General features: G+C 58.1%; 19 protein-coding genes and 1 pseudogene across 34 annotated transcripts; 9 read left to right on the top strand and 11 right to left on the bottom strand.

The window, feature by feature from the left end:
• Positions 1-596: 596 nt before the first annotated feature.
• On the bottom strand, positions 597-8,123 carry ZNF346 (zinc finger protein 346). The gene is made up of 7 exons (XM_086470971.1): positions 8,063-8,123; positions 7,817-7,920; positions 7,623-7,718; positions 6,443-6,596; positions 4,653-4,892; positions 2,044-2,137; positions 597-736 (listed from the first exon to the last, which is right to left on the bottom strand). Exons 1-7 carry the CDS (start codon positions 8,121-8,123, stop codon positions 631-633), a joined length of 855 nt encoding a protein of 284 aa, XP_086327097.1. The 3' UTR covers positions 597-630.
• Positions 8,124-10,940: 2,817 nt separating this feature from the next.
• UIMC1 (ubiquitin interaction motif containing 1) lies at positions 10,941-47,582 on the top strand. 8 transcript variants are annotated; one of them, XM_086470867.1, is made up of 15 exons: positions 10,941-11,022; positions 11,330-11,450; positions 11,772-11,892; positions 13,031-13,188; positions 20,176-20,266; positions 25,429-25,553; positions 25,897-27,054; positions 30,557-30,621; positions 33,134-33,222; positions 34,153-34,232; positions 37,518-37,686; positions 43,168-43,246; positions 44,750-44,870; positions 46,686-46,749; positions 47,111-47,582. In XM_086470867.1, the coding sequence occupies exons 4-15, from the start codon at positions 13,039-13,041 to the stop codon at positions 47,362-47,364; spliced, it is 2,445 nt and encodes an 814-aa protein (XP_086326993.1). In that variant the 5' UTR covers positions 10,941-11,022; positions 11,330-11,450; positions 11,772-11,892; positions 13,031-13,038; the 3' UTR covers positions 47,365-47,582. The 8 variants fall into 8 exon arrangements, with proteins under 8 accessions (XP_086326993.1, XP_086326996.1, XP_086326995.1 ...); XM_086470868.1 differs by lacking the exon at positions 10,941-11,022 and adding an exon at positions 11,189-11,207; XM_086470870.1 differs by having other exon boundaries at positions 10,941-11,450; positions 37,518-37,671.
• An 802-nt stretch (positions 47,583-48,384) lies between these two features.
• On the top strand, positions 48,385-53,853 carry HK3 (hexokinase 3). Its single transcript, XM_086470835.1, is given in 22 exon segments — positions 48,385-48,533; positions 48,666-48,736; positions 48,985-49,040; positions 49,118-49,280; positions 49,603-49,751; positions 49,912-50,031; positions 50,155-50,252; positions 50,306-50,439; positions 50,524-50,698; positions 50,853-51,014; positions 51,129-51,362; positions 51,442-51,746; positions 51,824-51,963; positions 52,097-52,216; positions 52,303-52,398; positions 52,500-52,605; positions 52,735-52,797; positions 52,800-52,914; positions 52,990-53,145; positions 53,328-53,343; positions 53,345-53,562; positions 53,682-53,853. Coding segments are annotated over 22 exon segments (3,018 nt in total).
• A 505-nt stretch (positions 53,854-54,358) lies between these two features.
• On the bottom strand, positions 54,359-66,632 carry UNC5A (unc-5 netrin receptor A). Its single transcript, XM_086470836.1, has 26 exons — positions 66,542-66,632; positions 66,133-66,413; positions 65,511-65,616; positions 64,525-64,625; positions 63,601-63,723; positions 63,054-63,149; positions 62,655-62,725; positions 62,209-62,275; positions 61,361-61,606; positions 60,912-61,031; positions 59,356-59,425; positions 58,855-59,076; positions 58,573-58,716; positions 58,391-58,494; positions 58,085-58,265; positions 57,801-57,968; positions 57,444-57,608; positions 57,168-57,356; positions 56,290-56,589; positions 56,104-56,191; positions 55,851-56,019; positions 55,527-55,760; positions 55,254-55,403; positions 55,011-55,175; positions 54,748-54,926; positions 54,359-54,524 (listed from the first exon to the last, which is right to left on the bottom strand). Exons 1-26 carry the CDS (start codon positions 66,630-66,632, stop codon positions 54,359-54,361), a joined length of 3,996 nt encoding a protein of 1,331 aa, XP_086326962.1.
• Positions 66,633-77,314: 10,682 nt separating this feature from the next.
• Positions 77,315-78,817, bottom strand: EIF4E1B (eukaryotic translation initiation factor 4E family member 1B). The gene is made up of 7 exons (XM_009960064.2): positions 78,800-78,817; positions 78,537-78,628; positions 78,327-78,422; positions 78,141-78,204; positions 77,825-77,938; positions 77,570-77,709; positions 77,315-77,429 (listed from the first exon to the last, which is right to left on the bottom strand). The coding sequence occupies exons 1-7, from the start codon at positions 78,815-78,817 to the stop codon at positions 77,315-77,317; spliced, it is 639 nt and encodes a 212-aa protein (XP_009958366.2).
• A 1,202-nt stretch (positions 78,818-80,019) lies between these two features.
• On the top strand, positions 80,020-83,309 carry SNCB (synuclein beta). Of its 3 annotated transcripts, XM_086471005.1 has the most exons (5): positions 80,020-80,140; positions 81,612-81,650; positions 82,003-82,121; positions 82,951-83,040; positions 83,277-83,309. In XM_086471005.1, exons 1-5 carry the CDS (start codon positions 80,020-80,022, stop codon positions 83,307-83,309), a joined length of 402 nt encoding a protein of 133 aa, XP_086327131.1. The 3 variants fall into 3 exon arrangements, with proteins under 3 accessions (XP_086327131.1, XP_086327133.1, XP_086327132.1); XM_086471007.1 differs by lacking the exon at positions 82,951-83,040; XM_086471006.1 differs by lacking the exon at positions 81,612-81,650.
• Positions 83,310-85,072: 1,763 nt separating this feature from the next.
• Positions 85,073-93,501, bottom strand: LOC104343464 (glutamate dehydrogenase 1, mitochondrial-like; annotated as a pseudogene).
• Positions 93,502-96,295: 2,794 nt separating this feature from the next.
• Positions 96,296-99,091, top strand: GPRIN1 (G protein regulated inducer of neurite outgrowth 1). The gene is made up of 3 exons (XM_086471267.1): positions 96,296-96,442; positions 97,380-97,474; positions 97,678-99,091. Exon 3 carries the CDS (start codon positions 97,718-97,720, stop codon positions 99,089-99,091), a length of 1,374 nt encoding a protein of 457 aa, XP_086327393.1. The 5' UTR covers positions 96,296-96,442; positions 97,380-97,474; positions 97,678-97,717.
• Positions 99,092-101,278: 2,187 nt separating this feature from the next.
• RNF44 (ring finger protein 44) lies at positions 101,279-128,709 on the top strand. Of its 2 annotated transcripts, XM_086470970.1 has the most exons (11): positions 101,279-101,288; positions 125,428-125,539; positions 125,944-126,160; positions 126,665-126,832; positions 126,954-127,130; positions 127,335-127,496; positions 127,575-127,699; positions 127,867-127,954; positions 128,101-128,222; positions 128,320-128,419; positions 128,647-128,709. In XM_086470970.1, exons 2-11 carry the CDS (start codon positions 125,433-125,435, stop codon positions 128,707-128,709), a joined length of 1,329 nt encoding a protein of 442 aa, XP_086327096.1. In that variant the 5' UTR covers positions 101,279-101,288; positions 125,428-125,432. The 2 variants fall into 2 exon arrangements, with proteins under 2 accessions (XP_086327096.1, XP_086327095.1); XM_086470969.1 differs by lacking the exon at positions 101,279-101,288 and having other exon boundaries at positions 125,364-125,539.
• On the bottom strand, positions 101,310-111,352 carry CDHR2 (cadherin related family member 2). Of its 2 annotated transcripts, XM_086471032.1 has the most exons (32): positions 111,330-111,352; positions 110,794-110,852; positions 110,310-110,375; positions 110,079-110,218; positions 109,756-109,809; positions 109,425-109,514; positions 108,790-108,879; positions 108,345-108,467; positions 108,124-108,267; positions 107,908-107,983; positions 107,626-107,732; positions 107,316-107,546; positions 107,069-107,224; positions 106,675-106,842; positions 106,342-106,403; positions 106,008-106,248; positions 105,671-105,907; positions 105,323-105,392; positions 104,621-105,235; positions 104,284-104,355; positions 103,932-103,981; positions 103,672-103,823; positions 103,357-103,459; positions 103,186-103,274; positions 102,889-102,963; positions 102,693-102,770; positions 102,554-102,614; positions 102,310-102,434; positions 102,035-102,148; positions 101,791-101,868; positions 101,624-101,684; positions 101,310-101,426 (listed from the first exon to the last, which is right to left on the bottom strand). In XM_086471032.1, the coding sequence occupies exons 2-32, from the start codon at positions 110,837-110,839 to the stop codon at positions 101,310-101,312; spliced, it is 3,891 nt and encodes a 1,296-aa protein (XP_086327158.1). In that variant the 5' UTR covers positions 110,840-110,852; positions 111,330-111,352. The 2 variants fall into 2 exon arrangements, with proteins under 2 accessions (XP_086327158.1, XP_086327159.1); XM_086471033.1 differs by lacking the exon at positions 111,330-111,352 and having other exon boundaries at positions 101,310-101,423; positions 110,794-110,839.
• Positions 128,710-132,967: 4,258 nt separating the features above from the next.
• Positions 132,968-150,148, bottom strand: FAF2 (Fas associated factor family member 2). The gene is made up of 11 exons (XM_086470941.1): positions 150,071-150,148; positions 142,929-142,997; positions 141,477-141,611; positions 140,694-140,770; positions 139,399-139,537; positions 137,984-138,069; positions 137,812-137,903; positions 135,662-135,839; positions 134,585-134,756; positions 134,248-134,391; positions 132,968-133,759 (listed from the first exon to the last, which is right to left on the bottom strand). Exons 1-11 carry the CDS (start codon positions 150,131-150,133, stop codon positions 133,577-133,579), a joined length of 1,338 nt encoding a protein of 445 aa, XP_086327067.1. The 5' UTR covers positions 150,134-150,148; the 3' UTR covers positions 132,968-133,576.
• Positions 150,149-151,007: 859 nt separating this feature from the next.
• On the top strand, positions 151,008-156,123 carry CLTB (clathrin light chain B). 4 transcript variants are annotated; one of them, XM_086470813.1, is made up of 6 exons: positions 151,008-151,199; positions 152,916-152,962; positions 154,259-154,376; positions 154,670-154,781; positions 155,203-155,256; positions 155,748-156,123. In XM_086470813.1, exons 1-6 carry the CDS (start codon positions 151,016-151,018, stop codon positions 155,917-155,919), a joined length of 687 nt encoding a protein of 228 aa, XP_086326939.1. In that variant the 5' UTR covers positions 151,008-151,015; the 3' UTR covers positions 155,920-156,123. The 4 variants fall into 4 exon arrangements, with proteins under 4 accessions (XP_086326939.1, XP_086326941.1, XP_086326940.1 ...); XM_086470815.1 differs by having other exon boundaries at positions 152,937-152,962; positions 155,724-156,123; XM_086470814.1 differs by lacking the exon at positions 155,203-155,256.
• Positions 156,124-159,135: 3,012 nt separating this feature from the next.
• On the bottom strand, positions 159,136-160,163 carry HIGD2A (HIG1 hypoxia inducible domain family member 2A). The gene is made up of 2 exons (XM_086471058.1): positions 160,049-160,163; positions 159,136-159,816 (listed from the first exon to the last, which is right to left on the bottom strand). Exons 1-2 carry the CDS (start codon positions 160,161-160,163, stop codon positions 159,650-159,652), a joined length of 282 nt encoding a protein of 93 aa, XP_086327184.1. The 3' UTR covers positions 159,136-159,649.
• A 290-nt stretch (positions 160,164-160,453) lies between these two features.
• On the top strand, positions 160,454-163,171 carry NOP16 (NOP16 nucleolar protein). Of its 2 annotated transcripts, none has more exons than XM_086471002.1 (5): positions 160,454-160,560; positions 160,744-160,862; positions 161,569-161,628; positions 162,359-162,465; positions 162,728-163,171. In XM_086471002.1, exons 1-5 carry the CDS (start codon positions 160,454-160,456, stop codon positions 162,869-162,871), a joined length of 537 nt encoding a protein of 178 aa, XP_086327128.1. In that variant the 3' UTR covers positions 162,872-163,171. The 2 variants fall into 2 exon arrangements, with proteins under 2 accessions (XP_086327128.1, XP_086327127.1); XM_086471001.1 differs by having other exon boundaries at positions 160,744-160,858; positions 161,559-161,628.
• A 1,212-nt stretch (positions 163,172-164,383) lies between these two features.
• Positions 164,384-166,299, bottom strand: ARL10 (ARF like GTPase 10). The gene is made up of 4 exons (XM_086471172.1): positions 166,114-166,299; positions 165,364-165,526; positions 164,995-165,170; positions 164,384-164,560 (listed from the first exon to the last, which is right to left on the bottom strand). The coding sequence occupies exons 1-4, from the start codon at positions 166,297-166,299 to the stop codon at positions 164,384-164,386; spliced, it is 702 nt and encodes a 233-aa protein (XP_086327298.1).
• Positions 166,300-168,567: 2,268 nt separating this feature from the next.
• Positions 168,568-176,256, top strand: KIAA1191 (KIAA1191 ortholog). The gene is made up of 7 exons (XM_086470902.1): positions 168,568-168,595; positions 168,680-168,870; positions 170,186-170,312; positions 171,983-172,107; positions 173,393-173,499; positions 173,809-173,945; positions 174,417-176,256. The coding sequence occupies exons 1-7, from the start codon at positions 168,568-168,570 to the stop codon at positions 174,623-174,625; spliced, it is 924 nt and encodes a 307-aa protein (XP_086327028.1). The 3' UTR covers positions 174,626-176,256.
• Positions 176,257-177,715: 1,459 nt separating this feature from the next.
• SIMC1 (SUMO interacting motifs containing 1) lies at positions 177,716-185,878 on the bottom strand. Its single transcript, XM_086470957.1, has 10 exons — positions 185,747-185,878; positions 183,273-184,013; positions 182,798-183,018; positions 182,109-182,178; positions 181,566-181,711; positions 180,961-181,140; positions 180,343-180,471; positions 179,204-179,360; positions 179,038-179,122; positions 177,716-178,074 (listed from the first exon to the last, which is right to left on the bottom strand). The coding sequence occupies exons 1-10, from the start codon at positions 185,876-185,878 to the stop codon at positions 177,854-177,856; spliced, it is 2,082 nt and encodes a 693-aa protein (XP_086327083.1). The 3' UTR covers positions 177,716-177,853.
• A 170-nt stretch (positions 185,879-186,048) lies between these two features.
• THOC3 (THO complex subunit 3) lies at positions 186,049-189,195 on the top strand. The gene is made up of 6 exons (XM_086470955.1): positions 186,049-186,231; positions 186,741-186,897; positions 187,761-187,965; positions 188,299-188,460; positions 188,551-188,651; positions 188,997-189,195. The coding sequence occupies exons 1-6, from the start codon at positions 186,049-186,051 to the stop codon at positions 189,158-189,160; spliced, it is 972 nt and encodes a 323-aa protein (XP_086327081.1). The 3' UTR covers positions 189,161-189,195.
• A 3,043-nt stretch (positions 189,196-192,238) lies between these two features.
• CPLX2 (complexin 2) lies at positions 192,239-193,311 on the bottom strand. Its single transcript, XM_086471075.1, has 3 exons — positions 193,281-193,311; positions 192,610-192,785; positions 192,239-192,436 (listed from the first exon to the last, which is right to left on the bottom strand). The coding sequence occupies exons 1-3, from the start codon at positions 193,309-193,311 to the stop codon at positions 192,239-192,241; spliced, it is 405 nt and encodes a 134-aa protein (XP_086327201.1).
• Positions 193,312-227,907: 34,596 nt separating this feature from the next.
• On the bottom strand, positions 227,908-232,548 carry HRH2 (histamine receptor H2). Its single transcript, XM_009949098.2, has 2 exons — positions 231,416-232,548; positions 227,908-227,940 (listed from the first exon to the last, which is right to left on the bottom strand). The coding sequence occupies exons 1-2, from the start codon at positions 232,516-232,518 to the stop codon at positions 227,922-227,924; spliced, it is 1,122 nt and encodes a 373-aa protein (XP_009947400.2). The 5' UTR covers positions 232,519-232,548; the 3' UTR covers positions 227,908-227,921.
• Between the last annotated feature and the right edge of the window lie 30,419 nt (positions 232,549-262,967).

Raw genomic sequence — 262,967 nt, forward strand, 5'->3', positions numbered from 1 at the left:
ACTTTGCACACCACAAGTTGTAACGACTTGTTAAGACAGACCCAAACAACCCAGCTGCAGAGCCAACGGCTGCGGGACTGCGATGGCAATCAGCTGCTCATGAAATTCCGCACACAAACCCGACCGGAGGAGGCATGGAAAGAGATGCCACGCTGGTTATTTCCTATTTTGGGCCCACACAAAGCTAGGCCACCTCCACCGTGTCCCACAGGCACTGCTCGCTACAGTCTAGGAGCTCTCCTCCAGCAGAAGCCACCTCCGAGCGTGGGATGCTGGCTCTCCAGGTGTGGGAATCCATCATCTGCTCTGGTGAGGGAGGAGGTGGCCACTACCAGCCTGTTGCCAAACCCTCCTTATACCAGATACACACTTCCTCTCACACCGCACCCACCTTCACAGGAAGCAATTACACAATGAAAACTACTCTAAGGGAGTGAAGTATTTGCTGTCTAGCAAGTCTCTTCCAGCTGGATCCTTTTTCTGACAGATTCAGTCCCCGTTCCGCTCAACGGGTGCATACAGGAGGGTAGGGCTTTGCTTATCCAGAGGGATAATGAAACCATTGTGGGCTGGCAAAGGATGTGCGTTCTTGGGCCACCAACAACTCCAAGAACAGTGCTGCAACTTGCTCTAGAAGTCTTGGCTGAAATAACTGTAGCCTCCTGGGGCAGTTGACTCTTCCCGGACATACTGCTGTGGTGGGAACGGTCCGACAACCGGCACTGCTCCTGGCATCCTGGACATCGAAGGGAGCAAGAGGAAGAGAAGGAATAAAAGGAGACAATGTCAGAAGCACTCTGAAATCTGCCAGCTGCAATCGCTGCTCAGCAGGCATGGCTGTCAGCGGAGCAACAGCCTACTGTAGCCAAGTCAACAACTTGCCAGAAAAGCTTCCAAGTGCATCCTTGCCCTCCGAGCCTGTGTGTAAACAGACACCTTATGCATGGCAGAATTATCTATAGCACAGCTCAAGGGCTGTTAAAGAGCTTCCATTACAAAGCAAGTATCCTGGCTCTCCTCAGACTGCAGAAGCTGGCCTGGAACAGGACGGCATGGCTGAATCCAGACGCAGCTTTCCGAAAGGGAGTTGTGTGGCTGCGAAAACTCGGACCACATCCACGTCCTTAAAGGGACCGTTTATGAGTGTGTGTTGGGAACATCCTCAACATTATCTGTCTGGAATGGGATACTGGCTATTCACTGAGCTGGCTGTGCCATTCAAGAGCTGAAACTTTCCTGGGATGATGGATAGAGCACCTGTCTTCCAACTGAGTAGTCCAGAGAACCGAGGGACCATAGGGCTGTTATTCCACAGACGGGGAACAGGAGATCCCAGTTTTCCTCCTGTCCTCTCTGGAAAATTTGGCTAGGAGTCTGTCCTCACTTCAGGGAGGGTTTCCTAATACCTCTCGTTTCTAAGACGCTCTCTAAGCAAGCCAGGCTCATTACTGAGCCTCTTTTAGCAAAGGCTTTGAAATTAGAGATCTGAACTTTGACAGTGTCCAGGACAAGTATTTTTGGTATTAATCATCTGGCAGCCTAATTTTTTCAGACTAATAATATATGCAGGGGATGCCATTATTTAACCCACCAGCTGAGAGGTGAGTTCAGGAATATAGTCTAGGTTTCTGGAGCATGCTGACTACATGCTGAATTTTAAGACAAGTAACCCCAAGAGAGATTAGAATGATGAGCAGATCTCCACTGAGCCAGTCTTTAATTAAATTAAAATCTTAGTTGTTAGAGAAACGGTGTTTAATGGGCGTCAGGCTGGACGTGCTCACTGCAAAGGTCCACACTGAGCCGAACTATCAAGAACCAAAAGCAACCGCAGGGCACTTCTACTTCAGCAGCATCCCAGTGCTGTCTGCAGAGGGAGCCGCTGAAGCGAAATCAGCTTCAGGACAGAGCAAGCTTGCACAAACCCTGTTCTGCTCTAGAGTCAGCTGAAAAGACTCGTTCAAAATAACATTTTAAGTTATATTTAAGCCGTCCATTTGAACAGCGAGGCTGGAAACACACTTAGACAAGAACGTTACTTACTGATTCTTGTGTTTGAAGCCGCTGATGTGAGCTTGGTACTGCTCTATGGAGTTCAGTACTATGTTACATGTGCTGCAGGGGTACCCCTTCCCAGCTGAAACAGACATCAATGTTAGCACACACAGCTAGCCAACAACTTGGTGCCTGAGGTAGAAACAAGTGAGATAATCAATCGTTTGATGTGTTAAACAACCGCTAAACAAAGACAAATAGCAAGTCCATAGCCTGACCAGGCAGGGAGGTTGCAGAGTCCCACTGCCCCACCATGTATCAGCCAGTCACTGAGCGGGAATCACTAAGCCAGAAACGCTTTCCTGGTCAGAACATGGGTTTGTTTATCTATAAAAACAAAGACACGTTTCCCATAAACAGTTCACAGTATCAGACATAGTAAAAATCTCAGCATTAGGACATCAAACCTGATGATATACTGCCTTTGCAATTCCATCTCTCTCCCAGATTCCCACTTCTCCTGGATCTGTACATCTCATAACAGAAAACGAGGGAGATACTTAATTTGTAAGCTCGTAGTGTTTCAATAAAAAAAGCAGCCAGAGGAGATCACACACAATGTCCAGTTCCACAATGCAGCATTCTGCTAAGCCTTGCTGAGGTGCCAACTGAGAATATTAAGCTCTATCCTGAAGCAGTTTGGTTACAGTCAGTGGATCAGTTAACTGCCAAAAAAAAAGTTACCAACAATAGTTGTACTAGACAGATCAATGGGTTTGTGTAACATGACAACTCCAGCTGGAATGGAAGTTCAGGAGGTCACAGATACCAAACAGGCAAGCACGGCAGCACAGCTCAGCACAGGAGTCTCTAACTGGGCAAAATCCTGGCAGTTGTCCTCAAGACATTAAACGCTCCTGAATTTTGGCTCGCTGGGGAAGGGCTCTGCCTGGGAGTTTCACAAAGAAAACATCTCCTTAAGGTGAAAGAGGAAACTCACCCCAGGGGTGCAGAGCAGCAGAATCACCGAGTGAGAAGCACAACACGCGATGTAGCAGATACTTCCCCACCCGGCTGCTGCACTGCAGAGAGGTTTCAGACTCCAGTGGGACATTTGACTCCCAAAACAGAGCTGGACCTGGGCGGGAAAGGCCAGAGGAGCCCTTAGAGCCCTCAGCTCTGCCTCCCTGCACGACACAGGTCAAGATCTCTCTGTTGCAAACCTGGCAGACAGGTGTGTGCACAAAGCCGTCTACACTGCACTCCTGCACCCCACACCAGAGGTTCCTAGAGGAATTAAGCAGACAAACACCTGGGTGTCACACTGCAAAGAACACATCTTTACCTGCCGCCAGCCAGATCCCAGCAGAGAGACGTTTAGGGACAGGCATGGCTGTTAGCACACAGGGACGGGCAAAGAGAGCAGGAGGAAACATCCCTGAGTGCAGCCCATCACACCCCAGCCAGTCCAGGCTCTGAAACCTTGCCTGAACAGCTCCAGTGCCATGGAGACGTGTCCGTCCGCACTCCGGTGCTGCCAGCACTTCACGGGAGACATCACTCACACAGGCAAGGGCACTGCCCACCTACCCAGCCTGCCTGGGCTGGGGCTCCTGCCACTGTCAGCGTCTGAGTCACACTGAAGTCGAACCATTCATCAGACCCCACTAATTAGGTAAGGAGCAGATGGGTAATGCTGGATATCAAGCACCTTTTCCATCTCCCACACGACTACGCAATGTGGGAGAGAATATTACTTGGATAATTGAGCCTCATTTCTCCTAAGTGCTACCGGTATCTAAAGGTGGCCTGCAAAGAATTAGAATAATTAATCTGCTGCTTGCGTGGGTTCTTATGACAGAGAAAGAAGCCCTTGAAGAAGATTTTACGATGATTTGGCTGCTTATTATTTACCTCACCCAGCAAGTACTAGACTTCCTGGTCCAACAGAAGGCTGCTGGGAGGAACAAAGGAGGCTACCGTGAGCTCCTAATGCTTTCACTGGACTCCAAGGGCTTTCATCACGTAGAAGTGCTCATAAGCAGCAGATCATAAACCAAATGAGTTCCAACCGTCTGCCTAAAGTTCCTCCTTAATAGCTCTTCCCCCCCACACCCCATATTCCTGCTTGCTCCAGAGAGAGTTTCATTAGTTCACTGGATGGAAGTGCCCACACAGAGCCAGAGAGGCATTCAGGGAGGAATCTCTCTGGCTTTCATGTGCTTTGAAGCAGCAGGTGCAGTTAAACCTATTTCTTCCATCTTTGGCTAGTGCCCTCCAAAGACGTTTTTTAAGCATCAAATGCCACTTTTATCTTCCTATTTTGGATGCAATCACCTAGCGAGAAACAGTACTGGCCAAAACCCCTGGATTATCTGCACGGAGAAAAAAAAAGGACACATCCCCGATTAGATAACATTGCAAAACACAACCCAAAGCTTCTCACGAGTAGCTACAGTCTAAAACCTCCCTTGCTGCCAGGGGGCTACAATGTCAACCAAATCAGTCCTACGGTGTACAATCAAGATCCTCATCACAAGCAATTCTCCCCTGCTCCCTCCACACGGACTCATCCGCCCAAAGACCTGTCAGACACCTACTGTCGCTCTCCCACCCTACTCTTCAGCTCTTTATTAGCCTGCCTGCCGAGAACTCACCCATGAAGGACGATGCCGGGGCATCAGGGGTTCGGCCATAGTGTGCCATCAGCTTGTGTTTGGTTTCTTGCTTTCTGTGCTTCTTGCCTACATAATGCTGTTTTGCCATAAGGGGGTTGTTGAAAGTGGCATGGCAGAGGCTACAGAACTTGTCTGGGTCGGTAATGTCCTTGTTCTCTTCGTTCGAAGACACAGTAGAGGTGGGGAGGGCAGCAGGAGGTTTCTGGGGGGGCACTGCTTCTGTAGGGTGAATCCAAACTCTGGGTCAGTCACAAAATTCGGAGGTAATAAACAGCCCCTTTATTTCCCCCAAACCCGCATTAAAAAAAATAACGCACTTCACCTAAACCTCAAACCTAGACAGAGAATAAAGACATCTAGATAAACTCTTGTTGCTCCTACCTCTTCCCTTAACACTGCAGAATTGAAAGGCAGGTAAGACAAGTCAGAGTAGGCCAGAAAAACTTTCAGACTTAAAAAACCTCCAACAGATTTGCACATTTCTCCTTAACATAAGCATGGCTGTACTCAAGAAATGCTGGACATGAATGAGCTTCCACCTACTATTATCATCACCAGCTAGAACACGGGTACAAGCCCCTGTGCAGCAAAGGCAAGTGGGTTTCTGGAAAGGCTGTGCGGCTGCAGGACTTGATCCTGAACCAAAGTCAGGAGGAGCCTTGCCTAAGAAATAGCATGAACGGGACTAGGCCTGACACAGTGCACCCAGAGAAGCGTCTCTCCTGTCTGATGGAGAAGCCTCCAGCCTCTCATTACGGGGTACCAAAGCCCAGAGCAAGGAACCTTCTAAGGACCGGAGAGCTCCTCTCATGCCAAACCAGAAGGTAAGCACCAGACCGCCCGTGCGTACATCACCTCTTCCTGAAGGTGCCTCTCGTACCCAAAAGCAAGGGTTTCAAATCATAAAATCATCCCACGGACCACCCTGACCCCACGGTGCACACACAACCCAGCCAAGCCATGCAGACGCCCCGGGATGAGCAGTTCCTGCCTGGAAGATCCCAGCTCGGAGGCAGCACCAGCTGCTATCTTCAGGTGTGCTCAAAGCCTGCGTTCTCCCTCCCTCCCAACCAGCTACAGCACCCCAGACTCTCGGCTGCCCCTACCCGTGCTGGGCAGAGGGTCTCCCTCCCCACCCACTGGGCCTAGCAGAGGGATTGGACACAGGCAGCTGCACCGGGTCAGACCCGAGGCCTGCCCGGACCAGATCCCACCATGAGCAGTCGCAGCAGGTGCCATCGAAAAGCGCAAGGTTGGGACAAGCCCATACTGATGTTTCCCAGCTATACCCTCCCAGTCCCCAGCTATCTGCAGCTCACAAGTCCCTGAACCTCAGAGGCTCCATCTTTGGAGTCGAGCTGTCCTGACGAATTTGCCGTATCGGAGTTCCACCAGTCTCTTCAGCCCCTGTAAGCTTTCAGCAAGCATCATGTCCTGCGACAGGCATTTCTACAGCTCAACATCACGGTCCCTGAAGAGCAGCTCTCTCCCGGTCCCTGCACGCAGGGACGGGCACAACGCTGCTGCAAGCTGTTCTTCTCCCGAGCAAAGCGAAACAAAAACCCACGCAACTTTTAGCCGACCCCAGCCCACCAAACAGGCTGCTGAGGGACGCCACATCTCCAGAGGTGCACTGCGGGCTCACTGTTTCACAGTGAAGAGCACGCACATCCTCACCCCCTCACACTTGGGGTCCAACGTACCTCTCAGCCTTTTTATTGCTTGAACAGCCCCTCGGTACAACGCGAAGGCGCTGCAGACAGTCATACCTTCCACCTTGGGGGACTGCTGCTGCTTCATGTTCTTAGCATGAGTCTTGCCCAGGTAGTGAGATGTTGCCACAGCCGGAGAGGAAAAGGTCATGTTGCAGATGGGACAACACTTGTTCCTGTCTTCCCCATTGCTGCCTTCCTGCTTGCTGTCCTGTGCACACAGAAGTGCAGAGTGGCTGAGGCTGGGAGGGACCTCTGTGGGTCACCTCTTCCAACCTTCTTGTTACGAGAAGAAACACTACGGTTTGGGGGTCTAAGAAGACAAGATAATCAGAGACATTTGGCTGTCAAGTTGAATAAGTATGACTTGAGCAGGACTTTCATGACGCAGCAGCATCCTCTCCCTCACCAGAGAGCGTTCTTGCACCAGATTACCTTTTCTAACCAGATAGTGAACCACTCCGGGCACAGGGGCAGCCCTGCCCTGTACGGGTTAAGGACAAGGTTAAGCGTGTGGCTGCCAGAACTGGAACAGGCAGCCCTTTACTCTGCAAGGTGTGAACTGAGCAACACAAACATCGCTATCAGCTGGGCCATCTGCAACGTGATGCCAGCGGAGCAGGCAGCAGCAGTCGTTAGGCAGCCTAGCACTATGTGCAGAGGCATCTGCCTTCATCCCCCCCAACCCCCCCGCTGCAAATGTTGGAGAGTGAGGGATTAAGGCTGAAGCAATCATAAAAGTAGAATCTGTTTCCCAAATGAGTCATGGGGCAGACAGATGGCCGAAAGGAATGTGGTGCCTTTACTGACCAACAGGCTCCAGCTACTGGCCACAGAAACCTAAGTAAGTGAAAAAAAAAAGGATCACTCTGGAAAGAGAATTCCAGCAGCCGGTCACCTGGTGACAGCAAAGGTTACGCAATGACACTCCTGACAAGTTGTCACTCCTATTCACTTTCCCCTGTCCTTTCAAGTACGGCTATCAATAAAAGGCAACGTGTGTTTGTTTACACGGAGGAGACAGACTCACGGAGGCTGTTTGAATGGGAAGGGCAGCAGGAACTGTCCTCGCTGAGACAAGGCCTGGCGACACACCTGCCACCAACCTCCTCAGCTCCCACAACGCCCTTTCCGAGAGCGGTTCCTTCGTTCACTCACAAAGGCGCCCAGGCCACACAAGAGCCTTTAGCCCAGCGGGTCCTGGGCCCAAAGGGGGGGCCTTACGCTCTCCGCTCACCTGCTTCGCCTCCAGCCTCATCTTCTTCCCGTGGGCGAGCTCCTCTCCGCCGTGGATGGACAGGTACCGCCTCACCTTGTTGGCGTGCTTCTTGCTCTGGACAAAGCACAGAGAAACCGGCCCGGGGGCCCCGCCGCTCAGCGCCCCGCCGCTCAGCGCCCCGCGCTGCCCGGCGGCGGCTCCCCGTGCCCTACCTGGTAGTGGGCCAGCCTCTGGGACTCGGAGATGAGCAGGGCGCTGCACACCTTGCACTGGGCCTCCGTGAAGATGTGCCCGTTCTCCCGGATCAGGCGGTCCACTGCGGGAAGACGGGGCGGGGAGGGGGGGGCGGCACAACCGGCGGCGTCAGCGGCCCGACCAGGCCGCGCTACATCTCGCGGGGCCCGGCCAGCTTCCCCCCCCTCCCCGCCGCCCCAGCCCGCCGCCCCCCGGCTCCTCACCTGCCTCCTTGCCCACCGGCAGCCCCGCGGCGTCCCCGTTGCTACCCGCCCCGTCCGCCATCGCCGCCGGCCCCGCCCCGCCTCCCCCCTCCCTCCCTCCCTCCCGCCGCTCTCGCGAGAGCCGCCCGCGCGCCCGCCCCTGCGCCTAGCAACGGCGGGGCGGCCTCCCGCGAGAGCGCCGCGATCCCGCGAAGGGAGGAGGCGGCGGCGGCCATGTCGGTTGTGGGCAGGGCGGCGGAGGCCGCCGGTTACCCCGGGCGTCGCCGCCAGCCCCGAGAGACCTGGTCTTTGTGGGCGTTTAAACGACACAGCGGTTGCTGCGGTGACAGCGTTAAGCGTAGGGGTAACTTTTGAGTCACCGAGGCTTCGCAGGCAGCAGGTTAAAGGCACTGCCCTTACCGCGCTCACCTCCTCCCAGGAAACAGGCGCCCGCTGCACTGCCCCGGGCTCAAAAAGCGGCGACAGCGCCGGCCCCTCCCGCCGCCCCACAAGATAAGGCGTCGGGGCCCGCAGCCCCCTCAGCGCCGAGCCCGCCCGCGACATGGCGCCGCCCGCTTCAGCGCCCCGAAGGTCACGTGACGCTCCGTGAAGTCGCTGCCACCATCTTGGGTGAGGGCAATGAGGCCTCCGCCGCCAACTTGAGCGCGGGTGAGAGACCTGCCGACCGGGGCCGGCGCGGCGGGGTGGCCCGGCGGGGAGGCAGCGGCGCCGCCGCCTGTGGCCGCGCAACGGGGCGGCCCGGCGGGGGCGGGGTGCCGGCCCGCGAGAGGCCCGGGCCCGGTGAGTACCTGTGCCCTGCGGGGCCTTCCGCACCGCTCCGCGCCGGGCCCGCTGCCCCGGGGCTCGCCCGGGGCCCATCCGCCGCGGGGGCTCCCGGGGCCGGGCGCTGACTTCCCCCCGACAGGGGCCGTCTGTTCCCCCAGGGGGATCCCGGGACTGGCCTTCGGGGCCGTTCCCCGGCCCTTTCCGCCGGGGCAGCTCCAGGGCTGACCCTCCAGGCATGCCCACCGGTCCCCCGTCCCGGGTGACCCAGGGACCGATCCCTCAGCGCCAGCCCAGTCCCCCGGGGGCGGGGGGACACCCCAGTATCACTCCCCTCAAGGGCTGTACCCCAGCCCCTTGCCCCGGAGGGGACCCTGGTACGGTGCCTCTTCCCCAGGTGCTTCTCTCCCGGGGCCCTCCCCTGAGGAGGGCACCCCAAAACCGCCCCCCCGAGCTCTGCCCTGGCCCCGTCCCCTGAGGCATCCCCTCAGGCTAGGCCCTGGGGCCCGCTCTTGCCCCTTCTGGATTCCCCTGCCAGGGCTGGCCCCCTCCCCTTCTCCTGGGGCAGCCCCAGCACGCTCCCCTCCCTTTGGTTTACCCCAGCTATGGCTGATCCCCTTCCTCCCGAGCTCAGCCCCCGCCCCATGCTTCTTCCCCAGGTTGACCCCGTCCTTGTCAGCCTCGTCTGCCTGCAGAGCCCTCCGTGCCCGAAGGCAGCGGGTTGGGAAGGGGACGGGAAGACCTCGGGTGGGTGCTGGGGAGGGGGTTGCTCTCCCCTCACGCAGGGCCTGTCCTTGGAGGAGGGAGAGGCGCTGCATGCGGGACTTGGGCTGGGGAGCAGCTGAGCAGTTAGCATCTCCCCAAGAGCTCAGTGGCATTTGCAGATGCACGGCGCTTGGGTGTGTGTGGCCTCTGCGGTCCCTGTGTCCCTTCTCGTGAAAAGCCAGCTCTATAAATGCATAAATCCTGTAAACAATTCCTCTCCCCCCTGGGATGCTCTGAGCCCTCGTGTCCTGCTGGTCACAGAGCATCAGCTGGGCCCTGCATGCGGGGTCGAGCTGAGGGTCCGGGGATGATATTTCCAGAGAGGCGTGTGGTGTGACCTGCCTGAACGTGGAGCTGCTTCGTGGTGCTGCCGGGAGCGTCGTGCCTCTTCTTCCTGAGGTGGGGGGAGTTGTTTACAACGCGACAGCCTGTGTCTCAAACGGCTCAGAAACTCATCCGGGGATGAGAGTCATTCATTTTTGGCTTCATTTTCAAGCATTTTTCAAGCTGTCACAGCTTGGCAGGTCTGTAGCTGCAGTGTCAAGATTTAGAATTATTCTGTCGGTAATTGCTTTCTGATTCATCAAAATGATAGATGAGAGGGAAAATGACAAATAATCACAAGTTGGGGATCTTCAAGGATATCCCTAAAAATGTGACTGGAGAAGCGTGGCATGTGCAAGTCCCTTGTCAGGAGGTCACCTTTGCTGTAACAGCATTTACAAAGAAATTATTTTAAATTCAGAGTTGGAAAAAAAAACTGGATAATGGGAAACCAGTCCATGGGCCAAACTGCATAGGTAGTTTTAGATAATTCAGTCTTTGGCCTCTTTTGCTGAGCCTGAAAGCAGGTATCCTCACCTCAGGTACTAGCAGCTGTCCTGTCCAAAAGTGCTAAAAGCAAAATACAGCTTCTGCGCTTAACTGCCCTACCTGACGAGGGGCGGGGGTGTGCACTCTGATGTGTGTTTTCTTCCCTCAGCTATACCAGCTTGTCTAATAAAAAGTATTACTGCTCTCCTACTCATAGCTTCAGACTAGCACAGTTACGAGTGATCTCTTACTTGTCTTGTTCCCTTAGTTACATTTACAGAGACTCTCTTTGCCACAAGTCCCTTCATTTTCAGAAGCGTTGTGGGAGTTGTGTGGTTACATCTCTTACATCTTTTTTTTTCCCCCTTAAATGTTGAAGGTAGGTGACTCATCATAACTCCAGCTGATATTTCTCAGTGATCTCTTATTTAGCACAGGGCATCAAGCAGAAGATGTATCGCAGAGTCAGAGGAGAGCTGGTGATATCAGCGTGGATTTAAAAAAAAAAAAAAAAAAAAAAGACCATGTGGCAGTTGCTTGCTGCTGTTTGCTTTTGTTTCAGCGGTGAAAAGGTTTATGGGCTGCCCCTCCAGAACCAGAGGGACCCTCTGTAGGCTCAGGTACGCTCCTCCCCATTGCTGTGCCAAAACTCCTGTGTAAGCGTTTTTCTTCTGATAAGGGAGTGTTCCCCACCACGGACACCCTTTGTGGGGGCAGTTCTCAGCAGCTGGGTGCGAGGCTTGGCTCAGCTCTCTGGGCAGAGGGCAAGGAGACCATTTGGAGCAAAAGATAAAAAATGGAGCAGGTATAATGAGGATATTCCAGCAAGACCTGAGCTCGGCTCAGCTGGAGCAGAACAGCTTTGTTTTGCAAGAGCCAGTGCTTTTCCAAAAGCAGTGCTTGTTTTTGTTTCCCCTTCCTCAACAGACGAACATTTGTGGACTGCAGTGGTCATTGCAGTCGCTTCTGGAGCCGTGCATGCCATTTGTACGATACTCTCTCTTCAGAGGGCTCAGCAAACCTTCAGTGCAAATCATGACTCACCAGGGTAATCGTCTTTTGTCTCTAGGCATGTGTGTGCATGTATTTGCAGAGGAGGGCAGGCAGAGAGGCTAAGGGAGCTTTTGAAGGCTGCAGGCAGCAGGGCGGGAATGCATGTATTCCTCTCCCAGCCTCACCTTGCTGCCTCGGACTGTAGATGGAGCAGTGCACTGCTGTTCTTAGCGCTGATGGGGATTTTGAACTTCTCGCTCATTAGTATTTCTACACGCAGCAGCTCTTTGCGATTTTGTGGTGTTACAGACAAGGGCTTGGCTCTATATTGGGTAACGTAGGGTCTTTGTTGCATCTTCTCTTACTCTTATTTTAGATCTAAGCAGAACATTTGAGCTATTTCAGTGATCTTGAAGGAAGGCAGTATGATCCCGTGGAAGGACACTGGTCTGGGAACCGGCCAACTTGACTTGCATTTCCAGCTCTGCCGTTCTCTGGTGTGTAATGAGAGGCTTGTTGCTAACTGCTCTGCACATGTTTAATTCTCACTTAAACAGAGCTGATCGTGCTCAGCCTGCTTCCTAAGGCTCCTTTAGATCCCAGTTCAGGGAGCGTCGACTGTTGTTGGTGAGTTATTTGCCAACCAGCAAACACAGGCAGGAAGGGGTGGTTTACCTCTGTGTGCCATCCCGCTGCTCTCGTTCACCGAGGTCTCCTCCTCATCCTCTCCTCCGAGTCCTTTTTGATCAAAGCAGCTAACGCTTGCGGCACATCTCTCTCCAGCAGTCTACGGGCTGGCAAGGAACGGAGATGCTGAAGTACTAGCTCGCATTGTGTGGGCACCTGCCCTCCATTGTGCTGTTCATAGAGCACTCGGGTCTGCACTAATAACGCTCAGCAGGTTCCTCCCTGCTCGTCGAGTGCCTTCTTTAACACGAACGGTTCGGGCATGGCTGTGCAGAGGACTTCCGGAGGCTGGTGCTCATTGAGAAATCCAGGCTGTGAGAGAAACCTGTTGTCTTGTTTCCAGCCTGCCTACTGCCATTGCCTGCGATTTCCCGTGCTGGGGCAGCCTTCCGCCGAGCTGCTCTGCTGAGAGCAAAACAGCATCCTCCGAGGAACACGCCTTTCCCCCTTGCTTTGTGGCACATACAAGTTGACAAATGGCTGTGCTGTTGCGGCTGCTTGTTCTGGCGTGCGAGTTTCGGCTTGATCTGCTGCCACAGCCTGGTTGGTTCTGCACCAGGACGGTGAAGGTGTGGGGCTGAGGAAGGGAAGTTCAGGGCTGTGTGGAGGGTGGGAGACCTGCTGTGAAGTGATGCTTTGGAGAAGTTTGCTGATGAGCTTTAAGAGGAAAGCCTCATTGCTTTGGAGTAAGGGCATTCAGAGTGGCTTTGGTCTGTGTCGCTGTTCCCTGAAACCCCTTTGTAGCATTCAGCTGTAATAAAGTGTTCTTAACCAGATGGGTGGTGACTGGCACACGTGGCTCCCGGTAACGCTAAATCCACCATGCTTTGTAATAAGGTTCTAATGCCTGGGGTATTTTGCCTAAAAATAGCAAAAAAAAGGATGACTGTTAGGGGAAATCTAAATCGGAAGGAAACAAATGGCTTTTAATCTTTCCCTCTGTTTCAGAGTGAAGGATGCCAAGGAGGAAGAAGCCCACAGAGGGCCTGGACTCTCGAGGTCAGGATGGGGAGGAGGAGGAGGAGGAAGAGAAGAGGAGCCCGGCCAATGCCAAGAAGCGCAGTTTTGTGGATGCATTTATCGTTATATCTGACAGCGATGGAGAGGTCAGTGATGGGCTGGTGGTGTCCAGGCCCTGCTGTTGCAGGGAAGTGCCCGAGCATCCCACGCTGTGTGCCAGGGTCAGGCTTTGCGCAGAGGGTACTGTGCCGTTCCTTTTCTTACATGTGAGATGAATCAAATCCTATTTGACTGGGAAATGAATGGTGTGCTTCATGAGGGTGAGTTATGAGTCTGGGATTTGATAACCAAATCCTCTCAGAACTGAATTTGAAACGTAATTTAAAAGTAACCTTTCCTCAATCCCTTTACAAATCTTTTTTTCATAATTTTTATTTGATTGATTTCCAGCTAAACCATAGAAACATGATTCGGTATTATGTGCAAACAGATAGGAAAATGATTCAGAACACAGGCTTGCAAGTAGCTCAGATGCAGCTGGTGTCTGGTAAACTGATCCTGAATTGCAGAAGCCTGAGTTTTTAACCCGCTTCCACAGGGTGTAAAGGTGAACTGTGCTGTGGGTGTGCCTGGCTAAGACATAGAGGCTTTGTCTTACATTGTCTTACAAACATCAGCCTTACCCTAAAAGATGGAAATGTTGCGTCTGTTACACTGGCATTGAGATGAGTGCAGGAAGTCCTGCCTGGGGGAAACCCAGAGCCCTGAGAATCTGTCCTCAACTGAGTGAGGTATATGAGAGGAAATTATTGGAATCAATTTTTTATGTGTGACTGTTAAGGCTTTGCTCTGTCTTGCCGGTGATTGGGGACCCTAAGCTGCTTTTTGTAATTCCGCCATTTTCAAAAGCATTTCAGTTCACTCTCAAGCTGTAGATCTTAAATCAAGTCCCTTTCACTCCCACATCTGCAGTTTGCTTCTCTACAATAAGGCGATTATCATGTGAGGAGGGGAAAAGCACTAGAAATAAACAGTAAAAAGCTGTAGGGCAAATGATATTGGATGTTTTTTCTTCACATTGTCTGAGTTCTTTCCCATTGGGAAATTCCCTGAAAGAAATGGAACATATGGCAGTAATAGTTCAGTGGGGTTAAACCCTTAGCTCTGCAATATGCTAAGTTAACTTCAGATGTCTGCTGCATCACTGGCCTTTATTGTGAAACCTATAAGGAAAAAAGAAATCAGCAGCTATAAGAGCTGCTGCAGTACATAAAAGATCAGGACCTGTTATTGTCTGCAATTATTCATCTCAATGTGCATGTATCTGAAAAAGAGGAAACAAACGTCTCTTAAAACACATCTATAAAAAGGTTAGGCTCCCTGACTGTTCTGTAAGTTTGTCTATAAACAATAAATTCTGATGGCATAATCGGTCATATTACAGAAAAGGATATGCTCAGAGAGGCCGTTAAAGAGCCAATTAGGTTCTGTTTAAGTGACAACAGTTCAGTCAGTTGAATGAGTGGATTTATTCAGTTCAGTCTCTTTCTTTCTGTGAGTCATCAGCTTCCAGATCCAGTGCCACAGTCTCTTGTCGTGTTGTTTTCTGCAAAATCAAACCCAAAAATGTGATTTACTTGGGATCTCAAAAAAATAACTGTCTGGCTTCTGTAACTGTCTCAGCTCTTCAGTGTACATCAAGTTGAATTTCAATTTCGAACCTTGTAACTGTTGTTCTTGCTCTAGTAAGACCTTGTTATGTGTTCAAGAAGAGGTGTGGGGAGCTCAGATCAATAGCAATTTTAGAGAACAATACATTCTCAATTAATCTTGCATCTGTTAGGACATGGTTCCTTATGAATCAAAGCTACAAGGACAATTTGGGCATCATTGATTCGATGGCTTTCTTCCTTGGCAGTCTCTTGGCAGGTATCTATAGAACAAGTCCCTAGTTCTGCTTCCAGACCAGCAGATCTTGTAGCAGCTGCACCTGGAAAGCCTCCAGCTTCTCACTTTTGATGATCTTTGGCAGACTGCCTCTCCCAGGAATTTTTCAGTCATGCTGGATTATCAAGCTCATCCATGTTATTTTGCCAAGTTTTCTTTCTTTGCTCATGTCTATGCTGTGGCATCTGCAGAGCTGCATCAGAAGGAAGTTTTCTGGACGTGGGGCTTTCTGATCTTTGCTATATATAATCCTGGATTCGGGGAATGCTTCTCTTTTTTTGGAAAGGTTCAGACAAAAGATGAACAGTCTCTGGCTTTGTGGAAAGAAGAGGAGATGACCTTCTTTGTGCAGACTGTGTCTCTGAAAATGCAGACACGACAAACAAGCAAAGTGGTTCCTGTCTCCCCTGACAGCTTAAATCCTGTGGGGAATTGGTTGCCCATGCCAGAAGATGGGTGGTCATTCACAAATACACAGTATTGCAAACAGCGGCCAACAATGCGCTCTCCAAGCACAGCAGTTCCTGCTCTGTCTCATGAACCTCCTGCGTGAACTGCGGTGTTGATAAGGACTCTTTGACACCCACGATTTTCTGAAGCCACGTCTGAAAGATGATTGTCACCCAGCAGGAGGCCTGGCCAAGCGTGAGCACTGAGCACAGCCAGAGGCCCGGTAGTTGTGCTAACGTATTTGATCAGCAGCCCTCAGTGCAGTCGATCCCAAAATGCTGCTGACCTACTGTGGGACCTTTTGGAAAGGTCCATTTTTCCTGGGTCGATCCTTTGAGAGTTCATGCAGCCTCTACGAGTAGAAGCAGGTAGTCTCACAGGCTCTTTCTGCCAGATTCATCAGCTCTGCCAGCCCTTGGGGAGCATATGACAAGACTCCAGGGTGATGGTCCCATCTATTTCTGCATGGCGTCCACAGCCTGTCTTCCCTTTGGTGTGGAACATCCCTTTGCCTAAGTATTCCTGTGCTTGGTGATACTTGTGGTCTGGGTAAATAGCAGCATGTGGTGATGTTCCAGATCAGATGTTGGTTTTGGTAGAAAGAAGGATGTGTTTGGGCATCAGCTGGAGTACCTGGCCACCGCCCTGTCCTGTTCTCCGTCAGCTGTGGCAGTGGGCGCTCGTTTTGGGACCAGGCATGGCTTGAGGGACATCTTGCTGTGGAGGTGGCACTGGAAGTGTCACAGCCAGGATGGCAGTGCCTGCCTCACACCACTGACCATCCGAGCGAAGCGGAGCCACATGGGAGTATCACTGCAGCACCCTACTGTCCCCACGGGCTCTGCTGTGGTACCGAGGGACCCAGTGCCTCCAGCTCCCAGAGGAGAACGCATGTGAGTGTGCTCTCGAGGAGGCTCTGCTGTGCTCTCTCCTGGGAAATCAGATTGGTCCGAATCCAGGCTCCTCATAGCCTGGTAAAAGCCCTTTTTTGTGCAGAGGCCTCCCGCCTGAGTGGCAGGAACTACACGTCTGGCACGAGCCCCGTTGCGTCTTGTCGTTCAAGTCTCCACTTCCAGCAGCTTTGTTCTAATGAGCTGAAAGACAGAGCAGAGCTGAAACGGATTCTGAACTGAAGTCAGAGACTAATAAAGTAGGGTGTGATATTAATTTCAGTAGCAGCCTTGGCTAGAGACAAACGTGGCACTTCCAACATCTAATTGACTTTTTAAAAGAAATTAGTCTGGTTTTCATCTGCGTATTTCCCATGCAGGACGTGTGGTGTTTGGCTGTGCCCTATTGTTAGATGGTCCCAATGGCCATTGAGCAGTAAAATTACACAGACCTTTTGACTTTACAGTCTGCACTGTTAGCTATGGAGACATTCTTCTGTAGCCTTTCCTTCCCTGAGTCAGTAGAAGCTGATTTCTGTGGTTTATGATGTGGATTTGAGGGAGCAGGATGTGGGAGGCTGGCTACTGGCTTCCATTTACGGGCTTTTAGAAGCGAGTGGAGCTGTATCTGTTTCTGCTGGCAGAGCCAGGTTCTCTTAAGTATGTGCAAAAGCATTTTTAAAATGGGAATTTGATTTCCTGCTGTCTGGTAAAACCAAGCAGGTTAAAAAAACAAGGAAGAAGAATAGTGGCTGCCTTCCACGAAATGTGTAGGGAACTTTGAAACCCGTCTTTTTCTTGATCTGTGTACAATGCTGACAGTGAAATTGCTCATAAGAGAGCATCATAAATTAAACTGCAGAGCCTGACACACGGGAAGAGAATTTGGGTTCCTTCTGGCCATTATGCTTTAAATTGATGGCGAAGGAGAGACGCTATCCAGGCTGGCACTGAGCAGAGGTGCGCAGTTCCCACCTTGCCTCCGCTAGAGTAATTGGTTTCCCCTGGAAGTTGTGTGTTGGAGATGACCTTGTAACTAAGAGTATTGGCTGCAGTTTGGGAATATTTTAATTGATTAAGATTATTTTTGGACTAGTGATCTTATTAGAAAGGCAGTTGGTTGAGTGGCCCCCTGAGTTCCTATTATCCTTGTAGACAGATGAGCATTAAAAGGTTGGGTCAGAAAGAGCAAGCCCTGTTGTCTTCTCTGAATTTTCTTGGCCCCTTCTGTTTCTACCATCCATGTCTGCATTTATGCAGAGCACTTGGGGGCCTGCGGGGCGCTCTCCCAGCAGAGGTACAAACAGCCATAAATCCTAATTAAAAGGTATGTTTTATTTTCTGGTTTTAAAAATAAAGAAGATTTAAGAATTCTTGGAATTGAGATGTGTATGTATATTTTGGCCCATCAGGATTAATTGGATTTGCTTCAGCGGTTCGCTGTACTGTGGCTGTTCAGTAGAACGCTGCTAAGCAATTTAAACATCTTTCTCAAATGTATGAGGTTCGTACAACACGTGTCCTGCAATAATTTTGCTCCTGCCGCTGTTGTAAATGTCGAGATTCTTCAGGACCCAGCACGGGGAACCGAGGCACGTACTCCGCTGTGCGGTGAAACTGGGCAGCCCGCCCGGCACCGGGCATGCCGTTCCCCTCCAAAGCCCTGGAGGTGTGTGAGCCCTGCCTTGTCCTGTGGTGCGCATTGTAAACGTGTGTCTCTGTGCACGGAGCGGACCCTGGCAGCTGTGGAAATTTTGGTGTGCTCATAAATCACCTCTGTGCCCTGGAAGAGAGCTGCAGATGAGAGTGTCAGGGTTGACCTTCCGGCAAGTGCAGGAGTGATGAGGGGAAGATTGATGCCTAGAGAGGAGAGCTGGGGATTTACAGAGCCTGCTAGGATTAAACCACCCCTGTCTTAAGCTGGAGTAGGTTTAAGCACTGTTAGACAGGGTTTGGGGGGAGAGTGGGAGAGCTGTTGCTTAACCTCCTCCAGCATATAATCCTAGCATGGTCCTGGTGTGATCCCAGAGACCGTTCCCCACTCTCAGGTGTGAGCTGCCTGCAAGGTCAGCATGGGGATGCTGCTGCAGACCCAGGCAGGGCAATTCAGAGTAGGAGAACCAGTGGTTTATGGAAAACCACAGAGAAGAGCGACATGGTAGGGCCCTGGAAGAGAGAGGGTTTCACCTGCTGAGCATGAGCTAGGCAGGCTCAGTAGAGGAGAGCAGCCATCTTCTAGCAAGAGAGAATCTGGCTGTGAAGCAGCCTTTTGGAGACACAGCAGCAGATCCTAGAAACAGGGTACCAAACCAGGCTGGGTGGGGAAGAGAAGGAATTGGTCAAAGGAAAAAACTCTTAGGTGCGAGCATGAGTGTGTGGACTTGCTGAGCATGATTGCTGCCTTGTTGTGAGCTGATTCTTAACTCGGTGTAAGAGAGGAATGGCATAGGTATTAGGGCATGTAAAAGCTGTAATGTATTAGGGTTTCAGGAAACCACTTAATAGTACGTCTTGCAAAATCTTAGTTGGATAAATAATTCAATTTGGTCTAGATAGTAACATTCCTGGATTGAAATCCTGCTAAAAGACTGTCAGCAAAAGCTGGTGATGAACAGGAGAGAGGCTCATTTGGGGGAGATGTAAACCTGAGGCCAAGAGGATCGATATTAGGTCTGTGTGTGTTTTAACATCCTCATTAATGATCTGTAAGAGGGAGCAAGTGGTGTATATACATTAATAAAATCTACAGATAACACTAAAGCTGGAGAGGTCTTGAACAAAACTCAGCATAGAGGTGCAGTCCAAAGGACTTCACAGGTTCAAAAACATGGGCAACGGACAGCAGAAATTGATGACACTTGAAAATGGGCAGCATATCCATTTGCATTAAAGTAGCCCAAGCCGTGTGCCCCACGAGGCCCCCCTCCTGGCCCAGGAGGTGGTATGAGGCACAAGCGTGTGGCCAGTTTGCTGTGAGTCTCATGGGCAGTAAAACCAACTGCAGCTGCAGACCCAGGCGTGGGTCTCTGCCTGAAACACTGGGTTTGATTCTAATCCTACCTGATTTAGAGAGACAAATTGGACGGGGTCCAGTGCCAGCCTTCGGTAATGTGTACGCCCTCGCTTAAGCCGTTAGGACAGCAACTTGCATAAATGTGTGCCAATTAAGCCTGTGAACCATTCTTGTTGCAGTCCATGTGCTTAAAGCAGCAAGCACTTAGGTTATTCGTGTGGGTATTATTCCAGGAGGCCTCAAGACGACAAATTTCTGAAGTATTCAAGCTTCAAAAATGAAACACTTGTGGCAATACAATGAGAGAACAGCACCAGGAGTAAATACAGCTCTCTCTCCTGCCCTCAGGGTGCATTAATGTGGGTCCCCCAAAATGGTTAGGACTCTGGTTTGGGTCACCTAAAACTGCCTGGGCAGAGTACTAGAAGCTGCGTGGCAGGAAACGGTTCTGGCTTACAGATGTGTGGTGTTCAGTTATTAAAAGGTTTGCGTTTTCTGTTTTGAGCACTTACAAATACCGATGTTTTAGCAAGGCCAAACAAATTCTCTGTAAAATCATGGGCCGCAGGTGCAGTGCATGGTGGTTACTGGCATGAAGTCTATTGTCTCTCCTACTCCTCTGTTTATGTCAGTCTGTAACTCTTTTTGCTCCTTATGCTTATCACACAGCTTTTAATAGTTACAGAATGTGCTTGAATTATGTTTGAAATTAAAATTTCACACAAATAGAGGCTTGTTCTTGAACCAGTGTTTGTGTCTGAGTAGTGGTGGGGAGAGAGCTGGTATTATTTCTTACATACTGTATGCACTCACCATATTTTTTTCCATTACAGCAGGAGTCAAAGGAAGAGAGTGGATTGCAAAAGAAGAGAACAAAACAACAGCTGGATAGAACAAAGTTTGCTGCTAAAAGAAAAATTGCACGTAGGTCTTGAGTGTGGGGCTGGGGAAGGAGACTGGGGCTGAGCAGCTTCTGCTGTTTGTGTTAGAGATTATTTTCCTTCTAGAAAGGCTGTGATGTGGCTGGGGAGGCACAGCTCTGGGAGAAGACCCTTCTCAGGGGTAAAATCTGCCTTTCTGAATAGGCACGCTTGTCACTTGTTTTCTCCCTAGGTGGTGTGTGTGCAGTCTGGTGCACTTCCAAAACAAGGTGTGCGTGAGGGTGTTGGTACCTCACCGAGTTTCAAAATCGGTTGAAGCTGATGTGAAAGCACAGTCAGTCACAAACTGCTTTCCTGTCAGGCCCCTCTGCTGCTGTCTTTCCCTGAAACGTCATGATGCTCTGACCCGGCAGTCGCAGCTCAGGAAAGATCCGAGTCGCAGCTGACAGTTCTCTGAAATCATCGGCTCATAGTGCGGGGGCAGCTGGAGAAGCCAGCGACGTTGGGCATCATAAGGAAGGGTGTTAAGAACAAGAGATTTGCTTTACGTCATTTTGCTGTTATATAAAGCGTTGGTGCACCCACATCGACAGCGCTGTGTGCAGTTCTGGTCTCTGCATCTCAAGGACACGGTGGAGTTAGGGGACATCCTCAGAAGGGCGACCCAAGCCATGAAGGGGAGGGAGCAGCTGCCTTGTGAGGAGCGACTGGGAAGCCTGGGGCTGCTCTGTTAGGGAGAGGAAGGTGGGATCAGAGTTCACATCAGGAAGGCAGGGCCTCAGCTGAACGCAGAGCTGTTGTTTACCAGCTCCTACAGCCAGGGCGCAGTCAGTGGAAATAGCAGGAGATGGATAGGTTTAAAACGGGTGAAGGAAAGTTAATGCTTCTACAGCGTGTAGTGAACTCCTGGAAGTTTGTCGCAGGAGGTTGTGGAGGGGTCAGTACCAGCAGCTTCAATAAGGGATTAAACGCATTCATGGACAATAGGTCTATAAACAGATGCCTAGGGGAACAGGCTGGGATGTTCCCACTTCCATTCTGCAAACAGCATTTCTGGATGCTGGGGATGTACAAGCAGAAGGGACCACTGAGCGTGGCCAGGCTTGCCCGTGCAGCACCACGTGTTGGATGGCCAGGCAGGTGGAGCATGGCTCTGCCCCCGCGGGTCTGGGCTCACGTTCCTCGCTCCACAAGGCGGCGACCCATCTAGGATGTGAAATTCAGAACGTTTTGAAATGGGAGTGATGCTGTCTCCTGCAAAACCCACAGCAACCACTGAACAAAATGGAGCACGCCAGTGCTCCACAAGCAGCAGCAGTTGGGCTTGTCAGTCCTCAGAGGGCTTGTGTGAATTAAATTGTTTTTAATAGAGGCCTAAGGCCATAGCATGAAACAGCCTGGCTCTTTGTGGGAGTTGAAACCCACTGTGTGTGTCCTGTGTCGAACAAGTAAGATAGCAAAGTCAGAGATGGGGGAAGAGTTCTTCTTTTTTTTTTTCTTTCTGTCCCAAAAGAAACAGAACACCAAATAAAAGCTGAACCCCCCCCTTGGAGATGCTGTTAAAATGTGACCAAACATATGGTGTTGCTGAAGTTGGATGTCCTCGTTGCATTGTTGAGTGTGCCGAGTTTTGGGAGCTGGTGCTATGTGAAAGGTGTTCAGTGTGCTCCAGAAAATCCATGGGACACAGGGACGGCTCTCTCGTCTCTCAGTATAATGGAGGAGTTTTGCTGCGTTTCTAGACATTGAAATTCTTGATAATAGTTTTTCTCTTCCTGGGGCAAAAGCTGCCTTTTTTTTTTTATAGTGTGCACGTCTGCCTCCTTGAAGCGCAGGAGGTTGAGAGTGCTGGCGCTGCTCGGTTGGAGAGCGGTCGCTTGTTTAAGCACGTGTGGTGTGGGTCTGTTCTCTCATGGGAAGCTGTAATTGGACTTTTGGTGTTTGCTTTTAGGCAAATTAAGATTTGAAGTAGTAATTATTTTTCTCAGTGTCTTTAAATAAATTCTTTGAATTGCGAAGCAAATTGGTCTTTTGTAAAGATTCGGTGCTTCTGGGTAGAGCAAGTTCTTTCTCCTCAAAACTGGAAAATTTCAGATATTTGCAGGCTCTGGTTATAAAGCGTCTCCTCCCATTTTTGCTTTGTTGTGGTTTTATTCATTTTAACCTAAAGCCATAACTAAAATATATCTGTGACGTTTCGTCCTGACAGGATAAATGGAAATACAAAACCTAAAGAAGTCTCTCTCTCTTTTTCCGGAGGAAGTCGGTGCTTTAAAGCACATTTGAATGTTTTTACTGTAATTGCACTTTGGATATGTGGAAATACAGAGATCCCGCATTTCCATTATTTTTGAGTAAATCTCTTATTAGTAAGTGTTAGAACTACAACTAGTGGGGTTTTGCATCTAATTCACTTTGCAAATGTCAAAATGGAACATAAATCGCTTAGCAAATTGCCGTATTAGCATTTAAAAAGGCTCTGAAATGGTTTAATTTGTTTAGGGCTGCAGTGTCTTAAAAACAGTTTCTCCCTGACCCCTCCTTCCCATCTGTGGGTTTCTTGGATGCCCTGGTCCCCGGAGAGGCCCTGGGACTTCACGCTGCGTTGGGATGGATGTGTGGCGAGTGCATTTTGGAGTGTCAGACACAGAATTCCCAGCTGGAGGTGCCGGCGCTTCCCCACCCGGCAGTGGGAACGGGCTTGTGCGAGGTGTGTGAGCTGAGTGTGACGGAGTGGAGCGTGTCGGTCCAGAGGGAGAGGGGTCATCCCTCCCCGGGGCTGCGGGAGCTCCGGGAGCACGGCTCGCCGCTGCCGCACGCTCGAGTGCTCCGGAGGTCTGTTTGCACACCCCGGTCAGGGGCTAGTGCAACACTCTCAGTTGCTAATCATCCTAAATTATAACCGGTGCAATCAACATCATGTTTAATAAAATGCACAGTGCTGAGAAATGATCAGAAGTGGAGCACGAAATGCTGTCAGCCCTGGACTGCTCAGCTTAAAGCAGGTCAGGTCTCCTGGAAGGCATGAGCAGCGCTGCTCTTTGCTCTCCCCACTACAATGCCAGGTGGATTTAAACTCGAGATTTCCCTGTCTCAGTTGAGCACCTACTCAACTGGAACGTGCACTAAGTGCATCTTGTTTGTCACTGGTTTCTTTGCCAGAGGCAGCATTTGTCTGGCACATTCCCCGTCCCCAGAGGGGAAATTGCTGTGCCAGGGAGGGAGAAGAAAACAAAATGTACGGTAGTAACTCGCCAAAGAATGTTTCTTTTTATTAAGCTTCATGGATGTTGATAGCCCGAACTGGTGCCCATCAGGCCCCCGTTTTAATTTAAGCACGTGGGAAGTCTTGTGTTGTGGGGCACTGATTGTGTGCACCGGGTTTCTGGCACATGTCAGAGTTTGCAGGATCTGGCCTGATTGCTGGGATGGTTTGGGCAGGGAAACAAATTGGCTTACTGAATGCTTGGGAGGTGTTTGGTGTTGTGGAAATGCTGCGTGTTACTGTTGTTCTTGGGGACAGGAGCCTTCTTCATACACCAGACTGTTGTGTGCTTTCTGTTAAGCGATGCGTTTATTTTTTTTCCCCTGGTCCCTCCTGGTTGTAACATCATAAAGTGACTTTGTCCAAGGACAAAGGATCCCCACGAGCCCTGAATGCACTGCAATCTGCCTTCGCTTCAACCTCTTAATTTTTAAAGAAATCAAAAGAAAAAAAAAAAACACAACCAGAAACGCACAAGACCAACCTAAAGCTAAGTGCTGATTTAGTAGGACACATAAAGGAATCTATGGCTGGTAATCAGAACAGTCCAAAAATGCTTCAAATCCTGCTTGGGTGGGGGAGAACCAGCCTGCCATTAGCAACGAGCTGGGGGAAGGGCAAAGCAAAGCCAAGCCTGCTGCTGTGTGGATGCACCTCAATGCAGCAGTGCCGTGATGCACAGGCTGTGCTACGACCAGTGCAGTCCCAGGCTGCTTCAAGGAAGGCTGCGCTGCTCTGTTCTGGTGGCAGCTGGTAGGAAGAGGATGGGTTAGAAAATGGGAGCCTGCAACTTCTAAATGCATCTTTACCCAGGGAAACGTCTGTCTCCGAAACTGGCTGCAGTGAAGGCATGTTTTGTGCTCGGGCGGCCTTCCTGTTCAGATCGTGTCTCTTAAAGCTCTTCTAGCCCAGCGGAGAGCAAGCCTTTTGGTTCATGCATGAGATGGCACGTGCAGGAGTCTGCCTGGGGGAGAGAGCGGGTTTTGAAGGAAATCTGTCAATTTGTTTCAAGTGAGAAGAGGTATTTTTCAGCTCCTGAGAGTGCTGTTGAGTTGTTTTCCAAGCTGTGCTCTGTTCTGCAGGCTTTGTATATTTTAAGCATAGTAAAAGTGTTGGACTGAATCTAAGTAAATCTAAGTGTTTTCCAAAGTAACTAACTCCTTTGTTTCTAAATAGCCAGTCTCGCTTTCTGGTTTGCTCTGAGTGAGGAATATTTCAAGAAGAGATTTTCTGCTGAAATAGCAGTTACAACTGTAGGAAACCTGTTTCCCATGCATGACTGACTTAGTGATGCAGTGGAGTGGTGATGTGAGCAGAAGGGGGATGTATGCATGTGAAAGATCCTCCATAATACCACCGAGCAAGTAACATTATCCTCCACAGAGCTTTCCACCTGCGGCTCAGGGTGAACAACGTGTAGCTCTTTTTCTCTCGGGTAGGTCTCCTGTGGTATTGCAGGTATCTGTGTGGCAGAAGGCAGCGAGGTGTGCTATTTGGCTTGTAAAAAAAGTGTATTAAAGAAGATGTGTTCTTTATCCTGCCTTGCTGCTGAGCCTATCTGGTATAAAAATGAGCGTAGTTCAGAAATCTGTCCTTTCCCCCTCTCCGTAAATATGGTGTGTTCTGGAGCTGTAGAGTGTGATGTTTGATGAAGGCAAATACAATGTCCCGTTGCAGTTAATATACCCAGGGAGTTGTAGTTTGGGCTGCTGTAGAAACCCTAACTGAAGTTCCTGACTTGGGTTACCTTTTTCGTTTAGTGTTGCCTGCTCTGGTTTTGGTGACACCTTTTCAGGAAAGCTGAAGTTTAGATGTTTTGCTCGGCGTTCCTCTTGGGGAGGTAGGACCCTTGGATGTTTCTCCCAACATGCTGGATATATGTTGGGTGTTGCATACACCTGCAGCTGTGACTTGACGTGATCCTTTTTCTTCTGCTGTAGAGATGACTGAAGAGGAACAGTTTGCACTGGCTCTGAAAATGAGTGAGCAAGAAGCCAGACAAGTGAACTGTCAGGAAGAGGAAGAGGAGGAGCTCTTGAGGAAGGCCATTGCTGAGAGCCTTAATGTAAGTGCGCTTCTCTGAAGAGGCTTACTAGGGTTCTTCAGCAACGTTGCTTTCTGTGCTTGTTTGCCACACTGCACAAAAGAAGGTTTTGCTGGGAGCCTAGCAATTTCCAGCATGAGCTGGAACTACAGCAAACACAGAGCAGTTGTTTTGTACTGTTCCTAGTGGGAGGGGTGTATGAAGCCTGACCTCAGCTGTCCCCTATTTTGGGGTACACGGTTCTGATGGGGGCGTAGGTGGTGTCTGCAGTCCAGGTGATGGCTGCCAGTGTGCTGGGGGAGCCCTTGGTATGCTCTGCTGATTGAGAACGCGCCTGTCGGAGAATCAACCTTTTGTTTTTCAGAGCTGTCAGCCCTCAGACTCCTCTGATGCCACCCCTCAGTTGTCTGCAGAAGCGCTGAGCGCGCGAGGCCAAAGCCAGCCCGCTGAGAAAGAAGGCTCTGAGATCCTGGGAGGTCTGGCGCTTTGCCCTGACACCCCTTGCTCCGAGTGCAGCTCCCACTCACAGAGTGCCAGAGCTGATGGGAACAGACAGATGGATGTCGCCCGGAGCCCCCTGGTAGTGTTGAGGAGGTTAAGCCAGGAAATCGTTGAAAGCTCACTAGTATCCAGCATAATCGTGTCTCCGGGGAAGGGCCAGCCTGTGACAAGGTCAAGTGAAAAGCCTTCCTCACCAGCAAAAAGTGATTCTAGTAACATGTTACCCAGCCCTCTCAGAGAGGACCTTATCTCTTTGAGTCCCACCTTCGGCAGGGTGACTTCAGGCTCCTGGCAACTGACACCTCGGAGACTGTTCACAGGCCCCTCCAGCTCTTCTGAAGCAACAGGCCACAAGCCAAAAGAGCAGCCCCTGCCCTGCACTGGCCGTTCTGCAGGAGAAGCCAGTGCTGGGAGTTCAACCACGCTCTGGAAGAGCTGGACCGCGGAGCAGTGTGGCAGCCCCAGGAGGAGTGGTGGAGGAGCAGGTACCAAACACACCTCGCAGCCCGGGCACGCTGCCAAAGTCTGTGTTTCCACAGAGCAAGCAGAGCAGAACGAGGTGCCCGACAGCGCCCCTGAGCTTTGCTTACTGAATGCGGTGGAGGAGAAGCACAAGCAGGAGGAGGCAAGAGACACAGTGCACTATTACTGGGGCATCCCTTTCTGCCCCAAAGGGGTGGACCCCAACCAGTACACCAAAGTCATCTTGTGTCAGCTGGAGGTTTACCAGAAGAGCCTGAAGCAGGCTCAGAGGCAGCTATTGCATAAGAAGGAGTTTGGTAACCCAGTTGTGCCCAGTTCTTCCTTGAGCCAAAACGAGCTTGGGAAGGGGGAACAGATAAGCAGGGAGAACGGTGTTGCTGATGATACAGAAGATGGAGACCCAGATGGGCAGAAGGAGTCTGAGAGCATCACCTGGCTCCTCCCTTCAAAGAGGAGGGAGGCAGAGAGTCCAGGGCACAGCATGGAAGAAGAGAAGAACTCTACTTCGGATGATGAACCGACCACCAGCTACTGCCAGGTAAGATCTTTGCCGCTGAGCAGACGTTGAGCAGTCCTGCTCTTCTGTCCATTTTAGGGCTCAGTCCCTTGTGCAAAACGGGCATTGTTGTTTGATGCTCCTCTTAAATTTAGGGACTTCCTCCCCTAGCCGTGCACAGCTTACTGTGGATAGGAAAAGCGTGCAGGCTGGTACACAGCTCTCAGATGGTAGGGGCCATCATGCAGCCTGGCAGTCGTCCATTAATGCACCACTGAGACAAAGACTTCCAGCTGACTTGTCCATCTCAGAAGGGTGTAGGCCGGCAGGGTGCTGAGCCCGGAGATGATGCTGACCACCGCCAGCTCTGGCAAACCAGCTTATAAACCCACGGCCGTGTGGGGAGCGCTGCGTTTCCCTTCGCAGGCAGGAACGTGGCTTTTGTCCTTGCAGCGCAGCCCTGCCTTTTTGCACCCGCAGGCTCGTCCGCGTCCGTCCGTGCGTCACCCTCGCAAGAGCTCTTTTCCCTCCTGGGCCCGTGGTGGTGGCCGGGAGAGGCTCTGCGTGCTCGCAGGCGTCTTCTGCCTGCCCAGGGTGATCTGTCAGCGCGGCGGTGCTCATCGTCCTTGTTCTGGTGGTTGGACATCTTCTCTCTGACTTGCGTGTTGGGTCTGCTAGTCGCTAGGTGTCAGCCTCTGTCTCCGTCAGGGCTCTCTCGTTGGAGCGGAAGGCAGCTTTCTGTCACTGCTAAGTTTAAACAGATTGCTAGTCAGATGAAGTATTTATTACTGCTGTATTTTAGGTTTGTGTCAGCCTTTTCCAACCCTCATTTTTCATAATGACTTCACTCCCGGATCATTGTATAACTTTATCTTCTCTATGACTGAAGCCTCGGCTCTGTTGTTCCTGTTTTCAAGTGTATTTGATCATTTACCCTGGTGTTAGAAAGATACTTAACTTGTTTTGTGATATTTATATTCTGTCTTGTAATATTGAACACTTAGGAAAAACGTCATGTCTGCATTTTCTGGTTGCAGAAAAAGAGCAGAGCAGTCTGTGCTGAAATGTGACTTTTTGTGACAGTGCTCTGGCTTGGGTTTAGCAGATATAAACAAGCCTTAGAGGTGACCTGCAGAGGAAAGAAACAGACTTGTGCCCTTTTTCATTTCTGTAGGATAGATGCAAAAAGGTTCTTAAGGCAAACTGCTTTTTTTTCTTCTGTGTCTTTTCCTTTGGAAATGGAGGTGTGATTAATCTGAAAGATTGGGGTGACTGCAGGTCTGTGGAGGTGTACACTAAAGCCCTTGGAAAGCTAAAGCAGCTGGGAAGGGCATGAACTTCTAATTAGTATTGAAAATTGTGTGGGGTTTTTTTTTTTTTTATATTATCCGTTTAATGCTAATACCTAATTAATTCTTGGGGAGAAAAAGAGGTTTTAATGGTGCTGAGGGGGAACTTGTAATGTACTCATCCTGACCACAAGAGCTCTCTGAGCCGTAACACATACGTAGATGTAGTCTTTCTGATATTTTTAAGGTGAAAAGATAAGGAAGGGGGAGGGAGAGCACACTTGAAAATTTTTACCCTAGCCCCAAATTTGCCAGTCTTTCATTTACTTCAGAGAAAATAATTTCTAAATGCCCTTTCATCTGCCTTATCACACCCAGCTTGAGAGGCTGCTCCCTTCTCTCGCCTCTCTGTGCAGTCGCACACTGAGGCCAGCACGGGTGATTTACTTGCAAAATCGATATGTTTGATGTTTGCTTGTGCCTTGTCTCCATTTTTTTTCCTGCTATCAAATACAATTCCACCGGCAGTGACAAAGCAGGGGCCCAGAGCAGCCGTGTCCCCAGTGTGGTCCATCACATGGAGGCCCTGCTGCCTGTACTGCCCTGGGGCTCCCCCAGTGCCACCAGGGCTGCTTTGCTGGTGGGAGGTTTTAGGCTGTGCCGAGGCCAGAAGCTATCCGCAGGGACTCAAAGCTATCCTTGAAAAAGCCTCGTGCCGTGTGTTGTGCCAGTGAAACGAAGGTGCAGATGATGTGCTTGAGGGAGCCTGCCTGTACCTCTGCTTTGAAACCCTCACCTGGAGCGGGCAGAGACCTTCCACCCTGGCAGTAGCCAACTGCTGCGACTGCCACCCACAGCCGAGGGATGTTTGCACAGAGCAAATCCTGGTTGTCAGGAGATCTCGTGGCCTGTGAACCTGCACTAACGAACTTCAGTGCTAATAGAATCAATTCCTTCATAGCCTTTCAAATAAGGTTAGGGGACTCTTGATCTTTAAAAGATGCAGAGGGAAAAGACCCGATTCTGGAGAGTTAAGAGTCTAGTGACCGGAATTAGTGCCATACCTTATAACATATACATTAGGAAAAACAGAAATGTGGCCCAGTGTTCATGACCAGGGCAGAGGCATTGTTAAGGTATGCACAGTTCAGGAAAAGGAGAAATAGAAATAAAGGAGGAGGTGGGGTATTTTATGTTAATGATGAGTTAGGCTGTGAAGAAATAACAGCATAGATAAAACAGAATATTTGGGGAATCTGACAGGAGCCTTTCTTTTGGGGCTTGCTGGGGAAGTGCATCCAGGAGTGGAGCTGATCGAAGTTGAAACCTGTGGTGGAAGTCAAACTCCAAGAGTTTAATAGACTCAAGGAAGGGGGAGGAAAACCCCTTGGATTTCTTTGAGGACTAGCATGAGAAATCGTGGTCCTGACAGCAAGGACTGCTAATAAACCGTTGTAATTCCACCTGATTAGAGAATGGCAAGTGTAACATGTACACTGAAGAAGAAGAAAGAGATCTGGGTAATGACTGGCATGTTAGCCTGACCTTGGCAGTGCATAAGGCTTTTGAACAAATTTTAAAGGAAATAATAAGTGGAGTCGTAGAGCTAAATGAAAAATGGGATAAAATGCACACGGATTTACCAGCTGTAGATTGTGCAGGTTAATCTGTTCCCTCTCTTTGATGGGACGGCTGATTTTCCAGTCAAGAAAAATGCAACAGATCTTATCTGTACGAAATTTCAGAAAAGTACTTCTCATGGCCAAACATCAGCCGTAACAGTTGATCAGGTCATCCTGGCTCAGGCAAATAGATTTTTAACTGGGGTAGGTGAGGGCTGCTGGGGCTGCAAGGGGACACTAAAATACTTGGGTTGTTTAGCTCAGCACAAAAGGAGATGGAGAAGAGCTGTTGCTGCCTCCAAGTACATCAGGGTAGGTGCTAGGAACAGAAGGAAGGTGATGGACAGGACTGGCATGAATGGATGGGCACAGACTGTCCAAGAACACGTCTAGGCAGCAAGGTAACAAAAAGTACTGCCAGGCATTATTGCAGGGAGCTGTTGAAACATCTTACCAAAAGGAGTGATAGAGGCAAAAAGCTGACTAGTTCAGAATGGATACTTAGCCATTTCCAGAAAAACATACATAACAGATTGGATGCAATGTCATGGACAGAATCTGATGACCCAGCAGATCCTGTCTGGCCTGGTTAGCTGCGTACGTTGTTTTATATATCAGAATTTTCCTTTCCAGACCTCCCAGGTGCTGCCTGCAGGGGACGTGCATGAAGACAGGGAACCCATGCAAATTGCACAGAGGTGAGTAAGGTGATTTCAGAGCGTGGGGCTCACGGGCTCGCTCTGGTGACCTGGCCTCTTCCACTCTCCCTGGAGCATTTTGGGGTGCAGTCTCACCGGGGCTCGCTGCAGGGCCTGGCAGCAGGGCTCGCCAGAAAGGCTGTCTGCAGTTGGGTATCCCTGGAAATACGTGGCTTTGGAGCAGCGTGGGAGAGAGGTAGGACACAACAGGGGAGAAGAGATCAGTTACCCTTGTTACTTTATAAAACGTGCAAGGTGCATCATAGTACAAGTACAAGGACTTGATCCTTGCCCTCTGAAGCTAATGTGACATGGTGTGGTAACACTGTGGAGATGGGTAGGTGAGCTGAAGGTGAGTTATAGCGATGCCATCACGTGGTCTGTCTGGGAAGGCGCATAGGCAGCATGGTGGAGGGTTTACTGGATTTCTCTGTATATTTTTATGTTCTTGCTTTACTGCTGAAGAGGAAAGAAGGGAGGAGGAAGCCAGACGGCACTGCCTATCAGCCAAAGATAGAGTGCAGTGCTCCAGAAAAGCCACTTCAGCAGATGACAGGTGTGGGACAAGTCAACATGGTTTTCTTCAGATTTAAGCCTATTCCTCTTTTCCTTTTTTTTTTTTTTTTTTTTCCTTCCTGTGGGATGCAATTCTACAGCAAAGGCTGTGGGAGAAGAAGGGCAGATGGGAGAGGATTCAAGGAGCAAGTTACAAGAGAGGGCAGATAATGTCATGTTTTTAATTTGCTGGGTTTTATAATTTAAACCTGCTTTGGAACAAACCTGCCAATTTTCCTCTGATCTAACAGCATTTGGCCTGAGCAGTTAATATCAATATGCAGAGTATGAAAATCCCTCTTGCTTGCACCTTTCTAACAAGCTTAAAACTCGCCTTGGGGAGCAGGAGGAACCTGCAGCTGCCGTGGCTGCCGAGGCTGATGAGTCCGTGACAGCTGAGGTCTGAGCTTGTGCTTGCGTAGAAGGCACCAAGGTGTGCGCTCTGCAGCGCCGGCCTCCCGCCTGCCAAAGGCAGAAGAGGCCAGGGCTGAATATGAAAAGAGAGTGACCTCTTTCCTTTGCTGGGGCTGGTGGGGTTAGCTAGGGACATTCCTTGAGCCGCCCAGGAGCTCCCGGCTGCCTGCCTTGGGGCCGGGACGCAGCTGGGTGCTGCGGCCCCTCCTCGAGCAGCTGGCACATCTGCAGCAAGGCAAGAAATGGCTGCGGCCTTCGCAGTTTTGTGCGCATTAAGTGTTGCCATCTGGCTCCTGGTAACTTGCCAAGCGCCGTCCTCTCTGGGGTAGGGCTCGGGCACCCCGGCCGGCTGGCCTCAGCAGTGCTTCGGAGGAAAACACGGCTCGGAGCTGTCTGGGGCTAGTGAAGCAGTTGAGGAAGCGGCAGCAGTGAGACAAGGCTGCTTTGCTTTCTGCAGGCCGCTCTGCCTGATTGTTTTACGCTTTGTGCGGAGCGTGGTAGATTGGGGTTTTAATAAATGATTATAGGCTTTGTTACCAGGAGATAGTTGGTGTAGCAAGAAATGTGGTTTGACTTCAAATTGATTAGCCCATTTTATAAATGTCATAGCAGGTTGTTTTCTGTGAGCTCTTTTGAAGTGAGCCCTGATGTTAGACACAGAGTAAAACACACTCAGCCTGGATTCATAACAAATGCTTTGAGATGCTTTATTTAGAGAGAAAAGCCACTTGTGATTTCCTATCAGAATTTTGTTATTTATCATAAATCAGCAGTGGCTGTTCTCTCCTCTCTAAGGCCTGTGGTTGAGCTTAATAAATCTTCTATTTGTCAGTATGGGGATTCGTGTTTTTAAAGTGTGTTCTTGCATACTTGATCAGACTAATCGGAAAGCCGTGTAAAGCACAGAGCGTGTCAGCATGGGTGCCAGACTTACTCAGCAGTGCCTGCCTGTTTCGGAAAGACACTGTGCAGTGGGGGGGGGGGGGAAAGGAGGAGTCCGAAGGTCAAAACGAGTGGAGTGGTACCCGGTGCTGCTCGGGGGAGCCGCCGCGCTAATGCTGTTAGGACTTTGCTGCAGGGAAGCCTTGCCTTGTGTCTCGTCCGTGCTGCTTCTGGCTGCCGTGCACAGCAATAAGGAATAAAATCAGCGGTGTGAGGAGGGAGAGGGTAATGCGGGATAAAGCAAGTCTGTGTCTTTCCTCTCTGAGGATTTCCTTCCCCAGACAGAAGGAAGCACTAAGAGTAGAAAGAATCAAGAGTGTCCTACAGTTGTGGTATTTTTGCTCCCCTGACATGAGACAGCGATGCTTGGTGCCTTTTTGTCAAGGGCTTCTAGAAGAAAAAAACATTCCCTTTGGGGTTTTTGCTTAGGACAGCTTTTTATACCCATATTTCACTGTTATCCAGGTCATTTTTGGCTATCAGATACTGACCACTGGGAAATTATGGCATCATCTGCTGTTCTGAACTGCATGAGACAGGCGGGTGTGTGCTGTCACACCTACTGGATTGGAGATTTATATTATATTTATATTTTGAACAGCATCTCTGTGTTGACCCCACTTGGCAGTAAAAGGAGCCCAGATACTGCCACAGAAAACTCTGCTGAAGAAGAGATCTCTATTTGCCCAGGTAAGAGGCACTTGAGAATGTTCTGAATTTTGAACCGAAAGTTACGCACTTAGAAAATTCAGATAAAAGAAGAGAAATTTCAAGTTATTTGAACAAAATGAGATTTCTTTCCCAGCTGTGTTTGTCAGAGCTGAAGTTATCCAGATAATTTAGTTTGATTCCCTGGTTTTGGACCTGTTTCCTCGTAAGACAGTTCTGTGACCAGAGATTGCTGGGAATTTGCTGCTGAGGAGACACCAGGATGTACATTGGTATGGAGGGATCACTCTAAACAAGGTGTCAGGCGTGGTCTCTTCAATGCAATCAAGAAATTCTCAGATTTTGCAGTGTCAGGATATGTGTAAAGCGTGAGAGCTGAAATAAATTTTGACTTACATTAATTAAACATCTGGGGGGCACGGAGTTTTTCTTCCTTTGTCTCTCCTACCGTGTTTGAGATTTTCCAGTCCGGGGTTTTAAGTGAGAAAATTAATAAAGAGACCACTCCTGTTCACAAGCAGCTGTAGAGAGAGAGGTCGTGGTGGTGCTTGGAGGCATGTTTTGTTGCTAAGGAAGACGTGGAGGTCTGAAGAAGGTGCAACTGTGAGGCAGGCAGCAGAATGGGAGCTCTGTTTGTCTCGATGCGAGGGAGAGCTCTATTCTTGTTTTGTCTCCATCCCAGCAAGTGTCCCACGCACTTCCCCTGTGTCTAGTCTCACTCCCCATGAAGCTGCAAAGCTGCGGTGGCTTTGTCCTCACACCACCGTGCTGTGACTTTTAACCCCTCATCCGGCTGTGTTGTTCCACATTGTCTGATAACATTTGTGGCAAGTCTAAAAAATGTTTTGAAGCTGTGAAAATGCTGTTAAGAAATGGGCTAAGTGACACCAACAAGTGAGGACATAGTTCGGGGGCTGCAAACCTGCGCTGACATAGAGATGTTTTTTGCAGAGACCCAGCTGAGTCCACCCGAAGCTATTGAGGCAGAGAGAGAAGAGCTCTGCTTGGGCAGCAGAGATGCACCTATGCAGGTAAAAGAGCCTGAAGCTGGGGAAGGGTCCTGTTTCTAGTCCTGCCCTCTAGACCTTGGTTCAGCTGGGCTGTGCTAGCATTTCCCTTGGGTAGCTGGGAGCTTGGGCTTCTGCTGTTGGGATCTCACAAACACTTCCCTCTTCACTTTCCTCCGCTGCTTTGTAACTCCAGTCCCTTTTGGCTAGGGGCTGCGTGCAGCTGCTTCTGGAGCCTTTCAGTAGCTGAAGAGTTGTTATCAGTTCCAGCTTGTTCTTTTATACCGTGCATGCTGCTGTGCTGGTGGGTGCCATCAGTGTGGACAGCAGTGCTGTTGCTTGCCCATGCTCGGAGGTTTCATGCTGGGGTGGTCAGCAGTGCAGAGGGACCCCAGGAGCTGGGATGGGAGTCCTAGTAAACCTTAGTCAGTCATGTGACACGTTTTTCCCTATTACAGTCCTGTGAACTTCGGTGTTTGTTCTCCACAGACCATTCCCAAGAGGCTAAGAGGAGAGATTCACCCAGAGACTGGGCTGGGATAAATATCACGTTGGACTGTTGAGGGCTGGGGGTGGTTTGTGGAGTGTCCTGAGCCTGGGAATCTTGCTTTCTGTGCAGTAATAGTTAATAGCAGTAGTAAGTCAGTAGCAGGGCCGTCCTCTTACTTCCCGATGCAGATGTGCGCTGTTGTGCGGCTCCTTTCCCCATGTTGTCACACCTGTGCAGCAATTGCTTTGCAGCTGTCGCTGTACCGACATCTGACTTCAGTTCCTGCTTCTGATAAAACTCCCTTTGTCTATTAATTTAGAGAGCGATATCAAAGGGGTTGCCAAGTACTCCTCTGGCAGGGTACATGAATACAGAATCGTACAGCTCTTGACAAGAGGATTCATTTGTGGAAAGCCCATTCTGGGAGTCTGCAGCTTGTACAGCGCGTCTGCAGCTCCGATGTCTCATTGTCACAGGCCTCTTAATAAAGCAGCTTCTGCTCTGTGTGCCTTTCATTCTGCAGGTATCTCAAAGCGCTGCTCAGTCAATTAGAGACTGCAGCAGGGAGAGGCAGCAGTCCTGTGCTGAGCCGGGTAGCCGCAGCCACCAAAGCACGTTCGTGACCCGTTTGGCTGTGGCCAGGACGCTGCCCTGTCCCTTGTGCTTTGCAGAGGGTTCCCTGTGTCTCCCACCTCCACCTAGATGGCACAAGGTGATCAGCACAGCGTTCAGGAGCAGTGCGGTGGGGCTTCCTACGGTTTGTTTGACAACATTATCTTTGGCAGCAGGTACTAGTCCAGAGCCTGATGCCCTCCAGGAAGAAAGCAAAAACAGCTACCACGTGCATCAGTGGTTAGTGTGAAGCGAGCGTAGACCGCTGGGACTGACTTCTTCCTAGCAGATGCTGAGCCAGGATGCGGGAGTCCTGTTGAGCTCAGCCTCTAGCATTGCTCTTGGCTGGCTGTGGGCTGCAAGTAGTATGTCTTGTAGGCGATTTACCCTGCTAAAGAGGAGAGGCCACAGTCTCTGCCTCTGACAGGGGTCATTGGTTCTGCAGTTGAGGTTTTCCAGACTGTTACAGCAAGGTTTTGTACAAGCAGTTTTGGGACTGTGGTGTCTTTTGTTACAGAATGTTGCATTTCCATTTAAAACTAGTAACTTATTACCAAATGTAGGCGGGCAGGGTGTGCAGAATTGGTGATCTCCTAAGGTTGCTTTAAAAATGGCAGCTAGAAAGAGCAGTGCCTGCTGCTTTTCCCATCTTATTTTTTATGAGTGTTGTCTGACTAGGATAATGCAGGTTTGATCTGATCATTCATATTTGACACATCTTGGTTTTTTACGGCTCCTCTGTGAGACGCCCCATGGTGAGGACTTAGCAAGATGTAGTGTCACTGAGATGTGAAAGCAGGGTACGAGTGCTGCTAATGCTGCAAGTGATGTACCTCAACAGCCTGTGCTTGGCTGGAGGAACTCTTGCGGCAACTCCTCTACAGAAAGACGGGGCAGAGAGCCTCCCTGGAAATGAGAGAGGTGTTCCTGGGGCTCAGTGCCGTAGCCTTTCAGCCGGTGTCTGTGAGAAATGCGTCCTGTGAGTCGAATTCTCATGTTAAGGCCCAGTCCTGCAATGTTTTGCATAGCTCTTCTGAGTCAACAAAGCACCCTCCTTCCCTTTAGGACATAAAATCAGGATCAGACCCTCATTTGGAAAAGCAAGTAATAAACTGAGTAATATGACAAAGTGCTCCAGTGGCACTGAGCATCTTGGCTGACCCCAATTACTGCTTCCCTGAAATTATACCGTTGGAGGGAAGCAGAGGACAGGTTTGCTGCATACTGTCTAATGTCACTGCTTAGCCCTAAGAACAGAAAACTCTCCTATATTATTTTCCTATAGGTTTCTTCTACATGGTTAATATTTAAATAACTTTTTTTAATCATTGCAAGAAGGGAAAGATTCTTTCTTAAATGTGGAGAAATCTTGTAGCAAGCCTGACTAGGCAGAGATCTCGTTATGACTGAGATGGCAGCAGTCTGCTGCATCCTGGGAACATCAGTGGCGTCGGGAGCAGGCTCTGTCTCCACGGGTGGGTAGTGGAGCACTTTTGCAGCTGTGTAACCGATGCAAAAAGAGGGTATCGATGAGTGGTAATGGCACCCGGAGAACAAACATGGGCTGTGACATTTTGACACGGTGAAAGGCCACAGCTAGTAATTTTGTGTGACATATTTTAGTGGTGTTGCCTCTCTCCTTGATCTGTGTCTCCTCTGATGACTGCTCCAGCCACCTCCTCTAGAGAGGAGGAGCTTCCCAGTGATCTCTTCAGACTTCCTAAGAGCACAGCAGTCTCCTTTTATCCTGGGGGAAGCTGTGTTCCCAGACAGTGCTGCCTGTGTAGCGTGGATCATGTCCAGAAACTGATGAGTACAAGTTAGGTGGTGAACTCCTGCTTTGCCCCGTGCATTTTCCATCAGTTTCGCTTCTGAGCTTTCCTGATTAATGGAAGCTTTGCCATTTTTCCGTGGTAGTACAGGTGATGTTTGCCTTAAATGGTGTGCATGGCTGTGCAGGGAGGTTTCACCATGATTCAGAAGGACATGTTGCCTTTGGAAGAAGAATTAGTTATTGGTGCTGCACAGTTTACTCAGCCAGTGGTGTTATTTCTGACCAGTATGTGATGAAGGGAAAATAAAACTTTCCAAGAAAAACTGAGTCCGTGGGAGGGTGAGTAGCTACCAGACAGCACGGAACTCTGCACCTAGCATAAAAAGAGGAACGACACAATTAACTGTCTGGCTAATTTTTTCTTCTTCCTTAGGCTGGTGGAGATGAAGATGCTGGCAGGACTGTGTCTGAGCACAGTCCTACAGCTGTTGACCGTGTGTCATGCCCGCTGTGTGACCAAGGCTTCCCAGCTACGGAGATCGAGCTGCACGCCATGTACTGCAATGGCATCGTGGGAGAGGAGGCTGGTGAGGACAGTCCAGGTCTGCCAAGCACTGCTTCTGTGTGTTTGTTCTTTGTGCTCGTCCCCCTTTCGTATTACTTGTGCCCAGGTGCTACAGTCTTGTCCCCCTCAAGGTATTTGGTGCGTGGTGTGGCATGTAGGGAGGTTTGTTCACTCTGCCTTGTTCCATCTCCAAGCTGGCCAGGAGGGTGTTATTGGAGGCTCCTGTGTTTCCAGCACCTCCTGCCCAGAGACATCTCTCTGATTGACTTCGTAATTCATCACATTGTTAGTCCCTTAGAAAGTGTATAAGCCAGATATTACCCCAGTATCTAGCCCTGGATGCTTCAAGCAGTACTCATAAGACACGTCTATTGTGTGTTTTGTTGAGGACCTGCAGAGAATCTGCCAGTGGTAGAAAATGGCAGGCCCCCGAGCCAGGCGGGTGAGCTCTCAAGAAGGGAGAATGTTCTGTACCACTCCAAGCACGGTCTGTGCTCTGCAAGGAGTCTGACATATCTGTATGTGCAAAAGTGGCTTGTTCAGCTGCAAGAGATTGCAGAAAAGTTTCCCTCTTGTTCCTCTAAAATTGCAAAATGATAGCTATCGATCTGGGAGCTTGGATTTTTCTCCTTCATGTGAAGAGTGAGGCATAGAAGCACGGTCAGAGTGCCTGTATTAATCCTCTTTGCAGTCTTCTCTGTATCAGTTTTCCATAGTCAACCTTTGTAGAGCTTAAGTGAACAAATACACTGGTTGGTTATCAACATATTCAATAAGTTATGTTTTAGCTGCTGCTTGAAATGTAAAGTCTGTGTTAGCACAATGTCAGGTAATATCAAAGTAGTAGCTTGTAATAAGATTAACTTTTCAGGTTGTGAATATATAATTTTCAGTTACATACTGGGTTATTAAATGCAACCTAAATCTATGATGTTTGAGCAAATAGGAGCTAGTACAGGAACTGTAACTTCTGTGTTCCTCTAGCAGGAGGAAGTTTCACCGTGTAATCTTAATGCAGAGTTGATGCAGTTTTAAAATACAAGGTCCCTGTTATACTAAATCTTTGGGGATATGACATGGGTCCTGTCAAGATAACAGGAGCCAGAGTAGCGGCTGATACTGCTTGGTGCTTAATTTTGGTGGGGAGTTCTCTCTGCAGGCGCAAACCAGCTACTGATGCAAAGCGTTCAGCTCAGGCAAATCACAAATTATCACAGTTCCTCTCCCATCCTTAACACCGATAAAGGTCTTATCCACGCTACAAAATGGAGCAGAATTTTTTGTGTGCCTTTTAGCAGGAATGTCTCTGGCCCTGGGGTAATCAGGTCCCTGGTGTGGCTGGACTGTGAGTGTGTCCATTGATCCTGGGGAATCCTGACTGTGATCAGGAAAAGGTTTTGAATTCTTTGGCAGTGAGAGGGAATTTGTTCTTTCCTTTGGTGTTGGCTTTCAGCAGGACAGAGTTCAAGGCTGGCCTCTCCATGCTGCTTCCAGACTGGTCTCCTTGGGGATGTTTGTAAGGGTAGTTATTTTAGAATTGCTACTCTGCTGTTCTGGCTTGTTTGGAACAATCCCCCCCGTAAGAAAACTAGCCTGGAATAAAAGGGATTTTGGCCTACAATGATGGCTCTAAGCAGAGCAATGTTTTGGGACAAAATCACAGTAATTTGGGTTTTCTATTGCCAGTTATTCTAGTATTTTCCCTGTAGAGACCAGGCTTTATGAGCCATAACCATCTGTGGTGCCGTGTTGTTTGCACCACGACTCTGCAGGACTGTGGGCTTCCTGAACTCGGAGGAGCACGTAATGCGGGGCAGGGTCCTGCCTGCTTGCCAGGGCGCTGGTCCGGTTCCCAGCGGCTGGGCGAAGGCAGCAGTCACCCGGAGAGGTCCCAGCTGATGGACTGGTCAGGTGGTTTGGGTTGAGTAGGCAGGGATGAGGTTTAGCTCTGAGCAGAGGCCAGACAGCAGTCTGGCGCAGCTGTGCAGGTACAAAAGGACTCTGTTTCCAGGGCTGTTACCTTGGCATCCATCGCTAGCACAGAATCATAGGTAAAGCTAATGCATGGGGAGAAAAAAAGAGGTTGGAGAATTGTCTTCTGAAGCAAATGCCAGCTTCTGTGTGGGTCCAGAAGCTGTTCTCTGCTGCTGCAGCACTGTGTGCTCTTGGCTGGCTGCTGGCTTCCTCGAGAGCAGAGCAACAGCCTTGTGTGAGAGAAAATCAAAGTTCTACCCTCTAAGCCATGTCCTGATCTGTTAAGAAAGCTTCAGTTTTCCTTTGGTGCGCTGGGTCAGAGGTTTCTGGTCTGTCTTCGGATTTATTAATTGGATTTACTCCTGATGTCTCTAGAATTGCAGATTATGAAGTCCTGCAGACTATAGCTGTCAGTGGTTTTCATTTTAGAATTACAAAAGGATGGGTTCCTGCTGATTTTACTTCTCTTCTTCCCTCTTCTAATCATGCTCCAAAGTCTTTCAGTGTCCTGTGTCAGGAGGCCAGCTCGGTCTGGTTGATATTTAAGGAGAGGTTTTCAAGTGAATTAGCTGGGTAAGATGAGTTACAGTTGCTTCCCCTACATACAAACATGGTTGCCCTGGCTGGATGCCCAGACCACCACATACCTGGGCAGTATGCAAATCTGATTATGAATTTCCATTTTCCTGTGGTCTGAGTAAATAAAAAAGAGCCTGCTGTTGTGTTAGCTACTGTACCAGGCTGGGGAAGGTTCAGGTCCCAGGTTTCCAGCTCAGTGACTGATGTTAATTCCAAGTGAATGAGTGGAGCTGTGGAAGTGCTGTGCCGGCCCTTTTCCTTCGTGCACTCAGCTGAAGGACTCACTTGTGTGAGAGGGGCTGTCTGCTGGAGTCACTGCATCCATTGCCCGCTGCCGCTGCCAATGCAGGAATCCGCTGGTCTCGGTCTGTAAGCAAGTCTTGGCCACTACAGAGTACAGCAATTAGTCTCAAGCCTTGTGACATGCTCTGTTCCTCTTGCCCTCCATCTACATGCTGCAAACCTTTCAGTTACCAAGTGAGCCCAGGAAAATGAGGATTTGGTATAATCCTTCCTCCTGGAGCCTCAAATGCAACCTGATGCAGCTGTCCGTGTTCAGCAGCAGCACTGGTGCTGTTAAAAAGCTCCTGACATCAATAGAAGTGGCACTGATACAGCAGAAAGAGCAACGGAACGGGTGCAGAGGAAAGCTTCTGAGGAAGGACAAGGTGCTGGCCAGCCTGCCACTGGTAGGGTCCTGCACAAAAAGCGATACGGCTGGTGGTGAGAACGGGGAGGAAGCTGGTGAGGCGTGCAGCAAGGCAAGGAGCTTGGTGGCTGTGGCCTCGCAGCTCTGTGTGCCAGCCTGACCCGGCAGCCCCAGGAGGTGCCTGGGGTGGGCGTGCTGATAGCAGGGCCGTGCTGGGGAGGGTTTGCTCCTCTTCCCCAGAGTGCGAGCTGCAGCCAGGCAGGCCAAGGGTGACATGTCAACCAGAAGAAATGCCGAGCCAGGGAAAAGGTTGTTCTCTGTCTGCAGAGCGTGTCTGAGCCAGCGAAGAGCATCGCATCTGGGAGAGTTACAAGGCTCCTGTCACACAGCAGGTCAGCACTGCTCTGTGGTGAGGGTTTTCCCCACGGCAAGTGTTTTCCGACGTTCTGAACCCCCTTCCTGCAGGTGGCCGGTGTGTTTTGGCAGGGGTCTGCCTTGCCAGCTGGCCCTCCTCTCTCTCCTGTGCCTCTGCTTCCAGCAGCACAGCTGGGGGTCTTCCCCTGGGCAGCTGCAGAGCTGGTCCCAGACATCTCTAATGGGCCCATTATGCCAGATGTGTTCACTGCTTTTGGAAGAAAATAGAACTGATTAACACCTGAGCTGGTGCACAAGCTCCCAGACAGTGTTAAAGGAATATTAACGAGCGCTCGCTGATTTGGAGAGCAGCTTTCACCACGCTGTCAATCGCACGTGTTAGTTGGGTCGTTGGGAGGCTGGACGGCCTGGGGGCTGGCCGTGGTTATCAGACCTCCTAGTCAGGCTGCCACTTCGAATCTGGGCCAGGCGAAGTTAAAGAGAGACGTCCGCTTGGGTGCCTGTGAGAAATGAGCTGTTGGTATCAGTCACTGCCTGCAGTACCCACCTCCCAGGAAACGCTCGAGCTTGTTTCTTCAGCATGGATGTCTCCCGTCAGCCCCAACAGCTCCTGAGCATCTTGCAGTGCATTTGCTGGTTGTGGCTGCGGATCAGTGGTTGCTACTGAGGGAAAGGCCATGTTGTAGCAGCATTGTGGATAGATACTGGGTTGGCTAACACTCTGGAAATGGAGTTTTGCTAAAACTCTGAAGGATTCCCTTTGTTCTGCACAGAATTTTCTGTGTCCCCTTCCGTATCATAGATGATGTGGCAACAGTAACAGGTTTGTCGTGCCTACGCTTTGGATTCAGACCTTTCTCCTAATGAGAGTACGAGAAGCAATATTACTGGGCTGTAAAATGGCTCCCTGCATTGTCCCCTTCGCCAGCTTGCCCAAGAGTGCTTACTGTGACATCTGTTTTGGAGCTGGAGTCTTGAATGTCCCTGGTGAAGCAAGCTAAGCTATCTCATATGTTCCCTGAGGATCTTTGCTGGTGGCATGTCAGCAGGAATACGCTGAGAGGAATTCAGCTGAAAGAGACAACGCTCTGACGTGCTCCCTGCAGATGCCTGGAGAGCAGGTTTGGAGAGGCTGCTTGGGCTTGCTGAAGGAACAGAAATTGTTGGACCTGTCATCAGCATGCTGCTCAGCTGGGATCTTGCTAGCTACCTACGTGTGGTGGAGCTGGCCCTTCCCTGCTGCTGCTGGAGAGCAGCACCACTGACGCTGAGCCCTCGTAGATATCTTCACCCAGAGGCCCCACAGAGCTGTATGCGCACCATAGCCCAGATCACCCCCGGTTCACAAGGGCAGTGGAACAAGCAGCCAGTCTAGCCTAATTGTTGTCACTTTCCCTTTCCAGCCGAGCTGTGTCCCTCCCCAGCAAGGCTCGCTCTTCTGCCGCATCCGCGGAAGGGCTGGTACCCCCGCACCGCGCCCGCCTCAGCCATCCTTCCTCCCGAGCTCCCCGTTACCGTGCTCCCTCCCCTGCAGGAGGCACGGGCGCTTGGTTTGGCAGGGAGCAGTGCTGTGCTGCTGGAGCAGCTGTGTAGCTCTTCTCCCAGGCTGTTGCGCTGCTGCGCGTGAGCTTTAAAATTTCTGTCAGCTCCATACTGCTGATCCAGCTGTTTCTGGCAGGAGACAAGTGTGAAATGGCTAGCTGGCTTCTGAGTCCGGGGGAGGTAACTTCTTCAATATTCCCCCAGAAAAAAAGGAGAATTGGCCAGCTACTTCTTCTGAAGGAAAGAAGACCCTGTCTGTCCCAGTCTAGTATTTCTTTGCCTCTACCATCACTTCTGCTGCAGCCTTGAGTGGAAGCGATTGAGACTTGTTGCATTCAGACATGGTGTAGGGATGCTTTGGGGGTGGATGGCAGGTAACCCTTTCTGTTTTTCCCCCAGTGCTCACCCGGAGTCAGAGAGAGGCAAGAAGTAAAGCTGCCAGTGGTGGAAGCAGCCCGACATCCTTAGACATTGACAAGTAAGTAGGTATGCTTGCTTCTCCAAGATTGTTTCTGTGCTTCCGTTCTAGCTGGCTTGTGGATATCTTTATTCCTGTATTAAATGCTGGCTGTTGGCCTTAGAGTTTCACTAAAAAATTGCCTTCCCTCAGTGCCTCTTGTTGCAGTGCTGGCTATATTTAAACCAAAGCAGGAGGAATTTGCTGTTCTCAGATTGTTTATTTTTGCACTAATTTCCTTTCAGCCCGATCCATGGTGGGTCAGGGATGCATGGTCTCTGGCCGCTGTAGCTAAAATAGTGCTAACTCAGCCAGTTTCTGATGGGAGATTTGAGCTTGGTAACCCCAGGAAAAGAAGAGGCTAGGACGGGGAGGCTGTCAACATGGCACCTGTAGTGATATTCTTAATTAAATTAGACTTTCAGAATAGCAGTGGCTTTGTTTAATCTCTTCCCATGCAGCCCCTCCTCCTGCCACCCACACAAAGCATCGTAAGAGAGGATCTGACAGTAAAATCCCTGCTATGGAAGCAATTTTGCTGTTACAAACAGTGGATGGCAACATCACTAATGGAATTAGGCTAATTATAGAGAGGACAGCTTCTGTTTAGACACATTATCTGGGTAATCAGCACTGACTGGAAAGAAAATACGGGAAAAGTGCTGCAGAGTTTTGCTCGATGGGGGCTCTCCATACGCCTTTGAGAGCCTGGGGTGAGTTTGACTGGGAGAGTACTCCTTGTCAAACTGAACGCACTGCTGCTGGGGCTGGTCCCTGAGGGCTTGTCTCGTTCTTGGAGATGGTCCATTCCTGAATAGCTCCCTGGGAGGCCGCTCCCCTCCCGAAGAACCACTGCCCCCTTCTGCATGGTTTGGTCCCCGCAGAGAGCTGGTGTGGAAGCGGGTGTAGTTGTGTAAATCCACACCTGCTCTTCATCTCCATTCACCCAGGATAATTTTCTTCCCAAGCACACACACTCAGTCGTCCTGCGTGAGCCTGGGCATCTTCTGCCCAAATAAGGGGGTTTGAGGAATGCGCTGTGCCACCCCCCAGCAGGAGCACGTGCTCTGCATTCCTCTCCCAACGTGGCACGATGTAAAATGGAGACAGTGCAGAGAAAGACTTGATTTACTAGTCAGACAAGTTCATCCAGCCCTGGTAAAATGTCTCTCTGATTTAACACACTTGGTTTGCTTTTCAGGCAGATTTCAACTCCCCTTTGCAAAGCTCTCACACTTCATTTCTGTGGATTTTGACAGGGTGCTTTATGTCTGGGGAGAAATCAGCAGTGTTTGAGATAGTTAGATGAGCAGATTTGATTACCGTCCCACTGCTGCAGCAGCAGGATCCAGAGGAACAGACAGGGAAAGCTGATAATCACTCAGCCCTTGCGGTCGGGGCCGACCTGATCCCGCTGAGCAAGACCCGACCTGGTGTCATGTCTTCTCCGTGGCGAGGCTGGTGGCTGGGAGCCCGGTGCAGGGCCGATCCTAATGCAGTGCTCTGTCCTTTGCTGCCTGGCAGGTGTGAGAAGTGCTACCTCTGTAAGTCACTGGTGCCACTGCTGCAGTATCAGAGGCATGTGGACAGCTGCCTTCAGGCTGCTAGGCAAGCTCAGGGAACCAGGAGGCTGCGGAGTGCCAAGGTGAGGGGCGACCCTGCAGACCATCTTCTTTGCTTTGCGCTGGGCTTGGGGCTGGGTTGGCAGCAGGAGCTGCTGCCCTGGTTGACGGGGTGATCTGACCTGGTGTAGGATTGCCTGTCCCCGTGGGCCACTGTGGCCAGAGAACTCATTGCCCTCCTTCCCACGACACTCTGCGAGAGCATGGACTGGTCCCAGGGGTGAGCTAATCCAGCAGAGCTGCCAGTAACCTCTCCAGCAGGCAGGCAGCCAGGGCTGTCCTGCTGCCAGACAGCGTGCCTCAGTCCTGCAGGCTTCCTCGGCTGAATGTAGATGGAGTGGAGGGCAGCGTCGGGGTGACAAGTGTATCTGACTCTGTCCACAGGCCCTTTCCCATGGGGAAGGCTTCAGAGCTGGAGCAGGGGGAACTGCTCGGTGCTGGGAGCAAACCGCAGCATCCCGGGAGAAATGGGGCGGGTGGGGCAGTGGGTGCGGTGGAGGTGTACCAGTGTGGGGGACGTGCCTTGCTAGAGGAGGTGGGAGGCAGGAGCGTGGGTAGCGGCTGGCTCACAGTCACTCACCAGGTGTTGGCCCCCCGCCGTGCTTTTTCCTGCTCGTGGTGTGGCGGTCCTGGGGGAGAGCAGAGAGGGTCCTTCCAGGCCTTCCCGCTGGTTCCTGTGGGCAAAGCCCTAGTGCTGCAGCTTTGTCTGTGCTCAGAAATGTGATTCTCAGCATGAAGATGCAACATGATGTCTTAGTTTGCTATAATCCCTTAAATCCATCACAGGCCTCAGCCCTTTGGGGATTCAGATGCAAATGATGAGATTTCTGGTTGATGATTTTGGCTGGGATACAGCCAAGTGCTGTGTGGTTCAGAATACTGCAGGGCACGGCTGCTCCTGCATGTGACCGGCTCCGTGAGGGCCGTTTGACTCTGTCCTGGTGCCCCACAGCCGGCTGGCATGCGGGATCCTGCACACAGGCACAGGGCGTGCGGGAAAGGTGCTGGAGCCGGGCGGCTCTTTGGGGCGGCTCGGCAAGGCTCTGTGTTTCCTCTGGCCCTGCCTTGTGCTGAGGTGGCGGCTTGCTGGGGGAGCGGGTTGTGGCTGGGCATGGGCTGGGCTGTTGGAAAGCTTCCTACTGGCACTGTTGGGCTTGCAGGTTCCTGCCACAGCCCGTTTTGGGGTGCTTTGCAGCTCCAGCCCCGCAGCTGGGATGCCAGTGCCTTCTAGATCAGTTCTGGGGGCAGGGAGCAGCCAGGAGAGGGGACTTTGCTGGGCCAGCAAGGCTCAAAGCAGCCAGGCCAAGTGGGCTTCCCTTAGCCTATGTGACCAGTGCGGCTGCATCTTCCCAGGGGCTGAGAGAGGGCACAAGATGCGTGTTCCTCATCTGTCTGTGCCCTGGAGGAAGGCCCTTCCTTCCAGCACCAAGCCCCCGTGCCCTCGGACAGAGCGGGACAGAGCCTGCCCTCGGAGGCACAGTGCCTGGGGGATGTGCCCGAGCTGTGCCTGAGCCCCTGGTGCCCACCTTTCTCTGTAACAGCCCCGTGCTGCTGGCTGGGCAAGGGGGTGGCTTCCTGCACCCTGGCCTCCCTCCTTACCGGGCTCTGCTTTAACTGATCTTGGCTGCCTCTGCTCAGGCGCTGGTCAGGCTGGGCACGGGGCAGTGCTCTTCCCAGTGGTGGCTGGCCATGTTCAGCTGGAGGCCCTGGAAATGCAGCATTCCCTCTTGTGCCCAGCCTGAGTCCGTGGGCTGGGGGAATGTGTGGCCACGGGGCCACCCTGGCTCTGGGGTTCCCTGGCGGCAGTGCTGTAACGGTGGTTCTCCTCTCCTTGGCAGGACATTGGAAGGCGGGAGAGGGGACTCCTCAGGATGCTGGAGCTCTCGGAGAACAAGTCTGCAGGTGGGAAACTGCTTTCTGGGGCTGCCTGGCTGGGTCAGGGCTGCCCTTTCCTAGCTCTCCCCTTTCGGTCCCAGCTCGGCGTGGGCTGTGCTGGGACAGCAGATTCCCGTTGAAGGGCTCTGTTCTTCCAGAGCCTTCGCAGGGGCAGGGGTGTTCTCTGAGCCGTCCAAGAGACGTCAGCTTCCTGGCAGGGTGGCAGGGTGCTGCTATCCCTGCCTGCACACCGGTGCTTCCCTCCACCGATCCAAGGACAGGAGGAGACCCAAGTGGGGAGAAATGCTCGCGGCAGCCCCCTCCTCCCCTTGCTCATGGCTCACACCGCAGGGCAGCCACGCAGGGCTGATGTGCGCTCTCGTTGCAGGTGCTGATGCGGGGACCCCCCTCCCTGGACTAGGAGACCAACAGTCCCCTCCTGCACTCTCAGCCAGAGCTGGGGGGCAAGCAGGAGACGGCCCCAGCTCCCTTCCGCACCTTCCTTTCGACGTCTCCCCTGCGAAACCCAGTGTCTCCTCGGAAGCCGGGGACAATGCGGAGGACTTGGAGCCGCGTGTGGCTCTTGGCTCGGGCAGGCAGCAGCAGACCAGAGGCGGCCGCCGGAGGAAACGCAAGGCCTGAGGCCAGCGGTGCAGCTGGCCCCCCTGGCAAGGGTCTGCGTGGCACCCTACCCCTGCTTCACCCACAGCCTTGTTCTCCCACCCCCCTTTTATATGTTTTATACGACCTGTGCAGGGAGGGCCGGGTGGAGAAGTGACTGTGTTTTATAGGTGCCTGTGCAGCTTTGCTCTCTGTTAAAGAAATGGAAATATATTTATGTATGTTTTTATGAAACTGCAGCAAGGCGGAGGAGCTGCGCTGTCTTTCTCTGGGGAATGGGAGGCGCTGGAGGGAGGAGAGGAGGAACAGCAGACGCTTCGTCCAAAATCACACAGCCTGTCTTTGGGCCCTGGTGGGTAGTGGGAGCTCAGGGAACCCCCGGGCAGGGGGCTGATGTGCCCGGTGCCACGTGGAGCACTGCACCCATGACTTTCCCAGCTGGGAGCGACGGAGGGCACCTTGGTGGCAGCCACAGCCAGTGGGTGTGTGACCGGTGGAGCCACCGCTGCGGTGTCCCCATGTCCTTGGTGTCTGCCCTGCTCAGCGGGGCTGTGCTGCCGTGGGCCCGGTCCCCGTGAGAGGGAGGTCGGGGTCTGCCCCAGCCGCTAGCGGCTTCGAGGGCAGGACGGAGCCCCGGGCCTGGGCCGTGGGGTCCCCCGCTCCCCGGGAGCACCGGCGCCCCGCCGGGGAGCCCCTCACCGGGAAACGGGGCGGGAAGGGGGGGGGCGCTCATCACTGTGTTGCTTCATTAATGGGACGAGCTGAGGCACAGCTAATTAAAATTCGGGCTCAAGTTTCGGGGCGCTGGGGGGGCGCAGCGGGGGCGCTGCCGCGGGGGGCGCGGGGCGGGGACCGGCCCCCTCCCGCGGGGGCGCCCATTGGCCGCGGCGGGGCCAGCGGCGGGGAGGGCCGGCCAATGGCGTGGCGGGGCGCCCGCGGGCGCTGCTTGTGTTGCCGGGGCAACGGCAGCGCCGCCACCGGCCGCCCCCCGCCCCCCCCCCCCCCCCCCCCCCCATCCCAGTCGCCACCGGCGCCGCGGCCATGGCCAGCCCCGGGCGCCGCCGTGTCCCGCCCCGGCCCGCCAGGGCGGCCAACGCCTCCTGGCAGCGGGGCTCCACCGCCCCCAGCTCGGACGGCCTCTCCCGGAGGGGTCTGGGCCCGGAGGAACGGGATCGCCCGACCCTCGACCGGTGAGGGGGTCTGGCCCGGCGGCTGCCGAGCGAGGCCGGGTGTGGGGAGGCCGCGGGTAAGCGGGGTCCCTCTGCCCGCCGGGGGCTGCACCTCTCCGGACAGTGGAGAGACCAGCCTCCGGCCTCTTGCAGGTGGAGGGGACAGGCGGACAGGGCGACGCAGGGGCGACCCCCTTCTGCCGAAGCACCTGAGGACGACCCCGGTACCGTCGCTGTCGTGGGGCATAGGTGCCCCCTCCATCCCCGGCCGCTGGGTCGCGATTGCAGTGCAAGGACACTGCAAAGTGGTGATGTTCTTGAGACGGTGGCCCCGCGGAGCAGGGACACAGAGGGGAGATGGGAGGCAGCGCCGGGGACGGCTCCCACCCAGCCCCACTCATACCGGGCAAGCCAGTATCCTGTCCTGCGGGCCAGGGCTCAGCAGGTGACACGCCACTTCCCTCTACACAAGTCCCCCCCGTGAGCCACCAGCTGGGCCACCGGACTGATGGTCCCTCCTGCACACGGGTGAGGCTCACCCCTGCCCCGTGCCCAGCGAGAGGCATCCCCTGCCCTTGAGACCTGCCCTAATGAGCTGTCCCCAGGTACAACGAGCCCTGCTGGCGCTCACTGTCCCGCTGGAGAAGCTGCAGGCAGTGAAGCGCCGCATGGTGCTGGCCATGCGCAAGGGGCTGAGCCACCAGATGCAGGCACAGGCCAACGTGCGGATGCTGCCCATGTACATCTGCTCCACACCCGATGGCACCGGTAAGGCAGCCTGACTTGGGGATGTCCTGCTGCCTGCAGCCCCACTTGCCTCGCTGTACGTGGCCCTTGGGGTGCTGGGGAAGGGTGCACCCGTCGCTGGCCAGTCACGGGGTCTGCAAGTTGCCTTTGCGCTGCCTCTGCCAGCCCCCAGTGCAGGGGCAGGGGCCAGGAGCTGATTCCCTTGGCCCCTGCGGTGGTCTCAGGTTCTCCAGGGCCTCCTCCAGGGGTGAGCAACTGTCCCTGGGACACAGTAAGAAGCAGATTTTAGGGGAATCTGCCACAGGGAAGGTCTCTGCCTGACACTGCCTCCACTCCCCCATAGAGAAGGGCGACTTCCTGGTGGTGGAGCTCTGCCAGAGCCACGTCCAGACCCTGTGGATGACCCTCTCAGGCGATGGGAACCAGAGCCCCCAAGTCACGTACAAGATCTTCAACATGCCAGGAGACATCACGCAGGGCAAGGGAGAGGCGGTATGAGGAGGTTATGGCAGAGGGTGGCTGGAGCTGGACTGCCCAGCACCATGGAGGCTCAGCAGGGCTCCAGACTGGTGCTGGGGCTCTGGGCTGCCCCCCTCAGCCTGAGTACCGGGTAAGGGGGAGCACCTGGTCACCCCCAGCCTTGCCTTTGCAGCTCTTTGACTTCATTGCTCAATGCTTGCGCCACATCCTGGCTGGCATCGGCAGCCCCCAGCACCGCCTCCCCTTGGGCTTTGTCTTCCCCTTCAGCTGCAGGCAGACGCGGCTGCACAAGGTGAGTGGGACAGCCCTGTCCCTGTCCCGGGGCTGCGGCTGCCTCCTCCCCAGTACATCAGGGGTGGGGAGAGGAGCTGGCACGGTGATGGAGGCCAACGGCTCAGCCACATGCTCTCTGCAGGCCGAACTCATCTCCTGGTCCAAGGGCTTCAGCTGCAGTGATGTGGAGGGGAAGGACGTTGTGCAGTTGCTGCAGTCGGCCATCAACGCATGTTGGAGGTGGGGGGGGGCTGCGGGGTGGGGGAGCCTGGCTGGGTCCTGCCCCCGCGGAGCAGCTGACAATGCTCCTGCTTTGCCCCCGGCCAGCTCTACTACGTGGACGTCGTTGCCCTGATGAATGACACTGTGGGCACCATGATGAGCTGCAGCATGGGGGGGAAACCCTGTGAGGTTGCCTTGGTCGTGGGTGAGCAGCGGGCACCCCGTGTGCCAGGGTGGGGGGTGCTGGGGGGGCTGCTGTGCTGGTGCTCACTCCCATCACTCCCTGGAGGCACGGGCACCAACAGCTGCTTCATGGCTGAGGCACAGTGGGTGGAGATGGCAGAGACCAGTGGGCAGATGTGTGTCAACACCGAGTGGGGCTGCTTCGGGGACGACGGCACCCTGAGTGACATCCTGACCCCCTACGACCAGTGCGTGGACCAGGAATCCTCTAACCCTGGGGAGGTGTACCCACGTCCCTGGGCCTCCCTGTCCATCCCTGAGCATGTCAGGCCCCACCAACAGGAGCACATGGCCCCCCGCAATGCTCCTGGGTGCTCTCAAAGGGATGAGGGGTGCTGGGGGGAGGAGGGGATGACTGACTGTGGCTTGGGCTGCACGCAGGTTTGAGAAGCTGGTGGGCAGCCTGTACCTGGGGGAGATTTTCCGGCACGTGCTGACTGCCCTGGCTGCTGAGAAAGCGCTCTTCATTGGGAGCAGCGTTGCCATCCTGAGGACCAAGGATGTGCTCAAGACCCAGCAGGTCCTGGAGATCATTGAGTGAGTGTCTGGGGACTGGGAACGGTCACGGGTGGGAGGATGAGGGGTGATGGGCAGGTGCCCCTGGCCGTGAGGTGCTGTCCCTGTAAGCTGGCACTGGGCTCTCCCTTGTAGCAACAAGGAAGGCATGGCCAAGGTGAAGAGTGCTCTGGAGGCTCTGGGGCTGCGGCCGAGCGAGCGGGACTGCTGCCAGGTGCAGCAGGTCTGCCGGGTGGTGGTGAGCCGTGCTGCCACGCTCTGTGCCGCCAGGCTGGCTGCCATCCTCAGCCCCATGTGCCAGAGCCGGGACCTGGGGCGGCTCGTGGTCAACGTGGGGGTGGACAGTGAATTGTACCGGGGCCACACCAGGTGAGGAGAGACACTAGGCTCCCGGTGGGGTTGCATCTTCTCCCACCCGGCCCTTGCCATCTTCTTCTTCCTCCAGTAGGTTTGGGGAGATCCTGCAGAGCGTGACAGGGCTGCTGGCCCCCGAGTGCATGGTCACCCTCCTGCCCTCAGTGGATGGGACCAGGCGGGGGGCGGCCATGGTGACAGCGGTGGCTTTGCGCCTGGCGGCCCAGCGCTGCAAGGTGGACCAGCTGCTGGCCCCGCTGCGGCTCAGCCGTGCCGACCTGGAGCGTGTCCAGGCGCTGATGAGGCGGGAGATGAAGCTGGGGCTGAGCCGCAAGAGCAATGCCAGCGCCTCCGTCCACATGCTGCCCACCTATGTCTGCGGCACGCCCGATGGCACTGGTGAGGGCTGGGGGCCTGGGGAAGGGGTTGCTGAGGGGGCCGTGGCCCTGCTGATGCCCCGTGCTGGCTCCCTGCAGAGCGAGGTGAATTCCTGGTGCTGGACCTGGGGGGGACCAATTTCCGGGTGCTGGTGGTGCGTGCGGAGCAGGACGGCATCCGTACGGCCAGCGAGAGCTACGTCATCCCAACCACCATCATGCAGGGCACCGGCGAGGCGGTGAGGTCAAGGGACAGGGTGAGGGGTGGGAATTGCCTCCCCTCTTGCTGCCCATGGGCCTGGGATGGGGCTGGGAGAGCCCCCGCGGCATTGCCCCAGCCTGAGCCCTGCTGACCGTGGCTGCTCTCCGCAGCTCTTTGACCACATCATCGAATACATCATGGACTTCCAGCTGAAGCAGGACCTGATGGAGCAGGTCCTGCCACTCGGCTTCACCTTCTCCTTGCTCTGCCAGCAGCTGGGCCTGGATAAGGTGAGAGGGTGTCTCTGGTCCCAGGGGGATGGAGAGGGCCCTGGGGTGCGAGGCAGCTGCCCGACCCCTGCTCCTACCTCTTGCAGGCAGTGCTGCTGAGCTGGACCAAAGGCTTCAGCGCCTCGGGCTGCGTGGGGCAGGACGTGGTCCAGCTGCTGCGGGAGGCAGCCCAGCGCAAACAGGTAGGGAAGGGCTGGGGGCCCATCCCCTGTCCTCAGGGTGTGACCTTGCACCCAGGCTGGGTGCCACTATGCCACATGTGTCCCTGTCTCTGGCCTGGCAGCACTTAGGGCTCAAGGTGGTGGTGGTGGCTGTGGTCAATGACATGGTGGGAACCATGATGTCCTGTGGCTATGACAACCCCAAGTGTGAAATCGGCCTCATTGTGGGTGAGAAGCAGCTCTGCACCCAGGGGGGTCTCCCATCCCCTCACCACCACCCCCATGTGACATGGCCACGGGCTGCCAGGCAGCACTGCTAGGGCTGTGGTGGGGGTGACACCAGCACGGGTCCCACAGGGACAGGGACCAACGCCTGCTACATGGAGGAGATGCAGAACGTGGGCACCGTGGAGGGGAAGCAGCACCGTGCATCAACATGGAGTGGGGGGCTTTTGGGGACAAAGGCTGCCTGGACAAAATCTTCACTGACTTCGACCGGCTGGTGGATGAGAAAACCATCAATACGGGCAAGCAGAGGTGGGTGAGGGCCCTGGGGTGGGGAGAGGGCTGGGTGGGGGTGGCTGTGCCCAGCTTAGGCTGTGCCTGGAGTAGGTTTGAGAAGCTCATCAGTGGCATGTACCTGGGCAAGATCGTGCGCCACATCCTGCTGGCACTGGTGGAGAAACAGCTCCTGTTCCGCGGCAAGCCCTGCCCCAAGCTCCAGACCAGGGACATCTTCCAGACCAAGTTCCTCTCCACCATCGAGACGTGAGTGCTGGGCTTCAGTGGGTTCTCTTAGCCCAGGGTGGGGGGTGTGAAGCCCCAGAGCCCCAGGAGGGGTGGGCCGTGCCATATCGATGGGGCACATGCAGGGTGATGCCACCTCCAGCCCATGGGATGGGGATGGTGATGGGGACCGTGGTGCTAATGGTGCCACTGGTCCCGGGCAGCAACGGGCTGGCCCTGTGGCGGGTACAACGCCATCCTGCAGGACCTGGAACTCCTGGCCAGCTTTGAGGACAGCGTGCTGGTGCGGGAGGTGTGCCAGACTGTGTCCCGCCGGGCGGCCCAGCTCTGTGCCGCTGGCATGGCTCCCGTGGTGGAGAAGATGCAGGAGAACCGGCGCCTGGCCCGGCGGGCTGTCACTGTGGGGGTGGATGGCACTTTGTACAAGATGCACCCGTGGTGAGTGGGGATGGGGGTGGCAGGCACCCACCGGGGACCCTGGCCCTATGGCAGGGGTCTGGGAGGGGTGCATGGAGGTGGGGTACCAGCTCTCACCCTCCCCTCCTGCCCCCTCCCAGCTTCTCCCAGCACCTCCAGAAGATGCTGCGGCACCTGGCACCCAAATGCACCGTCACCTTCCTGCGGTCAGAGGATGGCTTGGGGAAAGGGGCCGCGCTCGTGGCGGCCGTGGCCTGCCGCGGGGCTGAGCCGTGGGGACAGCCACCGCTGCCACCGCCATCACCTCAATAAAGCGCTTTGCTCTGCACCTCCGACTCCTGGGGGGGGCTCGGGGGGTGGGGGGGGGGCAGCGCACGGCTGGGCACAGCCCCACGTAGCAATATATATCGAATTTATTTACATTCACGTCCGGCAGACCCCCCGCCCGCGGCACCGCTATGTACATAAGGCCAAGTGTAAATACTTGAATGCACTTAATACAGAATTAAAAAAACGGTCTTTACACAACACGGCACGGGGCCTGGGGCCGCCCGGCCCCACACGCAGACAGCACGATGGCACCGCACGCACGACGCACACCCAGCGCCCCCCCGGCCCCCCCACCACGGGGCTGTGGGACCCCCGTAGCTGGGCTGAGCCTGGGGGGGTGGGGGGCAGCTGCCGTGGGGCACGGGCATCCCTCTCTCCCCATGGGTTGTGGGGCAGTGGGGGCCCAGGGGCCGGCCAGGGCCCCCCCCCATGCCCCATGGTGGCAGCCCTCCCATGCGCGGGGTTGGGCCACCCCTCCGCACCGCACTCAGCACTCGGCCTCGGAGACGGCGAAGAGGGCACCGTCCTGCTTGCCCACCTCGGCCACGGCGGCGGCCAGCTGCGAGAGGTTGCCGTTGGGGAAGTGCCGCGCTTCCCACAAGTTCAGGATCATGGCCGTGGGGCTGGGCTTCGAGGCGAAGAAGCTGAGATGGCTGGGGGAGGACAGAAGGACCACGTCAAGGCACAGGGATGGCTCCGCGCCCTGGGACCAGCTCTGTGCTGGCCTCACCTTGGGCACCTCACCTTGGGCACCACCCCACTCCCAGCATCCCACAGCATCCATCCATAGGTGCAGAATGAGGCCAGAAGCCCCTCCGACCCCATCCACTGTGCCAACCCATCCCCATCCCCAGCGCTGTCCCCATCCTGGGCTACCTGTCGAGGTTGAGCTTCTGGGCCAGCGTCCTCCAGTCGGCTCCCCGGGTGCCTGGCGGGTCCAGGCTGCTGATGATCTTCTGGCGGATGAGGAAGGGGATCTTGAAGGCACTGGGGCCCACCAGGGCTGGGGCGCCCACCTCGCTGTCAGGGACCAGCCAGTCCGAAAACCTCGTGTCCTAAGGGAGAGCAGCGAGGAGTGGGGGAAAGATGCGAACCCATCCCGGGGTCACCCCCAGGAGCACCCCCTGCCCTGGCCTCACCTTGGCGATGTTGAAGTTGACGGTGAAGCTCTGCCCGTCACCCTCCACCTGCCAGACCCAGATCTTGCAGGCCAACTCGCAGGTGCTGGGGCTCAGGCGCTCCAGGGTGAAGGTGCAGTGCAGGAAGGGCTGCAGCCCGCTCCAGATGTGGTAGAAGGGGATCTCCTGCGGCGGGGTGACAGGGGGGTTAGAGTGGCATGGACATCCCCTGCCCCGTCCCCACCCACCAGCTGGGCTTCTCACCTGGTAGCTGGCGAGGAGCTTGCTCTTCCAGAGGGAGCTGGGCATGTCGTGGATGGAGAGGCGCAGGTTGTGGTAGCTGTCCTTGAAGTGCAGCACCCGGGGGGCTCCGATCAGCTGCCCCCCCAGCTGCTTCTCCAGCTGGATCACCTCCTGCCGGCACAGGCAGCGGTTGGGCAGGAGATGTTGCCCCCCAGGAGCCCAGCCCTGCCTGCACAGCCCTCACCCCAAGCTGGGATGGCGGGGAGGGCGAATTTGCAGGGGGACCCTCCATACCTTGAGGACATCCTGGGTGTCGCTGAGGCAGTAGACGCGGATGTTGTACTCCAGCGAGGGGCAGGCGGCCGGCGCGAACAGGACCAGCTTGAGGCGCTTGGAGGCCGCCATGCTGAGGGACTCCCCGACCAGGGCGAAACGCCCCAGCTGCTCCGTGAAGACGTAGCAAGCCTGTGCCTCCAGCTGGCAGTAGTACAGCTCCGTGCACGGCTCAGCGCCCAGCTGCAGCACGTCCTGCGGCACCCAGGCAGAGATGCACCCCGGGCACAGGCAGCCCCCCCCCGCCTCCAACCCCGACCCCCCTCACCCCCGGCGGACGCTCACCTCCCACGTGCCCTCGCACGACTGCTTCTTCAGCCGGATGCTCCAGTTCTCGGCACTGGCCTCCACACAGTGACCCATGGCCAGGATGGCAGGGCGGGTGAGGAGGACCCCAGGGGGGCCGCAGCTGACGATGGGGCTCAGTAGTGTCTGGCAACCGGCCAGGGGCAGCCTGGGGCAGCGACAGGGGCAGTTGAGCAGGGATGCTCCCCCTCCAGCAGCCCCACGCTCCAACAGATCCGGCCACAGCACCTACCTCACCTCCTCCTGCTTGTGCAGGGTCAGGTAGACCTCGTAGATCTTTCCCCGTGGGATGGCATCGGGTGGGATGAGCAGGCTGATCCCTGGGTGAAGGGGGGTGCAGGTGCGGAGAGGTTTGAGCCCCATGGGGACTTGCACACACTGGGCGATGCTCCGGCACCCTGCGCCCGCCCCGCTGTACCTGTGTTGGGGATCATGAGCCGCCCTCCCAAGAAGTTGAAGGTGCCATAGGCCATGTTGGTGTTGCCGCGGGGCAGGGAGCGAAAGTAGCTCTGGGTGGAGAGCCGGGCCACGAAGTCGGCGCCCTCGGCGGCGGGCGAGCTGTGGTGCAGCGTGTGCCGCCCAGCGCCCAGCGGGCTCAGCAGGTGCCCGTTGGGCAGCTGGAGCTTGGCGGGGCCGTCCTGGCGCGGGCAGAGCGAGCCCTGGTAGGTCATGGTGGCGGTGCTGAGGTCGGGCTGGATGGTGAGCAGGCTGGGGTTGTCTGTGGCACAGAGCAGAGGACCGTGGTGCTGGGGCACGGTGGGAAGTCCCCACCGGCAACACAGTGGCACAGCTGGCCCCAGGGGAGCATGGGGCACACAGTCTCTGCCCCATGGTAAGGACTCTACAGGGCACAGCCACCCGTGGGAGTTGAAAGGGATCGAGCCCCTGCCCCATGGCACAGACCCTTGGGGCACTGTCACCCCTGGGGTCCCTGGAGCGCACAGGACCAACCCAGGGCACAGGCCCTATAAGGGCCAGGGACCCTATAGGACACAGAGCCCCTACCCACAGCCAGGGACCCTACGTGGCACAAAGCACTGACCCCACAGTCAGGGTCCCTGTCCCTAAGTCCCATAAGCCACAGAGCCCCCACTCAAGACCAGCGACCTCATAGGGCACACAGCCACTGCCCGGGGACCCCATGGGGCACAGAGCTCCCTCCACACGGCCAGGGATGCCCTGGGGCAGACAGACCTTGCCTAGAGCCCCCCCTTGGGGTCATGGCCACCCCTAGGTCCCGAGGGACAATGTGTCCCAGCATGGGTGCACGACCCTGTCCCCGCAGCCCTTGCTCACCGGCCTTGCTGGGCTTGATGCTGACGGGCTGGAAGCCGGCGGTGAGGATGGAGGAGTCAGCCACATCAGCGTCCAGGCCCCCCTTCTTGCGGCAGTACACCAGCACCCCCACCAGCAGCAGCAGCACCAGGCACACGGCCACGGCCACCAGCCCCACGTACAGTGCCACGTCCTCCACGACGGGGGCGGCTGCGTGGGGCAGGGTGTCAGCACCCACGGGCACCCCCGGTCCCCTATCATCCCAGGGGACAACCCCGCGGTCCCCGCGGCGCTCACCGTGGCTGCAGAGCTCGGAGGTGCAGTTGCGGGTGTCCAGCTCAGGGCCGTGGCAATCCCGGCCCCCGTTGCGTGGCGCTGGCTCCGAGCACTCCCGGCTCCGCCAGTGCGTGCACTCGGCCCCGCACACCGACCACTTGCTCCACTCCGACCAGGCGCCATCCACTGCGGGCACAGCCGGGGGGTCAACACCCTGCTGCCATCCCCCTCCCCTGCCCCGGGGCCGGCAGAGACGGACACATGGGGGGTGGGAGGACAAGACACCCGGGGGTGGGATCGGGACTGCGATGGGTGCAGCGGGGAGTGCAGCATTGGCACGGTGGGGGGTGGCAGTGGTGCCCCGGGCCAGGCGGGTACCTGGGCAGAGGGTGGTGCAGGCGGTTTTCTGCACATTTTGGCCCTCACAGAAAGCCCCCCCGTTGAGGGGCGTGGGGTTGGTGCACGTCCGGCTCCGCTTCTGCCAGCCCCGTCCACAGCTGGTGCTGCAGCCTGACCACTGCGTCCACGTCGACCAGCCGCCGTTCACTGGTGGTGGAGAGGGACCCATCAACGCCCTGCCGGGATGGGGGACGCGGGGAGGGACAGGACGGGGAGGGTGACACCGGGGCAGCATGGCGGGGACAGGCGCAGCGGGGCAGTACCGTAAACAGTGATGGCGGCGGAGGCGCTGCGGCGACGGGCCACGATGTTTTTGGCCACGCAGGTGTAGTTGGCGGTGTCGGCCAGGCGGGCCTGCCGCAGGACCAGGCTGTGCTCCGGCGTCACGTAGACGTTGGCGTCCAGCGCCGGGTCCACCAGCTCCTCGTTGCGCAGCCACTCCACCTGCGGGGCACGGGGACGTCACCGGGTGCCTGGCCAGGCCATCCCCTCGGGGAGCACGCGTGGTGTCCCTGTGGGCAAGGGGCACCCTCAGCCACATCCTGCCCTGCCAGACCACAGGGGCTCACCTCGGCGGGGGGGATGCCCTCGGGAGGGCGGCATGGCAGCACGATGCCCTGCTCGATGGAGACCTCCCTGGCCGTCGGCTCCTGCTCAAAGTTCTTGCGCAGATCTGGGGAGGTGCAGGGGTGAGTGGGGGGGGTCTGGTGTGAGCACCCTGCACCCCATACAGGCACCCACAGACACTCACAGGCAATGCGTACAAAGGCTTTCTGGCTCTTGGTGGTGCCAGAGGAGCTCCAGGCCACACACTGGCACCAGTATTCCTCCAGCCCAAAGATCTTCTCCACTTGCTGGCGGGTGACCTCGATGCGCACCTCCATCACCGGCAGCCCTGCACCAGCAGGCAGCACGTCAGCACCGGCACGCCAGGAACGGTCCCCACGGCCCCAGCCCCGTGCAACACCCCTCAGAGCAGCGCACGTGGCTCCCCATCACCGTGGCTGGCACCGTCCCTTCCACCGGTGCTCACCGGTGCCATGATCAGTGCTGTGCTGTGTGATGTGGTCGCCCTGGTGGACCCACTCGCCGTTGCACTTGAAGTAGATCTGGGTGGCGGGGGTGGCGCGGCAGGCCAGGCTCACCGCCTTGTTCTTCACAATGTAGACGTCCTCCGGCTCCAGCTGGAAGTGCGGCAGCAGGTCCGGGGACGCGCCGGACACTGGGTTGGCCACGGTCGCGCTTTGCTGAGCACCTGCAGGGAGACGGGGGTTCGGCCACCTCCAGCGTGCCCGGGCTGGGCAATCACCCGTCCCAGCATGGCCCTGTGCCAGCAGCCCCGTGCCCCACCACTGTCCCCCCACCGCCGGCGATATAGCAGCCCCCTCCCGGCCCCGTCATCCATCAGGGAGAGCAGCCGCACGGTGGCTGCGCCTGCTGAACCCGCGCCGATCCCTCATGTCCACACTTAGTGCTAATGAAAAGGAAATGTAGTGTGACCAACAAGGGCCATCGCTCACGCCTCCCGGGGCACCTGCCGCCACCACCTCTCCCCAGCACGCTGCGAAGCGCCGGCCGGGGGCCGCATCCTGCCCCACCGCACCCTGGCATGGCACAGGGAGGCAGGGCAAGTGGTGGGGTGTGTGGCCCATGCTCTGTGGGACATGGCAGGGTGGCATAGTAGTGTGCCCCATCCTGTGCCGTTGGTGCCCACCTAGGAGCAGGCACAGGCATGGCACAGGGGGGCTGGCTGTCCCCAGGGTGGCAAGGGTGGCTCAGGGCTGCACACACGTCCCCCAGGGGGTTGGGCATCCCCCAGCTTTGCTTGGGGGCCGTGGGTGCCACACACCAGGGCAGGGTCTCTGTGGGATCAGCAGCGCTGGGGACATGGCACAGTCACACAGTGCCCTAACATGGGCAGGTGCCCCTGCCCCCCCCACCCCACCAGGGCCTGCTGCAGAAAGAGTTAATAAACCAGGGCCCTAAATAAGCATTTGATTAACAAACGATAAAATACCGATTGTGTCACTGAATGAAGCTGTAATTGCTGCTGCTAATTGGCTGGTTAGGATTTAATAAGCAATTAAATGGGATGGAATGCGCAGTAATTAAGTGCCTTCGTTTGGCAACTCCCGCCCGCTCCCCACACGCCCGCGGGACCCCCATTGCCTGTGCCCACCCCGGCTGGCTCCTGCCTGGCACAGCCGCCCGCGCGATGGGAACGGGGACACAGGTGACATGGGGGTCCCTCAGGCCCTGGCTGAGTCCCCCGGGGGTCTCCGGGCCCCGCTGCTCCCCTCAGCTAGAGCAGGTCCCTGGGAGCCGGGGAGCGGATGCCGAGCGAGCCGCCACGATGCCCGCCGGGATGGGCAAGGTGCGGCAGCTAATTTACGCTGGGAAGATAAACGGCCACCATAACGCATCGGTTATTACCCCATCAGCACTTTTACAATGTCGCTGGCAATTAATTTAATTAAAACCCCTGTCGGGGATATACAGGCATTTCATATTTCACTGGTTTAACGACCCCCCCAGCCGCAGCCCAGGACTGACCCGGGGGGTCACGGCGCGGACAGGCGCTGCGGTCCCCGGCATGGTGCCGGTGTTGGCTGCAGCACAGCTCGCTGCAGCACCCACAGCTCGCACCTCCCACCCGGGCACCCCTGGGTGCCCACCCCAGCACTTGGGGCTCCACGCTGCACTGGCTGGTGGGCTGGGCTGGGCAGAAAGGCAACCCAGTGTAGTTATTAAATACCAGGTTTGCCGCTGCATGGCACCCCCGCTGCCTCCTGCCCAGGTGGCTGTGGCGGGCACTGGGTGAACCAGGGAGTGGTGCTGCGGAGACCGGTCTTTTAATCACACGTGAAATGAGTACAGCGGTCGCCGAGCTGTGTGTCTATCCATCATGGCCGGGCAGAGGGGTGCGGGAAGCCCGGGGCCAGCAGCGATGGGTGGGGGAGGCAGGATGGGCACAGAGCCCCCCTAGCTGCCCACCCAACAGGGGTGCCGGGTGCCTTGTGGGTTGGGACCACGGGCAGCAAACGAAGATGGGGACAGAAGCAGAGCTGGGGGGGCTGCCAAGCACCCCACAGAGCCGCCGGGTAGGATGTTGTCCTGCTGCTGGGCACCGCGCTGGGCACTGGTGGGGCTCTGCGCTGTAGTGCGGTCATGGACGGAGCCATGCGGCACGGCCGGGAGGCTGGAGCTGGCCTGGAACCCCGGCGAGGGAGTGGAAACGCTGTGGTCTGGGTGCCCCATGCACCCCACCCCTGACAGGTACCCCACTCACTGTGGGCGCTGCACGCACAATGGGCACCCCATGCACCCTGCGGCCACCCAGTGCACCGCTGCCCCCCCGCGCAGTGCGGCTACGCCAACCACCACCACTGCCCCACACCCCACGGGCGCCCCATGCTCTGCAGGTACCCCCATCCACCATGCCCCCCCCGACACCCTGCCCAGCGTGGGCCCCCCAGCCCGGGGGGGGGGGGGGGGGGCGCGGGCGCGGCGTGGGCGCCCCGTGGGCAGCAGCCCCCCACGCGATGCCGCGCCGGCTCCCGCACCGCGCCGGCCTCGCCGCTCACCTGCCGCTGCGTTGCCATGGAAACAGGCGAGATGCTTATGTCACCTTGGCAAAGGGAACCGGGGAACTTCGGCGGGGATGCGGGACGGGGACCCCGGAGGAAGGGGGGTGTGGGAATGGCGGGGCGCTGGGGTCCCACTCGGACGCAGCCCCGGGTGGCCGCGCTCTCCGCGGCCGAAGGGGTAACAGGGAGCGCGGTTTGCTGATAAATCACGGCCGGCAAAGCCAGCGCATTAAGCAGGGCTTTATGATCAATTATCCCCCGCCCCCGTGGGCTAAGGAGCGCGCCGGCAGGCCTGGCGAAGGGGCAGGGTGCTGGGCTGGGGCGCAGGGCTGCGGCACCCACCTCGGGGTGCAGAGGGGATGGGGACGCCCCGCTACGGGCTCTGAGCACTCGCCTTCACCCCAGCACCGCGGGACTCCCCAGCTGCTCCCGGCCCCCTCTTCATGCACAGAGCTGCCCTGCGCCCCCGCAGCTGCTGCCACCCTGGGTGGCCACACAGCCCCCCACTGTAGCGCCTGCCCCCCCCCCCAGCATCAGAAACACCAGGTGTACTGGTATTACTGGGCAGGGAGAGACTGCAGGACACTGCATTGCCCAGTGTGGTGGTGGGGGCACTGCCAAGACCCAGCGGGTGCCCCCCCCGCAGCCTGGCTCCCCTGGTCCTCAAGGGGCTGATCCTGCCCTGGCACCGGTGCCATGCTCCCGGGCAGCGCTGAGAGCAGCACACGGAGTGCCTCGGTGCCTGCCACGGTGAGATGCCGGGAAGGTCAGTGTGTTCTTGGTGAGGAGAGGCTGCCCACCGGGGGCTGTAGCAGTGCCAGCCCCAGCACCGGCACGCCAGTGCGCGCCCACTCGGCACAGCTGCCCCTGGGAAGGAGAAGGCAGCTGCCCGCAGCGGGAGAACGCTTCAATGGCACAGGTCTGCCCCAAACGCTGCTGCCCAGCCTGGACCCCATGCATCAGTCGTCCCCAGCAGGGCACCAAGCTGTCCCTGGCAACCCTACCCCATCCTCCCTCTGCCCCCATCCCCTGCCTGCACCCCTGCCAGATGCCTGTCACCCTGGGGGGTCCCTGTGGCAGGGTGGGGACCTTGACACCAGCACCTGCCTCTGCCTCTGTGTCCCCCTCCAGGGACCTCCCCAAATCCCCGCAGGCTTTGCAGCCGGCAGATTCAATCCCAGCTGGCGCCCCATCCATCGTGCCCGCGCCAGGCCTGGCACGCCATTAACATGAAAGATTTCCTCGCACTTCGCCGGCGCCCGGCCTGCGCCCCGGCAGCAGGTAATTAAAGCAATAATTGCTGCTGATTGCGTCGGCCTAAATGAGAGAAGGGTGGGCGTCAGGGGGAGGGCAGAGAATGCCCAGCTGCGCCCAGGGGAGCCTAGGGGTGCCAGCCCTGCCAGCCGCTCTGCACACAGGGGTCCCTGCTGCCAGCACTTCGCTCTCTGCAGGGCACAGAGGAGGGCAGCTGGCACGACTTGCCATCATCAAAAAGCTTGTCTGAGGCTTTGAGCCGGGCACCATCCTGCTGGGAGAGGCTGGCTCTGAGCCGTGATGAGCCGGTGCTGCCCCCAGGAGACCCCCAGCCAGGAGCCGCAGCATTGCCCGGCACTGCCCAGCTGCCCGCAGCTGCTCCAGTGCTCACCTGCAGCATCTGGGCATTGGCAAACACTCCCCCTGCACCCACCTTCCCACCCCGCACAGCCCCCACGGTGACGTCAGGCGGGTGCCGGTGCCAGCCCTGGCCGGGCAGGGAGCCAGCGGGGTCGGATGCCAACGCTGGGCAGGACAGCCCGGCTCCCGGCCAGTCTGGCACGTGGTGAGCACCGGGGACGATGCAATGATGGGCACAGAGTGCCAACAGGGCCCCCATGCTCCAATGGGCACAGGGGTGCCTCCACCTGCCCCAGGACCACATCCCCAATTTTCCAGCGCGTCCCCATGAGCTGGCCACTGTCCTGGCACCCCAGGCGTGTGCCCCACGTGTGCCAGCCCCACGGCCACGGGAGAGGTTGGGTGGGGGCGGCGGGGGACGGAGAGTGCCCGTCTCCCAGCAAGTGTGTGGCAGCGTCTGGGCGCTGATTAAGCCGAGCGCTCGTTATGAATGAATTAGTCAGGCGGGTTTGCATGACAATGGAGCTGCCTAATTACAGATTTGAGCTGATAACGCTCTCCCCATTACATGCAATTACCATGTGCCAGGGCACGCAGGGCTCCCGGTGGGCTGCGCCCTTGCCACACCCCAGCGCCCACCAAGGGGGCTGCACGGTCCCAGCCATGCCCAAACCTGGCCCATGATGCCCCGTGCCCAGGGTCTGGGGACAACAGTGCCGGCAAAGGCAGCCCTGGGGTGGCAGCCCCTCCCCAGGGACCACCTCTGCCTGCCTCGGGGCTACCAGCCCTGGCACGCAGTGCTGGGCACCCTTCCCCGGGCACCCAACAGAGCTGGTCCCCTGTTGGCCCCATGGAACACACAGAGTCTTGTTCTCCGCCAGCCCTGGGTTCCCGCTGAGCCCCACAGCCACCCCCAGACCCAACGTGCCAGTGGGACCCATGCCAAGCCATGCCAGCCCCGTCAGCAGCACTGCATGGGGAGAGGGTCCCATCCTGGCCCCTGCTCGGTGGGGAATGGCGGGGGGGCAGGCGTCCCCCGGTGCAGTCTGGCACTGGGATGGTGTTGGGGGAACAGGACTGGCCCAGCCACACATGCTGGGGCTATCTCTGGGGTCCTGAGCCCGGGGATCTGAGCAGCTTTCCTGGTTCTCCTTTAACTGACAGTGAAGAGCAAATGCTCCCGCCGAGCCCTGGCCCCGCCGGGAGGAGTGTCAAGGTCACCCTCAGCCCTGCGTCCCCGCCAGAGCGGGGAGGGGAGATGAGTAGGGTCCGTGGAGGCCCTTCCAGCCACGCAATGGCCTTGGGTGCCAGGGTCCAGCCCCGTGGCCTCTCCCCCTCCCAACCATGGGTAGCATGTGCTGGTGACGGCAGCCCTGGCACCCCACAACCCTGCAGCAGCAAGGGCTGGCTGGAGGGGGCTGGGAGACGAGACCCCCTGCAGGCAGGGGCCCCGGGCAGGGCAGGGTCTGGGGGTGACCAGCGTGAGCTGTGAGCTGCCTGACATCCACCCGGGAGCAGCACCCAAAGAGCAGGCAGGCAGCTAGGCCTGACTGGATGAGGATGGGGTCCCGGGGTGCCCAGTCTGGAGCCAGCCCATCCCAGCCTGCCCACAGGCAGACACACAACACATAGAGCAGCAATGGTGCCGACAGCCGGCGCAGTGCTGGCACCGAGAGTGAACCCCCGGGTGTAGGGCAGGGAACGGCAGGACACGCATGGCACATGGTCCCCATGCCATCATCCCTTGGGCACCCACGCCATCACCCCTTGGGCACCGACACCAGTCCCGGGGTGGTCCCGGGTGCTGCCGGCCACCCAGGTGGGACAAGCACTCAGCCACACACATGGCCGTGACGTGCTGGCGGTGGCTCTGGGGGTGCCCAGCCTGTGGTGGCACCGCCAGCACCCCAGTCCCCTCCTGCAAGCACCTGCCAGGCTCTGCGCGGTTTGATGTAGTGCCAGCCCCGCGTGGCACCCAGCCAGAACAAACAGCCCTGGGCGGGCTGCGTCTGCCGCGCGCTCGTGCTGACAGCCGGCACGGCAGCTTCCCGGGCGCACGGCGCGCGCCAGCCCTGCCCGCCGCCCTGCCCTCCTGCCCGTCCCGCTCAGGCACCGGTGCCAGGCCAGGCGCGGGTCGTGGGGTGCTGACGGGATGCAGTGACCTGGGGTGCCAGGCTGCGGGGCGCCAGGTTGCGGGGCACAGTGGTCCGGGGCTGCCTGCTGGAGCCCAAGGGTCCTCAGCAGCCTGGTGAAGCCAGCGGCACCATATGGCTCATGCGCGGTGAGAGCAGAGCCTGTGGCATCGGTCAGAGGAGCCGGGGCAGAAGCTGCTGTGGATCACTCGGTGGGGTAAGGGCCAGCCTGGTGGGGAGCAGGAGATGCACTAGGGCCTGGCACTGGCTGCCCCAGGTGCCAAGAGGAAGGGCCCACGGCAGCCTTGTGCCAGGGCAGCTCTGGGGAAGGACCCTGGCCCTGTGCCCTTGCCCACCCGCCAGCGCAGCAGCTGAGCTGGGCAGCCCCCGTGCCTCGGGCGCTCGCCCCGCGCCGCTGCCCGTGGGTGAGCCCCAGCCCTCGCTGCCGCTCCTGCCCTTCCCCTGCGGGCACCAGCGGCGGAGCGGAGCAGGCAGCCCACACCAGGGATGCCACTCCACGGCTGCGGGCAGGGGCCCTCTGCCTGGACAGCTGGGTTCCCCCGCCACCAACCAGTGCCCCCGGTGAAGGGGTGCCCTGCCATGCCGTGCCGTGCCATGCCGTGCCGTGCCAGGCTGGTGCAGAGGCCCAGCCCTGCCACCCCTGTGCCGAGCGGCGGCCGCGCAGGTGGCGGGGCTCAGTCGCGCCGCGGCCGGCTGTGAGCTGCCTGCCAAGCGAGCGGCGGGGACGAGCTCCCGCACCGCGCTGCCCCGAGCTGGCGCTGGCATCGCCGGGCCCCCCCCTCCTCCCGCTGCAGAGCCGGTGTGGGGTGGCCTGGTGCACCCCCTGTCCCGCTGCCACCCCCCCCCTCCATCCATCACCACAGCCCCACGGGTGCCATGGGGACAGCAGTGCTCCATGCCCAGCTGGGGGTCGGTACACACAGCACCCTCCGTCCCCTGCACCCAAGGGGTGCCCACCCACCGCGCCGGCTCTGCAGTGTCCCCCTGCAGACGGGAGCGCTGGGTGCGGGGTCCCCGGGGGTGCCCGGCCGGGAAGGACGGGTGCAGGGAGCACGGGGGCTGCAACGAGGCCAGGCTAGAGGACGTCTCCCGTGGCAGCAGGAGGGTCGGTGAGCCGGGACCCCCAGGCACAGAGGAGGTCGTCGTCGTCCCCCCAGACCCCCCGCAGAGCGCACGTCCAGCCCCGCGCAGCTCCCCGCCCCCAGCCCGGTCCTTTGTCTGCAGCCGCCACTTCCAGGCTGCCGTGACACCTGCCAGCAGCCACCAGCCTCGGGCACCCGACGCACCCCCCCCCGGCCCCCCGACCCCCGGCCCGGCAGCCGGTGCCCCTCAGCCCCGGGGGTCCGGCCCAGCCCTCTCCTCCCACCCGCCGGGTCGTGCCCGGGGGGGGGGTAGAGCCGGGGGCAGCCAGGCTCCGGACCGTCCGCGTCTGCAGCAGCACCGATGCAGTCTCGCATACCCCCCCCCCCACGCCACGGCCACCCCCGCGGCGTGACAGCACCCCTGCACGTTATCCCGTCACCACGGTCTCCCGTGTCCCGGCCAGGTGATGGGGACGGCAGGGAACCCCCCGCAAGGCGGCAGGAACCCCGTGCCGGGGGCGGGCATGCTGTACGTGGGGTAGAGACCCCGTGCGTGGGGCAGGTTCGCTGTGGACACCCTGCGCCCGGGGCTGGCAGGGCCCCGGGGGAGCGGAGCCGTGCCGGCGAGCGCCAGACCCCGCCAGTGCGGGCAGCGTCCGGGGGAGCGCCGGCTGGGCACGCGTGTGCGGCCACGCGTGGGCATGGGGCGGGGAGGGGGGGGGCAGCACTGTTTGTTGTGGGGCAGGGGGCACGTCCCCCGCCCGGGAGAGAACCCCGCGGAACCCCCGGTACCCCACAGCCGGCCGGGCACCCCGCACAGGGAATGGCCCCCGGTCCCCGGTCTGGTACCCGGCTCCCCGCAGGACGCCCGCCCGCCGCCGCTCCCCGGGTGACCTTGCCCAGCGCCCTGTGCTGGGTCCCCGCCGCGCCACACGCCCCCCCTCACACCCCCACACACCCCCCGCCCCGAGCCCGGTGCCCACGGCGTGTGGGGGGGGGGGGGGGTCGCGGTGACTCACCGGCGGCGGCGAGGAGGGCAGCGGCGAGCAGGGCACCGAGCGGCCCCGGCGCGGCGGCGGCGGCGGCGGTGGCGGCGGGCGGCGGCGGCGGGGGCCCGGCGGCGGCGCGGCCGCGCACCCATGTCGCGCCCCGCGGAGCGCTGCGCGGCGCGGCGCGGGGCGAGGGAGCAGGGCGGGCCGCGCTCCGCGGCGCCCTCAGCGGGCCATGGCGCCACCGGCCCCGCCACCGCCACCGGCCCGGCCCCGCCGCTGCTGCCGCCCGCCGCCGCGCCGCTCCGCTCCGCCCGGGCGCCGCCAATGCGGGGCGGCGAGCGCGGACCCGCCCGCGGAAGGGACGGCGCAACAGCTGGGCGCGCCCCCGCCGCCACCGCCCCCCCCCCCCCCCCCCCCCCCCGCCCCAGCTCCGCGCCCCGCTCCGCACCACCGGCACCGCACCCCACTGTCTGCATCTCCCCCCGCCCCCCTCACCCCGGGCCGGCGCTGGGGTTCCACACCCTTCCCCAAACGCGGCGCCCCTCGTTTGCACCAACACCCCCCCGCCGGGGCACGGGGCACCCCCAGCACGGCATCCACACGCCCCCCCCCGGGACACCCTCGCTGGCGTGGCACCCACCCCGCACAGCACCCGCCCCGCTCTGCCCCGAGCCCCGGCTGCAGACCTGAGCCAGCTGATGCCCAGGGGTCCCCCAGCCCAGCCTGGCACCCCACAGGTGGGTGGGTGGGCAAACACTCCAGGAGAAGAGGGTCCTGCCGGCACCCTGCCCTGCACCGTCCAGCCACCACCGCTCCGCTGGGTGGGTGCGGGTCTCATGCTGGGAAATGTCATGGAAGCGGGGCCACCATCTCGCCGGGAACGTGTGCGACCCGTGGGGCCCCACCTCAGTGCCATACGTGCGGGTCTGGCCCCGAGGCACCCCACCCTCAGCCAGGCTGGCCTCTCCCAGGGGATTTGGCTCTGCCCTGGATGCAGGATGTGGCCCCTTCCCTCCCCTGCACCCAGCCAAGGTGCCTGGCAGGCAGCGCGGCCATCACCAGTGGGCAGATTGCAGTGTGAGCAGGGGGCGAGGGGCCAAGGGGGGAGTGAAGCTGCATTGGGGTGCCCGAGGTGCTCCCCAAACCTCGCAGGAGTCAGACCCCCTCACCAGCGGTGCCGAGCAGCCCCCTGTCCCCAGAGGCGGGGGCCAGTCAGGGGCAGGGCCAGGCAGTGGCTCGCAGCGCTGCGCAGTGATAATTTCATTAGCGGCTCCAGGAACAATTAACAACTGCTCTGACGCCTTCAAGAGCTGAAACGGGTGTGAAGCCAGCGTGGCTCTCCCGGGTGGCACCGGCTGCGTCTCAGCCTCCTTCCACCCCGGTGCAGCGCTGGCGGTGCCAGGCAGAGCCAAGGCCACCACCAGCGCAGCCCCAGGGCAAGCCCAGAGCCATCTCCCACCATCGCACCCCTTGCCAGGGACCCCCCAGCGCCAGTACGGCTGTGCACCGGCCATGTGCGCAGGCAGGGCAGCACACGTGGGAGTGCACCCATGGGTGCCCGCTCCTGTCCCGCTGTGCTGCCCCAGGCAGTGCCCTGAGCCCTGGTGCATTCCGTACGGGCCCGGGTGGGGGCCAGCCAGCAGAGGAGACCCCCCAGCCCGCCGTGGGCAGAGCCCCGGCGCAGCGATAACCACCCTCCGTCAGGCTGGCTCGTTATTACTGATGGCATTTGCATGGAAACAGGATGTTTTTACTCCTCGCCGCTCCATCTGCTCCTGCTGAAGTCACCGCGCCACACGTGAGCTCCCGGGGGGCTGCCATGGGAACCGGGGTGCACTCCCTCACAGCGCCAGGACCCCCAGCCCAGGCTCCCGCAGCGGCTGGACCCCCCAGCCGGGCAGCAGGCCAGGGTGAGGCGGGGGTACCCGGTGCGGATGGCACCCGCGCAGAGCACCCAGCACGGTGCTGCACCGGGGCAGCGCAGTGGGGAGGGGGCTCAAGGGCCCTTGGTGCGGTGCCAACCCCATCTGCTCCTTGTGCCGCTTTCCCGGGACAGCTTCCAGCTCCTGCTCCTGGTGCTGCGCTGGCGGTGCCAGCAACAACACTCCCACTGCCCAAGCGCCCACCGCACCCCCGCTGCCCCACTGCTGCCTAGGGGTGCCAGTGGTGCCCGATCCTGCCTTGGCTTCACCCATTTCCCTCGCCATGTGCTCGTGCCGTGCGGTGCCATGCAGTTGCTGTGCCAAGGCCGCACAGTGTCACCCTGCATGTCCCTCTTGCACCACGGGCCAGCATGGCCAGGCCGTCAGTGGGGAAGTGGCAGGGCACGCTGACAAATTAATAGACTCTAATTAGTACAGATTGGGGAGATCACTTTCAATTCCACTCGCTCTCCCTCTTGCTCAGGAGGAGCTGAGGGGATGGATAAGCTGGATCCTGCTCCACAGCTGCCGGAGCCGTGAGCCCTGCTGCCAAGGGACCATGCCAGCCTGGTTCGTGCCCATGGGGGGACTCGGGACCCCTGACCACCCGCTGGGGCGGTGTGAGGGGCTGCAGCATGTAGGGAGCTGCAGGACTCGGGGGCTTCGAGGAGGGGAGCATGGCAACCAGCTGGCCCAGTGCCCCCAGCGTGGCATGCTCAGCCCCTGGGTGTCCTGCAACTGCCGCAGCCCCAGGGGGATGCCCAAAGTGCTGGCCCCACCGGGTGCTGTAAATGGATTATTACTCAGAGTAATTAAGATGGAATTAAAAATTAATTTTCTTCTCCAGCGTGCCACGGTCATGGCTCAGCTGTGTGCTACAGCCATTGTGCCAGGGCTTTCTCCTGAAACAAACAGGATTGGGGTGGAGGGCGGGCATCACCTGGCGAGCGGTGGTACCTGGGTTCCGCGGGCTGCGGCTGCCACCTCCCTGGGGACGCCACTGCCCTGGCACCGTTGCCCCCTCACCACGTGTCCTAGGTGCTGTGTCTGGCCGGGCCAGACGAGGCGAGGCAGTGCCCACCCACCGCCGGGCCCGGCAGAGCCCCTGCTCGTGCCGTGCCCGACCTCCTGCCTGGCCCCAGCACCCGTGGGCAAGGCCAGCCCTGAGATTTTCTAAACTCCCATCAAATATTTAAATAGATATTTGAGCTCATGTATAATGGATCGCCCGCGAGCTGCCTCCCCATCCATTTGTGGTATTTAAGGAAGTCGAATATTAAACACCATTGTATTAGCAAAACCACCGTCTGCCTAATTGAGTTACAAACAGGGAAGGTGCTGACAAATAAACAATGCAGAATGCCTGGCCCTGGGAGCGGGATGCGGCCAGGCCCATGGCGCCGGGCACGGCCTGGGCTGCGAGCAGTGCTAGGGCCAGGAGGGTGCCCTGGCAGGGAACGGGCACTGGCGCTGCTGGTGTCGATGGCAGAGCCAGGTACGTGAGGAACACGTGTGCCATGTGAGGGATGTGCCAGAGCATGGCATGGGACGGCATGGCACAGCGTGGGACGTCCCAGGCCTCATGCTGCGCAGGGATGCTCGGAAATGGAGCCAGTGAGAACAACACCATCCGCATGAGGGTTCCGCACGCAGAAAGATTATGAAAATGAAAAGTAAATAAATATGGATGTTGAGGACCTAATTCTGATAAGAGGATTTTCAAAATTAGCCATTTGCAAGAGTAGATTAACGGTGCACGGCGCCGGGGGCGGGAAGGGCTCCATTAAGACGTGCAGCAAAGCCCATCCCAGCACAGCCCACTCCTTGCAGCCCCCAGCACCTGCAGAGACACTCCTCACTTTTTAAGGAGATGGATTTGCTGCTGCTGTGGGGGAAAACGGGGTGAGTGGAGGGGCTGGGGAACAGTGCGGTGCCACCCTGCGGACACAGGTCCTGCGGACATGGTGCCACAGTGCCAGGACCTCACTGGAGAGCGTCTGGGGGCTGGCAGCACTGGGGTGCTGGTGCCTGTGCCTGGGCAGACAGGAGGGTGGGCACAGTGGTAGCACGCAGCCTGGGGTCCTCAGGAGGGTGCCTGGCACCCCCAGCCTGGGCGTGGGGTGGCTGCACCAGTGGCGGCATGGGGCTGGGACAGGGGGCAGTGGGGTGAATAGATCGTGAAGTTGCTGGCCTGCGCATCCCACGGGTGCCCTGTGCCAACCAGTGCAGTGGGTGCTCCTGGCCAGAGCTGGAGCTGATGCCCCCCTGGCAGTGCTGTGGGTGCTGGGGCAGGGGCACCTCTGTACACCCCGGGCTGGGCAGGGGCAGGAGGCTGCAGGGACCGGGAGAAGCTTTTTGCATCCTCTGGCTGGGATTTTCTATCCAGGCAGCCAAGCAGAAATCTCATTACAGCCCAGCACAAAGGCAGCGTCCCTGTCCCTGTCCCTCTCCCCACGCCTGGCTGGGGCTGGCGCAGGCTGGGGCGGACACGGCTGCGAGCAGTAGGAGGGTGTCCTGGGCATGGGCAGCCAGCGGGGCGGAAAGTGGCCATGGGCTGCCCCCCAAGCCCTCCCTCAGCCCCTTGTGCCCCTCACCACTGCCCAGGGCCTGCCAGCCCACCCCCCCAGCCTGACACAGACCCCCCCCACCTATGGCGCAGGTGGGTCAGGTGTGGGTCCAAGGTGGGTACCAGCCCCCATGGGGCCTCCAGGCCATGTGTGGGGCAAGGGCTGTGAGCTCGCAGGCAGGGCAGGGTGCAGGCAGCCCAGATGCCCCGGGTACCTGGTGCTCCCTCAGTAGCAGCAGCAGCAGCCGATTAATTAGCAGGGCGGTGGGAGAGCAGCCGGCTGAGCTGTGCAGGATCGATGGGCGCATCGACCGCCTGGGAAACGCCAGCCCTCCCAGCCAGAGACTGGTGCTGGGGCAGGCAGGCAGGGAGCCTGGCAGGGAGCCTGGCAGCCCCCCGGCTGGGTGCTGGCAGGGCAGTGGCTGTGGGCTGCAGCATCACCAGCCCTTGCAAGAGGACACCAGGGTGCACAGGGCCAGGAGGGAAAGGACGGACACCGGTGGCACTGCCTGCCATGTGCCCTGTGCCACAGCAGCCCCGGCGCTGGCAGCTGCTCCCCCCGGAGCTGGGAGAGTGGCTGGTCCCTGTGCCATGCTGGGAGCATGTGGGGGTGTTAATGGAGCCCCCCCCCCCCCCCCTTTCCCAGCTGTTGGGATGCGTTTGTGTGCAGGGAGGTGCAGGCTGGTCCCTCTGGAGCTGGTGGCATCAGTCGGGGGAGCCGAGGGCCGGGGCTGTGGGCAGGGGCTGTGCTGTGCCCATGCCAGAGGCTTGGGGACAGCATGGGCATGGAGTGTCGGGGGGGACAAGACCCCGTGGGTGCATCCCAGCCAGCCGGGTGGCACGCAGGCCGTGGCATGGGGCCAGCAGAGCAAACCCCAAAGGGGTGGTCGCCGGGGGGGGGGGATGCAGGACAGGGTGGCACGGACAGCTCTGCCTGCGGCGGGGCGCTGCCTGCAGCCTGCCGCAGCACCGTGCTGCAGCCATGCCTGCACGTTTGATGCCTGTCTGTGGCCACACAACTCCTGTTCCCGTCCTCATCCTCATCCCTGTCCCCATCCCACCCGCCCGCTCCCCCCGCCTGCCTCTGCCGAGCGGGAAGTGCCAGCCCGTCCCTGCGGGGAAGGAGAGTGCTCAGCCGTGTTGCAGGAGCCTGGTTGCTACCTAGATGAGAAGTGACAGCAGAGGACCCTTCTCAGGTACAGGCTCCCTGCGGCACAGGGCAGGAGATACTGTCCCCCTCTCCCCCTCCTCTGCTGCTGGCACTGGGGACGGCCCTGCAGGCGCTTAACCCCTTCCCCACCGTGCAAACCCCACCATGCCGGCCCCACCGTGCAAATCCAGCCGTGCTAACCCTGCTCTGCAAACCCCCTCCCCCGTGCAAACCAGCTGTTGGAAGGCAGCAGCCCAGCGCGGGCAGGCAGCACCAGCCCTGCCGTGCCTGCCTGCCCCACGCTGCAGGGACAGCGGGCAGGGGACAGGATGGGGCAGGCAGAGCCCGAGGCCAGGAGCAAGACCCGTGGGTGCAGCCCCTCTGCTGCGCCCTGCTGTGTCCTGCCAGGCACGGGAGCCCAAGCGTGGAAGGGTCCATGGGCCCCTCGCCTCCCACATCTCCCGCACCGGCTGCTGTCTCCGGGGAGGTTGTCATGGGAACGGTGCGCTGTAGGTACCCCTCACCCTGGGTACCCCGCCTCGCATGCCATGGTGATTCTGGATGGAGGGCGAGCTCAGCCTGCGCCCCCGCCAGGGCCCAGCAGAGTGGGCAGGGAGGGCACAGGGCACCTCGCGGGGGCCTGTCCCCCCGGGGATGCTCAGGGGATGCTGGCAGTACCCAGGGATGGAGTCCGCTGCGTGCCCACATCCCCCCTGCCAGGGCCCAGAGCATTCCCGTGGCCCCCAGGTGGGTGATGGGGCAGGGAGGTGGGCGCTGGCACCACGGGAACAGCGTGGCACAGCCCCAGCGCCAGCAGCCGCGCTGCCTGCCCACTCCCACGGTGAGCCAGCGCTGCCTGTTCTTCCCCGGCCCACACGCCCTGCCACGGAGCCAGCAGCTCCACATCCTTCCCCGGTTACTTTAGGGGATTTTAACCCTGCAGCATCCACTGGTTACAACTGGATGGCTGCCTGCACCTACCCTGGCACCAGGTGGGTGCCAGGGGCAGGAGGTAGGATCTGTCCTTGCTGCCAGAGCCGTCAGAGCTGGTGGCGCAGCGAGAGGCCAGGCTGGCAGCCTGCCGAGCCGAGGCGTGGGCCGGCAGTGCCTGGCCCTGGCTGCACGCCAGCCACCGGCAAGGTGACCCTGCACAGGCACCCAACACCACCGACCTGCACCGCCCACCCAGAGAGGGGGACATGTGTCCCCATCCCTGCGTCAGTCTGGTGCCATGCTGCTGTCCCCACCCCTGCTGTGCCCTGCAGCAACCCTGGCCCCACGTCCCCCGTCCCTGCTGTGCCATGTGGGTCCTTTACCATGCACCCACCCCAACCCTGCTGGACCCCACAGCACCCTGACCCATGTCTCCTGTCCCAATGCATCCCTGACCCCCCCACCTCTGTCCTTGCCAGCCCCCAGTGTCCCCCGCCCCCACCTGCAGTCCTGCCGCATGTCTGCTGCCATCTGCCTCTCCCTTTTGATTAGTATTAATTTTTAATTATGATTATTGACAGGGCTGCCAGCTTGGCTGCCAGCTGGGACAGCTGCCCGGCGTGAGACAGGCCGGGGGCAGCCCTGGCATCGCTGTACTTGCTGGGTGGCTCCTGGCAACCACTGTGCCCACCCGGGGGGGGGTCTCTGAGTGCCCCCCACCTCCCAGCACCCTCTGACTCCAGGCAGGGACACTAGGATGCAGGAGCCAAGGATGGAGGCTATTGTATCCCCAAAGGGTGGGCTCCAAGTGGGCACTGCCAGCCCCCCAGCCTAGCTGGGCTGCAAGGAGCCCATAAAGTCATGGAGATAAATGGCCCCTATTACTTTTCCAATCAAATGAAATCCCACCACGGCTGCATGCGAGTGGCGATGAACTGTGGCAGCGCACAGCAGCCTCTGCCACCCCCCGCAGGTAACCTTGGCCTCCCAGCACAGCGGGGTGCAGGGCACCCCACAACCACAGCCCCCTTGCTGTGCGCAGCGTGGGGGTGAGGGGACAGGGACAGCGTACCAGCATGGCCTGGCGGGGCGGGGCTCAGCCCCAGAGCCAGGTGGGGGGCTATAGGGGGCCACGCCAGGCAGAAGAAGGGGTTGACGGGACAGACAGCCCCTGGCCCTCGCCCACTTAATGCTGGCGGGGGGGGGGGGGGGGCACAAACAGGGGCCAAGAACGGTGCATTGGATGGGGGTCCCAGCATCCCATACACCCCTCGTGCCTCCACACCCCCCTCCAGCCCCACAAACCCGTGCCGCACGCATGGCTCCTGCCTGCCTCTCACCCGGGGCGGGGGGGGGGGGGGGTACAGCTCCGCCACCCCGCTGCAGGCAGGGCTGTGCGAGGTACCCCACCGCAGGCAGGGGGTACCCCACCGCAGGCAGGGCGGGCTGCCAGCCCTGCCGTGCCGGCGCTGGCCAAGGCCGGGCGAGCGGCGCCATCGCGTGGCGAGGAGCCGGCAGTGCAGGCAGTGCAGGCAGTGCAGGCAGCGCAGGCAGCACCCGGGCTGCCTGTGCGGGGCGACCCAGTGCGGGGCGACCCCGGGCAGGGCAGGCTGCAGCCACCAGCCCCAGCCGGGGCAGGCAGAGCTGCTGCCCGCGTCCCTTCTTCAGTGGCCTCGGATCCCCCCCTGCAGCACCGCAGGATTTTGGGGGTGCTGGCCACCCCCATTCTGCTGTTCCCCCCCCCCCGCCCCCACTCCCCAGGCCTGCTGCTCGCAGCGGGGCCAGTGCTGCCTGCAGCACCCCTGGACTGGTTGCCCTACAGGGGAGGGCAGCAGGGTCCTGTCCCCCTTGTACCTGCACAGAGAAGCAGCCCAGGGCCAGCACGTGATGCAAGGACAGAGGGACAAGGCCTGGCACGCTGCAGGCCAGGGATGAGCTCCCACCTCCCCTCTCTGGCAGCATCTCTCACCCTCTGTGTGCCTGACCCAGGTGCCAGCACAGGGTGGTGGGGGCAGGCAGGCTGCAGGCAGAGCCCTGGCACAGTGGCCCCAGGGGAGCTGCTGTTCCTGGAGAAGGGCAGCGGAGTCCCAGGGACACAGCTCTGTGCAGACGTGGCAGTGTCCAGAGCAGGGCAGGGCTCAGCCTGCTCCAGCAACCCCCCCAGGGCTGCACCGCAGGCAGCCGAGGGCCCAGGGTGCCACGGCCACACCACTGGCATGCCGAGCTGCAGCCAGCCATGCCTCACCGAGCTGCAACAGCAGAGCTGTAGTCAAGACTGTCTGCAAACCCCAGGCACTGGAGCAGCAGCCTCAGCTGCAGGCAGGGCAGCGCTGAACCAGCACAGGCACCATGCAGCAGTGGGGGACCAGTGGCCCCAGCTCTGGGCCCACAGGGAGGCATGGATGGGCTGGATGTGCTGCCTGGACAGGGTGCAACCCTGGGCTGAGCTGGAGCTGCCTGGGTGCTCCTGAAGGGGATGGATGAGGCTCCTCCTGGAGAAGAGCTGCAGTGAGGCCAGAAGTGCAGGCAGCATTGTCAGGGGGTGAGCAGGTAGCTCTACCTTAAGAACCTGGATAGGCACTGGGAAAGGACAGGCCCAGTCGTTAAGAACACACATAAAGCATTAAAGGACAGAGCGTGGGCTGGGCTGGAGCAGGGGAGGAGGAGTAAGGGGCGTCTCTGCAGCCAGGGCCAGGACAGCCAGGAGGGACAGCAGAGGACATGGGCCGTGGAAAGGAGAAGCCAGCAAACCCCCAGGGCCCAATGAACCGGGGCTGTGAACCTGCAGGTTTGGCACCAATAAATCCTTGGGAAGCAAATAAGCTCCATAGTACCTGTGCTGCGGGTGCCCGTGGGAGGGGATGTGAGCAAACACAGCCCGAGGAGGGCAGCGTGGGGACAATGCTGTGCTGTAGCCCCAGCACCGACCCTGCGGGGGACGCTGCTCAGCCCTCGGCTGGGGAGCTGTTCTTCACGAAACGTCAGACCTGCGTCCTACTGATGTGCCGGGGCTTGGGAGAGATGGGGAGCAGCTCCCCGGGCTGAGCTGACTAAGAGGAGCTGGGCTTTGGTACCCCCTCCCACACCCATGCTCGCAGGGCAGCGAGCTGTGCCCATGCCTTGGCCATGGGAGGACATTGCTCAGCATCCTCCTGGGGGCTATCCAGGGTCCCCCAGAGCAGAGGCATACCCCTGCAGCCCCAGGGAGAGGGACACTGATCCCTGGCACAGGGGGAGGCAGGGGGACACATGCAGTGCCCCAAGGCCACAGTGATGGCCGGGCAATGCCAGCTCTGTGCTCCTGGCCCTGCTCACTCAGCTGGCAGGTATGGCAACGCACCATCCCCCTCCCAGGGGAGCCCCCCAAGCAAGAGCCACTCCAGGGTCTCAGAGCCCTGGCCCAGCCCTGAACACACGGACCATGCTCAGCTGCAGCCATTCATTGTGGGACAAGACAGGAGGACCCCACAGGCAGTGCCCCTCTCCTCCCACAGTCACACCACAAACTTGGTCTTGGTGAGGGAGCCGCTCTTGGTGGCCGTGTCCGCATGGGCCTGGTAGCCAATGGCCACCTTCTGCGACAGGCCCAGGTGCTCCTTGTAGACGCGCCTAGGGGAGGGAAGGGGCTGCGTGAACAGGGCAGCATCACTTCTCCCACTGGCTCCCTGCCCAGGAACCCCATTCCACCCAAACCTGGCCCTGCACAGTCCCCTGCCACACCCCCACACCCCCCCCTCCAGCTGCATTACCCAATGTGGGTGACCCCTTCCCGGTTCTCTGCTTCGCGGGTCCAGATGGCAATCTTGTCCCCCTTGGCGCGGATGTTGATGACGGCCCCACATACCTCATCGCTGTACTCATCAAACATCTCCCCAATGAGGCACAGCAGCTGCCAAGAGAAGAAGGGGAGCCCAGGACAGTCCCCACTGGGGCTTGGTGCTGTGGCAGGGGGTACAGACCACTGCTGGGACCCTGCAGGCCAGCCCCAGTGGGGCCACACTCACCGTCTCCAGCCAGAAACGGTCCAGCTCGGTGTGCCGCTGCTGCTTGGCCAGGGTGATGAGCCAGCGCCCGCCACGCTTGTTCTGGCTGTCCTCCCACATGGGCTCGATGCCGTCCTAGGGACGGGCAAGGGGATGGTCAGGGGCACCAAGCACCCAGCCAGAGCCAGACTGGGGAGCCGTGAGCAGCCAGCCGGGCTTCCCCTCCAGCCCTATGGCCAGGGCACCGTGCCAGCCCCACCAGCCCCCAGTATGCCCCCATAATGCTGGGTGCTGCAGGGGGCTCTGAGGAGAAACTGTGGTAGAGGGAGTGTCACACCTTGAAGAGGGAGTAGTCGCAGCCAGATGTGAGCTTGCTGGCGAGCTGGATGTGGCTGTACAGCCTGTGCCGGATGGAGAAAAGACACAGAAACAGGTGAGAAGAAGTGCCTTAGGGACACCCAACACCCTCCTCTGGCCCAGACCCCTCCACAGGGGGCACGTTGCCCACCCATGGGACACTTACGCCCAGAAGTCCTCCACAGTGCTGAACTTGGTGACGAGGCGCAGGTTTGCCTGCCACATCTTGCTCTTATCATTCTTGAAGAACCACAGTGCCCACCTGGGGAGGGAGGGAGGGGAGATAGGGGGTGTTAGCCTTGCTGGAGCCCCCTCCAGCCCCAGCATCCCCCTCCCAGCACTGGGAGAGGCCGCCCATGGCCAGGCCCCCCCATACCTGTTCTGCAGGGGGTGCTTGCCCAGACTCTCAGCCAGGAGCATCTCTTGCTGCTGAGTCCTCCTCCGCCGCCGCTGCTCCTCTTGCCTCCTCTGGGGAAGGAGGAACAGTCCCAAGTAGCCCTCTGACCACCCCAGCAGGGAGCCTGTGGTCACCCAGCCACCCCCACACCATGCCATGGATCCCACAGCCAGGAGCCCCAAGAGGATGGCAGAGCTGCCCAGGCTCTGCTACCGGGCCCAGCCTACAGAGAGAGCACTCACCTGCTCCCCCGTAGCCATCCCACCCAGCACAGGCTCACCCCCCCGGCTGCCCCTGGCTCTTAAGTGCCCACAGGCGGGTGGGATGAGGCAGCCAACTCAGCTGCAGCTGGTGGGGTGGGAGGGCGGTGTGCTGGGGAGGGGCTGTGAGACCAGCCCCTCCTGGGGAGCAGGGAGATGAGAGGATCCCACCCTACAGTAGGGAGCTGGGGGATGAGGGCAGGGGTTCAGGGTGAGATGGGATCGGGATGGGGGGTAGGATGAGGTAAGGTGGAGATGGTGTGGGGTGGGATCAAGATGGTGTGGTATGGGGCAGGATGGTACACGGATAGGGCAGGATAGCATCAGGATGAGGGGTGGGCATGGGATGTGATGGGGAGGATGGGATTAGGGGAGGATGGGATGGGAACAACAGGGGATAGGAATGGAACGTGATGGGGAGAGTGTGGGATGGGATGGGGACGGGATCAGAATGGGATGGGGTGGGGACAGGATGGGATGGGAATGGGTTGGGATGAAGTGGGAAGAGGACGTGATGAGGAGGGGATGGGATGGGATCAGGATGGGATGGGGGACAGGAAAGGCGTAGGGGCAGGGTAGAATGTGGAAGGGGTGGGAAAGGGACAGGATGGGATGGGGACAGCCTGCAGAGGGGAGAGAATGGGATCGGGATGAGAAGGGATCAGTTTCAGGAGGAGATGGGACAGGGAGAGGGTGGGATGGGGGTCGGATGTGATAGGCACCAGGATAGCGTGGGGACAGCGTGGGATGGGATCAGGACGGGAGAAGGTGCGACGTGATGGGATCGTCCCGGGGGTGCCGAGCCGTGCGGGGAAGGACCCCGCGGGCTGGGGCGGCAAAGGGCCGGGGGGTGCCGCTCCCATGCGGGGCGGTGCGGGGCGGGGGCGGCCGGGCACGGCTCCGCACGGCCGGGCACGGCTCAGCCCGGCTCAGCCCGGCGCGGCGCGGTCCCCCCCGCGCACCACGGCGCATCGCGGCGCAGCGCATCGCGGCGCGGCCCCGGCACAGCCGCACTGAGCCCGCCCCGCCGCAGCCCGGCCCGGCCCGGCCCGGCCCGCCCGTCCCCGCCGCCAGCGAGCCAGGTCGGGCGGGCGAAGGGGCCGGGGGCGGGCGGCGGGGCCGGGGGCGCGGGGCTGCGCGGGGCGGGCGGGAGCGGGGCCGGGGCGGGGTGAAGCCGTGCGGCCTCTCCCCGCAGAGCCGCCATGGAGGTGTTCATGAAGGGCTTGTCCAAGGCCAAGGAGGGGGTGGTCGCCGCCGCCGAGAAGACCAAGCAGGGGGTGGCCGAGGCCGCCGAGAAGACCAAGGAGGGGGTCCTCTATGTCGGTAAGGGCCGGCTCGGCCTGCCTGCCCCCTGCCAGCCCCACGGCTAATCCCTGCCCGCCCCCTGCATGCCCCCTCTGCCTGCCCTTGTCTGCTCCTGCCTTTGCCCTTGCGTCCTCCTGCCCATCCCCCTGCCGTCCCCACCTGTCCCCGGCCGCCCCCCCGCCCCCCGCCTGCTCCTGCCCCTTCCCCGCCACGACCACCCTGCCGGCAGGGTGCCCCGGGGCAGGGGGCCGGTGCCCGCAGTGCCCTGCCCACCCGCTGTCCGCAGGGCATGTGCAGGCAGGAGGATGGGGCCCCGCGGGCAAGGACAGGGTCGGGGCTGGTCCCCAGGCTGAGGGGATGGGACCCCCGGGGACCGGACCCCCTGCGGCTCCCGGTGCTCTGGGGCCGGAGCGGCTCTGGGGCCCCGCGGCTCCTCGCCGGGGATGCTCTGGGGCAGGAGCGCAGAGGGACCATGATGGACGTGGTGACCCCCATGCTGGGCTGTGCCTGGCTCGGAGCAGGGGGGCTGGGGACACGTTTGTGCCCCCTCGGAGAGGCCGTGCCCTGGAGCGTATCCCACCCCCCGGCTCTGCCGGCATCTCCCCTGCACCCAGCCGGCGTTCGGGGGGTTCCCTCCGCCCTGCCCCTCGGGGCCGGCGTCCATTCGGGGCCAAGTCCTAGAAGACATCGCTGGCAGGGAGGAGGCAGCTCCCGGGCAGGCTGCGTGTGCCCGGCTGGGGTGCTGGGCTGCTCGGGGAGGGAGCTGAGGCCGCCCCTGGCTGCAGCGGAGGGAGGGCGCAGGGCCGGGGCTCCGTCCCGCTCCGGAGGGCACCAGCTCTGCAGGAGGGCTGAGGCCCCGGAGCTGTTTCTTCGCGTGGCGGTGGGTGGCTGGCCCGGACCCCCACCCTGCCCAGGGGTGCATGCCCTGGATGGGGGTCCAGCAGCCCAAGGAGCACCCCGAGGCCCCATCCTGCAGGAGCTGCCCGGCCCCTACCTTTCCCTCCGGTCGCAGACACCCCGCTCCCGTCCCCAGGGGTGTCCTGGCACCTGCGGGCAGTGTCGCCCTGCCTGAAGGGAGCCTGGCAGGGTCAGCGTGGCCAGTGGCAGCCCCCGGCCCCAGGCCGCTCTGGCTGTGGGGCTTCCCGCGCCGTGTTGGCACCAGCTCTGGGCACGGATCCCGGCTCCCGCAGGAGGCTTTGCTCCGCGGCACGGCCGGCGTTCACCCTGCCTGGCTGCGCCCCGGGGTCTCTGCCTGGCACGCAGCCTTGGCCCGGTGCTGCCCCAGCCCAGGCTCCTGCAGGGACCGGAGGAGCCTTGCGGGGAGCCAGGCGGGTGCTCAGCCCCCTCGGCTGCTCCGGCGTGGCCGGGCTGGGATGTGGGCAGGATGCTGCCCCGGCTCGCAGAGCCCTGCCAGGGTCCCAGGCACGGCCCATGGCAGAACCTGGCTGCCGGCCCCTCTAACCCCGTCTCTGTCTTTTTCTACCCCCAGGGAGTAAAACCCAAGGCGTGGTGCAAGGCGTCACCTCAGGTATGGTCCCCTCCGGCTCCCCGCCGCAGTACCCCTCTGGCCCGGAAAGCGCGGCCGTGCTAACGAGATCAGAGGCTAATTGAGGGGCTGATGTCACCCGGCTAAAGCCTCTTATATAACAGGACCCGCAACCAAGGATTTGCGGCGGCTGCTCACACTCCCTGCCCAGCTGCAGAGCAGCGTCCCGGCCCCCTCCCCTCCCCAGCACCCGGGCAGGGAGGGCCTGATCCTGCCCAGTGACTCCCCACCAGCCCCCCCCACCCCCGCCCGGGGCGGTGCGGGGCATGGAGCCACGGCTGGGCACCCCTTCCTGGCCCGGGGGGGCACTGATGGGGACCGCCGGCTCTTGCAGTGGCTGAGAAAGCAAAGGAGCAGGCGTCCCAGCTGGGCGAAGCAGCGTTCTCGGGCGCTGGCAACATCGCAGCGGCCACCGGGCTGGTGAAGAAGGAGGAGTTCCCAGCGGACCTGAAGGTGAGACCCCCATCCTGGCCGCTACCATGCCCGTGGGGAGGCTGGCACCTCCCCAGGCTTGGCAGGGAGCCCCTTGGCTGCTCCCCAGCCGCACAGGAGGGACCCAGAGGGTCCCCAACTGCTCTGCCTGTGCCCGGGGCAGGCAGGCATCGCTGCCCCAAGCGTGCCCGGCTGCATGTGTGGCCGCTGCGGACGTGTGCGTGTGCCGGCTGCTCCATGGCGGCGCGGGGCCCATGGCACATCGTTCCAGCGGCTGCGAGGTGACCTGACAGCTGCGGGAGCGGAGGGACGGGGAGGGGCGGCGGGTTCGCATCTTGCCGCTCCCATGAGCCGTTGGCTTCCAGCTTAGCCCAAAATAGCATCAGCTGAAGAAATGAGGCCACGCCGCCGCCGCCGCTGCATGGGGGGATCGGCTGCCCCCCTTTCCCTCCCTCTAGCTGCTCCGCCAGCCCCGGGGAGGGGTTACTCAGCACCATCCTCCCCTGCCAGGGATGCAGGATGCTCCCGAGGCCCTGCCAGTGCCTGGAGCCCTCCAGGGCCCCTGTGGTGCCAGCACCTATCACCTGCCTGGGGCTGGGAGCGGTGCAGGGATGCGCACAGCCGGGCCCTGCTCCCACGGACCCCTGCCTGTCACCTCTCAGCTAGGCGAACTGGTGTGTGCCCAGGGTGCACACTGGGCCCTACTGGTGCCCCCCCATGTGGAGTCCCCAGTATCCCGGGTGCATTGCTGGCCTCTGCCAGGTCCCCCGGTCTGGCAGGGGCAGGGAGGGTGGGTGCCATGGGAGGGGGGGGCTGTGTGCATGGGACTGACCCCCTGGTTCACCCCCAGCCGGAGGAGGTGGCCCAGGAGGCTGTTGAGGAGCCGCTGGTCGAGCCGCTGCTGGAGCCAGAGGGGGAGAACTACGAGGAGCCCCCACAGGTGAGGGGACATGGTGGCAGGGGGGCGCAGGGCACTGCAGAGGGCACAGGCTGCCAGCGCTCAGCACACCAGTGGCCATCGCTGTCCGAAGCAAAGCCCGGGGCCTGCCTGCTCCCAAGTGCTCCGTGCACGCAGCCCTGCAGCCTTGCGGGCAGGCTGATGCGGGCTGGGGAAGAGATGGGCTTCGTGCCCCACCTGAGCTCTCTCACCAGCTCTTTTGTTTCCCCACCCCACAGGAGGAATACCAGGAATACGAGCCAGAGGCATAATGGACCCCCATCCTTGCCTCTTCCACCAGCAGCACAACGAACCGCCGGTAGCCCCCTGCTCCTCCCCGGCCGGCCCTGGCCCGTGCCCTCATGCCGGGGAGGAGCAGGGGTGCCTCTGCCCCGTTCGCTCACGAGTTCTTCCTCCAGTTCCGTTCCAAGGGACCGTGTCTGTGTCTCCGTACCGTGTCTAGCCGTGAGAAAAACCCGCCGTGTCCAAGCCCCCAAGCCCCGGTGCGTGCCCAAGCCGTGGGCGCTGCCCGCAGGGGCTGGCGTGCGTGTGTGTGTGCGTGTGTCCGTGAAGCCCGGGTTTATCGCTCTGTATCCCTCCCAGCGCCATAAACCCCGGCTGCGTCCCGGTGTGTCTGTCTGTACAAAGCATGTTTACCTGCTCGCGGGCTGCTGTACATTTTGCTTGCACGCGTGTCCCTGTGGTTCTGCTCTGGTCATCATGGAAGTATTTTTTTTTATATCTCTATCTATGGGTGGACGGGTCTTTTGCCTTTGTGAACCCTTGGCGCCCAAGCCCGCTCCCCAGCCTGCTGGGTGGTGATGGTGCCCGCACCCCCCCCCTCGAGGTCCCGTAGTGCCGACGCTGTGTTGTGACGTGGCATGGATATCCCCCCGCCCCCGTCGCTGGATGTGCAATACGAGGGCAGCTGCCAGTGACACAGCTGCCCCCGTGACCGTGAATAAAGCCAACTCTTGTCTGTAGCCCCCTGGTCCTGGTTGTGGGTTCCCTGGGGAGAGGGATGGCCCTGCGCTATGGCAGCAGGGGTCGTTTTGGGACGAGGAATGAGGGGCAGGGGCAGACTAGCTCTACCGCTTCTGGCTGGAGGAGTGGGCAGGACTGGGTCCTCTTGAGGGCAAGATGCCTTCCTGTCTGCTCACTGCTGTGTCAGCAGGAGGTCACCGTGCCCTGGGCCTCCAGGTGACCGTACCCTGGGCCTCCAGCCATGCTATGGCTGAGGTCTGGGGCGCAGGCAGTGTCCCCATGCCACCTGCCTGTGTGCTGGCTGCAGTGCTTTGCATCTGCAGCTGAACGCAGGGGGCCCTTTGGGACTGAGGACCTGGAGCCAGGATGAGGCTAGATGCAGTCCTGGGCTCCAGCACTGGTTCCCTCCCAGGAGACACTGGCCATGCTAACAGAGGGGGAGTCAGGTGGTGGGTGCAGGCTTCCCTCACTCCTCCCTGCAGTGGGATGTGCTGCTGTTTGTAAGGTACCTCCTAGAGAGGCACCCTGACCTTGTGCTAGAAGCATAGAGCGAAGGGGAGCCTCTCCTCTCGTGTCCCCCCTCAGGGGGCTGGGAACATGGCTGGCACCCATGGCTCTGCAGTGTGACCACCTCAAAGGCACGTGAGTGCCACATACCACTGAGTGATGTCTACCACAGCAGGAGGTCCTGTGCCCACCCCAGAAGAGTCCTTGGGCCTTCAGCTCCCCCAGGGCAAGATCACCAACGCAGCCAGGGTCCCCAGCCAGCCTCCAGCCCCTTGGCTGCAGCACAGGCTGGGGTGAGAGGCTGGGAAGAGTCTCCCTGCCATGAATGTCAGATTAGATCCCCCACCCGTGCTGGCTCACCAGCTTTGCCGGCAAAGAGTGAAGCTGCAGCAGTCAGCATGGACACACAACAGGTTTGCTGATGCCTGCAAATCCCTGCCCTGGCTCTGCTCCCTGTGTCTGCACCAGTTGCAGCAGTGCTTGCAGCGCCCACTGTGCATTACTAAATGGACTGAGAAGGCTGTTCCTGGGGCTGTACCCTCCCCTAAAAGTTTGCAGTTTTTCCTTCCCGTGTCCTGTTCTGCCAACCATTAGGCAGGAAGACCCAAACCAGCATCAGCACGGCTTCCTCCAGTGCCCAGGAGGCTGTAAAGGGGCTGGGGCAGAGGGGGTGTGGGGAAAGACAGTGCCCTGCCCAGGAGAGCTGAGAGCCGGGCAGCAGGGAGAGAACATGCTCAAACCAATCATTTATAGAGACCAGGGTGTCCCCTCTGCAGCACACGGTGTCCTGGGCACCCCCTGCGCAGCAGGACTGTGACCCTCGTCGTGAGGCTGGCAGCGATGCCCGGGGCAGCCCTGCTGGGTGCTGCGTCAGGAGGTGAAGCCTCGTACACAGCGAGCACCTTCGGCAGAGCACGCGGGTGGGCAGCGCTTCTCTGGTCCAGGCCCAGGTTGTACCTTGCAGCCATGGTCATAACTTGCTAGAGAGAGAGGAGAGCTGTGATGCCAGTGTGTGCTGGGAGGGTCTGGGGGCAGGGAGGTGGCAGAGGACCCAGTGAGGAGGGTGCAGGCAGCGCCACACATGTGAGCATCAGGCCAGGCGCCCAAGGGGAAGAGGTCATCCCAGCACCAAACAACCAAGTGGGCTGTTCTGTAAGACCTGGAGCCACCTAGGAGTGGGTCTGGAGAAGGTCGCCCACTGCTGCCCCACAGCACTCCCCTGGGGACAGACCCTGCGCCCACAGATGGGCTCCACGCACACTGCTCACACTGCTGAGCACGGCACGGAGCCACCTCCCCGAGGGGTGGCATGAGACCCCCCACCCAGCAGTACTGGCACCAAGTGGCTCCTCTAAGCAACCCTGGCAATGGGGAACACAGGTTCAGGGAGACGGAGAGGGGGACAGGGACCCAACAGCAACAAGGGACATCTCTGAGCATGGGGCTTTACCCAAAGTGTGGACACAGCCATAAAGTCATGCAAGGATGGACTCTGCCTACCAACCAATCTGGTTTCAAGCACAAGCCATTTATTGAACGTGCGGCTGCGCCTTATATTCTGTTTTATTTCCATACACGTGACCACACATTCTGCCAAAAGGACATGTACGCCTTGTCTTGTAGTCAACACTTTCTCAGGACTTGCTTATCTTGCAGCTGCAGCTCTTCTTGCTCCTGTCTGTTTTCTCATGGGTAGACTGGAATCCTCTCAAGGTCAAAGTTGTCCTGTCCAGGTGCCTCAGTCCAGCTGAGATCCCCCACACAGCCACCACTGGGAAGATGAACCTAGGCCTTGTGCTGACCCACCAGGAGTGGTGACGGGGTGCTGTGAGTGGGCACCCCTCAAATACAGCCCAGAGCCTCTGCAGCAAGGCAAGGGGGCTGACAGCAGGGATGGGCAAGGCCAGGAGCCCGTGGAGGTACCTTGGCTGACTGCTCCATGGTGTAGATCAGTCCCGGATACATGATGTCCTTCTCTGAGGCACCCTGAGGGGTAGAACAAGTGAATCCTTTGTGGAAGAGGCTAGAGGTTCCCCCCCCCCCCCCCATTTATCAAACACAGCTCCTCTGCTTGGTACAAGACCGCCACAGGTGGTCTAAGCTTGGCTTGCCACCTCTGCAGCTGGCTCCAGCACAGGGCTTGGCTCCCAAGGGACTCCCTGCAGCACCCAGCAGCTCCCTCGGATGGTAGGGCTGAACCGCCACACATGGCAGCCCCACTCCAACCCCTCCACTAGTGGAATGATAGCATGCGGGGGCTCTGTGTGCGCCACAAGCTTGGCTTTCAGCACTGAGACAGCAGCCAGGACTGTCTGGGAATGTGAAACAAGTGAGCCAGGACAACCCTCCATGGTTGTAGGCACTTACAGTCACGCGCACCTGGAGCTCTGGGGATGGGACGATGGGAATCTCCCCTCCAGCCTTGCCAAACCACTGCTCCAGGCTGTGCTGCACTGACGGCAGGAGGCAGTAGCTGGATTCCTGCTCGTGCTTGAAGCTAAGGTAGCCGTAGCTAACACGGTTCAGGTTCTCCAGCCACCTGAAGAAGGGTACAGTCACACCACCTGCATTCACATATATGTTCTGCCAAGGGCAGTACATGCTTCAGATTTGCTGCTTAGGGTGACCCCAAGACCCATGACCCATCTGGGGATCTCTCATCCTCTGTCTTGAGTCCTTCCCTTGGTCTCTGTCCTCAGAGACAGTCCTGAGGTTACAGGGATGGCCAAATCCTAGAGCCACGGTGGCTCTGCACTGCCTCTGAGCAGAGACACCAGCTGCTCTGACACCCCGTGTGATGTGGCACTGTTTGCTCTTGGCCCACCAGCGGCTGCAAGACATCCCAGTGCTGGCCCAGGAGCCCTGTGGTCTATCGCTCCTGCAGCCAAGAACCAGGAGGGTTCAGAAAGGAAACCAGAATCTGAGATGTGCTTAGGAGCTGGGGCAAGGCAGGAAATGGGCTGACTGAGACAGCACCATCGATGCTGCCTGATCCCAGAGCCTGGCAGAGCCTAGCTGGATCCACACTGGTGCAGCTGACGACACTGTGTGGCACTAGTAGCCATGAGCCCACCATTCTCCTGGGTGCATGGGGACGGACATAGCAGGGTGACCAGGATGTTTCTTTGCAGGAATATTTTATGTGCTGCTGGTGTAGTGGGGCCATTGGCAGCTTCTGTGATGATGAGCACCAGCACAAGAGCAGAGGTGAGACAGGTGGAAGAAATGAAAGAAGAAAAGAAGAAACCAGTGACAGGCTGTTTTCCCTGCTGCTGGGTTCCCTCACACAAGGCCACTTTTGGCAGCAGGTGTCTGGGCGCTCGTCTCCTCACTGGAGCTGTTCAGGATGAGCAAAAGCTCGGAGTTGATGTTTCACGCAGAATGATTAAAGGCTCAGGCTGCAACAGACCTTGGCTGTGACAGAGTCACAGCATGCCCTGTGCCTTTGGTCCCTAGAGCTCACAGAAGGGAGGAAGCTGTTATTCGTGGCAGTCCCCTGCTTTGCTCACTCTCATCTGCTGCCTATGACTTTCAGTGTCAACACTACAACATCCATACCTTCAAGAGTATCATCTCTTCTGTCCTGCAGGGAGGATCTGGTACAGCACTGAAGACTGAGGGTGCCAGAAGAGCCAGCCAAAGTCACTCCAATGATCCTTGCTCCCTGACAGCAAAGGGAAAGGCTTGGACTTTCCTCCTCCCCTAAATTATGTGACCTGAAACCTCTGCCTCGTGCTCTGTCCTTCTGGCATAGCGGGCGAGTTGTCAGTGCAGTGATGTGACACCTCCCTGGGGTACTGAGTGCCAAAAGCGAAGGTTCAGCTGGGCTGCTGTCACTCGCACACCGCTGCAGGGCCTGTTGGGAGCGTGTGGCACGAGTAGGTCTGTACCTCTGCCTGCACCTGGGGTGCATTCTCCCTCGTGAGCTGCTTCTCAATAGCGTCAGGGATGAGGATGTCGCAGGGCAGCTCCAGGATGCCGCCATCAAAGGGCTCTGCTTTTGGGAAGCCAGCTATGGTGCCACGGCCCTGGAATGAGCGGGAGAGTCCTGCTGGGCCCAGCCTGGCAGTGTTGAGCACTGCCCTCAGAGGGGGGGCTCTGCAGGAGGTGAGGGCCAGCCCCCTTCTCCGTGAGCATTTCAGAGACAGACACTGACCACCAGCCCCTAAGAACAGGCGCTGGGTTGACTGGGCTCAACTTACCTGCTCACAGTCTTCTAGCTCCTTGGGGTCAGTCCCTCTGGGATTGTAAATGGCTCTGTCTGTCTCCCCAACACAGATGCAGCAGGATCCGCACTCATGCAGGTTCTTCATGGTGTGCAGCCCCACTTTGCCAAAGCCCTACAGGAACACAGCAGAGATGGTCTGGGGAGGGGGAAGTTGTGGGGACAAACACTGAAAACTGATCCACTCAGGAGCTTGAGCTGAGAAGCACGAATAGGAACCCCTGATCTAGCAGTTCTTGGTGAATATTTTGGCTGGATGGAAACTAGGGCCTGGTAGGACTGAGATCTCCTTGGCTAGTTATGAAGGGGTGTTATGAAAAGCAGAGCCTGTGGGATAAGGGCTTCCAGCTCAGCCTGTCTTTGTCACCTCCAGAGCTCCTGGACGTGATGTTCCAAGCACAGCATGCCGTTCAGCTTCTAAGAGCCGATCTCAGTAGAAAACAGATCCAGAGAGAAATACAGTCCCTTGGTGGGCACCACGCAGCATCTAGGCACAAACTGAGCAATCCTCCTGCACCTCACACTGAGGGGGTGCGATCGGCTGCCACAGCACTGGCACAGGGCAGGGCCGTGGGGGTAGCTCGCCTCTTCTTACAGGAACAGATGATTTTGCAAGTGGTTGCCAGCTTGGTACAGCTCCTAAAAGCAGCACTAGCTCCTGAGACTGCAAGAACGGCCCCCAAACACAGCAAAATTATACACAGCCAAGGACTTCAGCCTTCTCTTTCCCTGCCACATCAGCGAAGCAGAAGGATGTGCGGAAAGGAGAAGGATGAGCAAAGGCTGGGCCGTTCCCGAGGGCACTGCGGGCAGCAGCTCCGGGTGCAGCCTGGCTTCAAAGCCTCTTCCAGGGAGCTGCGTCGGGGAGCGAGCGAGCGGCTGGAGGAGAGCACGGAGCGCCGGCCACAGGCAAGGCTTCAGCTGGGTGGCTTCCAGTTCAGTTCTCCTTTGCAGAGAGCAGCGGAATGGGCAGGGAATGGGCAGCTGCGGGCAGAGCGGGCAGCAGGTCCGGGCAGCAGCGCCTGGCGGAGAGCAGGAGCTGCTGGAGCTACAGCAGGGGGAAGCACCTCACCGCAGTTGAGGGAAGACGAAGGTCCTTCCTGGGAGGAGAGGGGAAAAGGCAAGGCTGGCACCCTCAGGGTCCCACCGAACTCATGGGCGGCTGGGCAAGGCAAGGTCAGCGAGGGCCAGACCCACAGAAGGGTTGTGGGCTGCACCCACAAGCAGGACCTTCACCGTAGGTAACATCACAGCTCGCTGCAGGAGGTTTGGAGTGACAGAAGTGTGATGTTGTCACTGGGGTCGGCTCTTTCCACCCAGTCTGGCAGAGCCCCCTGTGTCCTGCCGCCTCTCCGCTTTGCCTGCTGCACAGGTGAGGGTCAGTCGCAGCTTCCATTTTATGAGTGTTTTCAGGTGGGATGGCTACAGAGGAACCTTGGGAATCCCTCTGCGGTGTGAACAGTGCAGCACCCGTGGACTGCTGGTTCGAGTTTCTAAGATATTAGCTCTTAGAAACAGACCCGCACACAGCAGGTCTGAAGCACTGCTCAAACGAGCACCAGCTGCCACAGGGTGAGGAGAGATTTGGGAAACCATGTCCAGGCAGCATTGCAGGAGCTGAGACTGAAAGCTCTCCTGCAAAGGAGGGGCAGAAAGGTCCTGAGGAAGTGTCCTCTTCAAAGCTCTACCGGGGCTGAGTGCTCACCTGCAGCACAAAGGTCTTGCCCGGGAAGCCGGGGCTCAGGCCGATGCAGTCCATGTAGTCGGTGTTGGTGATGTAGTTCCCAACGCCACGCAGGACCCCCCACCCGGTGGCGGAGTGTCACCCGTGGATGCCTCCCAGGCTGATGGGCTTTCCTGTCAGACACACCTGGGCATTGACGTCCTGTGAGGCTGGGATGGGGAGAGCAAAGGTTACGGCCTCACCTGGTGCAGGTCCTCTAGAGAAGAATTTCCCCAAGCCTCAGCTTCCCTCACCCTCCCCTAAGCCTCAGCTAAACCTAAAGCAACTCACTGGCACAGGCCTCTCGGCACAAACCCTTGCAGTGCCCACGGCACCCTGGGCTCCAAACCAGCACTGGTGGAGCTTACCCGGTACCCCAGCGTGTGGGTGTAGGTGTCAGCTATCCAGGACATCTCCAGCTCCCTGGTGCTGACATCAGGGGCCAGCGTGTCAATCCCAGGCCCTGTGGAGGTAGAAAAATCTGTCAAATCATGTCTTTGCAATTCAATTGCTTTGCTCCAACCAAGGGCATGTGCACAGCCAGGGGATTTTCGCAGGTGGGTCATGTCTTTGGGCACACCAAGCAGTCCCCTGACCAAAGCGTGGCGCTGCCCATGCCCCAGGGTCTCCCCAGCTTCCCTCAGGCATGAACGTCTTCGATTTTCACAGGGTCTTTGCCGTGTCCCCTCCCAATACTTTCAAGTAAAGAGGAAATTTAAAGGTTTTGTCACAGCCTTGTGACCAGCACCCATTGAGCTCTCTATCACATGCTGTGGCGGGAGAAACCTTCACTCCTCCCTGTGACTGCGCAGGCCAGCGGGATGGAAGGTAACGCCCAGGTGAGACCCCTGCCCAGCAGTAGCTGGGAGGCAGCCTGGGACAGCCCCACCGTGCTGGGCACTGCACGAGGCTCCTCCTGCTCCAAATCCACAGCGGAGGCAGAGCAAAGCGGTGAACAGACAGCAGAGCACCAGGGCAGTGAGCGCTGCCGAAAGGCAGTGAGTGAGTGGCAGCCTCTCTGCCTGCCCAGACAGGCAGCTGCTGCCCGCTCCCCTGCCTGCGAGCCACACGCTGCTTACAGGACTGGGACAAACCACTCTCACCTATAAATCCCTTCTTGGCCATTTCTACAGTAGACTGCCTCGTTATTTTCTCCAGCTCATGTTCCTGTGCAAGAACAACAACACAGTTGTTACTACAGGCCCCAAGAAAAATTGCAGAGCTGCGGTACACACCCTGCCCTGCCCGTACAGGGCACACCCTGATGGCTCCGGGGAGTTAATTCACAGTAGCTGTGGACCCCAGGTGGAAAGAAAGAAACCTGTGAACTCCTCGTCCCTTTGCTCGCTGCCCTTCCAACCCCTCACTGATTCACACCTTCCCCCAGCACAGCAGGCAGTGGCAGGAGCATCCCTACTCCAGACTCCTTCAGCATCTCTCTGGCCAGATGCACTGACCCATAAACCAGAGTTCACCGCCCCTCTCCCCACCACAAGCTGCTTTTCACAGTTACTGGGTGAGCGCTAAACACATCCCCCCTTGTCAGAGTGCATCGCTGTGATACACAGGGAGAGGAAGGGCTGTGCAAATGGAGCGTGAGTTATGGGCTGTCGGCAGGGGAAGGAGAGGAGTGAACTCGCCGAGTATTTCCTCAGATAGATCCTCACACCAGCCATGGCACCACCAAAAGGAACATCTGGAAAAGACTGGGTAAGGCAGACAAATGTTCTCTTCCAGCGCACCTGCTCCCCGGGGGCAGGAGGTGACCATGGCAGTCATGAACTTGTTGGTGAATCCAGGCAAGGGGCCAGCACTTCCCCACACCACACATGGCTAATGCCACATGGCCTCTGCTGAGCAGAGCTGAAGGCAGGACAGGATACGGCCCCTGAGCCTGCCACAAACGCCACCAGCCAGAGCTGAATCCATGACAACCCAGGCACAGAGACTGCATCTGAGAAGCACAATGCTTGATGCTCCCTGATTAACGTGAACATCCCGGACCGCCGGTGGCGTATTCTGCAGCCGCAGCAAGCCTTGCCCTCACACATCCGTGCCCAGAGGAACATCCTGCACTTCTGGAGCACTACTGATTTTCCAAGCACCTAACGAGCTTTTCTGACTCGGTGTATCATGGCCCCATCCCATGCCCAAGTCACCACACGCTTTACATTCCCCTTGTACTTACCCACTACGGTGCATTTGTATGTCATTAATGCAGCCAGGGCTTTTACTTCATTGACACCGATTGAGCTGCTGAAATGAACCCCTGGGAAAGGAGAGAGAAGAAATGAAGAGCCTCTGCCTTTTTACCACAAATGGCACAGAGGCATTGTAGGAAAGGCTTTGACTCTTCTGAAACAGCAGCACCTAGTCGCAATAGGTGATCAGCAATCATTCAGCTAGACCTGTTCTTCCAGATCACCACCAAATGGAAAGCAGTTTCCTACCAGCTGGCCATCCCACAGATGCAGGCCTTTGCTGTGGCGAGCCCCTCAAACAAGGCAGGGGAAGCACGGCAAAAGCCTCAGGCTAAGGGTGAGGAGACAGGAGGCTGCGACCCCCACTGCTCAGGCTCACAACAACCGCGGCTGCTTTGAGGTTTAGGATGAGGAGACAAACACAGGCAGGAGTGGCCACCGGCCACACTGCTCTTGTGCTCCGGCGTGAGCTGGAGCAGCTGGGCTGCAGCTGAGGTGGTCAAAGCTGCCTCCCCCAGGTGCCTCCTGCCCTTCTGTGGGATGTGTCCAAAGAAAGCGTCCTCCTGGGCTCCCCTGTACACATCCTGACCACCCTTGTGCTAACGCAGATGTCCCCACCTCAGGCTCCCTGCTCCCCAAGCCAGGCTGGGGTAATCCCAGCACAGCCCCACGCGTGGGGCGGGGTAGTGGGTGAAGAAGCATGTAACGGGGCCGCGGCTCCCCGCCTCGCCCCCTCTGCAGGGCAGGAGGAGCTGGCCGGGCCAGCCCCTCACCACCTTCCAGGCGCTGCTGTCCCTGCGCAGGAGAAAGGCCACCTCCAGGACATAGCTGCCACCATGGATGGTCTCCAGGAGCCTGCACCCCCAGGGCAGCCCCCACCTCCACCACGGAGGCCACCGGCCTGTAGAAGTCCTCCACCACGGCTAGCAGCCCCGGGGACATTGGGGGAGGAGGTGTCCCCCCCCTGGCTTGCACAGCCCCACGCCGCCAACCCAGCAGCATGGGCTGTACCTCCCCTGTCCCCCATTGCCCCGTCCCTGCCTGTGCCCCCCCAGCTGGCCCTGGGGCCATGTCCCTACCTGCATCCGTGTCCCTGTCTGCACCCAGGAGCGTCCAGGGCCATGTGCTCAGCTACTGGGCTGCAGTGTCCCTGCTACGGTGCCCTCCCATCCCACAGGGCTGGGACAGGTCAACCCAGGCACGGGCTGTGTGTTGGGGCACGCAGGGCAGAGGGTGCCGGCAGGGATCAGGTACCTCCCAGCACCTCCACACTGAGGCGGCTGGGAAGGCAGTGCTATTTTTAGGGTGCTTGGTGCTTTTGGATCTCCTGGTAATGTCCTTGTCATCCCAAGGCACTCGCAGCTCTGGGCACTCTGTGGGTCCTCCCATGGGCAGCATAGGCCAGCCTGGGGAGGGGAGCCCGGGGGGCAGCGTTGGACGCACGGCTGTGGTTGGCGATGGGAGCCCGATGCCCCCGGGCATCTGCTGCCGCTCCCATTTGCCAGCACCCCATCAGCTCCGGAGCTTGGCCTCCCTGCCCGCAGATAACGTGGGCAGCCGCGTGTGAAGGCAGCATGGCCGCGAGCAACTGTGGGAAACCCACCGCCTTCCCGCCGGGCAGCCGAGGAGGGGACGCGTTCTCCAGCCAAACCCTTTCGGCAGCTTCCCACGGCCCCTCGGCACAACTGGGCACCGGTGAGCCGGACGGCACGGAGCCAAGCCTGGGCCGAGCCGTGTGCCGGGTGCATGTGCCTGCCTGCACCGGCGTGTGCGGGTGCCGGCGGCGTGCTGGCGGCTGTGGGGGAGCCCGGTGCGTTCACGTGGCGCTGCCCGTGCGGGCGTGGGAGGTGGGCCGCGTCGCCGAGGGAGGGGGCTGCCATGCTACCTGCGCCGGCAGCCCCCTCCGCCGAGGGAGAATGAGTTTTTCAGGCAGCTGCCTGACTCCTCGAGCGCGCCGGCAGCGCGGGAGTGCGTTGCCAAGGCGATGGGGACCATCTTACTCATCCTCCTCGCTATTGTTCTCCTGCCAGCCCCGAAGTGACCGGGTGGGGAGAGGAGGAGGAGGAGGCAGCCGGCCTGGGATGAAGGCTGCCTATGGGGAGGGGAGGATGCTCCCCCCAACCCCCCTGGCCGGCCCTGGCTGGGATGGGGACACGCTGGGTGACAAGATGCCGATGGGGATGGGGAGAGCGGCTACTGGCAGAGCTGAGAGCAGCGGGTGGAAGCAAATGCCAGCAGGATGCGGCCCCACAGCCCCCCGCCCTGTAGCAGAGTCCCAGCCAGGGGATGGGGGACATTTCTGTCCTCTCTTTTGCCAGGACTTGATCCTGCCTGCAGTGTCCCTTGTCCCCCACGGGGTCTGTGCCCAGGTTTGGGGCTGATTCCACAGAGGGCAGCATGGGATGTAAACCCATACCTATGCCCCGTACTGTGCCCCCCCCACTGAAAGCAGGTGAGTGGGCCCAGTCAGTGCTGTAGGACCAGGACCAGCACACAGGACCACGGGTGGGGACAAGCACCCTGAAGAAGGGACACATTGATGGGTGCAGAGATGCGCCCCCACCCCATCCACCGATTGGGGTGCCCAGCAGTGACATGGGGGTGCCCTGCTCTGCCCCAGGGTGGGTAAAGCAATGCTTTTTTTGTTTTATTTCCATACCCTGCCTCCCTATTTTTAGCCTTCGGGGTTTTGTTCCAGCCTGGCTGTTTACTGGAAGGAGCGTTTCCAACCTCCCTTGTCTCCAAGCAACCAGGTGTGCCAGCTCCCATCCTGCCTGCCTCACCCTATAGATCTATAGGGTGGGGAGGGGGGTGCTAACGTTAACCCCAAGATGGGGCACCACCTTGGGGTTAATGTTAGCACCCCCCTCCCTGACCCTATAGCTCCTGCCTCAGTGCTGACTTTCCCGGGGCAGGGATGGGATCCTGACCCTATAGGGTGATGGGGGGCAGCTGGAGGTTTTTTGGGGAGATGCTGGAGGGTTTGGGGGGGGGTGTGCAGGCGAGGCACGCAGGCCGCCTTCCCCCCCCCCCCCCCCCCCCCCCGAGCGAGCGGGAGTGCGTGGGAAGGAGTTAGACAAAGCCTGAGCCCGGGAGCAGAGGCAAGCGCTGCCGGGAGGGAGACGGGGACGTTCTCCCCTCCCCGTCCTCCCCCACCCTTGGGCGAGGGGTACGCGGGAACCCATCTCCATCCCCGCCGCGGTGGCACGTTGTCCCCGTCCCTCGGGCTGGTTGGGGTGCAGCACCCCCGGCCCCCCCCGGTGATGCCCGGGAGGGAAGCGGCCGTCTCCATCACCAGGTAGGAGGGGGACCGGGCTCTGTGTCGCTGGGACCCACGCTAAGGGTTGGGGACCCCCTGACCAGGCCGGTGCCGGCCGTGTGCCCTGCTGCTCCCGGGTGCACCGAGGGGTGCCGAGGCGACCGTCCCTGGGGTACACGGGCTGGTGATACTGGGGGGTGCCGGGGGGTGCTGGGTGGGCTCCCAGGGCGGGCGGGTGGGGTGACAGCGCTGACACCGGGGGGGGGGGGGTGGTGTTTGTGTGTGTACCGGGACCCCCACGCTCCCCGCGGCAGCCGGCCCTCCCTCGCCTCCCCCCCGTTGCCCGGGGGCGCCGGGGCGGGCGGCAGCCGGGGGGAGCGGCCCGGGGCGCGGTACCGCCCCCGCCGCCACCGCCCCACGCATGCTCGCCGCCGCGATCGCCGCCGCGCCGGAGCCGAGCGGAGCGGGACGGGACGGGAGCGGACGGGGAGGATCCGCCGCCGCAGGTAACGGCGGCCCCGAGGCGCACGTGGCGGGGCCGGGACGGGCGCTGCGGCCGTCGCCAGCCCCGTACCGGCACCCCCAGGGCGGCGGCGCGGGCCCGGGGACGGGCGGCGGGGGCGGGGTCGGGGTCGGCCTCCTCCGCTCCCCCACCCCCCTCGCCCCGGCGGGGGCTGCCGCGGGGGGCGGCTTTGTCCGCGGCTCGGCCGGGGAACCGGGGCCGGGGCGTGCACACGCGTGTCCGTGCGTGCGGGTGTGCCCGTAGCCATGTGCTGGCGTGTGCGTGTGCACACGCGTGTCTGTGCGTGTGCACACGCGTGTGCCGGGCTCGCAGCTCCTCCGTGGAGCAGCAGTACCGGGGCAGCACATCCAGCCCCGGGCCGGGCAGGGCGCCCACAGCCCCCCGGGACGCCGGGTGCTGCCAGGGCAGGTCGGGGTGCGCGGCGGCACGCCCCCCCCCCCCCCCCCCCCCCGCCTCCTCCGGGAACGGGGTGCTGTGGGGAGTGACAAGGACGGGGCAGGGAGGGCACTGGTAGAGCTGGGGGGCTCCCGGAGAGCTCGGGGCTTCCCGCCGTGCTCGGGCTACCGGGCTGGGGAGGGTGTGGGGCCGGTTGGGTGACCCCAGCCTGTGTCCCCCCCCGCCGTGCCGGGTGCCTGCCTGCGGCCAGCTCGGCGAGGCACGGCCGGGAACTCGGCGCACCCTCGACGTGGGGTGTCGGTGCTGAGCTGGGGGTTCCCGTGGCCGGGGGACATGCGTCACTCCCAGTTCAGGGGACGCCGGTCCCAGTGAGCAGAGGGAAGAGCTCGGGCTGCCCCACATCCCTGCCGTGCCCTGCAGCCCCCCTCGGCCCCCGGCTCTCTGCTGGCAAGCGGGGGGTGCTGAGCCCCCCCAGACTCAGCCTGGTGCCCGGGGCCACGCTCCAGCTGCGGCTCTCTCTGCAGGGGTGCCTGTGCCACGTCCCCCCGATCCGGCAGCCACAGCAGCACCTGGATCCCGCTCCCCGTCTGGCCGTGCCGGGGGAAGGCTGGCTTTTACGGTAGGTGGCTGACACTGTTCCCCCCTTCCCGTGGGACTGGGCGCTGGGTGTCACCATGCAGGCTGTGCCGGGGCTGGTGGGTGCTCCGGGTAGCCAGCCAACCTGTTGTCACAGGTGGCATGGAGAAAAATGGTTGGCAGCCGAGGAGGGCTGGGGGTCTGTGCACTGCTCCCCCCCTCACTGCCCCATCCTCTCTCTTGCAGACCCACGGCAGGACTAGCATGGGAGAAGCCTTCCCCCAGCATGGGCAGTGCTAAGGATCCTGAGGGGCTGCAGCTGCTGAGCTGCCAGGCCGGGGCTGAGGACGCCTGTGAGCCCGGTGCCAGCTCCCCCGGCTGCCCGCCGGCGGGTGAGTGCCTGCCCGGCTCCGGCTGCACTGTCGGGGGCCGTGCCATGAGGACCTGCTGCGTGGCTGAGCCGGAGGCCCAAGACACCACAGCTGGCCCAGTGGTCGAGAAAAAGGTGCCATTGCCAGTGGGACCGGCTCCAGGCACACTTCTCCCAGGTGCCAGCGTGGAGCCAAGCGTGGCAGTAGCAACCGGGAGCTGTGGGGGACCGAGTGGCGCTGCCCCTGCCTGTAGTGCCACAGGGATGGGGGTCCCCAGCACCCGGAAAGAGAACGCGGTCCCCATGCCCGAGACCTGCCTCAAGGCACCCAGCAAGGACGTGGGGAGTGTGCCAGCTCCTGCCAAACATGTGGCATTCGTGGAGCCTGGTGCGGGTGCCGGAGCAGCTGAGCTTCCAAGCCAGGAGCAGCCCCAGGGTGGCACAGGGATGTCCCTGGGTGCTGCGCCCCAGCTGAGGGGCAATGAGGATCCCAAGCACACCCAGGGGGGCACGTCAGGCCCCCCCAGCACCGGTACTGCAGGGAGCGGAGGCCAAAGTGAGGCAGGGCTGAGCCCCGCTGCCCTGGGCCATGGCAGAGCCGAGGGGGGCCCAGCCCAGGGCGTGGATGCTGGGAGCAACCAGCAGCCCCGGACAGCCAAGCTGCTCTGCGAATCCTACTCCTTCGAGGTGACCCCACCGCAGGATGCCGGGACGCAGGACACAGGGACACAAGTGGACAGCCGAGCATCCCTGGTGTCTGTGGCCTTGAGCCCCATGAGCCCCCCGGGTGGGGCTGCTGCCTTCACCTTCCCCAAGAGAGAGATGGGATCCACTGCCCCACAGCGCCCAGAGCCCTCCAAGAAGGATGCGGAGATGCAGGTGTCCATGCCTGTGGAGACCCGCTCAGTGGCCACCGGGCCCATGACGCCAGTGGCCAAGTCCCCACAGGCCTCATACCCTGAGGTGCATGTGAAGGGGACAGTGGCAGAGGAGACTCCGGAGCCCATCCGGGAGGTGAGCTGGGACGAGAAGGGGATGACGTGGGAGGTGTATGGGGCCTCCATGGAGGTGGAGGTGCTGGGCATGGCCATCCAGAAGCACCTGGAGAAGCAGATTGAGGAGCATGGGCGGCAGGTGGTGGTGACCCCCCAGACCGCCACCCGCACCGGTTCCATCAAGGGAGCCCCCCCCAAAGGCGAGGCCAAGAGGCAGCCCAGCGTCTTTCGGGCTCTGCTGCAAAACGTCCGGCGGCCCCGGTGCTGCTCCCGCGCTGGCCCCGCCATGGAGTGAGCTGCTGCCTGTGCCAGTGGGGCGGGGGTGCCATGGGGCTTCTTAGGGGAAGTGGGGAGGGGTCCCTGCCCTGGCGTCCCGAGACGCCTGCTGCCAGTGTGTGGGGCTCCTGGGTCCGGAGCAGGTGGTGATGGAGCACTGCACACTGGGGCAAGGCATCTCCTTTGCCAGGGGTTCCCCCACCAGCCTAACCCCATGGAGGTGCCCCGGGACACGAGGCTGGTGCCCTGTCTCTGTGCTTGGTGGCTTTTTTCAGCATGAGGAAGCACGTGGCTCCTTCCAGCCGGAGGTGGCTACTCCCAAGTCATCTCCTGCCCATGGCACAGGTCTGGAGATGGCTCAGGGTGGGCACGGGCAGGTCACTGCTGGCTCCCCCGAGGTCCGGCCTTGCTCGCACCCCAGGCAGCAGCATTGCTCCTCGTGATGGAGAGACACTGGTTCATCACCATGCCACCACTTTGCCTGCCCAGGGCTCAGCCGTGCTCTGAGCAGCCCACGGCCACGCACGCGTGGGTCCCCGTGGCTGCCCGGGACAGGCGCGTTCAGCCCAGCTCGCCACAGCCCTGTCCTCTCTGCCCCACTGCTGTGCCACGGGCGCCCCGGAGCTGGGAGGATATGGCTACACGGGGCACCGGGACAGATCTCAAATGGGTGGCTGGGGCCAGCTACACCCGTGGTGGAGATCTGCTCGTCCCCATCACTGTGGCTGGAGGCACTTGGGGAGTCTGTCCCCATCGTCCCCAGCTGCCCCCTGCCTGGGGACATGCCTGGGAGCAGCCGTCAAAGCCCAGGGCATGTCCTTGCCACAGCTGGCGCTGGGGGTGAAGCCTGCCCTGGTGCAGGGCCCATCGAGCCGCCCTGGTGCTGGAGAGGCCCCACGTGCTGGGGACATGGGCCCATGTCCCTCTGTGGGTCCCTCCGGCCTCGCTGGCTGATGGCAGCTGGGGATGTGAGGGCTGCAAATCGCTGCCACTTTTTACAGCTGGGGTTTTACAGGGGAGGGGGGAGGGGGGCTTTTATTGAGCCGTGTTTGCATTTTTTTGAGCTTTTTAAGAGACACTTTCGGCTGTGCACATCCTGCCTGGAGCCACCTCCTTCCCGGTGGCCTGCGGGGCCATGACCCTCTTTTCAAACACTTTTCCTACATTGCCTGTGCCCCGCCGGGCTGGAGAGCGTTGGGAGCGAAGGGTCGGTGCGCAGGGGGATGAGCATCCCCGTGGCTGGCAGCACCGCAGCATCCCGCTGAGACGTGAGTCCTGGCCCCTCCAGCCTGGCCCCGTGCAGAGGACCAGCCTTGCAGTGCCGCAGCGAGAGGGAACCCAGGCCAGGGCCCAGCACCTGATGGGCAGGAGGCTGCAAACAGGGGTGCCTGGGGTGCTGCATCATCCCTTTTGGAGGTGCAGGAGGGCTCGAGGTGCTGGGGGCACCAGTGCAGCCTCTTCACTCTTTGAGGGGCAAGTCTTGCCCCCCGCAAGCCCCCATTGTACATCCTGGGCTTGTTTTGGCCCTGTGGGACTGTCTCTTGCCCCGGGTGGGTGGGGGCGCTGCAAAGGGCTCACTGAAGCGCCAGCTGGCAGCCAGGGCTGCGGCCAGTGCCTGCTCTGTGCCACGGCACTCACCGGGAGCCAGCTCTGCTCAGTGCCTTGGGCTGCGGGAGCAGAGCCACGGCCACTCGGGGAAGACTGGGAGCCCTTTGGCATTCCCCCCCTACCCCCCCCCTGGGCTGTTCCACACCTCCAGCCCCGCGCTGCCGAGCTGCAGCACACCGGCGCTGTGGCTTCATCACCTACTTTCTTCTTTTTTTCCTCTTTGTTTCTTTTTTTGGGGGTGGGAGGGAGGAAGGGGGCGGGAGGACCAACCTGTCAACGTGGATGTTGGGTAATAAAACCTTGCACAAACCTTTGCACGGGGCTGCCTGCACCTCCCTCCTGTGGGGCTGAGCGGGGACAGTGGGGCAGCCCAGGGTCCTGGGGATGAGAAGCCAGGCTGAGCCCCACAGTGGCACTCACCTCCCCTGTGGCACCAGTCTGGCCCGAAACCAGTGCCTCATGCTGGGAGAGAGGACCCCAAGCTGGCTGAGCCCCCCTAGGCAGACGGACTGATGGCCACAGGACACCGTAACCCCTGTGGGAGAGGTTTATTGCCAGCCTCTGAACACAACATCACCAAAGCAGCTGCCCGAGTCCCGCTCCGGCCCTGCTGCACCCTGCGCGCCCACTCACAAGTCCGTGGTGGTGAAGGTGGTGTTGATGTACGCTACTTTGGTGGGCTTCAGGTTTAGGGCAGCCACCAGCGCCTCCTTGTCAGTGGGGTCTGTCTGCTGCATTTTGCCCTGCTGCAGGAGAGCATGGTCAAAGAGGATGGGGGCAGACATGGGGGACAGGGACACCCCAGGGGCTGGGGGCTGTCAAGGGGATGGAGAGGGAGAGACATGTGGGGTCCAGGAGCCTGGGGACCACAGCAGAGAGGAGGGGACATGGAGTGCAGTGGCAGGACTCCCTGCTGGGCACGAGCAGCTCTTTCCACACTCACCTCAGCCTCGACATTGTTGTCCCCGGGTGCATTTACAGTGTTTTCATCCAGGGAATTCATGCTGTGGAGAGTGGAGGGTGGGAGGGTAGAAGAGGGCCCGGGCACTGGTGAAGTGGGGATGAAGGGTGATGGCCCTGTGGCCTTTGGGACCTGCCTGCAGATCTCACCTGGCCACAGAGTTGGAGTCCTCGTGGAAGCCCAGGTCGTGCGAGGGATCGAGCGAGAGGTTCAGCATGGGGTTGGCCCTGGCCAGGGATGGGTGGCAGGTGAGTGACTGTCCCACGGGGCTGGTGGGTCGGCCCGGGGCAGCCGTGTGCCCCAGGCAGGAGGGGTGCGACAGCAAGCCCTGCAGCCCCTGGGTGCGGGGACATGCCTGGGCTCTTCCCTCCTGCTGTGGGGACCCCCACTCACCCCTCTGCATTGTACTGGTTGGTTCCAGGGATGCCGGCTCCCTGCTGTGCTATGGCAGGGCCGAACGTTGTGGCCACCTTCAGTGCCTTCATCGCACTCAGCTTCCTCTTGTAGCTGCAAAGCCCAGGGACGGGGTGGGTGAGAGGGCCAGGGGGAGAGCCCGGCTGTGGGATGGCAGGGGCAGGAGTGGGATGGAGGGTAGGGATGGGTCTGGGGGTACTGGTGAGGATGGCGGCAGTGGGGGGAGGCAGGAGGGGGCGCGGGCAGTGTGGTACCTCTTGGTGGTGAGAACTAAGACCAGGGTCATGATGAGGATGAAGATGAGCAGGAAGGCCGCCAGCCCTGCGATGATGCCGATCAGCTCTGTCTCCCTGGTGGGCTTCACCACCTCCCCGGGGCCCTGGCGCAGAGCAAGGGTGAGGGCACAGCCCCGGCCAGCGGACCACCCCCCCCCCCCGCCCAGCAGCCACACGTGGGGCTGATGGCCTCTCGCTGTGCCCCTTGCCCGGCCCCACTCACGATGACGGCCAGGCCCAGGTTCACCAGCTCAGCCAGGACCAGCGGGTCGGACTGTATGAGCCTGCCGAGGAAAGCGGAGGTGTGAGCGGGTGGGCCGGGCGCACGGCAGTGCCTGTGCAGCCCCCGCCCCGGCACGCACACGCTCAGCTGGTTGACGTCCAGGGCGGTGCCATTGCTGTACACGAAGTACACCTCCATCGCCGACTTGGCTTCCACCCTGTGGGGTCAAAGAGATGGGGTAAGCGGGGTGCAGGGCACAGTGCCCTGCCCCAGGATGACCCCCTCTGATGCCACCGCCATGTCCCCTTCCCCACCACCTGCATGGCCCCACTCACTGGGAGGCACGGGTTTCCTCCACTCTTCGGATGGCCGCTACGTAGACCCCTGCCTTGGTGGCGGTGGTCAGGGCCCTAGGAACAGGAGGGGTGGAGAGAGGCTGGGCCGGGGGTCCTGCCACTCCCCTCATGGGCAGGGGAAGCCGCAGGACCCGCTGCAGTCTCCAGCTCTGGTGAGGACCTGCCTGCCTTGGTCCCCTTCACAGTCTGGGAGACACGGTCAGCGGGTCCTGGCCTGCATGCTTGTGTTCCCCGCTGCACAGCCATGCACCACTCCCCCAGCCTGGCACCCCTTACAATTTGATTTTTTCGGAGTTACTTTGGACTTCATCCACCGTTGCCACGAACAGGAGGCGAACACGGTAGCTCTGATCTACTGCGAAGATCTGCACAGGGAGAGCAGGGGTGAGCAGGGCTGGGCAGGACACGGGGTGTCCCCAGACGGAGGGGGATGGGGGTGACTCTCACATTCAGCACAGTCTGTGCTGTGTGCACCGGTGCCTCGCCATCCCGAGCCTCCACTGTCAGCTGGTACTGCCCCTTCAGCGAGACATCAAGGTTGCTGTCCACCCTGCAAGGATGGGGGCATCGGTGATCCCATGGGCCATCCTTGGGAGGGCACTTCCATCCCCCAAATTCCGCCCTGCCACCAAGCCCAGGGCAGGACCCCAGGATGGCTTTGTACCCTTGCCATCCTGTGCTGGCCCTGGCTGCACGTCTGCCTTGCAGCAGGCAGGAGCTGAGCCATGTTCCCCCCACCCGGGCGCAGACCCATGGCCTCACAGGATGCTCCCGACGTAGCTGTCCTGCTCGGGCGTTGTCACCACCTTGAAAAGCTTCTCGAAGGGCTGGCTGACCCCGTTGTCCTGCACGAGCACCACACTGACAATGGAGAAGGTGATGGTTCCCCTCAGCCCCGAGTCAGCATCTGTGGCCTGCAGGGACAAAGCATGACAGGAGCATGGACGGGAACGGCCACCGCCTGCCTACGATGGGGACAGGCGAGCTTGGCTCCACAGACTGACAGACACACAGCTCCTCACCTTCACGGTAGCCACTTGCAGGTTCTCAGAAGAGATTTCAGGGACAACCACTGCCAGGGACAGAGAGCGCGCGGTGATGCTCAGCCTGCACAGCCCCGGGGCTCAGCAGAGCTCCGAGCATCCCCCTGCTGCCCTCAGCCTCACAGCCTTCATGGAAAGCCTCGAGAAACCCCAGCCTGGCCCCTGCACCTCTCACAGCCTTCATGGAAAGCCTCGAGAAACCCCAGCCTGGCCCCTGCACCTCTCACAGCCCTGCTCTGGCTGTCAGAAGGTCCCCGCTGCCGGGGAGCAGGGCAGAGCATGGGTGGGTGCAGAGAGGAGCCCGCCGGACGCACTAGCCTCAGCTGCTCACCAAAGGTTTCCAAGATGGGCAGGAAGAGCGGTGTGTTGTCATTCACATCGATGATGAGGATCCTCAGGGTTTCTGCAAATGCCCCAAAAGCAGAGCTCTGGTCACCAACAGAGTGGCCCTGCAGCACCCTCCTCTGCTTCCCCTGGGAGTCCCATCCTCCCAGCAGGCTCAGGTCCCTGTGGCAGGGACCAAGAGAGCTGCGGACACCCACCCTCCATCACCAAGCCACCCGGCTCCTGCCCTGCTCCCCACAGCTCCTCCTGAGAGGTGGGAGAGGCAGGTCCCACCTCCCCCCATGCCTGGTGGCAGTGGAAGGAGCGGGCAGTGGGTGCCATACCGTTCTGGCTGTAGCGGTTGCCCCTCTCAGTGTACAGGTCTTCAGCCCGCAGCGTGAGCACCACCGTGTCGCACAGCTCATAGTCGATGTCCAAGCTGTTCACCAGCACTGAGCCGTTGGGTGCCAGTATGAACCAGTCCCAGCACACCTCCCCGGCGCTGCGAGCCCCCTTGAAGCAGGCAACTGCCAGCTCCCAGAAGACCAGCGAGTGGTTGGTGTCTGGATCAGAGGCGACCAGCGTGTGGACCAGACCCTGCTGTGTGCCATTCTCGCTCACGTTCACGTCCCGTAGCGAGTTAGGCAGGAAGGTGGGGGGCTCGTCATTGATGTCTAGGATGTGGACCACCACTGAGGCATTGGCAGTGTCCCCCACATTGTCTGCAGCTGTGTTCTCTGCCAGCACCACCAAAGAGAAGAACTTCTGCTGCAGGGTGTCATAGTCCAGGGATGTGTCGGGGTCCACAGACAGCTGCCCACTGTAGTGCCCTGGCCCCAGGTGGGACGAGCGGATCAAGAAGTTGCTGGAACCACCACCCCTCTGAAGTAGGAAGGAAATGCGGGAATTGATCTCTGTCCGGTCGGCATCTGTGGCCTCCACCTCACCCACGAGGGACCCTGCAGGTGGAGACAGACACTCAGTGGCCAGCGGGCACTGACGCCGGGACACAGCTGGTCCCACACGCCTGGCCACGCAACTTCTACCTGGAGAGTCTTCAAAGACTGAGAACTTATAGGACTGGTTGAGGAACATGGGTGCATTGTCGTTCATGTCCTGCAGGAGACAAAGCCCATGGCTGTAGCAGCTCCAGGAATCAGGGTCCCCCACAACAGGCTGGGGACAGGAGTGTGGACACCTGCCTGCCCGCAGGCAGGAGGCACACAAGCCCTCTCCTGCCTCCCTCCATCAACTATTCCCTCTGCCCTCACAGAGAGTCTGGGCACACGGTGCCCCTGCCACAGCCAGGGATCCCACATCCCCTCCCTGCCCATCCATCCCAGCTCCAAGTCCTGGCCTGCCCCAGCGTGTCCCCACTTGCGCACAGGGCTCACCCCCACAGTGATGGTGACGTTCACCGAGGTGCTGAGCTGTGGCACGCCGTGGTCGTACACCTCCACTCCCACCACCATCTGCCCCCGCTCATCTTCCAAGGCCTCGCGGTCCAGTGGCTCCTTGCTGTGCATCTCGCCTGTGGTCACGTCGATGGTGAAGCTGTTGCTGAACGGTCCCGGCAAGATCTTGAAGCCCAGTTTGCTGTTGGGGTTGCCAGGCTCGTCGTTGTCAATGGCCTGAAAAGGTCAGAGGTTGAAAGGTCAGGGTGGCGACACCTCGGAGACAGTCCCTGCTCCCCTCTCACAGCCCCCTGTCATCCCCTCCGTTCGGGCATACCTGGATCTGCGTGCTGACATTTTGCCCCTCTTCCACAGAGATGAAGTAAGAGCCAGTGATGATGGGTGCCATGTCATTGTCATCCAGCACGGTGATCTCCAGCACCGTGGTGCCCACCAGGTTGTCCCCATCCTTGGCCTGGAGGTTGGCATAGTAGATAGAGCGAGTCTCCCGGTCCAGCAAGCTCCCGTTCTGAACGAGCACTGCTCCAGTCGTGGCGTTGACCATGAAGATATTACGGCTATGGCACATATGGAACTGTCACTGGGGTTCGGGACTGGAGCCCCCTTCCCAGGACGATGCCCTGGTTGTGGCTGGCCATGCCCCTACGTACATGCTCTCTGGGAGCAGCTGGTAGGTGATCTGGCCCAGGATGCCACTGTCCCGGTCGTAGGCCTAAAAGAGAGAAGGAGGCATCTGGTCAATGTGCCTCAGCCCCTAGAGCAGTGATGAGCCTGGGGCACTGGCTGCTGGCAGTGAGCACCCCAAAAACATGGCCCTGTTGGGCACAGGGTCCCATACCCTGTGTGCCCACTGGCACTGTCTCCTTTCTGAATGCATGGAGAGACCAATGACCTCAACACAAGCTGCACTAGCAGTGCCAGATGTGCCCAGTGCCCTGCTTTGGGGGACATAAGGGGTGCCCACTCCATGCTGAGCGCCTGACCGTGATGTTTGGGGAGACGATGGTGCCAGCAGGGCTGTTCTCCATCACGCTCAGGTTGTAGGTGCTCTGGGGGAACTCAGGGATGTGGTCGTTGCTGTCAATGAGGCTGATGGTCACAGTGGCTGTGGAGCAGCAGTCTGTGGGGTTCCCTGTGTCATTGGCAACAATCTGCAGGACAGAGAAAGGGAAGGTGTCTTACATGGGTCCCCAAACATGAGGAAGAGACCTGTCGTGCTCCAGCCCAGCATCCCTGCACCAAACAAGCTGGCAGGGCACAGCCATGTTCTGCTTTGGCTTTTGAACACTGCAGGAGAAGGGCTGTGTCCCCGCTGTGCCCTGGCATATGCAGGGAGCAGGGACTGTCCCCACAGCGAGCCAGCCCCATGGGTCCCACCTGCACCACCATGACATGGCTTATCTCGTAGTCCACAGAGGACGGGTCTTTCACCAGGAGCTGGACCTCCCCTGTGCCAATGATCTTTGTGGGGGAGACAGTGAAGGCGTTGGAATTTGGACCCTGCAGGTACAGCTCAAAACTGCTGTTGATGCTCTGCCAGGGAGAGACACAGAGGAGTGAGGGTGGGTGGTGCAGCAAGGACAGGCACCTGCACCCCGGCCCAGCCCCTTGGACAGGCGCCCACCTTGTCTGGGTCGTGGGCAGTGATGCTGAGGTTGGACACAGGCAGTCTGGAGGAGGAGTGCTCTATGATTTCGCCCCAGAAGTTGTTCTGGGCACTGGTGGAGAAGTTGCAGGTGGAGAGGGAGCAGTGGTAGAACTGGGGCTTGTTGTCATTGACATCTGTCACCATGACTGTCACCAGGGTGCTGGCCTGGGCCACCTCGCCATGAATGTCCAGGTTCACCTCAGATGCCTGGGCAAGAGGAGACAGCAGGTCAGAGGGGCCTGGGGAGAGGAAAAGGATGGGGTTCCCCTTGCTGCCTCCTACTCACCGTGACTTCCAGCAGCACCTCCTCGCTTGGCAGCTGCTCACGGTCCAGGAGCCCACTCACAGTGATGGTGCCCGTCGTGGCATTGATAGCAAAGGGGGAGCTGGCAACTAGGGCAACGAGACAGCAGGAATCAGCTACAGCCACTGGGAAACACAGGAGGCCTGGCCCTCTCTCTGCCAGCAGGGCAGGCTGGCAGTGCCCAGGAGCCCAGAAACAGTCCCCGTGGTGCCCCTTGCTGTCTGATCACCCCCCCTGCCCATCCCACCCTGCCCCATCACTCACTGGTGATGTTGTAGGAGATTTCATCATTCACCCCCGTGTCTCTGTCCATGGCGGTGACAGTCAGCACAGCAGTGCCCTGCAGGGACATGGCCATCAGGGCAGGACCTGACATCTGCAGCTGCCCTAATGCCTGGTGGCCCAGACACCGTGGGGCGTCAGAGCCCCCAGGGAGGGCCAGGGGTAGGGACGTGCTGCTGAGGCAGGTGGGCTCCTTACCGGGGCGCAGTTCTCAGGCACAGAGCCGGAATAGGGCTCGTTGAGGAACCGTGGGCCCAGGTTGGGCAGGTCGCGGATCGTCAGGGACAGGTAGGTGGAGCTCTGCTGGAAGGTCAACACGTTGTGCAGCAACCCCCCACCGTCCTAGGGAGCAGAGCACCCATTAGTCCCTCAGCCCCCTTACCTGGCAGCCCAGCACCCCCGGCCCAGCTGGCCCCCACCTCCGCAAGGATCTTGAGCTGGTAGAAGGTGTTCTTGGCATAGTCCAGCGAGCCATTGAGCACCACGCTCCCGTTGGACAGGATGTAGAAGAGCCAGTGATTCTTTGTGCTGTCTGGGATCACCTGAGCAAGGGACATCACCCTGTGTCACCAAGGCAGGCAGCAGAGGTGCCCCAGCAGAGATTGGGGCTCAACCCTTCTTCCAGACTTGGCTACAGGCTGTGGGGATCCTCTAGCTGCTGGCTTGTCCCCAGCTTGCAACTGTTGAGCACCTTGCTGCACAGTGGGTGCAGAGCCAGCCCTCCTGACCCAACACGTACCCCTGCTCCGTCAGAGCCACGGGGCTGCCCCTGGCTGGATCCCCCAGCACCCCTGCCCCACAGGGGGTGGCTCAGGGGTGGGTTTGGGGTATGGCATGCCCCGCTCTGCAGCGCTCTCTGCTCACCTCCTCGATGCGGTAGCTGACTTTGGAGGCATTCCCAGTGTCGCTGTCGTAGGCAAACACGGTGTAGATGATGCTGCCGAGTTCCATGTTCTGGGCACACAGAGGGATGGTGGTGGCATCACCCAGGAGAGCAGTGGGGGTGATGCTGGGCCCAGCCCCTGCCAGCCCTCCTCTGACCCTGCAGGGCTCCAGAGGATGCCCAGTGCCGTGGGCCACGCGGGGATGAGCTGCTGCCTTTGCTCACACCGAGCAGAGGCCAGAACCCCCCCTGTCACCTTCCCTGGGAGCAAGGGCTGCACCCCAGCCCAGGGACTGCCGGAGGGGCATCAGGGTCAGCCCCACACCCTGTCTGCACCCTGATCTGGCCTCACCCTGTTGTGGGCTGAGTGACAGCTTGGACACTCCCTGACTGGAAACTCATCACAAGGGCAGAGTCCCAGCCGCATGCCAGCGCCTCAGACTGGCACAGAGGCACCCGTCAGGAGCTGCCTGACACGGAGCACTCCCAGGTCAGCCGTGCCGGCTGCACCATCACCCCACGCCCAGGCACACTGTCACCGCACACCCATGCCACAGGAGCCACCCAGCACCCCTGCCCTGCTGCCCACGAGGGCCAGGAGGTCCTGGGGAAGTACCTCAGGGATGGAGGTTTCGTACGGCAGGTGCTGGAAGACCGGGGCATTGTCGTTACGGTCCTCCACGATGATCGGCAGTTTTCTGGAGACCTACCGGGTGTCAGGGAGGGCACAGGATGAGTGTGGGAGATGGTGCCCGGCAGAGCTGGGTGCAGTTCTGGCACTCTGTGCCCACCCCTCCTCGGAGCCAGCTAGCATTGTCAGCCCCTGGGCAAAGACTACCTCCAGCACCCTTCCCCACTGAGCCTCGTCCACAGCCATGCTGAGGCCCTGCTCCCCTCCCCATCCCCATTCCCCTCTGCAGCCATCCAGCCCATGTCCTGGCACTCACCGCATCATTCACCCCATCAGACACCTCGACGGTGATGGTGAGCTTGGGCTGGAGCTGAGGGGACACAAAGCAGGACTTGGTCAGGGCCAGGTGGAGCTCAGCCCTCGGATGGCTGAGCCCCAACGCCCTCCCACCCACCACCTCCGGGTGGGATGCTCCTCTTAGATGGCTCTGTCCCCTGGAGTCAGGCTTTGGGGCCAGAGAATGACCCACAGTACTGCCATGATCAGCTCTCCCACGGGAATCATGGCTCTGCCCTCTGTCCCTGTCACCCCAGACCCATCAGCTCAGGCAGGGACATCTGCCCTGGTCTCTGCCATCACCTCGCGGTCCAAGGAGTTCCTCAGCATCACATTGCCTGTCTGGGCATCAACAGAGAAGTAGAAGGCCTCTGGCCCACTGATGCTGTAGGTGAGTGGGTCCCCGTCTATGTCAATAGCCGTCAGCTGGAAAGCTTGCTGGCCTGCGGACATGGACAGCATCAGCCCCTGCCTGGGGCACCCCCCAGCTGCTCCTCCTGTACGCCGGGGACTCCCCAAGTCTGCCCCACTCACCCAACTCCAGGTCCTCAGGCACGTAGACAAAGGTCATGTTGAAGAAGGGGGCTGTGTTGCCTGAAACTACAAGGAGGAGGCGTGCTGAGCACCACCATCGCACAGGGCTCTGCGTGCACCCTGCACCCCTGTGCCCCACAGCACCTACCCAGCTCCCAGCTGTGGTTTGGATCTCCAGGGGAGGCAGGGGAACCCACCACCCCTCACCTTCCTCGAGCTCATCCCACACCTCCCACATCTGGACCATACTAGTCCTCCAGCTGCAGCACCCATGCTGGATGCTATGCCCACTGCCCAGCCCCCTGCCTGCTCTACCTTGCCCTGGGGCAGCAAGGTTGCTGTTGGATCTCCAAGGTGCCAACAGGATGGACAGCTGGTTTTGGGGTCCCAACTGCCCTCAGGGAATTTGGAACAAGAGTTGGGGGCTGAAAGCACCTCCAACGCCTCCCACCCGCCCGTGCCAGTCGCTGAGCAAAGTCCTTACCTGCCGTCAGGAGGAAGGGGAGCAGCACCAGCAAGTGCCATGCCATCCTTCCAGCGAGCCTGTGGGCACACACCAGAGAACAAGCGCCTGGGGCTGACAGCTGCCTGCTCCCACCAGACACCCCAAATCCTTCCTGGGGAGCAGCTACTGGGGCAGAAGGGGCTCTGGTGGGGACAGTTCCCTCTGCTGAGCTGGGCTGGTGAGCAAGCACCAGACTCCATGCCTCACCGCCGGGCACAGGCTCCTTGGGGACATGGCATGGGGGGACAGAGTTAGCCTCCAGGTGCTGGAGACTGTGGGGATGCTTGGGGACCCCAAGAGCCTCTCCTGGGCACGGCTGGAGGCTCCATCACTCAGGCCCAACAGGGCCACTCTAAGCAGTGCTTGGAGCCCAAGAGCAGTCCGTGACACCGCCGTGGTGCCCCCCTCCTTGTGCCACGGCCTGCGGGCAGCCCCACAGCCTAGAGACACCCCTGCCTCCCCCCGCCATGGACCGCAGTGCCCGTGGGGACCGGAGCGGGGCTGACATCCCTTACCTGCGGCTGTGTCGCTGGGGATGCTGCCGGGCAGGCTGCTCTGTGCTCACACCCTGGCACTGCCAGAGACCTTTGCCTCCTGAAGTAAACAAGTTCATCAATTATTAACTGCAATTAAGGGGTGAGACATCCCTCTCTCATCTTCCTTATTCCTTGTGCTCATCCCCCAGCTCCCACCCAGCCCAGCCCCATGCTCGCTCCCCAACCCCAGCCCCCCAGATCCCCATGCTGGGTGCTGTCCCCCAGGATTCAGCCACGCCAACCTGCACCCATGGGACTCCGGCTCCCAGGAGGGATGCAAAGCCTGTGGGGATGCAGAGGGATCCCAAACCACCCCGGGAGACCAGAGAGGTCCTGGGGAATTGCCTGCATCCCCTGGGCTGGGGACACCGAGGTCCCACCAGGACAGGGGGTGGGCACCAACCCAGTCGTGCGGCTACTGGGGCGGGTGCCTGGGGCCCTCTGCACCCCCCTGCCACCCGCTCCCCTCCCCGAGGGCTCGGCCCAGCCTCCCTGACCTACTTTGGACCCGCTGGGGACAAGGGTGGATTGTGCAGCTCTGCTCAGGCAGAACAGGGCTGGGAGGTGGTGGGGCGGGGAGGGGGGACCACAGTCAGCCCTGGGCCTGTGGGACTGCTGCCTCAATGGCCCTGGACTCCTTCACCCCTATTCCCTGGGAAAAAACCCTGGGGTCTGGATGTCTGAGAAAATCTGGGGTCCCCCAGACACCCAGCTTGCTCCGAAGTCCCCATCTCACCCCACACGAGGGTCAGGGAGCTCCCAGAGAAGAGGCCACAGGGGCCCAGCCTGGGACGACCCTCCAGCAAACCCCTCCAGTGAAGGCTGCCCCAGGACATCCCCACAGAGACACCCCATGGGCTGCCTGCGTGTACCCCTGGAGCCCCCCAGGGCTGGCCCGGGATGAACTCCTTGAGCCCTCCGGGGCTGGTGCTGGACACCCCTCTGCACACTGCCCCGGCTGTCCCAGGACACCCCCACACCTCCTAAGGGGCTGGCCCGGGACATCTTTCCCAGCGCACCCTCGGGCCGGCGTTGGGGTGCGCTGCCACTCGGAGCATTACGGCCGCAGCCGCCCGCCGTGCGGTTTCGGCGGCGCCGCTCTTGGGCGCAGTACGGCGGAAGGGTGGCGGACGCGCCCATCGGCGCGGCGCGGGGGGGCGGCGCGGCCTGTTCCATCGGGGCGGAGGACGCGGGGGCGCCATGAGGCGGGGCTGAGGCCGGGCCGAGGCCGGAGCGAGAGCGGCACCGGGACGGACACCGAGCCCGGCGGGCCCGGCCGCCGCGCCATGCGAGCGGGCTGAGCGGCGGGCAGGGCCGGGACAGGCACCGAGCGGCCCGTGAGCGCCGGGGGCGCGCCTCCGGTAGGTACGGGGCGCGGCGACGGCCGCGGGCCCGGGCTGCGCGGGGCAGGGCCGGTGCACCGGGCCCGGTGCACCGGGAAAAGGCGGCGGGCAGGGCCTGGGGCGTGGGGAAGGAGGTAGGTAGAGCCGGTGCAGGTGGGCGGGGAGGGCGGCCCCGGTGCATCGGGGAGGGCGGCCCCGGTGCATCGGGGAGGGCGGCAGGCAGAGCCTGTGCAGGGCGCAGGCCGGGCCCGGTGCGAGGGGGGCGGATGCACGGGCCGGCGAAGCTCGGTGCGACGGAGCGAGCGGGGCCCGGTGCGCGGCGGGCGGCGGCCGGGCCGGGCCTGGTGCGCGGTGGCTTGGAGGGGGCGGATGGCCGGGGTAGGCGGGGGCCCGACGCAGCGCGGCCGGGGCCGAGCGCAGGGCCTGGTGCAAGGGGCGGGTGACTGCGTGGGGCACCGGGGTTCGGGGGAGGCGGCCGTAAAGGGCAGCAGGGCCCGGGGCACCGGGGCACGCCGGGGGGAGGAGCCCCCGGTTCTTGGGGAGCCCCTCGGGGATAGGGGAGGGCTGCGGCAGGGGCTGCCTGGGGCACCGGGCAGGGCGGCGGGGCCGGAGCCTTGCCGCCCCTCGGAGCCTCGCCGGCAGAGCGGGGGCTGCCCCGACCCTGCCCCGGCCATAAGCCCCTTCTCGGGGGGCTCCCGCGTCCCCGGCCGGGCGTGAGTCGGTGGCTCCTGCCGAGGCTGGTTGTGTCCCCGCTGGAACCACGGGGTGCTCCGTCCGCCGCTGCCGGAGCCCCTGGGCCCCGCTGCCTGACCCGGGCTCGGTGAGCAGGGCCCGACTCGGGGTCAGCCCCCGCCGTGTGAGGGGGGATGGGAGGGGAAGCGGTAAAACTCTTCAGAAAGTTGTAAATGGGGAAGAGGTAGGAAACAAATAAGCCCCAAAGGAGGGGGCGGTGGCACTCGGGGCCGTGGGACAGGCCGAGCCCCTGACCCCGCGGTGTGTGTGCTGGCTGCGTGCGGGGCCTGGGGCAGCCCAGTCCCGCAGAGGACGCGTGGGACCGGGTTGTGGGCAGCTGGGATGTGCTCCAGGACTTTCCTGGGCAGGAGTTGAGCCCCGCGGCCAGCCTGCGGCCAGGCGGGTGCTGTCCCTCCATGTGGGGACAGCCCCTCTTCCCACGAGCGTGGCTCGGTTTTGCATTGGCATCTCGGCCAGAGCTCTGCCCCGGCCCGGTGCCCTGGCACAGCTGGCCACGCGTGTCTGCAGCTCTGCAGCTTGTCTCCATGCTCGCCTCCTCGCCATCCTGTGTCACCACCTCGCTCAGTCCCTCTACCACCTGCACCCCTTTCTGCTCTGCTGCCAGCTCCCACTCCCCAGGACCCCCATGCGCATTGGTGGGGCCATGTCCTGGGGAGATGAGCAGGGCAGAGCCCCGGGCAGGCAGGTCGGTCCCCGAGGCCAGGAGCACCGGGAGGAGGAGCGGGCGCCGGCCTCGCCGGCTGTCGGAGGGGAGCAGGCTGCGTCTGATGTCACTGCGGTGCATGGTGGGTAATTATGCACGTTGCAATGAAAATAATAAGGCCGGCTCCATAGCGGTGTCTAAAAATACTGCTAATGCGGAGTGCCTGCCGGGTGCCTTTGTTTGTCACCTTTGGGTGTTTGCTTTGAGGCTGGCCGGGCGGCGGGGGCCACACTCTGTGGTGTCACGCCCCTCAGGCAGTGGGTTTGGTTTAGCAGGTGAACTGGGGCCCCTCTGCACCCCCTTCATGCCCCTCCGTTCGGGCAGCGGTGCCAGTGGAGCCGGGGCAGGTATCCGCATGGGAGATGTGGTGGGAGCCACCTGAGTGTGTTCGGGAGGCTCTGGTGTCACCCCCCGTGTAGGGAGTTCTGGTGGGGTGGCGGGGCTTTGTGTCCCCCCTCAGCCTTGCTTGGAGCCAGGTACTCTGACATGTGGCTATTCCTGTGTCCCAGCGACCTGCCCTGATGTCACCTGCAGGTACCAGCATGCTGGCCTGCCCGCAGGTGGGTTGCTGGAGATCAGGGTCAGGCCCAGGTGGTGTGGTCCATCTGTTGCCGGCATTGTGTGGCCAGGGCAGAGCTCGCTGGGGCCGGGGTCCCAGCCCTTCCCCTCGGGGCTGCTTCTGTGGCCTGTCCTGCACCAGCAGGACAAGGACTGTGGCATCTTGCTTGCTGCTTTCTGGCTGAGCAAAGGTGAGAGGGAGGGATGCGTGTCTGGAGCAGAGGGAAATGATGTGATGGGTGCTGGGTGGCACCTGGCCGCTGGCCCGGGGCAAGGGCTGCCTGGGGTGCTGATCCCCACTCCATGAGCAGGCAGGCACTCTGCCCCTCCGTCGCCTGTGCAGGTCTTACTGCTGCTGTGGTCCCTCCGTCTGCTGCCAGGAGCCGGTAGCTCCCCACTGCAGTGGAGGGAGAGGCTTGCAGGGGTGGTGAGAGCCATCTGGAGACCCAGCTGCTCCAGCCCCTGGCCTGGCATGCTGGTGGGGGGAAGGCGGCATGTGGCAGGGCAGCAGCGGAGGACCGGGAAGGGCAGGAAACGGTGAGCCTGTGCGCCCGGGGCTCTGCGAGGAGCCTCTTCCGCTTCGTGCGCGGGGAGGTCAGAGCGGCGGCGGCTGCTCTTGGTTCCCAGTTGATGCTTGCGGAGGGCTCTGACGCCACCTGAGCCTTGTCCCTCTTCGCCTTGGAGCGAGCAGAGAGGCGTCTCCCCACCTGCGTGGTGGGCTGACACACCTTCAGGGTCGTGGCTGTGTTTTTGGGACCTTGTGCTGGGCTCTCCCTTCACTGGAGGGGGAGTATCGCTGCTGCCTCCGCTCTTGCCAGGTGCTAGATGTGACCTCTGAAGCCGTGCACGGCAGTGATGTTCCCTTGAGCGGTGAAACGTGCCGTCCCTACCTGCTGTGCTGTGCGGCTCCCCTTTGGTGAGCGAGGAACAGAGAACGGGGAGAGGAGACTTTGCGAATCCCCATTGATTTACACCGTGGAAGCTGCCCGCTGTGTGTTTGCGTCTGCCTGCCTGGGACCGGGGCTCTGTGAGGGGAATTGATCAAGCTGTAAAACCCAGAGCCAGCTAATGAAATGGGGACTATAGATTTTTATTTTAAATGGAAGAGAGTTTAGGGGAGATTTAATTATCCCTGTTTTATGGACCTGTTAGAGGAATGAAATAACAGCCAGCAGGTAAGGCCCAGGGTTCAGCTTGCAGCACTTCTTCCAGGTGTCTGCAGAGCCAGCGAAGTCCTGCCACCCCGGGGCAATGACAGGGAGTGAAGTCACTCAGAGCAGGATGGGCGAAGTTCTGCTTGTCCTGCCAGGTGTCCCTGCTTCCCCGGTGGGAGTATCCGTGTTGAAATAGCAACGGGGCTGGTCCTGGGGGTGTGGGCTCCCAGCCTGAACAGGGGCTGGTGTAAGAGCTGTCCTTGTCGCTGGGGCTTGGTGTGGGCCTGTCCTCGCACTGGTGGATATTGGAGAGTTTGGGAGCCTTGTGCTCGCTGGACTGTCTCCCTCCAGGTGTCTTTTCCCCCGGGGCCGTGGAGCTCTCACTGAAGTCTGTACCTGCACAGAGCGTGTGGGGTTTGTAAATGAGAGCTGCAGAGCACTGGGATTTGCTGGGCTTAGCTGTGTGTCGGACACAAGCTGTAACACTGTCACTACAGCCACTCCTACTGTGTGCATCCACTTCACCATCACGTGAGGCCAGCCGCGGGGCATGGCTGGGGAGGTGGTGGCTGGGCAGCTGGCGGCGGGCAGCGCGGCACTGGTTTTCGGCAGAAAAGCGTGGAGCTCTTGGATGGTTTTTCATCTCTGAATTGAGGAGCTGGTGCATGGCATTTTCCCACCATCCCTTGGCTCCCTGCTCGGGGCGAGCTGGAGAAACATGGTTTGTCACACGCCCTGCGTAGGTGAATGGTTGGCCAAGGGGTTTGCGTACCCACCAGGCAGGCAGAGCCCATAGGGTGCCAGTCTGATGTGTCCAGAGGCTGCTAAAATATCTGAGGAAGCTGCTGGTGCTGGGGAGCCCTCCCAGAGGCCCTCTGATGTTGGTGTAGCCAGGAGAGCCAGGCCCAGGGGCCACGGAGCCACACGAGTATGTCGTGCGGCTCCGTGGGACAGGTCGGTTCTGGAAGGGAGCAGCGTGGATCTGGGCTGTCAGCTCGCAAGGATGCTGGGGGAAGCCAGCCTGCTGACTCTTTGGGCAGCAGAGCCACCCCAGGTTGCTTATCCTTTCCTTCGCCCTTGCACCTGCAAGTCCTCAGCCTTTCAGGGCAGGAGCTGTTTCCTGGAAGGCACGAGCAGCCCATGGGAACCCGTGTCCAACATGGGATGTCTGGGTTTTCTGGAGCGGGGTGGTTTGGGAGGGCTTCCCGCTTTGCTGTGTGCATGGCAGAGGGCGAGGCGAGCAGCGTCCCTGGGAAGCAGCACTTGTGACAGGCCTTGGGAATATTATTTTCCAGCTGCAGCCTGCTCCCTGGAGACCTGGCCTCACTGGCTGTGGAGCTATAGCTGTGGGAGTTCCTTGCTGCCCTGGAAAGCACGATAAGGGATTTCAGCTTGACCACGCAGAGCAGAGGACTGGCCTGCAGTGCTGTGTGTTAGGAGCTGCTTCCTCTTGGGTGAGCCTGTGTCGCGGTGACCCAGGGCTCCAGCATATCTTGCTGTCGCCCCTGGGAAGGGAGGGCCTGTGCTCTGGTCCTTCCTCCCCCCAGCCTGGCAGCACTGAGCTGCGGTCCCCTCCGGGCAGGTTGTCTTTTCCCTGCTGTGCTGGTGGGGCTCCCTGGCTGCGTTTGCATTTTGAGCCGAGTGCCTTCGTTGCTTTTCTCTCCATGCCTGTGCTTTGGGAAAGCGGTGAACAATAAAAATCTGCCGGCGAGAGCTGTAGCAGAGGTCAGCCAGCTCCTGTGCCCCAGGCTGCTCTGTTGTCACCACACGGTCGCGCTTTGTGCACAGGGGCTGTCAGCTTGGAAGTCATGTTTTTGCTCTTAAAACCATCCCCAGGCACTGGTGTGGGGTTCTCTGAGTGATGTACTGGGGAGGTATTGCAGCAAGCCTCCTTCGCACTGAGGGCAGTGGTTACTGCCCGTTTCGGTGCATCTTGTATGCAGCCTCCTGGCAGATTTTAAATGAAGAATAAAAGAGGGTAAATGGTTGCTGAAAATCATGAATTTCTCTGAACTCCTTTCTGAAGATGATCTTTGCAGGTTGTCAGTGTCCCTGCAGGCATCTTAAAATGCAAAACAAAACACCCGACCCAACTCCCTGACTGTCGTTAGCGCTTTCAAGCGACGCTTCATTTTGCTGAGTGTTAACGAAATTGCTCTTTGCTGTCCACCAGCTTCTGGCTCTGCCCGTATCCTTTCGCTGGAGCCGTGACACCAGACGCTGCCCCTCTGCCTGAGCCCAGCCGGCGGAGCAGTGGGGAAGGTGTCTGGAGCCCAGCGCCTTCTGCCCTCGGCTGCTCGCTTGGCAGACGTGATTAACGCCGTCCATAGTGTGTAGAGAGCGGGCTGGACTGGGAGGGACGGTTGTGGAGAGGCGGCAGGTGAGCTGGGGACTCCCAGGGGTGCTGTGTGGGGATGGGGAGGAGGGCTGAATCCCTGCTCCCTGGGATGGCTCTGTGCAAGGAGAGATTGGGTCCGCTTTACGAAAGCGCTGTCTGAAAGGAGAACTAAAACGTGAAGGGCAGAGGAGTGTGGAGTCCCAAACCATGGTGTCTCGTGGTGGGAAGGAAAGGGAAGACCAGGGAGGGTGCCCAGGCAGCAGGTTGGGGATGGACGTGGTGGCATTCGCCCTTCTCCCCCCACCCACGTGCAACTGAGCTGCGGAACCGGCTGCTGCAGGATGCCAGGACAGACAGAGGCGAGCGTGGTTCAACGTGCTTCTGTGCGGGGGAGAAGAGTCCACCCAGGAGAGCGGAGGACACGACCCACCGCTTGATGCCATTGAGCTACAGAGGTACCTGAGCCGGACCTGGCTGCTGCACCAGCAGCCTTCTGGTCATGCTATTCAGGTCGTGCCGGTGTTTCTAGGGCAAACGAAGGAAGGTGGAGATATCTCTGCAGATTATTTACCCTGTCCTGAGGAAATGAAGGCTTGTGCAAGCTTGCTGTTTATTTGTGAGTCTTCTCCCTGCTTTGAACTTGCTGGATGGTGTCAGTTGTGGTAGGTGTCAGGTGTGGTAGCTGTCTCAAAGGTCTTGGCTTGCTACAGGCTCTGGCTCTTGGGGAGGAAGATGCTGCTCGTTCTCCCTCTGCAGTGCAGCTCAGCCTTGCTATTAGACATCAGAGAATCCACGTGGGAGAGATCGACAGGAAACCGGGCGTTATCAGTTCCGCTGCCTGTGCAGCTACTCGCTCCTCATGTCAGCATCCTCCACGTGTGTGTGGCTGGAGGCGTTTGACGGGAGTGCTGTCAGTCCGGGGGTGGGAGTGGGTGGTGTGTGATCGCGGCAGAGGCGTCCTGCCTCCGCTGCCAGCCAACTCGGCTCCACCGGAGTGTGCGGAGCAGGGAGGGAGCTCCTCACCCCCCCGTCTCCCCAGCGGAGGAGCGCTTCATGCTGCGGTAGCTGCTGATGTTGGGGTGTTCCATGTCCCCTGGTGCTTGTGTCAGGCCTTGGGTAGGGTAGGGACACTCCTGCTGCTCGCCCACCCCCCTCCCCGCCAGCCTTGAGAGCTTCTGGGTGTTTGGTGCCGGTTTCTTCCCACTTGTTTTCCAGGCACTGGGGAGGGGAGAGAAGGATCTGGGGCCTCTTCCTCTCCCTCATCTTGGGGGAGAGGCCAGGGAGAGAGTGGAGCTGAGCCGTTGGCATGCTGGATGTTGGAGAGAGGATGGGGCAGAGCGTATTCCCAGTGGGAGACTCACACCATTCGAATCACCCCGGCTAATCCTGTGACAGACCTGACCTATATATGGGGCAAGGGAGGCGGCGCGTCTGCGGCAGCAGATGGTGTCTTAAAGAGCCTGGGCTGGCGGAGGCTTTGGTTCTGCTGGCCCCTGGCTCTTGTGAGGGAGAGGATGGGCTGCCCATTGGCTGCAAAGCAGCCAGGTTCAGCCCGAGCAGCCCCTGCAGGTAGAGAGCTTTCTAAGGCTGCTGCCTGGCACGGGGGGTCCCGCTCACCTGGGGTGCCACAGGTGTCGGTGGCTGGACTGGGGACACCTTGTCCTGCCCCAGAAGCACTGACCAGCCTTGCTTGGGCTCCTCACGTGGCTCTTCCAGGCAGAGCTCCTGGTCCTGGGGCAGTGTGATGTTGGTGGCTGTGCTCCTGAGATGGCGCGGGGCAGGCGCGGGCTGAGCAGCTTCCACGTGCTCCAACCCTGCGGCTGGACGCGCAGTGCCCGGTGCTCGCGGGAGCTGGCTGGGCAGGCTCGGCACGGCTGGCCCTGGGAACTGTCCAGCCTGGCTGGGCAGGGAGCACGAGCAGTGTCTCACCGGCGAGCCGTGCTCTACTGATGGCTTCTCCCAACGCTGTCCTGAGGACATCGACAGCTACTGGTGATGCTGGAGCAGGTCGTGAGGGAGTGTCTGCCCAGATATCCACCATCTGTGGCCTCTGCCTGCTGCCGGTGCTTTGCCCGGGATCAGGCCATGTCCTGGCAGCCTTGTGAAGGTGCAGTGCTGCCTCTGCCTGCAAATAGTGGGAAGGTCAAAGTGCAGAGTGCTGTCTTCCTCCTTTTCCGTCTGCTCCCCAGCTCTTCGAGCAGAGAGGCTGTAGTGGAGCAGACTTTGAGGGTGTCTTTCAGGTCTGCGCTGACAATTCAGTCCCTTGGTTGTTTTCTCCTAGGGTGCTTCTCTGTGCATGTGGGCCTGCCCCGTCATAGGTCTGCCCCATGCCCTGCTCTCCTGCTTTCCTGTCCCGTGTGTCCCCTACCGTGGGGACGGTTGCAGTTGGCTGTAGTGCTGTAGACAGTCGTGGCAGAGGGAGCTTGTCCCAGGATGCTCCATGTCCCAGGGGATCCTGGAGGCTGGTGTGGTTCCTTCTGTGCGAGGTGAGAGCCAACGACCTGGCTTTGAGAGTGGCCTGGAGGACTTGGGCGCAGGGCACAACTGAATCCAAGTGCTCATCGCAACGATGAGCCTACTGAATGGTTAAATCATTGCCACCGATCTGAGGCTTTCTTTAAAAGGGGTGACGTTACAAATTAATTAGCTCCCTTGGTTGTTAGCACTTTAAAGCCCAGCTGTCAGGGGAGGGCTGGTTTATAGGTATTACATCAGGGCTGCCGGCCGGCTCGCTCGCCTACCTGGGCATTTCTAAGCGTGCGTTGTAACCCGGGCAAGTTTGGCTTGGCTGCAGCAGCTGCCCGTCAGCAGAGCCGCTGCGATGCGCTCTCCTGAGCGCAGGGTTGGAGCGGTGCTGCCGGGGGCGTGCGGGGAGCCGGCGGCACGGCCTCTCGGTGTGCGGCTCCCGGTGTTAGCCACCAGCTGGGCGACTTGCTCGGCTGCCCTGCGGGAGATGCTCCGAGGAGTTCCTGCTCCTTGTTTGATCGAGGGGAGAGAGCAGGAGGCTTTTCTGTAGCGAAAAGGGTTTTTATTTTTTCTGGTGCCTGGAAAATTGCCCCGGGCAGAGATGCGCTGGGAGAGCTGCGTGTGCCGGGCAGGCTGTCGGTGCAGGCGGGGGCTCGATGTGCCGAGCGAGAGGGGAGCAGCTTCTCTATCCTCCCGTCCCGGAGCGGGGTGGGGAGCCGAGCTCCTGCCTTCGCCTGTCCCCTCGCCCGGGCTTTTCCGCCCACCGGGCAGCAGGAGCATGGCGGCACGGCGCGGGCTGGCCGGGAACGCCCGGGCATACGGTGCTGCCGTCCGTCACGGAGCTGCCAGCCCGATGGGCTGGGGCCTCGTGGGCCGGGAGCCGCGGTGGTGGGCTGGCAGCGGCGGGCAAAGCCGCAGGTAAGGTGCCACCTCGGACCCGCGGTGCCCGTCCCGGCGGGGTGAGGCGGCGCGGCTGGTACCGGGGCCGGGCCCCCTGAGGACGGCGGGGCGGACGGTGCCGCGGCGGGAGCGGGTCTCGGTCCGGCCGGGCCGCCTCCCCGGACCCGGGCCCCGTTGCTAGGGGCCCCCTCTCCGTGGAGACCGTTGCTAGGACACCGCCCCCCGGGGCGGCGGGGGGGGGGCGGTGCTGCCCCGCGTGGCGGCCCGGCCCCGCGTCTCCAAGATGGCTGCGGAGCGTGACACGCCTGGTCACGTGGGGCGCGCGCGCGCCGCGCCTCCCCCCCCCCTTCCCCCCCACACCCCCCCCGCCGCCGGCCGCGCGCGCCCCCGGGGCCTCCGAGTGTTGTGACTCGGTCCGGTGCGTCCCGCCGCCGCCGGTTCTTAAAGGGGCAGGCACCCTTCACGCCCCCCGGCCCGGCGGTGGCTGTCCCGGCCCGCCGCAGCGGCCCCGCCGCTCCGCGCCGCGGAAAACAAAGAGGCACCGGAAACAGCGGCGGCGGGGAGGGGGCCGGCCCGGCGGGGGGCGGGAGGCGGGAGGGAGGGAGGGCCGGCCGGCGGCGGGCGGGCGGGCGGGGGGGCAGGCCCGGGCCCGGCGTCGGCGAACAAAGAGCGGCGGGAGGGGGCGGGGGCGCCGCAGCAGCACCGGAGCGGCGGCCCAGGCCATCGGTGCAGGTAGGTGCGGGCGGGAGGGAGGGGGCGGGAGCGGGGCGGGGGCCTCCCCCCCGGACCCCCGGCGGCACCTGCCCGGGGCGACGGCGGCGGGGCCCGGCGGCCGCCTTTGTTATTGCTTTTGTTTGGCGCCGAGCACATGGCCCCGGAGCGGCCGCTCTTAAAGCCACAGCTCCGCGCCCGGCCCGGCACCGGCGGGGGCTCCGCTGCTGCGGCGGGGGGGCGCGGGCTGCCGGCGGGGCGGTGCACCCGCGGGGGGGCGGGCTGCAGGCTGGGGTGCCCCACTGGGGTGCTGCAAGGTGGGGGTGTCCCGTCGGGGTGCTGCACCCGTCGGTGTGCTCCGGGATGTGCCGCTCGCCCCTCCGTGTGCCGCCGTCCCGGAGACCCCAGGGGCTGGGCTCGGGGTTGGGGTCGGGGTCGGCGGGTCGGCCCTCCGAAGGGGCTCCCGGTGCGGTGGGGCCAGCGGTGACCCCGCTCCCAGGGGAGTTGACGGCGCTGGCGTGGGAACGGCGGGGCATCCCGGGGTGCCGGGACGGAGGCGGCAACGGGTGGCACCAGGATGGCGGGACCCTCGGGGAGGCGGTGGCGAGGCGGGCGGCTCCCCCGGCAGCCCCGGAGCCCGGCTCTGCCCGAGCAGATGGCACCGGGCGTGAGCGCTGGCGCGCTGCTAACTTTGTTCTCGGCGGGGCCCGGGAGCCGCCTCGCCCCCCGCCCCACCGAGGGGCTGCGGGGCCCAGAGTCCCCTTCGCTCCGGGGCTGCGGTGGCCTCCGCGGGGTCACGGTGACCCTGCCCGAGGCGGTGGCTGCCTCCCAGCCGTGGGTGCGAGGGGGGGCGCCGGGTGTGTCTGCGTGGGACGGGAGGATGGGTGCCTCGGGGGGGTGCTGGTTGTGGCAGGACCGGGGGGAAGCCGTGCCAGCCCCGTGCCCCTCGGCCACCACCGCCCCGGCGAGTCGAGGACGTCCCGCTTACGGGGGACGTGTCCTCGGGGTGCCGTGCTGGGAGACCGGGCAGCCCCCGCTGCTCCGGGGGTCCTACAAACAGGCGAGCCCCTGCACGGCTTTAGCATCCTTCTGTGGAGGGGCTCCCTGTCCCCGAGGCCATCGCTGTGGTGTCTGGTCTGGAAGGTGCCCGCCGGGTCACGCAGAGCCTCTGTGGGGCTGTGGGTGTGGAACTGGAAGCTCTAACACCTCGGGGAGACTCCCGGGGAGGGGGGGGTTAAACCTGGGCCATCGCTGCACCCCAGCCCTGCTGGTGGGACACCCGGGCAGGGGCGTGGGAGCAGAATGGAACACCCATGGGGGCAAACCCACGTCCTTGAGCACTGCCTCTTCCCCGGCGGCAGCCACAGGCAGGCTGCTGGGGGGCTCAGTTTGTGGCTTTTGGGTTTGCTGGGTTTTTTTTTTCTTTTTCCCCTCAAAACAGAGAGAGAAATTTGCTTTCAGCTTCCAAAACGGTATGGTAGATGGGAATGAGGGTTAAGAAGAGACCCGTGTGTGACACAGGGCTCACCCCGGTGACTTCCAGCTATGGTTGGTGATGCCTGTTACCCAGGCGTGACACTGCAGCTTCTCCCGGCTGGTGAGACCCCCCTCATCTTCCTCCTGGGGCCGAGCAGTGCTCTTCAGGCTCGGGGTGCCCTTCCTGGCCCCAGTGTGCCTCTGTCATGGGCGTTGAGGAAGAGGAGGAGGTAGAGCTGAAGAAGGAGCTTCTTTTGGAGGGCACACCACCAGCCTGCAGGAGAGCGGGATTTGGGGACATGTGGGTGCAGTGCCAGGGCCGTGGCTGCTCCCACTTGCTGGCTGTAGCTGTGGAGGCCAAAGGAGGCTGGCAGAGGGGCCTGCTGGGCACCGGGAGGGTGCTCGGGGGGGGGTTGGACGGGGGGTTGGACACACACGGTGCCAGGGTAAAGCCCTTTTGGGGCTGGGGGAACCAGAGCCTCGGGAAGCACAGCCCCGCACGCAGATGTCTCCGCTGTACAGTGCCAAGCTTCACCGGGGCTGGGGGGCCAAACTGTGTGGCAGGAGGGGGGCTCTGGCAGGGGGACACCCAGCCAGGCTGGGTGTGGGAGGGGAGATGGGGCAGAGCACGGGGCTGTATTCCCACTGACCCCCTGCCTGTGGGAGTCGGGAGCAGAGCTGCCTGCCCAGCTTCAGCTGCAGCCTGTGCCTGTCCCCCTCCTCCATGGGGACGTGCAGCTGTGCCCCACGTATGCAGCAGGGAGTTGACGTGCACGGACTGAGCCAGAGCAGGACCATGAGCCCTGCTGTCCCCTGCCAGTCCCCTGCGCCTGTCACTGGGGTGGCAGCGTCAGTCCAGAGTAGGACGTGCAGGAGCCCAGCAAAAGAGAGCAGCCCCTAGAGCAGCACTGGAGCCCGTCTTGGCCACCGACCTGCTGGAAATCCCCCACACCGCAGTTCAGGCTCCCCGTCAGCCGGCGAGCAGCCTGGGATGCTGCTGCAGCCACAGCTTGCTTTTTTCTGTGCCAAAAACAAGTGCTTCTCTCTCATTCTGTGTCTGTGTCTTGCATGGAGGGGGTGGCTCTGGCCATGCAGTGGAGGGATAGTAACTGGGTAACTGGGGGACGATGGCAGGCTCTTCCTAGTTGTCCTGTTCCCCCCACCAGGGACCCATCCAGCCCCGGGAGGTGGGGTGGGCGCAGGTCTAGGTCCCAAGCAGCAAGAGATCCAGTCATCAGCGTTACTGTCCCCATGGCGGGGGAGCAGCAGGCTGAGCTGTGGGGGGACAGTGGTGCTGGGGTGGCTCAGAGTCACTTGTGCAGTGTGGGTGGCAGGGCTGGGCAGGGGAGGGGTGGCCTGGCTCCCAGCCTGGAGGGGCCCTGGGCAGCAGCCAGTCAAGCTGCAGCCCCCCCAGCTTGTCCACGGGCACAGCAGCTGCCCCAGTCTTGCTCCGTGCGCCTCCTCCCTTCCCTCTCCCAAAGCAGGCAGCAGGGGAGCGGGCTGGGGTGATGCTGCCCAGACCTGGGGCGCGGGGATGATTCGGGGCTCTTGCGGCCCCACGCAGTCCCAGGGATTGGTGTGCCGTGACCCGCTGTCCTTCTCGCAGGATCCAAGGTGCTGGTGTCTCACCCTGCCTGGAGCCTGAGGTCTGGTGTGCCCATCCGCCTCCCGACGTCACCAATGCGACCATGGGAACTGGCAGTGAATAGGCGGCCACCCTCTGCCCCTTTTAACCAGCGCCGTTTTTCGGGGGGACCCTGCAGCAGCCCCGACCACCTCCGGCGAAGGTACGGGGCGCAGGGCGGTGCAGAGCCCTGTCACCCACGGTGTGTGGGGACATGGGGCTGGTTCCGCGCTCCTGTTGGGGCAAGCCACCGGCTCCTGGGGGGCTTGGGGGGTAGATTGCGGCAGGGAAGCACATCCGCCTGGCTCGGCTGATGGGTCACCAGGGAGCAGGGGTCCCTTTTGTGCTGAGGACGCAGCAGTGGGGTACACGCAGGGTGAGCAGAGGAGCCGGTTCTGGAGCTCCTCAGCCAGACAAGGAGCCTGGTGGCCTGGCACGATGCCCTGAGCATCTTGCCCTGAGAGCTGGGCTGGCACTGACCCGCTTGCAGCCACCCTGCCCGGGACGGTGATGCCCCTGGCCCGGGGGTCACTCCTGCTCTGTTTCTCTCCTGCGGTGGCCCCGCAGCCCCCCTGCCAGGCGTCAGTGGGGACGACGCGACCGACCTCTGGCAACCCTGCTGGGGCAGGATGAGCCCCAGGTGCACCCTGCCTTCCCCCAGCAGCCGCACGTCCCTGTAGATGAGCCCCGCGCCTACGCTCTCCCCAGCACGCCGCCACGAATGCTTCACCCGGCCGCTCACCCGCCCCACCAGAACCCATTCATGGTGGATCTGCATGACCAGGTAGGTGCTGCAGCCCCAGCCCTAAGGGTGACCTTATGGTGGCCCTGGGCTGGTGTCTGGGGCAGTGGTCCCAAGACGTGTCCCATGGGTCCCCTCTGGCTTGCTGCTGGGACCGCCCAGCCCTGAGGCTGCCAGTGCTCTTGTCCTCCAAGCACTTAAACCCTGGGGTCCCCCTGCCAGTTTGGGTGTGCCCAGGGCAGTCCCTGCTCTCAGGGGCTGGGGACAGTCCCCGCAGAGGGTTGTTCATGTCACAGCTGTCACGTATCGTCCATGGTGGGTTGGAGGCTGGGCGAGTCTGTCCACAGAGAGCAAAGAGGGGTCCAAAACCCCACTCGAACTGCAGCCTGCACTCAGCTCCCCTCCTCTGGTCACACCAGTGGGAGGGAGGTGCCAGGCGGTTGTGTCCCAGCGCCAGGTGCTCAGTGCCCTGCTGCCACCCTGTCAGGATGGGGACAGGTCAGCCAGGGCTGTACCCTGACTGTGCCCTCGGTGCCTCGTCCCCAGGTGCACCAGGGACCCGTCCCTCTCTCCTACACGGTTACCACCGTCACGACGCAAGGCTTCCCCATCCACGCCGGCCAGCACATCCCTGGGTGCAGCACCCAGCAGCTCCCAGCATGCTCAGTGATGTTCAGTGGACAGCACTACCCGCTCTGTTGCCTCCCACCCCCGGTGAGTCATGGTGGGGAACACCCACAGGGGACACCTGGGGACAGCCTGGGCAGGAGGGGCCAGGGGTGCAGCCATGCCCATGGTGGGTGTCTGACCTCTGTTTTTTTTCTTTTCCCCACAGCTGATCCAGGCATGCGCCATGCAACAGCTCCCCGTCTCCTACCAGACATTCCCCCCCATCATCTCCAGCGACCATTACATCCTGCACCCCCCGCCACCGCCAGTGCCCCCTCACCAGCCGCCCCACATGGCCCCCCTGGGGCAGTTTGTACCTCTCCAAGCCCAGCACCCGCGCATGGTGAGTTGGGGTGGGGTACGGGCTGGGGACGTGATGCTCCCTGTGGCCCAACAAAGATCACCTTGGGGCCTTGTCCTTCTGCAGCCAGGCCCCGTGGGTCTGAGGTGGGGGTGATGTGTGGGATGGCCAGGGTGCCTTTGTCCTGCTAATGTCAGGGGCGTGTAATTTGGGATGCCCCTCCCAGCCTAACTGTTTCACCCACAGCCTCTGCAGAGGATAGACAATGACGTGGACCTGCGAGGGGAGCAGCACCCCATCGCGGGCTTCACGTACCCCCCGTCCCACCACACTCCCACGCTGTCCCCCTCCGTGCCGCTGCATTACCTCCCCCACGACCCGCTGCACCAAGAACTGCCATTTGGCGTGGTGAGTCCCCATCTTGGGGAGGGGTGGGGGGATGCCATGGGGCTGGCGCGGCTCTAAGCATCCCATCTCTCCCCACAGCCATACCCCCACATGATGCCCCGGCGGCTCAACACCCAGCGGTACCGGCTGCAGCAGGCGCTGCCCCCACCGCCACCCCCTCCGCCGCCCCCCCCGTACTACCCGAGCTTCCTGCCCTATTTCCTGTGAGTACCGGGGCGGGTACGGCGGGAGGCGTGGGGCAGGGGTGGCACCGTGGGTGGGGGGCACAGTGGCATGGTGTTGGCACAGGTGGCTCTACCCCCCTGGGGGTGCCAGGGTGGAGGGTGGGGTTTATGGCCCCATGCCGACTGCCCCGTCCTTCACCCCCCAGCTCAATGCTTCCCGTGTCGCCGACGGCCGTGGGGCCCACGATCAGCCTGGACCTGGACGTGGATGATGTGGAGATGGAGAATTACGAGGTGCGTCGGCTCTGCTTCCTTGTGGGGTGACGGGATGGGGAAGCTGGGGAGGGTTTGGGGATCGCTGTGCCAGGGTGGAGAGAGCGTGGAGGGGTGCTGTGCCGGGGCACGAGCCAAGCTGAGCCGGACTCTGCGTCTCCCTCCAGGCACTGCTGAACCTGGCCGAGCGGCTGGGGGAGGCCAAGCCGCGAGGACTCACCAAAGCAGACATCGAGCATCTCCCGTCCTACCGCTTCAACCCGGAGAGCCACCAGTCCGAGCAGACCCTGTGAGTGAGCCCGGGGCGCAGACGGGGTGGGCGCAGGGGTGCCTGGTGGGGGGCCGGGGCTGCGCGGCGGGGTTGCACTGACGGTCGCCTCCCCCAGGTGCGTTGTGTGCTTCAGCGACTTTGAGGCCCGGCAGCTTCTCCGCGTCCTGCCCTGCAACCACGAGTTCCACGCCAAGTGTGTCGACAAATGGTTAAAGGTACTGCCCGTGCCCGCTGCGGGGAGCAGAGCCACTTCTTGGGGTGCTGCGGCCTCGGTGCTGTGCAACACAGGATGCGCTGGGAGCGGGGCCGAGCACCGTGCTGGGCTGGATGTGGCACACTGCGTGGTGCTTCCAGCCCTTGGCAGTGGGGTAGGGGGGGGTCCTGGGTGCAGCCGGGGCCATGGGGTGCCCGCTCACTTGCCCCCGTCTCTCCTTGCCCATAGGCAAACCGCACGTGCCCCATCTGCCGGGCGGACGCGTCGGAGGTGCAGCGGGAGGCGGACTGAGGCTGGCGGGCGCTGTGCCGCACAATTCACTAGAGGACGAGGACGCCGGGCCAGGGGCGGGGGCCGCTGCCCGCTGCTAGGGCCTCACCCTGCGCTTACCCCCCCTCCCCAAAGCCTCTCCTTGGATGTGGTGAGCATTGAGCAGTCCGGGCTCCCGGCCAGCCCTCCTCCTCCCCGCCGGGGCACGGACTCGGCCGGACGCCTGCCCGCTGCGCTCCTGGGGCCCCGAATCGTGTTGTGCTGGAGGCGGGAGGCGCGTGGCCATGCCCTCTGCGCTCCAAAGACGCTGTTGTTGCCCCATCACTTTCCAGGTCTTTGTACTCCACTAGGGAATTAGTGATTTTTCCCTTTGTCACTTTTTTTTTTTTTTTTCCCATGGTAGGGTATATTTTTTCCCGTTTCCTTTCCTTTTCCTCATGTTTTTGGTTCCGTGGCCGTTTGACCCGGTGGTGCGCAGGCAGCTCCTCTCCTCGGCGTTGCTCGCAGAGGACGCAGGAAGGAGAGAGGATGGAGTGCCGCGGGTTTGGTGCCGGCGGCACCCCGAGCCGGCGGGCCGGGCCGGCCCTGGGGGCAGCCAAAGGAGGTGGCCGGTAGAGCGCGGCCAAGGTGGGACACCAGCAACCCCATGGCATGGCCAGGGCAGGAATGCCTCCGTCCGGCCCCGCTCCTGCACGCAGACCAGCGCGGCTGCTCTCCCGCCTCGGCTGCCCTGGGGAGGGTTATGGCTGCTTGGGGGTCTTTCCGCAATGGGAGGATGGTGCTGGTGCAGCCCCGGCCCCTCTCCCTGTTCATTCCCCCGTGCCCAGCTGGCGCAGCTCCCGGGGTTGGGCCGTGTGGCGTCTCGCGAGGCAGCCAGACCTGGGAGGGACCCCAGCCCCGTCCCTGCGGCCACGGGCGTGCGGTGTCCCTGGTGTGCCATCCGGCTCCCTCTGTTGTTTCTCTGTCCCGCCGTCATAAATCAAAATAGCCTCGTGCCCCCGTCCTGCTGGCTGGACGGTGGGGCACAGTGCCCCCGGCCGGTGGGCAGCAGGGGGCTGGCCGGGCTGTGGTGGGTGCCCCCCGGCCCCTGGAGCGGGGGGTTTTTATCCATAACCTCGTGGTGTATTTTCAGTGCTACCCCTGGCCCTGCCCCGGCTGGTGCGGGGGGGAGCTGTGAGCATCCCCCTGCTGCTGTATCCCCCCCGTGGCCCACGTGGGGCCAGGCGGGCAGGCACCCCGTCGGCGTAGGGCCGGGAGAGGAGCCATCGCCACGCTGCCGCCCAGCTCCAGCAATCCCGCGTGGCCGTTGTTTTGCATGATTAATTAGCGAGGAGGGTGACGGGAGGCGGTGGCGGCGGGGGACGTGGTGGCGAGGCGACCACCCTCCCCTCGCGGCGCGTGTTGCTGACGCCTGGGAGCCTCCGAGCGGACGCCAGCCCTATGTAAATGTTCACAAATATGCATGCATGTCTGACCAGCTTGGAACGTGGTCTTGGCTACGTCTAGCCGGCTGTGGGGTGAGGGGGGGTGGGGAGAGGGGTTTTTGTGCTCAGCTGATACTGCCATGCACTGTACTGCACATGTCCGCAACGCCACAGCAGGACCGTGAGACTTTCAGGGCCGTCCCCGCGGGGGTCTGCGCCCCTCCGAGCAGGAGGCGGCGGCATTGGGGGGCGCCCGCGGCGGCGGCGTGTGCAAGGGGACGGGGTCAGGGGGTGGGGGGTGGGGAAGGGGGGGGCCGCTCCCCGCGGGGCGGGGGGCAGGCGGCGGGGCTGGCCCCCGGCAGTGGCCCTGGTCCCTGGCGGTGGCCCTGGCCACCATGCTGGGGCTGGGTGCGAGGCGAGGGACCGCGCCTGGCAGGTGGGTGGGCGGGCGATGCTCCCCACGCTGCCACGTTATAGGTCCGGAGGGGCGGTGCCAATCACCAGGCTGCTGAGGTAGGCCCGCTCCTGATTGGCAGAGGGTCGTGCACCGCCTCCGCCAACCCGGCAGGCAGGCCTCTCCCAGCACGCCGGTGGGCCGGCCCACGTCTCTGCCCAGCCAATCAGGCGCGGGGGGGCAGCGAGCGGCGTGCTGCTATTGGCTGGCTCCCCCTTGCCGCCCTTTCCCGGCCTCCCTGGCGGCCGCCCTCCGTGCGAAGCGTCGAGGCCCAGGGCCCCGTCCCGGCGCCACCAGCTCCGCCGCAGCGCGGGCGCTGGCACCGCTGGGCTCGGTGCCCCTTGGGCAGGACCCCGGCCCCCTCCCCGCCCCTCGCTCAGTGACAGATAACCAAAGGAGTCCCCGTGCCGCGCGGCGGCCTCGCGCCCCCGGAGACGCCCCCCCCCCCCCCCCTCCCCTCCCACCCTCACGGTGCCCAGGGAGCCAGGAAAGCCTTACGGTCCTTTGACGGCAACTCGAAAGCTCACAGCTCGTGTGCTGCAGAATTTATTCCAATGAGCAGCTAAAAGTATCATTTAAAAAAAAAAATTACAAAAAAAAAAAATTACAAAAAAAAAATAACTAAAAAACAATTATTTAGGGTGTTTGTGATTGCTGACTGCGCTGTAGATACCACTGTTTACCAATGATTTCCTGTGGTGGGATAGTGGACTGTTTACTGTTCTATTATACCAGTCCCCGGGCCCTCCGGTGGGACCCCCGCGGCCCCCGCGGCTCCCCGGAAGGTGCTAGGACGTGTGTTCTGTGTTAGAAAGTTTTTATATATATATATATATATATAAATATATATATATAATTTTTTTTGCTCTGTTACTTGCACATTTTACAGTTACCTCATTTTTCCCATGTATGTATTTGAAAAAAGGCTAATATATAGAAAAAAAAAGGTTCTTAAAGCTCTAAAAGTGTTTGTTTTTTTTCCATTCCATTGGAATCATATTGGTTTTGTAGCATTTAACATAACTAGTATGTTGTATTATATATATGTGTATTATACTGATTGAAATTTTTAACAGATTTGTACTTTTTTTAAAATGAAAGTTGCTAGTTCTGCTTGACCAAGTAGTGCAATCATTATTTTTTTTAATGTTGTGGCTGATTTTGAGAGGGATATTCACTAATAAATGTATGATGTATACCAACAGGCCGTGCCCCGGCTCTTGTCTTGGCATGGGCAGGCAGGGGCTGGGCTCGAGGGGGGCTGGGGTGGCCACACGTGGCCCTGCTGGGTCCCCTGGGGGACTGAGGCCGGGCTAACGCTCCGGTTGGGGATGGGGGGGTCCCCAGGCAGTGGAGGGAGGGTGGAAGCAAAAGCTAGCTAGGTCCTCTGCCCCAGAGGGGTCTGTGATCCAGCAGCACCATGGACCCCCTCGTGCCCACCTGGAGATCCTTCACAGCTTGCACTGAGGTGGAAAGCGGTTGCTGTCCTGGGACAGCGCATCTTCCTGGGTGGCTCCAGTGACAGCAGGGGGGCAGATGCCACCTCTCGGCCAGCCCAAGGCTCCAGCATACTCATGACCAGCCATGGAAGAGGCGGTCCCTGCGCTCCCCTGGCGGGGTGGGAAACCATGCTGGCCCCCGAGGACCTCAACAGCCCCAGGGTGGGCGCTTCAAGCTGAACAGAACAGACACATCCACCCTCCGTGGGACAGAAGCAGAAGCTGTGGCTCCCCAAGGCTAACAGCAAGGCTGCTGCCCCCCAAACCATGCTGCTCCAGCAGGCTCCATGGCCAAAGGGAACAGCTCTTCGGGAGGTAAACCAAGGATTCTCTTCTCCCTCTTTGAAAAAGCCATGCCAGGCCCTGGAGCCACCAGGAAAGGAGGCTGGTTGAGTGTAGCTTGTACGCTTCAGCAATGGTGGGGGTGGAGACATCCCTGCCCCCCTCTGTGCAGGCAGGTGAGCACAGGCACCTGTCCCCAAGAGGCAACTGCAGGTGCAGGAGGGAAGGAACAGGCTCCTACCCCTCTCCCTTTTGGCAGGAGCCCATAGCACTGCTCCACAGCCATGACCAAGCCTCTCAGGGGGGTGGGGGGAACAGAGGCTTCCACCCACCCTTCTCCTCACTGCACCTCACATGTCTTTTTTATCACCTCTAACTTGAGGTGGGCCATCTCCCTCCTACCCCGGAGTTCACGGTCCAGGCAGGCAGCACAGCAGCAGCCCCCGCCCTGCCCTCCCCCATGGCACGCACACTCCTTTGTCTTACACCAGCAGCTCCGCTGGCACAAAATCACCCATTCAAGGCCAGAAGTTAAGCGTAACTTAGGGTAGAGCCACAGCATCCCCTCCCCCGTGCTCGGTTGTGGCAGGGGGCACAGGCAGAAAGCACCGGCACAGACATGCTAGAGGCAGAGTTTATTACACTACGCAGGCTAAGAACCCTGGGCAAGACCCCACACGGGTAAGAATCGAACCAGCTCTTTATCAAAAAGTTAATACTAGAGTCAACCCCATTCTCCTTTGGTCATTACAAAGCAAGAGAAATATTAAAAGAAAGATATTTATACACAAAGGGAAGCTGAAGAGAATCTGTCCAGCCCTTCCCCACCCACCCCACTCCCAGCACATTCAAGGCGCCCGGTCTTCTGTCTGTCAGGAGCAGCAGAGTATCAAATCTTCACGAGATGTCAGGTTGTTGGGGTTTTATTGTTATTGTCGTCAATAAAAGCTGTAATTACCGAGAGCTGCCATTCCTGTTCTTCCCCAGGGAGGGCGGAGGGGCAACACCAGCTCCCCTCCCTCTCTGCCCTCCAAGTGTAGGGGATGGCTGTGTAACACGGCTGTGTGAGGACGTGCACACGCTTCCTCTCGCCAGTGCACACACGCAGCACAGCTGGCACAGGCGACGTGGTCTCTGATCCCTCGTTTGTATGCAGTCTTTTAAAAAAAATATTGTATTATAATAATAATATGAATTTCTCTTTCCATTTTGCGTCTTCTGGAAAAGTGTCAATCGTCCGTGAGGTCCTGCACAAAGAGGACTTCCGTGTGGCTGAGTCCGGCCTCCTGCAGTGTGGGTGGGTTGGGCCACTCCTCTGTAGGGAGGCAGGGCAGGACACGGCGAGGGAAGTTGGCCTCAATCTGGAACTTTTCAGGGCTTTCTTTCAAGGAGAACAAGAAGTCATGGATCACCTGGGAAAGAAGCAGGGAAATAACTGCCAGCTGGGGGAGCAATGACACAGCCAGACTGCACCCATGGCATCTCACAAGGGAAGGGGGCAGGTTACCAAATTTGCACCATCACTGCATTGTAAACCCAAGACAGCCATTTTCTTAGTATGCATGAAACAGAACTTGTCACAGAGTACCTGGGGAGCCCAGACCCTGCTTCTGGCTGTTCCTACACCATTATTTTATAGGCTGAAAAGCTGAGCTTTTCAGGAGAAGAAAAAAAAAAAAAGTTTCTTCCCTTTTTCCCCCCTCTATTCTCTCTCTTCTAAGCTGGTGGGACCAGGCCCCACAACACCCTCCTTACCCAGGAACAACTCTGCCTGCTAAGGCTCTCTGCAAAGGTCACCCTTTGGGAAAGTCCAGTGGAACCAAAGCTTCACTGAGGCACCTGGAGAATGTCTTGACCCTCCTTCACTCTGGGAAGCCCACCAGCTCTGCCCCAAGCTCACCGTCAATGACTGCGTGAAGTGGAATCGCCGCTCCACTCTGGAATCGTTAGGCAGCTTGAAAATGATCTTAACGCTCTCTGGGTCATCGGGATGGGGCTCAGGAGGAAGGCATTCGGACTTGCGCTCCTTCTCCTCCTGCAGCGTCTGCAAAGCAAGGAGGAAGCAGGAGCCATGGGCAGGCACCGACCTGACCGTCAGGCTTGTCCCTTCGCCCATGAGGCTCTGAGGAGACTCGAGCGCCAAGCGAGACAAGCAGCTCCGACCCGACACGCAAGCCCTGCTGCAGGCACTGCTCCCACGGGCACAGCAGCCTCTCCAGCAGCCACTTTGCTCTCACCTGTCGCCGCCTCTCCTCTGCTAGCTTTTGCTGCTGCACTTCCTCCTCCTTCTTCTTCTTCCTCTCCCGTTCCTCCTTCTTCTTGCGCTCCTTTTCCTGGTCCGCACGCAAGGATGCCAGGTATGCCTCGTCCTGCTGCTGCCTCAGAACTTGGGTTTGGTTCCTCTCTTCCCTGCAAAGGTGAGCAGGGAGCGGTCAGGGCTAGCAGGCCCGAAAGCAAAGGCATGGCAGGCCAATGGCAGACCTGAGGGTGCAGCTACAGCCTCGTAGGAGCACACACACCGGGTAACGCCTCATGCAGAGTACCCCAGTTTCCTAAAAGGCAAGCAGAGCCTTCACAGTCCCTAGCACCCAAACCGCTTCCCTAGGTTGAGTGGAAATTAACTGAACACAAAAGATTTCTCACCCACTGCAGCTCAACAGAGTGGACAGACAGCCCCCCCAGCTCCCCCCCCCATCCCATGGGGAGCAGAGAGGAGTGAGCGAGCAGCTGCGTGGTGTTTAGTTGCTGGCTGGGGTTAAACCACAACACCCTGGCATCCAAACACGATTTCTGCCTCATATGTGAAACTCTTCATGGTTTTATCTCCTTCAGGTAATTCCTTGCACATTTCAGAAACCAGAGGCATCAAAGCATGTTACTGCATCCCCCACAGAAACTGTGGGGCAGAGGAGGGGCAGACAGAAGACCAGAGGGTGGCATCCTACTTTGGACACAGCCTATGAGTCCCTACAGAGCTATCAGGGACTGGAGCTCCTGCAGCACTGCCAGAAACCGTCAGAACTCCGGACAGCCAGCAGCACTCGCTCACCAGCCGGCTCAGCTCCAGCACGCTAAGGGTGTTCTCCAGCTGTGGGAAACAGAGCCAGCACTCACAGCCACCTTTCTGTAACGGGCCTGTTCAGACAACATCCAGCTCCCTGGTTATAGGGTGGCCTGAATTTATGGACCAATGATCCCAGTGGAGGAGAGCCCATGGGCTGTGTTACAGAACAGGAGATGCCAGCATACGGTGTCTGGAGGGAGGCAGGGGGCAGAGCCCACCTCCACAAGGTCTGCAACACTGGAGCTCATACCTTTCCAGGCGTTCGGACACCAGGTATGTCTGGTTGGCATCCATGATGAACATCAGTTGATTAATGAGGTCATCAGCCTGGATGAGGCCTTCTAGCCGCCCAACTACCGTCATTCTGCGATCCTTCAGCATAATCACAGCCAGGAATGGGTACGTGTTCTCCCGCAGAGCCTGGGAGACTGGGAAACAGGCACAAACATCACCGTAACTGCCCCATCCAGAAGGCTCAGCAAGGGGTACAGTACAACTGCTTTCCATCACCAAGGGCCTAGGAAAGGAGCTTCCACAACCACTCTCTCTTCCAAGGCAGAAAAGGCCTCAGGCTCCATTTTGTCAAACTAAACCCTATAAATTATCAAAGGGAGGAAGTGGCTTGGAGTATAGGGACTGAGGGGGGAAAATAAGTTTTCAAGTAACCAACAAAAGGGTTCTTTAATTCAAGCAGGAAGTAAAATGCTCTGAACATCCATTCAGAATGGGAAAAAAAGCCTTGGGCATAAACTGCAGGAAAAGACACAGGTTAAGCACAGGGAAACACTTGTTAAGATGATTAAGGACGGCTGGACTCTGGAAGATACTGTCATGGGGAAGACGGCAGTGTTCATCCTGGAAATCTCCAAACAAAATTACGCTGTTTCTGCCTGAGGTAAAGAATGGAGCAGATCAGGGGCTTTTAAGTCACTGTTCACTTACAGCTGCTGACCAACCTCCTCCCAAAACAGGCAGGGCACACCACACAGCTTGGAGCCATCATTACCAATGGAGCCCTCCAAACTAAATTAGAGCACCCCACAGATTAAATGAAAAGCCACGATCCCTTCCAGCTCTGCTTTCCAGGCTGTGACTCCAAAGCATTGCAGCAATGAAGTTGCAGTAAGTAAAAGACTGTCTCCTTAGAAAGCCGTTCTTTTCAAGGTGTGGATAGCTGGCAGCTGAACTATGAAGCCAAAAATGACCCAGAACTCCTGGTCTCTCCTGTCATGAAACAGGAAGGGTCAGAAGCGACACAGGAAGCATAAACAGAACTTTGGGAAAAGGCTTGATCTGCAGCAAAATGCTGGCAGACCAGGTATCAACAGCTCTGGAAAGACAGTACTTAGAAGGACCTCACTATGGACTTTTGAGGAGACAGAGAGACCGAGTGTGGAGTAAAGATGACCATCTCAGAAAGGGAAAGAATGCACCTAACAAATCATTCCTGGCCTCAGGCGTATTACGAACCACTGTTGGGGCACAGCTAGTTAAGATACTGGTTTCTGCACTCAGTTCATCCTCAGCACACACCCACCAACTCCCACTAACGAGGCACTGAAAGCAGCTTGAATACCCACAGCAAAAAGCATGCAACCCAGAAACATAAGGAACAGTGGAGTTAAGAGCAGAAGGTATTTCCCTGTGTCCTGGCTCCGTCAGGGGTAGAGTTAATTTTCTTCCTATTAGCTGGTAGTGTTATGTTTTGGATTTAGTGTGAGAATAATGCTGATAACAGTGATGTTTTAGTTGTTGCTAAGTAGTGCTTATCCTAAGTTAAGGATTTTTCAGTTTCCCATGCTCTGCCAGCAAGCAGGTGCACAAGAAGCTGGGAGGGAGCACGGCCAGCACAGCTGACCCGAACTAGCCAGAGGGATATTCCACACCACAGAACATCACGCTCAGTATATAAATGGGAGGGAGCTGGCCAGGAGGGGCAGATCGCTGTTCAGGCACCAGTCAATGGGTGGCAAGCACCTGCATTGTGCACCACTTGTTTTTTCCTGGGCTTTATTTCCCACTCTTTGTTATATTCCTTTTCATTGCAATTATTGTTATATTTTATTATTACGTTTTAGTTTAGTTATTAAACTGTTATCGCAACCCATGAGTTTTATTCCCCCCAGCTCTCCCCCCCCATCCCATGGGGAGCAGAGAGGAGTGAGCGAGCAGCTGTGTGGTGTTTAGTTGCTGGCTGGGGTTAAACCACAACACCCTGGCATCCAAACAGGCCCTCTGAGATATCACATGGAAACCAGCATGTCTTTCCCCATGCAATCCTGAAATCTTATCTGCTTGCACAAAAACCAAGCATGTTTTGAACATGTAAATTTAAAAGAGCATTTTGGCTTGTTCCAGAGACGGGAGGGGAGAGGCAAAGCGCATGAGGAACACACTCACCTCTGTATCCCTCTGGTTTATTGGTTGAGCAAGCCCAGAAGAGCATTCTAGTGTTTATGAGGGTGATCACCTCAGGTACGCACAGTGTGTTGCTAGGGGATGAGAAGAGATCGTGTGAATGAAGCTGCATTTCAAGTGCAAAGATAACTATTTGGAAAACTCTCCTACCTACCGGCAGAATTCATCTGTGTCTTGGTGGTCATCTCCATGAAGATAAACCAACAGGAAGCGCAGCTCCCGCTTGGCATCATTCAGTGCCTTGGCATAAGAGCAGAGGAGGTAAAGTTACAGGGTCTCCAGGCAAGGGGAAAGCAGCACCCACAGAGTTGGGTGACACAGCTCAGCAACATTTTCCCGGGCCATTATTCTGCCACTAGCAAGGTTTTAATGAAGCAGCAGTGGAGGATGAACCTGTCAGACCTTCTGACTAAACCCTCATTTAAGGGGGCTACAATGATGTTCTTTCACACTCCTCTCAGGATGTGGCTTTAGAGAACCCTGAACTTGGAGCAAAGCCAGGTAGACAACTGCATGGATTGACACCCCTGACAGCCCCGCCAGGCTCAGCTGGCAGCAGAGAGCCCTCCTGCATCCCTCAGGCTCAGCAGCCAAGGCTGAGCTTGCCACTCTAGCCTGTACAGGACACAACCTTCAGACCACATCAAATGAAAACACTACTAAAAAAAAAAAAAAACAACTCAATACTGCTGCAGGCCCCAACAAAAAGAAACCAAAAAAAAGTAATCTTCTTGCATCTACAATCTCTGGATTCCACCCACCCAAGAGCATTTCTTAACAAGACCGCAGGATAAGTGCACAATAGGCCCCCTGTTTTACTGGCACTGAGTTTTGGTAGCCTAACCATCCCGTGGTTATTTCAGTTCGGATTCCAGGCAAGACAGAGGGGCCTAGATGAGCTGCGGAGGCGGCGAGCTCCATTGCCGTGCAGTGTGGAGCAGACACAGACTCCACATTCTTCTCTGGCACTCGGGAAGCAGTGCTGATCCAACTGTCTGCTGGGATGCACTGCAGGAGGCCCTTCCCTTGGCTAGGCTGAGAGAAGCTACAGAAGAGGCAGTACCTGTTGGGACGCCCCTCTTTTAGAGAGAGGGCCATCAGCCCAGATCTAACATACAGAACTCTCACCTCCTGTAATTTCCTCAGGGGGTCCCTCTCAGTTTTGAGGTCCCACACCAAGTTCTGCAGTTGCATGGTAACACAAGCCCAGGCAGTCAATCCCAATTTGGTGAACAGAAGGACAGACTTTGGCATCCCACATCAGTTTTATAAAAACAAAGGCAGGATTACAAAGAATAGCTGTTGGCTACAGAGCCATACAGACGGTCGAGGAACAGTCAGAGCAGCTTTGCTTTCCAACTTTGCAGGCTTGGCATATCATCAAGCCTGGCAGACACTGGTTTTCCAATCCACTTGTTCACTAGCTCTCCATTAACCTGTTAGAGAGTTTGGAGACAAATGCTGGGCTTTTAGATGAAAAGTGATATTGCCATGTAGGCCCTGATACCATCTAGCAAAATCCCCACTCTCCATCTCCCCAGGATCTATGCAGCAACATGTGACACTGACCTGACTGTAAGTTCCCTGGTAGAAGACAGGGTGTATCCTCCCATATTTTTCCTCAAACATATGAATAAATGAAATAATGTCACCCACTGGGTCAGTGACCCGACTACGAGGATCGGGGCGTATAAAACGCAGAGCAAACCTAGGAAGGAAGCAAAGGACACTGGAAATTCAGCTTACTGACTTTCTGAAGAACAGGTTTTCTTTTCCAGACAGTCACTGGTATTTATAAGGAGGAAAAAAGTCACAGCTGAGAGCCTTCAACATTTATAATCACAACCTAACTGCCACCTGCTCCAAAGTGATACCATTGCTACAGAAACCCCCCATCAGCTATTACCTCATGCCAGCCATCAACAAGTATCTGAATGCTGTGTGATTAACAGTTTCGATTTCCTCTGAAGCATCAGGCATAAACCACACCAACAGTATGAGGTTTGAGGAATTTAGTCAAAGACAGGCTCATAAAGCCACACAGTTTTGCCCAGATAACTTTGAAAAATGCATTTCTGCTATTCCAAGAGTAACAATTCTGAAGTGCAGAGAGCTGCAGAAAGAGAACATTACACTGGATGTCCAATGAAGACAGAAGAAACAGTCATTCCTCTGAGGCTGAAAAAGCTTAACTGCAAGGCAGATACCAATGTTGTTTAGTTCTACTGATGTGCAGGAGTTACAGTGAACTTCCAAAACGTCTTTAAGGGAAAAAAATTAATACAACAGGGGAAACTGCCAAAGCAATACAGATGGCAGGACTGCTGGATATTTACCACCTTGCAACATTCCCTTTTCTCTCTATCGATGCTGTAAGGAGGCAAGATGGACTAGCCCTTCGGGGCAGTAAAGGGAGAAGAGGCAATAGACCCCAAAGGGGAAAACAGAGGTGTTTACAGTCTGGGTTTTGCCAAGTAACATACAGGGATTAGGGCAGGTTAACCTGCAGCCCAGCCCGATGGGACATGATTCTGACCAAGCTGTTTGTCCAAAAATGCTAGGCAGTCTGACACTGTTTCACATCCCCTTCACATGACACTCAAACTGTAAAGCCGCGTGGAGTTAGAACTCTAATTAAATATTTCATTTGCAGAGCTGCAAGATGCTCTTTCTCTCTGCAATAAGATTCATTTCTTACTAAAGAGTATAGGAATTTTACAAGGCTACAGATAAAGCCAGCTGAGCAAATAAATGGGAAATCTGCCATTAGACTTAAAGATCCAAGTGACAGAGGCACAGCCAAATTTAAGCTAGAGCGTGCCTTGATGAAGTCAACGCATGAGTCAGCACAAAAAAGTACTTACCTAAATATATCAAGTAATGTGTAATAGGTAAATCGGAATGGAAGCATTATGAAGTAGTAACCCCATCCTAACAGGCCCTGCAATTACAGAGAAAGAATTACAACAGTCTCCACCCCAGGAACAGGCCTGCTAAAGCAAGTGTCCACCAGCATCAAGCAGCACACAGGCAAGCATGGGAGTATCAGTGCTCTAACCGCTGCAAAAAAAGCTCAGCATGGCTTTTGACACATCAAATTAAGTTTAAGTGACAAACATGGTTCATTCAGAATTCAACGTGACACGTCTGAAAACCAGCGTCACTGACTATTCAAGCAGCAGCGCTTTTGCTCTATGCTAATTTTCTTCACTGTACAAAGGGCTTACCAGCATGGAGTCTTACAGGAGCAAATTTGTTTGTGAACCATTAATGCAAGTAATTGATACTGTACTCAAGTTAATATACATTTTTCAGGGGGCTCTAAAAAGCAAAATATCACTTTGCCATAAGGAGGGGACAGTCCTTTGTTCCAACTAAACTGATCAAACAGCTTTACTACGCCACAGCAAGACATTCTATGACACAAAGAAGGTTGCCTCATACTGTGAATCACACCATGGAGAAAATACCAACAGCAGTAATAACAGAGGTTGAATGAACAGCTCTACATTTTGTTTTCAGAAGATAAAATATTTAGAAAGCAGATAACAGCACACAAAGAAAACAATTCCTTTCCCTGCTTGCAAGTTGTTGTTCACAAATAGTCACCCAAGAAGCAGGAGAAAATCCATTGTAAGATAACTTGCCCTTGGCTGTGGCCTTGAGACAACATAGCTGTAGATCCTGTGGTCGGCTGTATTGACCTGCAACGGCCGCGATGGGGGAGGATTAAAGACACTTGGGACACCCTCTTGCTCATTCAGTCGGTCCTGTACAGCTGCCTTTGACACAAGAAAGAGCAAAGGGAGGTTTCAGAATTTTAAGAATGGCAGAAAATATCTTTTTTACACTTTGGACACTAACAGTAGGTATTTGTCTACAGCCCCAGAGTACTGGGTGAGCACAAGTCACTACAAACCATAACCACCAATACTCTCTTCTGTGTGGAAAGCCTTCTCCATGGCAGCCTGCACACATGCACTACAGGAATCATAGAGTCATCAAGGCTGGAAAAGACCTCTACGATCATTGAGTCCAACTATCAACCCACCACCACCGCACCCACGTCACAAAGTGCCACATCCACAAATGTTCTGAACACCTCCAGGCATGGTGACTCTGCTATCTCCCTGGGCAGCCTGTTCTAATGTTTGACCACTCTCTCAGTAAAGAAATTTTTCCTAATATCCAGTCTAAACTTTCCCTGGCACACTGAGGCCATTTCCTCTTGTCCTATCGCTAGTTACTTGGAAGAAGAGACCAACACGTGCCTTGCTCACTACAGCCTCCTTTCATGTAGTTACAGAGCGATAAGGTCTCCCCACAGCCTCCTCTTCTCCAGACTAAACAACCCCAGTTCCCTCACCCGCTCCTCACCAGACCTGTTTTCCAGACCCCTCACCAGCTTCACTGCCCTTCTCTGGACATGCTCCAGCAATTCAATGTCCTTCTTGTAGCGAGGGGCCCAAAACTGCACCAGCATTCGAGGTGGGGGCTCACCAGTGCTGGGTACAGAGGCACAATCACTCCCCTACTCCTGACCTGGCACTCGGCCTTGTTGAACTTCATAGAACCGACCTTGGCCCATCAATCCAGCCTGTCCAGGTCCCTCTGCAGAGCCTTCCTGCCCTCGAGCAGATCAACACTCCCACCCAACTTGGTGTCACCTGCAAACTGACTGAGGGAGCACTTGATGCCCTCATTCAGAACATTGATAAAGACATTGAACAAGACTGGGCCCAGTACTGAGCCTTGGGGGACACCACTTGTAACTGACCACCGGCTGGACTGAACTCCTTTCACCACAACTCTGGGCTTGGCCATCCAGCCAGTTTTTTACCCAGCAAAGCATACACCTGTCTAAGCCAGGAGCCACCAGCTTCTCTTGCCAGTCAAGTGATTGTTCACAGCACTAACAACTCTGCTGTGTGTTTCTGAAACCAGCTCTCCAGGTGTATCAAGATACTGTTATGAAGAGCTACTAGGGTCAACTCAGGGTTTGACAGATTAAATTTTACTGGTAGGGACCCCCTCCCCACAGAGTACTCCATTTAATCCAGGTACTTGGAAACTGCTACAAATCTTATTTGCAGTGGTACCTCTATGTTCCAGTTGTGTTGCTCCAGTGTGTGACGACACTGGTCCATAGACTCTATGCCAGTCAAGTCCTAAAGAAGGAGAAAAAAAAGCAGATGAGTGCCAGGCAAGTACTGCATTTTTACTGTTCTTTGCAACACATGAGCACAGACAGGAGTTACTGCAACTCATTATCACAATACTTCTTCTTTTTTAAAAGAAGTGCTCTGCTCTCAGTGTAAGAGCAGAGCAATCTGAGCCAACCCATATCTGTAATCACACAGGAGGCCTCAAACAGGCCTTTGCACTCTTCCAGCATCAGCCAATTCTCAGCAATGCCCAAGGTCTGTTACTACAACTGCACTCAGCCCAGTCAAGAGTCTAACATAGTATTGCCCCCAGGTTTCACTCTGGAAGGGTATGCTAGGCCAATGCCTTCAAACATCACCTCAAAGCACCAACTTAAGGCAAAGCATCTTTGAAAACCCAAGATGACCATTACTTCACTCACTGCAAGCATAAACAGAGGCTAAAACCAAAATGAGCCAGGCACTGACGAAGGTGGTGTTTTCCAGCACTGGGGGGATTCTCTAGTTAAAAAAAAAGAATCCAGTTCAACAGACAGGACCCAAACCAGAAAACATAGTCCAAACACACCAGCAGACCTCAAAGCCATTGGGCTGTCACATCAATGTTTGGGGAGGTGTATTTCAACCCCGTGCCAATCAGAACTTCTGCACAAGAGATCAAACAATATTTGTCATTACAGGAAGCCACATCAGCACCTCCTGAATGGACACAAATCTTTGCTGAAGTGAACACCCCTGTCACTGTGCCACAGAAACACATCTCTCCCCACACCACTCACTGTAAGGTGTGTGAACAGACATTTCGGGGCTGTGTGCTGCACCTACCACCATGGAGCCAAAGCACGCGCTTTCATAGTACAGCATAAAGCCACAAATGTGCTGTCACAGCCCTTTTAATCCTTTGACTCAGTCAGTGAAAGTTCATTACAGGTGACACCATTAACAGTGCTGGCAATTTTGAAGGAAACTACTGTTATTTTAAAATTAAAATGAGTAAAAAGGTTTTTCTGTTGTTTTTTTTTTTTTTTTTTTTTTTAATAACTGGGCTACTGCAAGCCAAGAAAACAGTTATATCTTCAGAAACAATTATTCAGCTTGGATACAAGATGACAGAAGCAAGGACAATTGTCACAAGCAGTGGAACAAATTCAACATAAAAATGCACTGGTAATATAAGGAGATTGGTGAAATATGACTATTTCTCCAGCAAGGTCATTCTTGACAAGAGAACTCCACAAATTCTTAATGCTTCGTGTTCTCACCTGGTGGATTTCTCTCCAGACACCTCCCTGGCCAGCTGGTGTAACACTCAGAGGGTGCATCTCCCTCAGTGGCTCAGGGACTGCGCAGAGGAGGGCTGCTTTCCCCCTGGACTGCTACACGCTGCGACAGGCAAAGCCTGCTGACCTACAGAGGCTGCGAGAGGTGAACTACACAGGAGTCTTGCCCCTCCTCTGCCTGCCGGTTCCACACACTCTTCTCTCCAAAGCCCGAGATACCCTCAGCCACGCAGGAGCCTGGCAAAGAACAGGGAACGTTTGCTCCCTGTGCCTGTCAGAGCAGAGCCTGGCTTTTCCACAGGAGGCAGCCCATGATGTGCATGGTTTCTACTACACCTTGTGATCCAATCCATTAGTAGCAATCCCATTTCATGCTGCTCCTCACCTCCTCCATTTCTTGCTTCATTTAAAAGCCCCTGAGGCAGTCTTGACAAGCCGACCATCTCAGAATGCATTGAATTGTCTGGGGCTTTTTAACTGCAGAAGGATGGTGCATCTATTCCCTTCCCTGCCCCTGTCCATACATTCCACATGCTATTTTCACCTGAGTCACACTGTGGACAAGTGCCCTACTCAATCTCAGGGCTCAGTTCAAACTTTTGAGCATTTCTTGGCTTCTTTCTCAAGAAGTTTCCACAGGTCCCTATCTTGTCCCCCAGTCTACTGGGCAAAAAATCGTTTCATTCTGCTGTACAGAACCAGACTGTTCAAAGCGTTGCTGACATTATGTGATCGCAGTAGCTCAGAAAACAGCACTTCAAGTCACTGCCCAGTGGTGTATAAATATTTATTAAAAAGTAAGTCTGCAGCAAGCCTTGCAAGGGAGCACTACAGAAGTGAATTTTGTAGAAGAAATGAAGCTCAGTGAATTCACCAGAATACCTTTGGTTATCACTCAACTTCACAATTTAGTGTTTCAGTTTCACTATCTTTCTTTAAAGATGTGCTCCAATGAGTAAAATTTAGGTTTTGTGGGTTTTTGTGTTTGTGGGGTTTTTTTTTTCCCCTCTTTTAAACACCAAACTCCTACAGAAGACACTTCATTGTCCTTTTAGAAGGACATCTTAAAAGGCAAGGCATCTGCAATTTACTCAATTATCTTACATTGGAGTCACAATGTGTGTATTTCAAAGCCTTGAAAGTCTTCTGATCACCATTCCTTACCACTCTGGAAATTCTGCTGATGTTTGCAAAATTTACAAGATTCAGAAACTCATTCACACCAATGTCTGGATTATCACTCAGCACTAGTAACAACTTCATGACTGAGCATTCCCTCCTTTTTAAGTTATGCAAAATGCTTTAGCAGTTTTAGGTCAGAAAGCAGCACCCAAGTAACTGCCATGCAGAACTACCAAGAGGCATTTAATGAGCACTGAAGCACTGCAGTATTTGAGATCTACTGAGCCTACAGACTGCAGCCCAGCTAACTTCACCCCTTCCCAACCACCATGACAGCAACAGGCAAACTGTTGGTCAGATCTCCATTTTCTACAACAGCGCTTCTCAATGAAGGTGAATCTACTTTTTTTTCTTACCATCTTAATACAGTTGCTTTCAATACCAAGCAGAAGTGGCAAAACCACCCCAGCAGCACCGCGCCTAGCGTTCCCACCGCTCTTCTGATCAATGAAGCTGCACAATTAAACACTGCAGGAAAAAGAAATTGCCTGTGTAAAGGCAGCTTTTAAAACCAAACCCCTTTTTGAATGTTACTTTGCCATGCTCCGTAAGACAGACACACTAGTGTTCCAGGACGTTCGGGAAGATGTACGGGTTCGGAACGACTTGCCCTCAATGCAAGGAGCTGAAGGAAGACAGTTCAACTGTCAGTTCAGACAACGCTTGCTGGTAAACACCGATACTGTTCGTTATCGCTCCCAACGACCATTTAAACTGTTATCTCAGCACCTTTTACGGCCACTGCTTCACCTTAGTCACAGAAACAGATTAGAAACAAAATACTACATTTCCACTGCACCAGTTACAGCATTTCTGGTGAATCTCATGGCTAGCTGCAAGCTGCATTATTCAGAAGCCAGGCAAACGAGTTCATTCTCAGTATCATTAAGGCTAAGAGAACAAACAGCACCTTCAAATCAGTCACTAACTGTTAGTTTCGTACTCATTAGCTGCCTCAAAGAGCATATCTTACACAGACATAGTAAGTAATAAAAAAGCCCCCTGTAGTTAAAGTTAATCCCATTAAATTAGCTCCAAGCTCAAGACAGTGGATAATATTTAGAAAACAAAACATTAAGTACCACAAATGCCAGGGCAGTTCAACACTGCCTTCCCAAACACCACTCAAAGCAGAGTGCTATCCTAAAACACACTGAAGCTGCTGCTGGATATAATGGTTTGCATCTCTCACCTTTGAGACTGCTCAGGAAGCTAAAATCTTCTCAATACTGAAGCAGTGGAAACTGCAATTCCACACTTCCAAAGCAGGAAGACCCCAGAGTGGACAAAGGTTGTAAACCGGACTTACGAAACCGTTCCCTCTGCAGATACACTCGCTTGTTGAAACACAGCCTAAGAGATGCAAATCCACACGACTGTAACTGGCACTGCTCTTAATTCCCAACCCACTGCCAAATTCCAGAGAATTATGTTTCCAAGGGTAAAGAACATCTGACTTCAAGCAGAAAAAAGCCTTTACTAAGAGTTTCTCTTTGCATATTACAGCAAATGCCTTTATGAGGGTTTTGATTGGTATGCAACGCACTGGAGTCTCTTGTTTCTTCCTCTTTAAATTAGATACGCTTTCAGTCCTGAGCATTTTGTTTTCCTCAGCTGAAGTCAGATGGTATCATGAGCACTAAGTTTTTCCTTTGCAAATAACACTCCATTACTTTATATTAGCATATTACAACATTAGACATCAGCCCAAGTGTAATGGGCACAGATCAATAACAAGATCCTACAAAAGCTGCTCTGCTGTTTCTTCCATCTCCCAAACGGAACTATCTCCACAGCTTTCTTAAGCTGTTCACATCAAGTTTCTCTCTACAGATGTCAAGACAGCCAAGCCTTGACAGATGAAAAATTTAGATGCTTTTATTCATTTACATTAGCCAATGTTTTGGCAGTAAATGGGAGGCTGAAAGCACGCAAGAGTGCTTTGCTGCTTTTATTTCAAGTTTATCCCAATTATGTCTCCATATTGATACTTTTTTTTTCCCCACTCCATTAACATGCCATAGCAGGGTGGCAGACAACTGTCCTATTCCAGCGCTGCCTGTAGAAGAGAGCTGCTACTTGCACCATTCTGCCAGCAGAGCTGGTTTTATGAGCATTACCAAAACACACCAAGCAAACACCAGTGGCATTAACGCAAAGCATGTATTTAAACTGTGCTTGGGCCACAAACAGGACAGCAGACATTCACCTCTCTACCCTGGAAAGCACAATTTCCAGTAGAAGTAGGATAAACAGTGTGGGGCAACAACATCTTCACCCACAACAGCTGTTTGCTGGGTCAATGGCAGCCTACAGCTCTTGCTCAGCACTTCCTTTCTGGCTCTCCATTTAAATGTAACACTACTGAGGGCCTTTGGCTATTGCTTACCTCACCTTTGTTATCCCCACTCCCTTCCTTCCTTGTCCACTCTCCCGCTTTACCCACATTGCAGTGGCACCCCACCTTCTGTGGAAGCACAATGCTCTGCCACCACAGAATATTGTACAAATCACTTATGATGGTGCGTCACAACTGAAGTGTAAAGTCATCCTTGAAGTGTTCCCTGCAAAGACAGCGGGAATCCCCAAATGGTTTACAAGCTACCTGTAGCAGTGTTTTAGCAGTGGGAATGTACAAATGATTTTCAGTGAGACTTAGCCACCCTCTCCAAACAGCAAATGCTATTTAACAGAGTCCAGCTAAAGGAAACAGGAAAAAAAAAAAAATCTTTTCCAGGTGGATTGATTTACTCTCTCATTCCAAAGAAACAAGCAGGACTGCACACCTGAGCCTCTTTCAGCCAGGTGTGAAGTACCAAAGGAGAAGGAATAACAAGTGAAAGTCTGTCATTAGCACAACCCTGGTGAAAAGCTAATCCCATATACCCCAGGGGACAGAAGAAATGAGGATCATGGTATTAAAGCCTTCTGGACAGTAGCTGCCTTCTAAGTGAAAAAGTTCTCCCCTTTGTAGTCCAAGGAGCATTTTCCTCCACTTCAAACCAGGGCTCAACAGGAAGATAGACTAAAACATGAATCCTGACTCCTTCCCCTCCAGCCCCCAGCCTGCTGTCCATGGCAACACCAGGTACCATTTGGAAACAGGATTCTTTAGTTTCACAGCTGCCCACAGGGTTTTGAAAATAGCAACAGAGACACCAATGAGTGCAGCTGGCCCTATCTGTCCAGATTCAGCAGATTAATAAGTACTACAATATCGCACAGCAAGAGCATGGGAGCTGGGGGACAGCTTTTGCACATACCTATGTGCAGCACAAGGCAATGGCTTAAGCCTCATATACTCACCAGGGAAACGGCAGCATTAGGAAGGCAATTGTTAACATTGCTCCGCCTCCTTTAATTTGCAGCAAAGATTTAGAGGGGATATCTGTAAAAAAAGTTTCCTCGTAGCTACAGTCACAGAAAAGCACTGCAACATATTAATTACTTCAGGAGGTTGTTGAACCCCCCTGGCTCAGAGGGAAAGGCTTGGCAAGTATCTGTCTGGAACAATGAGCAACACCTGCACCTATCTCAGCTGTGGAAGACAGTGACAGATACCTCTGAAGTCCCTTTAAGCCCTATAATGCTACAGTTACATTACACCAAAAATGCAAAGCACAGTCTTAAAATAAATTCATATGAAGCTACAAAATCAGACAAAACACTCTTGAAAACAAAGACTGTGTTTGTAAGAGAACCCTGCAATGCAAGAAACACCACATGAAACCCTACAATTGAGAAACAAACCAAGACACCTGAAGATAATTTTAAATGGCTAGCACGTTTAGTTACTTTCCACTGAGTAACCCTTAGTATTTCAACTCCACAGTACTGTTTTCTTCCCAATCAACCACATCTGCAGATTTTTTTTTTTTAATTATTCAGCTGCTTCACAGACCTGAGGCCTTGGCAAACCAAAGGTTAAGCGACCCAGCCCATGTTATGCAGCAGACATCGAGATTAGATCATTACAATCCCCAGCGGTCTCCCCCCAGCAGACACTACCAAACCTTGAGGGTTAGAAACAATTTTCTGAGAAACCACATTCCACAGAAAGCCACTGGCTAATCTTCCCAAGACACTGGGAGAGGCTCTCCCATTCACCACCATCGACAAGAAAGGGATTTTTTCAGACTACCTAATTAAAATAGCCAAGACTTACCATGGAGTTTTTCCTGTACGGAGTTAATGGGGTTTATTCATCAGTCGCTTCCTGCCTCCCCAATTAGCGATGAGAGAACACCCTTCCTAATGCAGCACTCGGGGCACGCACAGCACCGGCTGGCCCCCCAGCGAGGCCCCAAGCCCGGGAGCGCCCGAAGCCCGAGGAGCCCAAGCCCCACACAGGAGCTTCCCTTGCCCCCGCCAGGCCCGGCACCACGGGGCTCTCTCCTCCCGCCCCGCACTCAGGCCCGGCCCGACACTCCCGCACCGCCGGGCCCGCTGCAGGCGGGGCCTGCCCCGACTCCTGGCGAGCCCCGCACCCCCGGGCCCGGCGCAGGCCGGCAGGACCCCGGCGCCGACGGGGCAGGCCCGGCCCAGCCCGTCCGTGCCCGCGCGCCGCCGCCCCCTCCGCTCCCGCCGGCCGGCACGGCCCGCGCGCCGCGGCACCTGGAATTGCAGCAGCTTCTCGGTCTGCTCCGCCGTCAGCTCCCGCTCCTCAGGCGCCGCCATTTTCTGCTGCCTCTGACCCGCCGCGCCGTCACTGTCCGGAACTGACGTCTCCCACCTGCACTTCCGCCCCGGCTTCCAGGGAGCGCGCGCGCGAGGCGCCGTTACGGAGCCAATGGCCGTTTATCGGCCGCAGCCGGAAATGCTCGACGGCGTTCCGGAGAAAGCCGAAGTGCTCCCCGACCTGTCCGGAAATGCCCGAACCTCCGTAGCGGGGCTCGCCGCTCTCGGGTGTTCCCGACGGGCGCACGGAGAGTTCCGAAGTGTGCCGAAAGTCGCGCGGACGCTTCGGGCGGGGGGGGGGGGGGGGGGCTGCCTTTGGCTGTGGGAGCTGGCCCCGCCGCGGAGGGGACGTGGGCCGGAGCCCCTCGGGAGCGGTTTGGGCTGCCTGTCACCGGGACGTCTTCTCAGCCACCGGGCGGGTCATGCCCGGGCACCCCCCGTCCCGCCGGGTCGCCCGTCCGCCGGCGGCGGCTCCACCCAAGATGGCGGTCGCCAGTTAAGATGGTGGCTGTGAGGGGCCGCGCGCGCTCCCACCGCGGGGGGCTACGAGTGCGCGCGCGGGTGCGGACGGTGCCCCGGGACCAGGGTCCCGCGAGCCCGGGGAGAGGCAGCCGAGCAGCCCCGGTCCCCCATGCCCGCGGCGGGGCCGCGCCCGGCCCGGCTCCAGCCGGCAGCGGCGATGCAGGCAGCGGGCTGCGGCTCGACCTGGCGGTGCGCCGGGAGGCGGGGAACGGGGACGCGCGCGGCGGAGCCGCCCCGCCGCTGATGTCAGCGCGGCCGCCCCGCCCGCCGCCGCCGCAGTGACAGCTCCGCCCGGGCCCAGTCGGGCCCAGCCCAGGCGAGCCGCGCAGCCGGAGCGGGAGCGGGGCGGGCGGGCCGGCCATGGCCGACGACTTCGGCTTCTTTTCCTCGTCCGAGGGGGCCGGCGCCGAGGAGGACCCGGCCGCTGCCTTCCTGGCCCAGCAGGAGAGCGAGATCGCGGGCATCGAGAACGACGAAGGCTTCGGGCCGACCGACGGCGAATCGGCCGCCGCCCCGGCCGGGCAGGCGGCCCCGCCGGAACCGGGTGAGCGCCGCGCTGCGCCAGGGGAGCACGGCCGGGGACCCGCGGGCTCTGCCTGGCTGCGCGCCCGGTAGGCACGGAGAGGGCTGCCACCCCCGTGGGTGTAAAGGAGGGCTGTGCCCCCTTTTACCCCGAGGGCGGGGAGGGGATCCCTCCGGGCTGCACCGCCCACTGCGATCGGGGTTCCCGTGGGATGCACAGCATCCCCGGTGGGTGATGGGGTCCATGCTGCACCCCTAATGGGCAGGCGATGGGGTTTCCCAGTGGACCAGGCCTGCATCCCAGCAAGGGCTATCTGGGGCCTGTGCTTGGTCGCAAAGGGCTTGATGTTGGGGTTCCCTCTCAAGCGTCGGGATGGTGGGGTGAATCCTGAGCTGGGACTTGCCAGTTGTGGGGTGATTCCGTCCCCCTGTGCTGTGGCCGGGTTCCCTGTGTTGGATGGACCCTCCCCCCCATCTCCATGTCTCGGTGCCTACAGCTAGGGCAGCGTGAAAGGCATCCAGGCGGAGTTGAGCAATGTTAGCTGTGTCACTGTCCCTACAGGCAGGAGAGCCCTTTGGGGTGCAAAATGGAAGGCATTTCCATTGGGGACGTTGTGGTCCCAGGCCCTGCAGGTGGAAGGTGCTAATCCTGATCTGTTGCCTCCGGTCTGCAGGGGCAGGGGCTCAAGGGTCTGCTTTCTGCGTGGACACAGGGACGCTGCTGCCACAGTACTCAGGCTCCTTCCCCGAACCCAGGCCCAAAGGGCCTCCTTGTGCTGGCTGTGGAGCAGTGTTTTCACCTCTCCATGGAGGCAGACCTGTGCCCAGAGAGGTGTTGATGGCCGTGGTGATAAATGCAGTCAGACAGGCTGGAGCTGGGTGTAGTCGGAGCCGCACCATGGGGGCGAGCACCGTAGGGACAGCTGTGCTATGGCTATGGCTGCATCTGTGGCTAGCTGGCTGGTAGAAGCCCTGTGGCCGTCACTGGGGAGAGCTCAGGGCCTGGAGTATGCCTCCTTCAAATCCTCCTCTTTTGCAGCAGCGGGGCCCCCTGCATGGGCCTGGCCTTTTGACCGTGCGGTGCAGCTCTCGGTGTTCTCTGGGGCTGGGGGGCAGATGGGGCTGTACCCCAGCTGTGGTGTCAGTGGTACCTCGTTCCCAGCCCTAACCTCACAGCTTGTCCCAGAGGCATCCCCTGAGGTGGGCTCTCAAGGACCTCGGTGTACATGCCTGCTGTCCTCTCCTGGTGGAGCACACTGCAGTTTCTGTCCCTGGCAGGGCTGCCTTCCCTTTGCAGCCCTGCACTGCTGGGCACTCAGCCGACAGCTTTGGGTCAGCTGTCTGTGTCCATCGGCAGCCTCTGCCTGGCCACTTGCAGGTTGGGGTTGGTCAAGTTGTCTTTCTACAGTCAGAGCGCCTGCCTGTGTCCAGCCTCGTGCCTGGAACCATTTCTCTAATCTTCAGATAAGATAAAATACCAGTGAAAACATCGTAAAGACATACATGCCCGGAGAAGCTTGTCTGGGAGAGAGAGAGGTGCTGGCTGAATCTCACCAAGGACAGGACACCATGGGGCCTGGCCCACATACGTGGGGCTGTTGTGGATGGGTGTGCTGGGCTGGAAATGGCACAAACAAACTCCCAGGAACTGATTTGCTTCAGTTTCATAACTAGTCTCTCTGCGATCACCTTCAGCTGCCATAGTTGTGTTTCTCTTTTTCTCTTCCTTTTTCTCTAGCTGGTTTACAGAATGGAGGAGCCACTGTCAACGGAGATGTCTTTCAGGTAAGAGACCTCAGCCCCTTTCCCTGGCCCCGTGGTGCTAAGGGTGATTTGGTGGGTATGGGGCCAGCACTCTGCTGCTCTGCCCCCAGGATTGACTGGAGTTTGCTGTCCTGCTGCAGAACAGCTGTGGTGCTCCTGGAAAGGTCTGGGTCTCGTGAGGGAGTCCTGGCTGCTTCATTCTCACCCCTTTTTGATGAGAAGATTGGTCCCATCTGCCATAACCTGCCCCAAATCTGTTTGTAGGTGGCCTGTGCCCTGAAGGAGTGCCTGGGCCCTAAGAGCAGATGACAAATCCTCCATTCCCCACAGAAGGCCCCTCTCCAGCCTGGGTAGCTCCTGGAGGCTGCTGGGGCAGTCGGGAGCATCTCTTGGCAGAGGCCAGAGCCAGGACAGGGCTGCCATGGGACACTAGCTTTGCTGACTTGGCAGCATCTCCCATTAAACCCACTTGCTCCACGGCCAAGGGTCTTCTGTGAGGACCACCCACCTGGGTCTCAGCTCCCTCTGGGAGCCCAAAGCCCAGCTCTGCTGGCTACAGGAGAAGCTGTGACAAGCCCTTCATCCCACTTGGTGCCCAGCAGTGTGGCATGTGCATTGCCCGTGCCTAGTTTATGGGATAATCACATGAGAAATGGGACAGACTTAATGAGATTGGGGATCTTGGAGGAAAGCCATAATCCCATTGCTGAGCTTGGTGTCGGGCTGGGCATCCCAGCCAGCGGAAGGTGTTAGGAGAGGTGCTGAGCCAGCGTGGTGGTGAGCCTGGTGGGAGCCTTACAGCCAGCTCGGCTCAGAGGAACAAGGGAGGCTCTTGCCTGTGTGCTGGTGTCCAGGCGGGGAGCGGTACCTCCCTTGGGCCCTGCCTCTCACCTCGGCTCTCCCTGTCTCTTGTGGCCAAGCCTGTAGTGACACTCAAGTCCTGGGGCTGCCTTGGCCCAAGTCAGGGCCAGGGAAGCCCAGTGCTGGTGGGGAGCATGTCACAAAGCTGGTGGCTGTCCTCTGCTGGGGGGCTGCCCAGAGGATGCGAGTGCTGCATTGGCAGTGAGCAGAAAGTGAAGGAAGGGAACACTGGGAAGTCTTTCTCAGTGACAGGGCCTGGGGCTGGGAGCTGGGACAGCAGCTTGAGCAGCGCTTTGGGGACACTGTCCCAGATGTCCCAGGCTGTCACCCTCCCTACTTCCTGTCTTGGCTTGTCTGAGTGCTGGGAGTGTGGAGTCCTGCCCTGCTGCCAGCCCTTCGAGGTGGCTGGGCTGTGGGAAGAGCTGGTGCTGATGGTGAGGTGCTCATCTCCCGCAGGAGTCCAACGGTCCCACGGATGCCTACGCAGCCATAGCCAAGGCTGACCGGCTGACCCAAGAACCTGAGAGCATCCGCAAGTGGAGGGAGGAGCAGAAGAAGCGCCTGGAGGAGCTGGGTGAGACCCAAGGCCGTGTTCGTGGCACCTCGCGATGTGGCAGTCGGGGCCCTTGGGGTCCCTCACCTGGCAGTGACTCTGCTGCATCCCAGAGAGGCGTCTCGTGCCCCACGCCATGTGGGCACCCCTTCCAGAGATCTGAGGTCCTTGGGGCAGCAATGCCTTTCAGACAGTAGTCATGGGGACTGGGGACAGGCCTGGGGGGCTGCAGCTGTCCTGCCTGCCGAGGGGCTGCCCAGCATACCCAGTGGGTGCCAGTCTGGCTGATGGGGTCTGTCTTGCTCTGGCCTTAGATGCGGCATCGAAGGTGACCGAGCAGGAATGGCGTGAGAAGGCCAAGAAGGACCTGGAGGAGTGGAACCTGCGTCAGAATGAGCAGATGGAGAAGAACCGGGCAAACAACAGGTATGTTGGGGTCAGTGTGGCCATGAGGGCTGTGGTGTGAGCTGCTGCGCAGCCAGATCTACCTCGCTGGGATGTCTGGGCACCTCTCCCCACAGCGGGGCCCAGCCCTGCAGGGACAGAGATTGGCCAGGCAAGGGGAGAGGCCCCAGGGCTTCAAGTGGCTCCAGCGACTGTGCAGAGCCACCCTGGCTGGGACCACGCTGGGATCACCCTGGGATCTCGGTGCCTTGCATCGTGGCAGGGTTGGAGCACGGTCTGTGCAGCCCTGCCGTCACCGGCAGGTTTTCCTGGTGCTGCATGTGCCGTGATGAGTGGGTCACGCTCTGGGGGAGGTTGCTAACCCCTTCTCTGTTTCTCTCTTTCTAACCCTCTGCCTGCCTGTCTGCTCTGGCTCTCTCTCTGTCTGTGCCTCGGGGGCTAGGATCGCTGACAAAGCCTTTTACCAGCAGCCGGACGCCGATGTCATTGGCTATGTGTATGTGCCTCTTCCAGACTGTATCCTGCCCTGCAGGGTCTGAGGGTCCTGGTCCTAGCGCTGGCTGCGCAGCTAAGGGGAGGGGGGATGCTGGGAGGCACTGGGCCCCGGTGAGATCCTGGAGGGAGGACGATGCAGCTGAGTGTCTTCAAATGGTGGAGTCTCAGGAGGCAATTGGAGCTCCTGGTAATGCCCCTGTGGGGGCTGGTTGAAGAGACAAAGCCATGGGGTCTTGTCATTTTGGGGGGTGGCTCAGGGGGTGGAGAAGTCTTGGGAGCAGACAGACACCCCACTGCCCCTGGGTGAATGATGTCTGGGGCGAGCGCAGCCAACAGCAGCCTTGAGCATCTTGTGTCTCTGGATCCTGGAGGATGCTGAGGTCATTGGCTGGAGCAAGGGGACAGGCAGCGGGGACATGAGGGGCTCCCAGACAGAGGGGAGGGTCTCCTTGGAAAGGGTTCTGCCAGTGACAACCCTCAACGTCTCCCCAGGGCCTCGGAGGAAGCATTCCTGAAGGAGTCCAAGGAGGAGACCCCGGGCTCCGAGTGGGAGAAGGTGGCCCAGCTCTGTGATTTCAACCCCAAGAGCAGCAAGCAGAGCAAGGATGTCTCCCGGATGCGCTCGGTGCTCATCTCCCTCAAACAGACGCCCCTGTCCCGCTAGCTGCCGCCTGGCACGGCCGGGAGCACAGCAAGGCAAGGCCAGGCTCACGGAGCCGGGAGGCTTCGTGGGGCCAGCCCAGGAGGGCCCTCACCCTCCCTGCCCCCTGCTCCCTGCTCCGTGCCTCGGCTGTGCTCGAGTCACTGGTGTAACTCTCCCCATGGTTTTCCTTTGCTTAAAAGGTGCATCGGTCTCTTTTTACACTTATTTATTACTGTGGCGTTTCCCTGGGAAGCGACACTGGGTGGCAAAGCTGAGTTAAGTGGGGGAGCCCCTGGCCTGGGCTTTGTGGGAGGTTGTGCCCAGGGGCCTGGCTGAGTGAGAGGGGGAACAACCCACCCTGTGTTCCCCACCTCACCCCTATGCTGGGAATATACCTGCCTGCGGCTGTCCTGGTGCTGGGCAGCTGCAGGCACGGCAGCCCCGTGTCCGGGCCTGGGTCCTAGCCCCAAGGCAGTGATCCTAGTGGGACCCCAGGCTGCCGTCTGCCTTTCCCAAAGGGGGATCCCAGTGAGGGTGTAGAGCAGAGCTGGTGCCCAGGGAACAGCCCTGACAGCTCCGCACTACTGGGTGCTGCGGGGAGCATGGCTGCAGTGTGATGCTGCCGGGCTAGCAGGGACTGGGGAGTGTGAGTGTGGGCACCCAGGCTGGGCCAGGACTGCCAGCGGTTGCCCCAAGCCCAGCAGAACTCTCCCCACCCTGGCTGTGCACCCCAAAAAGCTGGTGGGGCTCCAAGCAGCAGTTGCAGTGTCCATGTCCCATCCATCCTGCGGGGCTGCTGGTGCCAGGCAGCACAGTGGTGCAGGGCACTGGGAAGGGGCCATGGGGTGAGTGTGGGATGTTTTCTGTCCTTCCCCCAAGACCTCCAGCAGTTGGGAATGTGGGGTGCAGGCTTCAGGGGCCCTTGGCTCTGTTCTGCTCCTTCCCCTGTTACTAGGGTGGGAGACAGAGGCTGTGCGGTTGCAGGGAAGGAGGTAGGAAGGTCCAGCTGCTGTGGGGCAGGTTGAGCCCCCAGCTCCCCAACCCAGGGGCCCAGAGCAGGATTGGGCAGAGTTCTGGTGCTGGGGCTTGTGCTGTCCCTGGAGAACAACCCGCACATCTGTCTGCAGCTGCTCTGTGGCTTCTCTCTGGCCCCCGATGGATTTGCACACCTAAGGCAGTGTAGCAAGATGTCTCAGTCCCGCTCCCCACCCTGCAAGGCACACGCTTTCCAGCCCAAACACCAGCTTTCTCTCTGCTTGTTAGGGCTGGCACCAGCCCCGAGGCCCAGCCCTGGCAACCTCCAAAACTCACAGCTAGCAGGAGAGGGGCAGGCCTGCACGCACCCTGCTGTGAGGCAGCCTTGAGCTTGTGCCCCAGATCTGGCCCACTGGGGGCTTGGGAAGGGCTCGCAGCAGCAGGCTGGGTGGACATGGAGCAGAGCCCGCAAAACATTTGCTCGAGCCTCACCGCAGAGCCTGCTCAGCCAAAAAGCAAGTATGCAGAGCTCTCCTGCCCTGCAGCTACGGCTCCACGAGTCAGGAAGGTCCCCTGCCCTGCTGCCGCATCCCTGGCTCTGGGGCACTGTCTCAGCAGTGGGCTGGGAAGGGACATGGGCATATAGGGAGTCACTTGGTGGTGTGTGCTGGGATCGTGCCCCCTTGTCCACAGGGCTGATCGCTCCTACTGCCCCCCTGCGCTCCAGCACGGGTAGGCAGCTCTGCCGCGGTGCGAGATGGACGCCGATGCAATACCTCGGGACTGGGCTGCCTGCCTCTGCCTGTCACCGCAGAGCAGCGGGAAGCACCTCTGGCTGCTTCTGTCCCTCCAGCCCCCACAGGCAGCCGGGCCCCTGGGTCCCCCAGCTGCCGTGCACCCCGTGTCAGGCAGGGGCAGCCAGCTCCCGGGGAGCCGTGCCCACAGCTGTTCTACATCCCCTCGGCTTTGGTATCTGTGACTGTTCAAATTACCTGTTACAATAAACCGACATCTCCAATCCTACAGGGCACTGTCGTCTTTCTGCTGCAGCAGCACACACGTGTGTGTTGAGGAGAACCCACAGCCACGAAGCCTCCTGTGGAAAGGACGGGGCTGGAGGAGAACCGCATCCTACCTGAAAAACCAGGAGCGAGGGGAATGGCCAGAGGGTTTGCGCTGTGCTGGGGCAGAAGCAGAGGCAGGAGGGTCCGGGAGGAGGGCTGTGCTCTGCCCCTGCGAGCTCCTGCTTGTCCAGACGGGCCGCGCGGCTCCCCAGCCCGCTGCGCCAGCCTCCAGGCTGCCGAGGGCTTGCGCTCGCAGATGTGCCCCCCGGCTGCCTCGCGCCCCTGCCGTGAGCTGGCTGGGCTGGAGGTGCCAGCGAGGCAGCCAAAAGCAGCAGTTTTGGGAAAGAGGTGCTGAGCAGGCAGCTAACCAGGGAAGGCAGGCAGCACCATGGGCTCTCCAGTGCAGAGGCGGAGCTCACCCTGCTCAGCACCGGCGAAAGCTTGTCCCCCACCCTCATGTCTCGGAAGTCAGCTCCGGTGGGTGGTCCAGAGCCTTCCCTCTCTCCTCACTGAGGCCCACCGGCACAACTCCCTGGGCAGGACAAACGGAGCGCTCGTCTGGGGGCAGCAGTGGGTTTATACCCCTCACTCCGTCCTCCAGAGAAGCTCGTCAGGGCAAAGCGGGCTCAGTCGGCTGCAAAGTCACCGCAGGCCAGGGAGGGCCAGGGCGCAGACCCCAACATGCAGCCGCCCAGAGAGCAACACCTGGGAACACCGCAGGCAGCCCAGCGTGAGGAGGCACCGCAGCAAGGCGAGCGGTGTCTGCGCCCCCTTCCCTGCAGCCCTGACATGGGAGAGCAAAGCCTCGCTGCTCACCAAACCCCCCTGGTATGACCCAAACGATCCAAGGCCAACAGCGGGACTTGGAGCTGCCCATGACGATGTCTGTCACGACACAGGCAGTGTCACGAACAGGGCACTTGCTCAGCAGCCGGTTCCAGCTCACACGAAGCAGTGAGCTGCGCAGGAACCGACGCCCCAGCAGAAGCAGCCGAAGCAGCAGCGCACGGGCCAGGCCCCGTTTTGGAAATGGGAGCTCCCAGCTGGTTTTCACAGGGAGTTACATCTCCTGTGTCCTGCTTGCATCACCGCAGCTTTGAGGCAGCCGTGCCTGCTCCCCTGCCTTCCTACACTGTTTGTTTACTCTTCTGGCTTCTCAATGCTCTGCAATCCAGTATCAGTCAGAATCTCGCTGCAATTCACTTTATTACTCACCGGTTGCAACCAGATCACATATTCTCCCCAAACAACTCACCGCTGCTTATGAACTCTGTCCTGCCGGGACCAAGCCCTAAACAGCTGTCACCTCCTACCCAGGCAGCTCATTTCCCAAACGCTGGTGCACCGCCTGACTAAAGCCACACCTCAGTGCAGACCACGACCCCCAGGACACAATTTTGACAGACTGTGACAGCATCAAGCAGGGACATGAGGTCTGGCAAGGCCGGAGAGCCTTAGTGAGATGCAGCCTCCAGTGTTGCAGGAGCAGAAGTTCTCAGGGAATCAAGAAATGCCAGGGCCCAAATTTCAGGTTAATTACAGAGGTGTATTAGCCGCGTTTCCAGCGCTCTGGTACACACAGCCTCTCTGACACTGGCTCCACCAAGATGTCAAACTGTCTCTCAGAAAACTCCCTCTGCAGGCAGAATCCGCCCTGCCCGGCGGGGCGCAGGCCGGCCGGTGCACGCCCGCAGCTCCTCTCTCGCCTGATTTCACTTTCTGGATTTCATGGCTGTGACCACCATGCCTCCCAGGAGGGCGGCGAAGGTGAAGCCCTGCGCCAGGATACGCGCCCGCATCATCAGCTGAGACGTCCGGGTGTTGCCTCTCTTGAAGCTGATCAGTCCGTAGGCCAGGACGCTGACGGTGCAGAGGCAGCCTGCGGGGAAGGGCCGAAGGACGGCTCAGCCGAGCAGGGCAGGGGCTGCGAGGACCACCTCACGCCTCCCCCCTCCCCTAAGGGCCGCTGGCTCACCAGCCAACACCCTCCAACAAGAGCCATCCCCCCCCGCCGGAGGGCGAGCCCTTGGGTTCGGGGCTCACGGCCCTGCCCCGCCACCAGCCGCCTCCACCGCCCCGGCCCTTCCCCGCCTCCCGCCCTCCCCCCTCACCGAGGGGCACCAGGGGGTTCTCGCGGGTCTTGCGCAGGAACTTATCCCCGAAGCCCTCCTCGCGGAACACCGGCAGCGGGCTGGGCGGCAGCGGCGGGGGAGGCGCGGCCGCCATGGCTGCGGCGCGCAGGGAAGGTGACCACCCGCCGCCCTCCCCGGCTGCCGTAGCGCGGAAGCGGCGCGCGCTCCCGGAGGTCAATGCGGAAGGGAGGGACACACCCCTCCCGGCAGGCCGCGCAACCCGCCCCCCGCCGCGGGGCATGCCGGGGGTTGTAGTCCGTAGTCGCAGACCCAAGCGGGCCGCGGGGAGAGCGCAGGACTACGCTTCCCGTGGTGCCCCGCGCCGAGACCCCGCCTCGCGCGGCCCGGCCCGGCGCTCGGCGGCGGTAGCAACGTGGGGCCGCCATGCCGAAGGCGAAGGGGAAGAACCGGCGGCAGAAGTACTCCTATAACCTCAACCGCAAGCGGCTCTACCGCAGCGCCCGCCGCCGCGCCGCCCCGCGCATCGGCTGGTGAGGGCCGCGGGGGTGGGCACATGGCGGGGGACGTGCGTGGGCAGCGCGGCCGGGAGCCCGCCGCCCTGTGGGGGGGTGGGTGTCCCGGGGGTCCCTGCTGCACGGCTTGGGGGAGGGGGTTTCGCACCGACGCGGGGAGGGCGAGCGCAGCCCGTGATGCCGGTGCCTGTCCCCGCACAGCTCGCACATCCGCCATGCCTGGGACCCGACCAAGTCGGTGGCGCAGAACCTGGCCGAGATGGGCCTGGCCGAGGATCCCAACAAGGCCGTCCCAATCCCCAAGAGGAAGGTGCTGGTAAGTGCGGCCGTGCGCCGCCGGGGAAGGGCAGGGGTGGCTCGGCTGGGGCTGCTGCTTTGCGGGGGGCGGGCGGTCAGGCCTCCCCCAGGACACGCAGCCGGGCTGGGGGAAGGCAGCATGGAGAGCAGCCCGCTTTGGAGCGCGGGTCAGGTGGCTTTGGATCAGTCTCTGTAGGTGCGTGGGTTTCTTATCTTTATTAACCCACTTTTCTTGCCAAGATCCTGGCGTGGGAACGAGCTACCCTGTCACAGAGAAATAACGGGCTTTGGAACACGTAGAAGTAATGTCAGTCAATCTCCTGGGACTTGCCAGAGAGGTGGGGTTGGGAACGCTGCAGCTGAGTTGCTCCTGATAACAGAGAAAGCCTCTTTTGTGTACAGCAGCACCAGCCTGGCCTGCCTGCGTCAGTGGGCAATGTTTCCAGGCAAAAGGTGGCCCCACGAAATGGTGCACTCATGAAAAAATCGGGAGTGACCTTGTTTGCCACTTGTCTCCGTTCACACAGTGTTGTTCAGTCCACAGGCTTGCCCATGGGCTAGCTTAGTGGCACAAATTGGGCTCTGTTTAAGCCAGCTGAAATTTCTTGGTCCTTGCAGCCATTGTATAAGCAGTTTGGCATTTTGGGAGCAATGTATGGGGACTCAGCTCTCCTCTAAACGGGCTTTTATTGAATTGCCTTCTCTCTCATGTCACACAGGGGATGGAAGTGGAAAGTGATGGACAAGAGCAAGGAAAGAAAATGGTGCGGAAGCCCTACGTGGTGAACGGTCAGTGCCGCTTCTGTCCTCCCCAGGGAGCCCTTCACCACCTCCAGCCTTGGCAGGTGTCCTGCGTTCAGCTGCCGTGGCATTTGGGGGTCTCCCAAGGCCCTGTGGCTTATTTTCTCTCTCACCTCTGTGCCATGCCAGGGACAGGGAAGGATGTTACTTCTTGTCCAGGCTTGTGGGCTGGTAGAGGAGTAACCCCCTGGCAGCAGTCAGCTGGGGGTTCCCAGCCAGGCCAGAGCTGAGCCAGGACAGCGGCTCTGCCATTCCTGTATCTCCTGATTTTCCTTTTCCCTCCTGTGCTGCTTTTTTCATAGTATTTCTGCCTGCAGCCCCAAGAGGGCTCTTGTGCTGGTGTGTGGCACCAGGGTGACAAGAAACTGTGGCTGCGGTACCCCCCGTGTTTTCGTGGGCAGCTGGGCAGCTCTGAACAGCCACGCTCTGCAGCCTGGGCAGAAAGGCTCCACTCCTCATGGTGTGAGCTGGAGAGGAGCCGCAGCACAGGCCTGGGTGCCTGTGGCCTCTGTGGAGGCTGTTACCTTGTTTGTTGCCCTGCACGATGGTGCTGGGAAGCAGCCCTGCGTGTGCGAGCAGCTGAGCTGTGCTGCAGGAGCCATCTCCTTCCTGCAGTACTGGCCGGGCTCGATCGTGGGAAGGGGCTGGGGACCTCTGAGGTGCTGGTTGCTTCCCTCCCCTGCCTGCCTGCCTCACGTTGGCCCTGTCCTCTGCCTAGAGATGGAATACGAGGCCAGTCTCCCCGAGAAGAAGTCAAACACGCTCTCACGAGACCTCATTGACTACGTGCGGTACATGATACAGAACCATGGGGAGAACTACAAGGTAAGTACTGGCTGTCCCAGAGCAAGGAGCAACTGGAGCGATTCACTCCTGGATCCTCTGCAGGATGGGATCCTCCCAGTCCTGGATCCTGTTTCACAGTCAGCTGATTATTAAGGGGAAGCAGCACTTTGAACCTTGGCCAGATCCCTGTCTGAGTCAGTGTGATCACAGCTGGCCTGGGTGGGCCTTTGCAGCATGGCTGGGCTGGTTTGGTGTTTGCTTTTGGGGCCACTCCTCTGACTTACTCCCTCCTCTGTCACAGGAAATGGCTCGAGATGAGAAGAACTACTACCAGGATACTCCCAAGCAGATTAAGAGAAAAATCAACGTGTACAAGAATTTCTATCCCGAGGAGTACAAGGATTTTATTGCATCACTCAAGCAGGAAAAGATGGACGTGCAGTGACTGCCCTTTTTTCCCTCAGGTTTGCCTGCCAGTGCAGGCTTGACATGACTATTTTCTGGACTGAGCAGGGACTGACAGACAGGTGAGTCACTCATAGGCTTATTCCCTGCAAGTGGAGCTATGCAAAGCCTCTGGCGATGGAGGAAGGACCTTCATTAGACAGAGAGAGTTATAACCGGGCATGAAAGACTCTTGGCTGTGGCTTGTGGCGTTGGGACTGAATGTGCTGTCCTGCTCCCTTTCTGCGTGGCAGCCAGCACTTCTTTTGCCTTGTCAAAATAAATTACTTTTTAAAGCTGGTGTGAATGTCTCACTCATGGGCTCTCTCTTGGTGCAGTCCCACTTCAGAGAGCTCCTGGTGCTGACCCGTGGGACATGGGCATTGGGTGCACGTCACTCTCTCCAGCAGGAAGGCTGGGGGCCCATGGGGTGCGGGCAGCACTTGGGCCTTTGCTGCTTTCCCTGTAGGCAGCAGAGGTTGGAGCGGGGCCATGTGCTGCTTCCTTCCCCTGCAGCCACCTTCCTGCCAGGCTGGAGGCCCCTTCCCTGCCAAGGAGCTGGAGGGCAGCGCAGAGAGATCAGTTTCTTTTATTGACAAACTGTAGGAGCGACTGTACAAAAAGTTTTGCAGCAGAGACTGGCCGGTGCGTACTCCCTTTCCCCGATGAGCTCCTCACCTTCCACGGTGGGTTTTCCAGCGCCCTGTGGCCTGACACAGCAGCCCTTCTGCCTGCAGGCAGCGCTTCCTGCAGTCCCTGAGCCTGGCTCCTTCCCCTTCTCCCTGGGGCAGCTGAGAGGGAGAACAGGCAGGGGGGCAAACGCCTGCTGAGCGCAGCTCCTACCAGACAGCCCGTCTTTACCCCTGTTCAGGATGAGGCGTCAGCGCAGGGCTGGCCGATAACCTGCCTTCATCTTTCCCAAACGGGACGGTAAATACAGCGCTGGGGGAAGTAAGAGCTGTGCTCAGACCTGGTGAGGGACTGCCTGAGCTGGTTGTTCCCACTGGTGTGTGCCGTACTGGCGGCGCTGTGGGGCAGGGCTGTGCCAGCAGTAACCTGCCGTGTCAGGAAGGAGAGCCCATCTCCTGGGATGACCTGGCTGGGCCGGTGGGCGAGAGGGTTACCTTGCTTGGTCAGCCCTACTCATTCAAGACCTTGCAGGGCTGCCATGAAGGCGTGGGGCCCTGTCCTGTGCTGCACGTTCCCACTCACCAGGGGGTTAAAAGCCGTGCTTGCGCCTCCATCCCAAGGGAGATTTTGTCCCTGAACTGGGGGAGGCGGCTGCCCTCTCCCCGAAGCAGAGAGCAGAGCCTGCTGCTTGTGTTCCCTGAGGGCAGCCGTGCTGCAGCTCAACCCCAAACCCTGTGGGGTGCAGTGAACACCCCAGGACTAGCAGCCTGCTACCAGTGAGTCTGAGCTCCAGGGCTCCTGCCCCACCACCTCCATCCTTGCGCTGTGGACCCCAAAGAGGAGCTGCACCGGGGGTGGAAGCCTGTCCACCCCCTGCGCGGGCTCAGGGCTGGGAGAGCAGGGTGACCAGCAGGTTCTTCACGCGGAGGACGCTGGTGGCAGTGCTCAGGCTGGCCCAGGTCGCGCTGGTGGGCAGGAGGAAGAGCTCCCGCTGCTCGCTGAGCGTGTGCAGAGCCAGCTCCTCCTGCAGCTCTGCTGCGCTCAGGGCATCGCTCTTGTCCTGTGAGGGAGAGAGGCGGCTGCTCAGGAGGGGAGCAGCGCCGGGAGCAGTGCTGCTGGCTGGCAGGAGCCCCATCCTGCCTGTGCGGTCCTGGCAGGGATCGTGCGCAGGCAGGGCTGCCTCGCTCTTGCACTGGAGTCGCTTTGGCACAAGCTAATGGGAAGCAGCACCAGGCATGTGCTGGGTCATCTGCCTGGGGAATGTATTTCCCCCTTGGGGATTTTGCATGCTGCTGCCTCGGTGCTCTCCTGAAACTCGTCAGTGGGGCACTGGTAACAGCAGCCCTGCCTCCTGATGAAGACTGGAGGAGACAGGCCCCAAGAAATTAGATTTTGCAAATGCCAGTAGATTTGGGGTATCAGGATTTCCCCCTGGGGCCCTGGGGAGGGGCAGTTTCACTGAGCATCTGCACGGACGGACGGATGGACACCCACCTGCTTGTTGGCCAGCACAATCAGGGGCAGCCGGGGCTCTGCAGCCAGCAGCGTGTGCAGCTCCTGGCGCGCCGTCAGCAGGCGTGACCTGTCCACCGAGTCCACCACGAACACCAGCACGTCAGCCTGGCTCAGGTAGTGGGGCCAGTACGCTCGCAGGTTCTGGCTGCCGCCCACTGCGGGAGACGGGCAGGATCAGGCATCGGCGTGGGGGTGAGCGAGGCTGCCATCTCCCTGTAGCACCCCGGGGAACCAGACCTCTTTGCCCGGGATGCTCTGCACCCCCAGCCTGGTGCCGGCAGGTGGGGGAACCCTCAGGGCCGTGCAGGCTCAGCCCCGGGGGAGGCAGCGGGGCCAGGCCAGCCTTACCCTCCAGCAGGTCCATCTCCAGCCCCTCGACGTAGAGCTGGACAGAGTTGAAGCCGTGGGTGGGTGCGATGCGCTCCCTGGCCGTCTGGCTGCAGATGTAGTGCAGGACGCTGCTCTTCCCGGCCCCGTCCAGTCCCAGCACCAGCACCTGCCTCCAGTCCAGCTGCGGGGACACAGGAGGGGGTGGGGGCCGGTCTCAGGACCCGCAGCTCCGTGCTCAGGCAGCTGGTTGAGGGACCAGCCCGGAGCGAGGGGTCCTGCCAGTCCTTGCAGCCCTTGCTCCAGCCCGGTGGGCTCCAGGGGTGGTTCAAACGGGGGACCCCTTCCCCAGCAGGACGGGCTGCAGGAGGAGTCCCCAAGGGCCATCATCCTGCGGAATATCCTGGGGAATCCAGTCTGACCGGCTCTAGGGGATCCTGGTGCGAGATCCCAGGGGTACCCCGACCCTGCACCCCCTTCCCCAGCCCCACGTGCTCAGGGGGATCCGGCTGGCGATCCAGAGCCTTCCCCAGCCTGGTGACCACAGGGGCGATCCCGACCCCCTGCCCCTTCCCCAGTCTGACGGGTCTCGAGGATCTGAGGAACCCGGAAAGATCCCGATCCCCTGCCCCGTCCCCCTCCCTCGTTGGGCTCGAGGAGATCCCGGTAAGGGGCTCCCGGTATAGGGGTTCCCGGTCTAGTGGATCCCGAGGAGATCCTGATCACAGGAGATGAGCCGGGGGTCCCGGCGAAGCTCTGTCCTCCCCTTACCGCGTCCCCAGGGGGTGCTCGGTCCCGCAGCTCCCGCAGCTCCCGCTCCCACCAGTCCTCCCAGCCGGTGCCGGTGCCGGTGCCGCGGAAGTAGAGCTTCCAGGCGATGAAGAGGAGGGAGCCGAGGGCGGCCACGGCGGCCCCCAGGGCCCCCGTCAGGTCCCGGAGGGCGCCGGGCAGAGCCATGCGGCACCGGCAGCGGCACCGGCAGCGGCACCGGCAGCGCCGCAGCTGTGCCCCCCCCCGCCCCCCCCCGCCAGCTGCGCCCGCGGGCGGCGCGCCAGCGCCAGCTGCGCCCGCCCCTTACGTCACCGCCGCGCTTAAAGGGGCCGCTCCGACCGCGGGGCGGGGTGGGGGGATGGAGAAATCACAGAATCATTCAGGTTGGAAAAGACCTTGGAGATCATCGAGTCCAACCACCAGCCCTGCTCTGCCAAGCACACCCTAGGCCGTATCTCCCAGCACCGCATTTAAACGGCCTTTGAACACCTCCAGGGATGGCGACTCAGCCACATCCCTGGCCAGCCTGTTCCAATGCCTGACAACCGCAGCCTGTTCCAATGCCTGACAACCGCAGCCTATTCCAATGCCTGACAACCCCTTCAGTGAAAAAATTTTTCCTAATGTCAAGCCTAAACCTACCCTGGTGCAGATTGAGTCCCGTTCTTATATCATTAATTACCTGTGAGAAGAGACCAGCACCTGCCTCTCTACAGTGTCCTCTCAGGTAGCTGTAGAGAGCAATAAGGGCTCCCCTCAGCCTCCTTTTCTTTAGACTAAACAGCCCCAGTTCCCTCAGCCGCTCTTCATAAGCCTCACTCTCTAGGCCTTTCACCAGCTTTGCTGCCCTTCTCTGCACTCTCTCCAGCACCTCAATGACTTTCTCGCAATGGAGTGCCCAAAACTGAGCACAGTACTAAGGGTGTGGCCTCACCACTGCTGAGTAAAGAGGGACGATCACCTCCCTACTCCTGCTGGCCACAGTATTCCTAATACAGGCCAGGATGCTGTTGGCCTTCTTGGCCACCTGGGCACACTGCTGGCTCTTGTTCAGCCGGCTGCTGACCAGCACCCCCAGTTCCTTTTCTGCCGGACAGCTTTCCAGCCACTCATCCCCCAGCCTGTAGCGCTGCATGGGGTTGTTGTGGCCCAAGTGCAGGACCTGGCACTTGGCCTTGTTGACCCTCATACAACTGGCCTCAGCCCGTCGATCCAGCCTGTCCAGGTCCTTCTGCAGAGCCTCCCTACCCTAGAGCAGATCAACACTCCCACCCAACTTGGTGTCACCTGCAAACTTACTGAGGGTGCATTCTATCCCTTTGTTGAGATCATTGATAAATATGTTAAGCAGAAGTGGCCCTAGGACCGACCCCTGCGGAACACCACTTGTGACTGGCCACCAGCTGGATTTAACCCCATTGGTCACCACTCACTGGGCCCAGCCGTCCAGCAGTGTTTTACCCAGCGGAGTGCATGCTCATCCAAGCCATGAGCAGTCAGTTTCTTCACTAGAATTCTGTGGAAAACAGAGTCGAAGCCTTTACGGAGGTCGAGGTAAACAATATCCATAGCCTTTCCCTTATCCATCAGGCAGGTCATCTTGTCATAGAAGGAGTTCAGGTTTATTAAGCAGGACCTGCCTCTCATAAACCCACACTGACTGGGCCTGATCACCTGGTTCCTCCATAAATGACTTGCGATGGCACTCAGGATGATCAGCTCCATGACCTTCCCTGTCGATGAGGTCAGACTGACAGGCCTGTAGTTTCCTGGATCCTCCTTTCGGCCTTTGGATGGATGGAAGGACGGAGGGAGGGAGGAATGGTGGGGAGAAGTAGGGACGATGCGGAGAGGGAAGGAGGCAGCAGGGCGGCCCCAGCCAGGGCGCTGACGCGTGACCCGCCCCCGGGCCCCACACCCGCCTGGCAGCCTGGCACCCAGCACAGTGAGCGCCCACGGGCCTGGGGGTTGCACCCGCTGCCTACGGGACTCGTTTGTCCTCAATCGTCCCTGGTGGCACAACACACCCCTGCCCCGGGCCAGGCTCCACCAGGAGCGGCTGTGGAGTCTTCGCTGGAGTCACCATGCCCGGCCAGCCTGCAGCAGGGCGACAAGGGACCCCCAGCCCCGCAGCCGGGGCCATGGGGGGGGCTGGGGGCCATGGGGGGGGCTGGGCGCCCCGCCCCTTCAACACAACCACGCCCCACTCCGCTCGGCCCCGCCCTGCCTGAACTACACTTCCCAGCGTGCCCCGCGTGCGCCGCCAGCTCTCGCGAGAGCTTCGAGCCTATAAGAGCACTCCTGGCGGTAGCACCGCCCCCCCCGCGCCTCACCCCAGGTGGCGGCGGTGGCCGTGGCTGCCCCGCGGGATCCGCTATGGCGCCGCCGGCCCCCGGCCCGCCGCCCCCCGCCGAGCCTCGCTAGCCTCAGCCGAGCCGCGGCGCCGCCGCCACCATGAGCTCTCGGCAGCCGGACGCTCCCGGTAAGGCTCCCCCCCCCCCGCCCCCCCCCCCCACCGGCCCGGGTAGGCCGCGGCGGCGCTGAGCGCTGCCCTCTCTGTTCGCAGCGCTGGAGCAGGGCGGCGGGGCCCGCCCGGGCAAGATGTCGCTGCCCATCGGCGTGCCGCGGCGGGCCTTCAGCTACGACGACGCCCTGGAGGACACGGCGCCCATGACGCCGCCGCCCGCCGACCTGTGCGCCGGCGTCCTCTGGAAGCAGCCGGTTATCCCCGAGCGCAAGTACCAGGAGCTCTCGAAGGTACGGGCCGGCCGGTTGCCGCGGTGGCCCTGGCCCGGGCGTGCCTCCCGTGTGCTGCTGCAGCCCGGCCCTGGCAGCCCTCCCGCCTGGCCGACGCACCGCACCGGGCGAGCTGCCCTCCGCGGCAGGGACTGCTGGGAGCCCTCGGGAGGTGCTGGGGACCGGGAACCGGCTTTGCCGCCTGGCCCTGTTGTGGGGACGCTGAAGTGTGGTTGAGAGAAGCAGGCTCCTGGAACATGCCTCTTTGGGGTGTTTATGGGTAAAAAAAGCTGCAAGCTGTAATTAAATGAGAGCAAAAGGCTGGATTTAGGTTGGATGTAAATTCTTTACGATGAGGGTGGTGATGTGCTGGAACAGTTGCCCACGGAAAGCTGTGGATGCCCCATCCCTGGAAGTGTTTGGAATCAGGTGGGACAAGGCTTTGAGCAACCAGATCTAGTGAAAGATGTCCTTGCCTGCAGCAGGGGGGTCAGACTAGATCTTTGAAGGTCCCATCCAACCCAAACTGTTCTGTGTAATGACTGTGGGGATGCTGTGGGTGCAGGACCGTCTCTTTTAAATTTACAGGCTGTTTTCTAAGTCTGAAGTAAAGTTAAATGTTGTTGAATGAATTAAATAACTCTGCATCCCTTTGAGCTTAACCTCTACTTTTTGCCTCACTTTGTTTTAAGATCCTTCTTGTGGCAGAAAACCTAAAGTGGCTCGGCACAAAAAGCAAACTGTCCAGTCAGGGAACAGCAACTCCTGTGTCAGGAGGAGGAAGTCTGTGTTTTGCAAGATTTCTTGTTTTCTAGCTTTCATTGTCTGGTTCTTTGTTGCTAGGGTGGTGGAGCTGTGACCACTAGATACACTGAGCTAGAAACTGATATAAGGAATGAGGGGGAAAACAAGATCTAAACACCAGTCTGTAATCTGTGACTGCCATTCTGTATTTAGCTTGTGTTTGAGCTGTCTCTGGAAGGGTGCTCTTGCCCAATTGACCTTGAAGTCCAGTTTGCAGTTATGAGAATGGAAGTAGATCTGTTCTGGTTTCTTTCCTGTTGACCTTTCTGTACTTAGACCAATGACTTATTGGCTCTCAGCCTGGTAGGTTTTTAAATGTTGAATGCAAGTTTCTTCTTCATTGCTAAGAATTATAAGGTTCAAGCTCTAAATGTTCTGGGCTGTAGTGAGAACAGTGTATGGGTTTCTTCCATGGGATGGAGGCTAGCTGCTAGAACAGCTGGGCCTTGTGTCTTATTTGAGTAGAGATGTGTCCTGGCAAGGTGCTGAGATACTCTCTCATCTTAAGCTCTACCCTGCTTCTTCCCCACAGATTGAGGAAGGGGATGCTAACATGAATGCACCTGTCCTAACTCCTTCATCATCCACCGAAAGTGTTAACAAGGTACCTGTGGTGAAGGCCAAGGCCACTCACATCATCATGAACTCTCTCATCACAAGTAAGAACTCTCACCTCTAATGTGGTGGCTAAGGGGGTGTGGGCACATGAGTGTGCTTTGGCTTGGTAATGCTTCAAGGTAACTACCAGAGCTCCTGGACAGCTTGTGGGTTCAGACCAACTCTGTTCTTGACCTGTATGGTATTTTTTCCTTCTAGGAGGAAGCAAGGAACTAGGGAATAGGTGGCACTTACTGCCTCTGTGTTTCCAGGTGGTGGGTGATGAGGGAGGAGTGCAGGGTACATGAGCTGCTCATAGGGCACTGCAGTTCATGCCAGCTTGTTGCTGGAGTGCAGAGGTAGCTGCTGCTGCTACTTTGTTTGCTTATTAACTTGTTCTTTCTGAATGATGGGTAAAGCTCTAAAATTAACCAAAGTGGTGTGGAGAGCTGACATACTGTGCTAATGAAGTGCTTGCTGGCTGTTATGTTAGTTAATAGCAGCAGCAGCTGTCTTGCTAACAGTAATACTTTAAAAAAATCAACAAAACTCATAAATCATGATGCTTTAAAATCAAATTGGGTCAGTTATGTTTGCAGGGAAGACTTGCCTGTCTGCAGCCAGAGGAGTTATTCATGTGTTAATCCTGTCCCTGCTGCTGCTTCTTTTAGCAGCTGGGATCTGAGCTTCATCTTTTCCTCCAAGCAGTGCCTTCAAAGACTTCTAGATTTTCAGACCAGTATTTTGGAGTAGCTACACATTTGTACTTATTTCAGTCTTGGCTCAAAAATAACCAATGCATCAGAAAATAACCAATGCATCAGAAAAATAACATCCAGGAATATGGACTTTCTTCTGGAAAGCAGCTCCTGTTCTAGTCTAATGATAAAATGCTAATCTAGCTAAAACCACAATGGCCTAAAAATGTTCTTGTGCAGTAAGAAGTCAAGAGTGCCAACCTACACCTCCCAGGAAGACTCAGTCACAAGTTGGAAATAAACAAAGGTTCTCTAGATTTCTTGTGTGTACAGTGCACTGTCCCTGCAAATAACTTCAATATTAACATGGGAAGGACTTTGGGCTTTTCCAGTCATCTTTTTGTGCTCTAACTCCTTTTGACTTTTTTCTTAGTTCCACTAGGGAGTTGAACATCTTATGCAGGTGGGGGGGGGGGGTGTGGCAGGGAAGTGCTTATATTTTTCAGAACTCATGTTAGTGTATTAGATGCTGGCTCTGTATTTGGCTGAAATAGCTTATTGTGCCTAATCTAGAATCACTGGGAGTCTTTACACCTGTTCTGCAAGGATGTGATTGTCAGATTAGCTAGTGTGGGCAGTCTTTCAGAAGACTTCATTTTTTTTGGCCAAAAAACTCCCTTGAATCTAGAGGGCCACTTAAAATATCCAGCTTATTGGGGTCTCCTAGATTTAAGAAGTTGTAATTAGGAGTGATGTGGCTTCTTGAGTGAGATGAGTTTAATGACAGGTGTTGCACTTGTTATAATCTGGTGATTTGGGACACATCACTGTTCATCTTGCTTATCCCTGTGACTCAGGATAGTTTTCAAGTCAGAATATCTCCTTAGCTTCATCGTGCTGCTTCTGTCAACTCCTCACATGTAGGTAGGAATGATGAAAAAAGGGGCTTACATTTGTTTGCTGAAGTTGCCTTTCTTTGCTAGAAACGCTTGTGGTGGCATTTCTGTGTCAATATGTGCTCTTGTCCATTCCAGAGCAGACTCAGGAGAGCATTCAGCGCTTTGAGCAGCAGGCAGGGCTGAGAGATGCTGGCTACACTCCTCACAAAGGCCTCACTACTGAGGAGACCAAGTATCACCGAGTGGCTGAGGCAGTCCACGTAAGGCTTGTTTTGCATTGTCTTTCTCTGTGCAGGTTGTGTACTCGCTTAAGACCTATCTGGTGACATAACTTTTGGAGCATGTTGTAGGACTCTTCTTAAACTGCTTCCCCTAAAGGCTTTTAGCTCATTGTGTAAAAAGGTTACCCACTTATGTTTTAAAGATAGCATTAGCCTTTGTAGTTTTGAAACAAACTTTTTTCTGAAATCTGTCATGTTCCATGGTTATGTCAGACTATCTCAGTCATCTTTCCAAGTGGGGACATTGCTACACATAATGTAGATCCTTGCTGTACCTTCAAATGGTGCCTTGCAGTGGACTGGTGTAACTGTCCCAAGAGAACTTGTAAACCATGCATATCTGTTATAGAAGTTGGCAGGTGAAATTGGGCTTGTCTCTTCCTGGAAATGAAGACAAAAGTCTTGACTCGACATGTTTCTGACGAGCTCAGTTGTCAACAGTAATCTTGCAGTTGGAGTTTAATAGTGAACTCTCCAAGTTTACTCCCACAAGGTTAAAGTTTCAATAATGATGTTGGTGAATTGCATTAGTGTGGCTTGGGTAGCCACAGGAAACATTCTGAGAAGGTGCCCGTGTAGCTGGTGTTTGAACTATAACTGCCCTTCAGGTGACTTTTTCAAAGTGTTTGTACTCTCTGACTTGTAATAACCTGGTTCACGTGCACCTGGTTCCTGTTTATTTTATGAGCAATGCAGTTCATGTTAGTGTTTCCATCCTGTTATGTGTGTGGATTATTTCTCAGGTCTAGTACTTGCAGACCTTGTACCTTCTGTACGAGGTCTGGTCTCACCTTCACTAGAGAACTTGTGGCACTGAAGGCTTTGTCGCTCTGAAAAGTGCTGGAGACAAATGGTTGCTGTGGCCCTTAGCCTTGCTACCAGGTAGCTGAACCGATGTGTAAGCTAGCTCTGCTGCATCTGCAGCCTCCCTGTGAATGCTGGTGTGGAAGCAGTGCGTTGTTGTTGGATAGTGACTCTGAATTGCGGAGTGAGCTGTAGGTGTTACTTTCCTTCCTCTAGCCTGGAGGATGTGTCTTGAGCATAGTGGACATCCAAAACACTTACATCTGATGTGGAAGGAAGCTTAAGGGGTGTATGCAAGTATTGTGATACTGGGTTTAGCTTTAGGTGAAGTGACACTTAAATCCTTTATCTCCTGTGATACAAACAATTGTCCAGTTTTGACAATAAAACTGGCTGTTTGTTTCTTACGTCTTGTGTTTAAGCTCTGTTGCTTCTGTGTTTCTCTTGCCTCTCCTAACAGAAGCTAAAAATGCAGAGTGGAGAGATGACAAAAGATGACAAACAGACTACTTCTGCTCAGTCCACTCCAAGCAGCACTCCCCACTCCTCTCCCAAGCATAAAACCAGGTACTGTCTTCTGGCAGACCACTGCCTCCTTTGGTTTCCTACAGGCTGCTGAGGTGGGAACTGCTACAAATTCTTATCCAGTGAGGGTCTAAGGGATGAAATTCAGAACCTGCTGTGGATTTGCGTTGGATAGATCCAAATGTTTAAAGCTTGTGGAACTTAAGCGCACATATCTTCATCCTGGGTGGTAACAAACCTACTAAGATCATTTAAATTGCCCCAAATAACTACATGGAAAGTTCCTGGCACAGTGGGATGTCTTGAAGTATTTATTTTCATGTTTTATACATCTCAATGATTTTTCCCTAGGGGTTGGTTTAGTCAGGGATCCTCTACTTCTATCACTGGCCCAGACTTTGCCACGGAAGCTGGTGGGGACAGATTGCCATCTGAAAGATGGAGCTTTTTTGGTCCCAAAGCCATCCAGAAATCCACCAATGATCCAGGTATGTCCTCTAAAATCCCCTGCCCTGAAAGAGCTAGGGGAGAGCTGGCACAGCAAACTTATTAGCTATTTCTGGAGCCTTATCCTGCTTAGCTTGTTACTTTCTAGGACTGCCTTGTGAACGTGTGCTGTTCATACAGTTTCTGTGCTTAAGTATAAAGCAGTTGGGTGAAACCTATGCCAAGGACCTGAAAGTAGAAATAACTTGCACTGAGCTGCAGTGGAAGGGCAGGTGTGAAGGTTTTTTATGTGGCTTTTTTACTCCCTGCTGTGTGGCAAAACCAGAACTGGAAGTGCCAGCCTCTAATGTGTGGAGCAGGCTTTAGATGACGTGAAGCTCCTGGGTCTTACATAGGCTTTCTGCAGTGCTGGGCATCAGTGACACTGCTCGCTCCTGGCAGCAGTGGCAAAAGGACTTGGCTTGTTTTCCTAGCTCTTACTTGCTGTGACTTTGTTTGTTTTTGGTCATCAGGAGGATTTACCATCCAATCCTATAAGGGTGCCCAGAAGCCATCCCCAATGGAGCTGATGCGTGCTCAGGCTACTAGGATGTCAGAGGATCCAGTCACCTTCAAGCCACCCAAAATGGACATTCCAGTCACAGAAGGGAGGAAACAATCTCCACGTTCCCATAATATCAAACCACGGGATCTAAATGTGCTCACTCCCACCGGGTTCTAGGAGGAATGCTTCTGGTGTCTTTAGTGGGCTACAGGGTGTCTTAGGCTCTGCTTCCCTGTCCTGTTGTGCTGCAGTAAAATAGGAAAATCTCCCTTCCAGCTCTTCATCTCAGAAAAGGAAACAGTTGTGACTGTCCTAAAACCAGTCTTGGAAAAACTCCTGCACTAGTACTAAACCACTGTAAACCATCCTGTCTGCTGTACTGCACCAGTTCGGTCTGCTGGGCTGCACTAAATGTGCTTCTGGGCACATTACACCACAGTAGAACCTTGAACCATGTTTTGTGGGACAGAACTGCATGTGGTGTGCAAGCAGGCTTGCTTGTCTACCTGTAGTCTGATTGTCTTTTCCTGCTGGGTGCTGGAGTACCCTCAGGAGGTCCGTGGTTCTGTCTGGCATATACAAAACACCAGCAGAAAATGATGAAAACAAGCAAGGACTGAAAACTGGACCATGTGGTGGTGGGTCAGTTTTAAATGTGACACTCCCTTTCTATCCAGTGTGACCTTATAGTTTAACACCTAATACTAATTTGTTGGAATTTTTTCAAAGGAAAAGTGGAGCAGTGACCATTCTAAGATGCTCTTATTAGAAAGCCAGGGAGCAGGATCTAATGGGGCTTGGCAGTAATAAGGAAGAATTGATTTTCTCCCAGCTCTTTATCTTCTTCCAAAAAGGTGGAAATGACCAGAGCTGGTGTGGCTTGAACCAAGTAATCATCCTCTCTTCTTTCTGCAAAGCAACACTGTCCTGCCTTCTCCTAGACCACAGACTTACAGATGTTCTGGCACTCTGGGTGCTGCTTGATTTGCTGGTTTGGTTTTGTTCAGTTTTTTTTTCCCCCTAGCATCTTGTATGAATCATGTAGAAGTGTATTGGACACCAGGGGCACTTCTCAAATAGGGTTCTTGTTTCATCAGCATTAAATGCATTTTGCAGGGCTGGGGGAGGACTGAGGGCAGATCAAGGCTAAATGTTCCTCCTTGCTATGATAGAGCTGTATGTAATTTTTTGGCCTAGTCAGAACCAGTTACTGGGAACAGCTAACACCGCTTTCATGAAAAGTGGAAGGAACTCCTGGCTGCTATCTAATCCCTTAAGCATTATAGGCAGTGTTGCTCTGTAATCTTCACCTGTCCTGTGGCAAACAGGTCTCTTCTTTCTGCACTTCACAATTGTGCTGCAGAGCTCCCTCAGCCAGCAGCAGGCTTTCTGTAGTGGTGAGGTGGGAGCAGCAGCCTTGCATCTGGTACTGGAAGCTTCTCTGTTGCCAGGACATTATACAGAGGTTACTTAACACCTGGTAACCATAGAGCTCTGGGGTTTCAGCTGCCTTAAACCAAACATTCCTCCCAGAGGGTGAGGCAGGGTTGGCTCACTTGGCTAGCTGCTGTCCCCTCTGAAGAAGCACGTTTTGTGGCTCTGCTTCCTCTCAAGCTTCAACAGCACTGCCAATGATGTGTTGTGTTGAAAGTCTCCCACCCAACCAAGCAGTTCTCACTGTCACTATTCGTTTGCACCTTGGCAATCAGTCTCTCATTTGACATTAATTTATTTGTTGTCTGTATTCATGTCTATAATGTGTATGATTTTTTTGTTTGTTACAAGAAAATAAAATCCTTGTGAATGGAGGTCTGTGGTGTGTGTTAGCACTGGCAAAGTGTCTGTGGAAGAAATGTGGGACTGTCCAGTGAGTGTGGGGGTCAGAGTTCTGCCTAATTAGGCTCTGGCAGCACCTGCACTGGGGTAAAATGTTTGCTCTGTAAAATTCCCTTTTGACAGGGAGGCTGTGTTTAAAGCCAGACTCAGTCCTGTCTTAGGGCTTAAGCAGATGAAACTAAACATGAAATCTTTGTGTTTTCTTGAGCTATTCAAATGGAGATTCTTCATCTTCCTGAGATTGCTTCTCTTGCAGCTTGTGCTGTGGACCTCTTGCTGGAATGCAGTTTCTTTTCTAGCCTAATGATAGAAGTCTAGTCCAGTTGAAAGGACTGAACTGGAAAATACATCTGAATGAGCACATCATGCAGGAAGAGCAGCTTTCTGGAGCAGGGAGCACTTGGGAGTTTGCACTGTTGGGAATGCTTCTTGCTACTACTTCTAAAACATGCCTCACTTTCCCCTGTATGGCTTATCCCTGGATTAAGACGTGCAATGTCATGCAGACGAGTGGTTTGTTCTACATCTGGCAGTTGGGAAGAGGCTTCCTAAAGCAGGTGGAGCAAACCTGTGAGCTCCAGGTCAGACCTTTCCAAACAGCTCTGGGCTAACTGAAGCCGGGCTTCTGCATGAAGCCTTGCTGGGAAGCAAGCACCAGGCCTTCAGTGTGTGCAGCACTAGCATCAGGACTGCTCCATTCCTCGCCCTGACTCTGCTACTCGATGCTCCTAGGCTTTGGTCTCCTTGTTAGGGCCCTGCCAAGGGTGGCCCACCACAGGGGCAGATAAAGCGATGTTGGGTGTCTTTCTCTTGCTCCCAACCTCTGTTGCTTCTGAACTGTCTGAGGAGACCTTCTGTAGAAATGCTCGTTTGCTCTGACCTCAGCTGTGACTTGAGTTGTATTTGAATTGAATATTCATCATAACACGTGTGCTTGTCTGCACTGGAGACAATTCAGTGCCTTCTGGAAGAGGTGCAGTCTCTTCAGTTGATGCTGCTGTCCAGTCCTCCCTCTTGATGTTCCAGTCACCTTTGGCAAAGTCATGTAGGTGTATTTAATCTGGAACAGCAATGTTTGTTTCCCAAGGACTGACCAGCATAGCTTGGGGATCTCTGCACTGTGAATGCCCTCACTGCAGCCCACACCTGCTTTTTTTCCTTAAATATTATCACCTTTTCCTAAATATTGAGCAGCTATTTTGGTATTTGCTTGCTGTGGAAACTATTGTCAGTTTATGGCTGTGTTAGTCTAATGCTCTCCCAAGGTACAGCTGACAGAGATCTGCACTTCCTTTGGGCAGGGCTGGCACAAAGATGGAAGAGTCTCAGCAAATAGGAAAATAATTTTTTTTTTTAAAGTGCACAGAGTGCCTTGTAAAACTGTAGGATGAGGCAAGTTTGAAAGGAAATTCAGAGACAATGTAAACCAGACATTTTTCCAAAGAAATGTATAGACAAACGCACATGACATCTAACAGTGGAGACTGCAGCAAGAGGTGGGGGTTTTGATGGGGTTTTACAGAGGAAACATGAAGCTCTTTGTGCCACCTGCTGCAGTGGTTGTCTCCATCAGGTAGCAGTGACAATGAATAACAACTCCTGAAGCATGCACAATTTCTCCGTGATCTGCAGGGGAAAAGGCTGCCCCAGGGCCTGCTGCATTTGGCTGATGAAGTCCTCTATCTTCAGCTGAATGTCCAGATGGCTGATGTCATCGCTGTCCTGAAGCTTGGGCTTGGCTTTCTGAATGATCAAGTCCATCCGGTTGTTGAGTGAGCTCCGTAGGTGGTCTGCAAGAGGAAATGTGGGTGGGGAGAGGCAACATGCAGTGGGCTGCCTGACCTGTTCGGGGGACAGATTGCAGAGTGCTGCAAGCAGCGCTGCGGTGAGGAGCGGTTGGGAACTGTGCTGATCCTCTCATGGTTATCCTGGATGCTTCTGTACAAGACCAGCCTGGGGGAAGAAGGAACTGTCCCCTCCTGGAGCTCAGTCTGCGTGTGGAGAGAGCCCAAGAAAGGGGGAGGGGGCAGGGCTCGGAGCATCCTTTCCTCCTGTGCCAGTGGCAGACTGGACAGCTGTCCAGCTGCAAAGGAGTCTCTGAAGAGCTTAACAACAGTGATCGTGTAGGGCTTCAGGGAGAATAAGACTATGTACATGTGATGGTGGGTTCCCCTGCATTCCTCCATGACACAGCCTTAACCCTAGGCTAAAGCAGCTGAAGTTGGGAAGAGACTTTAGGAATTTTCTGGTAAAATGACTTTAGGGAGTTTTAGGGAGCATTTTGTGACTGTGCTGCTCTCCTGGGGTCATAAATACTGCTCCTTCCATGGCTACTGTGGGTGGTGCTCCCTGCCCAGTCTGCTAAGTGCTGAGTGTGGCTGGTTTTACCAGCCTTTTGCCTTCTGCTTTTCCTGCTAAACCACCCTATTCTTCCACCCACTGTGTGTGCCACTTAGACAATAGTGGGTACAGAGCACCCCCTTGTGTACTTCCCAGTGCTGGGATTGATCCCTTAGGAAGTAGGCTATTTCTCAGGGGCTAAACTTGGCAAAGTAAGTTGGTTACTCTGCTTGATGCAACATCGCGTCTTTGCTCTGAATCCTGGGAATCTACTGGCGTGGATGGAGGCGCATTATCTTTCTAACACTGGCCATGAGTTCAAGAGTGATAAGAAAGGAGGAAGGGTACTTTGGCTGTTCTACTGCAGCCTCTTGATGAGATTGTGTTTATTAAGGCCAGAACAGGCTGCTTACCTAGTATTACGTTTTGGTAACTCATCAGCAGCAAACTCAAGTACTGCAGCATCTCATCCCATCTTTGCCATATTGCTGTTTCATCCTATGACAGGAGACAGTATTTGGTTATTAGAAGAAGTTTTCTCAGGAGAAAACAAGGCAAAGGCGAGGTTGGACTGGATACCTGATATTGCAGCAGCATAGAGGAGTGGCTCAGGAAGTACAGGATCTTGGCCAGAGACAAGGGCAAGGTTGTGGGCACTTTGCAACTATGCTGGAACAGCAGCTCTAGCAGTTTGCAGCGCAGGAGCTGGCTCTCCATGGTGTTTAAGAAAGCTTCCCTGGAAGACAAAGGGGGAGAGTAAATAACAGCCTGACCAGGGACAACTGCTTCAGCACGTTCCTGGTGTCCCACTGGTGCTGATCTGGTGCAGATGTGGGGTGACTGCAGGGGCTGCCCAGCAGTGCAGTGGAAGGAAAACCACCAGATGTGATAGAGACACCTTCGTCATGCAGCTTGGCCATGGACCTGTTTATGTCCTTAGGTCTGACCTGTGGCAACGGAGGTCAGTATGGTCTGTGAAGCACGCTGAGCTGCTTCGCTTCACCCTGCCCAGCAGCCTGTGTGGAAGTTACCCATTCCTGCTGATTCGCAGGGAGCACAGCCAAGCAAGTGTGAAGTGGGGTCAGCGGCCAGCCAGATCTAGGATATCTGTCCTGGGAGGAGCAGTAGCTTGGTTAGAGTCAGTTTGGCTTGATTAGTCCCAGTGTGTGCTCAGAGAGAGTTCTGCTAAAAGGGTCCGGAAGGGCTGCCTGCTGGGGCTGACAAACATGGGTTTGACGTGTCTGCGGGTCTAGTGATCTTGTGTCTACACTAGAGCCAGTCAGGGCCTTGTGCTCTGGCTTCAGATGCTGCATTTCTTACAGAAGCAAACAAAAGGATGTCAAGGCAAAGCTGCAGGAACTGCATCACGTTTCTGATGAGCTACCCAGTTGCCCATGGAAATTGGTGATGTGTTTGCCAGTACTAGACTGTGCTGATGCAGAGTGTTGCTTTTCAGACCCTCTTTACAGTTTTAACATCCTGCAACTTTAACAAGTGGGAGAATCAGCTGTTCTCAGCCACACACCAGCTGGGTAGATGTGTTCAGCTGGTGATGTTGTGTCTCCATGGGAGATACAACCATGCTTTTACTGGCTGGGTCATAAATGAGCTTGAATTTCTATACCCTGGGGTACTTTATGCATGCAGACTTGGATGTAAACAGGGAATAGGACGATTGCTCGCGCGGGCAGATGCTGCCTCGCACACGTCTGTCTCACCTTTGGCTCCTCAGGGGAATATTCAGTATAAATGGGAATATCACATCTGCGATCTTACAGGAGCTGTAGTTGGGAGATTTGTCCACTTCCACTGCGATGGACAACATTCGCTGGAGCAGGAGCATCACCCTAGGTTAGAGAGACAGTTAACACCGGGAGACATCACCCCTCGGCTTGCAAAGTAAAGCACTGGGGTGGCACCTCGTTCAGCCTTGTGCCTTGCTGGGAGGTATGCAGGGGAACGTAGCAGGCTAGGTTTGGTGTCTCTTGGTGGCTTTTGAATCTGATGCTCTTGGAAGCAGGCCTAACCCCCACATGGACCCTCAGGAGGTCTTGGCAGCTGTACCCAGTGTTGGTGGAGCAGCACGGGGCAGCTTGAGCTGTGGGACAAGAGCTCCAGCCTTATGCTACATGCAAGAGGAGGATGCTTACTGATCCAGTTTCCTACCAGGTGAGGGAGTCTCTTGCTCACCAAGTCTGTGTCTACCCCAAAGGAGAACCAGCAAAACTGGTCACAGGTACAGCCTGGCTTCCCTGACCTGACAGGGAGGGACTGGCTTCCCCCTGACTTGGGCCCCATGATAATGCCAGCAGGGAGTCAGGACTTCTGGGACTTACTTCTGGGCAAAGCAAGCTGGTGGAGCCACCTCTGCCTGGTCAGTGCTGGCCAGACATGGTGCAGATGAGCTGTATTTGTCCCTTGCTTCTGCTGAAGAGGATGTAGTTTCTTTTGGCTGCTCCTGGGGCTGGGAGAACCCAGCTCCTGTAACTGCTGCGACCAACCATTCGACCACCTCCCTGGGACAGAAACAGGAACTTTAGTTGGGATGGGCCCAGTTTTACTGCATTCTCACCTCTAGATCCACTTGGAGCCTGAGGAAAGACCCTGAGGATGAAGAATACATCCCACCCATTTGGACAGGTTAGGGAGTAGCTGTTGAGCATCATATTTATATGCTTGTCAACAGGACTGCCTCCTTCTCAGCCCTGTCCTGAGCAGTGCAAGATCTTGTTCTTGGGAAAAGCCTGCTAGGTTGCGGCTGGAAATGCCTTGCATCGTCTCCGGTGGTTTGCTTCTGTACACCTGGTCCTGTTCTCTATACTTGGGCCCTACACTTCCCTCTATCTCCCAGACTTTTTCCTGGAAAGTGTGAAAGTCTGACCCTGAGCCCCTGCCTCTCAGCATCTGATTAGAGAATAGGGAAGGAGGAGGCATCCCTTACTTGACATTGTTGAAGCATGTGTCACACGAAAGCACTTTCTTGGCAATCGACTTCTGCAGGGCGTGCAACCTCAGGTTCTGCTGGAAGTCATCCTCCAGGGTCTGCACCACATACTGCAGGAAGAGGAGCCGGCCAGGGGGCTTCTCCTGAGGGCAGGTGGAGATGGTATGAGCCTCACAGGGCAAGGAGCACGAGGGAATCATGGCTGTCTCAGGGGCAGCCTGGCTCAGGCACTACCTTAGGGGCACTGCTGGACCTTTTCTACCATTGCAGCAGGGCGGTGACCCACAGAGGCTTTGTTGCTCTGCCTTCTTCAAAGGAGACAACCTGCTTACAGCTGTGCAGCAGGTTAGGGAGCACCGCGGGTAAACGCGGGATACCCAACGGGCACTTGCTGCCCTCGGCAGCTGCAGTAAAACTGCATGTTGGACCGGCCCATTCTGCAGCAGAGCACAGCCATGTGAGGCCCCGGGGCAACGCTTACCCTCCGGCACCGCGTACTGGATGATCCCTGCCCGATGTGACACAGGTGGTGCCAAGTACCTGATCCTCCATGATGTATTTCAGCAGCGTCCAGTCCCATCCCACTGTAGCGGCATTGGCTGGATGGAGCCTGCAAGGACAGCACTGTCCATTTGTGCTGAACCGCCCAACCACCTGCCTGGAGGCATGGCAGCCCCTGGCCCTTCCCGGACCCACTTGCTCAGGGGCCTGTCCTGCCTTCCCCTCTCCAGCTTCACCCTCTCCCTTTCTCTCCTCCTCTGACCACATTCATTTTTTGGAAGCACCTGACTGGGGCAGTACTCCATGGACAGCCCCAGGACTCTTGGGCCTGTGGCCTCACAAAACATTGTGCCTCTCTGTGGGAACCTTGAGGGCAGCGGGGGAACCGCTCCACCCACCTCCAGCCCACGGCCCCTGCTGCAGCTCAGGGAAGGCGTTTCTGCCATGTCACAGCAGTGAAGAATGAGATCTGCACTTCAGGCGCAAGGCAAACACACTCCTCTGGCCTAGAGGGCTCCCTGGTGTCACAGCCTGTCGCTGACCCACCCTCAGACAGCCCAGGGTGTGCCTGTGCTGACAACAGGCAGAGGCAGGAGGATCATCCTAGATTATAGGGGAAATTGCTCCCTGTTCTGTGGGTGAGGACCATGGAGAATAACCTTTATGCTGGGCAGGGACCCAGGAGCACCTAGCCAGCCCCACGGTGCCGCAGCAAAGGGAACACATACATTTGGATCTTCATCAGCAGCATGTAGGTATCCTTCAGGATCTCCCCTTGGTGGCAGTTCAACAGGATCTGTTTGATCAGATGGGAGATGATTTCTTTGGGGGGACAGTGCTGGCAGGAGACAAACTCGCTCAGGAAATGCAAGGTGCCCTCCGGGAAGTTCTCCTCCATGGTGGTGTGCACCATGCTCAGCCTCCCTCTGGGGATGAGCTCAGATTTCCGCTGCATACAAGGCAAGGCAATGGGTGAAAGCTCAAACCAGGACAGCCAGCTCCCCCCAACACAGAGGAACCCAGCTGTGATGTGGGGCCTACTGTGAAGGGAACTGCAATAACCAGAGATCCCAACTGCCTGGCAAAGCTTCCCCCAAAAGGGGAAGTGGAGCAGGAGCTGCCCCTGCTCCATCCTCTACTGCAGAGGCTGCTCTAAGCAGGCTCTGGCTGGGCTTGACAGCGGCTGCTCTCAACCCTGTTTACCTGCTCTGTTTCCCCGTTGGGTGCTACACCTTGAAGGAAGAGGTGCTGGACTCCGCTTCTCCTGAAACAGTGCAGTTTGTTCAGCCAGGCCTTGCTGTCAGCCTTGGTCCTGGCTGGGGTTACTTGCTGGATTGTTTCAAGTGGCAGTAGGTCACCTGCTTCCAGCGGAGGCCCTCGGGCCTTCCCTGGGGTTGTGGGGATGGCTGGGGCAGGGTTCAGCCTCGGGGGAAGCTCCCTTTCCTGGCAGAGCTGGGGAGTCTCTTCCTCTGAGCCACCAACTCTCCAGCTGCTGCTGCTCTCCAGGCTGGACGGGGACAGGGACAGCAGGTCTGAGTCCAGCTGCGTGCTGGCCAGGGAGCCCAAGTCACTGTTAAAAGTGGTGGTGCTGCAGTTCTGCTCCCGGCTGCGGGAGCTGTGGCAGCTGGAGGCAGGAGAGAAGCAGCTCTGCTTCTCGGTGCTTTCTGCAGTGTCCACGGTGGCGCTGGGCCCTGTGGGAGCACCGTGCCAGGGCGCTGCAGGGCTCGGCCCCGACACTGCCTCCGTTTCTTGCGTTGTGGTGGAGCAGAGCTGGGGATGGGATGTGGGTGCTGCTGGGGTAGCAGGTGCCTGCTCGGGGTCCTGGTCATCCCAGCTGGTGGCATGGGGAGGGCTGCATGTGTCCTCTGTCAGGTCGATGATGGCGAAGCTGCTCCGTGGCACTGGGTCTGTGCTTGTGTCCTCGCACGTCAGATCAATGATCTCCTGTGGGGACAGAGGGGCCAGCGCTGTCAGCAACGGTGGCAGCTGGGTGCCTTGGTCCTCCCCTGCCAGGGACCGGCTATGGCAGCACTGATGCCCCAGCCCAAGGGGAAAAGGGTCTCGTTGGCACCAGCACAGGAAGAGAAACCAGGGGCAAAGACCCCACTGCCTGGTCGAGGGGATGGGGCAGCGGCCCTAAGCTCTGGTGTCAGCCTCCCCCAGCAGCCCAGCTGAGCCTGACCTCTTCTTCCCTGCTCCTGGCAGGGACAAATCCCCGCTGCCACTGGGGCTCCTTATGGCAAACGGCGGCGTCCCCTGCTCCAAACACCTCTTGCTGTGGCCCAGAGTGGGCCTGGCTGCCTGCTCAGCTCCCTCCTGGGATGGGGAAACGCCAGCCCTGCTGGGGTGCCTGGAGGGGGGGAAGGGGAATGCAGCGAGCATTCCTGCCCCCCGTCCCCAGGGGCTCCTGCCCGGCGCTGGCAGAAGCAGAGCAGGATCTGAACCTCGGCACCTGCCCTGCGGCAAGACCTCACCCAGTACGTGGACACGAGCGGTAGGGAACAGAGCTACCTTCACATCCACGGCACCAAGCCAGAGCTACGTCAGCCCTGAGACCCTGGGGGCTCCCACGCAGGACTCACTGGGTGATGCAGCCCCCGGAGCTCCAAGGACATGCCTGTCCGAGGGGCAGCAGGAGCAGGCAGGGGAAGGCAGCAGCGTCCGTCTGCACCACTGGCAGGCAGGACATGGCAATTCCCAGGATCTCAACGTGCCCGGGAAGGGCCAGAGCCTGTTTGCTCTTGGAAAAAACCTCCCTTTAGCGTCTCAAAGCAGGAACACGTTTTGCAGACAATTTAAATGCATTCCCCCCCCCCCCCCGACTCAGACCTGCTGCCTTTTCCAAGGAGGGGCCGCGTGTAGCCTGCGGAGATGGCAAAACCCAGCAGGCCTCGCGGTGTGGGAAGCCGGTGAGGCCGAGGAGGGCCGTAGGCTGCCCCGGCTCCAACCGGCCCCGCTGCACCGGACACCGCGGACCTGCCGGCGTTTGAAAGCTGCATCGGAGTCGGGGCCAACGGCGCCGGGGGGTGGGTGTGGGGTGGACAGACCGCCCCCCCCCCCCCGCCCAAGACTGTGCCTCGCAGTGGGCTCCTGCCCTGAACTGCCGCCGCACCGGCCCATCGTCTCCCCGTCCGGGGGGTGGCCCAGGTGAGGGGGACGGCGGCCGCCCCGCCACGGCCCGGGGCTGGACCCCATCAGGGTGCCCCGGGGCCGGGGGGGGGGGCTAAGCCCTCCTCGAGGTGCAGCCGAGGGGCCCAAGACTCTCCGTGGCTGGGGGCTGGGGTCTCCCAGGGGGATGCGGCCAGGGGGGCTGGGACAGCCAGTCTTGGGGACCGGGCCTTTGCTGGCGGGAGGTGGCTGAGGGGACCCGAGCCCTCCTGGGGGAGGTGGGGGGGGGGAGGGGCGGGGGGTGCCTAGAGGGTGTGGCTGGGGCCAGGATTGTTCTGTGAGGGACGCGGCTGAGCGCACCGGGCTCCCCGGGAACGCAGGGCCGGGCCACCGGGCCCGCCACCCCCGTCCTGCCCCTGCCCGGCCCGCCAGGCCGTCTGTCGCCGCGCGGCTCCCGTTCCCGCCCGCGCCTCCGGCCGCGGCGGAAGCGCCGCCATCTTTGTGAGGGGCAGGCGCCGCCTCGCCCGGCGGGAGGCCGCCCCGCCGCACCCCGGGCATCGCCGACTCACCGCGGGGGCCGGCAGCGCGCGGCGCCGCGGCGGCTGGCGGCAGCAGCAGCAGCTGCGACGCCGGAGCGGGTGCGGCGGCGAGCGGCTGCCCTCGGAGTCCGAGCTGCTTATGCGGACGACGCTGTCGGCCATCTTCGCGGCGGGCGGCGGCTCCGCCCCCCACGGCCCGGCGGCGGCAGCGGCGCTCGGTCCGCGGGCTGGGCCGGGCCGGGCCTAGGGGGGGCGGCGGAAGCTGCGTCAGTCGCGGCGGCGGGGCGGGGCGGTGGTGGCGGCGGCCCAGGTCGCGGCGCGGCGCCGCCGCCATGGCGCTGTCGCCCTACGTGCAGGCCATGCAGGAGCTGTTCCGCGCCAACACGCGGAGCCGCGAGTTCCCGGCGCACGGCGCCAAGGTGCACTCGGTGGCCTGGAGCTGCTGCGGCCGCCGCCTCGCCTCCGGTTCCTTCGACAAGACCGCCAGCGTCTTCCTACTCGAGAAGGACCGGCTGGTGAGCTCCTCCGGCACCGGACGGGCGGGGGGCGGCGGTTCGGTACCGGGCACTGGGGGACACCTGGAGCGGCCACTCGGGCCGGTTCCGGGGCGCCCCGTGAGCCCTCGGGCTGGGAGTGGTGATTTGGGCGGGTACCAGGGACCCCTTCCGGGCCTGGATGCTCGAATGAGTGGCTCGGACCGGGAGTGAGCGCCGGTGGTCGGTACCAGGCCTGGAAGCGGGGACTGGGGTCTGTACCGGGAGAGGAGCGTCGCCAGGGACCCGCAGGCTGGGGCCAGGGAGCCGGGACTGGAGCTGGTGCCTGGCTGGGGAGGTGGGGAAGGCCCCTCCATCCCGGCCGGCCGCGGGTGGGGAGCGTGAAATGGCGGTGGGGCTCTGGGCTGGGTTTCCAGCCCATCCGGTAACCGGCAGCGGAGCGGGGCGGGGGGGCAGCATACTGGGATCCGGGGCAGGAGGGGCGCAGAACCGGGCTCATCGTCCAGTCGATGGCTGTTCTCTTCCTCCAGGTGAAGGAGAACAACTACCGGGGCCATGGGGACAGCGTGGATCAGCTCTGCTGGCACCCCAGCAACCCTGACCTCTTTGTCACGGCATCTGGGGACAAAACCATCCGCATCTGGGATGTCCGCACCACGAAGTGCATCGCCACTGTCAACACCAAAGGTGAGTCCCTGCCTTCCTGGGAGGGCTCTTGGGTCCTGGCAGGACCTCAGCTGTGTGGGACCCATCTGCAGTGGCACAGTGCTTTCGACCCTTCTTGTGGGTATTGGCGATCGGGCCATCTTTGCTGACGGCTTTTATCTTTGTGTTGCGTTCTGCTGCGGTGAACACAAGGGCTGATTTACTCTGGTGTCAGGACTGGAGAAACTACTGACATAAGATGTGGGCTGTTAAAAATGTCCTGTGTGCTTGTGTCTGGAGTCTGTGGCTGCAAGGCTGGAGACTAGGGGAAGGCATGTTTGCAGAGAGCCATGGTGGAAGTAAAACTTTGCGTGGATTCAGAAAACAATTTGAATTCATGTGCTGGTTAACCCAGACACTACGTCTGCCCGTGGAAATCTCCAGTTTTGAGTTGTAGGGGCTGGAAATGGCATTGTAAGGTGGCATAACTGCAACCTGCCTTGTTACCCTCGTTCATAGCTATTTTTTGTTGGCTGCTGCTTTTTCTGGATCTCGAAGATCCCTGGATTCATAGGATTTTTGAGGTGACCTTATTTGGTGGTTGCTGTGGTCCCATCTTGGCTGAAATGGGAAGTGCAGTGATGTAGTCATGTTGGCTTGGAGCTGCAGTTTGATTTTCAATACGCAGTTTGATTTTCAATAACTGCGTATTTGCTGGACAGCTGCTATATAGGATTTGTGTGTTAGACTGCAGACCTGGCAGTCTTTCTGATTCGGGAGTGGTTTGGAGTTAGCAGAGCAGATTATGGCCTTGGATCAGCAATAAAAGCTGTCTGTTTGCTTAACCCGTGGGTGTCGTGGATTGTTGGGTGGAAGTGGGACCTGCTGCGTTTCTGTCCCTCCAGGGGAGAACATCAACATCTGTTGGAGCCCTGATGGACAGACCATTGCCGTGGGGAACAAGGATGATGTGGTCACCTTCATTGATGCCAAGACGCATCGCTCCAAAGCTGAGGAACAGTTCAAGTTTGAGGTGAATGAGATCTCCTGGAACAACGATAACAACATGTTCTTCCTCACTAATGGGAACGGCTGCATCAACATCCTCAGGTAGGCGTCCATGGCAGCTGGTGGGCAAGGTAGCGGGGCTGGCTGCGGCGGACATCAGTCTGCAAGCCCCTTTGCTGCTTTTGGGGAACCCGAGTCCCACACCCCAGCGATTCCCAGCCCTCTGGTGGAAATGAACTTGCCTGGAGCTGAGGTTGCCCCAGTTCTGGGCTGGGCTCTCCGAGAGTGACCCTGATGCTTTGCCTCATTCGCTCAGCACTCAAAAGATTCCTGCGCCAGCTTGGTTTGCTCACAGTCCCGGTCCCAACGTCCCTGCTTGTAGATGAGCCCTGCGCTCCTCTCACTGCCTCCTGCCCTCTCCCTTCATCTCTGCAGCTACCCGGAGCTGAAACCCATTCAGTCCATCAACGCCCATCCTTCAAACTGCATCTGCATCAAGTTCGATCCCATGGGGAAGTATTTTGCCACAGGCAGTGCTGACGCGTTAGTCAGCCTCTGGGATGTGGATGAACTGGTGTGTGTGAGGTGCTTCTCAAGGTAGGTGGTGCTGTCCCGAAACCGTTTGCCTCCCCTCTCTGGTGGCCGTGGCAGAAGTGGCTCACTGTCTGCCTCGCTCTGTTGCTGCAGGCTTGACTGGCCTGTGCGAACGCTGAGCTTTAGCCATGACGGGAAGATGCTGGCATCAGCGTCAGAAGATCACTTCATTGACATTGCAGAGGTGGAGACAGGTAACGGGTTTGGTTTTGGGGAACAGCAGGGCAGGCATTGGATGGAGAAGTGCTGATGGAGCTGGGAGAGCCCTGGGAGTATCGGTCTGCTGAGAAGGAGCAGCTTGGCTGTGCAGAGCAGAGCGCCGTCAGGGGGAGCCTCTGCCTTGTTAGCCTGTGGTGGACATGCATGTCGTGTCTGCGCCTTGTCAGCAGGCGACTAAGAGGCGCTGAAGCGCTGTTTGTTCCTCCTCTGCCCTGGGCAGGAGAGGAGGAGCAGGTGCTTGGCTCCGGTGCGTGCTCCAGGGCAGCGTGCAGCAGAGGGCCGGGAGCTCTCCAGGCTGACGTGGCCCCTTTTCCATGCAGGAGAGAAGCTCTGGGAGGTGCAGTGCGAGTCCCCCACCTTCACAGTGGCCTGGCACCCGAAGAGGCCGCTGCTGGCCTTCGCCTGTGACGACAAAGATGGCAAATACGACAGTAGCCGGGAGGCAGGCACCGTCAAGCTCTTTGGGCTCCCTAATGACTCCTAACAAAACCGCACTGGGGGAGGCAGCGCTTCCCTGCTCTCGGGGTGGGAGGGTGCTTAGTGTAGGTCGGGGTGAGGAGATGGCTCCCCTCCTTGCCTGCCTGGCAGTGCTGTGGCCTTTGGCTTGGCTCTGTGCCTACTGCTCTTGGGAGCATTTGTAAAAAAACAGTTTGTGTGCTCTGGAGGATGGGGGGGGATGCCAGCAGGGCTCCCCTTGCTGTCTGAGGGCTACTGCCCCCTCTCTGGGGCGTGGGGGCCTTGTTCCAAAGGCAAGTGGCCAAAGAAAGTCAGTCACTGAAGGTGACTGCTGAGGAGCCTCCTGTGAGAGGAGCTCCGCTCTGGCCAGGCTCCCCAGCAGTGATAAGCTTTGTGTCTGTCCCCTTGTCCCCGGTGGCTTGGTGGTGAGGGCAGCTGTGGGAGCACAGCTTGCCCCTTCCCCTCCCAGACATCCCGTGTCCTTTCCCCGCACTGGGGCAGCGAGGGGAGGGTGGGGGGATGTGAGCTGGAGGATGTTTCCCCAGTTGGGGTGCGCTTTTTTTTTTTTTTTTTTTTTTTTTTTTTGGTATGTGTGGTGGTTTTTTCTAGTTTTGATAAATCCTCTTCCATAACGAAGGTGCCTGTGGCTGCTGTGGGGATGGAAGGGGGATGCTGAGCTCCTCTCCCGTCCCCTGCCTCTGTCCCCTTGGCCATGGCAAGGCCCTGGTTGAGGGGTCTGTGTGGAGGCGGCTGTCCCTCCTGTCTCCTTTGCCTGTTCCCGCTGTCTCTGTCCTGCGCTGTCGCCCCACCAGGGGGCGCTGCGCCTCCACGCTGGGGACAAGCGACACGAGGGACGCTGCACAGAGGGTGGGGACAGCCACAGGGGTCTGTCCCAGTCCCGTAACCCTCCTCCCGCCTGGCAGCACCCCGCATGGGTGCAGCAGGGCCGTGGCCCCAGCAGAAGACGCTGCCTGTCCCATGCCACGGCCACCGGCCCCGGGCAGAGCCCCTCCCTGTGCCCTGGGCAGGGGTGATGAGTAGTGCCTCCCCTGTCCCAGCTCTCCAGGAGAGCCGTGGGGCTTTCTTCTCCCCTATGCTGGCATGCTGGGTCGCAGGGGAGGTGGTCATCGCAGAGGAGTTGCAGGCACAGCCTGGCTGCAATGGAGACCTTGCCTGCAAGATCTCTATCATTTCATACCCTAATATTTTCTTCTGACAGAAGCTTTTCCAGGTGACTGCTCTGCTGATGCCGCCTGGGTAACAGCTGAGCTTTTTACTGGTAAATGATGGCGAATCAGTCGAAGCTGAGGCTGGCTCTGGACAGAGGCCTCCAGGGCTGTGCCAAGCCTGGGCGCTGCCAGAGGCCCTGCCTTGCTGTGGGGCACAAGGTGCCCCAGGGCCGGGGGCCTGTCCGTAGCCTTGTGCCCCTGCTCTTGGCGGGGCTGAAGGCTGTGATCCACCAGAAACAGCCCTTGTACCCCTGGGGTATTGTACCTCACAGTCATTTTGTGAGGGGAGTCCTAGAGTCAGGAGGAAGGGGCAGAAGCCCCCCTGTTACGTCTGTGGGACAGGGGCCCACCAGCACCCATCCCTTTTACTGTGTCCCCAGCCCCGGAGAGGGCGCCTGCAGGGTGGACACGGGGGTGTGGGGATGGAGCCAGACTGAGCAGGGCTGAGAGTGCTGTGTGGCCCCTCCCTTCACCTGTGGCCTGGCTTGGGTGCTGCCCAGGGTGAGTCCTGTGGCCTCCCTTAGTGTGATGAGCTGCCAGGGCTCAGCCCTGAGGGCGATGGAGGGGTGAGGGAGCTGGCGTGGGGCCCCAGGGAAGCAATGGCTGAGAAGAGGCCAGAGCAATGTACAAATCCCTTTATTTTATTAGTTCGTCAAAGACTAGTTCGAGCAGGATGGTCACAGCATGTCTGCGGGGCCCCGAGCCGCCCGCCGCCTCCCGGGGAGGGCCCTGGTGAGCAGCTGGGGGCTGTGGCGGAGGAAGCACGGGGAGCGGGGAGCAAGGGATAGTCCGGGGTGAGGGCGTGCCCCTGCATCCCCCCATTGGGGTGCAAGCAGTGGCTCCTGGGACATGCCTGGGGCATTTGCCCAGGGATCCCATCCCAGGCCCAGGGGACCCGTGTGTCCAGCATTGGGTGGGGGGCAGCCGGGCACTCCGAGCTTGGGACTGGCCTGGCAGCCCTCAGCCCCACGCTGGCTTTATTGCAGGGGGCAGAGCGGGGCGACCCCGGCAGCGCGGTGGGGGGCTCTTGGCTCAGCGCCGTGGGCGGCCCCCCAGGACAGCGGGGACTCGGGGGTGGGAGCGTGAGCAGCGGACACGAGGACGCATGGAGCGACGGGGCACACCCTGGCACAGAGACACTAATGCGAGGACGGGGGCCAGCGGGGCCGAGACACGGACGAGCGAGCAGTGGGGACGGCGGGGACGGGGCGGGGGGGACGAGGCAGGGGGGTCCCTGCCCCGCGCGTGCCTTTGTACACGGTCGGCGGAGCGCGATGCCCGCTCCTCCCGGTGCTGAAGTATTGCAGTCTAACTGATATGGCTTTAACTATGGGGCCAGAGATGCGGGGAGGGGGGGTCCCCTCCAACCCCCCGATGCTGGAGCACACCGGGCAGCCCCGGGGGACCCCCGAGCCCGGAGACCGGGGATGGGGGAGCTGCGGGCAGGGCGCCTGGCTTTGTGCTTTGCCCAGGGCAGGACAGGGCAGGGGGATGGCAGTGCTGGGGACAAGGGCAGGCGAGCGGAGGCCTGCCAGGGTCCCCTGGGAGGGCAGGAGGGGCAGGACAGGGGGCACGGGGAGCCACCCCGGGTGGGCCGGTAGGGCCTGGAGTGCCCCCAGCCTGCCGCGAGGTTACATCAGTGCATTTGGTCCCGGTTCGCCCTGTCCGGCCAGGGCCGCTCCCCTTTGGCACGGCGTGGTGGGGGGGCCCTGTCTGGACGGGACGGGGCGGGTGTAGGTCTGGTTGGGGAAAAGGGCAGGAGGGGGTGGGGAGGGGGTGCGGGACCCCCCGCCCCCGAGGCCAAGGGAACTGATGGAGGGGTCGGAGGGAAGAGGGCGCCCGTGCCCCAGCACCCCATGGCAGGGTTGGCGGTGCTGTTACTTCTTGAACATATCCTGCAGCGGGCCGGGCAGGTACTTGAGGACGGTGTCCAGGATGCTCTCCTCCTCCTCCTCCTCCTCGTCCCCGCAGCCCGCCGGGATCGCTTTCTTGGGGCGCGTCAGGCTGCCCTCACACGGCTGCTCCAGCGCAGCTTTCTCCTCCGCCTCCTTCTCCTCCTTCTTCTTCAGCCCGTACTGCAAGGACACAGGCCCTCAGCAGGGCAGGCAGCGGGTGCTGCCCACGCTGTGCCCTGTGCCCATCACCACGGCCTTGGGCCACCCTCCTCCCTGGCCATGCTGGCTCCCTGTCCCAGCCCCCTCCCTGGGTGCTGCGGGCAGGGGTGGGCGCAGGGGAGGCGTGTGCCCACCTTGTCACGGATCTGCTGCCGGACTTTCTCCCGCTCGGCTTCCATGCGGGCATGCTTGGCTTTCCGTTCCTCCTCCTGCTGGCGCAGGGCCTCCTGCCTCTCCTCCTCCTTCTTCTGCGCATCAGGGTCCTTCTCCTCTTCGCCTCCCAGCATCTTCCCCATGTCCTTGGTGGCCCCTGTGCAGCACAAGACCATCGGCTGGTCCCCAAGGGTGTTGCAGCCCAGCACTGGCTACCGAAGCCCCTGCAGAGGCAGGGAGGGCACAGACCACCCCCCGGCAAGGACGACCCGGGATGTCCCCAGGACCACCCATGCCGGAGCTGGCTGCAGACGGGCTCTGGAGGCTGTGGGGATGGGGAGTGTCGTGGGCTGGCTGCGCTGCCCTAGTTTGGCGTCAGCCGGGGGAGACACCAGCAGCTCCTTCGGCGCTGGCACCCAGGGGACCCGCCGGGGAATCCCACTTAGTGGCGGGAGAGCTGGGATTCCCCAGCCAGGCGCTGCCGGTGCTGGGAATGGGAGCCCCGGAGGGCTCCGGCAGCAGCTCCCTGCTGCTGGTGGCTCTCCCCGCGGCTCTGTCCCACCATCATGTCCCTCCCGTCGTGCTCCCCGGGGTGCCAGGCTGGCATCACTCCTGGAGGGGGGGACCCTGGCAAGGGAGAGCACCCACTCACCGCCCAGCGCTTGCTTCATGACGAAATCCATGGTGCCGGTGTGCGTGTGCGGCTAAGCCAGCGCCCAGCGCTCATCCACTGCTGTCCGGGCTTGCCGACCAGGGCCACCTGCACGGGCAGAGAGGGACGTGGTCGGGGACGCCGTGCCCAGAATCCCCACCGCCCAGGCATGACGGACAGGATGGTCCCTGGGGCTGTGTTCACACCCTCTGCATCTCCAGCCCCAAATGCCTTCCAGGATGGGCAGAGGGAGCTTTTGGGGTCCGTAGGCAGAGGGTGGGCAGATCTGCCTGCTCCCCTCAGCCCCCTCCGCACTTTCCCACTGGCCTTGGGGACTTGTGCAGGGACCAAGGCAGGGACCCCAGAGGGACTTTCCACCGCAGCACTGCCCTTGGTGGGGCAGCAGGAGCCTGGGAGCCCTGGGGTGCTGCCTGGGGGTTGGTGGGATGAGGACCCACCATGCCACCACCTACTGCGTGGGCTTTGAGGGGGGGATGGAGACACATAGACCCTGTCTGGGGATCCCAGTGTGGCACAGCTGGACATGGGGTGCTGTGTGCGCGCGCACGTCTTTCGCAATGCACGTGCTCTGCAGAGGGATGGAGAAGAGGCTGTTGGCAGGTTGTGACAGTGTTTGGGGGCTGTAGGGGTTGTAGGCAGCAGCTTGTGACTGTGTGTGTGATCCCTGTGGGTGCTGGGGATGGGTGACGGTGTGCAGGGGCTCTCCGTGTGCAGGACGGAGTGTGTGTGTGCACGCCATGTTTGCGTGCGCTGTGCGTGTGAGCTGTACATGCAGGCTGCGTTTGGTCAAGAAGTGTGTTTGCGGGTGGCTGGAGGCTGTGTTTGCAGGGGGGGTGGGTGTGTGTATAAGTTTGTGGGGCCGCAAGCTGCGGGTGCCCACACAGCGTGCGGGTTTGCAGCCTGTTTGCAAGCTTTGAGTGTGTGCGTGCGTGAGTTTGGGGGTTTGCAGGCTCTGTGGATGTGCGTGCAAGGGCTTGCATGGGTGAGCGTGTGCGCGCAGAGGTTCACAGGCTGTGTTTGCGTGAGCTCTGTGTGTTTGTGCTGCGTGTATGTGTTTGCACACTGCGGGAGGACGTTGCAGGCTGTGTTGGGGGGGGGGTGCCTGTGTGTGCAGGTCCGTGGGTTTGCAGGCTGTATGTGGTGGGGGGGTGTGTGTGCACACAAATTTGCAGACTGTGCTGCATGTGTGTACGTGTGGGGGTGTTGCAGGCTGTTTGCATGCTCTGTGTGTGTGTGGGGGGGGTGGGATTGCGGGGGGGGGGGGTGCGTGTGCGCATGGCGTGTGTGTGTGGGGGGTGTGTGCCCTTGCCCCCTGCATGCCCTGTGTGTGTGCAGGGGGCTGCAGGCTGTGCTCACAGCCTGCGTGTGCCGTGTGTGTGTGTGTGTGTATGTGAGTGCGTGCGCCCGGTGGGTGCCGCAGCCTCGCGTGTCCCCCCACCCTGGCTCCCCGAGACCCCGCTGGGCTACGGGGGGGTCTCCACCAACCGGGACCCGGGGAAGTTTGTTGCTTCCAGCCCCGGGGCACCCCGCAGCACCGGGGGAGGGGGGCAGCTCCTCCAGGCGGTACTGTGCTGAGCCCCGGGGCCGCAGCGGGGGCTCAGGGGACACCAGCGACATGGAGACACGAGGACACGGGGGCCACAAGGAGGGTGCAGGGGACAGCAGGGGCCGTTGGGACATGGGGGGACACCGGAACACCGGGGGCGCATGTGGGGGGGGACGACACACACGCAGCGACCCCGGGGTACGTGGTGGACACCGGCGGGTGCAGCGACACGGGCGACGCGGGGGACACAGCAGACGGGGAGGGGGGGGGGATACACCGACACGGGCAAGCGCCGGGACAGCGGGGCCGCGCAGGCTGCAGCGACGCAGGGGACACGGGGGGGCGCCGGGAGGGCGGGGGACAGCGGGGACACGGGACGTAGGGGACACCCAGAATGCGGGGGACACCGGGACCGCGGGGGGGTGGGGGGGTGGGTGCGGAACCCGGGGGGCGCACCGCTGGGGGGGGGGGGGGGGGGCGCAAGAACACGAAGGACGCGGGGGGGGACAGGGGACACCGGGGACGCGGGGGGGTCGCAGGGACACGGGAAGGGCGGGGGTCGCGCAAGGGACGCGGTGCCGCGGGGACCCGCCGCCCCCCTCCACCCTCCCCGGTGGATGCGGCGAGGGGCCCCGCCCGCCGCCCGGGGCCGCCCGGTGCCGCAGCGGCGGCGCTGTCCCTTCAGCACCGGCGCGGCGCGGCACTCACCGGCTCCGCCGCCGCTCTCCGCTGCCGCCGCTCCGCCCTCCCGCCCCGCCCCGCCCCGCCCCGCCCCGCCGCGGCCCGGCCCCCGCCCGCCCCCGGCGGCACGCGTGGGCCCGCCCGGGGCGACACCCCCCCGCCCCGCTACCGAGCAGCCCGGCCCCCCCCCGGGCGGGTGGGGGGAAGCGGGACACCCCCCGCCCCCCCCCCCGGGAACGCTGCACGAGCCCCGGGGAAACGTCCCGGTGCCCGGGGGGCCCGGAGAGCCCCGCAGCGCTCCCCGGGATGCGGACGGGGCCCCCCGGACGTCCCCCCCCGACCTCCTGCAGCGGAGGGGTGGGGGGAGCGCGTTCTGCGCGGGGCTAATGATTCACCTCCGCGGCAATTAACGGGAGAAACGAGGCGTTCATCAGCCGGAGCCACCCGGGAGCTCCCGCCCCCCCCCCAGTCCAGCACCCCCCTGGTCCCGCACCCCGAGCCGCAGCACCCCGTCTCCCTCCGCAGCGCTGCAGGGCGGCTGCGGGAGTTTAATTAAAAGTCCCTGATAAATCTCCTCGGCCCCAGCACCGCAGCCGCTGCTTGGAGGCCCCAGCTTTGGGTGTCTGGTGCTAGCCACCCTCCCCCCGCGGAGTGGGGGGTCCCACGGCGGGTAGGGGGTGCTCAGGCAGGGGATGCTGGGAGGGGCTGCGCGGTGGTGTCGAGGCCATGATGCCCACAGGGCTCAGGACCCCCTTCAGCGGCGGAGGTTCCCTGGTTAGGAAATGGAGGGCACCCCCTGCACCTTCCCAAAGGGAGACAGCCCCTCCTGCCCCCCCCCGGCTGCAGGACAGGGGTCCCCCAGGTCTCCCATCCTCACCCCAGTGCATGGAGAGGCACCGGGGACACACGCGTGTGCCCCACCGCCAGCCCTGCCACCCCGCAGAGGGGCAGCCGGTGCCTCCTAATTAATCCAGCCCTGGGTTATTAGAAACAAGATGAGCCTTTTGCAAATCAGATTAGTGGTGCTCTGAGCCAGGCTTTGGGGATAGCTGGTGTTTAATGGTGAGGCTCTGGAGGAGCAGCCCTGTGGGGAATCTACCCACAGCCCAGAAGAGCGCTGGAGAGGGTCTGAGTGTGGGGTCCTTTCAGGGACCCCCCCACCTCTGCATGCGGGAGGCTGCGGGGAGCTGGGACAGGCTGCAGCTGCCCCCACAAGCTCAGCGGTGCGGGCTGCCGAGATGCTGCCAGGGCTGCTGGGGGCCGCTACGGGGAGGACGGGGGCAATGCAAGGGTGGGGGGGGCAAAGCCAGCATGAAAGTGCCAGCCCAGCACCTCTACAGGGGCGCCGCAGCAACAGACCCGCGTGTGTGGCCCTGCAGCCTGCTCCTGCCCTGACGCACGGCCGCTGCCACGGGCAGGTCTCAGCATGAGGACAACACAACAAGGACATGGCCCTCTTGTTCAGCCCCCTCTCACTGCTCCCTGAAACAGCCCCTGGCACACACCATCTCCACCAGCCCCAAGCCCTCACCCTCCTTCCACCGTGCCATTGACCAACAACTCTTTTTTCCACTTCCATGGAAAAAATGCCTCCTGCCCTTGTGCCCAGCCCAGCTCTGGCTGCCGGCAGCTGGTGGGACAGGTGCGTGGGCAGCAAGACAGGACTGCGCTTGGCCTGTCCGTCCGTCTGTCCATCCATCCGTCCTGCGGCAGCCTTGCTCCGGGCGCTGACGTCAGCGCTCCCGGCAGCCGGGCGGTGGGCGGGCAGCACCGCTCCTATTGTATTAAAAATAATACAGCGGAGCACAAATTCATTACAGATAAGTGTGACAGCCAGGAGGAATTAACGAGCCCGTCTCTCAGCGCCTGACAAACGCCTCCTTTTGTTCCTGGGATGGGTCCTTGAATCTTTCAATCTCTGGAGATGCCTCGACTCATTAAGTGCATCCTCCCCCAGTAGCTCCCAGCGTGCCTGGGGACTGCTCCCAGTATGAGCTGTGGCCAAGCCGGCAGGGCCATCCCTTGTGCCAGTGCCTGGTGCTAAGCCAGGCTTGCCCTCCTTGGGGCTTGGTGGCCTGGAGCGCTGTCCCCCAGCGTGGAACCCCATGCGGGGTGTGGGATGGCCAGGGGGAGGTGGGCAAAGCAGCCCTCGCCCCTGCTGCTGCTCATGTGAGCTGTGGCCAGCCGTCCCGGCACTCCAGCTGCCGGTGCTGGCAGAGCAGCCACAGCCGACGGGCTGGCAGGCACCCAACTCTGCCCTGCTGGCCGGGCTCCCATGGCAAGGGCAGCCAGGGGGCTTGTCACCAGCCATGAGCATCACCTCCATCCTGCCCCACACACCCCTGCAGACACCCCTGCTCCCACGATGGGGATGGGCCCAGGGAACCCCTGCAGGCCCAGAGCTGAGCTGGCTTTGGCAGGCGTTTGGAGGATGCTCCCCGTGCTGGGAGATTGCTTGCACCCTGCATGGGCACTCCTTGGGCACAGCTGTCCCCTGGTACTGTCCTGGGCAGTGTCACCTGCTGGGTGGCTGCCTGGAGCTGCTGGGGGGGGCGGGCAGGAAGGGTAGGGATGGTGAGGGATGGGGGGCCAGCGCCGTGACCAGATGGAGGAGGAAGCTCTCGGCGCTGCCAAGTCCTGCAAGTCGCCTTCGTGCCGGCTCGCGGGGGCAGCGTGGCAGGGATGGAGCTGGCGCGGGTGCCAGGGCCCCGGCAGTGCCTCGCTCTGCTTCCTGCTGGTGCCTGGGGAAAGGGCACAGGGCTGGCTGCCGCCGCCGCATCGCCCACCGCATCCACCGCCAGCAACACCCCGAGCGGCACCCTGCCCACCCTGCTGCCAGCATTATCCCCAGGCCCTGCAGCCACACGGGGACCCTGCAAGGTCGCAGCCTCTGTGGGCCCTTGCAAAGCTCCTGGACAGAGGGAATGGGGTGCCTGAGTACCTGCACCCATCCCTGTGGCACCACCAGCCTGGCCTGCTGCCACCCATTAGCACAGGACAGTTGTTTTACTTATCCCCCCCGGCCCCCTCTCTGCAGAAAGTAATTATTGGTCCTTCTCATGGCACCGAGGGATTAAAAGTGGTTAACTCCATTTCCAAAGGCTTTGTTATGTTGGTTTTCCCTCAGCTGCTGCACAAGGCGATTTCCACAGTGCCACTTAGGCAGCTTTTATCAGGTTGTCTTCTGGAGGTAATTGGGTTTTTCAGGAGCCTGTTTAAAATTCGTAAGCCAGCCTCTTAAACAAAACAAAAACAGCGGCGGGGAGAAGGGGAAGAGGCAGCACAAAACATGCAGCAGCTGCAGCCTTTGAAGACCAGCCCCGGCCCCTTGGGGGTGGCACCCGGCAGGGACAGGGATGGGGACGGGCATCAGCCTGCTGTAGCATCAGGCTGGAGCCGGACCCTCTAGTGCAGCGGCTGAGCACAGATGCAGGGACAGCCCCTGCCACCCATGCCGGCCCTCCCACTGGTGACACCGCGCGAGGCGAGGGGGACCCGGAGTCACTCTGTTATACCACGCTCAGGGCGAGCGTGTGGTGCTCAGAGCTGCCCACGTCCAGCCCCTGGGGCCACCGTGGCCACTGCTCTGCCCCTGCAGCAAGTCACAGCCCCTCCAGCACCCGCTCTCTCGTTATCCCCCCCATGCCAGGCACCGGGGTGCGAACGCGAGTCTCAGCGTGGGGGCCGGCGTGGGAGTGTGCCACGAGCCCTGGGGCTGGTGGGGAGGGAGGTGGGCTTGGGTCGTGGCTTGACCCTGGCTCTGCCACGATGCTCTGCCTGACCGTGGGAGCAGCACTGTGGCAGAAGGGGGCTGGGGGTGGCAGGGCCCTCTGAGCCTACTAGTGAGGGACAACGAAAATGGGCCAAATCCACCCCGGGAGCCACCCTCACAGGATGACTTTTGCTGGCCACCCATGTCCTGAGGGTCTCCCCAATTCCAGGCTTTGTTGGCTGGACAGGGAAGGCTCCTGCCTACTGTCCTCCCTTTGCCCTGCTCGGCAGGGGCACAGCAAAGCACCCCTGCAGCCAGAGGGGCTCCGTGCTGACGCTGCGGCTTCTCCATCCTGCATCACTATCATGGGTCCATCTGCATTAACGCCACGGCCCCGTCGGCATCACTCCTGCAGACCCATCTGCCCCCTCCTGCCAGGCTGCTGCCTGTGGGGTGTGTGTGGGGTGCGCTGGGCACCCCCAGCCCATCTCTGCCCAGCTCTGTGCTGCGGGGTGCAGCGTGGGCCGGGGAGTGGGTGGCGGGGAGCTGCTGCAGCAGATGGCTGGCGGGGCCAGAGCACGGCACCATGCGCAATGAGGGACGTGTGCGTCCCCCCGGGGCGGGGGGGGGGGGCATTTGCAGGAGCTGGTTGTGAACTGGTGCCTGCAGGGCCCCGGCACTTGCTGGGCATGGCAGCCAGCGTGCAAGCTGGACTGGCTGTGGCTGAAGGAGGGATGGGGTGAGGAGAGGATCAAGCCCATGGCTTCCAGCTGTTCCCAGCACGGTGGTGTCCCAGGAGGATGCCAGAGAGGGAGGGGTGCTCCAGTGCTGCTCAGCCCTCCAGAGCTCCCCAAAAAGACCATCTATGCCTGCATCTATGCAAGAGGGTGATGGAGGGGCTGAATCTCCCAATGAGAGCACCCAAGGGGACAGGGACCTAGCTCCAGGCTCCGGCTAAGAAGCATCCAGTGCAACCAGGATATCAGCCACTGCGCAACCAAGTGCCTTGGCTTTGCCACCGCTGCTCTGTGCCCTGTGACAGGGAGCTCTGCTCACCCAGCCCCAGTCTCAGGGCCACCCAGAGCCCTGACGTGTCCCCATCCTGTGAGCACCGGGGGACACCGGGATGGACCCTGCCAGTTGAGTGCTGCAGTGGTGACTCCTTGTCCCCGCAGCTCCCAGCGTGCGTCCGGTGCCTCTGTGCCATGCATTATTAAACAGAGGCACTGCAGCCCCTCGCTGTTTATCCTGGCGTGGTTGTACGGGGAGCGGGCTGTGGGAGCCGCCGTGGCTCGCTGCAGTCTCAGCTGGAAGATTTAGACTTGCTGCGTGTCTGGCCGATCCCCAAACAGGTTTGTGACCCCTGGGATTACTGACCTGGCTGCTTCCCACCTCCCAGCCCCAAGCAGGATGGATCCCACCCTCCCTATAAAAAAGCCACTGTGCATTCAGCCTCGGTGCTATCACCTACACCACTTTCTCCTGCCCACACAGCAGGTACTTATAGCATTTACATCCCAATCTCTGTCTATAAAGGCACACTCGTGCTGAGTCCACCCCATCAATATTTATGGCAGGCATGCACACCCGCACAGCTCTGCAGGGGCTGGTGCGGAGCAGAGCTGGGTGCAGCACACCAGGCACTGCTTTAACCACCCCTGCACCACCAAGGCTGGGGAGCAGGAGGAAGAGAGGAGCAAAGATGCCGTCACGGCTGGTCCTGCTCTACCCAAACTCCCAGCCTGGCTCTGGGAGAGCATCTGCCTTCCTGGGAAAGAAGGGCCCATTGCATCCCATGAGAGGGGAGGTTTGGGAGCTGAGACGCCCCATGCCCTAGGCAACAGAGCCAGCCGAGGGCCACAACGCTGGGGACACCCTGTCCTCCGATGGCAGCAGATGTCTGCATGGTGGGAGACTCTGTGGCAGTGTGTAGGGTGACATCTGGGTGTCTGGGCTCCAGCCAAGGTGCAGCTCAGTGGGAGCGAGATGAGCCTGGGCTGCCCTGGCTTGGGGTGCTGGAAGGAGACCCCTGCACTGGGGAGCAGCTGGGATGGGTGGTGGGCTTGCTGCCCACCTTGGCTGAGATACCCTCCCCAAGCCTGCCTGCGCTCGGGGTTTCCACTGCAGCGTGATGCCGGACGGGCACGGCGCTGCTCCAAGAGCTGCTGGGGCTCTGGCCAGAAAATTCATTCTTGGCTGCTTTCAGTGGGGTTTGGCTCGTACCTTTTCCATCTGGGGGCTTTCAAAGGCAAAAAAAGAAAAAAAAGAAAGAAAGAAAGAAAGAAAAAAACCCTCTGGCCCTGTGCCAGCTCCACAGTCACCATCACCTGCCATGGTCCCTAGGCAGGATCATGCCCAGCATCCATCCCAGAGCCCGAGCTGTTCCCCACTCCCATGGCCTCAGCCTGGTCCTGAGCTGGTCCGGATGCCTCTTGCCCTGCTCTGAGGTCTCCCTAGGATGCCCATGACTGACCCCCCCAGGATGCCCTTCTGCACCCCCCCATCCGTCCCATGGCTGCACTGTGCCCCCTGTACCGCAGGGGGTGAGATGTCCCCCCAGGCGCCGCAGCGGGCAGAGCCGGGGCAACACTGCCTACCTTGGTGCGGGCAGCGCTGGGTGTCTGCAGGCTCCGGCACCTAACGCAGGGCGACGAGGGTCTCGCGGGGGCGGCTGGGCATTGCAGGGAGAGCGGGGCCTGCGGGAGACACCGACAGCGAGAGGATCAGCTCCACGGTGGGGCCCCAGGACCGGACGGGGTGAACAAAGCAGGATCACTTGATGGGGGATGGATGGAGCACACCACTGCCCGCTGCCCTCTTCCCCCACCCTGGGGGTCCAGGGTGGGTCTGCTCACCCCTCTGCATCCCAGCCTCCGAAGATGGGAGCAACCTGCCGTCAAGAGCCACTGCAGGTGAGAGCCCAGTGGGGCGCACAGAGGGTGACAGGCTGCAGGAGGTGGCAGCCGATCGGGGTCTTTTGTCCTCTCCTGGGTCAGAGGCATCACCTCTGCTGCTGGCAGAGGGCTCCTGGCTGTCTCTGCAGACACCCGGCAGTTTGGATGCCTTCATTAAATATTTAGAGCGCTCTCAACTCTTTGAGGGTTTTAAAATTTCACATTAACTCTGCCTTCCTTGGCTTGCAAATGATGAATTTCTTCTTTGGAGAACATAATGGCAAGTTAAAACATGCCACCAAACAAAAGCCCTTGCTCAGACTATGCAATTTGAGAAAGCCTGGCCCCGCTCTGGGCTCCCCACTTCTGCCAGACCTCAGGGAGCTTTTGCGCGGGGATCTTGTCCTTTCCCTGAATGTCCTTGAAATATCCCCATGATGCCTGGGGAGATGCAGGGGGTGCTCCTGGGGGAACACTGGGCTGGGCAGAGGCTGTGCAGAGACCCAGGTACCAGGTTGCTGGGTGCCACGCTGCCAGTTTCTGGGGTGGTCCATCCCTGCGGTGCGGCTGGTGCCACCGCAACGGGTGCCATGAGTGTGATTTGTGCTCTGCGACTCGAGGAGCAGGTTCCTGGGGAAGTTACAAATTCATCCTGACTTCGAGCAAAGGCTTTTCCTCCACCCTGGGGAAGGAGGGAGGCTTTGGCAAATTGGAGATAAATATATGACCCAGGGGAGCTGGGGGAAACACAGGCAAACAGCGACGCTGGAGGAGCAAGGGCTGGAATGGATGGAGACTGCATTTTAAAAAGCATTACAGAGCAGGGATGCCTCGTCCCAGCCCTGGCTCAGGAGACACTGACAGCACCCGGACGCAGAGCTGGGTTTGGGGAGGGCACAGGTCCACCCAGGGGACCCTGAGCTCTGGGGCCTGCAGAGAAGGGGCAGAGGGTCCCCAGCAGGACCCCCAAGGAGACCCCAGAACAGCGATTGCTTCCCCAGGAAACGCAGCACTAAAAGCTCAGCCTGGAAAGCGCTCGGCAGCAGCATGAAGGTGACCTTTGCTGGGGACAACCGCTGCCTCCTTCGGGACGTGGGAAGGTTCAGGAGCGGGGTAAGACGGGCTGCAGAGTGCTGCAGGGATGCGTGCCTGGGGGTGGCTGGTTTCCAGACAGCTCAGCGCCCAGGAGACAAGCTGGGCTGGGACAGGATCTGTCCCCTGCTTTGTCAGCCGTGGCCTGAGGTTCAAATCAGCTGTCCTTTGCTGAAACCCCAGAGGGTGGGAAAAGAAGGGACCCCCTGCCCAGATACCCAAGAAGGTGCAGAGGGTCCTGGGGGGTGCTGCTCCGATCCCTGCAGGGTATTTTTTGTTCTGGGCCAGACCAAAGGGGTTTTTTTCCTGCCTTTGCAACGGGCAGAGCCTGCCAGTACCACAAAGATGCATCGCACCTGGGCAGCTGCACTAGCTCGGTCGGTCTGTCTGTCTGTCCAAGCCACCAGGCACCAACCGCAGCCAAAAGTGGAGGATAGGGAAGAGCAGAGCAGGGTGGGGTGCCAGGACACCCCCAGCTCCAGGGACGGCAGTGCCCCCAGGCACTGGCAGGGATGCTTTAATCCAGCTGAGGTCTGGGTACAAGACACAGTATCCAGGGAAAACGTAACGCTCGAGATGAGACCATTAGCGAGTCCACAGCCCTTCTGCTTTGGCACCTTGAGCTCTTGGCACCCTACTTTTATCGCTGGGCTTGTCCAAATGTCTGCGAAGGAGAGTGGGCTGGGGAAGGGGAGCAGTGGGGTGTGCGGGCTGGAAACTCTGGGCCACATCTCAAAGTGCTTGTCCTGCCTAAGGGAGATGCTCTTGTGACCTGCCTCAGGACTGGCATCAGCTTTGTGTCTGGGTACTGTGGCGAAAAGGAAGGCTCAGAGCTACGATGTTTGAGGAAAATATCTGCAAACTGGACTTGGTGCTGGCAGTGTGGCATCCTGGCTCTCACACAGGGATGCAAAGGGCTCGGGGTGCCACGCTGCACCAGGCAGCCCACAGAGGCTTTTCCCAGTTTGGGGTCTTGTACCTGAGCCAACCTGCCTTGCCTTCAAAAAGCAGACCCTCAGCCTCAAAAATCTCGATGCCTCTTGCAGCCTTCATTTTGCCACGGGCTAGGGCAGGTCTCGGTCACACCATCACAGGGCTCTGGGATTTGGCTGAGATGAGTAATGTTTCTGAACCTCTGGTAAGTGTCACACCAGAAGCTGGTGGCACCAGCTAGGGAGGGGTGGACCTGCTGGCCTGGCTGCTTACAGGAGGAGCAGGCAGAACAGCATGGGAAAGGTGACAGTGGCTCCTGGCAAGGCACCGGGTGACCTAGTAAGACACTGGAGCCTGGAGGTACGGCCTGGAGAGCCCATGGCTGGATGAGGCAGATGGTCCAGGTCTCTGCAGCCAGGAAGGCTCCATGGAGCCAGGGAAGGCAGAGGGGAAAGCTCGTGGGACGAGTGAGAAGAGAGTGCTCACGCGAGAGCAGCCCGCAGGAGCGCAGCTTGTTTACCCTGGCTGAGCAGGCCTGATTGCTCTCTATAAATACACCCGGTGAGTAAACACCAGGGAGGGAGAAGGATCGTTTAAACTCGAGGATGATGCTGGCATAAGAACAAATGGGAAGGTCTGGCCAGGAACATGCGGAGGCTGCAGGCGAGAGCAGAGATCCTCTGGCCGCTGGGAAGGTCCTGGTCTGGGCAGGGGCGTCTGGCCCTGGCTGTTTGGGCAGAACGTGATGGCCAAGGGCTTGGGTTTAGTGCCGGTGGGAAAGGCGGCAGCCCAGGCTGCAGTGACCATGCCCACCTGCCAGACCAGACCTCTCGAGCTCTGGGCCATGGGGGCACGTTAGCGCCCAGTGGTGGGAACAGAGCTGTGCCATGCTGCCAGCAGTCACCATCTCTTCCCTGGAGGGTTTCTCTGCTGTACCGGACCTCTGCTGGGACGTCTCCATTCCGGTGGTTAAACTGTGCTGGTCAACTCAGCGTGGCTCCCCTCAGCTCCTGACACGGCTCCTGACAAGCAGCACAGGGCTTGGTGGGCTGTGCCTGGCAGCAGCCTCTGCACAAACCCAGGGAAGAGCCAAGGTGCGAACCGCAATCATCCTCCAGCGCTTCAAGGTGTTAATAGCTCTGTCTGGTTGGGGTCATTTGAATACTAATATTATCACGCAAGGCAATCGAAGAAATAAACACTCAGCCCATAGCCAAGGGAGACTTTGAGACATTTTTCTGTGCGGGTTTGTCTCAGATGAGCTGTCTCCTGTTTCCCCAGGACAGTGAGGGTCGGAGACCCGGAGCGGTGCTGCTGGCCAGGGGCTGAGCTCCCTGTTTGCCCCAGCCACGCTGGAACCTGTCCTGGCAACACACAGGGCCCTGTGACCTGGAGAGGATGAGAGCAGGTTTGGCAGGGAGGACATCTCTCCGCACCCTGAGCCCGGCCCATCTTTCCTCATCCTCTAGGTGCCAAACCCAGCACCTCGGCTTGACTCGAATCGCTCCGGCTCCTTCACCAACCTCAGCCAGCAGCTGCCACCGCCTGCAGAGCCCGGCTGGCTGCACAGAGAAGCCCTGAGCCATCAGCCCTGTCCTGAGCAAAGGTGCCAGCCCTGCTTTGCTGCTCTGACTCACCACACTGCCTGCCTCGGGCAGCGGCTGCCCGGTCACGCTCGTGCCATGCGGGTGGCAGTGCCACCGCGTGCTGCCAGGCCTGGATCACGGCAGCCACCTGTCCTGGGTGCTGCAGCCACGGTGCTGGGCGTCCGGCGAGGAGAGGGGCTGGAGTGTGGCGCATGGGAAGGACCCCGTAGGGACGATGCAGTGGGGAGAGGGCTTGGGGACCGTGCAGATGGGATGCTCCACGAGCGGTTGGACTCAGCCGGGGAGAGCAGGACGGAGGAGGGAGCCGGTGATGGGGAGGCGTGGGAAGAGCCCGGCGGGTACCAGGAGCTCCCCACAGCAGAAGGCTGCCTGGAGCCTCCCCGGGTGCAGGCAGCGGGCGGTGGGGGGAGCAGGTCACCTCCTCTCCTTGCCCACGGCCCCGCTCTGCAGAGTTCCCCCCCCCCCCCCCCCACTCCCCGCAGGGGTTGGCCAGGCACGGAGGGGCTGGAGGAGGGGATGCAAAGCACAGTCCGGGGGTCACAGCCCTTCCCCTGCCGTCCCCTCCACATCGGCGTGTCCCCTCCCCGCTCCCCAGCCCCGCGGAAGGGGCAGTCCGGGGGCGCGCCGTTCAGCCCTGCATCTTACACCCGCATCCCGCACCTGCATCCCGCATCCCGCACCGCATCCCTCTCCGCATCCCGCACCGCATCCCGCATCCCGCATCCCCGCGGCCGCCGCCCCGTTACATAAGCCGGCGGCCCCGGGAGGCTCGGCGGGCCGGTCCCCCTACCCGTGCCCGGCCCCACCGCCCCCACCCCGGGCTCTGCGGCACGGCGGGCCCGCCCCCGGCCCCGGCCCCGGCCCCGGCCCCGGCCCGGCCCCGCACCCACCTGGCTGGGCTCGGCGCGGCTCCGGTCAGCCCGGCCCGCCCCCGGCGCAGGGAAGGAGCCGCCGCCGGAAGGGAGGCGGGAGCCGTAGCGGTACGTGGGGGGCCCCGGTGCTGGCTCCCCCTCCGCCGCACGGCCTCCCGGGCGGGGCCGGCTCCGTGCCCGCCTCCTGCCCGCCCCGCGCCCCCGGCGGCAGCCCCCGGCCCCGGCCTTCGGTCGTCGCAGCCGCCAATTCCCCTCCGGTACCCGGCAGTTGACCCCGCCGCCCGGCAAGTCCCCTCGGTTCCCGGTGATCGCCCCCCCCCGCCCCGCGGTACCCAGCCGCCCCTCTCGGCACCCCGCAGTTGCCCCCCTGCTATCCAGGCATCCCCCCGCTACCCGGCTGTGCACCCCAGCCCCTCTCATCCCTCCCAGTACCTGGCTATGCCCCTGGGCCCCAGCAGTTGCACCTCCAGTGCCCATAACATCCACTCCCAGTACCTGGCCATGCCTCCCAGTACCCTCCATTTCTTGGGCGTTTCCTCAGTACCCAGCAATTCCCCCCAGTACTCGGCCATCCCTTCTGACCCCCTCTGCCAGTCCCCCCCATCCAGCAATTCCTTCTGATATTCATCCTTCCCCTAGGGCCCAGCACTTCTCTCCCCCAGAGTCAGGGATTCCCCTCCCATGGCACTGCCAGCCCCCCCCCCCCAAGGGTTCTCTAGACAGGGCATCTCTGGGTGTCTTGGGGTGCCAGCCCTGCTCTCCAAATCAGAGACCCCTGTTGCACTTGACAAAGCCCTCGCTCAGGCTCTCTTGCAGGGTGTCCCAAGGATGGGGGGCGTGACGAAGAGTGAGGAGCCCGCTGGGGTCCGCAGGGCTCACAGACAAGCCGAGGGGAGCGGAGCACGTGGAGGGGCTGCGCTGGGGCCCTGCAGAGCCTCGGGATGGGGATGCAAGCAGGCTGGCATGGCAGGGAGCAGACCAAAGAGCAAGAACTTGTCCCCAGCAATTTTAAGAAGCCAAAACTCCGGTTCAGGGCCCGGCTGTTGGTGCAGAGCATGGCCAAGAGGACTCCTGAGACCCCCACCGGCCTGAGGGGCTGGGACTCATACTCTGCCTGCCCAGCCCCTCTCCACAGGCTGCTGCCCTTGCTTCCCTGGCAGGCAGACAAAGCACCTCTTTCCGTGTTTTGCTTTGGGTTTGTGGGTGCGCAGAGCAGCTCCCACTGAGCCCTGGGGTTGCTCTGGGGTTGGTGCTTTCTGGGGCTGGCTCCTTGCCTTGCACCTTGTCTTTGCGATTGGTTCAGCCATGGGGATCTCTATTGCCCTCTGAAAAACGGGGTCCTGCTTCTCTGTCCTGAAAAGGGGGTGCAAGGTGGCTTTGCCTTAGTGCCCGAGGAGGGCTCAGCAACACGGCCCCGGGGGAGTTTGCTGCTCATGTTTCCCACCCCAGAGAGTCCCTCCTCCACCAGACATCGTGGCAGGTGGGATGTGGGTCAGCCAGGAGCCCCCTCCGGGGTCAGCCCTCCCTGCTCCCTGCCGTGCTGCTCGTCACATCACACAGCAGCTCACTGCACCACTCCTTCTTGCAGGGCTGCTGCGGGATGGAGAGGCTGATGAATAAATCAATCCCCCTCGGTGCTGAAGCAGCAAAACTTGGATGCAAGCACAAGAGCAGCGCCAGGGTGGGCGGCCTGACGGCTGGGGTGGCACCGCTAGTGAATTCCCCCCCATGCAGCCGCCGCAGACTGAGCTGCCTGCAGCCAAGTGGGCAGCTCTGATTGCCTTCTCGCCATGTTTTATTTATTAAAGTGCTCAATATGCAGGCTCGTTCCTGCTGTCCCACATTCTTCCTGGATTCTCCCGCCTGGAAATGGGAGCAGTGGTTTGGAGGGGTGCTGCGGGGTGCTGCCAGCTCTTCCTGGGCTTGGGGGACCACCAGCCCCTTTGCCTCCCCGTGGTGGGCTCCTGCGAGCCATTGGCATCAGCCTGCCACGTGGCTGTCACTCAGTCGCCACTGTACCGAGGAGATGGGGTCCCTTGCTGTGAGTGGAAAGACAGCGCTGTGCGACTGACCTTTCCCGAGCTCAGGGAGCACTTTTAAGGAGCAGCCAAGCTCTCACTGCTCCTTCCGTGCTTTGCCAAGAGCAGCGGTGTTCCGAGCTGATGCCAGATGCCGGAGGAGGCTCCTGTGATGCCTCCATGCCCGGCACAGCCTGGTTTTGATCCGGCCCTGGCCAAACCGCAGCTGTGCCCTCCATCACTGGCCCCGTCCTGGCCCTTGCTCGCTTTCCTTCATTGCCTCCAGCTGCCTGCGCCAGAGGAGAGGGAGCTGCAGGGTGCGTTTCTGCTGCCTCGCTGTCAATAAATAAGCCCCGGTAATGAGTTGGGCTCTGGCGGACGGGCAGGTAGTGGCAATAATCCCCCAATTAAGTGGACGAGGCAAGCAGTTAAGTGCAGAAAAACCACAAATAAATAATAAGGAGAATAATTTAGGAGAAGGGAGGAGCTGGTGGCTGGGTCCCTCAGCCTTTCCCCCGGCGGCAGGCAGGGCGAGGAGCACTCTGGGAAGTGTAGTTCTGCTTTCCCTGCCGGCATCGTCTTCTGGAGGGATAAAAATCTCTGATTTTTCACCCCATGCCGCCCGTTGCACCAAGACAGCCAGCCCTGGGGATGGGGAGTGGGCCCGGAGTGTGGGTCCGATGGGAGCCTGTGGGCATGGGGCACCCCGGCTGAGAAGGGAGCCCACAGGCTCTGACACCTGCCACCCCGTCCTTTGTCAGAGGGTCCCTGGGGCTGTCTCCATGCCATCAGCATGGGAGCCAAGGGGATGGAGAGGCGCCAGCCATGGGATGTCCACTTTACCTGCTCACCCCTGCCATGCACGAGTCAGCATCCTTGCTCTCCTGTTTCCTACAGATGGAAATACCGGCTCGGAAAGCCCAGCAGAGGCTGCACCCGTGCAGGAGCTGTGCTGGATGGTGGCGCGGCACAGCCTTCCTCCTGGAGCCCTGGGTGGACACACAAACCACAGTGAGAGCAAGAGCAAATGCCTCCCTGGCACTATTGATTGCAGCCGTGGGCTGTGTGTACCTCGCTGCTGAACTTGCAGGGACGATCAATAGCTGTTTTATTCCCCAGACTTCACCATGCTAAAGGGAGTCACCGGCCCTGTCATTTCCCCAGAATGGCCAGAAAGAGCCAGCCACGGGTGACCTGGAGTGGGACCTGCTTCTCCTTTGCATTCGCAGGATTATAATCTCCAAGAGCTGTGGTGTGTACCACAGCCTGGAGCTTTGCAACTGGGCACCGGGGAGCCAGCAGCCCTGCTGAGGCTGCAGGGACAGCCTGGCTGTGATGCCGGCGCTGGGGTAGCTGTGATTAGTCACAAGCAAACACTTCAGAGCAAAGGTCCCTGGGCTTGTGGCGTGCAGGAAATTTGCTCCCTGTGGTGACAGGTTTTACCCTTCGTGGCAGCTGGCAATGGCTGCGTTGGTGTGTGCAATGCAGGAGGAGATACTCAGCTCCACGGCTCTGCCTGTGCCCCCTCAGGTGCCCGGGAGGACGTACCTGCTGTGCACAGGTGGGAGAGGGAAGCCCATGGTGCCAGCGGCCACGTGGCAGTGCCAGGGGACACGGTCCCATCCTGCCCGGTGGCAGTGCTGCTGATAGTGTCACCGCAGGGATTTTTCCCGTGTTGGCAGGAGAGGGGGGGGACTCAAGACAGGCATAATAACCCCCATGTGAAGTATAAGAAGAGAAGCTATTTAAATATTACTTCCCCCGCCTGGTGAGCATGCAACCAGGCCCTTATCAGGAGAGGGAAGGCAGATAAATCAGCCATCGCCATTAGGCAGACGAGCTTATAACACTCAAGCAGCACCAAACCTTGTGGGCAAAGGTTCCAGTTCCTGGTGAGACAGTGACAGAGGGAGTGCTGGGGGCAGCCAGGATGGAGCCTGCCCATGGTTCTGCCAGCGGCCAAACACGGGGCAGAGAGTGACCAGCATCGGCTCAGCTGCCGGGACCCCTGCCAGGAATTTCCCAGGGACAGCAGCGATTCCTGGGGATTTTAATTTCTGCTCCTGTGCAGGTAGTACCTGGGAGCTGAACTCTGGGGGAGGAGAGCGGAAAAAAAAGAGCAAAGGGAAATCAAAGAAATCAGGGCTTTGGTGCTTTTCCCTTTGAACCCAGGCACTTGCAGAGCTGGGTGGTGATGGACAAGGGGCTCTGGTGCAACAGTGGGGTGCTGCTGCAGCGTGGAGGGATCCCTTTGTCCTATTTGCATTTGGGCAAGCCAAGCCAGGCTGCCATGTGCCCGCTGTCCCATTTTGGAGGGCAGGCGCTGCCCTTCGTGGCAGACTGCAGAAGATCGATGTGTTTTTGAAGGCAAACGAGAGTTTTTGCCCTGAAACAGTGCAGGTGCCTGCTCCGAATGCTAAGCAGCTCCTTGGAAGGCAGTTTCAAAGCACAAAGGTCAGCGGGATGTGGGAGCAGAGCACTCAGTCCCCTCCTACGGCCCCCGGGGACCACGCCGTCCCTTCCTGAAAGTCATAACAGAATTAAACACACAGGAAAACAATCCCCAAGGAGTCCAGCCTGTGGTCCTGGAGGTCAGGGTTGTGGCTTCCCCCCTCAGGAGGTCATTGCCTGTTTTGTGGTGGCCTGGGTGGCATCTGCTGCTCAGCGGGCAGCGCTGCCAAACCCACTCCTGGAAGATTGTTTTGAGGGAGGCTGCAGCAGTGGCTTTATTTGCAGGCAGCTGCTGCCAGTGGGACCTGCTGTGCTGGTGGGACAGCAAGCAGAGAAGCGTGGGGGACCTGTCCCAGGGCTATCACCAGCTGTAGTCCCCCCAGCCTCGCTGCTGGCTGAGCCTGCACAGAGCAGAGCATCCTCAGGGCTGAAGCTGCGGGAGTTCGGGGGTGGCAAACTCCCGCAGCGTCAGCCCTGGCCCAAGTCCCCACACGGGGGTGGCACTGCAGTATCTCTCACGCCTCCAAACTGCCGCCCCACGCCCGGAGGTCTTGCAGGGCAAGGAGTAGGGGCATGCACAGAGTCAGCCCAGAAGCACTCTCTCTATAGATCCTCCCGCCTGCCTCTGCTAGCTAATGGAGGTGATTTTCACCTCCTTTCATCTGGAAAACTACCGGCAAAAATCATATAACAACTTCCCTGGCAGCAGGAGAGGTGAAGAGATGCACTTGCACATTCACAGCAGGTGATTCTCTCTGTGCTGCTTGTCGGAGGAGGATCGCTCTGGCTTGGGATGTGGAGTAGTGCTCCAGCACCCCTGTCCCCCCGACCTGCACCCAGCTGGGCACAGTGCTGTGCAGCAAGGGCAGAAGTTACCCACCCTTGGTCGCTGCTTCTCCATCCTCCCTCATGCCTGCCCTGCGAGCGGAGACAGGCAGTGCAAAAATGTCGTGGCATCATCTTTGAACGGCAAATACCCCAGCTGAGGGGGAAAAGGTCAGGGTGGTGCATCCGCAGCGCTTCTGCCCGTGCTGTGCCCGAGTGCAGCCTCTCCCTGTGGCAGAGACGCCCGAGAGCATCCAGCAATGGAAGCACCTCCAGCTGGGGACTGGAGCATCATCACGGCGAGGCGGAAGCCGATATGGGCTCCTCAGGAGCCGCTGTAATCTCATTCCAGGAGCAAATCACATTCCCAGCAGCCAAGGACATGTTAGGTCTTAATAAAAATGGTAATTCCCAGCAGATTGCGTTGGGAACAGGGTGAGTGGTTGTTGCTTCCCCTCGCAAGCCCTCGCCAGTGCCCGTGGGAAGCATGGTGGTGTCAGAGGAGGCAGAAGGCTGCGCCGGAGGATGCAGCTCCTGCTGGAAAGCAGGAGCATAGGGAGCTGCCGCAAAGCCCCAGCTCCTCACATCCTCCAGGATCTGGCCTTGGCTCCTTGCCTGCAATTTCCCTGCCCCGATGCTCACCCAAGCCACCCAGCCCCAAAAGCCAGAACTGTTTGTTTGCAGTTTCCTAGGAGAGAAATCACGTTAAAAAAATTAATTACACACCTGAAAACAAAATCTGGCTGCTCAAGTGCACATCAGGGATAAATGGTGTGCTCCAAATTAGACAATTTACAGCTTGGGTAAGTAATGAAGGAACCCAGTCGGGCGTGAAAGCAGAGGGGGAGAGTGACCTTGGAGGGGTGCAGGGCTTCCCCTCCCCAGCACCCCTGCCCCCCCAGCTCCTCCATCCCTCTGATCCCGCTTCATCGCCACTTGCTGAGGAACCCCAATTTGCTCAGCACAGCTGGCTGGGGTAGCTTGTTGCAGCCCCAACCTGGGGAGGTTCAGCAGGGATTTTGGGTGAGTTTGAACCCTTTTAGAGCTCAGAGATGGGGAATATCCCTGGAGTATGGGGCAGATGGGACAGGTAATGGAACAGAGGGATGTGCTGTGCACCCCAGGGTGAGAGGTGCCGTGTGGGTCCTGCTGCCCACGTGGCACCCCAGTAAGCCGAGGTGTCCAGCATGAGGGGGGGAGGGGTGCCCACTGTGCCCCAGCCCCCCTGGCATCCCTCAGCCCACACTGGCCTCTGCAGTCCTCCACCGCACGGTGCGTGGGAGGGCTGGCAGCACGCTGCTAAGGAATGGGCAGCTCTCCAGGCTTGCCGGCGAGAAGAAATAATTTCTTTGCCTTATTTTTCCCTTTACGGTGTCCCAGCCCGGTCTGTGAGCACAGGGATTTAAAGGGGCTGTGCCTCAGTGCCATCGTCCCAGGCTAGTGGCAGCGGAGATGGTTGATGTGGCTGAATCTGTGTGGTGGAGCCGAGCTCTCCTTTGTGCGTTGGCTGGCAGCTGTGGGTGCGTCTTGACTTGCCTGTGGAGAGGGACCAGCTACAGGGACTATCACTGCCCCAAGCACCCCCCTGGAAAGAGCTGGAGTGTGGACAGCACCTGCGACAGGCGAGGAGATGCCCTGTCCCCCTCGCACTGCCCACAGGGGACCTGCTGTTGTGGCACCCATGAGTTGCAGTGAGCTGGGAGCACTGCATCACCCCAGGGAGCCATAGGGACTCACCCCCCTCCACCTACACCCCTCCTCGGATGCCCACCAGCTCTGGCAAGCAGCAGGATCCCCCCAAGCTCCCCAGGCTGCCGACACGTGATGGTGCGTGGGGCTGGGACCAGCCTCCCTTCTCCCCTCTCTGCTCGACTCCCACCTCTGCTCAGAGCCGCCTCGGAAACCAGCCAGCTAATGATGCGAGATGCGGAGCAGATGGGGGACCTGACGCTATACTCCCCAGCAGCGGATTAAGCATGCAAATGGATGTATAGCGACGCAGTGCCTCTTGGCCTGTATCCTTTCCACCCCCACCACACGTATGGCATTTCGATTCGCAGCCCCCAGGCCCCCCGCTCGCAGCACCCCCGGCCTGGCCTGGAGCCACATGTGGAGGGCAAGGGTGGACAGACGGATGCAGGGCTGGGGATGGTCCACACAGCCCTGCCTGCCTGTAGGATGGCCCCTGGTTTGCAAAAGCTCCTTGAACTGTAAATCCCCCCCATGTCCCTGCAAGACAGCAGAGCATCAGTCATGTGGATGAGCTGCATTCACTGCATCGTTCCCTCTGCCCCCTTCTCGTGCTCTTTTTGCAGCATCACATGGGTACTGCTGCCCCGTGCCCCTTTTCCGGGGGAGATGATGTGTAGAGGGGTGGGAGCAGGGCTGGGACAGGGACCCAGGTGCCACAGCTGCCTGCCCGTGCTGACCTTGGGGGCATGCTGGGTGCTGCAGAGGGGATGGCCTGGGCTGCCCTGGGGGGGACTGGCTCAACCAGGAGCGGGAGCAGAAAGGATGCCCTGCTTCACCAAGCTGCGTGGTGTGGTCAACATGCTGGAGGGAAGGGAGGCGATCCAGAGGGACCTTGGCAGGCTGGGGAGGTGGGCCTGTGCAAACCTCATGCAGTTCCACAAGGCCAAGTGCAAGGTCCTGCCCCTGGGTCGGGGCAATCCCAAGCGCAGACACAGGCTGGGGGGTGAGTGGATCGAGAGCAGCCCTGCGGAGAAGGACTTGGGGGTGCTGGTGGGTGAAGAGCTGAATATGACCCAGCAATGGGCACTCACGGCCCAGAAAGGCAATCACATCCTGGGCTGCATCAAAAGCAGCGTGGCCAGCAGGTCGAGGGAGGGGATTCTGTCCCTCTCTTCTGCTCTGGTGAGACCCCACCTGCAGTGCTGCGTCCAGCTCTGGGGCCCCCAGCACAAGACATGGACCTGCTCGAGTGGGTCCAGAGGAGGCCATGAAGATGCTCAGGGGGCTGGAGCACCTCCCCTGTGAGGACAGGCTGAGAGAGCTGGGATTGTTGAGCCTGGAGAAGAGAAGGCTCCAGGGGAGACCTTACAGTGGCCTTCCAGTGCTGAAAGGGGGCCTGCAGGAAAGGTGGGGAGGGACTCTTTGTCAGGGAGGGTGGGGATAGGATGAGGGGTAATGGTTTTAAACTGAAAGAGGGGAGATTTAGATTAGGTATTAGGAAGAAGTTCTTTACTGTAAGGGTGGTGAGACACTGGAGCAGGTTGCCCGGAGAGGCTGCAGATGCCCCCTCCCTGGCAGTGTTCAAGGCCAGGCTGGATGGGGCTTGGAGCAACCTGGTCTAGTGGAAGGTGTCCCTGCCCATGGCAGGGGGGTTGCACTAGATGATCTTTAAGGTCCCTTCCAACCTGAACCGTTCTATGTTTCTATGATTCAGCTCATCCCAGCCCTGCAGCTGTAAACCACCCCCCCCCCCCCAAAGGACGCAATGTCCCCTTCCCGATGTGGGAGTGAAACTGCCTCCACCTGCAGCATTGCTCCTTCAGACCATCTCTGCCACCGCAGCGCAGCATGGTGCAACGCCGTTATCTCTAATGCCTGGGAGCGGGAACAGATTAATATTCATCACAAGGGAGCAGAGCATATGGAATATGAATAATGCTAATTGTGTCTGTATAGATTTAGCGTAAGAAGCTTCCATGCATTAAGGAGGGAGGGAATTAGTCCTTCTCTGAACCGTTTCAGACTCATTTGTGGCGAAGGAGTGCCTGCCTGCCTGCGGGTTTTGAGATGGGGGTGAGGATAAAACTTGTGTCCCATGCCGGAATGCGGGAGAGGCTCAGGGATGCTGGGCCTGGGAGCATGTTCCTTCTGCCTCTCAAAAAACCTGAGTGATGGAGTAAACTTGCTCAGTGCAGATGCCAAAGAGGAAAAGGGGCTGCCAGCAGATGTGTGAGCCCTGCTGCCCTGGGCTGCCACAGCCAGAGGTGCCCTCCAAGGCTGCCTGCACTGCAGGCAGCTCTGAGCCTGACCTGCCGGGGCTGGTTTTCCACTGCACGGCCTCGCTGGGCTCTTGGTCCCTGGGGCCAAGATGCAGTAACGCAGGGCTGGTAGGTGCATCACGCTCCCTGGGTGCATTTACCTGTCCCTAGGTGCAGGCAGCTGCCATGCGTGGCAGGGGGGGAGCTGGCAGGAGGCAGCGCTGGGGCACCAGGGGCAAGAAAACTTCATGCCTTAAACATTTATCCCATTTGCCTGCTGGGGATGAGGGTTGGTGCTGCATTTTAATCGAATCAGCTCATGGCTTTAGCAAGGTGAAGAGGAGAAGGCTCGTTTGCTCGGATGGGCGATGGAGGCAGGCGAGGACAGAGGGCTGGGCACTGCGGGGCTTCAGCCGAGGCGGGTGTGTCCCCTCCTTGTGTGGCATGGGCTGACACGGGGCAGTGCCACCTCAGTCACGGGGGACCTGTGCAGCAGGACCAGGGACCCCTCCCTGCAGAGCACACTGCAGAGCTTCCCCCTGTGCCCCAGTGCTGCAGCAGGGGGTCTGGGCTGGCAGCAAGGAGCTCAGGAAAGGCTGGAGTCATCCTTCTTCTGGGGGCTAGAGCTGGCCAGGGAGGTTTTGCAGCCCCAGGAGAGGATGGAAAACACCCAGGATCTGGCTGCTCAGCGAGATGCCTCCTGGCATCCCTGCAGCTGCAGGGTGAGGAACGCTCCGTACCTCTCCCTGGGCTCTTCAGGGCCAGCGGCTACAATTGTGTCAGTCTTGACCACTGGCCTCTTTCTCCCCTCCCGTCACCGAGAACGTGGGATTCTTCTTTCTGCACTTTGATCTCTCCAATTTTTAGCTCATTCTCATTGCCTTATAGGCACTAATCCCTCTGCAGGCATTGGGGAGAATCCACCTACACTCCATGCAGCAATCACTTAAGTCTTATTGTGTAAACAAAATCTCAAACACGAAATCCCTAATCCTTAATGGTTGAAGCCTCCGATACCTGTGCCCCTGTGTCCTGCCCGACAGAGGCTGGAAGAGGGGGAAGGTCACTGCCGTCTTTGCTCCCATCCTCAACCTCAGCCCAGATTAAACATCCATGCACGCTTTTAACCTCGGGTTTTTCCTTTCTTCCTGGCAGTCCACACCACTGAGCCTTCCCTGGCCCCCTCCCTGCTCCATTGCATTTGTTCAGCTTAGGGGATCTAACTGGGTGATATTTGGAGTTGGGATATTTAAAATGCAAATCTCCCCTCAATAGATAAGTGGAATTTGCTCCCTCTTATGAAGGGAACCTCTGGGGAGAGCTGAGCACCGTGGCCGGCCCGCTCTGAATGTGAAATCCAGCCGCAGGGGGGAATCACTGCCTCCTCCCCCAGCCCAGCACTTCTGGGCAAACACTCGTGCGATAACCACCCTCATCGTCACGAAGGTGTCCGAATTTCTCCCAAACACAGCAGAGAGGTAAGAGCTGCGGGGCCGGCAGAGAAACCTGCGGTATTTCTGGGTTATAGCCAGGGAGGGAGAAATCTTGGTGGCTGCTGGTGTAATCCCAGAATTGATGCTTTTTTCCTCTGCGCCTGGGGTGCTGCTGATGTATCATTGTCTCTCCCTCCCAGCTTGGAAATTAAAGCTTTCGCCACTTTTCTTGCTGCAGAGGAACAAATGTGTGTCTGAGAGAGAGATTTACACTTTGCTTTCCCTTTTGGAAATGGAGCGTGATTTTCCAGTGACTGCAGATGCTGGGCCTGTCCTGACGCATTGAGACGGGCTGTTGCAGGGGGGGGGAGAAGAAGTTCCCCTGCCTGCCCGCAACAAACTGGGTGGGTTTACACCCCAAAGGGTTTGGCTGAGAGAAGGCTGCGGTCCTGCATTGCCCCCTCTCCACTCCCATAGGTGCCCCCCTTGTGCCCCCACCCTTGCCCACCCCTGCCTGGGGGTGCGGGCTCCAGGCTGGGCTGATTCATCTCCTGGCATGGCTGCACTTGCAACCTGCTAACCCCCTCCTGAAGGGAGGAGAACCAGAGCATCTTTAGGAAAAAATGCTCGATTTGCTGCCAACCCCATCCAGGATGTGCCTGCAGAGACACCAGGCTGCAGCTGGTTTAGGAGATGGGGGAGGGGGGGGGGGGGCTTGGAGGGGGGCAGGGAGGTGTATAAACTGCAACAGGGCTGGGATGGAGAGGATCAGCCCCGGGTGGGAAAGCCCTGGGAGGGCTGAGGGGGGGTGTGGGGGGGTGGGCTTTGCCAGCCCTGGAGCTGGGCATGAGCAGCATCTCCTTCCCTGCCTGCAGCCGACCTGCCTGCCCCTGGCCCCCCACTCATCCAGCAACAATTTAAGCAAGGGGGAAAAATCACAAAGCAGAAAAAGTTCAGCTGGCTCTTTGAGCTTGTTCTGGGCTCCTGCAGTGGCTGGGGGCTTCCCGCAAACTGTGATGCGCCGCGGAATATCTGGAGCCTCATAAATATACTCTGGGAATGGAGGAAAAGGGATTTGAAATTCAACTTTGATGCATAATGTGCTTTCTCTAAAAAACCAGCCTTCTTGGCAGGGACCAGACAACTTCCCACTAAATCTCCTGGAGGAGCATGTTGCCAGTTGCAGAGATAAAACCTCAATGAAACACAATTAGCTTCCACTCGGATTAGCCAAACTTGCCTCTCTCCTCCCACCCAGGCACCCCAACCCAGCAGCAGGATGGGGACCGCTTGGTGCCAACCTCCCATGTCCCCAACCCCGCTGGGAACCGGATGGCGACTCTGCCCCAGGGGGTGGGTAACCCTCTCTTCACAGTTAAGGTGAACCGACGTGCGATGAATGCACGAAAGCCAGAGCGCTGCAGGGCAGCCCCTGCCATCTCACCAGGGACAGTGGCCCATCACGGCTGGTTTGCTGCTGTTCTCTGTGGTTTTGGAGGCTGGTGGGGAGCTCGGGGCAGGGTGCCCATGTTGTCCCCTATGGTCCAGCCAGCTTGGGGCATGACACTGCTGCCTCCTTTCCCTGCTCAGTCCCAAAGCTGGGAGAAGGGGCAGAGAGGACCTGCTGGCAGTGAAGGTTGCTGAGAGATTTTTTCTTCTATTTTGAGTATTCATTTTTTTTAAGGCTTATGAGCTGGATTGCTTTCTAATCTTGGAGTTTTCAGGCTTAAGCATCACTCACGGTGGGAATGTCTCACCCCTGTTTGCCCCTGACTCCCCGAGTATCACACCGAGCCCAGACATGTGTCAGCCTCACTGGTGCCCCAGGCACCGTTGTGGAGCAGGCTCCCTCCTCCAGGCTGGGTCACAGTGCCCCGGAGAAAGGCTGGCAGGGAGAGAGTGTGGAGGATGGGAGAAGTGCCTCAGAGCCATCCCGGGGAGGGGAGCGCTCCCCCAGCCCCGCAGCATTGACAGCATCCGCCCTGCCGGGGAGCGGAGAGCGGCTGCCAGAGGGACCGAGAGATGCTGGCAGGGCTCTGAGGGGAAACCGGCCCGTTAATTAAGAGCTTAATTACCCAATAATGAATGGTGGACTTAGCTCAACCTTGAAGCAGGCCAAGCGAGCAAAGCGCCCTTGGGGAGGGACGGGGGAGGTGAGCCGAGGGCACGCTTGGCACGCTTTGCCTTCTGCAGTGTTTGCAAATATCTGCAAGATCTTTCAGGGAGAGAAGAAAACCCTGCAGCCCCCTCGGGTACCTCTGTCCCTGTTGTCCCCAAGGTGTTCGCCTGTGTCCTAGCTGCTGTCCCCCATGTCAGTCCCGTCATCCTGCTCATGGGTGCTGGCACCCGTCTCCTGCCTGGGGAAAGGGGCTGTGGCCCTGCCGCTGCACTTGGGGGGGGGTTAGGGTGCCCGGCTGTCCTGCAGAACAGGATGGCTGCACGTCTCAGCCTGGGGAATGAGGATGAACAACCCAAACGCAGCCTGGGGTTGGACACAGCCTAGGGACATGGTGCAAGCAAGAGGACACAGGATGGGGACCATTTGTCCCTCCGCAATATGACATACCCTGGGGAAGGGGTGGCCTGTGGGGGTGGGCATTTCTGCTGGTGGAGGAGGGAAGGGAGTTTGTGAGCTGGAAAGGGAGAAGGGTTTCTTTGGCCTGGTGCGTTTTGTGCAGAAAGGCGGTTTCAGCTCCAAGGGTAAGGGAAATGAAACAGAAAAATGCCTCCCATTAAGCAAAAGGGACAGACAGTAATAGTGCTGTCTGCAGGGGCTTCTCGCTCCGAATTTGCATCCAGCATGGCTTTGCACCAGTGCCTGGACGAGATGCGCTGTGTGCTGCTGCAGGAGAAGGGCTGGAGGGGACAAGCTCCTGGTCCCACAGCTCTGGGCTGGGGACAGCCTCATCCGTCACCCACCCCACAAATGACAGGCAGTGTCTGGGGAGAGGGTGGGTGGACGCCCTCCGTGCAGGTCCCTGTGATCCCCCGGGCAAGTTGCATGGGGAGACTGGGATCCCCATGATGTGGGCTGAGTCAGAGGCATAAGAAGCTGCTGGAGGGATTTTGGTCAAAGCCCATAGCCGGTGCTGAAGGTCTCCTGATCGCTGGGACATAAGTAGTGCCAGCACATCCTCTCAGCCTGCCTCCATCTGCATGGCCCGAGAGAACAGCCCCCAGCAGAGACCCCGACCCCAGCAGGCACCCCAAGCCCAGGCAGGGCACGGCTGTGGGTGTTCATCAGGGGATGCTCTTTCCTCCCCCTTTGCTGTTAGAATTTTAAAAGCCCAAGTAGACGCGATGGGTGTGCGGCAGGAAGAACAACATTCGCTCCAGAGCTTTCCCGAGTAATTCATCCTCTGAGAAATTAATTATCAGCGCTGGCGCTGCGTTTAATCAGCATCAGTCCCTGCGTGCCTGGGGTCAGGGGGCATTGCTGCCTCTGCCTCCAGCAGCTCTGGGTTCCTGCCGGCAGGGAGGAGATCCGCTGCTCTCGCTGGAATCGGTGCTGACAACAGGGAGAGCAGATCAGGCCGGGAAAGTGCATCCCCGGCAGCTGTGCAAACACCACCGGGGTGTCAGCACCCTGCCAGCCCTGCCCGGGGCGGGTGGCTGGGCTGCAACAGGGTAGTGCTGGTGCTCAGAGTGGCTGGGATGCCCACAAGGGAGTCCAGGGTGCCCATGGGGCTGGGAGCAGGGATATAGCACAGGACATGGTGGCCTGTGACCCAGCACCCCATCCTGCATCGGGGACAGCAAACCCAGACGGACAGGGTGCACACGCGTGTGTGTGCGTGCGTGAGGCATGCCAGGAAGGCGGATGTTGCAACTCTTGTTTGCTGGGGGGGACACGGGGGCATCTGTTCCAGCAGAGCTGCCTCTGGCATCCGTCTCCCTGACAAATGGTGTTTGGTTTGGTGGTAGAGCCTTAATGAAAGCGGTGCCGGCTGCAGTCACGGGGAGGGGAGTGCCTGCCTGAGGGACGCTCTGGGGGAGAAAGGAGACGAAAAGGACAAAAGGATGTTAGACACAGCCTTTAGCGACGGCCAGATGGCTCCCTTGCAGGACTCGCATCTCGCTGCCTGGCTGGGGGCACCTGCTTCTCCACAGCCAGCCCTGCACGACAGGGTCTTGGGCCACTGGGAGAAGATGTGTTGCTGGTGGGGGAGAGGGTCTAGGGGTCCCCTTCAGCCTGTTTTCTGGGTGTGAGAAGGTGGTGGCTGGTTTGTGAGCCAGGCTGGTGCTGGGTGGGTGTTGTGGGTCCGTGCAGCCCGCAAGCTGGAGGGCAGCGAGCTGGAGGTGCTGCCTGTGTGCAGCAGGGGCTGCCAGCGCCCCGGGCTGTGGGTCTTGGGCTGTCTGGGCTGATGTTCTTCCAGCAGGGCCAGGACATGGGGTGCCTGTGGCTGGACAGATGGACATGTCTCTGTTATGCAGCACCAGCAGCTCCAGATGCAGCAGTGCCACCCCAGTGCCTGGGGCACACCCAAGCCCTGGGGCCAGCGGATCTCAGATAAGGGTGGACTTTTTGGATATGGGGGGGTGATGGGGGTTTTGGGGGACCTCTGGGACTGCTGCCCTGGGGGAGCTGGAAGTCCTTTGATTTGGGAACGTGTTTCTGTCATACTTGTGCCCTCTAGTGGCTTTGTCCCCTCTCCGGTCCCGCGGCCACGCTCCTGGCCCCATGGCCACCATCCCGCGGTGGCTGGGGTCAGCCTGGCCCTGTGCCTCTGGCACAGCCAGCCTTGGCATTCATGGGGTGGGGGAACGCTGAGCGAGAGGGGCTTGGGTCCGGCCAGGAGGACACCTTGGCACTGTGTGATGCCGTCCCCATGGTCATCTCCTTCAGGCTGGAAGGGAGTGCTTCTCTTTGGTTTCAAGATGGTTTGGCATGGAAGTGTAATTTTCAGATCTGAGAGGAGGCAATGGGATCCCAAAACCTTTCCAGAGGCTTGAATCCCCAGCCAAAACTGTTGAGTGATTGACCCCCAAAATGCATTTTATTCCAGAAAATCAAATCTTGAGATTTCTAACACAAAGTCTCTCATTTTTTGACTGCTTGGGGCTGTTCACTACCTTTCTGTCTCCTCTGTGTTTAATCACATGACAGACTGAAAAAAAAACACAACACACTTTTTTTTTCTCATTCTACTGATGTTTCCCTTTTATCTAAAAGAAATAAAACGCTCCTTCGCTTCTGGCCCACGGCAGCCACTGCTTCTCAGCTGCGCTCCTTGGGGAGGAGATGCCTGGACACCCTGCGGCTGCTCCTGCCTCCTGTGTGCCTCTCCCCCCCCCCCCCCATCTCCTCTCTGCGTGTTTTTGAACCCTACCCAGAGCTGCAGCAAGGATGGGAAAGGTGGTTCAGTTGGAGAAGCCCAGCCAGGCACTATGGGTCCCTGGGGTGGCTGACGGAGCAGGATGAGGATGGGGGTCCCATATATCAGGGCAGTGTGACCTCTCATGTCCCTCACAGGGACAGGGGGATGGGGGTGTCCCCCTGCACTTGGCAGCCATCGCTGTCCATGCTCCCTCTGCTAGCAGGGGGATTTCCTATCTGAGAAAGCAGGTGTTGGTTAGGAGCTTCCTAAGCAGTTCCTCTTCCCTCCCAGAATTGCTGCTTGGAGACAGAATTAAACTCTCTTTTGTTGTTGGTTTAGGGGAGAACAAAACCAAATGCCACCTGGAAAAGTCCCTGCCATTGCACCCCTAGGGGCTGGAACTGCTGCCTCAGGACTGGGATTAGCCCGTCACTGAGAAAGTCACCATGGTTGATGGTCCCTGGGGGGATCAGGTAGATGATTGATGCTGGGATTAGCATGTATGACAGCCGTGACTTGGAGCTGCAGCTTCGCCCTGCCTGTGCTTGCAGTGAGCCAACCCATCTCCATGGCCTCCAGACTGGTCCACGCACTGAGTGGTGTCAGGCCTCTGCCAGCCTGGTGAGGGGCTCGGGGGCAGCAGAGCTGCAGAGAGCAACTGCCACAGATGTTCTGTATTTTGGATTTCTCCCCCTTCCAGCCTCGTTAGTATTGAAATTAAAAGCAAGTGTTTGTGAATTGGTAGCTGTTCTCCAAGACCCTAATTAGCAAATCTCTTCATCCCCTGGGGCTGCAATCTAATAATCAAAAAAACCCCGACACCCAAACAAGCCCCAAACCTTGTTTGATGGATCAGGAGTGCTACTGGAACAGTCGGAAATGGCTCTTCCTGCTTAGTATGGTAATTAAACACTTCAATTGCAATTATTTTTGCAATTAGATAAGTCTCTAATTGTTATCATAGGTGGCAGGGGTTTGGGTGTGTGTTTGCCAGTGCTTCCTCCCTGAGCTGGAGTGAAGCGTGGATGCTACAGGCGATTCAAGGCTTGCTCCTGTCTGGGTGGTTTGGAGGTGATGAGTCCTCTGCGTGCGCTGCTGCGGGGACTCCTTTCCCGCCCCTTTGCAAAGGAAGGTGCTGCTGAGGTAACCCCTCCTTCTGCTGTGGGGTGCTCGCCCCAGGGGTCTCGTAGCTCCCTGTCCCTAGGGTGCTCGCCCCGGGGGTCTCGTAGCTCCCTGTCCCTAGGACGTGCGAAGGGGAGCCCAGGAGGGGAGGTTTCCTGCCAGGGCATCACCTCGCTGCAGGTCTCTCCCTGCCCCCTGATGCTTTGGTGGGGCTCGGCGCTGCCCGGGCTGGGTGCTGTGGGGCTGCAGCCGCCCACCCCCAGCTCCCTGTGCTCTCTGGAGGCCATTTGCTCTTCACAACCCCAAAATCCTAGTGGAAGGGCCAAATCCACAGCGGTGCGAGCGGCAGGTGCTGAAGCGAAAGGCTGTGGTTGCTCCGGGGGTGGCAGCGGGGTCCGGTGTGCGGGGCCGGGGAGGGGGGGGGAGCCCTGCCCGAGCCGCGGGTGTTTCGGGGCCCCCAGCCCGCTGTGCCGGCGGGGCCGGGAGGGAGGGGGCCGGGCGGGCCGGGCTGTCCCCGGCAGCAAGCAGGGGGAGCTCCGAGCCTGCGCTGCCGCCGCGCCGGCCCCTGCTCCGCGGGGGCGGCGGGGACCGGCGGCACCGCTGCGGGCGGGGCGAGTCCCGGTGCCCCCGGCTCCTGGCGCTCACCGGGTGGCTGGGGGGCACCTCGGCCTGGCCCCGGGTTGGGAGCGCCTTCCAGGCACCCCCGCCCACAAGGAGACCCCCCGAAGCTGGGGGCAGGAGGGTCCCGCAGGAGCCGGAGGGGGATCTGAGACCGAGCCCTGCCCTCGCCCCTTCCCCCGCCCAGGGCAGAGCCCCGGCACACGCGAAACCAGCCGGCCGGGAGGGCAGAGCATCCTCCCTTCCCCGGGGGGATCCTGCAAATAAGGGTCTGCCTCTTCTCTGCTGTGCCTGGGGGACGCTGTGGGGTGCGGAGCGAGCACGCCGTGCCCGGGGGGTGATGTGGGTCAGGCTTATTCCAGGAGGAAAACTTGCCCCACGGCACAGCAGGGGATCCTTGTTCGCTCCTGTCTTACGCGGTCCTCCCCGCCTGCTGCCCCCTTCTTCCTATCAGCTCAGGGACTAGAGGGGACTGTCTAGCTGGTCCCACAGGGCAAGGTGCTCTCTGGGGAGGGTGCCAGCCCTGCCCGGGGCAGCTGCAAACCGTGTCCTGGGGGCTTGTGCTGTATATGTCCAGGCCCTGTCCCAGCAGAGGGATGGGGATGGGACAGCAGAGTTTAGGGGGACAGGCAGGCTCTTCCCTGGACAGAGTATGCCCAAATAAATAAATAATTTCATTTTCCCCCTGTGTAAAATAGATTTTTATACCACTGATGACTTCTGCACAGCCTCAATGCAGAAACATCCTGTTTTGGCAGCCTGAGTGTTGAACTGCTGGGGAGGGCAGAGGCCAGGAACAAACCCCATCTACTTAGTGTCTCCCCATGGCCCAGCAGGCTCCAGGGCCTTTCTCCTTCTTGCAGTGCAGCTGGGACAGGGCTTGCGAAGCAGACACAGTGAGCAGGGACAGCCCTGATGATGCCAAAACCTCCCCAATGTGGAAGGCAATCTTGCCCCAGCATGGGTGCTGCAGGACTGGGTGTCCTGCACATGGACATGCAGCACTTGTGGCTGCCAACATCTGCTGTGCCTAACCCTCCTGTCACATCACCCCCAGCTCTGCCAGGACCCCTGCCCCCTCTAAGGGGTGGATATGTCCCTTGGACAGGGTACCAGTGCGGGTAGTGCCTGAGCTCCTCTTCTCCATCCTAGGCTGGTCCGGCTGGCACCAAGACCTTGACAGCAGCCCCTTTTACCCCTGCCTTGTGCCCTTTCAGCCTGACCCACTGCCCTGGGCCTGGGGAAGGCACTCCCATCCCAGCCCTGCCGGGGCACACACTGGCTCCTGATCCAGCTCTTCGGGCACCACTGCCTGCTGCTGCTTGGCTTGACGCTGGAGATGCCGTGGCCCCCATGGGGCAGGGGGGTGGCTCTTCTGCAGATCCTCCAAAAGCCCATCAAACACACCACCCTCCTGGGAAGAAACTTGTGCAGGCAAAGGCCTCTCCAGCAGTGTTTGGGGGTGGAGCAAATGCCGTGTGCCAGAGCAGGGATCCTGCAGAGGAACAGAGAGGGGGTTCAATGGCTTTGCAGGGTGCAGGTGTGTCCCTTCCCCCCCCACTTTCCTGCTCCCCAGCATAAAGGGTGCTGCATTAAGCACCTGCTGTGCGTGGGAGGGACTGTGGTGTGATGCTGTGAGGATGCTCTCAGCAGAGCACGGCTATATGCTGAGTGCTGACATTCGGGCAGAACTGAGCAGGCTCGCGTTACCCCTGGACTAATCATCCAACATCCCTCTGAGTAACATCACTTTGCTTTGTGGCTTTCTCTGCCTGCTCTTTCCATCCGCTTGGGCCAGCCAGCAGTGGCGGGGGCTGTCGCCTCTGCAAATAGCTTGATAAAAGTAGGTGCCCTGGGGTTGGTGGTGCTCTGCTCCTGAGTGCCCCGCTCCCTGCCACTGCATGTGGGTTGGGGACTTTTTCTGGTGGGTGCCCCGTGCAAGGTAACATTTCCTGTCCCCACCCCCATGGTGCAGAGAGGAAATCTGTGGCCACATCAGGACCTCAGATCTCCTGCAAACCTCTCCCCCAGACCAACTTTGCTTCATTCTGATGATTAGATTAGCAGTCTCTTTCAGGATGGCTGGTATTTTGCCTTTACCTCATGGAAACTAAATGTGTTTCAGAACATATGGGCAGCACAGAGACAGAAATCATGCAGCAGAAGAGCTGGAATTGGTGTCCCCTTCGCCCCTGCTGCCAGGCAATGACAGCAGCAGAGGTGACTCTACCTTGTGTCCCCACTGCTGGGGGGTGGGGGGTGAGCACCGTATTTGCCCTGGGGAGGTTCACTGTGAGCCGTTGTTCCCTCCAGGTTTGGAGTTTCCTTCCCGTGGGGCAGCGCTGGGGGCTGTGGTGATGCCACCTCACGAATCAGCCTCTGCACTGCAACGTCCCCACTGAGCAACGGTATGTTGCATCGAGGGACTTGCAGCCCAGCGGGGCCTGATGGGGTCATGGGGACCTCGCTGTCCTGCCCTGCTCCTGCCACCTTGCTCTCCAAGCCTCTGTAGACCAACCTCCTCCTGGCATTTGCAGGGTGATTTCACTTCATGGGGAGACCCTCTGCAAGGTGCAGGCTGATGCTGTGCCCAGGGCAGGGGGCCCTGTGCTCTCTGGCAGCAGCCCCAGCTCCCTCCTGGATGCACATGCAAGCAGGCAGCACCAGCTCTCGCCATCACCGTGACCTTGGCTAAGGTCAGCAGTGCTCAGCATGCTGCAGGGACAAGTGTACCTAGCTTCCAGCACGTGGTGACCATATTTTCTCCCCCTGTGCTCAGGGCACAGTCAATATGGGAGAGCCCAGGTTATCAGCATGCAGCATTAGAGGGAGAGCATGTGGAGGTCAGGGTGACCTTGCCTGGTTCTTCCTGAGAAGGGCTGCAAAAAGTGGCTCTTTGGAGCTGAGAGGTACCCCCATGCATGGCAGCCATGCCCTCCAGCCCAGCACCACTGCGAGAGAGCAGCAAAGCCCAGTGCAGCATCAGCCCCTCACCCCGGGAGCCCTGCCAGCATCCCCACAAAAGCTGCTGGCAATTTATGCGGAGCTGATGTAGGCTTGCATGAAAATGAACCGTGCTGGAAATTCACGGTCTGAATGCAGCTGCCTCTGCAGTGTGTGGAGGGACAGGCAGGATGCAGGCGTCTTCCAGGGCGTCGCAGGGCGGTTGTGTATGCCCACACCTCCAGGGTAGCTGTGGGGTGCACAGCTCTGTGCATCTCCCCTGAGCTCGGGGCTGAGTTTGGAGAGCAAATGGTGCTGGAGAGAGGAGTGAGGGTGCACCTCAGATGGTACCACCCTCTGCACTAAGTACTGCCGGGATGGGATGGCTGGACCAGGGGAAATGCAGTGGGAGAGCTGCCCCCTCCCCTTATTTGCACCCAGCAGCCCTGGCCCTATACTCACACTGCAGCCCTGGCCTCTGCTGTTGAGTTTCTTCCGGAGGAAAATTGAGTGTTGTCCTTTCAACCTCACAAGATTTTGGAAGAGGGCAGCCAGCAGTTGAAGGCTGGAACATGTGGGTCCTAGGGCAGTGGGCTGGCTGAGACTCATGGGAAAGCTCCGCTGCTGGAAAGGGTCAAATTGCATGTAAAGACAGAAAGAAAAAAAGAAGTGATCAGTTGGTCAGTGCCAGCCTGGTCCAGCCCGGCTTTGCTTTGTGGAGCACCAGGAGCTGCCTGGTGTCTGCCCCCTCATGCCAGCAGTCGGGGCAGGCACGTTGTGACCTGGGACAGGGATCCCTTCCTACGGGAACTGGCTTCTCTCTGCCCATATATTGTGGCCGTGGTCCTGCTCCAAGCTGCCCTGAGCACAGCTGATGTGTGCAAGAGAGTGGCCCACAGCCACTTGCTCAGCTCCAGTGTTTTCTGCCTGGTACCTCCCTGTTAGTGCTGAGTGCTGCTTCTCTCAGGCTTTTAATCTCTCTGGACCTCAGGGACTGGTCTCACAGCTTATAGCCATGCCCGGTGCTTCAGAGTCCTGTCCCACTGCAGTGAAGCAGGTTCCCGAGGTCCATCAGGTGTTGTGCGTACAAGTAGTGCTTTCCTTTACTGGTTTTGTGTGAAGTGAATTGCTTTGCCTCTTTGGTGCCTGGTGGGGAGACAGAAGCAGCTGTCTTTTGCTACTCTACTTGGCCCTGTGCCCTTCACCCTACCTGGTCCTCACCCCTGGAAATGCCTCCAGCCCTTCAACGGCTGTGGTGCCCCCGTGGCCTTTTGATTTCTAAAGCAGCAATGACTCTGACTCCCTGTCCCTGCTCCTGACACTCCTGAGACTGGCTGCAGTTCTCCAGCATTCCCACTCTTGTGTGCTGGTCTTTTCTCTATGCCTTGTAACAGGAAAGAACACTGTTATTAAGGGCAAAATACTGCCAGTTGTGCTTTCCTCTGAATGACCCCATGGAGCTGCTTTGAGAAGGGCTCTTCTGAGCTCTGGTCTTTCTTATTTGGCAGGTTATGAATTTGTGTAGCGATCCGTGTTGGTCTTTTTCCGTTAACACGGCTGCGGCAGACAACTGGGAAGACTATCCGTAGGGAATGGGCAAGAGGAATCAGCTTGGTTTGTGCATGGGGTGAAATTGGCTGCCAGGCTTTTGGTGTACAGGTGAACCCTGTGCCCACCCATCTTTGTATTAGTTGATCCAGGTAATCTGCAAACAGCAGATGTTTACATGTCTGACTAAGGAAAGAAGTGTTGGAAAGGGCCCCACACGATCCTTGGTGCATCATTTCTGTGCAAGTGAGCAGACTGAAAACAGAAGTAGAGAAAGTAAAAGCAATAGCTAATCATTCGGTGCTTGAACAACTGTTATCTGATTACAAGCAGAAACCACAGTAGTGGTGCTGTGTAGGACAGGGAAGGAGATCTCTGGATTTAGAAAGGTCAAGAAACATCCCCAGACTTGAGTCTTCCTCTCTTGCTTCCCCACGGTTCATGTGTCTCGTGTATATGTTCATTGTTGTCGCACAGGCAGCTGCCCATTGCCCTCTTCCCTCCAACCTCCTGCACTCTTGGGAGCAAATACAGCTGGGAGACTCATTGGGGTTGATTTTTAGCAGTGGAGGAGCTTCACTCTGCAGGGGTGAGGACAGTCTGGAGGCATGTGCTGGGTCCCTGCCCTGGGGCTTTTGACAAGTCCTGCTGGCACTGGGCACCTGCGTGCTGAGAGTTTGGGGATGGAGGTCCCCTGGCTGCCACTGACACCAGCGTGGGCTTTGGATGCAACTCCTGTAGCAGGATCAGGCCCTCTGGGGAACCAGAGGAAGGACTTTGTCTACCTGGGAAAGCTGGGAGGGGGAAAGCCAAGAGGTCACTAACCCTGATCTCTGCCTGGGGAACAGAAACCCATTTTTCTTCCCCTTTTCTTTCCCTCCGTGTCATTATTGTCCCTTTGTGGTAGGGCAGCACTTTGAGAAGTCGTTGATGTTTTTCTTCTCTTCTCCCTCTCAGCTGCATAGGGAAGTCCCGCTGTCCCAGTCCTCATTGCCTGTTCTCCCTGGCTGGCTGCAGAGCCCTGATGCATGAGCTCCTGATGTGCCCAGGAGCTGCACTTCTGTGTGAGCACAGCTCTTCCTTTGTCTCTGTAGGTTTGCAGAAGCATTTCTACCATGACGGCTGTGTGCTCTCCGTATGTTTTTATATACAACCTGCAACTATGTTTACCAAATGCTATACCTTTGCACTCTCTGTTAGTTTCTCAGAAACTGAAAAGGCAGCTGCAGGAGCTGTGTTCTTGTATTTGTTCCACTCCTCCATCCCTCTGTGTCTCCCAGGGCAGGCTCTCCCCCTCCCGAGCTGCCCCTCTGCCTTAGGTAAAGTCACATCTGAGCCCCAGGGGAGGCACAATGCTAGCTGAGCCTTTTGGATGGCTCTGCCCTTTGGTTGACCTCCCTATATTCTCCTTTTGGTGGCTTGAGACTCTGTTTCTGGGACAGGATCAAGGGCATGTGCTGCAGGAGAGCACAAGCGTAGCTTCTTTGCTGGCATGCTGGGAACGGGGAGTCAAAGGACTCCTTATCTATGGCTGGAAAGTTTCTGGGCTGCTTATCAGGCACTGCCTAGAAGTTAGATCAAAGTCTCGGGGGCAGCAGCTTGCACCGTGGCAGATAGCATACTTCTCTGTTCTCCTTATGCTCAGGTGGGTGAACACCTCTGAGCAAGGCAGTGTGCGGGTGGCTCAGCCCTGTGGGGATGTGGGTGCCCAGGGAGGGGACTGGTGCCACAGCCTGGCACAGAGCTCACCTGCCTTGCACCCATCTTGCTCCCTCACTGCACCTGCACCCATCCAAGGGGCCTGACCCCCTTGACATGCTTGGGGTGATGCTGAGGGAATTTTTGGCTCTAACTTTACATGGGTATTTGTATTTCTACAACCATTTGCCAACCTACTTTTGGCTATTCTTGCTCCTTTCCAGAGATGGGAATGGGACTTGCTGTTGGCTGAAATCACTGCTGATGCAAACTGACAGCCGAAATGCTGAGGGTGCGTGGCTCGGCCAGGAAGGCAAACTTCTGATCTGCTCTTCAGGGAGCTGGGGACCCAGATCTTGGCTCCTGCAGGGACTTGTAGCCTGCCTGTGAATGCCTCGTCTCTGTGCCCCAGGGCTAAACCCTGTTGCCCCTCCCTGTGATGGCCAGTCACCTTTCCTGAGCCCCGCTGCAGCTCTTGCTGGCCACCTGCTACTGGAGAGTGGGACATGGCTGGTTTTTGGGAGCAGCTGCAGCTACGGGCTGCACCCTGTTCTGTACAGCAAATCCTGACAGCAAAACTGTCCCCATTACCCAGCAAAGCCCACGGACATTTTGTGCTCCCTGTGAATGGGTGGCAGTTGCAGGGGTGGCCAGCCACAGTGAAGCTGGAGTAGATGGACCTGTGCTGCCAGCATGGAGGGATGCGAGCTGGGTTCCTGCTGGTGGTGACGAATTTCTGCTGGGGCATGGGCTCATTGCTTAAATGTTCATGGACAACGCGGGGTATCCCCCTCTGCCTTCCTCTCTGATGATGGACCTACCATCAAAGCCCCGCATGTAAGAAGGCTCTTACCTCTTGGGGGCTCCATCGGTCAGCAAGATCCCCTTCCCGTTCCTCATCTCCAGTTTCAGGGGTTTATCCTCCTGCCTGCCCTGGCCCTGCCTGCAGCTCCTGCCCCTGGACTGGGCCTTCTGGAGGGGCGGCAGGTGGGAGCTCCTGGGGTCCCCAGTCCTCCAGCAGTGCAGCAAGTGCTGGTACGCCACCCGAAAATCCCTGTTGAGTGTCCCGTAAAGGATGGGATTCAGGGCTGAGTTGGCGTAGCCCAGCCAGAGGACAATGGACATGGGTGTGCCTTGCACCCTGCTGTCTCCCCACATCCCCCGGTACGTGAACACTGTGAAATAGGGGAACCAGCACACAATGAATGCCCCCAACACAACCGCCAGCGTCACAGTGGCTTTGTGCTCTTTCACCATGGGCGGCATGGGGGTGTTGCTGCTGCAGCACCACGTGTGGTTTATCCTCTTGGCTTGCTCCCTTGCTATCTTGAATATCCGGTAGTAGGTGATGCACATGATGACCAAAGGGATGTAGAAGGTGAGCAAGGCGTCCACTAGCCCGTACACAGGGTTCACCTCCAGTGTGCACTCCTTGTTGCAGTTGGGGACTGTGTTTTGGACTGCTGTCCCGTTGGTGTTCCAGCCCAGGTGGATGGGTAGGAAGGAGACCATCAGTGAAACAGTCCAAATAACAACCAAACCCACAGTCACACGGAAGGGAGTGACCAGCTGGCTGTAGCGGAGTGGGGTGGTGACGGCAAAGTAGCGGTCCAGGCTGACCATTAAGAGGTTGAGGATGGAAGCTGTGCACAGCATGACATCCAGGCTGGTGTAGATGTTGCACAGAGTGCTGCCGAAGGGCCACTCTTTTGCGAGTTCATAGAAGGCGGAGAATGGCAGCACCAGGAGACCCAGCAGCAGGTCGGTGATGGCCAAGGAGACGATGATGCAGTTTGTCAAGCTGCGGAGACGGCGGTCAAGGGTGACGGCAAGGCAGACGATGATGTTACCGCAGAGAGTGATCGTGATGAGGATGACGAGGCAGGACCCGACCAGCAGCTGCAGGGGGAAGTCCATCCTTTTTTGAGAGCTTGTATGGTTGTAACACGGATCCATAGTGCAGTTGCATGGATGGAGCAGTCCTGCTCTCACTGGCTCCAAAGCTACTTAGAGTGAGCCTCTACCAGGCAGCCCTAAAGCCCTTTCCAAAGTGACCTTGGGCCTACAGTGACCTTGGAGAACATTGCAGAGTCACTTCACGTGTTCAACCTTGTATGCTGGGAACAACACAGTCTAGGGAAAGATGTGGCCCCATCTGGGAGCTCAGTGTTGGCTCTGAGCCCATGGTAGCTGCTGGTGGATCTCAACTGCTCACTTTTCCTCTCCTGCTTTCTCCTTTCCTCTGAGCAACCACGTGGTCAGGTCCTCTGCGGTTTCACGTGCTCTGCATGTTTGGTGGGTGACAGCGGTCAGCAGTGCTTCAGCAGGAACTGAGCTTTGCCACCTCCCAAGGACAACCTGTAAAGAAAGCACCAACTCAGAGCTGCAGTGGGCAAAGTTCCTTTGAGCTGCCCCTTGAGCCCCTCCAGAAATGGGGTGTCTGCACCTCCCTGAATGTTCCAGCCCACTTAAACCTGAATTGGAGTCCCTTGGCAGTGAGGCACACATGACACTGACAGCTGGCCTCCCCCAGTCCCAGGGGTGACCACATAATGTAGGCATGTTGACAGAAGGGCAGGGATCTTAGAGGCATGGATTTACTACAGGCTTACACTAAGAATGAGGACTGGGAGGATATCAGGAAAGAGTTTTCCTGAGAAAGCAGAGTGCTTTTCTTACACAATCTAGCAAGATTAGTCACCACTATGTAATTTCTGAAGCTTGGCTATAGCTGTAAGTCTCATGAAACTTTTCCTTTGTTTCTGCACTTTGCAGAAGCCCATGCATTGTGTTGGTCCCTGCTGTTAGCTCCTGCAGCCTGGAGAGGAAGTCCTCTCTGCTCAGGGCCCTGGGAAGAAAGAGGAACCCATTTGTCAGTGGTGCAAAGTGCTGTGGATGAGGTGGCTGGAAAGGGCTCTGACAACTTCATCAGTCCTGTTCCCAGCAGCTGAAAGGCAGCACAGAGGTTTGTTTTCCAGGGAGAGTTTGGATGGAGCTGCTTATGCTATGGGACAGGGACACAGAGCAAAGAACATCCCTTGTAGACTTACTTTTTATAACTATTTTTTGTCTGGATGTAAACAACAAAAAGCCATATTTTGCAACGGCAGAAACAGCACAGCAAACCTTCTAACCTCCAAAAGAGCTTTTAGCTTCTGATTACAGTGGTCTTCAGAACCACGCTACTACTGGATTCAAAGGGGCCTCGGGAAGGTGCTTAAAGGGAAACTGAGGCACTGCAGCGACAAGACAGAGAGGGGGCTGGGAGCAGGCTGAGGAGCCCAACTGCCTGTGCTGGGACCCCCATGGAGCTGTGCTGCAGCTGTGGTCTCCCCCTATGCCCTTCCCAGGTGAGGTGATGGGTCTCTCCATCCTCCCCGATGGGCTGGTGGGGGAGACCTGTGCTGATCCCCATGGGTGGTGCAGGACCCAGCTCCCCAGGCCCTCCGCAGCCCTTGGAGTGGCAGTGAAGCTCTCCGTGGTGATGCACATGCTTGTGCAGGAAGGTAGAGCTGGTTCTCCTCAGGGTGCAACAGGCCGCAGAGATGGAGCAAACAGAAGAAACTCGAGGAAAGGAAAAGGTCCAGCCTTGGCAGAGGAGAGACGTGAGATTTTAAAGTTAAACTCACCCTGCAAGAACAAGGTAACGACGTGGAGCAGGCTGAAATATCCTTCAGTCGATTTATGTCTTTGATTCACGGTTAAAGGCATGGGGTCTAAGGGAGGGAGTATGCCGGGGAGACTGCATGAGTAAATAACCACTGATTGTCAGGAGCTGTACGGTGCAGATCGGGACTGGATCAGTGATACAAATGATACCTGCAGCCCTGCTGCTTCTAAAGGAGTTGAAAGTGAATGCAAGTGATGAACTGGTCCATGGGAAGCCTGAGCAGAGCAAACTCGTTGCCAGACGGGGTCCTCTGAATTTGGGTGCTGGGATTAAGGCTGTCAGGAGAGGGATGCAATGCTTTCAGCAACAGCGGCAGCATGAGGAGCGTTCCTCACCTCCTGCTGCAGTGCAGGCTCTTGCCATGGAAAGCTCTTTGTTCATGCACAAAAGGAGTGTGGAACAAGCTGAGCGCTGCTGACAGCAATGACGAGAACAGGTTGTTCTCAGAGAAGGGTATTTCCAAGTGAAAGGGATGTTTTTTCATTGCTCCCAACATGTGGAAATGGCAGGATAAATTATAGGGGGAGTAGCACACTTGGAAAACACTGTGGGTGGACTGCAGCCTCCTACGTGGCTGCTTCACCACGCATCAACAACCTGCTCCTGCCACCAGCTCTTGCAGCTCACGAGGGCTCTGCCAGGCCTCAGCTCGGGCTCTGCTGGTGGGTCCCAGCTCCGGGTGGGTCCCAGCTCCGGGTGGGTCCCAGCTCCCGGTGCACTGGCATGCTTGGCACCCACCGTGGTGCAGGCAGTGCCACAGGGCAGCCCTGCGCTGCAGACCTGGCCAGAAGTAGTTTTGTTTCTCATTGCTTTTTCTAATTAGCTCAGGGTAAGAAATGAGCCCCCCCCCCCTTGGGTGGGGAGTAGAAAGTTATTTCCAAGTGAGATATGGAGCCACTGGGCTGAGCTGTGGAAGGAAGGAGCAAGGGTCCCCAAATGAAGGGGACCGAGGTGTCCCCATCCCTGCAGAGGAGGCCAGGTAGAGGTGGGCTCTCTCAGTGGCTCTCAAAGTCCTGGCACAGGCACCTTCCCCACCCACGTGGGCTGCAGGGCTCGGCTGCCTGCAAACCCTTGAGACTTTGTTCCTCCATGGGATGGGGCAGGATCTGCTGCCTGCCAGCTCAAACACAAGATGTTGCAACTCTAACCGTGACAGGGTGTGAGAGACTTTCTCGTATCCCTCGCCAGATTATCTCATGGATGTATTCCCCCGAGTGATTACAGCCTCTGGACTTGGCTTTGCAGGAAAAGCAGGCTGGAGGGCTGGTGTAGATTTGGGGCTGTGAGGTCAGCCCACTGCCATCAGAGCGCAGTCCCCAGGGCAATGCACCCAGCTTGAGGCTCTCTCTTGGAGCATTGTCCCTCTGGGATTCCATCTGCCACTGGTTTCCTGCCCAGGTCACTCACAGCCACCTTTGATACCAGGTCCTGCATCCTCTGCTCCTGTTGTGTTTTGGCAGCGAGTTCATTTCCTCCTTGATGTATGAGCAGAGCAGCTGTTTCCCATGGCAGCCTTTCTAGCAACAGCCTGAATAAATGATACCCTTCCAGCCCTGTCGCACCAGGCAGCTTTTACGTTTACCTGATTATCCTCATTATCACAGCCTGGACCTGTTCCTGGTTCAAAATCACCCTCCTGACAGTGAAGGACCAGAGTAGGGCATCGCTTCTGGGTTGTCCTTCTAGTGCCTTTTCCAGCAGTGCTGGTGCTCTGATGGACACTGTCTCTGCTGTGAAGACTTGTCAGGTTGAATTTGTTTTGTCGCAGTCATTCTGGGATTCCCCAAAAGCCAAATATTTTTCCTGTGTTTTTTTCAGCTGCTTAGAGTAGCAATTTCTGCTGTTAGTCCCTAAGCTTGTGAGCCTGTGCCAGCCCATTGTGTTTCTGTCAATCTTTGGATCCTCTGGTTCTTCTCCTGTAGTGCTTAGTCCCTTGTCCAGTTCAAAACTTCTCCCAGGTTTCTCACCAGTACATTTTCTTAGAGAAACACCGATTTTCTGAGCCAAGATCACTAATGAAAACCATTAAATAAAATTTATCTCTAGGCTGATCTTTAAGGAAGTCTATTAATAGCCTTCTCAGAGCATTAATGATCCTTCCATTGTAATGTATTATCATCTCCCCATTAGCCTCCTTACAATTCTCATAGTAATTCCTGCCTTCTCCTGCCTGAATAGATATTTTCTGCTCTGTTGCAGCCCATGTTCTGTTTGATCCACTGTGTTCCCATTTAAAATGGCAATTTTTTCCTCTGGGGAGGGGGCTGTGATTTATCCATGGGAAATTTCTATTGCATTTTACCCTTGTATTCCTCCTTCCCATCTTTCAGCATCCTTTCCTTCAGCATTGTTTATTCCAGCACTTGGTGCACTCTTGCAGCAAGACTACTGGGATGCAGCGCCTACTCTGGCAGTGTGGGTAACAAATTTGCTGCTCTCCATTCATGTGCTTCTACTTCTGGCATAATAGGTTTGTTTAAAATCTATTAAAAGCCTAGGTACATTGGCACCACGAGCAGATACATGGGCAGAAAGGGGCACTTGGTGCACGCCTGAATGTGGCGGTTTCCTGCTACCCAAAAGGGCACTGGCAGTGATGGTTGGGGGCTCAGGAGAAGCTCCGCATGAAGGGTTTTAGCTCCGTCCTGGGGACAGGACGGCTCTGCTCTCAGGCAGACCTGAAATGTCACTCTGCCTCCTGTGTTAGCTTCTTTCCGAGCAAAGTGCCAGCAGAAGTCACTTAGGAGCAAAGCAAATTCCCTGGCCCTGCACAGCTTGCAGCGGAGTGTCACAGCTTTTTCTAAAATTATGTTCAAGTGCTTCCAGAGATTAAACATCTGGGCACGCTGTGGAGGTACTTCAGCCAAGGCTATGAGACAGGCAGGAGGGTGGGGATTTCTTCTGGTCTGAAAGAGGTTATTTGAGGTTCAATGGTGGGTAGCAGGCAGGGCTGGGAGATGCAGGGACCCTGGCAAAAGGCTGTGTCAGTCCTCTGCCAGAGCCATGAGCCTGCCTCACAACGGGACAAAACCAAATTTGCCAGACTTGGGACTTGAAGGCAATGTGAGAGGAGACAAATGCAAGAGTGGTGCAGAAACTAGCCTGCATTGCTGTCTGTGGAGGGCTTTGGTAAGGTTGTGGGATTGTTTCTAGTTTATGAGGTATTCTGGAAGGGCTGTGCTCCTCCCCACACCTCCCATGGTGCGCCCCGTAGCATCCCCCAGCACGCCTCTGCCCCTGCGCTTGGTGAGCCCCATCGCTGCAGCTCTTGCTCCCTTGTTCCCATCTCTTCCTTGCAATCGCTCATTTCCCCTTTGCTCCCTGGGGCAAGGCTGTCGGGTGTGCTGCTCGTGGGTGCCCTGTGCCCTCATTTGGGTGGGCAGCCACAGCCCACCCCGCAATCTTACAGGTGCACACAGACAGTTGCAGTCTTGTTTTTGCAGAGCCCGTTTGCAACCTCTCTGGGGCTGTCAGGGGACATGGGGGTCCTGCCTGGCAGCACCCCTAGATGTTTTTGTCTCTGCTTCATGGTCTCCTCCAGAGTCTGGTGCTCTCTCTGCCCCACCCCAGCCTGAATTCTGACTGATAGCAACAATTACTGCCTCTGGTGTGAGCAGAGGGCCTGGGGGAGACAGGACACAATTCCTATCGCAGCCACCAGCCTTCCGTCCTGCTCCCCAGCAGGAAAAGGGCCCTGTGGGTAAGAGGGAGTTTGGGACCCCTGAAAGCAAAAAACCTGAAGAGGCTCCCTGAAATGGAAACCAGCAGAGCAGTCAGCATTTCGAAAGTTTGCTCTGCAGAGGGTGTCCAGGAAAGGTGAAACTGAAAACAGAGGCGCTGGGCTCATGGGCGTGCTTGGAGCTGCACGAGTTCCCAGCAGAAGTCCCGTGGTTCAGCCTCCTGCCAAAGCCTATTCCGGCCGGGGAACAGTGGGCACTGCAGACCCCTGGGGACCACGCAGTCCTCCTGTGCCAGTGCTACAGCCCAGCCTGGGGGTACCCGGCCCTGGGGGTACCCTGCCCACAGAGCCAACCGTGCCCCTGGATGGGGCAACCCCTGCTCCAGCAGATGCCCACCAACTGCCAGGGTGCAGAGGGCTGGGGTGCTCGGAGAAAGGGCTTGGACATCTTGGTGCATGAAGTTGGCTTAGCAGCAAACTTCGTGCGGAGGCTGCTTGGGCAGAGGCGTGTCACACCCATAGATGCTCAGGCAGGGCAGGGCTCTACCTCTGTGCCCTGGGCACACTCCACTCATGTCCCCCCTCTGACCCTGATGTTCTCGTCCCCAGCAGTCTCCAACAGCAAGTAAAAGTCCCAAAACTGGCCTCTGCTCCAGGCACAGAAGTATGATGATGGCACAAGGGTCCGATGAGCGACACCCTCTTGCTCTGACCCGGGTGACCCGTTGCAGGGTGCTTAGCACATCCCAACCTCAGCAAGGACCCACCAACCCCTCTGAGATCTCGCCTCGAAAGTGATTTACTAGTGTGACAATCAAGTGAAAAGTAAGGCAAAAGCTTTACCTGGGAAAGGTGCTGCTTTCCCGCAGCCCCCGGGCAGGTGGGAGCCCTCGGTGGCTGTGCTACCTCCAACTTTCCCCTGGCGCGCGTGGCTCAGTTTGTGAAGGCAGAAGCGTGTGCTGTGAGCGGTGGCTGCCTCCTCTCCTCTTCTCTCCTCCTTCCTCGCGTACCGATATCCAGGCAGTGTGGTGACTGCAACATGAGTCAGACCACAAGTGGGTGGGATCAGAGCTGTGAACTCAGACACTGAGGTTATCATCCGGCAAATTTGAAATGCTGAAAGTGAGCCGCGCTCCAGCTGCGCGGCGTGCTGGGCTCCACCGAGCAGTGCCAGGCACAGAGAGGGGTGTGGGATGCCCGCTGCCTCCCGCTGTTACTTCGTTGTGTGCTACCATCACCTTCCTTGCAAACATTAAGGTTTCAAGCTGCTTTGCTCGTATTGTGCAAAGCCTCCCTCCCCAGCGGCTCTCTGCTGCAGGCATGCACTTGCCTGCTGCCGAGAGGCCTGATGCCATCACTCGCTCCCTGGCGCAAACCTGGCTTTGCAATCGGTGTGACCCCCCTGTGAGTAAGCACAGCTGAGCTTGGAGCTGGGCGATCTGAGATGGCCCAGAGGCCACAGGGAGGATCTGGGCTCTCAGGTTGCAGTGGGGAGAGATAAGGAAAAAGGTGGGTAGCTGCAAAGCAGGAGGAAGGAACTGGAGCCCAGCCAAAGCTGAGGTGCAAATTTGCTCCTTGTGCGACCCAAGGGGGCAGGATGAGCCCATGCAGATGTGCTGGAGGTTCTGTGCCATTGCTGGGAGAGCCTTCACATGCTCAGGGTCTGTGGCAGGGATGCTCCAGGCTGAACATCTTTCCTGCAAGTCTGCACTCACCTCCGCTGAAAGTTGTCCCCTGCCTGTGTGATGTCAGGGAGGAACCACACCAGATGACAAACAGGCAGTGACAGTCTTTCGTGTCTCTCAAATCTTTAATCTGTGAGTTTCAAAGCACTCTGTGAATATCAACTGCTGGGCCAGCTGTGAGGATCTGTTTCCCCTTTTAGCTCTCCTCCCTGAGCAGGTCCTGGGCTGTCAGCAGAGATCCAGCGAAGCTTGGCCACCCTCCTGGCTTTGCACGCCCAGGGAGAGCAGCACTGTCAGCAATGTGCTGCAGGTGAGGAGCTTCAGTCCCCACTTGCCACTTCTGAGCCCCTCAAGCAAATAGACAGGGACTTTATTACAGCCTGGATGTGGCCCTGGGCTCCCCAAGCTGGAAGGAGACAGATCCTGCTGCTCCCCCAGCCATGCTGAGCTGCCCCAATGCCCTGCACTGGGAATGGAGAACACATCCCAGCCTCCATCTCTGCCAAACGGGGATACCAGCAGCACTGGCACAGACCAAAATGCCTTTGATGTGTCTATCTCTGCAGTCCAAAGCACAGATCTATCTTTAATAAGCTTATGATCTGCTGGAGCCGGAGAGTCTTCCTGCTGATCGGCAGCCCTGTGATATGTCTGCGTAGCAAAGCCCTGGACTGGCTGCTGTGAGCTTCTCAAGCGGCTGGTGTGTGTGGCCACAGAGGGATCCCTGCTGAAAAACAAGATTCAAATCTGCTCAGGAATGTCTGCGTCAGCTAAAGTCACTGGGGTATTGATTTATTCTGGGGCCTCTTTCTTGCTTCTGCTCTAGCAGAGATCTTTCATCTGGAGGTCTCAGGACGGGAAGCGCCATGTAGGGATAAAGGGCTCCGGCTACTTGGGCAGGATCCCCTCTCCAGGCCCCTTGTCCTAGTCTCTCCCGATAAAAGGTCCCTTCTGCCTGGGGGGTAGGACAGCCCCATGGGGCAGGCTCTGAGCTCAGTGTGCTCCATTTTCCCAGTGCCTCTGGGGAACTTTGAGGGTTCAAACTCTTACCTGGTTTCATCAGCCCCCATGGGCAGCCAGCAGAGAGGAACAGTTGCACCAGCCCCCTTATGCTGCCTGCCCCAGCTGGCACAACCAGCGCTCTGAGCCACCCCACCCAGCAGCCGGAGACCGGGCTGGTGGCTGGAGCTGTGGCAGGGCTGCCGTGCCTGTCCCCTGGCTGGATCCCTCAGTCCCAGTTCTGCAGAAGGATGTCGCATGCAGGGTGCTGGGGGTGTGGTGGTGCAGAGGCCTTGGGCTTGCAGGGGTGTCTGGGTCATCAGGAAACCCATCGCTTCTGCAAACCCCTGAGCACAGAAGATCCTCGAAATCTGACCCTGTGCAATGACTGTGCGAGTGTGGAGCTTCTGAGGGGCTGTATGGGCTGGTGTGCTAGATCTGAGTTAACTGGAGAACATAGCACTGGAGATGTGAGAAGTATAGCTTGCATGAACCGTGCGGTGAGGTGCAGGAAAGCAGCTGGACCTAGAGCTGAAAGGAGCCATGCAAGGGCATTCCCACTGGCGCACGCTGCTGTGCACTGCATATCTGCAGAAGCAACCTGGGAAGTGGCAGATGTAATACCTGAAAAGGCTGTGGCTGGAAAACATCAGTGGTGGCAAGCTCCGAAAAGGAAGGAGGCACTTGAGAACCATCAGACCCGATGGCTGACTCCACCACACATGCCCAGGCAGCATGGCCACCTTGGCCAGGCTTGCCGGGCTGCATGGAGCAGGCAGCTACCAGAGACACTTGTAAACTGGGACATTACCCAAGTGGGCTGTGCTGAGCCGTAGAGTGAGTAGTGAGTCAGGAAACGGCAAGGAGTGGTCTTCTGACCTCCTCTGTGTGTGTATGTGTAAAGCAGCAGTTATTAAAGGCTACAGCAATGCTGGGAGCTGGGAAAGTGCAAAAGAAGCCAGGGAAAGTCTGGGCCTCTAGGAATGGGGCTGTAAGATTTGGCAAACCCGGGAGCCCCTGGAAAGCCTCAGATGATGAAGTTATGCCTGGAAGATGGCAGCCAACCTGGGAGATCACATATGGCAGCTCAGCTCTGAGATGGTCTTGGAGGTGCAGCTCTGTGCTGCTCTCCCCAGTCTAGGCTAGGTTTGGAAAAGCCAAAGGGAGAGGGGGAAGAGGAGTAGAAAATACCCAGAAAACAAAGCATCTGGGTGCTGAGCAGCTCCTTGGGCAGCACAGGCTGAGAGAAGCTATGGGGTGCCCTGTTGCGTTTCAGAGGTATTTTTGTGAACTCCAGCAGAAGATCCTGGGTTAGTGAAACGGGACTTTTGCTGAGTGGTTTCCTCTGGAAAAATCAAAACTAAAACCCCATGGAAAGGTCCTGACCCTGTCACAGACTGCTGCTTTTCCTGGCTAGATGGGAGATGCCAGTAGTTTATGCAAATCATCCAAACACTTTGATTTCCAGTGGATTATATACATGGTGAAAATAAAAGACAGAGACATCCCCGATGTATTAATATGCTTTTTTCGTTTTTTGAACAAATACTTCCCAGTGAAATCCTGTTCTGGACAAAATGATAAATTATGACAGAAATCTCTGATATTCCCTACCAGGTGCTGTGTAAGCCAGAACATACTTGTGAGAAATAAACCAGAGCATACTTGTGAGAAATAAATATTGCAAGGAAAGGACGTGTAAAACAGCTGCAGTGAGTCCAACACGGGCCCCAGTGGCTGTGCAAGGAACCACTCCTGCCTGCAGAACAGGTAGCTCCCCATGGCAGTGGGAGACCCTCACTGGGCTGTGGCTGAGCTCCAGAGCAACATCCTGCTTGCGTGTATATTTTTGGCATATCATAAATCCTGGCTATTCCAGAAATATCTCTGTCCAAAGGCACTTTTCCTGTACTGGGACACATGTACTGGAGGAGAAAAGGATGCTCGGGCCTTTCCCACCCCCTTGGTTGCTGCAGTGCCGATCCCAAGGAGGCTTAGCAGGATCCCATCTGCCGTGATATAGTGTCAGACTATAGACACAGTCTGTGATATATGTCTTAAGCTTCTCTTATTGCAGAGAGAGGATGTTAGAGGTTTATTTCCAAGTTGCTGGTCTATTTGTGTTATACAAAGCTCTCCAAGCTCTAACGAGGAAATGGAGGTGCTGGCTGGCTTCACACTACTATGGAGCGTTCTTCAGGCAGTTGAAGGCTTGTGTGTTTTCAGTGTGTCCAAGGGCCAGGGAGGGTCCTCAATTCACTTCACCACAGCTGTTCATAAATTAAACTGAGCTAGGGAGAGAGCTGTTTGTATGACACCAGTACAGGGTTTTTCATCTCTCTGATGCACAGTAAAGAGAAAAAGGAAAGGCTGAGGTCCGTGGGAGGAGGTGACAGTCATTCTCCCCAAGACCACAAGGCTGGGAGGGGAGTGGGAGCCTTGGCACAGCGTGCACCCACCTGCCGGTGTGCACGAGGCATCCCCAGGAAGCAAGCAACCAGCTACTGCTCCTTTGAGTCAGCCTTTTACGGGCTTTAGCACTAATCCTGCCAAATGCAATTGTGCATGTCCTTGTTTTCCAGATAAATATTTAATCCTCCTCCAAACACTGCTAAGATCATGGCCTGGGTGATATCTTGTGGCAGCAGGTTAATTTGGGGCTGTGCAAAGCTATTGCCCTCACAGGGTGTGGAGGAGGCTGAGCCGTGTGTTGCTTTTGGTCCAGGAGCAGGGTGGGATGATAGGATGCTCTGAGCTGCAGCCCTGCACAGAACCCTCCCAGCATTTTTTGGGCCCTCTGTCAGGAAGGTCAGCCAATTTCTGCAGGAATGAGCTGTCTGGTTTTAGCTTGGGGCCAGTGAAGTCTGGTCTGTGTATATAAGTGCCTGCTCTGAGGCTGTTTGTGTGGTTTAGGACCTCTCAGGGCTGGAAGCCAGCTCCTGCCCCGTCGCTTTGCAGGTATGCATTGCCTGCTCGAGTCCCGGGTGCTTCTGAAGCATTTCCCTGCAAAGCTGGCAGGAGGTTGTGCTGCTGGGCACGGGGCAGAAACAAAGGATTAGCAAAACGCTTCCCTGCAGTGGGACCACCATGGGGCTGGCAAGGAGCACAGAGCTCAGTGCACAGACCTGGATGCGGGCATTGCCCAGGCAGGCTGCCGCCTGCTGCTGCCAGCTCACACCCTGCCTGAGCCCCGCGCTGGGACCCCGCTGTTCCCCTGCCCGACCTGCCAGAACAGGCAGATGGGGCATGGGGAGGCCCTGCAAGGACCGAGGGTTGCAGAGGCACCATGAAGCCACTGAGGTGCTGAGCTGCCCCCAGCATGAGATGAGGAGCTGGGCACGGGTGTGGGTGTGCGGCACCAGCAGGTCTGCCTGCAGACCCCGACAGCGAGGGCTGCCCGGGGAGGGAACAGCATTGCTTCACTGGTGCCTTCTCGCAGTGGCGTAGGCAAGCTTGGCCAGGCGAGGACAGAGCCTGTGACACGCTCCCTGCAACGTGCCATTCCTCTGTGCCAAACTGCTGTAACCTCCATCTCATGTCCCACTGTGGGTAACTTCGTAAAAGTGGGGTTGTGGCCGTGGGATGCCTCCCTGGCTTGCAATGGCACTGCAGCTGCATGTGGGAGGGGGTAAAGAAGTAGAGGATCTTTCTGACCTGACCTACAGTGTGAATGACCTCTGCTGCAGATGGGACTTCTCACAGTCCCAGGCTTCATCCTGGCTGATACCAGCCTCCCCCTTGTCTCCTGTGTGCAGGAGGACCTGGAGCATCTACCAGGGTGAGCAAAGCTGTCTGTGACCTTTCTCTTCACAGAGGCTTTTCTGTCTGAAAAGCTCCAAGAGTGAGGAGCAGACATGATAGAGGACTGGAGGATATGTCTTCTGAGAAAAGACTGATGAGATTTTGAAGGAGCAAATGTCGTAACCTGCATATATTTCCAGTTTTGCCACAGGGAAGGAGGGTAGGAGCTCCCTACCCCGGAGAGGAGAAGTAGCAGCCACGGGCTTAGACTGCAAAAAGTAAGATTAGTTTAGACTTGCTCGTCATAAGAATAGTTGTGCACAAAAGAATTTCTTAAGGAAGTTTGGGTTGAAAAAAGTCAGCATGGAGTTGGAGCACCTGGCAAGAGGCATTGCTAGCAGCAGCTGCTCCAGCACCCATGCATCGCCCACATCTTCCGTATATACAGCCCCTATATACCATTGGCTTCTGGGAACCATCAGTGTGGGAATGGCTGTAATGGCTTAGAATGAAAGACCTGCTGTCTAATAATAATCACCTATGAAAAAAATAAAAGCAGGCGGTGAAACGTGCCTTCCCTCTGCAAACCACAGATTGAGACTTCTGACAAACGTTGGGTGATAGCCGTGCTGACAGAGGAGAGCAGACACTGCTGTGCCCAGGGTGGGCTCACCTGAGCTGGACTGGTCAGACCTGTACTGCCTTGTAGGGGAGGCGTGACAGCCGATGTGGTGAGGCAACAAATTCCCAAATATACTTTTTTTCCCCCTTATGCAGCCTGGAACGAGGCCACAAATGCAGGGCTGGAATCTCTCTCCAGACAATTAATTATTACAGAGAGACAATTTGTTAAGTGAGAGAGGCTTTTAATTTGTAAGAGCTCATCTATTCTTATTGTATCTTTTAAACTGAAGGAAGAGGAGTTGATCAAAATAGACTTGAAATAGAAGATTTTTATTTAGAGGCTATGTTCAATGTGCCAACAAAAATAGGAAACAGCTCTCTCAGAAGAGCACACTCTCCCCAAAACCCGGCTGGAGTCTGCAGGGAGTGCTCCAGAACAGCTCAAATCATTGCAAAAACTCTCAGATATCTTTTAGTGAGATTCATCTGGACTTGCTCAGGAAAGGCAGCACTGTCCCTGCTGCTGATTGCTGCCCAGGCACTGATTCCCTGCCTGCAGAGCACAGCGTGGGACTTGCGAGGGGAGGCAGGGGATGGGGTTTGGGGGAGCCCAAAGTAATCTTTGCAGCCTTGAAAGAGGCCATGGAATCAGAGCTGTGATCTGCTGCCTTTTGGGAAGACCCACTGAGTTTAGGTTATACAAGGGATGGGACAAGAGATGGGGTAATTGCAAGGGGTCCTGGCCAGGCAGCCAAGCCCAGCCCTGCAGCCGGGTGAAGCATCTGCACTCAGCTTGTCCCAAGCTATGTGTACCCCACAGCGGGACCCCAAATGGCAAGGTAGGTAGCGAAGCAAGCGAGAGAGCACCATGATGGGCCTGGGAAAGGCTGTCAGGCTGTCATCCTGTGTCCAGCAGCTTCCCTGCTCGGTGCTGGGACAGGACAAGCACAGCCCCCTGTGCCGGGACAAACAGCCGCGCAGCTGCTGGCGGGTGAGCCAGAGCTACAGCAGCGCAGGGACCTGCCCAGGGAACATTTGCAGTTTAGCATCTTTTCATCAGAAAACATGGGTTCTTCAAAGCTGCCAGTGCGCAGAAAAGGATAGGTTTTGACCAGTCTCCTTATTGCACTTGTTCTTTTGAAGTATCTATCTTTAGAAATCTTTATGAAGTCTCACATTGACACTTTTCAAAGGAGAATGGTTTGGGTTTTGCTTTGAAACAATTTATTTAGAAATTTGTGCTCATCTGCAGCATAACAAGTAGGTTGGGCTGTAGAAAAGGCTGGAAAGAAACATGAAATGACCCTTTCTGTCATTGCTTTGGACGCCTCACATACAAAATATGTTGCAATCCCAACTTTTGTCCCAATTCAAGATGGGAATTACTCTTTTTTGAGTCTGTGCATGGATGCCATTTCTTATCTAGGTGAAAAAATGCGTGAAACACTGCTAACTGGAAATGAAATGCTGCTTTCTGTAAAAGACGAGGGACTCTTCCCCAAACGAGGCATTGCTCCCTGAAGACTGCAGGTCCATTGAGAAGGAGCTTGCTGTAAAAATTATATCAGCTGGCTGGAGAAGAGGAGCCAGCCCGTGGGCAATGCAGTTGGAAGCAGAATCGACTCTGTTTGCTTCAGTCTAAAAAATAATAATAATCTATAATGAAGTGAAGGCAAAAAGGAAAATGGGTAGAAATTGAATTAGAGCTGTGGTTGTTCCAGTACACCCCTGCGGCCCTCTGCAAGCTGAGCTCCCCCCGGACCCATCCTGCTTCCTGGCCATCTCTGAAGCCTGGAGAGGCACCGGTAGGTGAAATGGGGCAATTTGTGTTTGGGGGTACCAGCTTCTTGAAGGAGGGTGGGAAATTCAAAGATAAATTACTCCAAATAAACGAACTGATGCTGCTGCTGCGCTATGCAGCAAAAGCCTGTTAGCGGTGGGAGCTGCATGCGTTGGATCTGCATGGCAGCACTAGATTAGCATAGCTGATTAGGCACGTTGCAGTCTCGACTTTTTGCTTAGCAGAGCTGGGGATTTTCCTGGAAATGTCTAGAAATCAGATGGCAAGTCGAATGTTTCAGTTATATGGGAAGGAGAATTGGCACTCACACATATGCTGCAGGCAGATAGGAGCTGAAGAGAATGAGATGTTCCTCCAGTATTTTTGCCTGGTACCAAGACTGGTCCCAAGTCATGAAGCTGGGATGCTCCCACAGCGATGCTCGAAGACTCTTGATGCTGGATCTCCATTTACCTGGGACATTTCAGGCCCATGAACACTGTAAGCCCAGTCCTGGTTTTGGCCTGAGATCATCCATAAAAACCTGTCCCAAGCCTGCCCCATCTCCCTGCCATAGCCCTGCCAGCCCAGGAGCCAGGTGCTGGTGCTGATCTGACTGGCAGCCTGTGGGCTAGTCCCCGTCCCTCCCAGGCTCCACTTGGCATGGTGCTCCAGCAAACACTTTGCTGCAGTCAAGATAGATTAGATCTCCATTTCTGCCATTTACAGAGGCAATATCTTATCTGCGAGCAGTATCAGGCTGTCTGGCACCCTTGGGGGAGCAGAAAACAGGCTGATAGGTTCTGGGCTCCAACTCCCCCTTCCCTTGGACTTTGTTCTATATGTCTGGCATGTGGCTTGGAACACCCAAATGGTCTGTAATTGGAGCGGCATTTTTCCCACTCTTAAATCGAGGTGCTGTGTTTTCTGTTCTCCTTTCCCTATGCTTGGTGAGTGTTTCGATGGGCAGGTTTCAGTGTCAGGTGTTCAGTGCTGGGGGATAGGAACCAGCTGTGCCCATGACGTGATCTCTCTGCCCTCTGACTCTTGATCTGGAGGGATGTGACTTTTCCACGTCCATCTCCTGATTCCTGTTGTCCTTGTGCCCTCTGCACAATGACGACATTAGAAAGAGGATGCATTAGTTTTGGATCACACTCAGACTGGCTTTAATCTACACCCCATCCTCTCTGTACAGAAGCTCCATTTCTTCTTTCCTTCTTTTTCCCTGATGTATACAGCTAAAACTTCTCGTTATTTTTCTTGCCATCCTCTGCAAGAGCCAATTCAGCCTGACCTTTGCCAGTTCTCACTTTATGTCTTGGGCGTTTCAAGACATAAGGGTAGGCTGCCTTTTTCCTTTGCAGAACAATCTTTTACCCCATTCCTTATCAAGTCTCTCTGTCCTTTTTTGTAGTTATTTCCTTGGCCAGCACAAAAGCCCTTTCTGGTTTGAAATACGTGTTCCAGAGATCAAAGGTGCAGAACCACTAAAGGAGACTCCAAGCCATCTCTGTGTACAAGTCCCCAGAGTTGCTGCCCAGTTCGTTTTGTACTTAGGGACACATACATGGCGGGGTCTGTCAGGAGGGCAGCCAGCAGCATGGCACTGGGCTGAGGCCAGGAGGCCCAGCAGCAGTGTGGCGGTAGAAGAAGGACCACAAGGAAGGAAATTCCTTGCTCCCAAGGATCAAGGTGAGAAACGGTCCCAGAGGTTTATTTTTATCTAGCACTCTTCTATTTCTGGGGCACCACCATGTACCGAGCAATGTTCAGAGCTGCAGCTTGACAGCCAGTCTACTCCAGTCCCTCTGCAAGCTTTGCCCTGCTTTTACATTGAAGGGGGAAATGGAAAGAAATATCACTTGCCCTTCCTCATGTTGCTGTGTTTCCAAGCTGGGAAACATAATGTGAAAATCAGCTGTGGCCATCTTGCAGGACAGAAAGAGGGCATGAGAGTTGTGCAGGATTTGGGGCTTGAGGGTCCCTGAAGATTCATTAGGGTAGGAATGGCAACACAAGGCTGAAGGCAGCTGGACACCACTGTTTTATCTGGCCACATGACAAAAAAAAAAAAAAAAAAAAAAAGAAAGAGGAAAAAAAGAAAGGCCAAAGCTTTTGTCCAAACTCCGCTACAGTTTTGGGAAGGCCAGCCCTGGACTTTGGAGCTGGGTCTTATCCAGTTCGTTAGTGTCTCTCCTGGCCCTGGTGCCCTGGGAAGGACCAGGGCTGCAGAGCTCCTCCGGCTGCACTGTCCTGCTGCCCTACAGCCAGAGCTGTCCCACCGGCTGTGCCCGTGCTGGCTCCGCTTTGGCTGTCATGGAAGCTGTTACAGGGCAGCTGCTCATGCCCTGCTGTGCAATGCTTGGCTCAGCTACTTACTAGCTCCTGGCTGGCTGCTCATGACAGGTGAGACACTTGCCATTCCTGTACCGGAGGCTAAACACATCTTTACTGCAATGAAGGGATCTGCATGGGGTGAATCAGAAGACTTTGCAAGAAAAGCGAGGAGCTGCTTCTTGCCGCTCATGTCCTGTGTCTCTTCTACAGCTTTGGGCATGGCCAGGGACAATTTCATTTTGGCTTATGTCACCTGGAATAAACTTCTAGTTCTGATCTTTCTGCCTTGTGTCTCTGCATTGTCTCTTGCCTCACCAGGCAGCCCTTGTCCTTCAAACTGGACCACTGCTGCCAAGCTGCACCCCGAGAAACCTGTGACTGGTGCCACCCTGATGTGATGGAACAGCTGGTCCTCAGCATTGCCCCCCTGGCCCTCCTGTTCCTCCACCTCTGCAAAGAGAAGTGACATCCCTTCGCAGTTTTGACTCTGCTGCCTGTTCCCAGCCCTCCTCATGGGAACTGGTGGCTTTGATTCTTGCCCCATTGCTGAGGCCAGTCTGACTTGGCGCAGGGATCCTGGAGCAGAAATTGCTGGAGTGCTGCAGGGTAGAAGACATGCTTCATCTGCCTGGGATCAGGAGAAACATCCACAGACCAAAGGCTGCTCCAGCAGACAGGAGCTTTGCACTTTGCTGCCAACACAACTGTTATTCCAAAGCATAACTGTTGCCAGAAATCCGTGGAGTCGAGACCTGCTATTTCTTCGCTTCTAAACAAAACAAACCCTAGTTTGTTTTCTGCCAGGGAGAAAAGCTCTTGTCTGAGAGAATAAGACCAGGCAGAAAGAGAGCGGGCTCTCATTTCCTCTCTCATTCAGTAATGATAAATCTAGGGAGAGGGGAATTACCTTGCGGGAGCTGGGAAATGGGTGCATGGCCTGGGCATGCTCTAGTCTGCACAGGAAAGCCTCATCCATCCTTATAAGATGTTTTAACCATCTTTTTCCAACCTGATCATCCTCTGGAAGCGGTTAGGTTCCTTCTCCCTGGTGCCTTAGGCACTGTGAGCAGCATGACGAGCTCGCTGCCATGCCGCCTTTGCAGCTCAGCAGAATGATCATGCGTAAAATCCCCAGGTAATTTACCCTGAGTGGGATCCTGTGATTTGCTGACATTCCTCATAAACTGAAATGAACATAAAAGAAATGAATGCAGAGTCGCTAATTTGGAAACTCATTTTGAATAACTCCTCACCGATGTGGTAATGGTTAGCAGGGAGCCCTGGTGATAAATAATAGTTGCTGAAATCCTGAATTGGCTATAAATTGGCATGAAGTAGCAGAATCCCCTGCGTGAGGCTCAGCTCAGCGAGCTACACTACACTACACTCATCTGCAGCCGCAGGTGAAGACAGAGGTAGTTTTAGCTGTATGAGGTTGTAGTAGCAGATGTCCTGACATACGTAAACTAGAAGATCATATGCATCCTCAAATGTCAGCTCTGCTTTACATCGCTTACTGCTTCTGGGAGCTGCAGGGCTTTACACCAGCGGATTATCCACCTCCCTTCTCTGCTGAGCACTGGTCCTTTTCAGCTGCTTGGTATAATTGCATATAAACTGGGAAGATCCCAAAGGGATCGTTACATTTCTGCACAAACTCCTTTCGTTACTCACATTTCACATCATCACCTGCAGGCATCCCTGAGACCAAGCAGTGTTTCCTTGCAGGGCAGGGTGGTTCACACAGGGCTGCAGTGGTAGCAGGCAAAGAGCTGCTGTGCTTAGGGTTGGATGGGACGATGTGGTCTGAGACCTCTGCAGTGGCACCCAAGGTGGTGGTGGGGCAAGGCTTCCTCGTGGACAACTCGCTTTCCTTCCTGGTGGCTCACCCTCCTCAGCATCTCTGGGATGTTTGGTCCCAGAGAGGGTAACGTGGCATCTTCTCTCCAAGATGCCTGGGATGGATCAGTAGAAGAGCCATGGGTCACGAGCGTGGTAGCAGCTTCTCCCTCCCACAAGCTTTAGGCTGACTTGGCAGGGCTGCTCAGTGAGCATAAGCCACCAAGCTGGATCCACCTTCCAGTACCATAGCCTGGGAGGCTGAAGGATGTGCTGATGGTGAGAGCAAAGCTTGGACACAGGCTTCCTCTGCTGAACCTGGTTTGGGAAGCCAGGAGTCTGAGCTGTAACGAGGATGAAATTAAAGTTTCTCTTCAACACATTTTGTCTTCCAAAAGAGCTGCTGCTTGTAGGTGGCTGTGATTGCAGCAACACCTTCATGGTATACAGTGTTTGCTCATCAAGAGGGGAAATGGTGCTGCTAGCATTGCAAGTTTCGTTGATTTGTGTGGCTAAGGCATGACACCCAACAGCCTGCAGTCGGAGGTCACATCAGCCAGGTCCCAGAGGCAGCTTCCGACAACACTGTCCTGCAAAGCAATTGCAGAAGCAGGCTGCAATTCTTTTAACCACAAACTTTGAAAGATACATCTTTGTCTTTAAATACCTCGTGACTGCAGCAGGCAGTTGTTACACACGCTGGGAATGAGTCAGATCTCAGAGGACTGCTCAGCTTTTCAGGTACTCATCTGGCACTCAGCCCTAAGAGTTAAGGCTTTCTGTTGGGTTTCCTCCATCTGTGGCACCTCAGGCAGACCCATCCATTGAGACAGCAGAGACCTACTTCTGCTTATCCGGAAAGGAAATTGTACAGATTGTGAACTGTGGTAGCTAGACCACAAAAGCAAGGCAGCTTGTCTGGCACAGAAATGTGGAAGATGTTACTTGACTATGTATGTGCTTGAGAAAGATATACAGGATTTCAGTGTTTCCTTTGGTTAAAGATGTTCTGAATTTGCCAAGTGCTTTCATTTATTGTGGCATCCTGCTTATGTGGTTTTTGGCCCTGCTGTACTAACCATTACTAGCTGTGGCAAACCCATAGCTAAGATCCCTCCATGTAAAATTTCTCCACATGAGCTATTTCTAAGAGTTTGTTAAATCACAGAATTTTCTTCCTCCTGCTCCTTCCCAGCAGAGGCTGTGATTTATAACATACATTTATATATTTTAAAATGTCCCTTCTGTATTATAAACACCCTTGAAATATATTACTCTAAGTGACTCTGAGGAGATTAGCTGTGCTTGAGGCATGCAGCTTTTGGCTGCATGTCCTTTGAACGGCATGACATGTTTAAGAAACGCTTCATGTTAGACAAACTGTTCACAGGCTGAAGACATCCAACAGCAGCCAGTGATGAATGTTTTGTGCATCAGAAGAGGTAAATCTTATTTTAATCCTGCCCAACTTATGGCCAGCTTGTCCTGAGTTGGGCTCAGGGCTTGCTGTCTTGTCTTCTGAGTGCATTTCACCCTGATCACTGGGGCAGGCGTTTGGCAATCCCCAGCTCTCAGAAGAGCAAAGTCAGCATAATGCCATGAACTCAAAATGACCCAACGGCCTTAACTCAGAGCTGGAGGCCTCCAGCTCAGAGAGATACCATGATGGATCTCCTCTGACTGGAAAATCTTATTGCTCCCCCATGCAGGGTGGGTCCTCTTGTCTGGGACTTTGTTTTCTATGAGTTCAGAACAAGCTCAGTGCTGGCTAGGAGAGCTGCAGCTGTGATTATAACCAGCTTGACCTGTCTTAAACACTTCTCTTCCTTGAGCTGGGGTTGGAACACAGGTTTCCAAGTCAGAAGGCTGATGGCAGGATTGCTTCATTCAGCAATGTGGGTAAAGGCTAATAAACACCACTAAGAGCTTGCTAAATAGCTCCAATTAGACTGCAGCTGATGCTTCATAAGTGGTTCTCTTTCCTCCTCTGCTCCTTCCTTGCAGCTATTTCCTGGTGGAGTTTAGGAAGGTGAGGTGGATTAATGCTACTTTGGGAGACAGTCAAGAGTCCCAGCTGCAAAATCACATTTTCCTCTTGGCTTTTTTTGCAGTGGGTGTGGCAGGGATTTATCAGGGCAGCCGTCTGCTTCTGCATGGACTGAGTTGAGATGTGGATGATGCATTTGCCTTGTTGGTGTTTGGCTGGGAGTAAGCCTAATTTGGGAGTTTGATAGACCAGAGATAAAATGAAAATGCAGATCTGAAGAGCTACTCACCCTTGCTGCTGGGATATTTCCTGGCTGTGACAGAATCAGCAAGCTGTTTCCTGAAACGCATGGGCAAAAGAAACTGTGATAAAAGGGTTTGAAGAAAGAGCTCATGTTAAAAAAACCCAAAGCTTTGTTGTGGTTTGTTTTGTGTTTTGTTTTCTTTCTTTTTTTTTGTTTATTTTTTTTTTTTTAACTTTGAGTACTTCCTGCATCAGGAGAGACTTGCATGTCAAAACTTTAGCTGTTTTGTGTTACATGAGAATTTTTAAGCTGCTTTTTTTTTTTTTTTATTGGCCAAGCATCCTGACCATGAAGGCACAGAGGGTGCCTGGGAGCAGGTGCTCAGGGGCCCATCACTGCTCAACATCTATTCCTCAGCTATCTGCCACTGCAGGGCCTGGACAAAGGAACACAGGAGTCCCCCCAGTCCAGGTTCTGGGGATCACATCACCAGAAACACACCGTGGTGCTCCAGGCCTTGCCTCAGAGCATCATGTTCTGCATGTCTCATCCCAATCCTCTGTTTACAGATGCTGGGTTTCTTCTGTATTTAAGCTGGCCTGAGCTGCAGAATTGCATGGGCTGCTACAGCAGTATCATGGAAAACACCGTTCACCTCATCGTAGAGCGAGGTGGGTTGTAAAACCTTTGCAGATACTGAGGCAGCAATGCTGTGGGGCTCTGCTGTTTCTTGGCTTGAGGATCCTAATTCTGGCTCTTTTCTCCTACACCTTCAGTTACAGTTCCTATAACGCATCTGAACAACCTGCTGTGCAACCTTCCTCCACAGGGATTCATGGGCATATTTTGAAAGCATCTTTACTCTAAGCCCCCACAAAAACAAATCAAACCAAACATGCTTTGGAATAAAGCACCCGAGCAGATGACTTGGAAATGGCTCTTGCATAGCGCTGGCGTTGTATGCAGGCATATGCCCCCTGATTCTGTGGACTTAAAAGCAAATAAGTACAGTGATTGTGTTAGCAGATCTTGTTTCCTTTTGACAGAGATAAAAGCAAGGAGCAGGCTGGATTCTTGCAGAAGAGAGAGCTTTTTGAGAGATGCCCTCATTGAAACCTCTTACGGAAATAAAACAAACATCTACAGCTGGGAAAAGTAATACTGTCCTTCCCACAGCCCTGGACAGTCGCTGCAAAGCAGGGATTTGTTCTTGTGTGTCTTGAGCTGAGGGGTGTAATCTCCCCATAGAGTATGTCTGGGGGAGGGAACCAGTGCATTGCACACAAAAAAACGAGCTCTTGAGCATGGGCCAGTGTTTGCTGCAGTGTTTTTAGACATGTGCCAAGGGTGCGGGACATAGAGGAGGGTCAGATGAGCATCTAAGGGCCTCAGTAGTAATAAACTGCAGCAAGATGTAGGTGTGAGGCTGGTGAGTTGCTCTTTGCTGGTTGAGCTGCAGTCATGACATTGCTGGATATTAGAGGTGAGGAAGGTGGGCTGGGGAACGTGTTTTCGCTCTCTTTGCCTAAGTGGTGCTACTGGTTTGTGCTGGAGGCTGAATGGTCCTGGGACTGAGCTAGCCCAGCTGTTTGAGCGTACAGAGCAGGGTGGGTGGCAGTGATGGTTTGGTGCAGGACTGGTGCTCTGGTCCCTGTGAGCTGGCTGCAAGAGAATGGTGTTATTTCAGTTTCAACATCTCCCTGGAGTGCAAACAATTTCAAATTATATGCATGTTTCTGAAGGTCCAAGGGAGGTTTGCAAAGAGAACGATGTCTGTCCATCCAGGAGGACAGTGTTTTTGGGCAGGGATTCAGTCACATCCATGACTAATATAGGATAAACCTTTTTATGCAACAGTAGGGCTGGCAGCACTGGGGCTACTGCACTCTCTAGAGGAAAGCTTCATTTCTCCCTTGGACTCAAGGGAAATATATTCCTTGAAATATGGTCAAACTCCTGGCACATTGTGTGTTTGTGACTGCTGAATGCAATGGAGATGTATGCTCATTATTCCCAGTATCATTTCCCAACTACCCTTGGACAATAGCAGTTTTTGGTGGTGACAAAGTAGAGCTCGTCAAATGCTGTGCGTCAGTGCCTGGAAAAGACGGGCTCTATTTGGAAACTTGGTGAGGGCTTCCTATGCTTCCTGAAAGCCGTGATGCCACCATCCCGTGCCGAGGGGCTGCAGCTCCCGGCTGTTTGAGGAGGTGCAGACTTACTCTTAATCTTCTACATCCCAAACCCTTCCTGTGCTGGGCATATGAGTGCACAAGTTCTGGCTATGATGTTTAGACAGCTTCTTTCTGGCAGCCTCTACCTGGATTTGGCAGGCGAGGGGACTTTGTGACATTTGGTCCTTGTCCCCAGGAGCGTGAAGGGGTCTAAAATGTCCTGACTTCGTGCTGTGTCTCCTGTGAAACTGAGAAGGTGGCTTGTGCTGTACTAGTCTGGAAAAATGAATGCTTCCTTCTGTATTTTGCACTAACCAACTGTTGGGATTGATAGAATTGCTGTACTGACTTCAGGTGGAAGAAAAAAACAAACCACAAAGCAAAACAAGCAAGCTGAGACACAAAAAGCATGAAGCTTTTTAAAGGGAAAAGAAGAGCCCTGGGTGTGCTGTAAGCCACACACTGCCTCTTGAGGTCTGAACTTGTGCTGTCAGGAAAGGCACAGCTATCAAGACCTTACTTGGCTGTTTTGGGGGTTTTTAAGCCCGGTTCACGTGTTCATGAGAAACCTGTATGCTGTAGGCCAGATGCTGGTGGCACAAGATGGAAGGTGAATATCTGGCTCTTGAGTGTAACTAATATGAAAAATCACATTTGGGAGCCTCTGTGGAGCTCTTTGGAAAAAAGCAGAACAGTTTAACGTGGCTCCCGAATGAGTGTCACAGGACACGTCCTGGCAGTGCAGGCAGACAACCCCACCAAGGAGGTCCTCCTGGCTGTCCAGCCCTGTGGGTGAGGGGGAGCTCTTGGGGGAAGGCACTTCTCTGGCCCTTGAAAACACCCTCTGCTCCCCTCCGCTGCTGTGCACACTGCAGGTGCAGCCCTGGGTGCATCTCCTACTTCCCCAGGCATTTCTGCAGCACTTCAGTGGTCCCCTGGGCTCCCTCACATAGGAGGATGCCAGCGGGGACGCAAGGGCATTTATGTGATGGCTGCTGGCAGCCTTCTGCAAGGCACCCCTGTGCATTTGCTGGCCAGTGCAGAGGTGGGATGCCATCCAGCTTCATTGCTGCATGCAAGGTGCTGCAGCAACCGAATCCATGTTTCCCTCTCAAAGCCCTCCATCCTCTCTTGCCTCTGGAGCCATTTTGCTCAGCTTTTGCCTCCATTGCAGGAAAGCTGTGCACAGAGGAAGGTGCCATCCTGGGAAGGTTTGAGAGGTTTCACAGGGCATCCTGTGGTGGAGAATTTTGGTGTTTATTGCACCATCTGTTTTTCCTCTCAGCGAATGTTTGTTTGAAGGCTCTTGAAATGCAAGAACAAGACCAAACCGCACAAATCTGGAGCAATGCACAAAAATAATGGCTGTGAGAACTGGTTTTAGGATTATCCCATTGTTCCACCTTCTTCGATGCAAGTTCATGAAGTATGAAATGCTACGCACAGACAGAGTGCTCGAAGAGCTGCCTCGTGTGTGCAGAGCAAATGCTTTGAGGAGTGTCCTGGAGCAATTGTGAGGACTGTATTGTGGCAGAGCAGTGGAGGACCTGGAGCACCTTCTGGTAGGAGGTCTGGGATGTCAAAGTGTGTCTGGTATGAAATGGCAGGAAATGTTCCTTGGAAAGGAAATCCTGGATGCCCTTGGCTGATTCAAAGGAACTGCTTCCTTTAAAGAAATCTTAGATGGGGGGGGGGGGGGCAGACAGGGTCCCAGGGGAATTTGGGGGGTTTTTTTTGGGTTTTAAATCTTTTAATCTAAATGTAAGCTAAATCTTTTAATTTATAGGATTGGTGAAATATATGAGAGAATAATTTTGAAATGGAAAACTGATGAGGAAAATTTATATTTACAAACAAATTTCTTCTCCAAAATTCCCTGTGCAAAGCAGTGCAGCTGGGCAGTTCCTTGGAAGGGGTGTATGACGCAGACAGAGGGACTCTTGGAAGGAGACGCTTTCTTTGACACATCAACTGAACTGACATAAATCACAGCCCTAAATTTTGCATTGCAAAATCCCTCCTGTCCTTTTTTTGGAGATTTGGGGTAGCTTTGTACATGCATCCGGGAGAGCAGAAACAGCCAGAGACCAGCAGCAACCAAGCGATGTGGGTTGGATGAATTTTCAAACATTTTTTAAATGTCACTTTGTCAAAATCCTTTCAGACACTTTGCTTCGTAGCTTGGATCCTGTCCTTGTGCAGGAAGGCTCGGGCGCTTCTGGAGCTGCTCTCAGCAGGGTCTGGTATTACCGGTGATGTCTGTTTTGCCTGGCACCAGCCAAGCCTGTCTGATTATTTGGAGGAGAACTGGATGGCAGTGCTGAGCGATAGCTATTAAACCGGGCACCCGCGGATCCTGCTCAGTATGCCTGTGTGCTACAAGCCTACACAGGTTTCCACAGTGTCTAGTACCAGCAGGCAATGTTGGTGTCATACCTTGCACTTGGACAACATAATTATTGTCACACCCTACCCTCCTACCTTGGTGTGATTTGCTGCCAGTGTTGTATTAGCAACAAGGAGGGAGGGAAAAAAAGCCATGTTTCCAGTGTACAGATTGTAACAGAGATGTTTGTATGGCAGTTGTGACTGGTGTAATCTTGGTTGTTAGACAGCTTTAAGTGGGATTTAAAACAGTCAAAGGTGCCAAAACAAATAGCGATGAGCTAGATGGTCTATTAGGCACAGCTCGTTTGAATCACTCAGTGCAGGAAGACTTTTACCTGGTTTGTGAAGCCTTGGAAGTGCTAAACAAAAGGAAAAGGGAATATGGTGGGATATGCCACCAAGGAATGGGCCAGAACCATATTTCAAGTATAGCACCAGACAAAGCTTTTAAACCAGCTGTATCTGCTCAGTGCTTCCTTGGCTGTTTGGCTTGGGCTTTGCCCTGTTCAGTGCCTTGCATGAAGGGAAGATTCAGCACTGTGCTCCAAGCCTGGAGTCCAGGTTCTCATCCGAAGAGCTAGAGAAACATGATCCCAAAGACTGGTTGTTAAGCTTTTGTCTTTGATTGCTCAATTGAGTTATATGTTTTTTCAGACCAAAACCTTTGTCCCGATTTTTCAATCATTTTAATCCAAAGCTGGTGTAAGCATCAATAAAGGACCAGGGAAATACATTCACCCTTCAGTCCCAGCTTAGGCTACCAAGATCCCCAAGCTTCCAGGGGACCGGCTCATTTACAGTGACTTCTATTTAACACTTGGGCCACTGGAACTGAGATGCCATTCACACCTTCCAGGCGTGTGGATACATTGTGCAAGCAGCTTTTATCAACAGCATTGCATTTTTCACAGTGTGAACCCCAGCAAAAGGACATGTGGCCATTGGGAGAGTGGCCACAGCAAAGCAGACGGCCAGAGGCAGGTTATGCGTGGGAGAACACATGTCCTGCCAGCAAAAAGGGAAGGATACCTCCTATTCCGGCCAAAAGTGGCATGTCTTTGTGCTTCTTCTGGGAACAGAAGCCCCTTTCCTATCTCCAGCAATGACCTTTGCACATATGACATTCAAGAGAGAAAACCATACTACATAAACTAAAGATTTGCAGAGGATGAGCTTTCCCAAGGCTGAGTAAGAATGGCTGGTGTACGTCAGTGACGGGTAGACGAGGAAAACAGATGTTTCAGGGCTGGCTGGTTTATGTATTTTTTAAGTCAGTGTGCTGCTGGTAAAGCCCTAATTGACCAAAGTCTACCTTGGGAGTCCTGGCTGTGCAAGGCAGCCGCCTCCTTACAGCTGTTGCTTGCCTCAACTTCCACCAGTCAGCTGGAAGCATTTTCTCTCGTACTCTCTTTTTGCTAGTTTTATTTCTGCCTGTGTAATTACTTATTCACTTAATTCCAAGAGAAAGGAAGCAAAACCAAGCAACTTGGATAGAAAGACAGATGAAGAGCTGCTTCTGTACTGGAGATCATCAGGAATTAATTTCTGACATTCTCGCCTTGGTGCAGTCCAGACTTCATTAAAGCATTTGCAAAACTCCTCCTGGCAGTCAAGCATGCAGCGGAATAATTTGCGTCTCCCTATAGACTGAGCTGGTATCTGCCTCTGGGTTTGGCTGGTCTCATTTAGGAAATGTTTGTGTTACTTGCTGCTGCATGGATGGGACTCTTTGTAGTACCTTTTGCACAACAAAACAGCGTACACTTTCAGCAGGGCATACAGCAACAAACCAGCTGAGGAGGCTGTGAGTCCCTGCCACGATTTGTTGAATAGATGGAGAAGCAGAGTGGGAAGATGATGGGACAGTGCTCATGGCCATGAAAATAGAATCTGATCTTGGCGCTTGAGTCTCTAGCATAGCAGAAAAGATCTTGGTTGCAGAAGTAAATGGATGAAGCTTGGCATGTAGACATCCTTACCCCTAAACAGGCTGTGCATCCCCCCCTGAAGACCCATATTTCCCTTGTGTGTGTGATGTGGTGCTGTGATTACTCCAGGACGCCCAGAGCCTTATGTGGTGTTTACAGATCTCAATCAGCCAAATAAACAAGCTGAAGTTACAGTGAACTAGCTATGACGGTCTGACCTGGGAAAAACTTGTCCCTGCCACATGGGCTCCCCTGGGAAGCAGCCGGGTGGGAGCTACACCAGCATGTGATTTAATTTTGTATTCACTAGAAAAGGTGGGAGTGTGTTAGGCTGCAGCAAGATCAGCAAGATAAACCAATCACAATAAACACTTCCAGGAATTTAGCTGTTCACCATCTCTTGAATGGATAATGCGCACACTGCAGGTCTGCTGGAAATAGGCTTTGGTGGGGTGGGCAATTACCTGCTAGCATTACACTGCAGGAAAATTTGTTCTAGTTTTGCTAATTATAGCAAACAATACCCGGAGCATGACACGTGTATTGTGGCATGGAGATGGACAATTGATTTAATATGCTGCCGGAAGCTTGCATTTTGGCCTGGGTGCAGGCTGTGGTGTTAACCCTTTTAGATATCTGCTGGGAGAGCATGTACTGCTCCTCCAGTGTACATGGAGTCCCGCAGTATTAGACATGGCATTATTCTCACTTACATGCACATAATTATATGTAGCAACTTCTTTTAAATAGTTTGAGGCAATGTAATGACTGTAATTAGGCTGCCATATATAACATAAAAAGAAAAAAAATCCCCAAACACAGAATGCATTGAGCCAGGACCTTATTAATAAGAGAGGAAAGTTTAAAAAACTTGAACATTTATTACATGCTTTATGAAAACGAATGGCCTAGCACTGGCTGTCCCTTCCTGTGTGTTTTGACACCCTCGGGTAGGACTTGTGGTGCAGAGGTGCTGGGGCTGCAGCTGTCCCCTCCTGCTTGTCCCCTCTCACTCTGGAGTGATGCTGCAGTAACTGCAGGTCCCTGCAGGGAAGCTGGCCCAGACAGACTCTGCTCAGCAACTCTTCTTGAGCTTGAGGTTCTTCTGCAGGGCAGGTTCACTTGGGCCAAAAAGAAGCAGCAAACAGCCTGTGCAGTGGAGTAGGAGTCCACAAAAGTGACAAAAGCCAGAGGCTCTTGCACCAGCAAAGCCCAGCTTGTCATTCTTCCCTCCCATGGAGCACCACGCTAGCACTAATCCATGTGTGGCAGCCAGCCCAGGCTTTAGCAAGCCTTGACTGCTGCGCTGGGTTTATTAGCAGGTTCCCATAGCACTGCCCTCCCTGGGCATCCTCTCCTCCTCTGCACTTGCTGCCGTCTGGCCTTCTGGAGTGATTTGTTGACTGGGAGAGACTGCTGGGTGTTTATGAGGAGCTTTGCTCCCATTTCGGCTCCCAGGCCCAAGATGGAAACACCAACATGAGTGAATCTTTAAGTAAACAGCCAGGCACTGGAGGGAGGGGAAGGATAAAAACTGTGAATAATGACTGAAATGTCAGACATTTATTATTAAGTTGGTCCTGATGTTGACAGCTGAGCCCATTAAAAGCATTCTTGATCAAAAAAGCCAAAGGCAAACCTGATTCTTAACTATCCCAGTTGTTCTTTTTGGCCTAGTTTTTAAAGTCTTAAGAATGAAATAAAATTTTAAAAAATATTTACAGACACAAGAAATGCAGGATTTCATCACGGCTGGTGACTTCACAGATCGCAGGGGGCAAGGACAGCAATTAAAGAGCAGGAGGCCAAGCAAATTCTCACATCTCCTTTGCAGAGACATTGTCAGCCTTAGAAGTCGAAGCGTGAGTCGTTAGGGCTGGAAGAGCAAGAAGTCACCAGGTCTCAGCATGAGGCTTTGAGGAGCTCTGAAGGCTTTCAGGATGTTAAAAGAGTAGTTGTGAGTGAGGCCGAGGTTTGACAGACTTTGCTGAGTGTTATAAAGGTGAAATGATTGGTGCTGTGTAATGTGTCAGTGAAGCAGAAATGACAAAGGACGGCTCTGAATAATGCACGGTCTTTGTGCGTCAAAGTCTCCTATGAGAAGGCCAGTGGAAAAGGCTCGGTGGAGATTACCCTAAGCATCAGCCATAGATTTCAGGTTTGGATTGGGGTAAGAATAGAGGACAGCAGTGGGAATGGGCAGAAGGAGAGTAAACCTGACCTAGCAGAAGAAAATGAAAGAAAAAAATTGTTTACTGAGGACTGAGGCAAAACAAGCTAAGTATGAAGCTCTTCAAATATGTAAAAAGCTACTGAAAAGAGAAAGAAAATGCTTTTTTCTGTCTGTATGTAATGGCTAGGAGAAGATGTCACAAGCGTAAGCCAAACCAGAAAGATAGAGATGCTGGGAAATTGGTTTCTTGGGGAAGTTGTAGAAATTCCATTACTGGAAGCCTTTGAAAAGAAACACTTGATACATTTGGTTATGCTTTGTGGTACCTTACTCTCCTTCAAGCTTTATTTTTTACGATCTCATTAATTTGTGGTTATTACCATGATATTAGAGAGATGGCACAGCTGTTGATGGCAATTTGGAAGGATTCAACTCCAGAGCCGCAGAGCCAGACCCTTCCAGAGCCGCAGAGCCAGACCCTGCCAGAACCAGTAATCAGAGGGCAAAGTCTTGAGCCGAGCCCACAGACACTGGTGGCTGGGTGACGAGTAGAAAATGGAAGCTGAGAAAAGCATCTTTTGATATTTAACTAGTTTCTTTTCAAATGAGCGGGAGCATACCAGACACTTCACTGGCTTCCCCGTGGCCAGGCACAGATGTTTTCTGACTTTTGGGTTCAGGAAGGGTGGCAGAGTGTGACTGAGGCCTCCAGCCCAGCTGACATGATCCAGACGGGTCTCTGGGGACAGTTAAGCCCCTTTGTATCCAGCCCTGCAACTGGGGATGTAACCCCCCCACCAGGCAGTAGCTGTCTGCCAAGATAACTCCTGCCTGGTTCTGTACTGGGGACGTAGTTCCCCCTTGGCCAGGCCATTGAACTGAGGCTGCGCAGGGTGTTGCCAGTCCTTCAGATCTGCCAGCGGAACTACCCAAACAGCCTAATTCTGAGGTCAGATAGGGGGAGACTGGGAGGACATGAGTGGATGACAGTCCCTTGCGAGGTTGTTCATATCTCCATGCACCTCTCATGTTCACAGTGCCCCTGGGAACTGCACAACTATGTTCTCCTGATGAGGGACATATTGTGCTGGAAGCACAGTGCTTGGCTAGATGGACCGTTGGGGCTAGAACAGCAGCCATTCCTATGTACTCAT

This window comes from Leptosomus discolor, chromosome 10 (assembly GCF_034619465.1).
Source record: "Leptosomus discolor isolate bLepDis1 chromosome 10, bLepDis1.hap2, whole genome shotgun sequence".
NCBI lineage: Eukaryota > Metazoa > Chordata > Aves > Leptosomiformes > Leptosomidae > Leptosomus > Leptosomus discolor.

Bases quoted from the DNA above. Each gene is read 5' to 3' on its own strand.
- ZNF346 (XM_086470971.1), bottom strand. From the start codon at position 8,123: ATGGCGGACGGGGCGGGTAGCAACGGGGACGCCGCGGGGCTGCCGGTG. The intron at 7,719-7,816 runs GTAGGGCACGGG...TGCTTTGTCCAG, and splicing joins AGAGGCTGGCCCACTACCAG to AGCAAGAAGCACGCCAACAA. The intron at 737-2,043 runs GTAAGTAACGTT...TTCGATGTCCAG, and splicing joins GGCTTCAAACACAAGAATCA to GATGCCAGGAGCAGTGCCGG.
- UIMC1 (XM_086470867.1), top strand. From the start codon at position 13,039: ATGCCAAGGAGGAAGAAGCCCACAGAGGGCCTGGACTCTCGAGGTCAG. The intron at 20,267-25,428 runs GTAGGTCTTGAG...CTTCTGCTGTAG, and splicing joins TGCTAAAAGAAAAATTGCAC to AGATGACTGAAGAGGAACAG. The intron at 46,750-47,110 runs GTGGGAAACTGC...CTCTCGTTGCAG, and splicing joins CTCGGAGAACAAGTCTGCAG to GTGCTGATGCGGGGACCCCC.
- UNC5A (XM_086470836.1), bottom strand. From the start codon at position 66,632: ATGCGAGACTGCATCGGTGCTGCTGCAGACGCGGACGGTCCGGAGCCT. The intron at 61,607-62,208 runs GTGGGCAGCCTC...GTGATTTATCAG, and splicing joins TGGCACTGCTACAGCCCCCG to CAAACCGCGCTCCCTGTTAC. The intron at 58,717-58,854 runs GTGAGCACCGGT...CTGCTGGTGCAG, and splicing joins CAGCACTGATCATGGCACCG to GGCTGCCGGTGATGGAGGTG.
- EIF4E1B (XM_009960064.2), bottom strand. The intron at 78,205-78,326 runs GTAAGTGTCCCA...CATCCGGCACAG, and splicing joins ACTGTGGAGGACTTCTGGGC to GCTGTACAGCCACATCCAGC. The intron at 77,710-77,824 runs GTGAGTGTGGCC...TTCTCTTGGCAG, and splicing joins ACCGTTTCTGGCTGGAGACG to CTGCTGTGCCTCATTGGGGA.
- SNCB (XM_086471005.1), top strand. From the start codon at position 80,020: ATGGAGGTGTTCATGAAGGGCTTGTCCAAGGCCAAGGAGGGGGTGGTC. The intron at 80,141-81,611 runs GTAAGGGCCGGC...TTCTACCCCCAG, and splicing joins GGAGGGGGTCCTCTATGTCG to GGAGTAAAACCCAAGGCGTG. The intron at 82,122-82,950 runs GTGAGACCCCCA...GTTCACCCCCAG, and splicing joins AGTTCCCAGCGGACCTGAAG to CCGGAGGAGGTGGCCCAGGA.
- GPRIN1 (XM_086471267.1), top strand. From the start codon at position 97,718: ATGGGCAGTGCTAAGGATCCTGAGGGGCTGCAGCTGCTGAGCTGCCAG.
- CDHR2 (XM_086471032.1), bottom strand. From the start codon at position 110,839: ATGGCATGGCACTTGCTGGTGCTGCTCCCCTTCCTCCTGACGGCAG. The intron at 103,824-103,931 runs GTGAGGAGCTGT...TTGTCCCTGCAG, and splicing joins TGCAAGTGGCTACCGTGAAG to GCCACAGATGCTGACTCGGG. The intron at 102,964-103,185 runs GTAAGGGGTGCC...TCCTGTTCCTAG, and splicing joins AACTCCGAAAAAATCAAATT to GGCCCTGACCACCGCCACCA.
- RNF44 (XM_086470970.1), top strand. From the start codon at position 125,433: ATGCGACCATGGGAACTGGCAGTGAATAGGCGGCCACCCTCTGCCCCT. The intron at 125,540-125,943 runs GTACGGGGCGCA...GTGGCCCCGCAG, and splicing joins CCCGACCACCTCCGGCGAAG to CCCCCCTGCCAGGCGTCAGT. The intron at 126,833-126,953 runs GTGAGTCATGGT...TTTTCCCCACAG, and splicing joins TCTGTTGCCTCCCACCCCCG to CTGATCCAGGCATGCGCCAT.
- FAF2 (XM_086470941.1), bottom strand. From the start codon at position 150,133: ATGGCGGCGCCTGAGGAGCGGGAGCTGACGGCGGAGCAGACCGAGAAG. The intron at 137,904-137,983 runs GTAGGTAGGAGA...CTCATCCCCTAG, and splicing joins GACACAGATGAATTCTGCCG to CAACACACTGTGCGTACCTG. The intron at 134,757-135,661 runs GTATGAGCTCCA...TCACCTTTGCAG, and splicing joins GTGTCCGAACGCCTGGAAAG to GGAAGAGAGGAACCAAACCC.
- CLTB (XM_086470815.1), top strand. From the start codon at position 151,016: ATGGCCGACGACTTCGGCTTCTTTTCCTCGTCCGAGGGGGCCGGCGCC. The intron at 151,200-152,936 runs GTGAGCGCCGCG...AGAATGGAGGAG, and splicing joins GGCGGCCCCGCCGGAACCGG to CCACTGTCAACGGAGATGTC. The intron at 154,782-155,202 runs GTATGTTGGGGT...CTCGGGGGCTAG, and splicing joins AAGAACCGGGCAAACAACAG to GATCGCTGACAAAGCCTTTT.
- HIGD2A (XM_086471058.1), bottom strand. From the start codon at position 160,163: ATGGCGGCCGCGCCTCCCCCGCCGCTGCCGCCCAGCCCGCTGCCGGTG. The intron at 159,817-160,048 runs GTGAGGGGGGAG...CCTTCCCCGCAG, and splicing joins GAACCCCCTGGTGCCCCTCG to GCTGCCTCTGCACCGTCAGC.
- NOP16 (XM_086471001.1), top strand. From the start codon at position 160,454: ATGCCGAAGGCGAAGGGGAAGAACCGGCGGCAGAAGTACTCCTATAAC. The intron at 160,859-161,558 runs GTAAGTGCGGCC...CATGTCACACAG, and splicing joins TCCCCAAGAGGAAGGTGCTG to GGGATGGAAGTGGAAAGTGA. The intron at 161,629-162,358 runs GTCAGTGCCGCT...TCCTCTGCCTAG, and splicing joins GAAGCCCTACGTGGTGAACG to AGATGGAATACGAGGCCAGT.
- ARL10 (XM_086471172.1), bottom strand. From the start codon at position 166,299: ATGGCTCTGCCCGGCGCCCTCCGGGACCTGACGGGGGCCCTGGGGGCC. The intron at 165,527-166,113 runs GTAAGGGGAGGA...GTGTCCCCGCAG, and splicing joins GAGCACCCCCTGGGGACGCG to CTGGACTGGAGGCAGGTGCT. The intron at 164,561-164,994 runs GTGGGTGTCCAT...TCTCCCTCACAG, and splicing joins TTGTGCTGGCCAACAAGCAG to GACAAGAGCGATGCCCTGAG.
- KIAA1191 (XM_086470902.1), top strand. From the start codon at position 168,568: ATGAGCTCTCGGCAGCCGGACGCTCCCG. The intron at 170,313-171,982 runs GTAAGAACTCTC...TGTCCATTCCAG, and splicing joins CATGAACTCTCTCATCACAA to AGCAGACTCAGGAGAGCATT. The intron at 173,946-174,416 runs GTATGTCCTCTA...TTTGGTCATCAG, and splicing joins GAAATCCACCAATGATCCAG to GAGGATTTACCATCCAATCC.
- SIMC1 (XM_086470957.1), bottom strand. From the start codon at position 185,878: ATGGCCGACAGCGTCGTCCGCATAAGCAGCTCGGACTCCGAGGGCAGC. The intron at 184,014-185,746 runs GTGAGTCGGCGA...CTGTCCCCACAG, and splicing joins GCGCGCTGCCGGCCCCCGCG to GAGATCATTGATCTGACGTG. The intron at 182,179-182,797 runs GTATGTGTTCCC...CTGTCCTTGCAG, and splicing joins CTGCTGATGAAGATCCAAAT to GCTCCATCCAGCCAATGCCG.
- THOC3 (XM_086470955.1), top strand. From the start codon at position 186,049: ATGGCGCTGTCGCCCTACGTGCAGGCCATGCAGGAGCTGTTCCGCGCC. The intron at 186,232-186,740 runs GTGAGCTCCTCC...CTCTTCCTCCAG, and splicing joins TACTCGAGAAGGACCGGCTG to GTGAAGGAGAACAACTACCG. The intron at 188,461-188,550 runs GTAGGTGGTGCT...CTGTTGCTGCAG, and splicing joins TGTGTGAGGTGCTTCTCAAG to GCTTGACTGGCCTGTGCGAA.
- CPLX2 (XM_086471075.1), bottom strand. From the start codon at position 193,311: ATGGATTTCGTCATGAAGCAAGCGCTGGGCG. The intron at 192,786-193,280 runs GTGAGTGGGTGC...TGTGCTGCACAG, and splicing joins CATGAAGCAAGCGCTGGGCG to GGGCCACCAAGGACATGGGG. The intron at 192,437-192,609 runs GTGGGCACACGC...GTGTCCTTGCAG, and splicing joins GGCAGCAGATCCGTGACAAG to TACGGGCTGAAGAAGAAGGA.
- HRH2 (XM_009949098.2), bottom strand. From the start codon at position 232,518: ATGGATCCGTGTTACAACCATACAAGCTCTCAAAAAAGGATGGACTTC.